This window comes from Heteronotia binoei, chromosome 1 (assembly GCF_032191835.1).
Source record: "Heteronotia binoei isolate CCM8104 ecotype False Entrance Well chromosome 1, APGP_CSIRO_Hbin_v1, whole genome shotgun sequence".
Taxonomy (NCBI): domain Eukaryota; kingdom Metazoa; phylum Chordata; class Lepidosauria; order Squamata; family Gekkonidae; genus Heteronotia; species Heteronotia binoei.
The window spans coordinates 38,525,821-38,814,178 of NC_083223.1; the positions used below are offsets into that span (position 1 = coordinate 38,525,821).

At 44.4% G+C, this 288,358-nt stretch overlaps 4 protein-coding genes across 14 annotated transcripts; 3 read left to right on the top strand and 1 right to left on the bottom strand.

The window, feature by feature from the left end:
- Positions 1-2,271: 2,271 nt before the first annotated feature.
- LOC132567936 (b(0,+)-type amino acid transporter 1-like) lies at positions 2,272-34,169 on the bottom strand. The gene is made up of 7 exons (XM_060233525.1): positions 34,005-34,169; positions 29,102-29,898; positions 24,262-24,395; positions 11,068-11,197; positions 8,112-8,236; positions 4,767-4,854; positions 2,272-2,651 (listed from the first exon to the last, which is right to left on the bottom strand). Exons 2-7 carry the CDS (start codon positions 29,846-29,848, stop codon positions 2,418-2,420), a joined length of 1,458 nt encoding a protein of 485 aa, XP_060089508.1. The 5' UTR covers positions 29,849-29,898; positions 34,005-34,169; the 3' UTR covers positions 2,272-2,417.
- A 783-nt stretch (positions 34,170-34,952) lies between these two features.
- Positions 34,953-63,725, top strand: LOC132584893 (uncharacterized protein K02A2.6-like). The gene is made up of 4 exons (XM_060256852.1): positions 34,953-35,309; positions 35,784-37,868; positions 55,856-55,993; positions 63,699-63,725. Exons 1-4 carry the CDS (start codon positions 34,953-34,955, stop codon positions 63,723-63,725), a joined length of 2,607 nt encoding a protein of 868 aa, XP_060112835.1.
- Positions 63,726-63,893: 168 nt separating this feature from the next.
- Positions 63,894-171,749, top strand: PUM2 (pumilio RNA binding family member 2). Of its 11 annotated transcripts, none has more exons than XM_060233518.1 (21): positions 63,894-64,282; positions 89,229-89,297; positions 103,117-103,222; positions 104,210-104,397; positions 106,161-106,333; positions 107,451-107,724; positions 108,155-108,248; positions 110,904-111,011; positions 125,871-126,013; positions 131,698-131,836; positions 148,478-148,621; positions 150,164-150,445; positions 153,252-153,488; positions 159,723-159,990; positions 160,706-160,835; positions 162,283-162,417; positions 162,588-162,725; positions 164,728-164,853; positions 165,437-165,558; positions 167,160-167,352; positions 169,863-171,749. In XM_060233518.1, exons 2-21 carry the CDS (start codon positions 89,247-89,249, stop codon positions 169,992-169,994), a joined length of 3,183 nt encoding a protein of 1,060 aa, XP_060089501.1. In that variant the 5' UTR covers positions 63,894-64,282; positions 89,229-89,246; the 3' UTR covers positions 169,995-171,749. The 11 variants fall into 11 exon arrangements, with proteins under 11 accessions (XP_060089501.1, XP_060089503.1, XP_060089502.1 ...); XM_060233519.1 differs by having other exon boundaries at positions 63,994-64,282; positions 107,454-107,724; XM_060233510.1 differs by having other exon boundaries at positions 63,995-64,282; positions 110,889-111,011.
- Positions 171,750-196,462: 24,713 nt separating this feature from the next.
- Positions 196,463-228,178, top strand: SDC1 (syndecan 1). The gene is made up of 5 exons (XM_060233526.1): positions 196,463-196,709; positions 221,622-221,703; positions 223,195-223,742; positions 224,011-224,164; positions 225,914-228,178. Exons 1-5 carry the CDS (start codon positions 196,641-196,643, stop codon positions 226,078-226,080), a joined length of 1,020 nt encoding a protein of 339 aa, XP_060089509.1. The 5' UTR covers positions 196,463-196,640; the 3' UTR covers positions 226,081-228,178.
- The last annotated feature ends 60,180 nt before the right edge of the window (positions 228,179-288,358 follow it).

A 288,358-nucleotide genomic window follows, 5' to 3' on the forward strand; every position in this document is an offset into this window, starting at 1 on the left:
CATTTCTCCCTGTGCTTGTCAATCCAAAATTTGATTGCCTTGGTGATATTTAGTTTCTTCTTCTGCTTTTCCTGTCTTTGCACTGTTCACTTGCTTATTTTATTTGTGATATTTGAAGCTCCTAGAACATTTCTAAAGCTCTCCTTATCTTTAACCCTCCTACACATCTGCCTACTTTCTCTTCTGTACCTCGCAGTTCTCTTGGGACCATATGCTTAGCAAAGAAAATAAATCTTGCTATCATCGCCTAGGCATAAGCCCAAGCTACCCACATACTCTCATGTCATAGCAGCTTACCGAAGAAGAAAAAGATCTCTCCTGTTAAAGAGATCATTAGGACAGCAGATGCATGAGAGTAGGTAGTAGCAGAAGTTAAGTACAAGCCAAAGTATGAATCATATTCTGGAGAGCCATCATACCTTTTACATAAAGTTCTAGGGCAGTGCTGGGGGGAACAGATGAGAATGACTTGACCTCTGCTGTTCTTGGCTGGCTAAATTAAAGAGAAAGAAGATTCAGCTGTTGATATGTGTATATACACACACCCCTGGGACTTGTTCAGCTTGATGGGCAGGTCAGTCGTAGGCTGATAACAGATGGACAGTTTGGGTCGACTCAGAGACACCTCAGAAACTGACATGAAAAAGCCATCCAAATGTCAACATCTGCCACCCGTCCCCATCCTGTACTCATCCCGTCCTCTGGCATCATCAGAGTGACTCAAAAAGCTACCACTTTCTAAATTTGCTTGCTAGTTTTTTAAAACTTGCATGCCAGCTGAAATGCTTTAGTGCTGGAGAGCCCCAGCACTGAAAGAGTCGGTCTCATTGTGAGGCCCAACACCAGCTTCTGAATCTCTGCTTATACGGGAAGCTGACTCAGAGTCTGTCTTCAAAGGTGATCTTGGGGGTGGGGGTGGGGGTGGGGGAGATTTCTGCAACCCCAGTTCCTTCAAAACTGTTCTTGAGATGTTTACCAGAACAATGCAGAGAGAGACTGAAGAAGATACACATATTATTCATAAGCCACAGCGGGGGAAAGGGGGGGGGAGAAATTGTAATATTCTGGCTACTTTGAATGCCCTGGAACCCATGCCCACTCCTTGCTTTACACCAGAGTAGACATACTGAAGCCAGTGGGACAACTCTCACGTAAGGGGATTGCACCCTGCCCATGTATTCCAGGGCAGGCTTGGGTAACACTGACAGCATCATCAAGTGACACTATTTAATGTCAAAGTAAGGCCCAGGGATGGGCCCTGGAGCAAAGAGAGGGCTTTCATGGAGCCTTTTCCCCAAGAAAGGGCACAAGTGCTGGAGACCTGGGTAGGCTCATCCTAGAAGTGTGATGAGTGGGGAATGAGCTTTAATGCGGATTGCTCAGCCTCCTTGAGGTTGCTTAAACACTGCAATGTTTCAATGCATCCCCCCCTCCATGGGAAAAAATTCCCAGCAAATCAGTTATCAATGTGAATGTGAACAGACGGAACCATGACAGGGAAAATGGGGGTGGGAGCACTTGTGAACTGGTTGCACTGATAGCGCGATCACTGGAATTGCTGTGACGCCCATAAAAAACCAAATGGCACCTGCAGTCTGGAAAGCACCTCAGGCTCCTTTTCCCTCTGGTTGTCAAACAACCCCTTCACCACTCTGTGTAAAAGTCCGCTCCCTCGGGAAGACAGTGTTCTCAAACCAAAACCCACTCACTATTCAGGGCAAGCATTCCAAAAATGAATATTTTGCAAGGCTTACATTTTTATTCCAGCAAGCCAAAGTAATGTTTAGGAAACCTGAGGAAAACCTATTATTTTCAAACAGTAGATTGATTAACTATCTCACTCTTTCTGAAACAATACATTGTAAATGAAAATTGTTTTTCCAGTCTCACACTCTGTTTACAGATGGATATACGTTAGTCTTGAGTATAAAACCCATCTTTCCCCTTCCAGAGAAATAAAGCTTTTTTTTTTTTACTACCGCTGATCTCCCTCTTGGTTCTCATGATCAGAAAAGGTTTTTTCATCCTAATTATCAAGGCAGGGGAGATGGGAAATGTATCTCAGCAGTGTGTTTGAGAAAGGTGGGAATGTACCTTTAAATATTTGTATAATTTACCTCATGGGTGCCTAGCCTGCAGAGAATTTTACCAAGTACTTCTAAGTGAGTTCCAAAGCAATTCTCTGGCCACCTGGTTTTTTGAGTTTACCCTGTGATGGTGGTGGGTGAGAGACATTAGCCCTTAAATATTGAAAAATAAATAATGCACTCCAAGGAACAAACTAGATTTTATTAAGCATTGCACATTCTTGCAAAATAACAACCCTCACAGACCCCTCCCCTCCCCCACAGCGGGGGAAAGGGGGGGGGAGAAAGGGGGGGAGATCAGCTGCCCACTACAGTCATATGGATACTAAATCAGTTCACATTCTTTTCAACTGGAGCGACTTCCAGAAGCAGCTGCAGATGCAAAGTTAATCGTTTTAAGAAGGCAGGATGATATTGGTAATACACCAAGGGGAAATAAAAGATGACCCCACTGAAAATGAAGAGGATGACATAGAGGAACTCAGTCTGAGGCTGGTCAATTATAGGTGCCAGCACCAGGTAGACAGATGTCAGCAGCACAACTATCGGGATGACAATGGGTACCTGAGGAGGCAGAACATATATTTATGGGAGGCAAACTGTCAGAGATATTTCTGGGGTAGCACTCAAGTAACTCTTCAAAAATATCTCCTGTTATCTTATATACCTGACCGAACATTTAGAAGAACATTGTGAACCAGATTGATAGTGTAATCCTAAACAGGGTTTAGGCCCCCGGGGCATTGGTAACATTCTGTTAAGTTTTTGGTTATGCAAGAGGTGCAGTGAAATTTTTAAAGCTACTGGGTTAGAAGGGTGTGAATCTGTTTAGGATTCCATTGTGTATCACAGTGTTTGACAACAGCCTTCTCTGCTTCTGCTCTCAAAACTTCAAACCAACATGAGTGCGTGGAGATGGAGACTGAGCTACTTTGGGTCCCCATCGAGGAGAAAAGTGAGATATAAATAAAATAAGTAAATAAATAACTAAAGGTAGATAGGAGATACAAAGTCCTGAGGTCAGATAGGCTACTGCTTCCTGGCCAAGTATAGTAGCAAAACCAACTAACAAAATAACTTTGTCCATTCAATAGCTTGCCAGCCCTTTGCTTCCCCCAATGAATTATTCAGCAGTTGCTTCTGCATGCAATAGCATACAGATTTTGCAGGTCCTAAATATGTTCTGTGTTGAATTTTCTGCCTTGCAAAACAAACTTCCCCAGATTACATCTATTAGAAACTACAATTCAACTTAAATAAAGATCAAACAAACAATCGCCGTGTTTACATGTATGCTTCCCATATCCCCTTCCTCTAGCATGCATGGCTACAGTGACACCATGTTGTCTGGACACAAGTACCTTTGAGAACTGCAGAGTGCTAACTACAGGGTGAGCATAAGAGTACCCTGAAGTGGGGCAGCTGCTGGTGCCCCCAGGGCTTCTGGCAGAGCTCAGTGCTGCTGCCCCCTGTTCATGTTGTGCCCTTCCCCCATGTGCTGCTGAGTGCTAATGCTCCTGGTGGCCACAGAAGCAGTACCCTCAGCCACACACGCCAGCCAGTGTTGCTGGGGAGAGGGCTGCAGCTGAGGCCCATGAGCATCTGTGGTAGGCTTGTGAGCAGATGGGGAAAAGATGCATAGGCTGATGGGGGAAGCACAAAGTAAGAAGGACCGGATTAACAATTAGGCCAAGTAGGCACTGGCCTATAGGTTCCCAAGCCTTTAGGGTCCCCGAAACAGCTCTCCCACCCAGTTTCCCCCCCGCTTGTAGCCCTCAGAGCCTGCATGCATAGCCAGCAACTGAGCCGCTCTTTGCCCAACTTGCCTGGTGCAGCTGCTGCTGGTGTTGTTGCCGAGTTTGCCTCTTTCTGCCTCTCCCCTGCAGCTTTGTCAAAGGGGCTTTTGAGAAGGTGCCTGCAGGCTGTAGTGGGGGCCATGAGCGGTGTGTGTGTGGGGCGGAAGGTCTGACTCAGATAATTTGCAAGGGGCTTCCCAAGATTTTGACTGCCTAGGGGCCTCCACAGGGTTTGATCTGGCACTGAGTGGAAGTAGAGGGCCCGGAGGTGGGCTAAGATGGTCCCTAAGAACTCTCTGCCCAGGGCTCCCCAAACCCTGCAATTTCCTGTAGTTTACTCCACAGAAACTAGGATTCTAAACTAGAATAAAACCAAGGGTTTGGTCAAAATTCTAATTCACTAAAGTGCTTGCAATGGGATGTCATAATGATTTTGGAGCTTGATCCAGCTAGAACAAGCTCTGTGCACGGCAGGGGCTGTAGCTCAGTGGGAGAGCATCTGCTTGGCATGCAGAAGATCCCAAGTTCAGTTTAAGGATCTGATAGTGGTGAAGTGAAAAACCCCTGCCTGAGAGCCTGGAGAGCTTCGGCCAGTCTGTGTAGGTAATACTGACTGTTGATGGACCATGGGTCTGGTTCAGTACAAGACAGCTTCATGTGCTCATGTTGCTGGTCAGAATAGAGGAGAGAGGCAAATATGCACCTGAGCACAGCAACTAAAGGTGTTTCTACCCAGCTGGGGTTTAATTGTAGCTTCTCAGGAAATCTGAATGCAGATGTCTAAACCAAATGGAGCACATTTTCACCCAGGTATTTTACTCGAAAGCATCTTGTTGAATTGAGTATATTTTTATAAATGGGCACAACTGACTTTTGTACTCACTCTGTAAGATCTTGGCAGTTCTGGTTTCTTAACCTTTAAATACAGGAGTCCAGCTATAGTTATACCATAGAAAAGCCAAGCTGTGAAGCTGAAATAGAAATAACATCTGAATTCTAGACCATGAATCCAGCCAGCTTTTCGGTTCAGTCAGAACCGATTCCTCTCCTTACTATAGCCTGTCCCATGTGGCTTTTTAAAATATAGCTCCCACAATCCCCAGCATGGTCTTTATTGGATAGTAAAAGGGTCTTTCTCACCAGCATAAAATCTACTTGGATCCAACCCAATAAAAGGGTATTTAAAAATTTCTAGTATCACAAATTATGCAATAACAAGTACCGAAATAACTTTTAAAATTCCAAGATTAGATATTCTTCGCAGCCATATGCACAACTCAGTTAAGCCAGGAAAATGGAATTTCATGTTGCTGATATCTCAACTGGTTCTAGTTTTTTCTGATAATTTTAAAAGAAATAATCAATATAAATAAAGTGGCAAAATGTATCATATAAGTAATGATTTGCACATACACTTGAAACAAATTAAAAGTATTTTCTGCCTCTGTATATTTGAAAACCCATGGATATACCTACCTTGGGAAGATTATGGACTGTGTGGGATGTAAAACAAAAGACACAAAAAAGCAGGGGAAAGAAGAATTGAATTAAGAACCAAAAGTTTAAAGAAGTCAGAACATGAGGGCCCAATAGTTCAATATCTAAATTTAAAACTCAGTATTACATACATAAAACATATTATTAAATACTACTGGCTTCAGATTGCATCTAAAAAAAATTTTGGACCAGCAGAAGAAGATACACAACTGAATTACCATTCAAGACACATGTACCTGACAAGGGTAGCAGGTTATTTAAAATGAGGCCTCTGAATTACGTATATCTCTGCCTTAGGTCACAGATATTGATTATAAAACAATTTCAACTTGGTCCAAGTTTAAGAAATAAACTGTATTATTATTGTATTGTCTGGAGCCATTGTGTAACAACATTGTTCACTAAAGAAGGTCAATTGGCCAAAATGTGTTTGGTTAGGATTGCAAATGGTCTGTATTTGAGATAATTATATGATTTTATTCTGTTTCGAGGCTACTATTTGAGCCTACATTTGTTTTTGTATCCTTGGCAATATTTATGTTTTAAGTTTAGATATAGAACTATTGGGCCCTCATATTCTGACTTCTTTAACCACTGTGGGATGTAAACCACTGAAATAGAAAACAAATAAATTAACTCCCCACTCCAAAATAAAGAGCTACCAGTATTTTCTTAAAGTTAGCTGATAATATGTTTTTTGTTATATGAAGCTGGTAATTTTCCCATTATTGCTAGATCCTACATTTTATGTCTACTACACAGTATCCTTTATAATAAAATCCCTTTCATCTTGGCAAATCCGAGCTCCTTCATTGGTTGGGACTAGGTGGGACTGTGGTACATCAACCTTTGGCCCGTCAGACTATCTTGTTTAAAACAATTTTTATTTAGTAACATATGGTAATTTCAATTTCTTACATCATTAATAACTACTTTTTTTCTATCCCATATATTACTTTCTACCCACCCCTCCCCCCGTTACTTGACCCCCACTGGTGTTCTATACTTAAAATACTAATATTAAAGGTACCCTTAATTAATAAGAACCAAAATTAATATCCTCCTCCCCCTTATACTTAATAATTATCAAAAATTGTCCAATGTCTTTTTATTTTCCACTCTTTTTCTATGTATCTTCTGAACTTTTTCCACTCCATGGCCCGTCAGACTATCAATCAAGAATATTTGCATGCCATTGGTTGAGTCCACTCCTCTCTCACACCGGAGTGGCTGTTGCTAGCCAACAAAGCTGATTCTGTCAGTAAAAGCCAACCAACCTTAGTTCTAGCAGTTAGTAGTTCTCCCTACTCTCCCACTTGTTGCACTGATTCACAGAGAAGAGAAAGAAAGCCTTCCCTCAATTGGCTGAGGGAGGGAGGAGGGAAAAAGCCAGAGAAAGGCTTCCCTGTCCTCTGGAAATGGGGGGGAAATGTCCTGTGGCAACAGACTAGATACAGAGAGAGAGAGATGGAGGGAAAGTAAGACAAAGAGAGAGATTGAAGTCCTCTGCTTAAGACCAACAACATTATCAAGAGACAGACTGTTGGTCTGAAAGGTATCACTAAAGACCTCCAAGGCAGAACTCGTTGGGGCCAGTCCTGACTATGGCTGCCAATTTCATGTCGGTGGGAAATTCCTAGAGATTCTGTGGTGGAGTTTGAGGAGGGCATAGGAGTTAGGGCTTCAGAGCATAGTCTGCCAGACACAGGTTCTTGCTGTGGAAGCTGACTGGGTGATTTCAGACCAGTCACAGACTTCCAGCCTAACCTGCCTCACAGGGTTGTTGTTCAGATCAAAGGGGAGAGAAGAGAATGATGTAAACTGCTTAGGTTCCCCCCACTGTGGAGAAAGACTATCCTTCCCCTAGGTGGAGGCTGCAGGGAGGTGGAAGACAATGGAAAACTGAAGTCAGAGGGGCAGATAAAGGGAAGGAGATATGGTTACCAGGTTAGGAAATTCCTGGAGGTTTAAGGGGGTGGGGCTTGAGGGGGGTGGGATCACAGACAGGTACAGTGCCATTTCCTCCTGGGGAACAAGTTTTACCAATCTCCAGGTGAAGGCTGGGGATCACTCAGAATTACAACTGCTCTCCAGATGCCTTCACTTGTGTTGGTGGGAAGACAGCAAGGGTGGGTGGCACTCACCAAGAGCCTCTTTCTAGAACCCATTGTATTTTTCTCCACAATGGGCCTTATTCATAGTTTAGTGTATTTCGTAAACAGTTATACCCTTCTGTTGACTTCAGTTGACTCAGAAGCTATAACTCTGCTTAGAACTGCACATTAATGTCCCCCCCCCCATTCTTTTAATATCCAAATTAGCAACTATCAAACAGATACTGAACAAGAGTTTTCATTTCTAAATGAGAGCTGGAATTAAGTGGTTAAGTTTGTATGTTGTATGGGAAACATAGAGACTTTTGCATCTTGGTCTGTGTTGCTGTGTGTAGAAAATGTGAGCTGGGTTGGGAGAACCATGACCCAACACATGGAGCAATGTACCATGTAGTTTGGGTCTCAGATGCTACCACGCCTCTTGATTTCAGTGAGCATTGACATGCCTGGTCCTGCACAGACATTGCCCCACAGTAAACCAGATGGATCCCCAATCAGACTGTACCAAGTCATTTAGGTCCTAATAGTCTATAGCAGTGAAGAATTGCGAAGAAAATATAATCCAACCAATACTGGGAAAACAGTAGACTGCTAATGAGAGCATAGTGCATACTCACCTGAAAAGGTTCACTATGTTACTGAAGTTTCCAGGTATAATCATAATTAAAGATACTGCTGATGTAAATATGAGAGCCGGAGAAGGGGTGAGGCAGCGTACATGTGCCATTGACAGGATGTCTGGCTGCAAATCAAGATACAAAGTACAAGATAATATGAAAATGATAATTTTCCTTCTTGGCTTCAGCAGAGATTTCTCCAAAATTCAGATGTCAGACTTTAGCTAGCAAACAAGCAGATAATGCAAAAGTTGTGCTTTAAGAAGTATAATGAATATGTGATTCCTGCCACCCCCAGCCCTGGTTGTCTCACATTCATTTCATTTTGAATTTCATTGTTTTACCCAACATCTTTGCAATGCTGCACTTGGTCGGAGCTCATTTTATACAAAACATGCAGTTCTAATCAAACATCCTTGGATGGAAATTTCTTGGATGACATTATGTGCAGATGACTCTTGTGGTTCTTGTGTGGTTTGAAAGACACAGCTTTTGCAGAAGATTCAAAGGCCCAAACAGGCACCAATAATCAGACAGCTCCTTCAAAACATCCCCTGATTTTCTATGTGAGTTTTGTACTGTACACCTTGGATCGTAACACCCTTTTCTGGTAGGGGAAAGTTAAAGAGAAGAATGGTTAGAAGAATGGTTAAAACCATGCCAGAGCACAAGGGGGCACCATTGGTCTGCTCTAAAATATTTTGACCACTGGCACAGTTGCCAAAAAGGTTGGCTATCGCTGGCACATAATTAAATGATCATCTTGCAAAAGAAGGGGGGGATAGGATTTATGCTAGTAGCGGCAAAAGAAGAGGAAAGAAAATCTGATAGTAAAATATGAGGTGCCACTATGGTGCCATATCTGGCTTAATCTGAAATAATCATGGTTTGTTCTCTCCACTTTTGCAAAGAAACCAGATTATATTGTCAGCCCATCGAGTCTAGCATTTGCCATGCATATCAGTCTTTTTCATGACCTGATTGTAATTCTCACCTCCATAAAAGCACAATTAAAATGCCAGATGGCCACCTGGGGACTAAAAATGTTCTACTGAAGCTTCTCACAGTTTCTGTCTCTTAAAATATTTCCATTTCTAGAGTCCCAATCTCCTGGTGGGGCCTGGACGTTACCAGGTTATCTTCACAATACAGTTCCTCTGGAGAAAATGGCAGTTTTGGAAGGTTGACTCCATGACATTCCTCCTTCCCCCAAATTCCACTATCCTCAGTCTCTACTGACAAATCGCCAGGAATTTTCCAGCTTGGAGTTGGTAACCTACCCCTTGCTTCTGTTTCTCAGCTTAATCATTCAGTTCTTGTTCACTTACAATGGGTGCAGCATTTCTGAATGGATCTTCAGTGAGTTCATGTTGCCTGAAGATTATAATTACTGCTATCATATTTGTAGCTAAAGCGGGATTGTTACTAATTTTATTTTATTTAGTTTTCACAACCAGTAGGCAATTATGTAAATTAGGATTGCCAGGTCTGATTCAGGAAATATCTGTGGACTATGGAGGTGGAGCTAGTTCACTTTGGGGGTGGAGCCAAGAGCAGGGTTGTGACAAGCTCAATTGAACTCCAATGGGAGTTCTGGCGATCATATTTAAAGGGACCACGCTCCTTTTCAATGCCTTCCCTTCATTGGAAATAATGGAAGAGGGGCACCTTCTTTTGGGGCTCATAGAATTGGACCCCTTGGTCCAATCTTTTTGAAACTTGGGAATTTTTTTGAGGAGAGGCATCAAATGCTATACTTAAAATTTGGCATGTCTACTTCAAAAATAAGCCTTCCCAGAGCCCCAGACAGCCACAGATTGATTCTCCATCATATCATTCTCCATAGGGTATAATGGAGTGCCCAGCGGACGTTCAACCTCCCCACCACCACTTTCTGATAATCACAAAGCAGGGAAGGGCCTCCAAACCAGGGGATCCCCTGCCCGCACTGGGGATTGGCAACCCTAAATAATAAAAATATCATGAGCAATCCCTTCAGCAGTGAAGAGATTAGTAGTTGTTAAAGGCAGCCCCAACAACAAGAATTGATTAAGGATCTGTTCTTGAATGCCCTACCAATGTGAGGGGAGTAATTAACCCGAGGAACAGAAATAACAAAGAGGAAAACTAGAAAATGTAAAGGGCCTGTCCAAGCAGAGAAGTAGAATGTTTGTGGATTGTTTTCTCTCATACATATACATGTATGCACACACATTTTGTTTTAAAAAGTGTTCTTTTGCCTAAAAGTTGGTTGATACATTTGCCCTAACGGGACAAAACCTTTCAGAGCAGCAGCAATGGTTCAGGCACGATGACCTTTTCCTTCCTTTCTCTTTACTCTAGGAACAGGACAGTCTTGGCTGGTTTTCTTCTTGGTGTCAGCCACTGTGTTTGGATTCTTCTCCTTTTAAAGTCAGCCCGGGAATATGCAGGTGGCCAGAACAATTGCCACCTTGATTAGCCAAAGGGCTGAGTGGAGTACAAGCAATGGTAAGCATTGCACTAAACATCATTTTGTCAAATAAAGAAAACGGAACAAAAAATTATGGAGTAAACATAATTTAGACACAGGTATTATATAATGGTTATGAGAAACAGGGTGGAACTTTAAGTGTTGTGTGGACCTGTCATTTTAATTCCACGTCCAGTTAGTATCAGAAGAGTAGTGCTTCAGCAGTTGTAAGGAGCATTAATGTAGAAAGGACTTACAGTGTCTACGCATTTTACAAATGCTCCATGCTTTTTTTTTTCTTTTTGCTACAATGGGAGCTGCAGCTCTAGAATCTGCAGGCATGTTCTAATTGATTGGGAGGCAGACACAGTCATCCACAAAGAATCAGATATGCATATAAACTTTTTAAAAAAGTGATAGGATTGTAATGGATGTGAGAGCACAAAATCTCACTAAATATCTGCACTCAAATATCAGGAATACAAGCAGGTTCAGAGTTCTTACCATATGGCCCTCTCTTGCTGCGATGTAGCACATGCGACCTCCGCTGAAGAATGTCCCATGCGCTGACCCAAATGTGGACAGTGCGACTGACAATGAAATCAGCCATGCTGAGTTGCCCAGGACTTTGTTCCTGAAGAGGAAGATTAAAACTGAATTAAAACCCCAGGCCTAAAAAGAGGAAATCCATCTTGTTTTGTCAGATTGTTCTGAATTAAAGGGCCAATTTGCCGGAAAGGTTTTCCAGCGTTTATGGACTCAGGCTTGGAATTTTCCTCCACTGTGCTAAGATAATTACTCTGCCAAAAGGGTTTGAATTCTTTTCCAGTATGTCATCTATGCTTCCCTCTCAGTGGATACTTGTGGTTTATCTGCCACCACAAGCCAATGCAAAAATACCCAATTGGCATTTATTAGAACACCTGTCTCAAGAAGTTCTCACTTCTCCTACATGTGTTTTGCAATACTAACATTATACCAGGAGTTGGGATAATCCACTTTGCAGCCCTCTATGGGAAAGATATAAAAATCATTCCATTTGCATGTCTCTGTCATCCAGACAAGACCATTTTCCTAGTACCCAAAAGCTGTACGTTTGGCTTGTGGAAATGTCTCTCAGTTTTGTCAGAACTCAAGAACGTCAAACGGATCCCATACTTAGTTACAAAGCTAGGATTTTATTGAAGAGAACTAGGTACTGGAATAGGCAAGATAACAGTAATGGCGAGAGCCAGCATCAGCTTGATTTTATACACGTAAAGCAAACATCTCACAAAGCCACAATTCACATCTCAGGGCGCAGCTGTCTTCTCACCATCACTATCAGTAGAGAGGATGCCTCCCTACTTCGAAGGCCATGCTGTTCGGCTTCAAAGGGTCCCAGTGTGAGAATGTGCAGAGACAAGACATAATTCATTCTACAGCCCCAAATATTTTGGATACCAGTGGGGCAGGGTTAATTACTATCCAGGCACTCTGGGTTAAGCAGAGGTTACAACATGGAGTCAGTTTGGTTCACTTACAATACAGCTTTAAGGCACAGTAAAACTACCATACAGCATTGGTCACATTATAGGGGACCAGCAGTAAAGATACAAGTTCTGACATACTGCCCCCCCTAAGCGCCCCCTCCCGCGGGACCGACTTTGGGCTTGTGCGGGTACAGTAGGTGAAACTTTTTCAGCAGTTGCGGAGCCACTACATTCTGAGATTCGACCCACTCGTCACAGCTCGGGGGGAAGTGTTTCCACCTGATCAAATAATACAGTTTCCCCCGTTTGACTCTGGAGTCCAGGATCTCCTGGACTTCATGGTGACTCTGACCCCTCACTGTCGTCGGAGGGGGCGGTGGGGCCCTGGGATGGAAGGACGTAGCACCAGGGTCTTTCCGAAGCAAGCTGCAATGAAAAACAGGATGGATCTTACTTAGAGACTTGGGTAGTTCGAGTTCTACCGTTACTTTATTTATTACCCTTTTGATTTTGAAAGGTCCGAGGAACTTCAGGGCCAGTTTGCGACAGGACTGAGGAAGGGGGAGGTTTTTTGTTGACAGGAAAACTGTATCCCCCACCTTTAGGTCCCACTCCGGAGAGTGTTTTTTGTCAAATTGTTTTTTGTATGCTTTTTTCGCTTCTTCCAGGTTTTCCTGAATTCCCTTCCAGCCTTCACGAAGTCCCTCCCACCACTGTTGGCACGATGTGGGTTGGGATGGGCTAGCTGGGAGGGCGAGCGTGGGGAACGGCTTGCCCTCGTAACCATTGATGATTTGAAAAGGGGAGGTTTTGGTTGAGCTATGGAGGCTATTGTTGTAGCCGTATTCTGCAAAGGGGAGGAGGTCTACCCAGTTGGACTGCTGGAAATTAATGAAGCAGCGGAGGTATTGCTCAAGAAGGCCATTAACCCTCTCCGTCTGTCCGTCCGACTGGGGGTGGTAGGCAGAACTCAATCCCTGCTCAATACCAGCCAGTTTGCAGAACTCCCGCCAGAAGTTGGCAACGAACTGTGTTCCGCGGTCACTAATGACCTTGTCTGGGAATGAGTGTAGGCGTACAATGTGAGTGAAAAAGAGCTGGGCGAGTTTTTTAGCGGTAGGTAATTGTTTGCAAGGAATGAAGTGAGCCTGCTTCGAGAAGGTATCGACTACGACCAAGATGACTGTTTTGCCCTGCGAAGGCGGGAGCTCCACAATGAAGTCCATGGAGACTACCGACCAAGGTCGGGTGGCCGTAGGGAGGGGGACGAGGTGGCCCGGAGGTTTGCCCCCCCTCCGTTTTGCCATGAGGCATGTGGGACATGAGAGTACAAACTCTGAAACATCTTTTTTCATTTTTGGCCACCAAAATTGGCGGGTGAGCAAATTGAGCGTTTTAACATAGCCAAAGTGGCCGGCCAAGCGACTTGAGTGGCAGCGGTCCAAAACCTCTTTCCTGAGCGGATCGGGCACATAGATTTTTTCATTATGTAACCAGAGCCCGTTCTCGGCTTTGACCAAGTTGGGGGGGCGGTCAGCCTCTTGTTTGTACTCCGAGAGGAATCGAGAAAGTAATTCTAAGTCCGGAGGGTCGGTCTGTTTGCCGGAGCGGGTGGTGACCCCCCCCGCGATGGCTGAGGGGGAAATTAGCGAGTCCACCACCTCCTCCCTAAGACTGTCATGTTGGGGCAGGCGGGAAAGGGCGTCCGCTAAAAAGTTCTTTGAGCCTGGGATGTGTTTCAGCACAAAGTCAAACTTTGCAAAGAAGCCTGCCCACCGGATCTGTTTTGCAGTCATTTTGCGACGCCCGGTGAGGGCTTCCAGGTTTTTGTGATCGGTCCAAATTTCGAAGGGGACTCTTGCTCCTTCAAGCCAGGAGCGCCAGGTCTTTAAGGCAAACATGACTGCAAACGCTTCCTTGTCCCAGACTGACCAGTTTCTTTGTTCATTGGAAAATTTCCTGGAAATATAGGCACATGGTCGGAGCGCCCCATCCTCCCCCCTCTGCATTAATATGGCTCCTACAGCGGCGTCGGAGGCGTCGCATTGGACCACGAAGGGCTTTAGTTCGTCAGGGTGCGCTAGCACGGGTTCGGAGGTGAAGAGGCGTTTTAGCTCAGTGAAAGCTTTTTGACAGTCCGGCGTCCACGTTAGGCGTGCGCCGGGTTTTTTAGCCTCGTCACCTTTCCCTTTGGTTTTGAGGAGTTCTGTAAGGGGGAGCATGACCGTGGCGAACCCCTTTATGAAGTCGCGGTAAAAGTTAGCGAACCCGATAAAACTTTGTAACTGCTTGCGGGTTCGAGGGGGTTCCCAGTCTAACACCGCTTGGACCTTTGCGGGGTCCATGGACAATCCCTCCCCCGACACCCGGAAGCCCAAATAATCAAGTTCGGTCTTGTGGAATTCACATTTCGACAGTTTGGCATACAGTTTGTGTTTACAAAGGGTGCTTAACACTTTTCTGACCAAAGGCACATGAGACTTTAGATCTTGTGAATAGATAATGATGTCATCCAGGTACACCACCACCCCCTTGAACAGGAAGTCCCGCAGCACTTCATTGATAAAGTTCATAAAAACGCCCGGGGCTCCCTGTAGCCCAAACGGCATGACAAGGTACTCAAATTGTCCCAGTGGGGTGTTGAAGGCTGTTTTCCATTCGTCCCCCTCTTTGATGCGGACGCGGAAGTACGCGTCCCGGAGGTCGAGTTTGGTAAATATTTTCCCCTTTGCTACAGTGTTTAACAAGTCCTTTATCAACGGGATCGGGTAGGCGTTGGACATGGAAATCCCGTTTATCGCACGAAAATCTGTGCAAAGTCTAAGCGACCCGTCCTTTTTCTTTCGGAATAGGACGGGGGCGGCATGGGGGGCTGTGGCCGGTCGAATAAAACCACGCTTTAGATTTTTGTCCAAAAACTTTCGGAGTTCCGCCTTCTCCGCCCAACCCATGGAGTACAGTTTCGCTTTGGGAAGCTGCTGCCCGGGGATCAGCTCAATGGCGCAGTCTGTAGGGCGGTGGGGCGGTAGTTCATCCGCTTCCTTCTCGCTAAATGCCAGTTTTAAGTCTCGGTACTCCTTGGGGATGGAGGCGACTTCCTCAAGTGTGAGGCACGCCCGCATGTTTTGGGGGGGGGCGTGCGGCCCCCACTCGGGGCGCCAATGGTGATGCTCGCACCTCCAATCTGGGAACCGGACGATCTGTTCCTCCCACCTTATGTCGGGTTGGTGGCGGGCGAGCCAGGCTGAGCCAACTACCACATCGAAAGAGCAGGAGGGGGCAATTACGAAAGTTTCAATTCCCCAATGTTCCTCGGTCCCTACCGGGACCGCCTGAGTTTCTAAAACACATGGTTCCCCCCTCATGGGCCCCCCGTCCATTTGCTGAAACTGCATCGGTTGTGGCAGGGGCGAAGTGGCTAATCCCAGCGCCTCAACTAGGCGGGGGGTGATCAAGTCCCTGTTACACCCTGAGTCGATTAGGGCTCGGGCGTGCATGAATCTCTTTAGGTTCGGGTTTAGGAGGGTAACGGCCATAAAAAGTAAACCCCCAGTTGCTCTCACCGTGAGGAGTGCCGGCTGTTGCTGGACCTGCTTTGCGGCACCCATTAAAGCAGGTCGCTGTCGTTTCCCGCCGACTCGGTGTCGTCCGACTCCTCGGTCGACTCCTCGACTGCCGCCAGGCTGGTGGTAAAATCCTCGTCAGTCGCCAAGGAAGTGGCGACGGAGCCCCGACTGGGCTCCTTCGACCGGCTGCTCTTCTTCTTCTTCGGGCCCGGGGTGGTTGGCCGCGCCGTGGGTGGCGTGGATCCCGCTTTCCCAGGGCAGTTAGCAGCAAGATGATTTGGGTCCCCGCATTGGAAGCATTTGCGGGCGGGGGACGGGGTGGAGGTCGTCGGGGCCTTCTTCCCTTCAGATTTAGTTGGGGTGTGTTTGGCTCCCTTTCTCGCTAGTTGCTGTCTCCTCATCCCCACGTGTTGGAGGTTGGTCTCCACCTCCCCGGCCAGTTGGATCCAGCCGACCAGCGTATCGGGCCTTCCCTGACTGTAACAGCGGTCGAGGATGCTCGGATTCAACCCGTTGATGAACGCGGTGTATTTCATGACCTCGTTCCATCCCCTTGCTGCCGCGCAGTACCCCAGGAATTCGGTGGCGTACTCGCGGGTGGAGCGGTTGCCCTGTTCGATGCGTTGGAGGGCAGCGACCGCCTTCTCTTCCCGTAAGGGATCTCCATACTGGCGGAGCATCGCGTGCAGGAACCCCGCCACGGTAGCTAATTCGGGCTTTCTTCCCATAAAGAGCCCCACGTACCACTTGCGGGCCGCCCCTCTCAGTCGAGACGCAATGTGGTACACTCGGCTGGCTTCGGTCGGGTAATCGGCACCCCAGTGGGTGAAGAACGTGTCGCACTGGATAGTAAAGTATTCCACGTCCTCCGGATTCCCATCGAACGTAATCTTCAACTCTCTTCCCCGTCCCTCGGCCCCACCTGGCGCTCGCGGCGCCCCAGGCGGCGGCGCTGGGCCCGGTATGGCCGGCGGGATCGGGACGGGTGGCGCAGGCGGCGCCGGGGCGGCCGGGGCCCCTGGTGCAGGTGGCGCTGGCGGTGCCGGGGCCGGCGGGGCCGGAGGTGCCGGGGCCGGAGGTGCCGGGGCTGCTGGGCCCACCGGGGCCGGCGGCGCCGGGGCGGCCGGAGCTTGCGGGGCGGGGGCCGGTGGGGCGACGGGCGGCTGCCCCAGTGGCAACACTCCATACGGTATCCCCAGGACCGCGGTTTGCAAGGTGCGGAGCTGGTCGTGGATAGCGCCCAGGTTCTGCTGCATCTCCTCGGCCATCGTCACGCGGGAGCGGTGCACGTCGCCGTGGATCTCCCGCACCCAATCGAATAATTCGTTGCGGAGGGTCCGGATCGGGTCCTCCCCCCCTCGGGGCTCCGCGCCCTCCGCCTGGCCCTCGTCGTCGTCTCCTGCCCCTCCTTCGCCCAACATGCTTCGGTACCGCTGCTCCGCGGCGTCGATGGCTGCCGTGGACTTCCGTGGGCTCCAGGTTCGCGGAGCCGGGAAAGCGGCGTCGACCGAGAAGGGCGCTGGAACCTTAATTTTGCGTCGGACCCCCGTCACGTTTGGGTCGAGCGGTGGGTCCTCCGATGGGGTGGTGGGCTCTCCGTCGTCTGGTACTTTTGCCGCCATCGGGCCAAGCCTCCAGTACAGATAAGCCACGAACAATGGGATTACTGTTATAATGTCAGAACTCAAGAACGTCAAACGGATCCCATACTTAGTTACAAAGCTAGGATTTTATTGAAGAGAACTAGGTACTGGAATAGGCAAGATAACAGTAATGGCGAGAGCCAGCATCAGCTTGATTTTATACACGTAAAGCAAACATCTCACAAAGCCACAATTCACATCTCAGGGCGCAGCTGTCTTCTCACCATCACTATCAGTAGAGAGGATGCCTCCCTACTTCGAAGGCCATGCTGTTCGGCTTCAAAGGGTCCCAGTGTGAGAATGTGCAGAGACAAGACATAATTCATTCTACAGCCCCAAATATTTTGGATACCAGTGGGGCAGGGTTAATTACTATCCAGGCACTCTGGGTTAAGCAGAGGTTACAACATGGAGTCAGTTTGGTTCACTTACAATACAGCTTTAAGGCACAGTAAAACTACCATACAGCATTGGTCACATTATAGGGGACCAGCAGTAAAGATACAAGTTCTGACAAGTTTATGCATGAGTTGTTGTTGATGGTAGGAAAGGTGAAATAAAAACATTTAAATAAATAGATACAACTGTGAAGGAGGGCCCATGACTCAGTGGTAGAGCCTATCCTTAGACAGTCCCCTGCACCACGTGTTAGGCTTGCCAATCTCCAGGTCCCAGTGGGGGTTCTTCCACTTTCCCAGGCTCCTTCCCGCCCCCAGTCAGCTGGCCAGTGGGGGGAAGCCCCACCCCCAAAGCCACCATGTGACTTTCGCCCTCAGAGACTCCAGTCTCCGATTGAAAGGCTTCCTCTTGGGATGGGGTGTCTGTGTTACTTTGAAGAAGTTGGCTGCAACTCATGAGTAGAGAAGCCAATCCCTCACTTCAGAGCCAGAAATGGGGGGGGGGGGGGAGAGTCTGCTGAGCACTTCATTATTCCCTATGTGGAGATCAATGCTCATAGGGTATAATGGGGAATTGATCTGAAGGTTTCGGAGGCTCTGGGGGAGCTGTTTTTTGAGGTAGAGGCACCAAATTTTCAGTATAGTATCTAGTGCCTCAATGATTGGACTAGGGGGTCCAAGTCTATGAGCCCAAAAAAGAAGGTGCCCCTATCCTTCATTATTTCCTAAGGAATGAAGACATTTAAAAAGGTGTGCTGTCCCTTTAAATGTGATGGCCAGAACTCCCTTGGAGTTCAATTATGCTTGTCTTACCCTTGTTCCTGGCTCCGCCCCAAAGTCTCCTGGCTCCACTCCCAAAGTCCCCAGATATTTCTTGAATTGGACTTGGCAAACCTACCACTAGTTAAGCAATTTTAAATATGAGACTGATCTCACACTCACCTTACGCCACTCTCACTGGCGTTTTTGCGCAGTAAACAGAAACCGTTGAAACCCAGTTTCTGTTTACTGCGTGAAAAGGCCGATGCTTGTTGCAGCCCCAGGGCAGATAGTGGGAAATCGGAAGGGAGCTGCGCTGAAAAGAAACGTGAGAGCGATGTAAGGTGAGTGTGAAATCGGTTGTTAGAAAAGGCCTTCCTGTGCCTGAGATCTTGGCAAGCTGCTCAATGGATTAAGCAGCAGCTAGATGGACCAAGGGTCTGAAGTTGGTACAAAGCAGCGCCATATATTCATAAATTTATCTCAAGGATCAAATGTATGTTCCTGACTGGCTTCCTGTTTAGACAATCGTAATCACATATGCTTAAAAGGAAGTGTCATTGATCTAGACATGCATGAGTAGGATCTTGAACGTGCTTACTGAAATCAATGCAATTTACTTCAACATAATAGAGCTAGGATTAATGTATAAGAAATGGCACTAGTGTTTTTAGTTTGGGGAAGTATCTTCTATTTGTATTAGGTATGCTCTCCTACTCTTTTTTAAAATAGTGATAGGAACTCTGTTTGGTTATACGATGCAAATACTTGCATTGTGTCCATGTGTCCATTTGCATCTTACTGTCCTTCGGCTGTGCCTCCCATACTTGCAGTCTGCTCCACCAATTTCAGAACTGGTTAGGTCCCCACTCCGCAGGCTTGTGTACTACACAGCATGCCAGATTGGGATTACTTGTGATGAGCATACATACCCAGACTGTGACATGACAGCAAAAGGTCAGATTGTCAACCCGCTTTTCATTTCATGTGTACATTTTTAACCTAATAAATGAAAGAAGTAGCCAGAAAAGATCAGCCCTGCATTGCCTTTACCCTGAGACTAATAGTGCAGCAAGTGTCATGTTTCGGTTGCTAATGTTACACTTCCCCATGTATCTATGACCTCCTGCTCCTCCATATGCTCTGCGAGATAAGCATTTTTGCTGGACACACCATCTGGTAGTCCTCATGCTCATCTCTCCCAGCTGTTTCAACCTGGCTTGGGTCACAGTAATGAAAAAAAGGTTAATTGGACAGGAGGAGCGAGGGGGCGGGGAATCAAGGAGAACCTGAGCAAATATATTATGAATCAGGAATTATAGAAGAAATGCATGGAAAGGTTATCATGACACAAGCAATGAAACAGAATTTGTTACTTGTCTTGAGAGAATGCTTTTCATCTCTGGCAATTAATCATGTATGGACGCATTAACATAAATAGTAGATGAATCATGTACAGGTATATTAACAGCAATGCTTTTTTGTTTCTTAAAAAAGAGGACCGTATCCTGGTATCGTAAATATTCAAAATGCCATCTCACTCTAGGAAAGAGCAAATTGTATTTTATGTAGTCATAATAAATATGTAGGAAATGTCAGGTAATAACATGGGCAGTTGTAGTGATTCTGGAGCCCTGGGCAAAAATCCAAGATAGGTTCCCAGAATCACTGCCACCTCCCACCAGGACCTGCCCTCTGACTTTGGCATCCAAGCAAGGAATACCCCTTGCCCAGCCTGAGATGGATGGGAGCTGTTGCTGCCACCAGAAGCTGGCTGCCCAAAAATCAGATGGGGTTGGCACATGTGGCTGCTGCTGCCTAGACAGCTGCCCCCCTCCATTGGCAACTGCCCCTGTTGTCCATTAAGACTAACCCTAGATCATAAACTGCAGGTTAAACACCACCCCACAAAATTTTGAAGATTATCAAAGCCACCGTTGACACCTAATAATTAATTTAAATGGCCTGTGCCAAGCATGTTTTTCCTTCTTTGGGGATACATTCCTTTCTTTTTTAGTGTCGCTTTGCATAACAGTTTTCTCTCAGACACAAACAGAAGCATGTAATGCCTAATACTTTCACTGCCCACTTCTTGCATTTAGTAAAGTATGCTGTAGCCTGCAAAAACTCATACCACAATAAATTAGTCTTCAGGATGCTACAAGACTGTTGTTTTTGCTGCAAGAGACTAAAATGGCTGGCTAGTCTTTTGGAATTCATTATGTATATGTTACTATGGTAACTCTAGATTTTTGTACTGTTCATAAGATCCCTTTATCCAGTATTCTAAAGCTTCTAGAGTTTAACCGTCTTCTTCTGTCTTTTATTTGCTGCCTCAGGCTGTAATCCAATGGGGAAATATAACAGCTTATGTTACCAGTCTGGGGAAGGGGTTGTGTCCCAGTTTCAGTCCTCAGCATCTCTAGTTAAAACTGGAGAGCCAGTTTGGTGTAGTGGTTAAGTGTGCGGACTCTTATCTGGGAGAACCGGGTTTGATTCCCCACTCCTCCACTTGCACCTGCTAGCATGGCCTTGGGTCAGCCATAGCTCTGGCAGAGGTTGTCCTTGAAAGGGCAGCTGCTGTGAGAGCCCTCTCCAGCCCCACCCACCTCACAGGGTGTCTGTTGTGGGGGAGGAAGGTAAAGGAGATTGTGAGCCGCTCTGAGACTCTTCGGAGTGGAGGGCGGGATATAAATCCAATATCTTCTTCTTCTAAAATGATGAGATAGTAAAGGTAAGTAAAGGTAAAAGTAGTCCCCTGAGCAAGCACCAGTCATTTTCGACTCAGGGGTGAGGTTGCTTTCACAACGTTTTCACGGCAGACTTTTTATGGGGGGGTTTACCATTGCCTTCCCCAGTCATCTACACTTTCCCGCCCAGCAAGCTGGGTACTCATTTTACCGACTTCGGAAGGATGGAAGGCTGAGTCAACCTGGAGCCGGCTACCCGAACCAGCTTCCCTTGGGATCGAACTCAGGTTGTGAGCAGAGGGCTCTGACTGCAGTACTGTAGCTTTATCACAGGGCTCTTTCGATGAGATAGTAGGAGCTAGGAAAGACCTCTGCCCGAGACCCTGGAAAGCCACTGCCAGTCTGAGCAGTCAATACTGACCTTGATGGGCCAATGGTCGGATTCAGTATAAGGCAGTTTTCTGTACACTTTATGCTTTAAGAATTCATGGAGGGAAACTCCAAAAGTTGCAATATCTTTAGCTATTAAAAGGCAGTCATTCCACTTCTGTTCTCCATATGATTTGGGCAACGCTGTGCACAGATATGCCAGCCAGGATGATGATGATGTACAGTGTGAACAATGGCTAAGTGTTTTGGCTGGAGAGTGTACCTGTCAATTACATACATGCCGAGTCACGCTTTTCTCTCTCCTATTTCGCACTACTCCCAGACATTTGATGACACCCTGTGATATTTTGTTGAACAGTGATTGTACATTCCTATGCTTCCCCTTAAGAATTTTTGAATACATATTCAGTATTTGCATCAAATTGCAGAAGTTCAATGGCACCTTAAAGGTTAACAACATTTATTCTAACATAACCTTTTGTGAGCCTGAGCTCCTTCGCAAGATACATAAAATATATATAACATATATATTTATAGATTCAGATGCTGGTCTGAAGCAGCATAACAAAGTTGACTCCAGTGGCACCTTTAAGACCAACATGTGCACACACATGAAAGCTTATACCCTGAATAAAACTTTACTGGTCTTAAAGGTACCACTGGACCCGATATATATTTATAATTAAAACTACAGGCAGGAATGAGGAGGCATTACAAAGAAAGGCCAGTTAAAAACAATATCAAAGAGAATTTTTTCCATTTAGAGTGGGTGAAGAACAGATGTTGATAGATAGGCAGAGTAGGAGTAACATAAAATTAGATCTAATCAAGAAAAGTACTGTGTGAAGCACGGTAAGCAGATCCAGTTAGGGCAGTTGGCGTATTAAAGAAAATACAGTTGATCTAAGTGGCATCTATGAAGGGCAGATCATGTTAAGCTATTAGCACCTATAGTGAGTAGGGAATTCCAAGTCCTTGTTCAGACCTGGAGGATGAATCTTTGAACCTCTTGATGAATCATAATTCATCTCTTTCACATTCAATTCTCTCTTTGAGTTCTTTTTTTTTAGGAGAATAGTGACCTTTAGATCAGCAGTGCTATGGTTTGAAAGTTTGAAATATGCCCCCACTTGTTTCTGAGTATTACAGTTTTTAATGTCAGATTTGAGTCAGTTTATTCTTTTCGGCAGGGACTTTCGGTTTGTCAAATGTAGAGCAAGAGGGGCATTGTTGATGTATTTGTTCATTTAGTACATTTTGTATCCCACCCTTCTTCCAAAGGGTTCAGGTCAGTGTGCACCATTCTCCTCTCCTCCATTTTATTCTCACAACAGTCCTGTGAGGTAGGTGAGACTAAGAGTATGACTGGCCCACCAGGGTCACCAAGTGAGCTTCACAGATGAATGGGGATTTGAATGTGGATCTCCTAGATCCTGGGCTTACACTCTTAGTAGCAGTTGTACCATACTGTTGCATGATAGCCTGTATTATACTGGAGGATGAATAAGTGGCTGAGCCCTACGTGCTCCAGCTGGTCCTATTAGGTCCTTTAATACCCCTGTGGAAATCCTGGCACTAATGCGTTTGGGTGTTAACTTGTTTTAGGATTCAAGGCATTGGATGTTTCCTGTAGTCTTATCCACTCAAGAGGTGATCATGCATCTTCATATACCTCCTCCAACTCAACTGTGAACTTCTTCCTAAACTGAATGCTAAAGAATGCTATATATCTGAGATACTTTCATCAGTGCATCTCCTGGGTATTTGTGATGGTGGGGAAAATGTGAGAGAGTACGGAAATGTTACAAACTCATCCCTCCACAAGTTGCAACAATCTATTTACAGTGCTCATTTATTCATCTATATTACTCACATTCCACTGTTCCCCAACAGACACCATTTCAGAAGCTAACAGGAAACCAACTGGCTGAGATGGGATAACCTTCAGAGGCTTGCCAGCTTTCATGTGGCATCTGCAGACCTCCTGGGATTGCAAATCAGTTCACGTGGAGAAAACGGCCACTTTGGAAGGTGGTCTCTATATACCCTTTTGAAGTCCCTCTCTCCCCCCCCCAACCCCCCCTTTGGCTCCACCCTCAAAATCTCCAGGCATTTCCCAACCTGGAGCTGGCAACTTTAAACATTAAAAAGTGACCTTCTTGTTATATACTTTAGAGCAGGGGTGTCAAACCTGCAGTCCTGGGCCCGAATCAGGCCCCTGGAGGGCTCTTATCAGGTCCCCGAGCAAGTGGCTCTTGTTTGCTTCCTTCTCCCTCTCTCTTGCTTCCTTCTGCATCTCAGCTTGCTCTCAATGGCACAGGAGCTATAGAGCAAAACCTTGATTTTCTCCATTGGTTGAGGCTCCTCCCGCTCCTGGTCCCCTGGGGAGGGAGGGAAAGAGCCAGAGCTTCCTTTGCCCAGTTCCCTGGATCCCATGGGAGAAATACAAAGAAAGCACCTTGAAGACCAACAAGTTCTAATGTTTTATGCATGTTTTATTTTAAGGGTTTTTTTAAAAGAAAAAAAATCTTTAGTTCTGTTTGTCCTTTTTAAAGTTTATATGCTACCTAATCTTAAAAATGTACACATATGGCCAGGCCCAACACTGCCTGGCCCAGCCCAACAAGGTCTCATTTATATCAGATCTGGCCCTCATAACAAATGAGTTTGACGCCCCTGCTTTAGAGCTTGTAGATGTACAAGAACTGAACAGTGGGTAAAATGAAGCTGCTTTTGGTGAGCATGGAGAGGAGTGGTCAGAGTTGAGAAGTATAACTCACCCCCAAGTAATGGCCACAGCACCTGAAGACAGAAGTTCACTTGGAGTCATGGCTGCAAAGTAACTCACATTTACCAGCAAATATAAACAGGTTACCAGAGGAATAGCAATCATCATTGCCCTAGGCAGGTATACCTGGAAAGAAGATAAAGTAACAATGTGTATATGTTTACACAACAGCATATGTATATTATTCATTATGCTGATGTTTGACATGCTTCTTAGTGCTTCATACTGGTTCACTTTTGGGAAAGGGTCTGCTTGGACTGTCAAAAAGCCAGCCTTGGCTCTCTTTTACCTCATTTGGAATCAGAGGTGTTTCAGAAGAATCCAGAAAGCAGGTAGCACACTCAAAAACAGCTGCCTCCATAGTAGGAGAACACTTTGCTTAGGATGTCTGAACATTTGTAACTGGACTCAGCCTTCATGACAACCATTTCATGAGCTCCAATATTCTCATCTAGGGTTCCTAACACTGCCTCAGCAAATGCCAGCAGAGATTTTTTTTGGGGGGGCAGTGCCAATAGATGGCAAACAATAGGACGGAAGTGATGTCACCTCTTGGAGATACTCTAGCCCAGGGCTTCCCAAATTTTTCTTTCCCGTGGCCCGGTTATTTTTACACTTCTCCTTCGTGGCTCACTAAAATGTGGGGGTGGAGCCAGGAGACTTCGGGAGTGAAGCTGGGAGACAGGAATTATGTCATTTCCTGTGGTGTCACTTCCAGGTCATTCCCCCAAACCTGCTTCTTCTTCTGAAGTAACTTCGTTTTCAGAAAAATCTCTCTGGAACTCATGCTGAGCCAAAATGGGGGTGGAAAGTGGGCGGTCTGCAACTTTTTCATACATTCCCAGGGTCCTCTCTTTCCACCCCCACACCTGCATGCACCTATCTGTTTGTGTGTTCTTCTCCAGCTTGCAAGCACTCCTCATGCCCATGTTCATTTGCCTGCGCCACCTACACACCCCTTCCACAACAGCACTGGCCAGTGTATGCAGTTGGGAGTGCTGTTGCCATTGCTATCAGGAATGCCAGGACTGTGTACCACCCACATTTTTGAGGGAGCTGCTCTACCTCAAAATATGCTGACACATTTAGTAGACCCTTCCTTCAGCTACTACTACTGGAACCATGCTTGCTTGGTTTCAAGAAAATCTTTTGACAGCTATTTTTCATACTTTTCCTCGACTAAAAAACTGGAAAATTGCTGTGATAGGTAGCAGAGAATTGTACCGCAATTAATGACTTAATTTTGTTATATAAAGTTCATACAAGCTTTTCTGCAGTTATCCCAAAAAGGATATTTATGAGGGGCTTGCAGCTTTTTACTGGCTGTGTTTCCCATGCCTTTAAAAGCAACTTGTTGTGCAGATATTAAGCCAGTGAACTTCTTTCATCCTTTTCAATATCTACAGGAGGAGTTTAATTTTGGTGTCAGACAGCTGTTAAAAGCAGGACCAGTAAAATGGTGCCAAGTTTATAGTACCACCACTTCTAGTGCTGTTGAGATATACAGCAGTGATCTCCAATAATCTTTTTCTGCCCCACACCTCTCACACTCACTCACACAGAAATCTCATAGAAAGGCCAGCTGACTACAACTGGGGTGCCAACTTTCATGGGCAGAGCTCCTATGTCTGCAACAACAGTATGATGAACAGAAAAGTTTCATCCAGTAAAAGTGGAAGAAAAGAAAAAGAAAGACATGGGCCGTTTTCGCACTAGCGTTTACTCCGGCGTAGCACCCCATTTACCTCCGGATCTTTTCCTGGTTTTCCCACCTGTTGCTCCGGCGCTGCGGTTTGCTCCGGCGCTGCAGGGGTTTCACGCCGGAGTATCTAGATCCACCTCCTTCCGGAGTTTTTGAAAACCTCCGGATCCACTCCGCGGAGTTTTCTGTGGGAAATCCATCCACGCCGGATCGACTGCTGTGTGGGCGGCACCCTCTCCCTTTCCGTCCTCCCACCCCATCCACCCCCTTGGCCAATCATCAGCCTTTCGCGGCGCTTCCCCAAAGTGCCGGCACGGCCATTTTTTTTTAAACTTCACAGTTTTGCGTAATAGCGATATTTCGAAATTAACAAATAGAAAAAAAAAACCCTCCTGGAATAGCCTCAATTGCCACTTCAATTGGTTTCGTTAGATTTTTTTATTATTATTATTGACTTTAGTTGCGTTATTTCGCTGTTGCGTTATCTCGATAATGCGAAAACGACCATTGTTGGGGGAGGGAATCTAGTGCCGGTGCGGGCCAAAGCGTTCATGTGTGTGTGTTTTAAAAAGGGAATGCCTCCCTCAGCTGTGCCACCAGGATTTCTGGACCTGCACAAAATCGCCATGTATAAAATGGGAAGTTGGAGTCCTGCATTCTTCTCCCTGGCTACATTCCGCTCAGTTAGAAAATAGACGCGAGCTCGCTCTTCACACGCGCCACAGAAGGGGAAGGAGAGAATGGGGCGGGGGGGGGGGGAGCTCTGGCAGCAGGAATCAGTCAGGTCCCCGTTGCAAGCGCCAGCCGGGGAGGGGAAAGAGAGCGGAGGAAATTTGGGGGGGGAATCTAGTGCTTCAGAATTTGGGGGGGGGAATCTAGTGCTAGGATTCTCCACTGTGAATGCTTCTGTTAATACATAAAGGGCTGTGGAGGATTCTACAGCTGCAGCCAATCCATAAGCAGCAGCACACGTGATGCGGTTTGTCCACGAAAAGAAGGGGAGGGAACAGCTCGATGTTACGTTAGTACGTCATTACGCAACCAGACTTGTGCTTAAAAAAAAAAAAGATTGACAGGGCATCGAACTCAAGTCGATGCCAGTGGGAAAACGATTTGAGCCGGGGCTTCAGGGAAGGCGACTCCGCAAAGAGTCACTAGTGGGAAAACGAGAAAAATGATCCGGACATAATTGCGCCGCGGAATAAGGGGAGCAAACGCTAAGTGCGAAAATGACCATCGAAAGAAAGAACATAAGAGAAGCCATGTTGGATCAGGCCAGTGGACCATCCAGTCCAAAATTATCTCACACAATACCCCAAAAGCACCAGAATGCCCACCAGTGGGACCAGGGCACTAGAAGCCCTCCCACTGTTGCTTCCCCCACCCCCAGCTCCAAGAATACAGACAGAGCATCACTTGCAGGGAAAGGAAGAAAGAAGGGGGACAAAGAAAAACCAAGGAAGGAAAGGGGAAGGAAGGAAGCCAAATGGAGCTCAGGCTTTGCAAGCCTGTGTCTATCTTCAAGGCTAGCTTTTCTCTGCACAACAGAGAGATGGGGGAAGGAAGGAAGCAGAGCAAAGATCATGCTTTGCTGGGGGCGGGGCTAGCTTTGGCTTTTCTTGTGACCCAGTGGTGAGGCTTCTGTGGCCCAGTACCAGGTCACGACCCTGCAAATGGGAAACATTGCTCTAGACTGCCTTCCCTAATCTCTATAGTCTTTATCTAGAGACTATGGGAAATTCCTAGTGTAGGCTATTTTTCTACTGCTCATCACTTGTTCAGGGGCAGGACATTAGGACTGGGGGTAGGTAAATTTCTGCCACAACAAATAAATGGAAGGACAACTCCCACCTAGTTTTGGCAACTATTTTGTGGTGGTGCCCACTACCCCTTTTCAAACTTTCAAAAGTGCCCATAGTAGGGTTGCCCATCCCCAGTTGTGGGTAGGAGATCCCCCACTTTGGAGCTCCTTCCCCCACTTTAGGGCTATCAGGAGGTGGGGAAAGGGATGCCAGACCCTCCAAGCCAGAAATAAATGTGACTTACCAGAAGTAGGGAGGGAAGAAGGAAGTAAATGCAACATGCCTATGTCACCCAGAAGTGACGCAGGTATGTCTGGGGACAGTGCTTTGGTTTTAATGCAAAGCTCTATGATTTGGAGCCAATTTTACCATAGAGTTTTGCCCCAAAACCAGAGTTTCGCCCCCAACATTACTGATGTGCCTAAGTCTTTTTTGAGTGATGTAGGCATATTTTGTTTATTTCCTGGTGTGTTCACTCCCAGAATGCTTCCTCCATCCCTTCGCCTGTGGGTCCAACAGACCTGACAAAAGCCCACAGACTTAACAAGACTGGAGAAATCCCTCTTCGATTTCCCACCCTGCGTCAAATCTCCTCACAGTACACTGGGTAACCTTAGGCCAGTCATTCTCTTTCAGCCTAACTTCACTGGACTGTTGTCAAAAGACAACCATATATACCATCCGACCTTCTTGACCAGAAGGTAGTATAAAAATGTGATAGAATTTGAGCTCTTTATAAGGACTAAATGAGTCTCAAAAGGAAGGAGAGATATTTTCCACAAAGTAATAACAGCAAAGTGGCTGATGGGGAGGAAATTAGTTAGAGCAGCGGTGTTGGATGTGTGGCCCAAGGGCCAGAGCAGGTTCCTGGAGGGCTCTTATCAGGCCCGCAAGAGCAACTCATTGTCATCTACTTTCTTCTCTCTCTCTTGCTTCCTTCCTTCCACATCGCAGCTTGCTTTGACAGGCTTGCTACAGAGCAAAGCCTCTATTTTCTCCATTGGCTGACCAGCATATGCAGCAATTTCTATACAAAAGCTCACAATGCCCAGCCATTTCATGTTTTCCCCTGGACCTTAGGATCAAAGAATTGACCATGAGATTTCTGTAATGAATGTCAATAAATTAAAAGTAGGCCCTGGTATTAATGCTTTCCAGAAGCCTTGCCTCTCATCAATACCCTCCAGTATGACAAAGCCAAGAATCCCAGTGCCATTTTGCATGGAAGGTGCAAAACATACCGGCGGCTACTAATATAAATATATATTATATAAAATAAAAGAAATTGAGTTTGTTATCAATAAAAGATATTTTTAAAGTTCACTTACTTCAGGTTTTTTAATTTCCTCAGTCACATAATTCAGGTTGTTCCATCCATCAAATGACCACAGTCCCTGATAAAAAGCAATTCCAACTGCTCCAGCCCCATACCGTGTGTTTTGAAAAGCATTCTGAAAATTTTGCCCCTGCCCATTAACCAGTAACACAATCCCACCCACAACAATGACCAGGAGTGCTAAAAGCTTGGCACCTGTAAAAATGTTCATAACAGAAGTGGCCAGCCTTACGCTAAGACAGTTGACCAGAGTTAGGAGAAGGATGCAGGCTGCAGCTATGCATTTGACCACAAGCTGAGGCGAGGAGCACCCGGGATAAAAGGGAGCCACAGCATATTCCGCGAAGCTCAGAGAGATGGCTGCCACTCCTGCAGGCCTCACCACAATGACAGACGTATATGCAAAAAGAAAAGCAGGGAGAGAGCCAAAATTCCTCAGAATGTAAATATACTCTCCGCCGGACTCTTTAATTATTGTTCCTAGCTCAGCATATGACAGAGCTCCGAAGGTGGCTAGAAGGCCACAGGCTGCCCAAATGATGAGGCTACCAGCAGGGCTGCCTATGTTACGCAGCACCCACTCTGGAGACATGAAAATACCTGAGCCAATCATAGTCCCCGCAATTAATGACACCCCACTGGTCAGTCCAATCTCCCGCTTCAGACTCAGCTGCATTTCTGTTGCCTCACTTAGCTGGGCAGCTGAACCAGCTGCTTCACCTTGTTCTTTTTGCCTCATGAAGGAACCAGCAGAACTTGTTGCTTCAGCTAAAGGACCGGCCACAGCACCTGCAGACTGTCAGGAAGAAAGACAATGCAGAATGACGCTTTCTGGATTCTTGAGTCCGGTTAATAATTACAGGAAGACAGCCAAAGGCGCATCCTGCCAAGTTTAGGTGTTACACTTGAATTTCTCAAAGCCCTTTTCTTGTAGCAGCTTGCTTAACCCCTTTCTGCTTACTTTTTTTATTTTTAGAAGAAGAAAAAAACGATCTTCCTCATTTTAATTTCCTAGCTATAATCAGAGAGGAGGTTATTTAAGGTCTTCCAGTTTAAGGTTTCCTACAGGATAGCTGCTTTGCACTTTCATCTTCAGGTGAGATGGGAGGGAAGATAAGCTGCTGCTTCTGCTGTACTTTATGCCTTGTGACTGATTAAAAAGGAGTTTGATAATTGTTCACATCAAGGTTGTCACAGTGCTTTTGTCCAAGTTAACAATGAGTCAAAGTGGTGTGAAACAGGTATTATATCACCTTGGTGTGCCCGTAGTGGGAAAATTATGTCAGAAAAGCTCAGCGTTCTAGGCAGGTTTACAGAAAGGAAGTGTGCAACAGTGTGCACAGTTATTAATTGTCTTAATAAAGACACTCCATGATAAGTATTGCAGTCCTGTGGAGAATTACTGATATTTCAACCTATTGGGTTTGACAGGGGTAGCTCTGCATAGGATTGTGCTCTCACTCTGTGGAGATGGTCAGGATGTGTGCAGCCTCCGGCACCATTTTGAGTTGGGAAAACAACACAGTGGGGAGGCTGAAGGAAGCCCCTTCCCCCACATGCTTTGGGCCCTATCTGAACCATGATCCTGAGCATTTGAGAAACAAGTTCCCTTGCAGTGGCTGTGTGGCCGTTTGAGTCAAAGTGCCAAAAATGTTAGTTTATGGTGTGTTGTGCAATTGGATTTCATGGAAATTATGGTTTTACGGTTGTTATTGTATTGTTATGTTTTTAGCCAGCCCAAGCCCCATTCTAGGGGAAGGGTGGGATAAAAAATATAATAAATTAAATAAAAATAGTATGGCCAGAGTAAAAGTAAGGTTGGGAAAACCCAGACAACACACCTTAGAAATTGTGCCTTGCAATTTGACCCTTACTTAGTATGCATGCAAGTGCAGTCCTAGCCACTCTGTCTTTCAGCTTAGTTTTCTCAGAAATGACAACTGTCCCTTCCAAGGACACCTCAAAGGTTACTGGACTTGCTGTTCCCAGTAGCCCGTAGTTCAGAGTAGCTACAACCAGCACCACTAAGTTGTGAAAGCTGTGTCAAGCATACAAATGCACTGTTACCCAAACCCGGGAATCTGCCTGTCTGAATATGGGTTATTGTTTTATGCTTAAAATATATTATTACAGTGGGGATTGTAAGGTTGCTACCAATAACAAGGAAGGGATTATATTATTGGATCAGTTTATTTTACAGCTTGCATTGTTGTGCAATATTAAGAAGACTTGTTGCGACAAAGCCAATTATGTATTGTGGTTTCATCTCAAGGACAACAGTAGCACAGGCAGAGATCGAATCTATCACTTGACATGGGGATCTGCATTCCAAGATTGCTCTTAAGCAAGCTCCATTGTCGCATGTGATCTTCAGCGCTCTTAATAAAGACACAACAACCAAAGAAGCAGCATTGGTCCTGCTTTGAATTCTGGGATATATAACATGAACTGATCACCTGTTGCCATCTACTGGTCTTTAAGTAGTAAAACAGCTCCATCTTACAAAATATATATTATGACAAGCTACACCTGTGACATGTATTGTTACATACTAACCATGCAGGGAAAGTTACACCCTTCTGTGCCCTCTGACTTCAGAGGATTTAGAAAGGTGTAACTCTGTTTAGCTTTGCACTGTAATCTGTGATTTTGCAATACTTCCTGTAGGAGAAGTGGTTTGTTTTTGAGAAAGAGAGGAGGAGGAGAAACAACTGGGGAAAAAATTGTAACTTAATTACCATGCCTATTCAAGTTATTGTGATAAGAAAGAAGTAAGGGCAAGGCCTGAAAAATCCCTACAACATCAAGATCTGATTTAATTGGCAACTTTAATAATAAATCGATCAGGTTTTTTAAGTGTCTTTTTTCTCTATACCTGACAGAAAGGAAGGTAAAAACCAAACAAAATGAGGATGATATTACTTAACTGTACATTGTAATTTTCTAAATTAACACATTTCCTTTAAGGAACTTAGTGCAGGATATCTGGATACTCCCCGCTTTCATCCTCACAACAACCCTGTGAAGTAGACTGAGACAGTGATAGACCCAAAGTGTCCCATGCCACTCCACTGATGAACAGGAAATTGTCAACTTCTCTGCCCTGGCTACTGGTCACTGTCTGTATCAGTTCCAAGTCCCCCCACCTCTGCATGGATGACTTTGTGACCCTCATTTTTGCTCAACCAGTTTGATGTAATCATCCCTGTTAGATCCCGCCTCTGCATTTTCATGACTTCTTCTGCACACCGCTTTTTACACCCATAATCTTTCCATTTCAGAAAAGTGCTTCAGTGTATTCAAACAGCTACTAGAGCAGGGATGGCCAAACTGCAGCTTGGGAGCCACAAGTGGCTCTTTCACACATATTGTGTGGCTCTCAAAGCCCCATCACCCCATCAGCCAGCTTGGAGAAGGCATTTCTCTCTTTAAATCACTTCTCCAAGCCAAGCCAGCTGGCAACTTGGAGAATGCATTTAAAGTTAAAGCTGCTTTCCTTCCACCTCTCCCTCCACCCTCCTCCCTCCCCATCTATTTTCCTTCCTTCCTTCCTTCCTTCCTTCCTTCCTTCCTTCCTTCCTTCCTTCCTTCCTTCCTTCCTTCCTTCCTTCCTTCCTTCCTTCCTTCCTCCCATCCATTCATCCATCCATCCTACAGCTCTCAAACATCTCACATTTATTCTCTGTGGCTCTTACATTAAGCAAGCTACTGTACTAGAGTAAGTTTTGCAGCTTTTAGATTTGTCTGTCCTGGGGTACTGTAGACTACTTTCCCTAGGACCATAAATAAGAGTGTTATTTTTTAGTTATGACCATCCTGAATAAAGCCTGCTTTATTTTTAAGGCAGAGAAGAGCCATGGCTCATTGGTAGATCATCTACTTTGCATACAGAACATAAGAGAAGCCATGTCAGATCAGGCCAATGGCCCATCCAGTCCAACACCTCTGTGTCACACAGTGGCCAAAAAACAAACAAACCCAAGTGCCATCAGAAGGTTCACAAGTGGGGCTAGAAGTCCTTCCACTTTGCCCCCCCACACCAAGCACCAAGAATACAGAGCATCAGTGCCCCAGACAGTTCCAATAATATGCTGTGGCTAATAGCCACTGATGGACCTCTGCTCCATATTTTTATCCAATCCCCTCTTGAAGCTGTTTATGCTTGTAGCCTCCACCACTTCCTGTGGCAGTGAATTCCACATGTTGATCACCCTTTGGGTGAAGAAGTACTTCCTTTTATCCGTTCTAACCCGACTGCTCAGCAATTTCATTGTATTGTGAGAAAGGGAGAAAAGTACTTCTTTCTCTACTTTCTCCATCCCATGCATAATCTTGTAAACCTCTATCATGTCACCCTGCAGTCAACGTTTCTCCAAGCTAATGAGCCCCAAGTGTTTCAACCTTTCTTCATAGGGAAAGTGTTCCAAACCTTTAATCATTCTAGTTGCTCTTTTCTGGACTTTTTCCAATGCTATAATACCCTTTTTGAGATGCAATGACCAGAATTGTACATAGTAGTCCAAATGATACCGCATCATCGATTTATACAGGGGCATTATGATACTGGCTGATTTGTTTTCAGTTCCCTTCCTAATAATTCCCAGCATGGTGTTGGCCTTTTCTATTGCAATCACACACTGTCTTGACATTTTCAGTGAGTTATCTACCACGACCCCAAGATCTCTCTCTTGGTCAGTCTCTGCCAGTTCACACCCTATCAACTTGTATTTGTAGCTGGGATTTTTGGCCCCAAAGTGCATTACTTTGCACTTGACCACATTGGTTCCAGGTTCGATCTCCCGTATTTCTAGTTAAAAGAATCATGTGGGTAGGTGGTGTGAAAGGAATCCTGAGACCCTGGAGAGCTGCTGCCTCTCAGAGTAGACAATACTAACCTTGACAAACCCATGGTCTGACTTGTGTGTCCAAAGACCAAAGTGTCCATGACAGAACATACTGCAATGAAGTGGAGCTGAACCTGCCAGTTTGTTCAAAGAAAGGAATAAGGAAACAATGAAGCTTTCACTCGGGAGCCCTCCTAGCCTCTGAGGGATAATAACTGCCACATTTGGAGAATCTCTTTCACAGTTTAATCAGCACCAGCAGCACACTTGGGAGGAGACCTGTGAAGTGCTGACTCACATTTTCACTGCTAACAATATAGCCAATGAATGGATGAAGAAGAAATAACAACAAAGCAAAACCATAAAGTTGGGGCTCCTACCTGTGGTTCAATAAGAAACCAATTAACTCCTGAAAAGCCAAGAGACAGAACCTTTGAAGCATTGGTACATGTATTGAGGCAGCATTTGTGGCTGCTCTGAGGCAGCTTTCTCAGAATCAAAATTATGGTGCAACTTTGATGTGGCAGTTAAGGAACATGTTAGTAAGGGGAATGAGTAAAGAAAATGCAGAGATGGCAGCTGTCTGAACCAGAGAGCCTGCTTTAAACCTGGCCTTGGACATGTGATCAGCAAGCAAATCCTGTATAGGAGTTATAGGTACTGTAGTGTATCAGTAACAACATGCGCCCCGCACAGAGGCAACTGGGCTGTCCCAGAAGCCTCCAGCGCAGGGCGCGGAATCACCCGCCAATCAACAGTCACGGCGGGTAGTTCAACAGGTCAGGATTGGCCTGACCGACCCAGTAGGCTGTACCGGGAATTGTATATAAGCGGGGCCCGGCCCGCGTGCTCTCTCTCTTGCAACGTGCTCCTAATAAACTATGTTGCCCTACTCTCGTCTCCGCCTCGAGTACGTTACACTGGCGACGAGGATGGGATGTTAGCCTCAGCGGCTACCACGGAGATCTAGGGCAACCACGAGTCCTGACCGCCGCCGCCATGGCCACACAGAACGGAACCACTGGCTGCATCGAGACATTCGACCCCGCCAATCCCGAGGGCTGGGAGTCCTACGCGGAGCGGGTCGAGTTCTACCTCAGGGCCAACAAGGTCACCGACGCCGGCACGAAGAGGGACGTTCTCCTGAGCGTCTGCGGGCCAGCCACGTTCGAGATCGCCAAGGGTCTCTCGGCTCCCGTCCGCCTCACGGAGAAGTCCTACAAGGAGATCATCAGACTCCTCACCGGCCATTTCTCGCCACAGCCTTCGCGGGTGGCCCGTCGGTTCCTGTTCCACAGAAGGGACCAGGCAGTGGGGGAATCGGCCGCCGACTATCTGGCGGCCCTCCGCAAGATCGCCGGGAACTGCAACTTCCCCCAGCCGGAAGACACCCTGGCCGACCGATTTACGTGGGGCCTCCGCAACGAGAGGCTCCAGCAGAAGCTCTTCGCCAAAGAAGAGCTCACCCTCCAGAGCGCCTTCAGCGAGGCGGTGGCGTTCGAGAGGACCTCCAGGACCTTCCCCAAGGCCCGGACAGAAGCCGCCCACCACGAGGAGCTGGACCACGACTGCCCAGAGGAGGAAGAAGCCCACCAGCTGCGCCGCCCAGCCGGGCCACCCAGCAGAGCCGCCCAACGCCCCCGAGCGGCCGAACGACCCCCAGCGACGGAGAGGGTTCCGGCCACCAAGTGCGCCAGCTGCGGCGACCTCCACGACAGGCGGGACTGCTGGTACCGGACCTGGGACTGCCGGAGCTGCGGAAAAACGGGCCACATTGCGAGGGCTTGCCGAGCCAAGCCCAACCGCCGGAGGCCGACCGCGCATCACGAGTCGGCGGAGTTCCACTCCACGGACTCCACGTCCCTGCAGGTACTGAACTTGCCCCTCTCCACCCCCGATAAAATCAAAATGGCGGTCCTCATGGAAGGGAACCCCTGCCAAATGGAAGTGGACTCTGGTTCCTCCATCTCCATTATAGCGGAGGAAACCCTGAGGAAGCTGTGTCCCCCCCAGCGGCTGCAACTAAGGCCGGCGAACTTCATACTCCGGGACATTCAGAAGAATCCGGTGCAAATCGCGGGGTGGGCGCGGGTGCAAGTCGAGCGGGGGTCCTTCTACAGCCCGCTGGACATCCTGGTGGTAAAGCGCCAGCTTACCACCCTGCTAGGACTGGCGTGGTTCAAACCCTTGGGGATCCGGTTGGAAGGGGTGGGGCAAACCCTAACACCCAGGGGGTTCGGGGAGATATGCCAAGAGTTCCCGGACGTGTTCGATGGTTCTCTAGGGAGCTACAAAGGGCCGGCCATCTCCCTACCGCTAGACCCCACGGTCAGGCCGATTCGGCTCAAGGCGAGGAGGGTCCCGTTCGCTTTAAAGCCAAAAATAGAGGCCGAACTAGACCGCCTCACAGCCCAGGGAGTTCTGGAGCCCGTGGACTACGCCATCTGGGAGACCCCCATCGTAACCCCTATCAAGCCAAACGGGGAGGTGCGGATCTGTGCAGACTATAAATGCACGATAAACAAGGCACTGCAGGATAACCCCTACCCAGTGCCGGTGGTGAGCCACGTTCTGGCTGCCCTAGCGGGGTCCAAGATCTTCGGGAAGCTGGACCTGGCACAGGCCTACCAACAGCTCCCGGTAGATGCTAAGACGGCGGAAGCCCAAACTATAGTGACACACAGGGGGGCCTTCCGGGTGAAGAGGCTTCAATTCGGGGTTAGCGTCGCTCCTGGGATCTTCCAGAGTATAATGGACGCTCTCCTGAAAGGGATCCCCGGAGTCCAGCCGTTTTTTGATGACGTGCTAGTCGCCGCCCCGGACCCCGAAGAATTCGGCAACCGCCTAAGAGAGGTACTCCGCCGGTTCCAGGCAGCGGGGCTCAAAGTCAAGAGGGAAAAATGCCTGCTGGGGGTCCCACGGGTGGAGTTCCTGGGGTTCGCCGTAGACGCAGCGGGAATCCACCCAACGGAAGAAAAGACCCGAGCCATTGTGAAAGCGCCAGCCCCCACCTGCAAAGCGGAGCTACAAAGCTTCTTGGGGGTGCTTAACTTTTACCATTCATTCCTCCCCCACAAGGCGGCCCTAGCAGAGCCCCTGCACCGCCTGCTAGACAAAAAAGCCCCTTGGGTTTGGGGCAAACGCCAAGCAGCCGCGTTTCAGGCAGTCAAGGATGTTTTGGTGTCTAATGCGGTGCTCCACCATTTTGACGAGGGCCTCCCCGTCATCCTGGCTTGCGATGCGTTGCCATACGGGGTGGGAGCAGTCCTGGGGCACCAACTCCCCGACGGGAGGGAGGTACCGGTCGCATACTACTCCCGCACACTGACACCAGCCGAGCGCAACTACACGCAAATAGACAAGGAGGCTCTGGCAATCGTGGCGGGGGTCCGCAAGTTCCATGAATACCTGTATGGGCGGAGGTTCACCATAGCTACGGACCACAAGCCCCTCTTAGGTCTGCTGGCCCCCGACCGTCAAACCCCCCAAATACTGTCGCAGCGCGTGTTGAGGTGGAACCAATTCCTCAACTCCTACACTTACACACTGGTACACAGGGCCGGCAAGGCTATGGGTCACGCGGATGCTCTCAGCCGCTTGCCGCTTCCGGAAACGGGTCCGGACCCCGCCCCCGCACACCAGGTCATGCTAATGGAGAGCCTCCCGGAGCCGCCCCTACACGCAGCGGAGGTCGCCAAGGCCACCCAGAAACACAAGACACTAGCACGGGTGCTCGACTGGGTGGTGAGGGGCTGGCCGGAGGGGAACATGGGGGAAGAATTCAAGCCATATAAGACCAGGAGGGAGGAACTAGCAGCCTACAAGGGGTGCCTGTTATGGGGAAGTAGGGTGGTGATTCCGCCCCCGCTGCAAAAGCGTGTCCTAGAATCCTTACATGAGACCCATCCCGGCATAGTCCGAATGAAGGCCTTGGCCAGAAGCTACGTCTGGTGGCCGGGGATGGATGGGGAGATAGAGAGCTGGGTCCGACGGTGCCAAACGTGTCAAGAGTCGCGGCCCGAGCCTCCCAGCGCCCCCGCCACTAGGTGGGAGTCAACCCGGAAACCATGGTCGAGACTCCACCTCGATTTCGCGGGGCCATTCCAGGGGCAGATCTTCATGATAATAGTGGACGCCTACACCAAGTGGTTGGAGGTCATCCCCGTAGGGTCCACCTCATCCGCCGCCGCAATCCGAGCGCTGCGCAGGGTCTTATGCACACACGGTATCCCGGACACCATAGTCTCAGACAACGGGACCGCGTTCACGTCTGCAGACTTCCAGGCGTTCCTCCACAGATACCTGATTAGGTACATAAGATCTGCCCCCTTCCACCCAGCCACCAACGGCCAGGCGGAGCGGATGGTCCGCACCACGAAAGAAGCCCTGGGCCGAATTGTGCAGGGTGACTGGGACCACCGATTAGCGGCATTCCTTTTCGACAATAGGGTCACCCCCAACCCGGTCACAGGGGTGAGCCCGGCAGAGCTCCTAATGGGACGCAAGCTGACAACCCGACTGGACAGGCTACACCCCGACCAGGCGTCAGACACCCGCGAGAGCCCCGAGGTTCGGGACGCAGTCAGGGGGTTCTTTGCGGGCGACCCAGTTTACGCCCGGAACTATGCAAGGGGGCCTGATTGGGTGGCGGGCCGAGTGCTACGAGTGACGGGGTCCCGCCACTATGATATATCAACCGAAGGGGGCCAGGTATTACGGCGGCACATAGACCAGTTGCGCCGCCGCATGCTACCGGAGGAGCCGGCGGACACAGAAGAGGCGTGGTCCGGGGAGGGGCCAACCGAGAGCCGACCTGAGGACGAGGCCCCAACGCCCATCACGCCGACGCAGGGAACACCAGAATGGTCCGAGCCCGAAAGACCCGCTGAGCCAGCCCCGCCGCCTCCGGCCACACCACGGGCCGCCGAAGCACCAACCGCGGAAGCAGCGCCTCCCCCACCGGACCTCCCTAGACGGTCCACCCGGGAGCCCCGACCTCCCGCGTATCTCAAGGACTATGTTCCTTAACTGGGGGGGAGGGGTGTAGTGTATCAGTAACAACATGCGCCCCGCGCAGAGGCAACTGGGCTGTCCCAGAAGCCTCCAGCGCAGGGCGCGGAATCACCCACCAATCAACAGTCGCGGCGGGTAGTTCAACAGGTCAGGATTGGCCTGACCGACCCAGTAGGCTGTACCGGGAATTGTATATAAGCGGGGCCCGGCCCGCGTGCTCTCTCTCTTGCAACGTGCTCCTAATAAACTATGTTGCCCTACTCTCGTCTCCGCCTCGAGTACGTTACAGGTACCATGCCTAGGAAAGAGGGAACACCCACATTAGCATATATAATGCCCCACATACATTAGCACAGGGACAATATGTATTTAAAAATCTGCAACAAGTTTCCAAGTCCAATACAGTTCATGGAAAGGAAAAGCTAGAACCTTCAGGAAAGGTCTTATCACTGCCAAGGAATGCAAGATTGAAGATTTTAAAATGAAAAATGCCATCAGTGTGGTTTAACATGTCACATAGGAAGTGTATGGGAAGAAAAAGCTGCAGGTTTTATCAGGTCATATGGAAAAGGGCAAGCAAGTTCTGAAAGCATGGATGACAAAGTAGCTTATACAAATTTCAGTGTAACGGAACAGAAGTCAGTCCTATTCTTATTATATTGAATACAAACAATAGAATGGTATCAACTAAATAGGATGGAATGTCACTCCTATGGGTCAAGTATCATATCAGCTGGAGAGGCATTTTAGCGGCAAAGCTGAATTATGCATGCATAAGCAGTCACTGTTAAGATATTAGGAAGAACCATAATGAAGAACCAGCCATATAAAGACCAACTGAGACAACTGCCAACATAATGATTCCATGTTGAGGCCCAAAATTACTGGATGAAAGACAGTTGCCTTTTTCTTCTTAAAAACCCCCAATCTTTTAAAATTTCAACTTTCCTCCAAAGAGCTCAAAGCAGCAATGGCTCCCACCTTTCCTGTAAATCCTTACAACAACTTTCTGTGAAGCATTTAAGCTGAGAGGGAATAACTGGCCCAAGGTTACCAAGTGAACTTTATGGTCAGGTAGGTAGCCATAAATTGGGGATTTGTCAGTTCAGCACTCCCATTAGCAAGTCATGAACAGGAAAGGTTATTACTTGCAAAACAATGGTGATGTCAGAGGATGTGGCCTAATATGCAAATGAGCTCCAGCTGGGCTTTTCCACAAAAAGCCCTGCATGAAACTATGGTGATGTCAGGGGGTGTGGCCTCTTATGCAAATGAGTTCTTGCTGGGGGGTTTCCTACAAAAAAAGCCCTGCTTCCCCCCAAAAAAATGCCAAACTACCTGCTGGAATTATTTCTTCATAATTTATGCTTGTGCATTTGAATACCTTGCCATCAATTGTTATTATTATTTATTAAATCCATGAATAGCCTCATCCCAGCCAATGCTGGACTCCAAGCAATGTACAACAAAAAGTACACATAAAATCAACAAAACCAGTAATTTAAGATGTTTGACAGCTGTATGATGGAGGGATGGATGGATGGAAGGAAGGAAAATAGATGGGGAGGGAGGAGGGTGGAGGGAGAGGTGGAAAGAAAGCAGCTTTAACTTTAAATGTATTCCCCAAGTTGCCAGCTGGCTTGGCTTGGAGAAGTGATTTAAAGTGAGAAATGATTTCATTAAAGAATGAAACAGAAGCTGTTCCTCAAACTATGTGTCTTATCACCTTGCTAGTCTGTGGCTATAAAGTGTGAATGGGTATCTGTGTATTAGACATCTTGCCTATCCTGCTAAGCCTCTCCCTTCTCTCTGCTCCATCCACCCAGCACTCTGGCTTCTTGCTCCAACTATGGGATTGGGCCAGTGGAAACCTACACTATCAATACTTAGTTGTTAAATGGAAAACCCATGTTCAGAAGTAGTAATATGCTAGAAGACCGATGGCTTATTTTTTTAAAAAGAGTAATGTTGTGGTCCTCATGGTCTGCCTGTTAGCCATAGAAAGGTATATGACTGGCCATTACTAAAAATAGCACTGGGTTAGCATGTCTGTCCCATTGCTGCTGCTGCTGTTATCCTTCCCTAAATGGGGCCCACAGTACCAAAAGGCTAACTAGACATCAATCCAGAAGTACAGGGGGCAATTGATGGAATCTTGAAGCAGGTGCCCCAACATTTTCTGCAGGCTAGAGGAGATGCAGGATGTGAATTTCCAGCTTGTTATGTGTGGAATATGGAGAACGGTTCATGAGGATATGAGGCTTAACATATTTTTGAGAAATCAAATGTGAAGCTTAACACACTTTGGGGGAATTTCTCCCCACAAAGGCTGGACCTGTGCTGGTGTAGCAGGGAAATAAAAGAGGCGCACACTTACTGATTGAAAACAAGGTATTTTACTATTTGGCACCAATAGCAAGGTTCATTTGAGCAGCAAGGCTCCCCAAAATAATGAACCCCGCACACTTCTCAAACCATCCGTTTTAAGCAAAAAGCATGCCTGCATGCTGGCCCTCACAGTTATCAGATTCAACTTCCCCCCTCCCCTTTCTCCCTGGTAGTTTTCCAGTGTGTCTGCTTATCTTATTCAGCAAGGAGTTTCCTGCTATCAATACACATTTGTGACTCACACCCATTTGGGCTGCCTGGTTTTAACAGTTACAGCTGCTTCAAATATTGCATCAGACATTCTCTTCTGAAGGCACAAAAACCATATTTTCATTTATTATTATATAGAGTTACTCATTCAGTCTTCTGAAAGCTTTTTTTATTATTTTAAAATCTGAAGGAGACTGACCATCATCATTAAGCAAATCAATTCTGTATACCCACTCAAGAAGGGCAACTAGGTGACAATTTGGTTTTCGACATTCCCAAGAAAGACTGAAATGACACTACAATGGGGTAATGAAATAGTATATTGACAGAGATGGGGTATAGATGGGTCACGGGAAGAGAGAGACAGTGTTGGGATTATCCATTCATACTGGCACATCCCAGTATTTTCCATCTTGAGAAGGTGTGTGTGTGGGGAAGAAGGTCACTCAGAGGCATGCGTTGGCTATGCAGCCCAGTCTTCCAATGTGGAGTTTTCCTGATCTCCATCATGGGGCCTTTCTGGGCAAACAGACTAGCTTGAGAGCCCCCCCCCCCATGTCTTTTGAGGCTACTCTCTTTATTTGGCAGCACTCTGGTATCAATTTCCCCCCCTTTGACACTTGTCCAGTCCTTGGAGAGTGTGTGCCACATTTCATAGTGCACTGCTGATCAGACTTCAAACAACCAGGGTTATGACACAGTTGGAACAAAGGGAAAGGTTTAGGAATGTTAACCACCAAAAATAGGCTATGCCTGAGTTAAAAAATATAAAATAATCCATTCATGGTATATGCATTGAATAATGACACATGTCCAGTCTAAATTTGTGAACATAGATCTTGGAAGGATCCTAGAGAAGTTATTTCTTTATCAATAAAACATTACTAGTTATGATGCAAGAACACAAGAACTCATCTCAATTTCTAAAACACATAAGGGACATATGCAAGTGACATGCTATAAACAGAATCAACTCATGTGCCTTTATGGCAAACACCTTGTTGCAGCCTAGGTGATTAAGATACACACAGTCAGACATACTTGGAAACATTGCCAGTTGTGGGCAGTCCACACTTGGCCACTTTATTACAATACAAAAACCATTTCCTGACTAATTCCTTGTTCCCCTCCTCCCTTAGTCTAACAAAAGGTCTTCTTTCTTAAGTTCATGGAGAGTTTGTGTGCTTTATGCATGACAATCTTTTCACAAGGAAATCTGTTTCTGTCACAGCCAAAAGGAATTCCTTTTCCTGGAAGCACAACTTGGAAGTGGCAGTGGGCTGCTGTTATGATCAGCTGAGGCAACCAGCCTTTTGCTAGGCAGAGGAATTTCCCTGGAAATAAGTTTTCTCCACAACTCAATTTGGATGGGGTTCTCGGGGAGGCCTTCCTTCCAACATCAATGAGGCATGACCAAGCAAATTTCAGGACCTCTAGGTAGATATGGAAGAGCCTGGAAAACATACTTAGAGAAACAAACAAATAAACAGCAATAAGTGGTGTGTTTTTTTTCTTTTAAAGCTTTCCTTGGCTGTCCACAAATTACCATGACTTGAGTCCAACCCTTTTGAGATAGGGTTTCATACATTAGCTAAATTACCATACTTGCTTTGGACAGGAGACTTCCTCCTTCTCACATGGAGTTTCAGTTTGACAAGGTCTCTACCCTTCCAATGTTAAAGGACAGATTTCATACAACATACATTATGCAGAACACAAATCCACAATATAACCCATGCATCACTTCTCATGATTCAGGCTAGTGCATATCCATATAGAAAACGGGCACCTAGAGAGGCTTTTTATTTTGTTGCAACAGATATGAATCTTAAAAAGAAAACATGAAATTGTGCACAAAATTTGGAGCTCCAAAAAGAGATTACTAGAGTTGAAGTTACCCCTGGATTATGAAAATGGTCACAAAAAGGGAAGAAAAACTTCAAAAACAAACACAAAACAAAACTGAGGCCTCAATAGAACAATGCCAGCTTTTAACATACATGTATGTGTGGGATCAGACCCAAAAATGATTAGAGAACTGGATTAGAGAATTTAAACCATTGGACATCAGTGGGGTGTTCAAATCCACTGAACCCCATCTTCCTCCGTGTCAGCTCATCCAAAATTTGTTCTGTGGGTCTCACATAGGTGTGAGAGTGGGTTTCATCAAACTTCAACAATAAAAATCCTAAAAGCAAATAATAGTTAATCCTTAAACAAACAATTCTTAGCAGACATACCAGTAATTCTTAAAATTACTATATAATAATGAGCATGCATTAAACTTGAATTGCAGATCCCGATTTCCTTCATATATATAACAAAACAATCCTGGAAGGCAAATTCTGATTAATACACCTTGACAAAGAAGGTTGAAATAACAGAGAGGCAGGAACTTAAAACAAATAAATGGAAATGTGTTATCCAGTAGCAAGCCTGGCCAGGACTGGAGACTGGATTGAAACACAAAATCAAACAGAATTGGAGCCCTACCATGGTAAGAACATGAAACATAGAAAGAATTTTCTGAACAAAACACTCAGAAAAAGTCATGCTCTAACAAGATACTATAGATGGTGGCATAAAATATGATAGATAACCATATAGATGCCTCTTTCCACAAGTAAGAGGTTCACCATATAGCTGAATAGGAAGATTGATATGCACAGTTCATAGATGGATCATAACTATAAATGACATCAAGAGAACAAATGAAGATATATATTTTTAAGGAATGCAGAACTTTATTAAAGTCCAGATTTCCAATGAAGACCTAGAGTTTTCAGGAATCCTGCCTACTAAATTACCAATAAGTCTACAAAAGGTATTTCCATGGGAAATATGACACTAAGAATAACTGCATCACTGGTAAAACAAAGTATTAGTCTCTCAAGACTTAAGAGAGAAGTTGCACAGTGAGAGGGCAGTTCCACCCAAGGAAGGGTATAGATGTTCCTCTATAACACGTTATAACTTCAAATGAAAAGGGGTCTTGTAGAAACCAAAATTTGAGGCAGAACTTTAAAACACTGCTCTAAACAAAAACTCAGTACCAACAATCAAAGGAACCCCCATATTCAAATGAATGAAAAGTTGGGAAGCAGCCCAAAGAAAGACAGAAAAACTGCCAGATGCAACACCTGAAGACCACATGCTTCTGGTATGAGATGTTCTTAACAAAAAAAATCACAAAAGAATAAAATTTCCGAAAGGTTGGATACTGTATTGCTTTAGCAGAATAGATGCTCCATATAAACCCAAGATTACAATTATAAACTTCCATCCCATTGTCCCAGATCAAAAAACAACAAGAGATCTGTTAGGTGCACCATTGTAAGCCAAAATGCCCTTAAAACCAGGTTGGGGAATTAGACAGGTGGGCAACTGGCTCACTAGGGATCGTTTTCCCAATGTATACAAGATTAACCAACCAGAGAGTAATGCTTAAATAATGGGGACTCTAAGTAAAACAATTACAATTTATTAAGAAAAATATCGTCTTCCATACAAGATAAAAATACACATACAATCACACATACAGTCCTAGGAAATATAGATAGATGGATAGGGGAACATAAAGGGTAGACACACAGGGTAATATTTACCTATCGTAGTCTTCGAGGAAGGCTCCAATGGGCGACGAGTGAGGAAGCGGGTAAGGGACCCGAAACTGATCAGGAATCGGGGATGGATCTATGCAGCGGAAGGTGGGATACTGATAGAAGCACACCTGTGGGTAGCTAGTCCACAGGTTATAAGGACTCTCTTGAGCCCTCAGGGGATGGGAGGTATGAGGAAGGGGAGGCTCTGCAGTGACCATAAGGGCTGGATTACTGCAGTAGCCAATAGAAAGTTCCTTGGTGGCACCTAATTGGGTACCTGCTCTTGACCAATGAACTTGCCTGGATCCTGTATACCTGAGAGAACTTTCAGATTGAAACAGGCCTTGGGGCGGCTCCAAAGTGACAGTTGGGAAGAAGAATAGAGATGACTACTGGGTGGGGGACTCTTAAGATTAGATGGGCTTATCTAAAAAGGTGACAATAGAGAATCAAATATTGGCCTAGGTATCACCCAGATTAGACAAAAGACTTTGCTCTGGCAGGAGATGGTCTCCCTCTTTTTCTATCTTCTTCTGGGTATAAGTCTTTGTCCAGGGTTCCGTTGGACAAAGGAAACGACAGTTGGGTTGATGGTCCATTCATTGAGCAGATGGGTTGCTTGCAGGCCAAAGGTGACATCTGGTGTGTACGTGAGCTTTCTATTACGATGAAATGGAATCAAGCCTGGCGGGAAGATGGCTACGTGTGGTGTTAGCTTTCCACGGTGGATTCCATGGTCAGCGCTTCATAACCATTCGCCTGGATAGCTCCTTGGCGGCGCAGTCTCTTCCGCTCCATGGCTGGCATACGCGACGACGGGAAGACGTCCGTTATGCTAGCAGGCACTCTGTACCAGTTTTGAGTGCCTGTATAACTTGTGGCTGCTTGTGGCTGCTTGTACACATAAGTCCCTTCTGTTCCTAGATAGGTTTGCCCACACTCTCTGGCCAGACGTGTGCGAGCTCACTTCTCCAGGCGCCCTGGCAATCATACTGGTGACTACGATGTTCGGAAAGGGGGCTTTTCCTCACACCATTTCTTTAAAGCAAAGGCGTTCACAAGCTAACTATCAGAAATATTCCCCTTAAAATTAAAGCTACACAATCTAAGTACAAGGGAAACTATAACGGCCACTAGAAAAATATTCTCAGACTCAAAAGGGTAAAGCAAAAAGAAATAAATTATCAGAGGAATAGCTTCTAATCTAGAAGAACTCTTAGCCTCGAGGCAGTTTACAGGCAGGGTCCTTTCTCTGGCAGAGAAAGATTAGCTGTAAGTGGAACTTTGGGATGCCAGTTCTGAATATTTGAATTAAATTTGAAGATTACAAGGCATGCAGTCCATTTTCTTGGACACTTGCTCTCCCAGAGGCACTAGCCTTAATGTTCTGGACATTACATTATATTTTTGGGAGTGATCTCCAGGTTCCACCTGGAGACTGGCACCCTTGCAAAACATAGTAGTGTTTTGAGCAAGCCAAGAAGCTTTCAAACTGACTTGCTTGTTTTAACATATACACATCTTCCTTCCAGGCATCTAAAATTACTCATTTTGTTTGTGGAGACATTCTTGCAGAGTTTAAAGTTTGAATTTATATCTTAGACCCAAAACCAGGAGAATATTCAGAAAAATATCTCAATTGTGTTTCCCCCCTTAGATACCATGGGGCATATCTATAAACACAAGATGGGAAAGGTGATGTGATATCTGCCTGGTGGGGGTTCAGATTTTACACTTCTTATTTCTACAATTAAAACTAAATTTGGCTATATACCTTTTCTGGTTATGGATCTGATTTATAAAAAGACAGGTCTCTTTCTGTAAATACACCTGGTTGCTTGTGCCTTCAAGAGGAGAGACTTGAGGTGAAAATTTTCTTTCCTTCTTAATAGGGCACTGCATTCTAAAAATTATTATTCCTTTTACCCTTTTCTGTTGAAGATTTCAGATTGAGAAAAGAGAAGAGGATTAATATTCCTTTCCAATGGGGGGAGGACAGGAAGGGAAAAGTCCCCTATGCAAGCACCAGTCGTTTCTGACTCTGAGGTGACATTGCTTTCACAACTTCACAACATTTTCACGGCAGACCTTTTTTCTACGGGATGGTTTGCCATTACCTTCTCCAGTCATCTACACTTCCCCCCCAGCAAGCTGGGTACTCATTTTACTGACCTTGGAAGGATGGAAATCTGAGTCAACCTGGAGGCGTCTACCTAAAAACCCTGCTTCCACTGGGGATCGAACTCAGGTCGTGAGCAGAGCTTAGGACTGCAATACTGCAGCTCTAACACTCTGTGCCACGGTGTTCTTGTGGGGGAAGGGCAGGAGGACTGCAAATTTGGAATCTTTAGCTTCCCTAAGCCAGGCTCCAATTTGGGGCTGATTTAGGCACTCTCTGTACATGCTCAGAGGCCTTCCCTTGAGCCTGAAATTTATAGAACTAAAGCAGTAAATATTTAACAAAACTAGTTTAATCTCTCTTTCTCAGAGATATTTAGTTCTGGCATTTTAAAGGTGAAAATAAAGGTACAACTCTCCAAATCTCTTTCTCAATCATGGCAATAAATTGTATTTATTTAATTTGCATCCTGGCTGCATTTTAAAGGAGCTGAACCTAAGTTCTTTTTGGGCTAACTGTAATGCAGTATCCATGCACCAACTGAATTTTAATACTGAGATAGCTAAATAGCCTTAACTGGATACACCACGAGGGTCTGGGAGGCATAAAATAACATAATAAGTACATTTCTTTGCCTAGCCTAACCTAGACTAGAGCCTATTATGCTGAACAGCCTCCTGACATAATTCCATTCGGGGAAACCCTTGGATTCCATCTGGACATTTGAACTCTGTATAATAATATCTAGTTCTCTGAATTTATACCCAGTTAGCTAATTACATAGAACAACTCTCTAAAACCAATGCTTTCATGCCTATTTTGTAAAATAAACTTTCTTTAAGTTTATTTGTGTGGTTAGTTGCTTTCAGGCCACCACAATCTGAGCCAAACTTATCCACTAGCCTTTGGAAATACCTACTATCAATTTGTGAAAACTGACTTGGGGAACCCCTTGCTGCAGTGGTGTGGCTTGGTTTTCTCTAGAGTTTTCTTAATAGGCAGAGGCTTCTGTGCTAAAGGATTTATCCAGTCTGGTGGCAACCTACCTTCCTGGTGTTTCTGGGGGAAATACCAGACTTTGGACCTGTGTTGGACTATCAGTTGGCAAGTCTGCTGACCCACCTTGGCCAGACAGGTGGCAGACTTTGTCACACTAACAAAGACCTGATCTTTTGGGCAAGGCCACATTCTCTACAGTTAGTTTTATTTCCTGAATGGGGTTGCCATATCCAGACAGGACAGATTGCTTGAGATCTAAAATGGAAGTCTAAAGAAAGATGAGATCCCAAGGGAACCAGGCTCTGAGCCCTCACTCACACCAAACTTCCATTACCCTGCAGAGAAACTAAGTCTGCAGCTTGGAATCTCCAGGCCTTCCCCTGAGAACTGGCCTCATCTAATTTTAGTCCAAATCATTGCTCTTCTGTTCTTTATTTTATTAAGGGGGGAGAGGTCTTTGTTACCTTACAAAGCCAGGTCTCTCCATTCTAAAAGACATTCAAATCCAAAAGTTAAATTTTTTTTTCTTTCTTGAAAGGGAGGTTTAGGGTCAAAGGAGCCTTGCCTGCCCATGTGGAACTACCATTCTCTGACATTTCCCAGAATTCTGGCTTTTAAGTTCCCCATGGCACCAAACATTTAGACAAGGCACACTTCTAGGGAAAACAGAAGAAGAAGAAGACATTGGATTTATATTCCACCCTCCACTCAAGAGTCTCAGAGCGGCTCACAATCTCCTTTATCTCCCTCCCCCACAATAAACACCCTGTGAGGTGGGTGGGGCTGAGAGGTCTCTCCCAGAAGCTGCCCTTTCAAGGACAAGCTCTGTGATAACTTTGACTGACCCATAGCCATTCCAGCAGGTGCAAGTGGAGGAGTGGGGAATCAAACCCGGTTTTCCCAGATAAGAGTCTGCGCACTTAACCACTACACCAAACTGGCTCTCAAACAGAAAACAGGAGCTGCCAGTAAGGGGTCTGGCAGCCAGGGAGCCCTGAGGGTTTACACTCCCTTTCTCTCATGAACCCAGTAAGATCTCCCTACTGAGAACTACACAAGAGAAAATCCCTCTCACTTAGTGGCTTCGTCTCTCATTCACACACCACAGAAATCCTCCCAGTTCGTAGCTTCTGTGCTTCAGCTCCAAGGCAGAGCCTACTAGACAGAGTTCAAGGGGTGATCAGACCCTTCTTCTCTCCCAAGGAGAGGCAACCAAAATTCCCAACAGTTCATACTCACAATCCTGAAGATCTTCCAATTCCCTTCACATGTCGGTTCAATCAGGCGTGGGATCTTGGCTGGCTGACCGAATACCTTTCCCCACCAAGGCGGAGAGAGCTGGACTCAGTCAAAAATGTGACTCTGGTGCCTAGTCTGCTGTTCCCGCCATGAGGATGGAAGGCAAACGTTTATTCAGGCCGCCTAAGGGTAGGAAAAATCCACCCCGCTATTCCCGGCTAATGCACCATGTTATGTAGCAGGAAAATAACCAGGCACACACTTACTGATTGAAAACAAGGTATTTTACTATTTGGCACCAATAGCAAGGTTCATTTGAGCAGCAAGGCTCCCCAAAATAATGAACCCCGCACACTTCTCAAACCATCCGTTTTAAGCAAACAGCATGCCTGCATGCTGGCCCTCACAGTTATCAGATTCAACTTCCCCCCTCCCCTTTCTCCCTGGTAGTTTTCCAGTGTGTCTGTTTATCTTATTCAGCAAGGAGTTTCCTGCTATCAATACACATTTGTAACTCACACCCGTTTGGGCTGCCTGGTTTTAACAGTTACAGCTGCTTCAAATATTGCATCAGACATTCTCTTCTGAAGGCACAAAAACCATATTTTCATTTATTATTATATAGAGTTACTCATTAATTATTCAGGGGTCTCCCCTTCACTGGAGACCTCACACTTCCCATTATCTGTAAGTAAATGTTAACCACTTGAGCTGTGAGATGCAGCTCATCTACAATCCAATAAATACCCTTTTTACCCCCAATAAATACTCAATTTACTCCGGATATAAGATGACCGTTATAAAATAACACCAAAATGGATGTCCCTGAACTGAAGATGACTTACGTGCCTGCCTGTGCCTAAGAATGGTTTCAGCATCAGTGAACCAGCTGGCAAGGGAGGCACCTGAAGGCATGGAGGCAGCAAGCCACCTGCTAGGTCTTTGAGGCAGCTCCAGACCCTGATTCCCAGCTGACAGGCAAGAGGCAACCTTATTTTTACTGAAAGCACTGTAGCAGAGATGCAGGGTGACTTTTGATCAGCTGTGGAGAAAGGCCATGGTTAAAGAAGAGCAGGGTGCAGCCATACCAGTTAGCTGTGCCCCACAGAGCAGCCCTCTCAGCCAGTGCTAGGGTTTTTGGTGCACTAGACGAGCTGCCCACTATTCCACCTCCCCCCCCAAATTAAAAAAAAAACAAAATTGTAGGAGAAATGAAGAAACTTGAAACTATTTAGTTTTAATTTACAGTTTTTATTTTAAATGTTAATGTTTTTTATTTTAAATGTTAATGTTTTTTATTTTAATTTTTTTTTTAATTGTGAGATTAAGAATTAAAATTGTGAGAATACTACTTGATCCTTTTAGCTGCAGGTGCCAGGGACAAGACCTTCACATGACCATTTCTACTTGATCCTTTTAGTTGGAGGTGCCAGTGACAAGACCTTGCGCATGCAAAAAAGATGCTCTACCACTGAGCTATGGCTCCCACCCCATGGCTCTGTTAAAGTAGAGTAGGAAGGATGAGTGGCAGTATACAAATTCAACAGGAGCCAATTTTTAGAAACTGTAATTAGCTCTTCTTCAACTTTTACAATTGGTTAATTTATCCCTGCCAGGCTCCAAAAAGCACACTGTGCAGGCACCGTCGGCTTTTGCATGTTACATACCTGGAGAATGCGAAACCAGCTGGGCAGTGTCTGCCCTCTGTGGAGCCTGCTTTCCATTGGGGAAGGCGGGCTCTAAGGAGCACACATGCTGGTGGTGCCCCCTAGGCTATGTGGCACCCTAGGCGGATGCCTACTTGGCCTACTCCCACGCACCAGCCATCTATCATTTACCCGAAATAAAGATGACACTGCCTGTTTCAGAGTGTTAAAAATGTTGAATATTGTGATGGACTGCACTTTTAAATGCTTAGAAGTGCTATGTAAACAGATAAGGGACTGTGAGGGGTTTGTTCTTCACAGAAACAGAAACCCTTGAGTGACAGGTTGTTCCAAGCAATCTGATAGGTTAACATCAGCTGAGCAGAGAAAGACTTCTGAACTGGATGCTGAGGAGAATTCAGTCTGATTTCAGCCTTAGCTGAGAAGAGTTGAGTACTGACAGTTTCGGATTTCAACCTTGACTGAGAGCAGTTTAAAACAGATAGGAGAACTGGGGAAAGTTGTTCAAAGCAACAGACAGAGATGGTTGGCCACTGCCTGCCTCTGTGTCAAGATGATCCTTGTATTCCTTAGTGTTCTCTCATCTGACCCGGCTTACAGTGTCACAGAAGTGAGTACACGCCCTCACATTTTGTAAATATTTAAGTATATCTTTTCATGTGACAACGCTGAAGAAATGACACTTGACTACAATGTAAAGTAGTGAGTCTACAGCTTGTATAACAGTGTAAATGTGCTGTCCCCTCAAAATTACGCAACACACAAAGTGTCAATATTTTGTGTGACCACCATTATTTTCCAGCACTGCCTTAACCCTCTTGGGCATATAGTTCACCAAAGCTTCACAGGTTGCCACTGGAGTCCTCTTCCACTCCTCCATGATAACGTCACATAGCTGGTGGATGTTAGAGACCTTGCACACCTCCATCTTCCTTTTCAGGATGCCCCACAGATGCTCAATGGGATGGCCCCCCGAAACCCGGCAAAGCGGCATTGAGAGTGGCTCGGACCGTTGCATCCTGAGCCGCCCTCAAATTGGCACTTCTGAGGGGTTGCCCATGAAGGACAACCCGATTCTGGGGGTCAGGAAGGCTTCCAGAAGATTGGTGAGGATTGAGCAGTAGATCAGGGAGACCAGCGGAGGCGGCTACTCCCACAATCCCGCTTTCCTCAAGCTCTCTGTGCCGATCATCATTTTAAATGGCACAAAAGTCAGCCACCTGTTTCTTCTCCCACTTTTTCCCACTCTACATTCCGGATTTTCAAGTGTTATAAAAGACAGAAACTTCTTATTGATGTGTATGTTTTTTTAACCTCACTTCTATACTACTTAGGACTGGTATTGGCAGGGAAAAGAAAATCAGGAGCAGAAGTAAAGCAAGAGACTGAGAGAGAGGGGGGGAACCCTGCCTCTTTTTTTTTGCAAGGCTTGAAAAAGTTTGCACAATCTGATATATCGAGAGTACCTGCATGTAAGAGATCTCATCAATTTATAATGGATGTTTGAATTTGAATGGTTTCCTTTAAACACCTGTGGGCGAGAAAAAATTTTGGCTTCTGGGGAAAAGATTTATGCTGACAGATCTGAGAGCTGGATGATCTAGATGTGCTTTGAAGAGTTAGTGCAAGTGTTTTGATGCACTTAGAAGCACATAAAGAAATATCAAAAACTGTTGGGGATCTGATATTGACTATAAGATAAAACAAGATCTCTGGTGACAACAAGAATACTTTGGAAAAAAATTGTTTTTGTTCTTTTAAAACTATAATTGGTTATTTGATCTTTTCTGTGGATGCAAACCATTTTATTTGGTATTTTATCCTTTCCCCCCCCTTTTTTGGTACTTTGTATATCTGTGGCTGGATTATTTTTTGGATATAGTTGCAAAGATTTTTGGTTTGGGTTTTTATTTTTTTGACACCTGTGTGCTTTTATTGTTGGATTTGTGGGCTTTTCTTTTTTTTTACCTTTGGATTACTGATTTTCGGTCCATTGGACGCTCCGGACCATAAGACGCAGGTGCCTGGCTGGCAGACAAGGGCGAGATTGCTCCCTCCACCCCCACCGCAAACCCAGCACTTTGCAGGGAGCGATCTCGCCGCTTGTCTCCCAGCCAGGCACGGAAAAAGCATGCCGCCCCCTTCGCAAATCCAGCGCTTCGCGAAGCGCTGGGTTTGCGGAGGGGGGTGGTGCTTCCTCTGTGCCTGGCTTCAGCTGCTGCTTATAGCAAGGGCTGGGATCGGAGGCAGCCAAGCACTTGCTATAAGCAGGCAGACAGGAACAGAGGAAGCACCCCCCCCTCCACAAATGCAGCGCTTTGCGAAGCGCTGGGTTTGCAGAGGGGAGGGGTGATTCCTCTGTGCCTGGCTTCAGCTTCTGCTGATAGCAAGGGCTGGGATCGGAGGCAGGCACAGAGGAAGCACCCCCCCCTCCGCAAACGCAGCACTTCCTGAAGCGCTGGGTTTGCGGGGGGGGGGTGATTCCTCTGTGCCTGGCTTCAGCTTCTGCTGATAGCAAGGGCTGGGATCGGAGGTAGGCACAGAGGAAGCACCCCCCCCCCTCTGCAAACGCAGCACTTCCTGAAGCGCTGGGTTTGCGGAGGGGGGGTGATTCCTCTGTGCCTGGCTTCAGCTTCTGCTGATAGCAAGGGCTGGGATCGGAGGCAGGAACAGAGGAAGCACCCCCCCCCGCAAACGCAGCGCTTCACGAAGCGCTGGTTTTGCGGAGGGGGGGTGATTCCTCTGTGCCTGGCTTCAGCTTCTGCTGATAGCAAGGGCTGGGATCGGAGGCTTGGCTGCCTCCGATCCCAGCCCTTGCTATCAGCAGCAGCTGAAGCCAGGCAGACAGGAACAGAGGAAGCACCCCCCCCTCCGGAAACGCAGCGCTTTGCGAAGCGCTGGGTTTGCGGAGGGGGGGGTGATTCCTCTGTGCCTGGCTTCAGCTTCTGCTGATAGCATGGGCTGGGATCGGAGGCAGGAACAGAGGAAGCACCCCCCGCCTCCGCAAAAGCAGCGCTTTGCGAAGTGCTGGGTTTGTGGAGGGGGGGTGATTCCTCTTTGCCTGGCTTCAGCTTCTGCTGATAGCAAGGGCTGGGATCGGAGGCAGGAACAGAGGAAGCACCCCCCCCCCGCAAACGCAGTGCTTGGCGAAGCGCTGGGTTTGTGGAGGGGGGTGGTGGTGATTCCTCTGTGCCTGGCTTCAGCTTCTGTTGATAGCAAGGGCTGGGATCGGAGGCTTGGCTGCCAGGAACAGAGGAAGCACCCGCCCCCTCCGCAAACCCAGCGCTTCGCAAACGCTGGCTGTGGAGGGGGCGGCGTGCTTTCTCCCTGCTTGCCTGCCTGGCTTCAGCGCTGATGCTTAAAGCAAGCGCTGGGATCGGAGGGCGGAGGGAGCGATCCTGGCGCTTGCTGTAAGCGTCAGAGCTGGAACCAGGCAGGCAGGGGCGGGAAGCGCCAGGATGGAGGCAGCGGATCACACCCCCCCCCCCCCCGAGGAAGGTACGTATGGTACCTTCGCTCCAGAAGACGCACACACTTCCCCCCCACACTTTTTTTGGGGGGGAAAGTGCGTCTTATGGTGCGAAAAATACAGTATTTTGGGGGCATTTGTTTGGATTACAAATAAGGCACTCAGCCCTGGATTACGGTTTTAGGATTTTTTTATCTGGTTTATAGAATTTTCATTGGATATATTTGTTTTGCTTTTGTCTTTTTTTCCTGGATGCTGGTGCTTCTCTGATGTGGTTTGGTTTATTATAATTCAATTTGGGTCCCACCTTTGGATTACAAATAGGGTATTCAGCCCTTGGATTACAGATTTATGTCTTGCAACTTCTTATATATGAATCCTAGTTGGAAGATTGGTCGGTGTCTTGGATTACAATTGAACAAATCTAGCTTCTTATAGTAGGCAAAGGCTATGTATGCAGAGAGCTGAACTGAATGGAATTGTTTTTCTTACTATCTGTTGTACTGAACTGAAAAGAGGCTTTTTTTAGTATTGTTTTGACTGGCTCAAACTGCGGATAGAGACCAGAAAATTGTTTTCATTTGTGAGCTGTCTGATAGCAAGCATACGGTGTTTACTTTATCTGACATAAATGAGAACAAAGAGTTCCAAAACAAAAGTGGTAGAAGTGGCATTGGCTTTTTCTGTTGGTGTGTGTTTCTACTTTCAACAAAAATGAGTGGACCTAAGGACTCTGTAAGAAAAAAAGACAACAAAGAAGGAAAACAAATATTTCCTTCACCTAATCCACCAGTTGGGCCAGGTAAATTTACACCTACACAAGGAGACATGAAAGAAATGCTAGCTGCTTTAATGACTGCTATAGTATAGCTAATTAGCAAATTAATGACTGCTATAGTACAGCTAATTAGCAAAGTAGACAACATAGGTGAGCAGCTGACAGAGATTAAAAAAGAGCTTGTAAAAATTACCAGACAACTGAGACTAATAAAGTCTTAAAAACATTGGCGGGCCAAGTAACAGAGAATACCCAGAAGGCAGAGTACATGGAAAAAGTACAGAGTATACAAGACTCTAGACTTTTACAACTGGAAGTAGACCGAGCTGCTTATATGTTGAGGTTCCAAAACATACCAGAGGAAAAAAATGAAGATCTACAGAAAATTTTAAGTGAGGCTTTGGCTGAAATTTTACAGGTGACTCCTGAGAGGATGGAAGAGGAATTTGATCAAGTTAGATGGGTACCCTCGAGCTACACAAGGCGAAATAAGCTGCCCAGCGAAGTACATTTGAAATTCACAAGGAAGAGGATTAAAGATGAAATTCTAAAACAAGTAAGAGACAGACCAATGATGATAGCTGGAAATATGGTGAAAATTTTGAGAGAGGTTCCCTGGCCTGTGAGGCAAAAGAGGAGAGAGTATCAAGAGTTAACAGATTTTTTGAGAAGAGAAATACCCTATATGTGGTTAATGCCAGAGGGTCTACTTTTTACATATTAGGAGACCAGATACAGGATTAACCTTATTTTTAAAGCACAACATTTTTTGGAAAAAATGAATGGAAAAGAAGGCAAGAAAAAGAAAGAGGAAGAAGAGGAAGAGGGTGAAGTTTCTGGGGAAGAAAACCCAAATGAACCATGGAGATACCATACAAGGCAACACCCCAAAAAGGATAAAAAATTAAGGATAACTCAAATCCATAATGGCCTCAATAGTCTCAATTAACGAAAATGGACTTAATTCTCCTGCAAAAAGGAGGAAGACATTTAGATATTTGGCAAAATTGGAAATGGATATAATTTGTTTGCAAGAAACACATATTTTAACGAAAGATCAACACTTCTTGAAAAACAAAAAACTAGGTAACCTATTTACAACAACAGTCAACAATAAGAAGAAAAGTGGCAACATATATCAGACAAATTTAATCCACAATTGAAATTTGCTTCTGAAGATAGAAGAATCTTATTAGTAGAAATTACTGTGGATAATAAAAAAAATTATTGGCAAACGTCTATGCTCCAAATGATAACCAAGAGAAATTTTTCCAAAATTTGCTTTCCAAACTAGTAAACTTGGTTTATACAGAATATTGTTTAATAGGAGACTTTAATGCCGTTCCAGATAGACAGCTAGATAAAAAAAAGTCCAAACAGATGAAATATAAAGGCTCTCAGCTGCCAGTAAATTTTTGGAAATTAGCAGAAGAAATGGATCTGGCAGATGTATGGAGAACAAGGTACCCTAACTCTAAAGACTATACCTATTATTCTGCCAGACACCAAAACTGGTCAAGAATTGACATGTGTTGGCTTTCAGCAAGCCTGATTAAAGATTTAGTTGACACAGAAATTCAAATAAGAGTTATTTCAGATCATAGTCCTGTAATGGTAAAGTTTAAAAGTCCATGAAAGAGAAAAGTATGGAATTTAAACATTTCTATTTTGAAAGATGAAAGATTTCTTAAAGAATCCAAGGTTGAAATAGAGTACTTCTTCAAACAAAATATAACACAAGAAGTGAAAATGCAGGTAGTTTGGGATACTGCTAAGGCTTATTATAGGGGTCCTGCAATTAGATATCGTAGCAAGAAAAGAAAAGAGAGATCTGAAAATTTTAAAAACCTAATATCACAGGCCAGAGAAGCGGAAAGGAATCTTAAAAACAACCAACAAAAGGTGAATTTCAAAAGAAAGTGAAATAAATGCAACATAAATTGAATCTAGTCCTTATGGAAGAGATGGAAATTAAACTGAAATACGCTAGACAAAATTTTTTCGAATATGCTAACAAACTGGGAAGGTGGTTAGCTTATAAAATTAGAAAAGAAAAGGCCAAAAGAATAATTACGTCATTGAAAGATGAGAATAATGAAGAGAAAAGTCAAAAACAAAAAATACCTCAAATTGTGGAGCAGTTTTATAAAAAATTATATGAAGAGAAGCAAGTTCAGAAAGCAGAATTAGAAGAATACATCAAACAAAATAATCTTGATAAATTTACAGAGGAACAACAAAAAATTTTAAATGAACCAATAACAATAAGAGAAATTGGAGAGGAAATGACATCTCAAAAGAAAGGCAAAGCTCTGGGTCCAGATGGTCTATCTGCAGAATTTTATAAAGCTTATGAAGACTCTTTACTTTTACTATTTAAACGTCTCATAGAAAAGATTCAAGAAGGTCAAATACCAGTCTCATGGCAAGAAGCTACAATATCCTTGATTCCAAATGAAAACAGTGATCTGAAAGATATTAAAAATTATCGTCCAATCTCTCTTTTAAATGTGGATTATAAAATTTTTGCTGCAATATTGGCACAACGCTTGAAGAAAGTTCTACAATCTATAATACACTATGATCAAGCAGGATTTCTTCCTAAAAGATATTTAAAAGACAATGTAAGAACAGTTTGTAACATTTTGGAATATTATGAGAGACATCCAGAGAAACAATTGGCACTGATTTGCTTGGATGCTGAGAAAGCTTTTGACAATGTTTCCTGGCATTTTATGTTACAACAATTGAAAGGTATGGAGTGTGGTGAAAATTTTTAGAGAGCAGTAAAAGCAATATAGTCTTCACAAAATGCAAGGGTGACAGCGAATGGCGAACTAACAGATGTTATCAAAATTCAAAAAGGTACAAGACAAGGCTGTCCACTGTCACCTTTACTTTTCATTCTATCTCTAGAAATACTGAATAACCAAATAAGGAAAGATTCAAACGTAAAGGGAGCTGTTATAAAAAATGAACAATATAAACTTAGAGCTTTTGCAGATGATTTAGTTTTCATATTAGAACAACCAATGGACTCAATTGACTGTCTTATAAGTAAGATTAACCAATTTGGCCAATATGCAGGATTAAAGATTCATTATCATAAAACAAAATTTTTGGCAAAGAATATGACAATGGAACAAATTCAATCTTTTCAGCAGAAATCAGGATTTTTGCATTAAAAAAATTAAATATTTAGGCATCATTATTTCAAATAAATGTAGCAGCTTAAAAGCAGATAACTATGACAAAAGAAATAAAAAAATACTTGGAAAAAATGGCATGACTTAAACTTATCTTTACTGGGAAGAATAGCTTTAATAAAAGATGAACATTTTACCAAGATTATTGTTCCTATTTCAAACTATTTCAATATTGTTAAATAGTGGATTTTTTCAAGAACTGAACAGGATGATTGCCAAATATATTTGGCAAGGCAAAAAACCTAGGATTAAACTCAAAGTACTGCAGGATTCCAAATTAAGAGCAGGCTTGGGTCTACCAGACTGGCAGTTATATTATAAAGCATCTGCACTGTTATGGGTAAGAGACTGGATACTCCTGAATGACAGGAGACAATTGTTATTAGAAGGACATGATTTGACTATGGGGTGGCATGCATATTTGCGGTACCAAAGACTTGAAGGACATTCATATTTTAAAAATCATTGGTTTAGAAAATCTTTGTATCATAACTTGGGCATGATTGAAGAAGCTTTTATTCACCCAAACCTTTTAAAAATAAACCAGAATTACAAGTATGATGATTTGTTGGGAAAAGACAATCAATTGAAACTAAAGAAGTATTGGAAAATATGGTTATTAAAATGAATTGGTGGTTGAGAATGCAAGTCGAATTGAGATATGCCAAAGACGAGACTAAAGGTTTTAATACAGAACAATATGTATTTGATAAAATTTTGTTGGGCCCACAAGAAAAGCTAAATTTCCAAATTATATGCATTTCTACTTCAAATGAAGACACAAGATGAAGTTGTAAAGGATTGTATGATTCAATGGGCAAAAAACTTTGGATATAATATTGCATTAGAAGATTAGGAGAGACTTTGGAAACTGAATGTGAAATTACCTAAACCAGTGACTTTTAAAGAAAATTTATACAAGATGTTTTATAGATGGTATCTGACACCACAGAAACTGTGTAAAATCTATACTACTATGTCCAACAAATGTTGGAAAAGTACTAAACAGACTGGTTCCTTTTTCCATATGTGGTGGACATGTGAGACTGTGAAAGGTTATTGGAAAATGATCCATGAAATGGTGCAGAGGATTACAAAGACACAGATTCATTTCAAACCAGAACTATTTTTATTGACCATATTTCCAGAGGATTATTCCAAAGAGATGAGACACTTGTTGGCGCATTTTAACACAGCAGCTAGGATCCTTCTGGTGCAAAGATGGAAGTCTCAGGAGATTCCCACGAAAATAGATATAGTGGGAAAGGTTTTGGAAACAGCAGAGCTGGACTTTTTATCTCAGCTGTTAACTGGGAAATCTAAAGAAGAAGCAAGAAAATATTGGAATAGATTTTATGCCTTGCTAGATAATCAAGACTTTTAAGATTTTCTGATGTGAACTTATTTTTCTTTTTTCCTGTACTTTATAGTATAAAATTTGTTTTTATTGAATTCTCAAATTTAGTAAATTTTAACCAAAAGAACATATTATAAAATATAAAATGGAAATGGTGCAGTTGCGATAAAATAATAGAGGATAAGCTATGATAAAAAGTTAATGTAGAATTTTAAGTTTAGAATTTCTAGATAAAATACTAACGGACTATATGGTGTTTTCTATCTCCCAATCCCCTACCCCTATCTTGTCTTTCTTTCTGAAACTAATAAAACTTTTTGAAAATGAGATACTCAATGGGGTTTAGGTCTGGAGACATGCTTGGCCAGTTCATCACCTTTACCCTCAGCTTCTTTAGCAAGGCAGTGGTCGTTTCGGAGGTGTGTTTGGGGTCGTTATCATGTTGGAATACTGCCCTGTGGCCCAGTCTCCGAAGGAAAGGGATCATGCTCTGCTTCAGTATGTCACAGTACATGTTGGTATTCATGGTTCTCTCAATGAACTGTAGCTCCCCAGTGCTGGCAGCACTCATGCAGCCCCAGACCATGACATTCCCACCAGCATGCTTGACTGTAGGCAAGACACACTTTTCTTTGTACTCCTCACCTGGTTGCCGCCACACATGCTTGACACCATCTGAACCAAATAAGTTTATCTTGGTCTCATCGGACCACAGGACATGGTTCCAGAAATCCATGTCCTTAGTCTGCTTGTCTGCAGCAAACCATTTGCAAGCTTTCGTGTGCATCATCTTTAGAAGAGGCTTCCTTCTGGGACGACAGCCCTGCACAGGGCCGGCTCACCCACTAGGCAAATTAGACAGTTGCCTAGGGCACCGGGAGGGTGGGGACGCCAAATTGGGCTCCCCACCCCCTCCTGGTGCCCCAGGCAAGTACCTAGTTTGCCTGCCTCCACTGCCCGCTACCGCCGCCCACCACTGCTGCTGCCTCACCCGCCCCATCCCTTCACCTCCCCCCCATCGCTCCTCCTTTCCCTTCCCTGCCCCGTCGTGATCACAGTGGGTGGCGAGGCAGCAGCAGCACCCCCTTCCCTCCGCCTTTCCTTCTCTGCTCTGCCGCCATGATCACAGCGAGTGGCGAGGCAGCAGCGGCACCCCCTTCCTGTCCCTCCCCCTTTCCTACTGTGCCCCACTGCCGTGATCACAGAGCACGGCAAGGCAGTGGTGGCACCCCCTTCCCTTCACTCCCCCCACCCCGCACTCACAGTCCGATGTCGGTGAAACTTACCTTTAGAACAACTGGGCTGAAATGAAGGCTTGGCTCCCCTCTCCCTTCTGGTTCCAGAAAGGAGGAAGGAGCCAAGCCTTTATTTCAGCCCGGTCATTCTAAAGATAAGTTTCACCCGTGTTGGGCTGTGAATGCACAGGGGGGGAAAGACGGGAAGGGGGTGCCACTGCTGCCTTGCCACAGCAGGGGGAGTTGCGATGGAGCGTGGTGCTGCGTTGCAGCGCTATGCTGGGGGTGCAAGGCGGCAGGGGGTACCTTTGGGCAGCACTGGCAGGGGGACGCCTGCCTAGGGCACCACGAACCCACAGGTCGGCCCTGGTCCTGCAGACCAATTTGATGCAGGTGGCGGCGTATGGTCTGAGCACTGATAGGCTGACCCCCACCCCTTCAACCTCTGTAGCAATGCTGGCAGCACTCAGTCTATTTCCCAAAGCCAACCTCTGGATATGACGCTGAGCATGGGTACTCAACTTCTTTGGTCAACCATGGCGAGGCCTGTTCTGAGTGGAACCTGTCCTGTTAAACTGCTGTATGGTCTTGGCCACCGGGCCACAGCTCAGTTTCAGGGTCTTGGCAATCTTCTTATAGCCTAGGCCATCTTTATGTAGAGTAACAATTCATTTTTTTCAGTTCCCCAGAGTGTTCATTGCCTTGAGGTGCCATGTGGAACTTCCAGTGACCAGTATGAGGGGAGTGAGAGCAATAACCTGCTCCCCCTTCACACCTGATACCTTTTACCACTAGCGAGCCACATGACACCAGGGAGGGAAAACAGCTACTTGGGCCCCATTTGGACATTATCACTTAGGGGTGTACTTATTTTCATTGCCAGCAGTTTAGACATTAATGGCTGCGTGTTGCGTAATTCTGAGGGGACAGCGCATTTACACTGTTATACAAGCAGTAGACTCACTACTTTGCATTGTAGCCAAGTGTCATTTCTTCAGTGTTGTCACATAAAAAGATATACTTAAATATTTACAAAATGTAAGGGGGTGTACTCACTTCTGTGACATACTGTAACTTCTGAGATCTGACAAGTATGGGCTATCCAGGTCCTTGTGGAACAAGTGTAGTGGAGATACAGCATGCCAAATGAAATAAAGCAGGTCTAGAGAATTCTGCAGTGCTTTCCAATAATGCTTCTCTTAGATTTGAAAATGAACTTGGGTGCAATAGCTTCTGTGACACCAATGAGGAGGGAAAAAAAGGCCCAGGGAGACAACAGAGAAGGGGAAACGCTGATATTCACCATCCAAGTCTACATCATTGCTTTGTCTATAAATAAAAGTTACAAAGAATATTCTGAAAAGTACTCCTGCTTCTCAATCCAAGCAATATTCTCTAAGTGGAAGTAGCTAAAGCTCCATTTCCCCCCCAATCCATTTTATACAGTTTGACAGAGAAGCAAAGGCATTTTGAAAGGGAAAGGTTATTAGTTGGTCAGAAAAGGAGGGGGGAGCACATGTGAACATGTTGCAAAGGGACTCATATGGACATTTATCTAGTTATTTCAATATTTAAGCTATAGCTTTGCCACTGTCAGATGGTGATTCAAAGCAGCTTATGAAAGCAAGTGTGAGAGCCCACTTGGAGAATCTTGGAATGTTCTTTGACATCCTATTGCTCCTTGAATAGCTGCACAACAGACTGAACTTTAACAACATTCCTCACTACTGTACTGCCAGGAGAAGAAAGGGTTGAACTTTTGCCAGCTACAGAGCTTTTAAAGCAAAGGAATCTTATTCATTTACTTATAAATTTATATTCTGCCTTTCCAGAGGTCTACTTAAGGCAGTTAATTAAGGAGTAAGAATGAATTCAGCAATATCATGTTTAACCCCATCCCCCAATCAAATAACCAGTATGAAAACAAGCCATTAAAAACAACACGAAGCAGCCGAAAATGCTACCGGTAAAATAACTAACAGGCTAGAAGCAGGTCAGGACTAAAAATAACGGAGTACTTCATTGGATTTATATTCTGCCTTCCACTCAAGAGTGGCTCACAATCTCCTTTATCTTCCTCCCCCACAACCGACACCCTGTGAGGTGGGTAGGGCTGAGAGGGCTCTCACAGCAGCCCTTTCAAGGACAGCTCTGCCAGAGCTATGGCTGACCCAAGGTCATTCCAGCAGCTGCAAGTGGAGAAGTGGGGAATCAAACCTGGTTCTCCCAGATAAGAGTCCGCACATTTAACTACTACAACAAACTGGAATGTTTTGACCTCTCATCTCTAAAGGACATCAAAACAGGGGCCCGGTGATCCTCAAAGGTGAGGTGCCACCACCGAAGAAGCCGTCTGTTTTCCACCTGTCTCCTCTACGTATTTATTATAGGAAACAGTCCCTGCCCGCGTTATCATTTCTATGTAACTTTGTGTTTAGTCTTTTCAGAACATTAACAAAACAGAGGATCCTCTTCACCGTCAAAAGATAAGGGAGTTTGCAGATCAATTTCTTTCTTGGCTAGCAGGCCCACTTCCCTCAGCTGTTGAACCGGAAATCGCTACAGAGAACTATATAATCGTGAGTCCTTCTCTATCCCTTCCCCTTTCGGTCTTTTTTGTGCAACCATTAACGCTACAACGCAGGCGCGAAACTCATTCTCGCAGCGGCGCAGGCGCGCGCGCGGCCACTGTTTCTCGCGCTCTCTTTCTGTCAGTTCCTCCGTCCGTCTCCCCTCCTCCCTTTTCCCGGCGTCCACGGATGGGTTGACGGCGCGCATGCGTCCTAGTGGATTGCCGCCGCCGTTGCTGCTGTCTCTTGTGTATGTCCGTCTCTCTCTTTCTCTCTTTCACTCGCCATGTTGTTGTGAGTCTTCCTCACGGCGGCGGCGGCGGTGGAGGGGGAGGGGCGGCGGTGGCGGGAAGGCGAGGGTGGGCAGCTGGGTAGCTACAGGCAAGGGTGGTCCCGAAGGAGGAGGAGGAGAAGGAGGAGGAGGTGCCCTCTCCGCGTCCGTTACAGAGAGCAGCAGCAGCGCCACCAGCCCAGCCCGTGAGTATTCGGCCGTTGGCCTGCGCGGGGGGGGGGGGGATGGTTGGAACGAAGGGGGAAGCGCGCGAGGGGCGGAGCGAGAGAATTCTGAGGAACGGGGATTCTGCCCCCCCTTCTTTCCGCGACGTTCACCCACGTTCCATTGTTTAGGTCCCCGGGAAAGGCCGTGGGGGGAGGAGAGGCTAAGAGAAAAAGAGGGCAAGCGCTGCAGCTGCTCGGGGCCTGGCTGGTGGCTGCGCGCTAGTCCCTGCCTCCCTCCCTTTGTGTTATAGAAGTAGGCCTGGACTGCTGGAGGCAAGGAAGCCATACAAAAGCAGCGGGGGGGGGGTGGGAAGGAGGAAGAGAACAGAAGAAAGGAGACAGTTGGTGTGGGTGTGGTTGCCTGTAAGGAGCCGACATGGTGCTGGTGGGGACGTTTGAATGGCTGGGGGTGGGTTCCCACCTTTTCTCTTTATTCTCTGCCCTCCCCCGTTGCTGTTCGAGAAAGGGGTGTGCATCTTTTGTGAAACGCGAGGAGTGCAGAACGTTTGAAGGAGCGGATATCTTTCCGAGCATGGAGGGGGAGCGGAGGGAGGTGAATTTGGAAGTGGGTGGGGCAGTGTTGTGAGGGAAGTGAGCGTGCGTGAGGAGATGATCTTGGGGGAGGGTGGTTTGTTTTCGAGTTGAGAGGTCGAAGTCTTCTCTACCACTTCCTTTTCCCCCTAGCGTGCGTGGGATTCGCCGACCTGCTGGGATGCGGGTTCTTGTGTGACTCTGTGAATTGGGTGGGTTGAAGGCCTGGTCTGTATTACGTAGGGTGGAAGGAGATAGGAAATTATGTCAATGGAAAGGACTTAAAGCCACTTTCGTGTGTGTGTGTGTGGGGCCCTCTTGTGCCAACGTAAACCACCCCAGGCCTTCTAACCTATTAAGGTGAGACCTATTATTTCGGACCAAAATAGTGATCAGTAGAATGTGTGTGAAGGTTACTTCCTTTGTTGCCTGGCAGGAAGGGATTGCTTTGTGTGTGTGTGTATTTTGGTAATCCATGAGGAGATAGCTGTAACAAAAGGGTACCTGGAGGGGAAGGAGGCGTTTGAAATGGAAATAGAAAATAATGTTTTTGTCCTTCATAGAGAAAGGTAGCTGATGTGGAAGGCCGGTAAAAGGCAGGTTTTAGACTTACTAACTGTTGCTCTTAAAATAATTATGGCAACCCGCAGATGTTGTAACTAGTGTTTAAGCACAAATCAGAAGATTGATCATGTCACATGAAGGTGTTTCTTGTGTGCGAAGTTTGGTGTGTGGGACCCTTTTGGATTCTTAGAAATGCTAACCATAAAGATGTTACAGAGAGCCAAGGAAGACAAATGCATTCTGTTTTTAAAAAGCAGCAGAATAAGTTATTCAAAGCTCTGTAAGAATTACTGAGAAACTATTCTGTTGCTTAGGGAAAAAACATCTCTGTGGAAAGGACCACAAGAAGTACTAGTCTAGCAAGAAAGAAATGGGATATTCAAGTAAAATATTTCAGAGATATAGTATTATATAGCATTCAGAGATCTTTCTGTTGTACAATAGGTGTGCAAAATGGCTATATGTTAGATATTTATAACAATTGTTGGTATAGTGCAGGGTCTGTTGTGATAGGAGTAGCTGAGGTATGAATAAAAGTTCTATAAATGGGCTACATGTACCTTTAGCATTTTAGTTCACAAGATTGCAGTGAAATGTAAGGCAGAAAATTTAACTTTTTTCAGGACTGTTAACACATCGCTTTACTATTTTATATTGAGTAGGGAGTAGTCTTAACTGTTTCAGGTTGTTTTTAATGAACAGATCTTTAAATGAATCTGATGAAATGTGCATGCACATGAAAGCTTACAGTTAAACTTTGCTCGTATTAAAGATGCCACTGCACTCAAATTTTGTTCTTTTGCTTCAGACCAACACCCATCTAGATCTTTTTTTAAAACAACCTTATTTTAGTGCATTATTTATTCTCCTAAAAAATTATGTTTACTGTTTAAGTGTTGGTAAGTATAATAAAGCAAAAAATATTAAGGTGTTTATATAAGTCATTTTATTTTAAAGATCACAAGATTTGTGTGATGCTTCATTACTCCAAGAAAGTTTTAACCAACTCTACTAAAATTTACATGTATTCACTTTGTCAGGCTAATGGATGAGATAATTTGGCATGGCTTTGTACTTCATTCCGAACCTTGTCAGAACTTGATATACAATCTACATTTGGGTTGTTTTAGCTATATCTAAAGTTCTAGTTCTGGTTATTACATTTGCAATGAAATTGCAAGTAATTCCATCGTGAGTTTTAAATAATTGCAGTGTAGAGGTTGGAGTGTTGGATTAGGATCTTAGGAGGCCCAGGTTGGAATCCACACTGCCCTGGAAGCTTGCTGGGTGACTTTGGGCCAGTTAGATACTCTCGGCTTAACCTACCTTACGCGGTCATTGTGAAGATATGTTACTTAGGGTAACATATCTTCACATCAGAGAGAAAAGTGAAGTAGAAATGCATTAAATAAATTCTCAGGAAGTCTGGGCTTCCAAAATCTTACTAAAATATACATTAATCAGATACATACTGCTCCTTCTCTATTTGTCTTGTTTCCATGTGCAACATTTTCACTGTTTAAAACATCTGTGGCCTTAAAAGACAATAAGCTACTTCCAGCTTTATGAAATAACAGCTCACTTGTCAAGGTCACAGTGACAAGTACAAACTATGGTAAGGCTGACTGTGAAGAAGTTTGTACTGTTATACTACATTGAAAATTTCTCATTTTTACCTGTGCTGACTAACTTGTCTCACAGAAATGTTATCTCTTTATGTTGAGATAGGGATGCTGGGATGTGTATTAGCAAGGTTTTATTTACTTATTAATTTCTACTCAAGCAAAACTCCGAAGAGGTATTATAGCAATATTTGAAATGAAAAAAAATTGATAACTAGAATTTAAGTGAATTTTTAAAAGAGCTATTATTATAAGATCTACTATTTTATTTTTTTCTTGGTGATGTAACTTATGAAACTTTCAGGGAAGAACTTTTTTGGTTTTTATGCTGTTTGATTTATATCCCGCCCTCCCTGAAGGTGGGCTCTGGGTGGTTTACACGAGTCAACTCAGCACATGTAGTGACTGTAATACAGATATATAGTTAAAAACAGTCTTAAGAGTAGTGTTGAACTCATTTGTTAGGAGGGCTGGTTCTGACCTAAATGTGGAGCCAGGCCATATGTGTCATAAAGTGTAATGCCAGGTGGCAGAGATTGAAAGTTTATAAAGGACATGTGAAACATAATTCAATATATTATTTTAAAATTTAAAATACAAATGTGCTTTAAACTCCTGCAGTATTTTGTTTAAAATGAAAAGGTGGAGGTGTCATGATCTGAGGCCTAGTATGGTCTAGAGAGCAGGGAGAAGTCTGCCTAGGAATACATACAGGGGCCTGCATATCCCAGGATTCCTTCTGTCCCTCTGATTGGGTGGCAGAGTTTTGGAGGAAGAACTAGCCCAAAGGGGGTGGGGTGGGACCTGGGAAGAAAGTATAAAAGGCCAAGCCACAGACAGGGTATGTTTTCTTTGAAAGGGCTGCAGTCTGGAGAGAATGGTGTAGTGAGTTTTTTATATTAGTAGCAGGGAACATCTAGTCCAGCAGTGGCCAAAGCGCAGCTTGGGAGCCACGTGAGTCTCTTTCACACATACTGTGTAGCTCTCGAAGACTCCACCACCCCATTGACCGGCTTGGAGAAGGCATTTGTCTCTTTAAAGGCATTCACCAAGCCAGCTGGCAGTTTGGAGAACAATTTAAAGTTGCTTTCTTTTCATCTCTCTCTCTCCTCCCATCTATTTGCTTTCCTTCCTATCTGTCTGTCTTGTGGCTCTCAAACATCTGATGTTCATATCTTGCGACTCTCAGACATCTGGCTTTTATTCTATGTCGCTCTTACGTTAAGCAAGTTTGGCCACCCCTGATCTAGTCAGATAGTTTGCCATGCTCAATCAATCACACTGCAGAACTACTGAGCCAAGCCTCTCACTTCTATTGGCTGAGGCTCCTCCCCCTGCTCGTCTCCTGGGGAAGGAGGGAAAGAGAAAGAGCTTTCTTTGCCCAGTTCCCTTGATCCCACTGGAGAGATACAAAGAAAGCAGCTTTAAAACCAACGTTTTAGTCAAGGTATGAGTTTTTCCCTTGCTTACAGAGAGATCGAGAAAGTGTGCATGTGTCTTCTTGGGCTCATTATGGGTGCAACTGAATTTGCCTCCCATTTTATTCATACTCTCATGATCCAGTGCCAGGATTAGACTGAGTGTGTGCGTAGACCACGTTTACCCAGCACGTTTCCTTTGTTTTTTCTTTCACATTTTCCTTTGATTGGGGATTTTGAACTTAGGCTAGTACTGACCACTATACATGGCTGTCTCTCTGTTCCTGCACTACCTCATAGGAGTTGCAGTTATTTTTCTAGGGAAGACTACAGTTTTGTAGATAAATGCACAGCCCTCAGTTTGTGCCGTGGTGCCTTCACATGTTCTTCACCAGCACATGAAGCAACATGTACAAAAGCTCACAATTCCCAGCCTTTTCATGTTTTCCTCTGGGTCTTAGGATCAAAGCATCGACCGTGAGATTTCAGAAATGTATGCCAATAAATCAAAAGTAGGTTTGCAACTTACAGATGCACACCTGTACAGCATACTCAAGATTGCTACAGCTCAGACATTGTCTCCAGTTCTTGGTGTAGTAATTTAGAGCAAGTGTCAGTTGTCAGAGACTGTTAAAATATGGCAAGCGTGCTGTTTTAAGCATGTCTTATTTTAAATTTTAAAAAATCTTTAATTGTGTTCGTCTGTGCCCTTTATAAAGTTTACATCTGCGCTACCTGGCATTACATTTTATGACACACATGACCCGGCCCGACAAGGTCTCATTTATGTCCGATCTGGCCTTTGTAATAAATGAGTTCAGCACCCGTGGAGAGACATATCTCTACATTGCAAGGGAGGCCCAGATGTAATGGACATCCGTCACCTCAGACAAAGACTTGGGAAAACAGCTCCCTTTTACAGGCCCTGCAGAACTGTAGCAGGTCCCACAGGGCCCTGATCTCAAGTGAGAGCTTGTTCCACCAGGCTGGGGCTGAGAAAGCCCTGGCCTTGGTTGAGGTTAAATGGATGTCTTTTGGGCTGGGGGATCTCCAGAAGGTATTGGTCTGCAGAGTGTAGGGCTCTGCAGGGCATATATGGGGAGAGAGGGTCCCCAAGATATGTAGTCCCCTGGCCACAGAGGGCTTTAATGGTTAGAGCCATTACCTTGAACTGGATCAGGTACTCAGTTGGCAGCCAGTGCACTTCATGGAACACTAGCTGAATGCACACCTGCAGAGGCATTGCTGTCAACATTTGTGCTGCTGTCAACATTCTGCACCTGCTTCAATTTCTGGATCAGGTTCAAAGGCAGCCCTGCATAGAGTAAATTACAATAATCCAGTCTGGAAGTGACCATTGCATGGATCACTGTAATTGAGTCCCAGGGGGCGGGGTAAGGTAGGGAACCAATTACCTGACGAGCCTAAGGTGATAAAAGGCCAATCTGGCGATGTTGGAGACTTGGGCCTCTATGGAAAGTGAGACATCCAGAGTCATCCCAAGGCGCATCACCCTCAGTGCTGGCACCAACAGCACCCTGTCAAGGACTGTGAGTTGGAATCCCAACCCGAGACTCCCCAGTCTGACTCAAATACAGGACCTCCATTATTGTTGGATTCAGTTTCAGGCTCTGTTGTAACCATCCAGCCACAGCCTGTAATGCCCTATCCAAGGCCTCTGGGGTGGAATCTGGCTGTTCACCCATCAACAGCTAGAAATGGATGTCATTGGTATATTGATGGCATCCTGGCCTGTACCAGCTAGGTGAGGGGGTGCATATAGATGTTAAACAACATTGTGGAGAGGACTGTTTCCTGCAGTACACCACATTCAAATGTTTCCAAGACACCCCCTCCCCCAGTGCCACCCTCCGTCCCCAATCATGAAGGAAAACCATTAACCATTGTTAAGAGCTCCATGTTGCTTAGTGCTCTATAAAACACAGTAACCAGGAGGGCTGTGAACTTGCATCCAATAAATAAATCTCAAAGGATATTCTGAAGATAAAGCTGGAGAAAAGGCTACTTAAATTTGTTCTAGGTGCTGAGCAACCCTTAAGAAAATGTTAAAATAGTTGGGTCTTTTTAGTCCAAGGAAAAGATTACCAAAAGCAGAACCTAATGGAAGTTTAGATGCAAAAAGTGAGTAGAAGGATTTCCTTGCACAAAAACAGAAGTTTATACATTATCCTATGAAGGTGGTTGGCAGTAGTGCACAGGTTGTATAGGCATGGAAGCATGCATTTGTATGTATGCCTCTAGCTCAGTAGACATTTAGGAGTGCAGATGGGGACTGTGCATGCTGCTCCCCAATGAAGTGCAGGAGGTTGGGTGGCATACTTGGAGCCCTTATTAATAGTCTTTAATCTCCCTGGTTAGCTCTTGAAAAATAAAAACAGGGTTGGATTCATTCCCCATACTTAGAATCATAGAGTTGGAAGGGATCTCTAGGGTCAACTAGTCCAACCCCCTGCACAATGCAGGAAACTCACAAACACTTCCCCCTAAATTCACAGGATCTTCATTGCTGTCAGATGGCCATCTAGCCTCTGTTTAAAAACCTCCAAGGAAGGAGAACCCACCACCTCCCGAGGAAGCCTGTTCCACTGAGGAATCGCTCTAACGGTCAGGAAGTTCTTCCTAATGTTGAGCTGGAAACTCTTTTGATTTAATTTCAACCCATTGGTTCTGGCCCTACCTTCCGGGGCCACAGAAAACAATTCCACACCATCCTCTATGTGACAGCCCTTCAAGTACTTGAAGATGGTGATCATATCACCTCTCATATCACTTGTTATCATATCACTTGTTAAACAGCTGATTGATGTGACTGCATTTCTTTTTAAAAGAAGACTTACTGATGTGATGCTTAGTGTATACTCCATTATGTTGTGATCCATGCAGTTAATTCGTAGAATTCATTAGCTTAAACCTTGTCTGTCTCCCCCCCCCCCCCAAAAAAATGAGGACAGTCAAATGGCTATTAATCATACTAGCAAAGTGGATACAATGCCTCTGAATACCAGATGCTGGGTGCTTTTATCTTTATGCCCTGCCTTTAAGCTTCCCAGAGGTATCTGGAAGGCCACTTTTTGGAAATAAAATGCTGGGCGACTTAGACCTTTTTTCACTCCAGCAAATTATAGAAATTATCTGTTGGATCTGTAGAATTACAGCTGCAACTGAAAAAATAAATTTTATTTATTAATGTAACTTCTATATATATATATAATTATATATATATAATTCACAGCGTTCATTTTGGACAGGACTATGGATTTAATTGAAGACTGCTTAATGTGTTTCATGGAGAAAACACTGATTTTTACATTATGTGTTTTTGATAATAATAATAATAATAAAAATTTTTTATTTATATCCCGCCCTCCCCGCCAAGGCAGGCGTAGGGCGGCTCACAAGACATGGTACATATACCATGGTATTACAATAAAATACAATTAATACAATAAAATATAGTTAAAATACAGTTAAATTACAAATTCATGAGTTTAAATTAAGTAAATAAGTTAAAACCAATATAAATTAATGGTGCAACAGTTCAGTACATATATACAGATGGCTGGATGTCATTACCAAGATTCCACCTTAAAAAGCAAGTTGGAAGAGGGCGGTTTTACAAGCCCTACGGAACTGGTTAAGGTCCCGCAGGGCTCGCACCTCCTCTGGCAACTGATTCCACCATTGGGGAGCCATTATCAAGAAGGCCTGCTCCCTTGTTGTTTTTAGCTTAGCCTCCCTCGGCCCAGGGATTTTCAAAAGATTTTGCAAACTAGATCTCAGTGCTCTCTGGGGAACATATGGAGAGAGGCGGTCCCTAAGGTAGGCAGGTCCTCGGCCATATAGGGCTTTAAAGGTAATAACCAGCACCTTGTAATGAACTTGGTACACAATTGGCAGCCAGTGCAGTTCCCGCAGCCTAGGCCGTACATGTTCCCACCGAGGTAGTCCCATTAACAGTCTGGCCACTGCATTCTGCACTAGCTGCAGTTTCCGAGTTCGGTACAGGGGCAGCCCCATGTAGAGGGCATTACAGTAGTCCAACCTCGAGGTGACCGTTGCATGGATCACTGTTGCCAGGTTGCTACGCTCCAGGAAGGGAGCCAACTGCCTCGCCCTCCTAAGATTTAGCAGTGGCTGCTATCTGGGCCTCCATTGTCAAGGAAGGCTCCAGTAGCACTCCCAGGCTCTTGACCCTACGCACTGGTATCAGTGACGCACCGTCAAAGCCTGGTAAGGAGATCTCTTCTCCCAGCCTGTCGCGACCTACGCAAAGGACTCTGTCTTCGCTGGATTCAGCTTCAGCCCACTCAGCCTAAGCCAACCTGCCACGGCTTGCAACGCCCGGTCCAGATTTATAGGGATATCGTCAGTCCGGCCACCCATCAATAGATAGAGCTGGGTATCATCAGCATACTGATGGCAACCCAGCCCATGCCTCCGGGCAATCTGGGCAAGGGGGCGCATGTAGATGTTAAACAACATCGGGGAGAGAACTGCCCCCTGAGGCACCCCACAATTAAGTAGGTGTCTCTGGGACAGCTCTCCTCCAATTGCCATCCTTTGTCCCCGACCCTCAAGGAAGGAGGAAAGCCACTGTAAGGCTAGCCCCCGAATTCCTGTGTCGGCAAGGCGACGGGTCAGCAGTTGTTGGTCGACCATATCGAATGCAGCCGATAGGTCTAACAACAGCAATACCGCCGAGCCGCCTCGATCCAGATGTCGCCGGAGGTCATCCATGAGGGCGACCAACACTGTCTCTGCCCCGTGGCCCAGGCGGAAGCCGGACTGGTATGGATCTAAGGTGGAAGCGTCATCCAGGAAACCCTGTAGCTGCAACGCCACTGCCCTCTATAATATAATATGATAGAAAGTATAGTTGTGTGTTCATTGAACCAGAAACATTACTTTCCTTTTTTTCCCATCTGATAGCTGAAGTGATCACCATTTGTAGGTTGATGAATTCTCACAGCATTTACTGAAAACTTCACTTAAATGATGACTACAACTCTGTTTGTCTTTCCTCTGCTGTGAGAAAGTACAAGTTGCACATGAGGTATGGCCTCCGGTGCATTGGACTTGATCAGAAGGCACTTCAGAACTGGTGTTGATGGATAATTATATATCTGCACATTCATCCAAAATATGGCTTGTATAAAATGGCTTCTGAACATTTGCCCTCGTCACCTAGTCACACTTATTTTTATTATAACAGCTATAACTGAAATAAGCTTAAAGCTGCCTTATTCTGGATCAAATCATTGGTCACCAATGTCAGTACTATCCATTCAGGCTGGCAGTTGATCTTCAAGGCCCCAGGTAGAGATCTTTCACATCTTCTACTTTTTAAATGCTGGGGATTGAATCTGGGACGTTCTGTGTGCCAAACAGATGCTTTACCACTGAGCAACAGCCCCTGATCATGGCAGGCTTTCCACTGACAATTTTCTTGAGATATTGTGACAATTTTTTCTTATTCCTGCTGAATTAGGAGGTGTTGAGGCACAGGGCAGATTTAGTGTCCGATACTTTGTGATGGGCATTTATTTGAATATTTCTTAAAAATTAGTCATTCCAATGTATGACAGACTTAGATGAGGTCGATAATTTCCCTAAAATTAAATGTTTTTCAGGGAAATATTCTATTTTTTAAAAACGGTCGTTTCCTAAAATTAGTAATAATGAATGGATACCATTGTCAATACACTATTAGGCAAGCTTGGTAGTTAATATTTTTCAGATGATTATCCCTAGGAATTTTGTGAAAGAGTATATGTATGCTGCATTAACTTGTAAGTGTGGTGTGAATAAAATCACAAATATAATGACATTTTATTCACCTGCGCAGGTCAGATAAAAACCAAAGCTCAAATATTTATATCTCCTCTCATGGTGGCAAATATAGCTAGTCTGGTAGGGAACTATTAAGTAATGCAAGTGGAGAGTGGCAGTGAAATTGAGATGCACCAGTGACCTCTGTAGAAGTGTTAAGTTCTGTTGGAATAGATAAGTGGACAACCATGTCCATGATGCATTGTTCTTTTGGTGTGTTAAAATGGTAGCACAGTCCTGTGAAGAGGTACTTGAATCTCAGCTTCAGTAGACTCAGATTGCACTGACCAATTATAGGATCACACTGTATGTATCCAACACTTTTTACTGTCTCTGTCCCCTCTTTGACATAAAAGTGTTATTTGGAGAGAGACAAGAACATTATTTGTAAATATGTATATGTACTTCTTTGTAAATATGGTAATAGCATTTAATGGTTTCTTGTATTTATATAAATAAAATTTTAAAAATTCCATGTAAAGTATGTGCTATATTTAAATTATCAATTATATTTAGATTATAATTCCAATAGAATAATTTCTGTGTAAAGCTTTTGATTTTTTTTTACTATAGTATTTAAACTTTGATTAATTTTTCTTAAATTATTTCAGTTCAAGTATTTGTTGTAATCAGAACATAATGTTAACATAGGGTATTTAAATGTTGATTACAAGTTTAAGTAAAAACAAACATACTAAATCTGACCATTCTCTATGTCGACTTTAGAAATGTTTAAATTACTGTTTTTCTGGCAAACTCACTTTTCTTGAACACCATATAGAACACAGCAGTTCTTTAAAGCTCTGAACAAAGGACAATGCTTCAGTTTGGAGTTGAATTTTATTTGATGGACTAAGTGTCAGCAGGAATCAAATTAGGTAACAAAACTTAGGGAGCATCTTCCCATAGTTGAAAAATACATTTTTTTTAATTGACTGGCTTCTGGTACTTTCAGAATAGGCAAGAGTTTTCATCCAAAGAAAAATCCAAAACCAAAACTGTCTATGAGAGAAAACCAAAGAGTCTGGGATTTTGGAAAGAGATGATTAAATGGTGACATGATAGAGATTTATAAAATTATGCATGGTGTAGAGCAGGGGTGCCAAATACCCAGCCCACAGGCCAGAACCAGTCTGCCTAGGGCTTTAATCAGTCTGTAAGGCCCATGGGGCTCTTTTCTCCCTCCATCCCCTCCTGTCCTCACCTTTTCAAGCTGAGGCTTCTGAAGTTCCCAGCTCCTTCTTCCTTCTCTTTACAGGCTGAAACAGGAAGCAATTTTGGGCTTGTAAAGCTACAAAGAAAATGCAGAATGGACTTTCCATTAAGGTCTTTGGGCATAGAGACCTTAGTGGAAAATCCCCCCACCTTTCCATTTTAAGCAAAACATCACAAAAGTTTTAAGCATGTTTGTATTTTAAGTTAAAAATATCTTTAATTGTTTCTCTGTATCTTTTATAAAATTTATATCTCTACTACGTGCCATTATATTTTATGATATGCATGGGCTGGCCCCATTTATGTCAGATCTGGTCCTTGTAACAAATGAGTTTGACACTCCTGGTGTAGAGAAAGTAAGCAGATAACTTTTCCTTCTAAAATATTAGAACAGGAGGGCATGTAATTAAGTTGATGGGCAGAAGATTCAGGATGAAAAAAAGGAAATGCATCTTTATTCAGTGATTAAAATGTGGGGTTTGTTGCCAGAAAGTGTAGTGATGACCACAAGCAGAGATTCATGGTAGACAGGTCTGTCAGTCCTTTGGGCTCGGGCCACCAGTAGATGTTCACCTGCAGATCATAGATCTCTTTGAGGAACATAACTGGGAGAGACATTCCTGTAGAGATTTTTATCAAGCATAAGTAAACTATTTAAAACAACAGTTATTTATAATCTAGACAGATGGAGACTGCCAGCCACTTCATGAGCAGGGGGGAAGAGGGCAGAACAGAAACAGAGAGCCTAAGAGGGTGCCAGCCAAGATGATAGCTGTTACTGTCCTCAACCAAAGGCCTGGCGGAACATCTCTGCCTTACAGGCTCTGTGGAATTGTAGAAGATCCTGTGGGACCCTGATGGAATTTGGCAGAGAGTTTCACCAGGTTGGGGCTAAGACACAAAAGGCCCCAGTCCTGATTGAGGACATCCAGATGTCATTGGGTTTGGGGACCACCAGCAAATTGCTGTCTGAGGAGCGTAGCGCTCACCTGTGGACATAGTGGAGGAGGTGGTTCTGTAGATATGTTGGTCCCTGACCACTCAAAGCCTTGAAGGTTATTACCAGAACCTTGAACTTGACTTGGTACTCCACTGGAAGCCAGTGCAGCTGGTACAGCACTGGTTGTATCTATGATGTTCCCATCAGGACTCGCACCATTGCATTCTGGATCAGTTGGAGCTTCTGAGTCAGTCTCAAGGACAGGTCAGCATAGAGTCTACAGTAGTGTAGTCTGAAGTTGACCATTGTGTGGATTACTGTGGCTAGGTCAGGGAGTAATAGGAAAGGGGCCAATTGCTGAGTTCAGCAAAGATGAAAAAATGTCAACCTGGCAATGTGCATTACCTGGGCTTCCATAGTAAGGCATCTAAGATCACTTCCAAGCTCTTAATGGACTATGCTGGTGTCAGAGGCACTCCGTCTGGAATGGGTAAACTATGCCGCAAGCTCCCCTCCCCCACAAAACCTCCATCTTAGTTGGATTCAGTTTCAATTTCTCTGTCTCAGGTACCCAAGTATGGCCTCCAGACCCACAGCCAAGCTTTGTGGGGCAGTATCTGGGTGGCTGTCCAAGAGTAGATACAGTTGGATGTCATCAGCATACTGAAGCCCAAAACTCCACACAAGATGGGCGATAGGGCATATATAGATGTCAAACAACATTGGGGAGAAGAGCACCCCCACATATTAGGGGGTGTCTAGAGGACACCTCTCCTAGCAGGACCCTCTGACCACAGAGAAATGAAGTAAGCCATTGAAGGGCCAATGCCCAAACTCCTATGTCAGCAAGGTAGTGAGTCAGCAGATCTTAATCGGCCATGTTGAAGGCTACTGTAGATCTAATAATAGCAGCTCTGACCCCCCTTGATCCAGCTGTCTGCAGAGATCATCTGCCAAGGTGACCAACACCGTCTCAGTCTTATGGCCGGGGTGGAAGTTGGATTGGATTGGATCCAGTGCCAATGTATCATCCAGGAACAATAAATTCGAAGTTGATTTTTTAAAGAACGGCAGGGCTTTTTTTGTAGCAGGAACTCTTTTGCATATTAGGCCAAGCTCCCCTGATGCAGCCAGTCCTCCCAAGAGTTTACAGGGCTCTCATTACAGGGCCTACTGTAAGCTCTTGGAGGATTGGTTACATCAGGGGTATGTGGCCTATTATGAAAGGAGTTCCTGCTATGAAAAAAGCCCTGAAGAGCGGCAAAACCATGGGCTCCTTGAGGCCCCCTGGATAGGTCCCTGTTTCCAGGGACAGATTGATAATATCCATCAGTGGTACCCATAACCTTTTGATGCCAGCTTTTAGCAGCCTTGAGCAGCATGGGCCAAGGAGGCACGTGGTTGGACTGATAACATCCAGAATCCTGTCAATATCAGCAGAGTAGAGAAGACCCCACGGATTTATACCCCACCCTTCTCTCTGAATCAGAGTCTCAGAGCGGCTTACAGCGGTTTACAATCTCCGTTATCTCCTTCCCCCAACAGACACCCTGTGAGGTGGGCAGGGCTGAGAGAGCTTTCCCAGAAGCTGCCCTTTCAAGGACAACTCCTACGAGAGCTCTGGCTAACACAAGGCCACTCCAGCAGCTGCAAGTGGAGTGAGGAATCAAACCCAGTTCTCCCAGATAAGAGTCTGTGCACTTCACTGCACCAAACTGGTTCTCAGAGCAGGTTGAAGGTATTCAGCATTGGATCCAAAGATGGCCAAGGGGCCTCTAGTTCACTTACTGAATCGATATTGACAGGCAGGTTATGGAGGAGCAACAGATACATGGGTCCCAGACCACACAGGGCTTTCTTTAAAGGTTAATACCATAACCTTGAACTTGATCTGGAGTTCAACCATTAGCCAGTGCAGCTGATGGAGCTCAGTCTGTATGTATACTTTCTGAGGTGTCCCAGTGAGGATACCTGCCACTGCATTTTGAACCAATTGTAGTTTTTGGGTCTATTTCAAAGGCAGCCCCATGTAGAGTGAATTACAGTAATCCAGTCTGGATTGACCGTTGTATGGATTACTGTGATCAAGTCACAGGGTGAGAAATAAGGAACCAGTTGCTTGACCTGTTGAATATGGTAAATATTCTGATTTGGCAACAGTTGTGACTTGGGCCTCCATTGAAAGCGAGACATCCAGGATCAAGCCCAAACTTGTCACCATTGGTAATGGCATCAGTGGCACCCCACCAAGTGTTGGGAGCTGGATTCCCAGCTCTGCTCCCCCACAACTCAGGCATAGAACCTCCATCTTTGATTATGAACCTCTGAAACCCAGTAAACCTCTGAATTCCAGTGAATTCCTTGGCTTCTGTGCCCTGTTGCTGGCCCTCCATAGGAACTGGTTGGCTATTGTGTGATACAGAATGCTGGATTAGATGGTCCGCTGGTCAAATGCTGCTTCGGTAATTTAGTTCTAGTCTTGTTTCATGGCAGGCAATGCTTTAATAAGTTTTGGCTTTTATGTTCTGTGAAGAATGAGACATCATAGTACATTGGTCCCCAACCTTTTTGGTACCAGGGACTGGTTTCGTGGAAGACAATTATTTTCATGGACTGGGATGGGGCGGGGGTTGGTTTTGGGATGATACAATTGTGCACTTTGTTTCTATTATTACAATGTAATAAATAATGAAATAATTATACAAGTCACCATAATACAGAATCAATGGGAGCCCTGAGCTTGTTTTCCTGCAACCAGATTAGGGAATGCTGCCCTAATGATAGACCTAGCTGGGAAATAGAACCAGGGGGCCAGGACATCATTGGGGGGTGCCGAGGCCAGCAGGAGTGCTACTGTGCATGCCCCAGTCTGTTGCTCACCTACTGTGCGGCTCGGTAGCTAACAGGCCTCAAACTGGTACCGGTCTACAGCCTGTGGGTTGGGGACCCCTGTCATAGTACATAGATATTGCTTTCTTGTCTTAAGTATAAACCTGAAGCTTAATACATGCTTGTATAAATATGGAATTCACTGTCAGGGGTTGTAGTAATGGCTACAGGAATAAACAGCTTTAAAAGGGGAATTAGATAGATTCATGCACAGTAAGTCTCAATGATTATGCACTGCGGTGACTGAGGAACTTCCACATTGCAAAGGAACTGAATCCCAATGCCAGGAAGCAACATTGGGGGAAAGCTTTGGTCTGTATGCTGTATTGTTGCCATACAGAGGAACTGGTTGACCACTGTAAGACAGGATGCTGGACTAGATGGACCATTGGTTTAATCTAGCAGGGCTTTTGTTATGTTCTTATAATTAAGTTTTGTTCCAAGGGTGAAATATTGCCATTAAAGAAATAGGATTATAATTTACTTCTAGGAAATAATGTTCTGTATCTGTTTAGACCTTGAAATGTGTTCTGACCTGTATGCATATCTAGTTCAGCACTGTGTGTGTGTGCATTTATTTATGAAGGACAAAAAACCTCTATGGGGGCCTGACCTTGAAAAGTGTTCAGAAACTTAATTTGGTACAGAAAATGAGCCAGGATGTGGACTGAAGTGGGCCATATCACTCCAGTCTTGGTCCATCTACACAGGCTCCTAATTTGCTTCTGGGCACAATTCAAAGTGCTGGTGTTCACCATCAAAGCCCAATAAGGTAAGGGAACAACATACCTGAACATGCCCAACTACTACAGTAATCTTTAGAGGCCTGCTTTGGGTGCCCCATTTTCTGAGATTAGGTGGGTGGCAACCTTGGAGAGGGCCTTCTCAATCAAAACTCCAGAACTCTCTCCCTAGAGAGATTTGTCTGTCCCCTTCTGTTGCTGCCTTCTGCAAGTGGGTGAAGATATTTTTGTTTTGTTTGGCATTCCTTCAGTGATCCTTCCTTCCTGGCGAATGTTTTAATGGTTGTTTTTAAACCTTTGTATGTATTTTAGCTATTCTTAATGGTTTTGTGTGTCTTAAATGGGGAGGTAGATTTAAAATGGTTTTAAAATGTGATTTTATTATGTATGTTTTATTTTCTTAGCTGCCTTGGCAGGTCTTGTGGGGGCAGAAAGAAGGGATATAAAATTTATAAATAAAATCTCATTCCATATATACCAAAAAGTAGATGAGGAAAAAGTATTTGGCTGTGTTGTGACTCTCCTGTGTAGCCAATTTTAGCTACAAGGGGTTTCCTTCCTGTATCCCTGTGGGCCAACTACAGTCTTCAGGCTGCCATCTTAAGGTGGTCTGTCTGGGATCAACCAGAGCCCAGACCTTTTTCATTGTGATACCTGCTTTATGGAATGAGTGCTCTGAAGAAGCTGGAAGGTCCTCATTGGAGATCTTCAGGAGGTGCTGCAAGGCATGTTTGTTTGGCAGGGCTTTTGAAGGGGTTTGTTTGGGAGGCATCTTTTAAGGGGGGAGGGAGAGATATAGGGTTTATTATTCCAGTTTTAACTGATTTTTTTTAAAAAATCTATTGTTATAAACCATCTTGAACCACAAGGAAAGGCAGGGTGTAAATGTTTTTACTGTGTCCACACATGTACTGCTGGATTGTTTTTGTTCAGACTTACAAGTTTCCCAAGTTGCTCTTGGTTTTGCATTATCTCCAGAAATATAGGCTTTTATTTTTTGTCTAGTTATTACAGATTAGGGAGCTGATTTTAATCAATAAGACTGTCTGCATATAGATGTCATGGTCTGATTAATGAACTGTGGCTAGTCTATGGCTTTATTCTGATGTCACAACTGATGGAGACAGATCACAAATATAGTTTGTTGCTGTACTCATGCACCTTCTTTTTTCTTCCACCCCTTTTGCATTCAGAACTTGGTTCACAGGTTCCTTGTTCGATGAAGCTCCAGTTCACAGTGACAAGAATACAGGTACCTTGACAAATCTGAGTTTGTTTACTCCCTACTCATTGGTTTCATTCCTGTTCAGAAACCTGGATTGTGGAGAATAAACTCTAATTCTCTGAGATGCCTTAATCTGGATGCCACACTAGGGATGGGCATAAACCAGTTCACGAACCAAAATCTGGCACGCATTTGGCCTGGTTTGAAGCCTCCAAACTGATATTTGTGGAAGGTGCCTTCCCTGAATGTTTACCAGACTTTTTCCTGGTTTGGCTGCTCAGGCCATTTAAATCTAGCAGTCTGAGCATCGTGGGTCTGCAATTCACCTATTAGGTTTGAATGGCTATGAGTCATTTCACCGGTTGGTTTTGCTTGCCCCACTTTAAAGCGGGGATCAAAACAGACTGCCAAAATGACTGCCAGCGGTTGCAGCCTAGCAGTTGATGGGTGCACCCACCCTGCTGTTAGGCTGAAATGGCTGTGAGCAGTTTCACTGATCAGCTTGGATGTGGAGGAAGCAAAACTGACTAGTGAAATGGCTGCAAGCTGATACACTTGTCCATTTTGTTCCCCCCACCTCAAAGTGGGGAAGCCAGGAGAAAGCATCCCCTCCCCCCAAAAAAATTGGCCGGTTCAGCTCAGGGCATTTTTGATGCAGTTCAGGGTTTGATTCAGGAACCGCAGCTGGGAGTAAGGGGCCCCAGAACTGGCCAGTTCAGTTCAAGGCATTTTTGGCTTGGTTTTGGGGTTTGATTCAGGAACCGCCTTGAATCAGAACTTTTGGGTCCATGCCTATCCTTATGCCACACTGAATTGGAACTTGATCTTTTTTTAAAAAATGAAATTTTGAATTAAGCTCTGCACATACAAAGAAAACCCTGAGCTGGATGGTCTAGGTTCGTCCAGACTTGTCAGATCATGGAAGCTAAGTAGGGTTGGCACTGGTTAGGATTTGGATAGGCGGCTACGCATCCAGGATTGCTACACAGAGACAGGCAGTGGTAAACCACCTCTAAACATCTCTTGCCTTGAAAGCTGTGTGGCATCTCCGTAAGTTGACTGTGACTTGTGTTGCTGATGGTAGAAATTGCTGTCATCATACAAGGAGAATGGGGATGAGTGGAGCAAGGAAAGCACATGACCACAAAATCAGGCTGTGCCCTAATTCAGTTTAATCTGCTTGTTGTGGTAATTGAATGCAGTCTACCAAAGGTAACTAATCTTTGGTTACACCAGCCTGTTTTTTGCTTAATTTCTTCTTACCAACTGGGATGGTATCTTTACTGCCATCTGTGGCCAGGTAGCCTCAAGGAGTAATACTACTCAAATTGTGGTTTATGAATTCAGACTTGACAACTGCTGTAGGTTAGTATAAACTGTTCTTGCCCCAAACCCTAATTTGAAACCAAATTGCAGTTGGCTGTACCGTTTGCACAGATTTTCCAACTAATTGGGTTTTCATCAAACCAAAGTTATCATAATGTCAATGTAGCCAAGTTACTGACTTAAGGCCATTCAGTGTGTTTATGGATGAGCCTGAAGTTTAAACTAGTAACTTGCATGCACACTTCTCCCTCCCTTGACTTTGTAGATTACTTTGCATGTTAAGTGCTTGGTAGAAGAACCTTTATTCCTGTCAGTGTCTTTTTCAGTCTTTCATTGTGTTTTGTTGGTATATGTTTAGTTATATATATATTTGTATATGTATGTATATATGTATAAAAGCCCTTTCATCTTGGCAAAATGGAGCAACCTGATTGGTTGGTACTAGGCGGGACTGTCAACCTTTGGCCCATCAAACCATCAGTCAACTGCTCTTGCATCACATTGGCTGACTCTACTCTCCCCCACCCACTGCTGGCCCCAGGACAGACAAGGATCGCCCCTCTGGGGAAACTGCTAGGCAGTGGCTGTTGCTAGGCAATGAACCTTGCTTCTCTCAGTAAAAAGCAACCAAACTTGGTTCTCTCAGTAAAAGGGGGGGGGCTTTGTGGGAGAACTCATTGGTTGCCTCTGCTCCTCTCTGCTGCCTGAGTGGCTGTTGCGCTCCCAGTCCCTCCCCACCACACTACTAAACCCCGTGAGAGTTGTTTCCTCTGTGAATGTCCAGCTAAATCCAGGAAAACAGACTCTGTGCAGCCCGCCTTCCTTTACTTCTGTCTGTCAAAGGGAACCAACCTTGGTTCTGGCAGTTTATGGCTCTCCCTACTCTCCCATTGCTAAGCCACCTTTTGCTCTGCTTTGCAGAGGAGAGAAAGAAAGTCTTCCCTTGACTGGCTGAGGATGGGAGGAGGGAAAGAGCCACTGAGAAAGTCTTCTCCCGATTGGCTGAGGGAGGGAGGAGGAGGAAAGACTTTCTCTCAATTGGCTGAGGACTACTCCCTATCCTCTGGAAGAGAAACAGACAGAGATGGGGGGGAATGGCTTCCTGTAGCACCAGACCAAATATATATAGAGAGGGGGGGGAAGTGAGAGACAGAGAGAGATTTAAGTTCTGTTATCAGAGAGGGAGTGTTGGTCTGAAAAGTATCACTAAAAGCCTTTGAGGAAGAACTCATTGAGACCTGTCCTGACTAGGGATGGGAAATTCCTGCAGTTTTTGTGGTGGAGTGTGAGGAGGGCATGGGGATAGAGCTTCAGAGTGGGGTCTTTCACACCCAGGTTCTGGCTGTGAAAGCTGACTGGATGACTTGCAGCCTAATCTGCCTCACAGGGTTGCTGTTCAGATCAAAGGGAGGAGAGGAGAATGAGGTAAGCCAATTGGGGTCCCCATTGGGGAGAAAGTTGGGATATGAGTAAATTTAAAAAGGGAAATTTGTCAGAACATGGAATTTTGCTGTTTAACTGCTAAAATTATTAATTGTATAGATTGGATTCAAAAGACTGCAGGCAGGGCACTGCTCATGGATTGTAGTTTTTCCACCTTTGCCCTCTTTATGGCCCTGAAAGCAGCTCCCATAGGTCAGGTTGGATTCTAGAATAATATGGGGAGTATGGATGGAAATAAACCTTAAAAGGGTGGTTTGGGGGCAGCCCATGAGGCCCTGCCCAAATTGGTTGAGCAAGTATGATTCCACCTTTCTGTTTGTCATGGCTGGGAAGAAGGCAGCAAGAATGGCCTGGGAAGGGTAAAATGGTTGTCAACCACTTAACCATTCAGTTAACTATTCAGTTTTGCTTCTCATCTGCTTTGGGGGGGGGGTGTAAAGGAAAACCAGAGGAGGGCAGGAATTGCCTGGGAGGGGCTAAATAGCTGCCAGCCATTTAACCATGCAGTTTTGCTTCCTCCCTTCAAAGGGTGGCGGGGGGGGGAAGCAAAACTGAAGGGTTAAATGGGTCTACGCCATTTGAACCTCACAGCTCAGTGGGTCTACCATGGAGCTGTTAGGTTTACATGGCTGTCAGTTGGCCATTTAAACCTAATGGTGGAGCTGTGGTTTAAATGGCTGGTCCTGAACAGCCAAGTCAAACTGCCAAAAGTCAGGTAAATGTTTGGGAAGAGATCTGCCCTGAACATTGATTCCTGAGCTCCAGACTGGTCTAAATTTGTGCCAGATTTTGGCTCATGAGCCAGTTTTTGTCCATCCCTAAAGAAGAATCCCTTGTGCAAGTAGGAAGAGAGGATCTGACTCTATCCATATAGAGTCTCTACCCATATTATTTAGCTTCGTCTAAGATAGTTGTCTTCAGCCTATGGAACCTTCATGTGAGTTGCAGAGCAATACCTGTCCAGACAGGAGTCTCTATAGAATAACCTTTTTTGTTGCTTTTTGGAAAGAGTTGAAACTATTATTTAGGCACGAAGAGCAAGGGCCCCATGTTCCCTACCTTACTTTGCATTAATCTGACAGGAGCAGTATGTTAAGACAGTGTCACTCAGTGGCTGTGACTCAAGGCTTATTTCTCAGATGGCAGTCTTCCCGGCACTTGGGATGTATTTTCTCTCTCCAGCTATCTGTCTCTATCCATAGTCCGGGTCTTAACACCAGCGAGGTTGTAACTCTGAAACTCCTCTTTCTGTCACCTGGTTGTGGGTCAGTTCCATGCTCAGTGGGTCCTAGGTTTGGAAAGATTGAAGACAGTTAATTTGGGGGATTTATTTATTTATATCCTCCCTTCCCCTGTAAGTGAGCTCACGGCAGGTCACAATATTTCATTGAGGAAACATGCATTCAAACATAAGATAAAGCATAAAATATAAAACCAAATTTAAATTGAATCAGAAGGATGGTAACTATTAAGACAGTTCATAGTGCCTGCACAGTGCTAACATAGGTGGTATTTAATAGCAGTTTTCTGATGATGCTCTGTTAACTTCTGTTGGGCAGGGCAGGGCAAATTATAATGGGCACTGCTTGTTGGGGGGTTGTGAAATTGGTAGTTGGTAGTGATTATAGGATGGAGGGAGGGTATGGATGGATGTGAGCTGTTTGGTCTTCGGAACAATTTCAGTGGTGTAGCATTTCTGTTTTCCATTGGGATTATTTTTGCTTATTGTTCAGGTGCGGGCTGATGTTGGTACTTTTTGTTGTTCTAGAGTTAATTTGAGGATGGTCTCGTGGTGGCCTGCGAGTGCCGTAAAATTCTGTTCATGTGAGATAGAAGGCTAGTAGCTCAATGATTAGTTGATTTATTTGAGCATTTGAAATGAATATATTGTAAATATTTAAATAAGCTGTGTTTGATGCTGTTTATGCTACTGTTTTTAGTATGTCAGCTCCTTTCTGGTTTTGGGGAAATGAGGGATGTAGAAACCCTTTCATACAATCCCATTTCCATCATGTTCATTTGGGAAGGGAGAGAAGCTGGTTTCTCAGTTTCATCAAGGAAACAAGTCAGTTGTTTTAAAAAAACCCTCTTATTTATTTAACATCAATCCCAGATGTAAATTAATTAAAACATATAATAATCATGCATCATCAATCAAAATGCAATACTTAAATGTTGTGCACAGTAATTTTTATAGAGGATATCATTAGATGCTCTTGTCAAGACCCAGAGAAAATGGGTTGTTGGCAAGAAGAGTAGTGGACAAGAATAAATTAATGTGTAAATGTACCTTTTCCTATCCATAGGAGCCAGGGTAACTGCCTATCTACTCTGTGATGAGTATCTGACATATAGTGACATACACAACAGTTTTCAAACCTTTCTATCTCTCTAGGTCTAGAAGGCCAAGGAAACCCAGATAGAGCTGCTAGGGTGACTCAGAGTCCAGAAAGCCAGGTTCTCTGATACTCTTATCTATTTAGAATTTGATGGTATATATAGTATATATACACAGAAGAATTATGCAAGAAGGATCTCAATGTCCCGGACAACCATGACAGTGAAATCGATGACCTTGAGCCAGACATCCTGGAGAGTGAAGTCAAATGGGCTTTAGAAAGCATTACTAACAACAAAGCGAGTGGAGATGATGGTATCCCATTTGAGCTATTCAAAGTCCTAAAAGATGATGCTGTTAAAGTGATGCACACATCATGTCAATAAATTTGGAAAACACAACAGTGGCCACAGGATTGGAAAAGATCGGTTTATATTCCAATCCCAAAGAAGGGTAATACCAAGGAATGTTCAAACTATCGCATCATTGCACTCATTTCACATGCCGGCAAGGCCATGTTAAAGATCCTACAAGCTAGGCTTTAGCATTATGTAGATCAGGAACTACCAGAAGTTCAAGCTGGGTTTTGGAGAGGTACAGGAACTAGAGATCAAATTGCTAACATTCGCTGGATTATGGAGAAAGCACGGGAGTATCAGAAAAATGTCTATTTCTGCTTCATTGACTATGCTAAAGCCTTTGATTGTGTGGATCACAGCAAACTGTGGCAAGTCCTTAAAGAGATGGGAGTACCAGACCACCTCACATGTCTCCTGAGAAACCTATATAAGGGTCAAGAATGGGAAGTGGAACAACTGATTGGTTTAGAAAAGGAAAAGGAGTTCGACAGGGATGTATATTGTCACCCTGCTTATTTAATTTATATGCAGAGTACATCATGCGGAATGCTGGCCTGAATGAAACACAAGCCAGAATTAAGATTGCCGGGAAAAACATCAACAATCTCAGATATGCAGATGACACTACCCTAATGGCGGAAAGTGAGGAGAACCTAAAGAACCTCTTGCTAAGGGTGAAAGAGGAGAGCACAAAAGTAGGTTTGAAACTCAGCATCAAAAAAACTAAGATCATGGCATCTGGCCCCATCACACCTTGGCAGATAGAAGGGGAAGACATGGAAGTAGTGACAGACTTCACATTTCTGATATCCCAGTTGGTGACTGTAGCCATGAAATTAAAAGACGTTCGCTCCTTGGGAGGACAGCTATGGCGAACCTGGGCAGTATAAGTAGAGACATCACCCTGCCAATAAAAGTCCATATAGTCAAAGCGATAGTATTCCCAGTAGTAATGTATGACTGTGAGAGCTGGACCATAAGGAAGGCCGAGCGCAGAAGAATAGATGCTTTTGAGCTGTGGTGCTGGAGGAGACTCTTGAAGAGTCCCATGGACTGCAAGAAGATCAAATCAGTCAGTCCTAAGGGAAATCAACCCAGACTGTTCATTGGAAGGTCAGATGCTGAAGCTCAAATACTCTAGCCACCAAATGAGAAGGGAGCACTCCCTGGAGAAGATCCTGATGCTAGGAAAGACAGAAGGCAAAAGAAGGGGACGGCAAAAGATGAGATGGCTGGACAGTGTTACTGATGTAACAAACAGGAATTTGAGCAGACTTCGGAGGATGGTGGAAGACAGTATGGCCTGGGGTCGCAAAGAGTTGGACTCAACTGTGTGACTGAACAGCAACAACAACAAACATTCCAAATGGAAAAGTCATGTGAGGAAAAGACCGTTATCAGAACCAGAATGATCACATTACCTAAAGCATCCTAAAGCCTCTTGGGACACAGAACTCAAAGTTTTAACTATAGAGTCTAATACAGAAATTGAAATAGCATATGTTTCTCATAGCAGACTACTGAGAGTCAATCCAGCACTAATTCTGCAACATCTAGTTTAGCATTACCTGCTGTAAGCCTTTCATGAGGTTTTGCTGTGTTTGGTTTTGACTTGGTAAAAATGCTGTGTGTGATTATTAGGCACTTGGGAAGTATATTAATGTGATAGTTCTGCTAGACAGTTTTGCTTTGTGCTGCATTGTGCTTTAGCCACTGAAAGCCAATGCATACTTTTTCCATGTTGTTTTTATGCTCATTTTAATTTTACCTGGAAAAATGCCAGTTGTAAATGTCATATCATTTGTTTCAAAATTTGTAATTAACATTTTGAATATAAGTATAGATGTTCCATTATAAAATATTTGTATCAGTAATGTAGTAAAGCAATCTAAAGTTACTGTGAGATCATCTCAAGAATTAATATTCAGGATATGTGTGGCTAGTGGGAAAGATGACTGTATGTTACTGTGAGATCATATAAAGAATTAATATTCAGAATATGTGTGGCGAGTGGGAAAGATGACTGTATCTTGAAGCAATAAATCAGTCATTCAGCTTCTTATGTTAAGAAATCGTTCTATGAAATGCTATTTATGTAACTATTAGTTACAATTATAATAAGGTGACTCTTGTTTGGTCTTGTAAACTTTCTCTTTTCAGTAACTGTGTTTGGTAAATAATTTATATAAGTTCAGGTATATGCTGATCACATTAATATAATTATGATATTTTGTTGTTCTGTTAATTTTTTCCACTTTTTCATAGCCTTTTTATTGAGAAATTATTGATGATGTGAGTTAGTATTTCATTTTCCCATAACCTCACTAATAAAAATAGGGCATGGTGAGCTAGGTGTGTTGCAGATTCTGGGAATGCTTAGCAAACTCAAACAATATAGAATAGATTTAACATGAAATCATTTGCTCTCTTCGTATTCTAATTTTCATATTTTTTTCTTTTAGGTTCGCTCTGTGGATGAAATGAATCATGAGTTTCAAGCTCTTGCACTAGAATCTCGGGGAATGGGAGAGGTAAATACTTGGAGATAAAGTTTATTGGATGGGTTATTAAATGATCTGTAAACCACAGTTCTGTTAAAATTGCTGCCCAAAATGTTATACAGCACTAAAGAAGATGATGCAGGAGCCATCCACTAAAACCGTAGCTTAAAAATTAAGCAGCCACAGCTACCTAAAAGTATTCTTGGAGGAGGACGAGTCATGTGTTCCTGCTAGTTACTCCTGTGTTTGCTACAGCTGTGCTATTCTCTCTTTCTCAAAAAAAAATCAAATCTTTCTACACATATACACTGTTTGATGTTTTTCCTCCTTTCTCCTCTTGTCCTGTTTCCCCATTGCCAACTCAGTTAAGAGCCCCTCAGGGTTGTGCTGGACCCAGCATTATTGCTGGAGAAGCAAGTTAATGTAGTTGCAAAAAATGCTTTCTTCCAGCGCAGCCTAACTTGAAAAATGGCCTTTTACCTTGAAAAGACTGATCTAGCCATCTGCAAACATGCTATGGTGACGTTGAGAGTAGACTACTGTAATGCACTGTATATTGGTCTCTCCTCAAAATCTGCCACAGTTCAGCTATTATTGAGAGCCAGATGAAGCATGCATATTATGCATACTACAGTCACTCCCCTGGCTGCTCATCTGTTGTTGGGCTCAGTTGAAAGTGTTGGCTGTCACTTACAAAGCCCTTCATAGCCTTGGATCCTCTCATCTATGAGACTGTCTCTCCCCCTATGCTCCACTGTGACGGCTCTGCTCAACTGAGCAAGGCCTTCTGTAGGTGCCAACCTGGAAATGGCAAAATTAACAACTGCCCATACATATTCCTTCCCTCTTGTGAGCCCACCTTTCAGAATGCCTGTCTGAGGAAGTCCAGAAGGCTTCTATTCTTCTATGCAAAATTGAATTATTCAAGAGAGCTTTTCTATGCAGGTAATAGGATCACATTGAATAAATCGCTGGGAACTGTGGTCTGTACTGCTGTGTATAGTTTGCTGTGGGTTGGATCATGTTGTGTATGTTGCTTTAGTTATATTTTTACATTTCTGGTTGGTTCTACATCCCAAATCCTTCCTGTCTCATTGTTTATTGAATGTCCCATCCTGTTGATTGTATTGACTTACTCTGTGATTTGTTTTAAGCCCAAGTGAACAAGGCAGACTGTAAATAATGTAAATCAGGGGTGGCCAGTAGCTCTCCAGATGTTTTTTGCCTACAACTCCCATCAGCTCCAGCCAGCATGGCCAATGGCTGGGGCTGATGGGAGTTGTAGGTAAAAAAACATCTGGAGAGCTACTGTTGGCCACCCCTGATGTAAATAATTCCACCTTCATTTTGTAGTGTATCTTTCTTGGAAACACTCAAGATAGATTGCAGAATATAGAGCTCTGTCACTGGACATCAGAAGTCATGAAGTGAACAATACATTAAGATCTAAGATTATAGAAAATATAGAAACAGTGCAAATGCAATGGCTAAGGAAATGCTCTATAAACTATGTTACAAAGCCAGCATCTCCTTTCTGACCTGGGCATATCTGTCAACAGGGAGAAGTCCCTTCTATCCCTTCTGTAGATTTTGCAGTTTATTGGAGTGGCCTTATCTAACAACACCCTGTTTACAGATCTAGAAACTAGGGACTTAAATTTCACACCCTACAAACTGGTTTTTTTTGTTGTTTAAATACAGATTTTTATAATTGAGGCTTTGGGGATTGCTTAGTCATCTAGCCCTCCATGAGGGCAATGCATGGACTTGGGGAACATTTGCTTGGCCTGTAACGAGGGGATTATAAGTGTGAGGGAACCATAGTAAGCTTGAAAACAATGAAGAAACAGGTTTATCTCAGTGGTATGTCAGGCTTGCTTGCTTGCTTGTTTTCCTTTTCTCCAGCCTTTTCAGTATTCCAATAACAAAGTCACTGGAGAGCCTGGGGCCTGAGAAGGTGTAACAGTCACAAAGCAGGTTTCTTGTTTGGCTGATTCAACTGATTATAACATGGAACAGAAATGGTTTTAATGGTTTTTTGACAGGAACAATACGCAAACTTTTAGCTATAACCCTTTTGAACTGTTTTGAAGAGGAACAGTATCCAACCGTACCTATTTTCAGAATAACCTAATGAACTTCCTGCCTAATGAGCACTCCTCCTAACTCAGGGGTATCAAACGTGGTCCACAGGGCTCAGATTCAGCCCCCAAGCAACTTCCTTCTCCTTCCTGTTCCAAGGCTGCTGCTGCTGCCACATGGTAGCTTTATTTTTTCCTAGCCCCCTCAGTGGTTCTTTGCTTCCCGTTTCCTGCCTCTTTGCCTCCCTTTCTCCCTCTCCCCTTCCCTCTCTCTCATGTACACATACACAAGAGAGCTCCATGGCTGTTTCATGCAGGATAGATATGAAGACAAGCTTCTCCCCCCCACCTTGCACAAACAGCTTCTGCTTCCTTCTCTTGGGCTGCCCCTCCTCTTTTGGGGAGGGAGGAAAGAGAGAGGAAAAAAACACCTTCAAGACCAACAACCTTTTATTCTAGGTATAAGCTGTTGTGTTTAAGTAGACTGCTTCTTTGAAGGGAAAGAGTGTGGGCAGGTGTATTGATTTGTCTGACAAGCACAATAACATTTGAGCTTATTCTGAAAAGTTATTTTAAAAAAACACATTGGATTTCTGTGTTCCTATCTGAATTTTTCTTTCTAAAAGACCCTGGTTAGGAATTAGAACACTTGGATTGGTTCTTATATCTTAGAGTGGAGTGATTTCAGATGCCAAATGATAATAACACACACTGGTAATGAGACAGGAAGACTAGCTCTCACTTCAATCCATAAGGATGCGTTGTCTTAAGAATACAAGAGAAGCCATGTTGGATCAGGCCAATGGCCCATCCAGTCCAGCGCTGTAATCATTTTTTTAAATTTATATTATACAATGGCCAAAAACCAAGTGCCATCAGGAGTTCCAACAGTGGGTCCAGGGCAAGTGGAGCTTAATTATCAATTGCGATTCAGCAGTCTCTGAATCTCTACTCTCCCTTTGAAATTCCTTTGTAAGAGCACTGCTACTCTTAGGTCAGCAACTGAATGTTGTGGTTTCTAATGTCAGACTTAGGTCCACTTATTCTTTGCATCCTCTTGGACTGAATCCTCCTGGATGGAATTGAGGCATAGGTTTCCTGTCTCATTACCAACACTGGTATCTCTGCACCTACTACACCTCTGCATATCACATCTAATCCAATCAAGCCTGCTGTCGTCAATCACCTGCTATTGCCATTCAACATCAAAAATGATCTTTATAAAGTTTATATCTCCAATACCTGGTTTTATATTTGGCCCTGCTCAACAAAGTGACATTTATGTCAGATGCGGCCCTCTTGAGGTTCTCTGTCCTAAACCTTTTCCCACTGAAAACCAACAACCTCTAACTCTTGTCAGTTGGCCAGTAGTTAAACTGCTTGACTTCTCCCCCCCCCCCACCCCTTTACCATTCTAGTCCACTGTTTAAAAGTGACGGGGTGAGGCTCCTGGAGGTCGGAACTTGAAACTGTCCCTCAAACCATTTGCTCTGTCTCAGCAAGACCTTTCCTCCCTCTGTACAGGATGGTCTTGCTTACAGATCTGTCTTCCAGTCTTTGCAAGACAAGTCAGACTTCTAGCCTCATGACAGCTTGCTTTTGTAGTGATGCAATTCACAAGACGAGAATTGGACCTTTCTAGTGCTGGATCAGCTACAGTTTCTAAGCAGTTTTGGAAAAAATCTAAATATTTCATCAGGAATGTACATAATCCTCATCTGTTAACTTGCTCCTTATGTCATAGAGTCCTCTTTATGCCACCTCAAGTGACTCCCAAAACATGGGTCATTGTGGCAGGCATACCATCAATCAACTACAGTCATCTTAGGAAAGATAACTTTCGTCATCTCCTGATTTTTGTCAACTTCTGACCAATTGCTTGACATCTATTTCCCATGGCTGCAAGGATAAGTAGTGCAGGTGGCTACAACCAGTATGGTTTTAAAGTGCCACATGAACAAAATGTCCCTGCATCTCTGTCACTTTTTCTTGCCTAGGTTGCAGTGTTTAGGAGAGATACAGGTACAGATTACACCAACAGCAATTCACATTGCTGGCAAGGACAACTCTTTGGGAGATTCATTTAGCCACTAAGGGACTGTTGCCCAATCTGAGACCAGTTGTCCATTGTTTAGGCACACCAGAGTTAGTCCTGTTTGTCTCACCATAAAATGCTAAGTGCTGTAAGATCTGCACCAGAGCAGGGCTAGGAGACATTTATGTAGGCAGTGCCTTCTGCAGAAATATCCTTTTCTGGTACTGCTGAACAGCAGCTTAGGCCAGTTTTTCACATTAGTTCGTCCTTCAGTAATGCATTCTTTTCTTAACTGCACCTGTATCTGCTTCCATGTAGGTCATCTAGCTTGTCTTTACCCATCCTTTGTTTTCTTCATTTATATCCCATATATCCAAAACAGTTTACTTTATTCTCCTTTCCAATGTCTTATCCTTTCAGAAACTGTCAGGTAGCTTAGGCTGCCATAAGGTCATATAGAAAGCTTCCATGGCAGAGCAGGTATTCAGACCTGGGTCAACCAGATCATAGTCCAGCATTTGAAGCACTGCACTAGCTCTGTGTAATGCACAGAGAACACACACACAACATCTCCCCGAGTTGCTTGCTTTTGAGTCATCATTGATGCATTTATGCAGCCCACTCTTTCCCTGCAACATGTGTTTTTTTGAAAGAACATGCAAAAAGGCCGTGACATGGCCAATGTGATGACATCACCCAGAAGTGATGTTATCGCACCAGGCACGTTGCCCGGGGGGGGGGGGGGCGCTTTATCAGGAAAAAACTGTAATAATCATACAGTTTTTTCCTAAGCGATAGAGTGTCCTCCCAGGAATGTGCTCAGCATGATAGCTGGACACTCATATCACTTAGCACAGACAATCTGTCATGCTAAAAACTGATAATGTTATTTCACATTCACCCATATTCATTAAAGGTCAATTAGCATTAGAATTCCCTTTTATACACTTGTGTGCTTATGAACAAGTTTATATTTAGTGCTTTGACTAATTGCTACTGTAAGCATCTGAAATATATATTTTTTCAAATCCAGGTAGAATGTTGAATAAGACCAGATAGAAACAACTCAATTTTCAAACCACTGACTTAATTCAGACATCAAAGCAAACCTCAGACATCAAAGCAAACCTCATTTTGGCTCTAGGGGGCACAAACATTGGTGGTTCATGTGTTTCCCATCCTATCTATTCTCCACTTCCCTCAAGGAGTGTTCTTGGAGGCTTCCTGGTTTTGAAAGATTTGATCATTTCCCAGTTTACAGTGGTACTGAAATACAGATGCAAGGGGAGATTTGGTATGTGTCTCCTCCAGTTCACTGAAGTGCCTACCTTTAAGTGTCCTGGAAAATTTGATCAAGGAAGGCTTCTAAAATTAGGAAGATTTCGGTCATGTTCACATTTGTTATGGACAGAGATTGTTGTGATGCCTCAATATTACTATTGACAAAATGATGTTTTCTCCCTCTGAGGCATAGGACACCTTGTGGGTGATTCCCAACCCATCAGTAGGGAGGCAGGACTAAATTTTTAACTTCCTGTTTCCGTTGGGAGTCACCCTCAACTCAGTTCTTTTCCTGCCTCTGTAGGGAGAGCATCGAATATAGGATCGTCTGCTACTATTATTCTCCATCTAGATACTTTTTCTTTTACTCAATTTCTTGATCCTTTGCTACCTAACTACTCATCATACTGTTCTATTGTCTAATCTTCCCTCTTATCTTTTCCTCTGACAAACTTTCAATATTTCCTTTCCCTGGCCGGGAGTCGCCTTTGGGCGTCCCAATTGCCATTTTGTCCTCAGTACTTCTAACAGGCCTTGAGATCGTCGTGGGCTCCTGCGAATGAGGCACTCAGAGGACGACAGCTTCCTCTCCTGCGGGGACTGCGAGCCCTTGAGCGAACAGAGGGTTAGTGGAGCCGACAAGACCCAAGAGAGGTCTCCCCGTCGTTGCCACATTCACGTGGCGCCTCAGAATAGTGCCAAAATGGGCTGCAAAGAGAAAAATGCCCCAGTGAAAGGCAGAATGCAGACCTTGGGCCGCCCAGATCCTTCCCAGTCTGGCAGAGATGGTGAGGCATGCGAGCTGGGCTGTTTAATGGGCGATAGAGCGCTAATTTCAGGGCCCCAATCCACGGTTGAGTCTAGTGCAGCCTTTACACATTACTCTTGAGTAGCTCAACTAGAGGCTGCTCCAGGTACTACACAAGAGAATTTGGTTCCTGTGCTGCTCCCTAGCGATTTCTTCTCTGTACTTAGAGGTCAAATGAGAAACGAAATGCAGGCCTTTTGTAAGCATTGCAGTACAAAGAGATGCAGATCTCGCTCCCATTCATCATCATCACCCTCCCCTACTAGAAGACCAAAAGGGAAGGGTAAGTGGCTACCAAGGCAGCACAAAAACAGGTTTCCTCTCCAAATAGAGGAAGAGCTTCCTCTCCCTCTAGAGGAGATGACCAGTCTGATAGAACCAGTGACAAAGAAGGGGAATTCCTCTCAGATGAGGAAGATTTAAATATTGAGGTCCAGAGTCTGCCCAACGATTCTTTAAAATGGAGGACTATCGGTATCTACTCATTAGAACCCTTACAGCATTAGATCTTCACGATGATCCTTATGTTGAGGATGAGGAGGAGGAAGCTGGAAAATCAAAAGTAAAACATAAGGAAGGGGATATTGAATTTTTTCCGCAAAGGGCATCCTATGCCAAGGCTTTTCCATTTCCAAAGTATTTTGAAAGGCAGATCAGAGCAGAATGGAGAAAACCATTTGCTAAGAAATAGTACCCAGGATTTCTAAAAAAGCTCTACCAGTTATATTCCTTTACTAACAATTTATTGTAGATTCCTTTAGTTGATGCTCCAATTGCAGCTCTTCAGAGATACGGTCTGGTGTTGGAAGATGGCCAAGGCACACTAAAAGATCATATTGACAAGAAGACAGAGTTTGCCTTACGAAGGGCACATGAACCCTCTGCTATGACGCTTAAGGCATCGGCAGTAGGGTACATGGTGGCAAGAGCTTCAATTGTATGGAATAGGAAAATTATCTCAAGGATCCCAGAAGAAGACCATCTCATGGTGGAAGGGACCAATCGAGTCTTAAAGTCTGTATCTTTCCTGGCAGACTCCTCCCTGGACTCCATGATCTTCGCTGCCAGAGCTATTGCTTCATCAACGGCAGCCAGACATTCTGTTTGGTTGAGAGCGTGGTTGGCCGACACACATTCTAAAAATATTGTGATGTCTTATCCGTTTCATGGAGGGCACCTCTTCGGCCAAGACTTAGATAAAATACTAGTAGATACTAAAGACAAGAAGAAGGCTATGCCGAAGTTTCTCTGTCGTCAAGACAACAGACGGGTTTCAATCTTCCTTTCGTGTACAACACATGTTACCCCAGTTTGGACAAGACAATAGAAGAGGAGCCTGGAATTCCAATCAACAGCCCTTTCATCGCAACATCTCAAACAGATTCAGCAAGTTTGGAGGCCAACAGACAGAAAGATCGGACAAAGACAACAAACCAAACAAAGCGTGACTATGATAATTCCAGTCGGAGCGCGACTCTTCCATTTTCAACATCAGTGACAGAATTCAACAATGGATGCTTGGTGCAAAGAAATAGTCAAATACCACGCAACCACTTTGTCTGCTCACCAAGTCATACAGATCCAGTAAAAAGAAATCGCACAATTCAAGCAATTCAACATCTTTTAGAAATAAGGGCAATAGAACCTGTTCCTCTGGAAGAACAGAAGAAAGAAGTTTATTCAATATTTTTCAGTACTGAAAAGATCAGGCGACTGGAGAGCAGTGTTACATTTAAAATATCTGAATACATCCTGTCAAAGAAGTTTCGAATGGAAACACTGCGTTCGGTAACAGAAGCCCTACAACCACAAGAACTATTAACTTCAATAGATCTCATGGAGGCATACCTACATATACCAATCTTTGTGGGTCACAGAAAGTTCCTTCGATTTTGCTATCTCAACCACCATATGCAGTTCAGACCACTACCGTTTGGCCTATCATCGGCTCCGAGGGTGTTCACCAAAGTATTGGTCAACTTAGTCGTCCTGCTGAGGGAACAGGGTATTCACATTCACCCTTACTTAGACGACATTTTTATAAGAGTGCCAACATTGGAAAGAGCACAGTTGGACACCAACAAGACCATCCAGATTATGCAGAGCCACGGATTCAAAATCAGCAGTCACAAGAGTTCACTGGAGCCAACGCATCGCCTAGAGCACCTGGGAGTTATAATAGACACATTACAGAATCACCTAGTTCTACCACTTCACAAGGCGCAAAAGATAAGGGAAGCGACCTCAGCAGTGATTCAGAGCAAGAACTCATCTCTACTGTCGTTAGCAGCGCTACAAGGCTTAATGATTGCAACAATAGATGTCATCCAATGGGGCAGGTTATATTCCAGACCACTCCAGAACTTCTTACGACCCTACCAATACCACATCTCAAAGAAGATGTACTGTTCATTGGCGGTTCCACTGAAACTAAAGATGGACCTACACTGGTGGACAAAGACTTCCAACCTGACTTGGAAAACAGTTGTGGGTCGAAGAATGGATTCAAATATATACAGATGCCAGTCTACCAGGCTGAAGAGCCACATGCTTCAACATTCCAGTCCAGGGCTCCTGGAACCAGAAGGAGTCCAAGCTTCTAATTAATGTTTTGGAACTGAGGGCGATCAGACATTTTGCTGCAAGGATCGACAACTGCCACATATTAGAACGGACAATATTTCTGCGAAAGCATACATAAACAGACAAGGAGGATCCAAGTCTACTCTTCTCAAGGAAGCGACTCGTCTGTTAAATTGGACGCAATTTTACATAGCTTTGATAAGAGCGGAACATGTGAAGGGCTCTACCAATGTTCAAGCAGATTGGCTCAGTCGTCAGCAAATACGTCAGGGGGAATGGGCATTGAAGCACAGCGTATTCCAGATGATAGTGGATCATTTCAGCCAACCAGTAGTGGATCTGTTTGCATCCCTGTACAACAACAATATCCGGTTCCGGCTCTGAGGGAGCAGACGCCTGCTGACTGAGTTCCGTCGAAGGGGAGTACTGTTTGGTTTTATTTCAGTTTTAGCCTTTATACTCCTATAGTAATCTTATCTGCAACCTTTTATAATGGTTGCAGAGATGGGGGAGGAGTGAGGGCTTTTAATGAGCAAACAGTAATGAGACTGCTGCTCCTCACTCCCCATGGACTTTTTTTGACTGTGTTACATTTGGTCTCTGACTGCTGGAGATTTTAGCCTTGAGATTTATACCTCAGCAGAAGGAAAGCCTTTACTGAAAAAAGTTGAACTATGGGCTAGGCTTTTCTTTTCGTTTTTTAAAGATAATCTCAGCACCTTGTGTCTGGCTTTACAGCTTTTACTATTTGCTTTTCCACCAATTCCACTCTTACCAAGGCTGATAAGGAGAATCAGACTACTTCAAGCCAAGATAATAATGGTAGCTCCATACTGGCCAAGACGTCCCTGACTTGCGGATCTTCAAGAGTTATCAACAGATCTTCTGCTAACTTTGCCAGTATCAGAAGACATGCTGTATCAAGAGCCGATATGTCATCTGCGCCTGGAGTGGTTTCATTTGACCGCGTGGAAATTGAGAGGTCAAAGTTGCTAAATCTGGGATACTCGGATCAGGGCAATGTTAGCTTCTCGGAGACCTTTACGGTCTGTATATATAATGTGACCTGGAAAATGTTTGTCCGCTGGGGCAGAAGGAAAAAGATCAACCTTTTGAAACCTAGGATGAAAGGAATTCTACAATTTCTTCAGGACGGCTTGGATTCAGGGCTCAGAGCACCCACCCTTCGTCGTCAAATGGCAGCACTTGCTTCTGTATTAAATTTAGATGGCAAAAATGCGCTGAATAGACATTCTCATATCACTAGGTTTTTGAGAGGTGCCACTCTTTCTCTCCCTCCCCAGTCGCACAGATTTCCTATTTGGAAACATGGTGCTCACTGCATTAACAAAATAGCCCTTTGAGCCTATAAAAGAGATTTCCTTGTCATTCCTTAGAATGAAGGTTATATTTCTGGTGGCCATATCTTCTGCCAGAAGAGTATCTGAATTGGGAGTGCTTTCAGTCCACAAGGATTTATGTATCTTCCACATGGACAAGGTGGTCCTCAGAATGGATCCCACATTTAGACCAAAGGTGGACTCTAGATTTCATAGGGCTCAAGAGATCTACTTACCGTCATTTTGTCCACATCTGGTACATCCCAATGAGAAGTTGTGGCATAAACTGGACATCAGACGGGCTCTACGATGCTTTATTGAGAGAACCAAGGGCTGCCGCAAAACAGATTCTCTGTTCATAAATATATCTCCACCACACACAGGCAAAAGAATGTCTAATGATGCCATTAAAACATCACTACGTTTATGTATTACTGAGGCCTATAAAGCTTAAAAACTTCTGCTGCCGCAAGGTTTGACAGTTCACTCGGTGAGAAGCACAGCAGCAAATGCAGCCTTATCTAACAGGGCATCTGTAGAGGAAATTTGCAGAGTGGCTACGTGGTCATCAATCTCATCCTTTATCAGGGATTACAAAATTAATGAATATGATTCTGCTGATGCTGCATTTGGAAGAAAAGTGCTGCAACATATTCTGAGGGCCGCCGATGGTGAGATCCTCCCACTATCTAGGGACACTGCTTTTAAGATGTGTCCCACAAGGTATCCTACGCCTCAAAGGGAGAATGACCTTTGGGTACTTACCGTGAGAGGTCCTTCTCCTCTGAGGATAGTAAGACACCTTGGCTCTACCCTTTGATTCTTGCCATTGATGTGCATCAGATATCTAAAAATATTTATATGAAGCAGAAACAGAGAGAAAAACTCGTTATAGGTTCTCAAGAAGGTGTAAATACTCCTGTTACCCTGTTTTTTCAACTATGCTATCTATTTCTGTCCTGTTTTCATTGCCTTATTCTAGTTCTAATGGTTGTATCAGTTATATTTTTTGAGTTAGAAGGAAGGTTCCTACTGCTTGCAGGAGTTGACGAACTGAGTTGAGGGTGACTCCCAACGGAAACAGGAAGTTGAAAATTTAGTCCTGCCTCCCTACTGATGGGTTGGGAATCACCCACAAGGTGTCCTACTATCCTCAGAGGAGAAGGACCCCTCAGGGTAAGTACCCAATGGTCATTCCCCCCTTATGCCCAAAAGACATAGTTGTTCCTAGCAAACAAAATGCTTGATTTTATGTGCCAGCCCAGTGCTCAAAAGGATGGATCAAAAGAACTGCAAGCAAAACTTTGCTGATCGACCAAATATTTCTTTCCGGCTCTTCCCACCATGGAGATCTACAGCAGGAGCTGAGAATTTGCAAAAAAGTTCCTGCTCATGCAAGTGGAAGAATTCATTTGTTTACAAAAGTAATCTGTATCCAACCTATAGTTACCAGTTTAGCCTGAATTCTCCAGAGAACTGACTGGCTGACCTTAGTACAGTTCAGTGCTTCTCACCTTTGCCATAGGTTTCTCACAGAGTTTGGGGAATTATATTATTAGCATCATCCTTATTTTTTGTTTCTGGTTTTAAATTCAGTGGACTTAATTTTTCTGTCCTTTCTTCTCTACTGGGTATTATTGTGCCAGTTCATTGACTTTCTTTTTACAGTTTATAGCTTCCGTGAAAGAGGATATGGGGTAGTCCTTAAAGAAGGGTCAAAGCAATGCAAAGGTTTGAATTCTGCAATAATTCTCACTAATGAGAGTAGTGATTTTTGCCAGTTCCTCCCTCCCTCTGCAGACCTCTGGATTGTCCCATATCCTGGAGATTTTCTGTCCTTATAGAGCAGCGTTTTGGCCTGCAGTAGTAGGTGGGGAGATGTGGAAATCCCATTTGACAAATGAGCCTTCCATTAGTAAAGATTTACCATGGGATCCAACCAGTGCTTCTCAATAAGCCTGCTTTGGCGGGGAGGGCGGGAGATAAATACGAAAAATGAATAAGAAAACAAACTGCATCCTCTTTACCTGTTTATTGCATATACACCCTGATAACCTCCTTTCTCAGAACCATCAAAATAGTGTAACATTTTGTGAAATATGCCAATGGGATTGTAAAACAATGAAGGAAAAAAAGGAGAGATAATTATATAGAATTTTCCATGCATTTATGGAAAGAAATCTGTATTTCAAAATATGCATTACATTTGTTATATCATTGTATAACTTTTTATATTGCAGTACTGCTAGCAAAAAGATGCTGTGCTTATAATAGACTGCCAGAGTCCACTTCTGCTGAACTTATAGTGTACAGGGCTTCAGCCAGTATTTTAATTTTGTTTTGAAACACTTCATTATGTTGGTTGATGATTTCTTACTATTCTTTTTGTGCAAGTGTGCAAAAGCTTTAATTTATGAGTATGTGAGATGCAATACATATTTTAGTTTGGTAATTTTCTATCAGGTACAAGTCCCTGACAAGGATTTGTTCCAATCTTGTGGCTCAGTAACAATTTTCTGATTTTCGTAGTCTTGTCATTGCTGATGGGTTGATAATTGTCCCAAGCATATTCATACATTTGTTACTATATTGTTACTTGTATTCATATATGCATTTATGTACATGTATTTATGGCTGCACTAATCCCTGTATAATAATGTCAATATTTACTAAGCTTTATATATGTTTATTACAGGGGTGGGGAACCTTTTTTCTTCCAAGGGCCATTTGGATATTTATAACATCATTCACGGGCCATAAAAAATTATCAACTTAAAAAACAGTGCTCCGCGGAGGGAGAATGATCCAGGCCAGCAAAATTAATGCAAATAATTGGTTTTCTATTTGAAGTCATGTGGGGAGAGCCTAATCTGGTGTGTGCACATACACACACACCTGGCCCACCGCCCTAGGCAAATGCCTTGTAGAAAAAGCCCTGCAGGAACTCAATAGCATATTAGATTACATCCCCTAATATTAGCATATTAGGCCACACACTCATTAGCATATTAGGCCACAGCATCTGGGATAATCAAGTGCAAACTGACCTGTGACAGTAACTTTTCCAGGCCCTGCAGCAATTCTGGCCAGCTGGCCAGACCCCAGGGAGGCTGCCACACAGTATATCTGGGCCCTGTGATCCCTGCCTGGCCCTGGGGAGGCTGCTGCACAGCGTGGCTGGGCCCCACAATCCTCGCTGGCCAGCTAGGCCCCAGGGAGGCTGCCACATAGCTCGGTTCAGCCCAGCAATCCCCGAGGGCCACACCAAGTGACCTCGAGGGCCATCTCCACCCATGGTTTATTATATTATTTTATGGATTTGTGTAGACTAGGATTGGTAACATAGAAGGCCATAAATGAGGGCAATTTATTGTGGGAAGCAAAGGCCTAATCTTGTCTCCCTGAGAATGGATCCAAGGGAAAATGTCTGCCGAGCTAGAATGTGACCTTGGAGAAAAGCAACACTGTGGTCTGGGAATTAATTCAAACACTTTTGAGTGGGGGAGGGTTAGGCCAGAGAAGTGAGGGCCATTAACCTGTAACCTATATTTGTCCTGTAGCTTTTGTGTATTGTCAGCGTGGCAAGACAAGTAGTCCTGCGTGCACATGCTACAAGTGTTTGCTACCTGATTCTTCATTAAAAGTTCATTTTGCATTTACTCAAGAAGTCTTCTGATAGATTCTGGGCAAAACCTTACAATTTTCCCTTTTTTGTTAATAGCTGCTACCTGCCAAAAAATTTTGGGAACCAGATGATCCAGCAAAGGATGGACAAAAAGGCATATTCCTTGGTGATGAATGGAGAGAAACTGCCTGGGGAACACCTCGTGAGTGATTTTATTTTATGTATATACCTTGTTTTTCGCTGTTCTTGCTTCCATTTTATTCTCTCAAAAACAATACAAGGTGTAGATTAGGCTCAGTGTGTGAGTGGCTCGCCCAGAGAGCTTCCATAGCAATGAGGATTCAGACCTGGGTCTCCCAGATTCTAGTTCAGCACTCTATAACCACTATAACCCACTGATTTATTCCTTTTTTTAAAAATAAATTTTAGTTACCAAATTGTTTAAAAAACCCACTATTTACAGAAGACAACAACGATAGAGAAAAATCAACAAAACCAACACAAATTTAAAACTATAACGCTATATTCACAACTAAACGTCTCTCCTTCTTACAGATCAGTTTCTTCCAAGCAAAGGCATCTCAGATAGTTATCTCGGGGAATTGGGAATTTATGTAATAAGACCTATTTCCATCTCCTCTCAATGTGAATATTCTAAACATTTTAAAAATACAACAAATCTCTATAACTTTCATTTTCTGGCAGGATATCTCTTTCAGTCAGATATGTGAGTATCGGATACTATAAATCTAGGAATTTCTAATATTGATTACTTGTATAATCCCATTCTTGCTTAGCTGTTATTTTATATATTATGAAATAATCCCACAATTTTTGATACCACAAGTCCCTATTGGTAGATTTTCTGATGTCCAATGTGAAGTTAGCTGTAGTTGAGTTCGACTAGTATTTATTCATTGGTGAGGAATGGGGAGAAACTGCTAAGGAAAACTTTGCAAGTGACATGCTTTCAAAGAACTCATGATCCTTCAACTTCTGAAATGAGGCTGGTTTAACAGAAATTAAAATGTGGGTTACTTAATGTTTTAAATTCTATTAAACCACTGAATAATAATACCATCAATTTCAAACTACTTAATGCTTAACTGCTTGATAAATGTTTTGGCAAAGAAATTAGTCTCTTTATTGTTGTAAATTGTATCATAACAATTATGTCTTTAAAAAACAGATCACTCTATGTCCCAACCTATTATGGTTCAGAGAAAGCCTGGACATGTTTTTCATGGCAACAGTGAAGTGAATGCTGTCTTATCTCCTCGATCAGAGAGTGGTGGCCTCGGTGTGAGCATGGTAGAATATGTGTTAAGTTCTTCTCCAGCAGATAAATTGGATTCCCGGTTCAGGAAAGGAGCTTTTGTAAGTAACTTCGTTATATCACCAAAAAATCATCCTCAGTTATGCCACCAGGCAAGTTGCACCGGTTTACCTGTTTATTTTAGGAATAAAATGAACTCAAATTTGGATTCCAGTTCTGATCAATGTTCCCTCTAAGCTGCAGCGTATTGTGAGCAAAAATTCTGCTTTGTGAGCGACTGGTATTAAAGCTGTGAGCTACTGCATAAATTATTGTGCTCTGGGAACATTTTTCCTGAGCTAAGACAAAATATGTGAGCTGGAGACTCAAAATCTGTGAGCTAGCTCGTGCTAGCTTAGAGGGAACATTGGTTCTGATCTGTATGTGGGAAAGGCTTAGGATTTATAGAAGAACTGATATTCTCAGCTGTAGCAGTGTGGTAACACTACACAACACTAGTCTAAAAGTATATAATGTAAAAGGAGATTTGTACAGATATGTCAGTTCTGTTGTACACAGAAAGAATAGCATGTCTGTGTGCACATGACGTTCTGCTTCATGTTGTGTTATGCCAGTAGAAATCAGTGTTATCCTTAATAAACTAGAATCCAAGTGCTGCATTCAGAGTTTCCACAGATCCAACTGGGGCTTTTGCAGAAGTTCACTCTGACTGAGAAAAGCAGCTTACGAAAGATATATTCTGGAGTGGCTTTCATGTAGTTTAAGAGCCTAGATCTAGGAGAAGAAATCAGACATGCTTCCTCTGTGCATATGGAAGTGTTTGGGCATATCTCTTTGGGTCCTGTATAGTGTGTTGCTGACTAGAGTGCCTTTTACTCAGTTAATGTGCCCATAGTAGTGTCAGCGCATTTGTGTAGTTAAGTTTACTGTTGGATTTTCTTTCTGTAGCTGATGAAATGTTTTCATGCTCCATCTTTGCAATATTAAAGGCCATAACATGAAGATCTATTTAGATGTGTACTTTTTCATCAGTTAGTCGGTCATCATTGAATTAGCAGAAAAAAGAGAAAAAAAACCCATGGCAACAACACTAAGTTAAATAAAAATGTCCAACAAGATAAAATTTGAAAAATAAAATAATAAAAAAATGGACATTTTTACAGAAAGTAACAAGTATTTGCAATTCTTTAAATTGGTAAAATACTCTGGAAGAGTCAGGAAAGTGGGAAAGAGTTGTCTATAAAGTATAGATGTTCTTAGACTGCCTACTAGACCTGCATCAGTTTTGAGCTCTGGTCTAGCAATCTTTGTTTTGTGAGTAGTTCAGCTGCATAGAATCCTAGGGGGTCTTCATGTATTCTGCTGAGAAGCCAAGACTAGCAACGAATCTGAATACAAAATTGTATCATCTCTCCGTACACCAAAGTCTAAAAGACCTGTGGATTTTCAGAAGATGATCTTCAGCGAGTAACTGAATTGTAACTAAATGAACTGGTTGTATTCATTTGCTAAACTCTCACATTTGAGGAGAAAAATAATTTAAAATAAATAAAATTTGACTCTTCAGTACAACTTTATAGCTTTGCATTTCACAGTGTGCAATTTTAGTTTAATGTAGTGTTAACCTCACAGCTGTAGTTCAGGTTGATTTGGTTCTTCTACAAGCCCTAACAGCTTTCCCTCATATACTGGTGTAATACATTGCATGAAGTTTGAAACTTGGCAATTCAGAATATCCGCCAAGTGCAGATTGGCTTGATGGTGTTTTCATTGCAGTGTTCTGTAAAATCAGATTATTTTACAAAGTTTCTTTTTTGTTCTGTTAAGGATTCAGAAAGAAGTGGATTGTTTTTTTCCTCCTCAGGGCACTAGAGAACCTGAAACAGATGGACCTGAGAAAGGAGACCAGAAAGGCAAGTCTTCCCCATTTGAGGAGGACAAAAACAGAGATCTTAAACAAGGAGATGATGACGACGTTACTAAAATAAATGGCAGAGGTTTGCCAAATGGAATGGATGCCGATTGCAAAGATTTTAAGTAAGCCTTTAAATTTAACCTCAGGACAACAAGTGTGTCTGAATATGTCAGCTTTGTATTTCAGGCTTAAAGCTTATTTCACTTTCAGATTATTTGTTTGAATTCTGTGTTGCTCTGCATATTGCAGAGACTTATTGTGACTTGCATGAAACAAATTAATTTAGTGGCTAATTAGTGAACCTCTGTCCTGCAAGCTGTGAAGTATGTCATATACTATTTCAGGCCAATTTCGAGATGGATAAAAACAAACTGGAATAATTTGATTATTTGTTGTATCAGTGACTTTTAAGTTTTTAATATTATGGCTTATTTTTTTATTGGCTGCTCATAGTTTTGTACAACGTTAGTGGACAGGAGTATATAAATATTTTAAATTAAAAATGTATAAAATTAGGGAAAATACAAGTAACATAGTCCTTATCAACTAATCCGAATAAAATAATGCTCAGTGATGCTTGGACTTCAAGTTTTCACAGGGAGAGAGCCTTACAGTTGTGAAGCATCCGAAGAGTTCTGTGTATTACTTCATATGAGCCTAGATATGGAGGCCATTTCTTTGTTGGCCCCACTTTGGACCTTGCGATAGAACAGTGAAGGAATGTTCTTCTGTTCTTTTTGTGCATTATGGTTCCCTTGCTACACTTGGGCCCTGTCTTCAATAAAGGATGTATACAGAGCTGTACATTCAGGGTGATAACCTTCACTTTTTCGACTTGTAGACCAGTTTCAAAATAAAGAATGCATTCAGAATGAAAGCAAAATAAAATTAACTGTGCACTTGTACATGAGTAGAGCAAGCTCCGCAAAAGTAGCAAAAGTGCATGCAATGCATGGGGCAGGAGTTTTACTGATCACTGCTTTCTGGTTGCAGGCCCCCCTCCCCCGCACATATCCACACATTGCTCTTACTGTTTCCTGACATAGGGAGTGAAATATAAGAGGCATACTGGAAGTGGGAAAGACACCAGAAATTGTTTCCATGATTCTAACAGATTCTTCCTCCTTCAAATCAGTGCTTGGTCTAATATTAAGCATACTTAAAATGTGTACACTTCGTCAAATTTCATTGCTCTAAACCATATTCAAAAAGCTGACATTATTTTTCATTTTTCCTAAGCAGTCGTACTCCTGGAAGTCGGCAAGCCTCCCCAACTGAAGTAACTGAGCGCCTGGGACCCAACCCAGGCACTGCTGAAGGATTGGCTTCGCTTCCTAATCCTACAACCCATAAGCCTCTGGTAGAAGAGTTTTCAAACTCTGAATCTCAGAATCTGGATGCTATGGAACAAGTGGGTTTAGATTCTCTGCAGTTTGATTATCCTGGGAATCAGGTACAAATGGACTCTTCAGGAGCTACTGTGGGACTCTTTGATTACAGTTCACAACAGCAGGTTAGTGGATTTTTTATGGTTATTTTTAAGGTTGGAAGTACATTATAATAAATGTGGCCTGCGACCAAAAATGACAGCTCCATAATGAGTTATCCCCCCATGTCCTTAACTATATGTTGCAGAATCTATTATATTGTTTGTTTTCCTCACGTTATTTGTTTGTGAGGAAATGTTAACACAGCATTCTGTGTAATTTCATCCACATCTTTTGTAAAGAAATAGGGAGGATACAACACAAGACTGCCATTTTTGTCAGAAGCCCCCTGCATAATTCTGCTAAACATAAAAATGAATTCTACCTCAGCTTCAAAATCCACAACGTTACTTGTGAACATTGGCAGTCCAATGAACTGTGAGAGAACTGTACATAGTTTAAATTCTGATGTGTTAGTGTTTCCAAAATAATAATAAAGTGTTGCTTTCTCTTCAGCTTTTCCAAAGGACTAATGCTCTTACTGTTCAGCAGTTAACAGCAGCCCAACAACAACAGTACGCACTGGCAGCAGCACAGCAACCTCATATAGGTGAGATTTGTTTTTCCTAAGCATGTCTGCTTTACATGCCAATGTATAATTTATATCTGTTAGGAAAAACTGGCTGACTTGAGCTGATGTGTTTTGCAGATGACGTATCTTACTGGAAAATAAAGTGTATAGTTTTCTGATATGGTAGTATTGGGTAAGGAGCCCCATGGCGCAGAGCAGTGAGGTGCGGTACTGCAATCCAAACTCTGCTTACGACCTGAGTTCAATCCAGGCAGAAAATGGGTTCAGGTAGCCAGCTCAAGGTTGACTCAGCCTTCCATCCTTCTGAGGTCGGTAAAATGAGTACCCAGCTTGCTGTGGGTAAAGTGCAGATGTCTGGGGAAGGCAATGGCAAACCACCCCATAAAAAGTCTGCCATGAAAATGCATTATGCAGCATCACTCCAGATTCGGAAATGATTGGTGCTTTCACAGGGGACTACCTTTACCTTTTTAGTATTGGGTTGGATCTAGCACAAATATTCTGCTTATGGTAGAGCTCTCACTTAAGGAAAAAACTGAAGAAAAAGACTGTGGTAGCAGCTTGTGCTAAGTCAGACACCATCAGAATTCCACTTGCATTTCCATTTGTGTTTCTGGGAACCATAATATATAAGGAGAAAGGGATGTGCCAAACACCCCCCCGCCCCCAACGTGCACACACACACACTGTATTGTTCAGGTATCTTTAACCCGGAGAATATCGGTGTTTTCCTTTATTCCTGAATCCCAATACGGTATAATATTCGGATTTGGGAAATATCCAGGAAACACAATTTTTTTCAACTCCATTATACCCTGTGGAGACCATTGGTTCCCATAGGGTATAATGGAGAATTGATCTGGAGTATTTGGGGCTGTTTGTGGTAGAGGCACAAAATTTGCAGCATAGCTTATGGTGCCTCTCATCAAACTCCCCTTCCTCCAAGTTTCCAAAAGATTGGACCTGGGGGTCCAATTCTGCGGGCTCTCAAGGTGCCCCTGCCTTCCATTGCTTTAAATAGAGCCCCCATTGCTTTAAATAGAGCTTTTCCAAGCCTTGCCACCACTGTGGCACAACTCAGTAAGTGAACTCAGAAGGCATTTAAAGAGATGGTCTCTTTAAATGCCATCTCCAAGCCCAAATAAAAGCTGAATAATACTGGCTTTTATTCAGGCTTAGCTATATCAGTAGCTGAAAAGATATGCTAATTTCTTTTTGTCTTAAAAATACCCGTAAAATACCAGTAAGGTATTTTTTCAGGGTTTTGTTGTTTTTTGGGTAAACCAAATAGGGAGGAAAGCGCAAGACTTTGCACAAGTAGAACTGCATTTTGTGTCTTTAAGTTTTTGCCTGTTGTTGTATCTGAGGCATCAGATATAAACTTCAGACTGGAAGTATGTGCTGGCTTAATAATAAGCTGTTACTCTGTCAATGTGATATATTTTATAATGAAATCAGGTTTCATAATCCAATATTCCAATATATTGTTTAAAAATGTCCACAGCAGCTCATAATCATGAACATTTCTGGCAGATAACAGCTTTAGCTTTATTGCTGCATCCAATAGTTAATTGACTGGCCATGAGCCAGTCATGAGAAAGGGATTTCTACATACTCAAGGGGAAAAACGGTATAAATTGTCAAAAATTCTCTCCCCATGATTTGGTAAGAATGAAACATGCTTCAGGGGACATCAGAAGTTGAGCAGTTTGGAGGGGGCATTAGCATGTTCAGGCCACTGAGAGATTTTAGATTCCTAAGTGGAGAGATTTTGAGGTGGCTTTCAAATCCCCATTCCAAGTATTCATTATCGGCTCCTAGCTTGCTGCTTGTAGTAGTGATGTTGATGATCTAATGTCAGTCAGCGGGGTAACAAAATGAGACCATTTACAGACAGAGTACAGATTTCTTTATACTGTGACAGCAGAAGGGAACTCTCCATGTATACAGAAAGAAGTATTTTTAAAAAAAGCAAAACTATGATGGAAAACCTATTTCATAAGCAATGGAATGTTTAGGGTAATTGACTGTCAAAAGGAGTAGAGAGCAGATGTGCCTGATCAAGCCCATAGTGGTCCAGAAAGGGGTGGGGGCAGAATATAATGTTGTAATATAATGCCTGAAGCATGTCTTCTCTGACCCCTGTGCTCCATCTGTTTTAAAGTATATATACCATTGGAGGCTATGAAAGAAAACTACAAACCTGGCAGAGGCTTAATTAGCATTGAAGGAGATATACTGCCCCCAGTGTGTCTTTAGGGTGCAAAGATGTTAGAGCACCTAGCAATTTAGTTTTCTGGAATGGGAGATGAAATTTGGTCTGGGGGTCTGCTTCAGGCATTTATTCCTCAATACCATTTTTTTCACTCCCTTTCAAGCAACTATTATAATGCCAAACTTCTGGTGTTCAGGGCTAAGAGAGCAGGAATTGACTCATCCAGCTCCAGGATTCAGCAGCATACTGTAATGTGCCCCTTTCCATCCCAAAACATGAATGTCTCTGCATTCAATGTGTTGACTTTGAAATTGTGTCAAGTGTAGGTAGCATGAATTTCTAAGTCTAGTAAAATTAAAGATTGTTTGGTTTAATCCCAGTGTCTATGACAGTGAATGTGATGCTTGTTTTTGGTGAAATTGAACCTTTTGTTACTGTAACAGGTGTATTTTCAGCAGGCTTGGCTCCAGCTGCTTTTGTGCCAAACCCATACATTATCAGTGCTGCGCCACCAGGTGCTGACCCATATACTGCAGCAGGCTTAGCTGCAGCAGCCACACTAGCAGGTAAGAGAATGCCATTACCATTTAAAGAAACATCTAATTTGGAAATTTTTTCCAATAACAAGTGTCATTCATTCAACCATTTGCACTTTTGAAAGAAAGGAGAAATTATAGTTTTAAAATAACATTTCTGCCATCTTACGACTGAGTTAGAGTAGCTTGAGTACATATATCATCTCAGTACTCTTTTTGCAATCTTTTCTCTGTGACTCAAATTTTATGTCGTGAAATACATCAAATGTAAGGAAATTATTATTCCTAATAAAGACTTTGGTCCAAGAGTATTTAATATAATTGGCTGTCCAGTGTCAGGACTTCACATGCTATTTTACTAACTAATAATGAAATTGCTCTTAAGAACATAAGAGAAGCCATGTTGGATTAGGCCAATGGCCCATCCAGTTCAACACTGTGCCACACAGTGGCCAATATATATATATATATATATATATATATATATATATATATATATACACACACACACACACACACACACACACACACACACACACACTGTGGGTAATAGCCACTGATGGACCTCTGCTCCATATTTTTATCTAACCCCCTCTTGAAGCTGGCTATGCTCGTAGCCGCCGCCACCTCCTGTGGCAGTGAATTCCACATGTTAATCACCCTTTGGGTGAAGAAGTACTTCCTTCTATCTGTTTTAACGTATCTTATTTTCTACCAGTTTGGTGTAGTGGTTAAGTGTGCGCACTCTTATCTGGGAGAACCGGGTTTGATTCCCCACTCCTCCACTTGCACCTGCTGGCATGGCCTTGGGTTAGCCATAGCTCTGGCAGAGATTGTCCTTGAAAGGGCAGCTGCTGTGAGAGCCCTCTCCAGCCCCACCCACCTCACAGGGTGTCTGTTGTGCAGGAGGAAGGTAAAGGAGATTGTGAGCCGCTCTGAGACTCTTCGGAGTGGAGGGCGGGATATAAATCCAATATCATCTTCTTCTTCTTCTACAGCCTTTCAGTTAATTAGAGTGGCCATCTCACCTTCTCTCTCCCTACCGCTAGCACTCACTATGTGCTCATAGATCTAAGAGAATTAGTTGTTTGGCTTAGCTTTTTACTGTCAGGTGAAGATGGCATAGGGATTTAGGAGCCCAAGGGAAGTGGTGGTTGAAACATCAGCATCATCCAACCACAATATGAAAATACAAGAGCACTTAATTATCTTCTTCGTGGTCTCTGTGCTTCACACCCATACGCATGCTCCCGGGATGGCGCAGAGTCCCGCCAGTTCCTTTTTGACTGCTGTGTCAGACAGTTGCGTCTCGGCTTCTCCGGTCAGTATTTACCTTTTTTTCCCTTACCGGGTACTTTTTGTGGTTAGTTGTTGAATAGTTAATAGTTTTTTTTTTTAAGTTGTTGTTAGTAGTAGTTAGGGTTTCTGACCCTTCAGGGTCTCCCCCTTTTTTCTTCCCGCCTTTTCCTATTGCTTCTATAGAAAAGCACTGGGTTTTTTTTAAAATGTTGTCGCCAGTGCGGGAGTAAGATTTCGCCTCCGGATGGACATTCTTTGTGTTTGCTGTGTTTGGGGGAAGGTCATCAGGTTGAATCCTGTCACCACTGCTCCAAGTTTTCGAGGCAAACCAGAAAAACACAGAGCGGCCAGACTTTCGGCAGCCTTATTAAAATCAGCCTTGACTCCACAAATGGCAGCTTTGACGTTGACAGCGACCTCTGCTTCGACACCGAAGTCGCCATCGATGACGAATCAGCAGAATCTTCTTCGTGGTCTCTGTGCATCACACCAATGGGAGAGGCGCCGGCGCCGACCCTGATCGGTAAACTTCAAAAGCTGCGGATTTCCGTGCCTCCGTCCCAGCGCGCATGCGCAGACCCCCCCACTGCTCATGCTCGCCAAGATGAGAGCGGACATCCCGCCAGTTCTCTTCTGACCGCCGCGCTGATGGGTTGATCTTTTTGCTACGGTCGGTGAACTTTGTTGGACTTTGTCCTAAATTGTTAGAAATAGTTAGTGTTAGCTGTTAGTGTTTGTTAGTTTAGTTAGATGGAGTTAGGTTTGTTCGTCCGGAGTGTGGGGTGAGTTTTTCCGCCCTTTGGGGCACACCCCCCCGTGCTCTCGGGCCTTCCACCCATTTTTCCTACCCCTCGTATGGAAAAGCGGTGGGGTTTCTTCCGTCGCTGCTCGAAGTGCGGAAGCAAAATCGTGCCGCCGGACGGCCATTCTCTGTGCCTGCTGTGCCTGGGAGAGCAGCACAAGCCGGACTCTTGCATTCATTGTGCCAAGTTCTCGAAGCAAATGCGGAAGAACAGGGCGGCACGGCTGGCGGCAGCGCTCATGGAGAAAGCACTATCACCACGTGCGCTCTCCACCGATCAAGGGCAACCTTCGGCTGAACTGTCGACACCGAAATAGGTCCCTCCGACGCCGATCGCCCTCGCAAGCGCTCAGGCTCGGTAGGTGCATCGAAGTCCTTGATGCCGGCAAAGAAGCACAAGGAGGACAAGGGGTCACATGCTGAAAAGTCGAAAAAGCGTAAGAGGACCGACAAGCCTAAGCACAAGCCTGCTTCGCAATCCTCGCCCGCATCGTTTTCCGAGTCTTCGACGCCGGTCGTCCCGCCGCTAAAGCTCTTCGCCACAACTGTTCGTCGGTTAAGCCCACCACCGCTTACCTCGATGTCGACTCAGCTGGTCATCTCCGACTCCGAGATTGATTCAGCACAGCACGTTGATACCGACAGAAGCCCATCGGGCCGGCTCACGCCGAGGCAAAGGACCCCTCGTTCCCGTAGCCCTCCCCGGGATCGACATCGGGACTCGCACCGGGATCGGTCTTCGAGCAGCTGCTCTCCTCGCTACCAGAAGAAAGATCCATCTCCTCATCGGCCAGTGTCGCAGATTCCTTGGGATCAGCGGCAATGGTAGTACCTCTATGGTGCTTGCCCGATGCAACCCCCGTTCCCTTGGTTGCCACCAGGGCAGATGGACTGGGATCAGGCTTCGGAGTCTTCCTATCGATCCCGGATGTCCTGTAGAACCCCTTGACGTGCGCCTTCCACCACGGTGTCGAAACCGCCCGAGGTCGAGCATCCGGATCGGCATCGAGAGCCAGAGCGGCATGCCTCCCCGGAGAAGCCAAAGACGACACTGATGGTTTGGTGGACGTCACCGCCTCGGCGTCAGCCGTCTGAGCAGGCAGAATCGCCTGAAGCATCTCCCAGGTCATTGAGGGAGTCGTCACTGGAAGAACAAGGGGCCTCTTCTACAGGTGAACCTTCTCCACCAGAAAAGACCACGGAGGATCATCCCATCTCTCCCTCCGAAGACCTTAAGTCCTATGGGGACTTGATTAGAAGGATGGCGCAGGCGCTGTCCTTACCAACAGTTCAGCCTCAGCCCGTGGTCATGGACAGTGTTTTTGATATTGTCCAAAGGGACACCTCGACGGCAGTTGCTCTGCCCATCACCAATGTGATGCTTCATACGGCAAAATCGTCCTGGGACAAGCCTGCGTCCACGCTGGTATCTTCGCGCCAGCTGGACCACATGTATCGCCTGCAAGAAAATACAGCGGAGTTCCTGTATATGCACCCTTAGCCCAACGCAGTTGTGGTATCATCTTCATCCAAAGCAAAGAAGACGCATTCGACTCCCCCTGATAAGGAGGGGCGGAAGCTGAATGCTATGGGGCGGCGATTATACTCCACTGGGTCGCTTGGGGTGAAAATTGCGAACTATTTGGCATGTATGGGCAGGTATCAATATACCCTGTGGGATCAGATCTCGCCAGTCCTGAACACTCTGCCGGAACAGAGTAGATCATAAGAACATAAGAGAAGCCATGTTAGATCAGGCCAATGGCCCATCCAGTCCAACATTCTGTGTCACACAGCGGCCAAATATATATATATATATATATATATATATATATATATATATATATATATATATACACACACACACACACATACACACATATATATATACACATATATATATACATATATATACACACACACACATACACACTGTGGCTAATAGCCACTGATGGACCTCTGCTCCATATTTTTATCTAACCCCCTCTTGAAGGTGGCCATGCTTGTGGCCGCCACCACCTCCTGTGGCAGTGAATTCCACATGTTAATCACCCTTTGGGTGAAGAAGTACTTCCTTTTATCCGTTTTAACCTGTCTCCTCAGCAATTTCATCGAATGCCCACGAGTTCTCATATTGTGAGAAAGGGAGAAAAGTACTTCTTTCTCTACTTTCTCCATCCCATGCATTATCTTGTAAACCTCTATCATGTCACCCCGCAATCGACGTTTCTCCAAGCTAAAGAGCCCTAAGCGTTTCAACCTTTCTTCATAGGGAAGGTGTTCCAGCCCTTTAATCATTCTAGTTGCCCTTTTCTGAACTTTCTCCAATGCTAAGATCGATCCTGAAGAAGTTGCAGAAGGAGGGGATTGCCCTTGCAAAGCAGCAACTGAATTCCGCAAAGCATTCAGGTGATGCTTGTGCCAAAACTCTCACGACAGCCATCTCCCTTCGTAGGCATTCATGGCTACGCTCCACCGCCCTGCAACCTGATACGCAGGTGTATATTGAAGATCTCCCGTTCAATGGCACAGGCCTCTTTAGCGCCACCACGGACTCGGTCCTCCAGGAGATGGATAAGAGTATAAAGACGTCCAGGAACCTGGGGGTCTCCACCTCTCGTCCTCAGGCGAAGCGGTAGTGGCCGCGACAGTGGCAGAAAAAGCCTTATGCCAAGTCTGAGAGGCAGTGGCGTCCTAAGTCAGCGACCACCTTTTCACGGCCTCAGTACCAGCCAAAACAAAAGTACTCGCCGTCCTCTGCGCAGGCTCCAAGGCAGAAGGGTGCAAAGCAGCACAAACAGGGCCTTTGACTCCCCACTCCCTGCTCGTCCCCATGGGGACACGGACTCTATCCGCCTGTTTCGCTTTCTTCCAGCCTGGTCCCGTATCACCTCAGACCAGTGGGTCTTATCTGTAATCCAATGGGGGTACGAGATAGAATTTTTCCAGCATCCCCCTACCCCGACTTTCGCCTACACTGCACCCTCCCTTACTCTTCTGGAAGAGGTTCAGTCCGTTCTCAAGCAGGCCATCAAGGAGGTCCCGAAGGATCAACGTAGCCGTGGGTTCTACTCCCGCTATTTTGCTGTCCCGAAGAAGGACGAGGGCCTACGCCCGATCATGGACCTTCGGGGTCTCAACGAATTCATCCGTTACAACAAGTTTCGGATGACCTCCCTGCCCTGCATCCTTCCGCTGCTGGATCACGGGGAATGGATGGCCACTTTAGACCTGAAAGACGCTTACTTTCATGTTTCCATTCACCCCCGGCACCGCAAGTTCCTGCGCTTTACGATCGGCAACGCCCACTTCCAGTACAGGGCCCTGCCCTTTGGTCTGTCGACGGCCCGAGAGTGTTTACAAAAACGATGGTCGTCATTGCCGCCCATCTAAGGCTCCAAGGGATCTCCCTATTCCCGTACATAGAAGACTGGCTGATAGTGGCGGGGACAAGGAAGGCTCTGCTTCAGCACATCGACGTCACTCTCGCTTTGTTGTCAGACCTGGGGCTCCAGGTCAACTGGAAAAAGTCGCACTTCCAACCATCGCAGAGGGTGCAGTTCATCGGCGCGGTGCTGGACACTGTAGCTTGCAAGGCGTTTCTCCCAGTGGATCAAGCGGAGGCCATTGTTCAGGCAGTTCGCTCCCTACAACACGATCCATCGGTTCCTGCGCGCCGGATTGAGCGCCTGCTGGGGCTCATGGCAGCCACCACTTCGGTCATGCCGAATGTGAGGCTTCGCATGCGGCCACTCCAGCTGTGGTTCCTCCAGGAGTTCCGGTGCAACTTCGACTCCCCGAATCGGTACCTGACTGTTCCTCCAGAGGTGTTAGCGGATCTCAATTGGTGGGGGCAGGACAGCAACTTGACGGGAGGGGCGCCCTTCCACAGACCACAGCCGTCTGTGACGATCACGACAGATGCGTCCCTTTGGGGATGGGGCGCGCATGCGCTGGGCCTGTGCGTTGAAGATCGGTGGCCGGCCCATCAATCTCTTCAGCACATCAGTTACCTGGAACTGTTGGCCATTTTCCACGCCGTTCAGTCGTTCCAGACGCTCATCAGGGAATGGGTGGTGGCAGTCCTTACAATACGACCGCCATGGCCTACATAAATCGTCAAGGGGGCACAGTGTCCCGCAGACTCTGCCGGCTGGCGATGACGATTTGGGAGGCCTGCATAGCCCTAGGGATATCGCTGCTTGCAACCCACCTTCCAGGTGTTCAGAACACCTGGGCGGACTTTCTCAGCAGGGGGGGAGCATCGCTCCACAGATGGGAGCTCAAGTGGAAGTTCCTAGAGCCCGTGTTTCATCTGTGGGGAGCACCCACACTGGACGTCTTTGCGACTCGGGACAACAGAAAATGCGAGTCGTTCTGCACCAGGGGCGGTGTGGATCCGATGTCCCTCGGGGACGGGCTCCTGGTCCCTTGGGTGCACCACAAGGTGTATCTCTTCCCCCCTTTGCCGCTGATCACCAGGGTGGTGCAGAAGCTCCTCCGGGAGAAGCTGGTGGGCATCTTGGTGACGCCGTGGTGGCCGAGGCAGCAATAGTTCCCGTTAGTCCTCCGTCTTGCCTGCGGGACGTTCCACCACTTCCCAGGTTCCGGACCTGCTGCTGTCGCACCAGGGGCGGGTGGTGCCCCACGATGTGCCCCACCTGAAGTTAACAGCCTGGCATCTGGACGCTCGCAGTTATCGGAAAGAGCTCGGTTCGTGATTTTGAGCAGCCGGAAGCCTTCGAGTCGACGTTCGTACGCCTACAAGTGGTCGAAGTTCGTTCAGTTCTCTACGAGCAAGGGGCTGGAGCCGCGGGCGGCGGTCCTCTCTGTAGTCTTTGACTTCTTGCTGTCCCTGCTGGACCGCGACTTGGCGGCTTCCTTGGTGAGGGTATACCTGGCGGCCATCTCGAGTGAGCACGTGCAGATCGACGGTCATTCGGTCTTCGCCCACCTGGAGACTAAGAGGTACCTCAAGGGAATCACCCATTTGTACCCGTCAGTGCGGATGCCCGCGCCATCCTGGGACTTACCTTTGGTGCTCAAGGCCCTGAAGGGCAAACCGTTTGAACCTATGGCTACCTGTTCGCACCAGCTGCTGGCATGGAAGACAGCGTTCCTGGTTGCAGTCACGTCAGCGAGGCGAGTGGGCGAGCTGATGGCGTTGAGGTGTGATAAGCCTTATCTTTGCTTCTCCCTGGAAAGGGTGGTGCTCCACCCTGACATCACGTTCCTACCCAAGGTGGTCTCCGTGTTTCACCTGAATGCAGAGATCGACTTACCCGTGTTCTTCCCGAACCCGTCGTCTGAGGTCGAGCAGCGGCTGCACGCCCTTGACGTGAAACGGGTGTTGGCGTTCTACTTACACCGTACGAAGCCCTTCCGACGAGATTCCCGGCTCTTTGTCTCTTACGTGGCTCCTTCTTTGGGTCGGAGGATCTCTTCCCAGAGACTGTCTAAATGGATTATTGGCACTATTAGACTGTGCTAGTTTCTCCGTAAGACGCCGCTTCCTGGACCAGTGCGGGCCCATTCTACACGAGCGGTGGCAACCTCGGCAGCGTTCATGAAAGGTGTTCCGCTGCAGGACATTTGCAAGGCTGCCACCTGGGCATCGGCACATACCTTCGTGTCGCACTATGCGCTGGATATGAGGCGGCGCCAGGACTCGGCGGTGGGCCGTGCTGTACTGCAGACTGTCTCTTGTTGATGGACTGTTGCGCCCTCCTCCAGGTATGTCCTTTGCTTGCTAGTCTCCCATTGGTGTGATGCACAGAGACTACGAAGAAGATAAACAGGTTTCCTACCTGTAACTGACGATCTTCGAGTGGTCATCTGTGCAGTCACACTACCTGCCCTCCTTCCCCTCCGCTGCCGGTCCATTGGGTGTGGGCTAACGCAGCGGTCAGAAGGAACTGGCGGGATGTCCGCTCCCGTCCTAGCGAGCATGCGCAGTGGGGGGGGGGGGTCTGCGCATGTGTACTGGGACGGAGGCGCGGAAATCCACAGCTTTTGGAGTTTACCGATCAGGGTCGGCGCCGGCGCCTCTCCCATTGGTGTGACTGCACAGATGACCACTCGAAGATCATCAGTTACAGGTAGGAAACCTGTTTTTCAATTCTTCCACACCAACTGCCCCCCCAAGCGTGTGGGCTCGGTGTTGGCTTCCGATCCTAAGAAGGCTAAGGGAGGAAAGGAGCGCTCCTCGCACGAGCCGAAGAAGCGGAAGGAGAAGAGACACAATGTCGATCAACATACTCCTTCCCCGCCACTGAAGAGGCGCTCGGACCTGACGATCGTGGAGCCAACACCACCAAAACGAATTCTGGTTTCCCCGTTATGATCGGAAAGCCCCTCGGGACCCAACGACCCGCAGCAGACGTCTTGCTCCAGCTCCAAACCCAAAGTCGATTTAACCCAGCGATCAATTTCACCGAAGGCTATGTCACATGACGGCACAGACTCCACTTCACCATTGGAGGTCGACACCTTTTGAATGAGGATTACATCGACACCGGTGGCCAAACTCGATGAGCGGGAGCAGCCCGACTCCTTTCGGCGATCGACTCTGCTACCGAACTGGGACTCCTGTCCATGGTCATACCCATTCGGTGGATTCTTGTACCAGACACCTTATCCTTGGTACCCTCCCCAGAACCCCGACTGGGACCAGCGTTCGGAAGGCTCCCATTGCTCCAGGGTGTTGTATTGCTCAGCTCCGGTCAAACCTTCGACGATGCCGGAATTGCGTCCGAGGACCAGTGCTTCCCAGTCTCGCATGCCAGAACACACTCCAGAAGTGCCGCATTTGTCTGAATGTATGGAGCGTAGTGATTCCTCCTCTGCATCGGTACCAGAGTCGGATGAAAAGCATCATTCTGAGCAATCTCCAGAGCAGAGGACTGTGGAGGATCTTCCCATCTCCCCCTCTGAGAATCTGAAGTCTTATGGGGAGCTTAAGAGACTGGCTCAAACTCTGTCATTGCCCATGGTGCAGCCTCAGCCTATAATCGATGATATGGTGTTTAACATCATCCAATGAGACACTTCCACACCTATAGTGCTGCCCATGACTAAGGTCATATAGCAGGCCATTAACGAGCCATGGGCAAAGCCAGCATCAACCCCCATTTCTTCCAGGAGGTTGGACCACATGTACAGGGTTCAAGAGCAAGGGGCTGAGTATTTATTTTGTCACCCTCGCCCCAATTCGGTCATGGTGGCATCGTTGTCTAAGGCCAAGAAGATCCATTCTGCGCCTCCTGACAAGGAGGGTAAGAGGCTGGACAATTTTGTCAGATGTTTCTACACTGCAGGTGCCTTAGGCATTAAAATATCCAATTATTTGGCATGCATTGCCAGGTACCATTACTCCCTATGGGAGCAGATTGCACCGCTCTTAACATCCCTGCCAGATGAAAAACAAGCCTCTGCAAGGAAGCTGTTGAAGAAGGGATTGCTCCTTTCGAAGCAACAATTGATAGTGTCCAAGCATATGGTCGACACTGCAGCCAAAACCTTGACGTCAGCAGTAACCTTACGTTGTTGCTCCTGGCTTCGTTCTACGGCACTATATCTAGATACGAGGTTGTGGGTTGAGGATCTTCCATTTGAGGGGGAAGGACTTTTTAGTTCTACCACAGACTCCGTCCTCCAAAAAATGGACAAAAGCATCAAGATGTCCAGAAATCTTGGGGTTCCTTCCACATCTCAGCCTAATCGACCTTGCCCAAATCCTAGACAATAGTCTAAGAAGCCATATCCACCCAAGTCACCGGAGAGGGCATGGAAACCTTGGACTCCGCAACAGGACAAGAGCCTTTATTCTGGGAGCAAATCAAAATTTTCGTCACCACCCTCACACTCCGCCAAATCTAAAGGTTCTCAGAACCCTAAACAGGGTCTTTGACTTTGGCCTTGTACCATCCACCCTTCTTTCCCCTCCTCAGAGCCTACACGCCTCTACAGTTTTCTACCAGCATGGAGGCTTATTACCACTGACAAATGGGTCTTGTCGATCGTAGATGAGGGTTATGCGATAGAATTTGTTCAGCTTCCCCCCATGTTCAAAATTAGTCATCACTCATCCTACACCGGTCCTGCTGGAAGAAGTTCAGAACCTCTTGACCAAGCAAGCAATAGAACCGGTTCCACCTCCCTTCAGGGGGAAAGGGTTCTATTCGAGGTATTTCGGGGTTCCCAAAAAGGATGGTGGGCTCCACCCAATTATGAACTTGCGGGACTTGAACATCTTCATATCCTACCAGAAATTTCAGATGCTCATACTGCAGAACATTCCACCTCTGATCAAGGAAGGGGATTTGATGGCCACATTGGACTTGAAGGATGCCTATTTCCATATCGACATCCGGCTGAGCCACAGGGCTTTCCTCAGGTTTGCCATAGGACCCAGACCATTACCAATACAGGAGTCTCCCATTCGGACTTTATACAGCGCCCAGGGTTTTTACAAAGACGATGACGGTGGTAGCAGCCCTCCAGCGTTTGCAGGGTGTAGTCGTCTTCCCTTATATAGATGATTGGTTGGTCGTGGCCAGTTCCAAGCCTCAGCTTCTCACCCACCTCACTCTGACCCTCAGTCTCCTTCAGGACTTAGGTCTTCAGGTGAATTTCGCGAAGTCACATCTGATGTCACCCCCATCTTTAAAAAGGGTTCCAGAGGAGATCCAGGAAATTACAGGCCAGTCAGTCTGACTTCAATACCGGGGAAGTTGGTAGAAACCATTATCAAGGACAGAATGAGTAGGCACATTGATGAACACGAGTTATTGAGGAAGACTCAGCATGGGTTCTGTAGGGGAAGGTCATGCCTCACTAACCTGCTACATTTCTTTGAGGGGGTGAACAAACATGTGGACAAAGGAGACCCGATAGATGTTGTTTACCTTGACTTCCAGAAAGCTTTTGATAAAGTTCCTCATCAAAGGCTCCTTAGAAAGCTTGAGAGTCATGGAGTAAAAGGACAGGTCCTCTTGTGGATCAAAAACTGGCTGAGTAATAGGAAGCAGAGAGTGAATATAAATGGGCAGTCTTCGCAGTGGAGGACGGTAAGCAGTGGGGTGCCGCAGGGCTCGGTACTGGGTCCCATGCTCTTTAACTTGTTCATAAATGATTTAGAGTTGAGAGTGAGCAGTGAAGTGGCCAAGTTTGCGGATGACACAAAATTGTTCAGGGTGGTGAGAACCAGAGAGGATTGTGAGGAACTCCAAAGGGATCTGTTGAGGCTGGGTGAGTGGGCGTCAACGTGGCAGATGTGGTTCAATGTGGCCAAGTGCAAAGTAATGCACATTGGGGCCAAGAATCCCAGCTACAAATACAAGTTGATGGGGTGTGAACTGGCAGAGACTGACCATGAGAAAGATCTTGGGGTCGTGGTAGATAATTCACTGTAAATGTCAAGACAGTGTGCATTTGCAATAAAAAAGGCCAACGCCATGCTGGGAATTATTAGGAAGGGAATTGAAAACAAATCAGCCAGTATCATAATGCCCCTGTATAAATCGATGGTGCGGTCTCATTTGGAGTACTGTGCGCAGTTCTGGTCGCCGCACCTCAAAAAGGATATTATAGCATTGGAGAAAGTCCAGAAAAGGGCAACTAGAATGATTAAAGGGCTGGAACACTTTCCCTATGAAGAAAGGTTGAAACGCTTAGAGCTCTTTAGCTTGGAGAAACGTCGATTGCGGGGTGACATGATAGAGGTTTACAAGATAATGCATGGGATGGAGAAAGTAGAGAAAGAAATACTTTTCTCCCTTTCTCACAATACAAGAACTCGTGGGCATTCCATGAAATTGCTGAGCAGAAAGGTTAAAACGGATAAAAGGAAGTACTTCTTCACCCAAAGGGTGATTAACATGTGGAATTCACTGCCACAGGAGGTGGTGGCGGCCACAAGCATAGCCACCTTCAAGAGGAGGTTAGATAAAAATATGGAGCAGAGGTCCATCAGTGGCTATTAGCCACAGTGTGTGTGTGTGTGTGTGTGTGTGTGTGTGTATATATATATATATATATATATTTGGCCACTGTGTGACACAGAATGTTGGACTGGATGGGCCATTGGCCTGATCTAACATGGCTTCTCTTATGTTCTTATGATGCCCTCAAGAAGGGTGCAATTCATTGACGCGATTCTGGACACCACGCGTCAATTAGCCATCCTCTCAGAGGGCAGAGCATCGGACATTATTTCTCTGATTTCTCATCTGCAACTCCAAAAAAGAGGGACATTATTTCAGTTTCAGCGTCTCTTGGGGTTGATGGCAGCCACCACGAATGTTCTTCGTTTCGCAAAGTTTTGCATGAGGACACTACAGTTGGGTTCCTAAAGTGCTTCAATCCGTTGCTCGATTCTCAGCGAAGGTCCGTACCCATTCCTGTGTTGGTTCTCCGCTCTCTGGACTTGTGGAAAGTATGAGAGCCAACCTTTGCCAAGGAGCCCCGTTCCAACTTCCGTCCCCATCGGAGACGATTCTAACAGATGCCTCTCTATGGCGATGGGGGACCCATCTGCACGAACTGAATGCCGGTGATCCATGGACCCTTTCTTTCGCACAACAGCATATCAACTACCTGGAGCTGACTGCTATCAGATTAACCCTCACTTCTTTCAGGCCCCTGTTGGAAAACAAGACTGACGGACAATACTACTGCTATGGCCTATGTCAACAGACAAGGGGGCACGGTCTCAAGAAAGCTGTGCGCTTTAGCGATGAGCCTGTGGGAGGATTGCATCCAAGCAAACATCTTTGTGGTGGCCACTCATTTGCCAGGAGAGCTCAATGTGAGGGTGGACTCTCTAAGCAGAGGGGCAGTGGCTCCTCACGAGTGGGAAATGAACTGGCAGGTTCTGACTCCCATATTCGAACTCTGAGGACATCTACAGATGTTTTTGCTACTGTGCAGAATCACAAGTACCCTCACTACTGCTCCAAAGGGGGGGAAGGGCCAGGGTCTCTGGGGGATGGCCTCCTAGTTTCATGGAGGAGCAAGTTCCTCTCTCTTTCCCCCCCATTATCTCTCCTCAGCAGAGTGCTCCACAAGATACAGCGGGAGAGACCGGAGTGCATTCTGATTGCTCCCTGGTAGCCCAGGCAGAACTGGTTTGCAATTCTCCTGTCTCTGGGAAGGGGATCGGTATTGCATGCTTCCTCCGGAACCAGACCTCCTACTAGCTCAGGGAGAAGGGTCCCTGTTTCATCACAATTTCCCTCATCAAGTTAACTGCTTGGAGGATCAGCTTCCAGCTTTCTCCGGCAGGATCAGACACGTCCTACTGAATAGTAGGAAGCCTTCGACTCGCCGCTTTTACAGCAGCAAGTGGGCGAGGTTTACTAAATTTGTCCAGGAACGGGGTGTGCTAGCCCAGAGTGCTGGACTGGAACTTGTTTTTGAGTTTCTTTTATCCCTGGTGGATGCTGGCCTTAACCACTCTTCTATTAGGGTTTATTTGGCTGCGATCTCAGCCCACCATGCCTGGTGGAAGGAAAGTCTGTGTTCACCCACAAGCACACTAAACGTTTCCTGCAGGGTCTACTGCGGTTATATCCTTCCTCCAGAGTGCTTCCCTCTTCCTGGGACCTTACTTTGGTGTTGGGTAGGCTTGCGGGGAAACTGTTTGAGCCCTTAGCCTCCTGTCCCTTGCATTTGTTATCATGGAAGACTGCTCTTCGGGTTGCTGTTATCTCGGCTAGATGAGCGGGTGAACTGGCGGCTTTGCGCTCTGACCCTCCTTACATCACCTTCCATATTGACGGGGTATCCTTAGCACCGGATGTTGCTTTCCTTCCTAAGGTGGTGTCCAGTTTCCATCTGAACCTGGAGGTCACATTACCGGTGTTCTATCCCTTGCCCTCCTTGACCGAGGAGCGGAGGCTGCACTCGCTGGATGTTAAGCGAGCCTTATTTTTCTATTTGCATCACATGAGGAGTTTTCGCAGAGACCCTCATTTGTTTGTTTCTTATCTGCCCCCTAATTTGGGTCATAAGATTTCGTCTCAGAGACTGTCTAAATGGATTTCGGAGGCTATTAGACTGTGCTACATGTTGGCGAAGCGGCCTCTGCCGGGTCTCATCCGTGCCCATTCTACTAGGGCGCCGGCTACTTCCACAGCATTCCTTAAGGGTAACTCCTTAGCTGACATCTGTAAGGCAGCTACCTGGGTGTCTCCTCACACATTCATGAGACACTACGCCCTTGACGTCCAGAGGCATCATAGAGCGCAACTGGGCAGCCTGGTTCTTCAGTCTGTTCATTCGGCTTGACCACCAGCTCCCTCCTCCAGGTAAGCCTGGCTTGCTAAACTCCCATGGGTGTGAAGCACAGAGACCACGAAGAAGATGAACAGTGCTTACACAAGTAGCCACCCACATATCAAATAATGCCGTGGGACTGTTTTAGCAGCTGGGCAGAAATCCCACTTTCGCCTGCTGCATGGTCCTGTTATAAATTGGAGGCCCTGAGGTAGCTGACACCTTGTCTAAAAAATCACCTTTGTAAAGGCTTTATTTTAAATAAAGGAAACATCAGCATTATGTGTTTAGCTAGATGGTTCCACTGAGTGAAACAATTAGTTTGGATGATACTCAGATCAAAAGAGGAGCAAAGGTGCTGATTATCAGTAGGCAGGTCTCAACTTTAGTGTGTTATGATCCCTTTAGTCATTTGAAGTTTGCATTGTAACCAGGACTCTCATGTGTACTTCTAATACACATTTTCAAAATTATGTGCAGCTGACCAAAATGCTGGTGGGTTTTCTTTTCAGGACCAGCAGTGGTTCCTCCTCAGTATTATGGCGTTCCTTGGGGAGTGTATCCAGCCAATTTATTTCAGCAGCAAGCAGCAGCTGCAGCAAACAGCACAGCCAGTCAACAGGCTGCATCACAGGCACAGCAGGGACAGCAGCAGGTAAATTGGACAGAAATAAATTTCTCTGTCTACTTGTTCAGTTTGCCATGTTAATAGTTGGTACTATTGGGGAAAATTACTACCTTGTATAACTGCATGAGATCTTTACATTTTTTTTTGCTGGACTGTAGCTTGTAAATGGACTAAGTGTAATTTCTTCAGCATTAATTAGAATTTCAAATGGATCAGCAGTTTTCAATTTCTTTCCCAGGAAAAGAGCAGCTTAGTGTTTTGAAAGTTCCTCCCCTGATTTAAGAAAACCTAAGTCTGAAAAAGCAGGGCCTTTATTGAACTAGAGGAGGAGGGGCCTCTCCCTTCAGTCTCCAGGTGTCTTCCCCTCTTTATTACAGAAAGCATGTTCCAGGTGAGCTTTGCACTTGCAAGCCTGTAGATTGACACTTATAAAACAGCCCTACCTAGCCTCCTTCTGCAGCCCATATCTGAAGGGAGTGAAATCGGGCTGCCACCATATAAAACGCCCCTGGCAGTATAGAGGATCATCATTACTTCTCTCTTTGCCTTTAGAGCAGGGGTGACCAACGGTAGCTCTCCAGATGTTTTTTGCCTACAACTCCCATCAGCCCCAGCCAGCATGGCCAATGGCTGGGGCTGGTGGGAGTTGTAGGCAAAAAACATCTGGAGAGCTACCGCTGGCCACCCCTGCTTTAGAGGATCAGAAGCAGGCCACCACCTAACAACAGGTGTAAAGGAGCCTGCAGCAGTATTCTAAACCATGGTAGTCTGTGCAGTGCTAGATCATGAAATCTCAAGTAATGCTCTCAAAAATACCATAAGCAAGAGTTCATGTGGAACTCTTCATGTGGAGTTCATGTTTCTTGAGGAGTTCATGTTTCTTCAATATGCTTTCAAAAATCAAGGGATTGTCACCTAGAACAGGAAGCTCATTTAATTATTCACAACATGTCAGAATAGTCTCTGTGACTCAAGATTATTGAATAAATTAACATTCTATTTTGTTTAATACTGACAGCAAACAAAGCCATTGTGTAGGTGACAGATTTGTCCCAGTCACATGGAAAAGGCTTTTCATGATCTATGACAATTTAGTAAAATATCTTGATAGAAAATGTGCTGTAGGGTTCTTGTTATGGACAGTACAAAATGTAGTGGGTTGGTAGTCCTCAGTTATGTTTAGATGCCATGTATCTACTGGTGAGATATTGTTGAAGCTATTATCTAAAAATTCACCTTTGTAAAGGCTTTATTTTAAATAAAGGAAACATCAGCATTATGTGTTTAGCTAGATGGTTCCATTGAGTGAAACAATTAGTTTGGATGCTACTCAGATCAAAAGAAGCATATCTGCCAAATTTTACTTTATTTTCCTTGCTTTTTGACGTTCCGTCGTAATCAGCATCAGCAGATAAGTCTCCCTTTCAACATTAGATCTTCATGCAGTTTTGTGACCAGCTTTCAACTAACTGCTCAGTAGCATATGGCATATTGTTAAACAATGGTTATCTGTACTACATTTTCAGGATAAACCTAAATATTACAAAATAATGGACACCAGCTTTTCAGTTATCCAGAAATCTTCATTAGGCTTGACATCATATCCCCTCTCTAAGGAGGATGGGGATACAACATAGAATATACAAGGACCCACATTTGCCTGAACTTTCTCCTTGTTTAAAATGGAGATCAGGTGTAGCAGACTTAATTGGGTTGCATTGGATTTCATATTGCCTTTGAATTTATAAATGCTTTCACTTCATCCACAGTCCCTTACAAAGAAACCTGTGAGCTCCAGGTTGAATTGGGTAGGGCTCTGATGAATAGCGATGAGCACAAACCTAAAAATCCTGGTTCAGTGTTTAGGGCAGCACCCAAATCCTGAACCAAACCGATCCAGAAATGCCCCAAACTGGCCAGGAAGGGTTAAATGACTGCCATTTCACTTCCCCCTGCTTTGAAGTGGATGGGGTGTGAAACTGATGGGTTTAATGGCTCACAGCCATTGAAACCTAACAGCTGGTGGGTGGACCCACCCTGCTGTTAGGTTTAAATGGCTGCCAGCAATTTCACTAGTTGGTTTTGCTTCCCCCCACTTCCAAGGTCAGCTGCAGACCTGCATTGCTCAGCTGTTAGGTTTAAATGAACCAAACAGCCAAACCGGATAAAAGTAAGCATTTCACATTATTTAAGAATATTTCCAAGGAATATAACCTCAGATAGATATAGTAGATTCAAGTTGTAATATCACATTACCGAAAGCCCAACTCCAACTGGCTAGATTAATCCAGTTTCAAACCATGGAACTCCCATGTTCTCACTTCCATTTGTAATGCTTGAAGCAAAACTGAGCACTTGGAGGTTTAATTGATCATGGTAGAGCAGATAAACACACACACACACACACACACTCCTCATCAAAGTGACACAGTCAGAGGGATTGAGACATTCCTAAACATAGAATACTTAGGTTCTCTCTGTCATATTTGTGTAACTACTTTAAGAAATGCAAAAAGAACTTAATTTTTACTTTTGCAGTAGCTCCTTTTGACAGTCCTTTTAGAAGATGTTCAGAAGCTAAGTCCAAAGAAAGTAAGGATAAATATAGGAGTTTGTGTGTAAGAAAGTAAACCTAGTAAATCTTTCCCAGACTGTTATCTGGACCATCAGGCAAGATGTCTTTATTATTTAGAAGCCAGTTAGAAAAGAAAGATTGGCTTGGCCTTTGTTTCACCTCATTGAGATGAAAACTCCACCTTAATTGTATTTGCAAACTCTACTTTGAATTTTCCTTTCTGTCTGGGCAAACCCAAAATACCACTAAAATACACTTTGGCTGCTTATGTGTCCCAGAATGCAAGTTGTACTGGTTTAAGGCCTCAGATTTGTCTCTTTCACTTTTAACCCACAGCTTCCTTATATAGGCCTTCGTCACCCTGATCCAAATCAGGGTCTGGTTGTAAGTGGGAGTTACCTAGGCATTTTCTTAAGATCTATAATGTTCTTTTTGTTATAGATAGGAGGACTGTTCATTACTGATCTACTTCTGATGGTCTGCCAGCTTAGGATCACTATTCTCTGCTGCTGATTGTGGTTCAAGCCTCATAGCTGCCACATGTGCTAGAAATTAGGGCTGCTGAACCAGTTCTTTTCCTGGACTTAATCACAGAGTTGGAAGGCACCTCCAGGGTCATCTGTGTTCTCTGAAGTGCTGAAGAAAATAGAGGGGGCACGATCTATGTTAGCTGTGAAGGTCAGCCCTTTTAATCTCTTTTCCTCTCAGAGATGGGAAATCATCAAAGCTTACTTCATATCCATCAAGAAGTGGGGATTTGATTAGTTACAGGAATCAACTAATCTCCATTTTGACAACTTCTTGGTTACCATGGTCTTTGCTAACATTCTACTGGCATCTGCATATTGATAGACTGATGACTAGTCCTCTGAAGATTTTTGTACCCATAGTTGAATCAGCACTAGTAATAGGAGGGACACCTGTTCTGGAATGTACTTTCCCTGAAGAGAGTGGGAAGAAATAGAAGACTTTGAATTTCTGTCCATGTGCTGATTTAACAGTTCACCGTGGTTAACCTTAAATGAGGAGAGCTCATATGCGAGCAGTTTAAAACATCATTAGATCAGGAATGTTGTATCTGCATCAGATCTTAGCATGTTCAAGTAGTTAATCATACTCCCATCTTATGAACCTCAGTTTTTGTGTATTATTTTGGGAAAAGTATGACTGCATAAGGCTTTGTATCCTCTCTTTTTCTTTTTAAACTTTTTGTACCTGGAGCTGCTACCTCACAGCCTCCCTCCATGATGTGAGAAGAGACTTCTCTGTCCTTTTGTGTCTCTCACCACTGGTCATTTTCTTTTAAGTTGCCTGTTGCAACAGTTGAGTTAGTTGTGTACTAGGACTTCCTTGTGCCTAGGACTTCCTCGACTTCAGTGTCTTCAGAATGAAGTGAGAGGCCAATCTTCCTCCAAATCAAACACTGAGATCACCTTCCCATCCCCAGTTGGTACTTTTCTCAATACTAGCGTCCCTTCTGCACCACAGAAAAAATTAGAATCATTGGTACATTCAGAATCCCTCTTTTCACCTGTGGTCTCCTTACCCTTGAGTCATATTTTGGCTGATTTGTTAATCATTTTAGTGTACAACTGTAGAATGGATCATTCATGCATAATGCTTAGTGCTTTTGGGGAGTAGCAGTATAACTATTCTTACGTTTATTTTTGATGAATTCTTTGAGAGGGAAGTAATCCCAACTCTTTTCCTATTACTGGAAAAGATGCAGGAATGTTTTTGTTTCAAAAATGTTATTTTATTTGAGTAGTATAATGCTTTGTAATAATTATAGAAGTTTAAAAGGGTATTCACCTAAGTTAACATATATTCTCTGCTTGAATTCTTACACATCAATACAAATAATACTCAGTACATTTTAGTTATGATGTAATATTTCCAGGCTCCCATAATCATGGTTGGAGATAAAGAACATGCTCTTTGTTTCCTCTCGTGTTTTTGGAGCAAATCAGTGATAGCATCAACATCCACACAGATATAATGCTAGCTATGGTTTCCTCAAACTGGAGTTTGCAGTCATGGCTAGAAGTGGATTTGCAAAGTTTTGTTTGAGCTAACTAACCACTGTTAGCTAGATCCAGTGTGCAGACTTAAAAGTGCACCATGGTTAACCTTAAAGGGGGAAGGAGAGTTCACATGTGAGCAATTAAAACATTAGATCAGGAATGTTATGTCTGCATCAGATCTTAGATAGCTGATTCAGTGGTCTTTAAGAATCTACTGGTCACATGAAACAAAAAGTAATAAAAAGATAGCAACCTTTTGAGTGCTTACTTTTTATTTTATTTGTTAGAATAATTATTTTACCTGTATAGATGCCTGATCATAAAATATTGACAGCTAGTCAGGATATATTTCTTCTCAAGCTAAACATCTAAAAGGGAAGAAATATAATTTTTCTTCAAGTACGTAAAAGGAATGTGAAGGAAACAATTTTTGGATAAGGGTTTTAAAAGACCTGTACATGAATGTGCATTATCCAGGTAAAGAGATAGTACAGAAATACCATGAGGTTGAGAATGGGCTATCAGCTAAAGTGTGCTCCCTCCTTTGCATCACATTAATTCTCTCCGCCTCTCCGCGATGTTTTTTGTTATGTCTGCCCAAGTGCCGTGGTTAATAGGTTGCATACATAACAGGATTTGAAACCATGTCTCAAAACTGGTTTCAAACCCTAAATTAGGAGCTTTGGTTTGCTTGTTTTGACTGTGACTTGAGATCTTAACAATGAGCTATGGCTAATGGTAGTGAAGGGAGCACTGGAATAAGAACACGTGATGTCCCAACCACAGTTATCCCTAATTACTGTTTTATAACTAATCTTTAAAAGTTCTTTTACTTTTAAAATTCAGATACCTGGATTTGGCTATATATTTCTGTTGGGCTGTTTGCTATTCTGCACTGTTTATTAGTTCTGAATTATAGAAAGACTTAGACTTTGAATTTGTGTCCGTCACTCCATCAAAGTAATCTTTGCCTGCTGTAAACATTTTCCTGTTTATACTTATTTTAAAAATACAACCCCAGATACATTCAGTAGATGTTTCCATCATTTTTATAATTTCCAATTTTGTCCTTCAGATATTAAGCAAATAGTGTCACCATTGGTCTTTTGTAGGTTCTTCGTACTGGAGGAAGTCAGCGCCCGCTTACTCCCAATCAGGGGCAGCAGGGGCAGCAGGCAGAGTCACTTGCAGCAGCTGCGGCAACAAATCCAGCTTTGGCTTTTGGTCAGGGTCTTGCCACAGGCATGCCAGGTATATAACAATGAGTTAAGGAAACTAAGAATAGTTCTGAGATGAATAACCTAAAATCCTGTTGTGTTCATAATATACTGTTTGGATGTGATCTCTTTATCATGTGCTTTTTTGGTTAAAATTCTGACTTTCCACACAACACAAAATAACTACTCTTAGTGGGATATTCTAAATCAGAGGTTCACAATTATTGAATGCTGTCTTACATTTTTTAATTTAATGGGGCATTTTAAAAAAGATTTGTATGCTTGCTCTAAGGTTTAAGCATGAAATATAAGCCTTATAGTGTATTTGGTGAGGAAGGACTGATGGTTGCACTGGTTTAAACAGCTGGGACCATGAATTACCACTGGTTTTGGAATTAAATTGTAAACCATGAGGAAGAAATATGCTTTTATATGGAGCACATGGAGCTAGTGAGCATGTACAATATTGAAATGTAGAAAATTTGGCCATCATTTAGGCATTTATGCATACAAGTGTGTGATTTTGGATCCTCCATCTCTGTTTTTGGTACTCTGTTAAACAGGCTACCAATGAACTGTGATGATTACAAAAAGCACCTGGTGGATCCCAAGTATTCAGGTTTGTGCTACATAAAGTAGACAGGAGCACTCTTTTACCAAGATTTGAAATAGACACTAATTTCTTTTACCTCTCATTTCTGTAAAGACTGGAGCAAATATTACTTTTCCAGTCTCTTAAACTGTGGTTCAGAGTTATATAATGCTAAGTAAGAGTTTGTCTTCCTTAGAAATTAAAACCAAACTCAAAACCTAGTTGAGAGGGAATGCTGGTTAGCATTCATCATAGTCAAGGCTGATAGGACAATGGCAGGAAGAAAATGGTAAAAACATAAACCCTGTTGGATTAGACCAGTGATCTGTCCACTCCAGCATCCTCTTTCACACAGTGGCCAACCTGTTCCCCTTAACGTCCAAGAAACAGGGCATAGAGACCAAGGTTCTCCCCTGATGTTGCTTCCTTGCTCTGGGTTTCAGAGGTTTACTTCCTCCAAATGTGGAGGTTTACTTTCCTCATTACAGCTAAGAGCCGTTGATGGACCTGTTCTCCATGAATCTGTCTAATCCACTTTTAAAGCAATCTATACTAGTGGCCATCACTGCATCCACTGGTAATAAAGTCCACAAATTACTTGTTGAGTAAAATATTTCCTTCTGTCAGATGTGTTCCTTGTTGCCCCTCAACTTTATTGGGTGCCCCAGAGTTAATAGTATTATGGCAGGGGTGGCCAATGGTAGCTCTCCAGATGTTTTTTTGCCTACAACTCCCATCAACCCCAGCCATTGGCCATGCTGGCTGATGGGAGTTGTAAGCAAAAAACATCTGGAGAGCTTCCATTGGCCACCCCTGTATTATGGGAAAGGAGAGTGTTCATGTGCTGTGGAGGGGGGCATGGATGATTCTGCAGGCTACACCCAGTGAAGGGGTCATGGCTGCATAGGCACTGAGATAATTAAACATAAGGTTAGCTTCTTTTAAGCACACAGTCAGAAATTGGGAAGATAATGGCTTAGATCCAAAGATATACAGCGGGCTTGTACAGTGGGTTACCTTGCCACTTGCTCATTGTGGCTCCTTGAATCCTTCAAAATTTGCTCTTTACAGTTTGAAGAGTCCTCCAGAATGGCATGTGAGCTATAAGAGGATGGAATGTTTCCTTTGGCCACAAAAAGGAGGTACCTTGTACAAGAAATTCCTAGGATGTAAGCCATTATAATTATAATATTGTCCAGGTCTGGCAGCAAGGCTGCTGGAGGAGTCTGCACTGTGGCCCCACCAGCTGAGGTCCCACAAACTGTCTTCACGGCCCACCTGCTCCCAACCCTCAGGCGAGCCGACCAGCCCTGACAAGAAAACTTATGGGGCAGCAGAAGACAATGTCAGCTGGGACAAGGCAGCGAGGGCTGGTGGAGGTGGCACAGAGTTTACCTGGTGGTGGCCGAGGGAGAGGGAGTCGGCCAGTGCCGAGGCTCCCAAAACCAGGAAGCAGGAGGCCAGAAAAGCAGGCAGGTGTACCCAGAGGATTTGGGGAAACTGACAGTGGCACCAAACTTGGAGCCACCCCATCCTCTTCTAGCCAGGGCACTACTGGGGATGGAGGGAGGAGAAGGGAGGCAGGAAGGTGGAGCCCTCCCTCATCTAAGAGGTGGCCTCAGCCAATGAAAAAGGCCTGAGGGTGATGAGCAGGGACCAGCTCCACTGTGTGGGAATGAGTCAGACCCACAAGAGGGAGGAGGGGGATAAAAGGGGGTTTTAGTGAAGAGGCTGGGGAGGAACAATGCTGGGTGGCAGATTGTGTTCCAGCTGGGAGAAGGAGGAGCTGGGTGAGTTAACTCACTTCATTATTAATCTTCTGTGCCGTTCCACATGGGGACTGCGTACACACAGGCCTGCCTAGCAGTAGGTGGTTATAGCTGAAAGCTTCCAGAGGGGGTACTTCGCATAGAGCTGATGTCTTTTGCTCCACCCATAGCATATGCCCATGAGTGACAGTATCCCATACCCTCAGTTCCTCTTTTGCCAACAAAGGTGTAGGTTGTCTTCTGTCAAGTCTCTGATCTTGACCGTAGAAACTTCCTAATTTTTCTTTGCAGCTGGGGGAACCTTGCCCTATGATAGCACAGATGGCATTGTTTAAAAAGTGTGCTCTGTGTGGTGCAAAAATGGTTCAGACAGATGTGCAAAATTTTGCTTATTTCATTTGAGGAAAGAGCTCATTGTTACTTGATGCAAAGTCTGCCTGAAATTCACCCCAGGGAGACAGAGCCATGAAACTAAAAGCGGCCTTCTGGGAGAAGCCTCTGAAAGCCTCTGAGACATGAAATCCATGTCTTAAGACCAAGGTGACACTGACATTGATCAAGGTCTCAAGTTTGACCAAGTCAGCTTTCAGGTCCTCTCAGATCCGGTCTCAGTCATGCTCACCCCCTGAGCAGCATGCCTCATCACTACTCCCTGCCAAGAAGGCAAAGAAGGGGAAGGATAAACCAAAGGGTTTTCACACAGGTTCCAGGGGCAGATTTGGTCTCATATGAACAGCCCAAGGCACCTGCAGGCCAGGCATTGTCTGCTTCTTCCATTTTGTAAGGAGATGTTGATTTAGAGCAGGGCCGGCCCGATGCCCTGGGGCGCCCTAGGCAGACTTGCTTCCTTGGGCTCCCCCCTCAAAGTGCCGCCCGTGGCTCTGTGCCCACCCTTTACTCCCTGCGCGTTGTCCTGCCCAGCCCCCCGTGCTCCGCTCGCCTGCCCGCCACTGCTAAAAGCGGCGGCGCGCCGCTTGCTCCCTTCCCTCTGGGGCTCGCTGGCTAAAAGTACGCTTAGCTGGCTTCACAACCTGCGCGTTTTGTTAAGAGACAAAATGTGCAGGTATGAGCTGCAAAGCCGGCTAAGCTTACTTTTAGCCGATGAGCAGGGGGAAGGGAGCGAGCGGAGCGCTGCTGCTTTTAGCAGCGGCGGGCAGAATGCCTGGGGGGGGCAGGTGGGACACCGCGTGGGGGGGCAGGGCTAGCAGTGGGAAGGGGGGAGGGAGGCAAGCTTAAGCGCTTGCCTGGAGCACCGGTGGGGGGGAGAGATGAGAGCCCATTTTGCTGCCCCCCACCTCTCAGTGCCCTACGCAACCACTTAGTTTGCCTAGTGGGAGGGCCGGCCCTGATTTTGAAGTTCTTCCAGGACAACCTCAAATGGTGTCCAAATCTGAACAGTTGGTTCTGTGGATGCAATAGTATTCACCACCTTGATGGCCTTTGAACCCTTACCCCATGTCTCCTTGGTATCTGGAGTACTGGGAGGCTGATTTCCACAGATACTCAGATCCCAATGAGTTTCAGAAGCAGCCTTGTTTCAACCAGCCCTCCTTAACAGGCAGACAGCCACTGGTTCTGGAAGCTGAATCCGATAGATTGGCGTTGGATCCCAGCCCTGATGATCATGTTGATCATTCCTCCTCATTATCTGTTTGGAGGATTTTAGGATGCATAGAAAATAGCTTATCAGAATGGTACAATCTTTAGCACATAAGGTCTCCACAGCTGAAAATAAGGCCAAGGACAAAATCCTCAGTTGCTTATATTCTGACTATCCCAGTCTGATCATGTTCCCCATTTTTAAAAGTGTGGATGGCGTCACCCATAAAGTGTGGCAACATTTTGCATCAACTCAACTGAGCTCCCAGAGGGTCAAGCAGCTCTATAGAGTCATGAAAGAACCATTTAATTGTTTTTCAACACACCTACCTCCTTCATTAGTGGTGGATGACATGCAACCCAAGGGATGTCAGTGTTGCCCCAACTGATAAGGAGGAGGGGTGTAAGGTGAATGCTGTAGATGGAAAGTTTTATGCCTCTTAATTGTTAGAATTCAAGATTTCAAATTATGAAGTTATAATGGGGGCTACCAATTGTTTTTCTGGGATAAAATTTGGCTCTTCTTGGAGTTATTACCAGAAGAGAAAAGACCACTCGTTAAGGTGCTCCAGTCTGACTCTCAAAACAACAGATAAATATGGGTAGACATTCATCTGATGTGGCTGCCAGGGCTGTGGGAATGGCCTTTGCGCTTTGAAGACATACTTGGCTCCGTTCCACCAAGCTCCCCAGTGAAACCAAGCTAAGGTGGTGGATTTACCATTTGATGGGTCAGCCATCTTTTCCACCCAGATGGATGAGACTTTAACCACTGTAAGGCTTAACAAACAAATGGCTAAATCCTTGGAACTTCTCCACCTGAGCTCTGTTTTATATAAGCAGCACCCTTACGGCCAGTGAACCCTGGCATCCCTGTAATAAGGATTACAGGTATGCATAGTCAGTTAGCTCCCAGTAGCCTCCCTTCAAACAATATACGCCTCAACAGAGGTGCAGAGGGGCCCACAGGACCCACACGTCCATACAGTCAGTTCCCGCTAGAGAACTGATGCAGACTCAGAAGTCTCTTTGACTAGAGCCAGTGCAGTTTGGCAGTAGGCTAGCCCTGTTCCAGGACACTTGGTCCTCGGTTATGTCAGATAGTTGGGCATTAGAGATTATTAAGTCTTGTTAATGCCTAGAATTTATGGCCATACCCCCTGTTTCTCTGCACCTGGAAGTCTCTACTTGGACCCCCAAAGGTCTCACATTCAGGCATGGCTAGATAAGGGTGCCATTGAATTGGTCACCACTGACCACCCTAGGGAAGGTTTCCTCTCCAGAATGTTTACTGTGCAGGATAGAAGGGTTAGACCCATCTTGAACCTCAGGGAGTTAAATAAGTTCTTGAAAGTTTCTAAATTCCGCAACACCTCTATCTCATCAGCAGGGGTCATTTTGTAGAAAAATAGGTGGTGGAGCTCATCCAGGGATTGTTATGCAGCTGCACCTACTATTCAATGGACAAGGTGGGAAGGAGGAGGTGGAACTCTCAGAAAGGTTCAGGAACTGTGCTCCTGTGAGCTCCCGCTGAATCTGAGGCCTGCTCATCAGTATTGCCGTTGCTAAAACTGAACTCTTGGTTTGTGGATATTGGCCCAAAAAATGCTTATTTTCACAATTGTGTTCACCCTGATTATTGAAAGTGATTATGTTTCTGTTGTGATGAGCAGATTTTCATGTATACTATACTCCTCTTTGGAGTATTTTCTAAATGTGTAACATCCATTGTAGCATTCCTGCAACTCTGGGGTTGTGATATTTACCCATACCTTGACTGGCTGATTGTTTCTGATTCCAGAGAGAGCTTAATAGAATGGTGTGCCTTAGTGTTATCCACCTGCCAGAATCTTGGGCCCATGATTAATTGGGGAAAATCCAAATTGATACCTTCTCAGAGGGTGTTGTTTATAGATTCCCTCCTAGATTCCATACAGGGTAAAGGTTTTCTGCCCACAGAAATGCATTGTCGAGCTTGCTATTTATTTATTTTATTGGATTTATATCCTGCCCTCGCTGCCGAAGCAGGCTCAAGGTGGCTCACAACTTGCTAACCAGTTTATCAAGCACTGTTTTTAGCCAGCTCATAATATTTTGTAACTTTTGGGTCACATGGCCTCCACTACAGCCGTACTCCCATTTGCCAGGGTGCACATCAGGCCCCTACAGTTGTGATTCCTAGTCCATTTTAAGGTGTCCCGCCCCTCATTATGGCATCAATTGTCTATTCTGAGGCCAGTGCTTAAACACCTCTCCTGGTGGACACAGCTTCAGAACCTATCTGACGGGGTTCCCTTTGGTTTACCAAAAATTGACATTGCTGGACTGGAGAGCATATTGTGACAATTTGTCAATACAGGGTACCTGGTCACCTGAGAAGAAAGAATATGAATTTCCTGGAACTGTGAGCTGTGCATAATTCCTTTATTGCATTTTCAGATACTCTAAGATTTGGTCTGTGCTCCAATGAACAGACAACACAGCTGTTAAGTTCTGTGTGAACAAATGGGCACAAGTTCCAGGGAACTATGTTTGGAAGCCGCTGCAGTTTGTCATCTAGTGTTAGAGCTCAATTCTTGCCTCAGGGCCATCCACGTTCCAGGGGTTTTGAATGTTGAAGCCAACAGACTAAGCAGAATGGCCAACACTTCTATTAGGTGGTCTCTGAACCCTACATATTTGGAAAGCATGTTCACACTTTCGGATGTTCCTGAAGTAGATTTGTTTGCTACCAGACAGAACACAAAAGTGAGATATTTTTGCTCCCGTGCGGGAGTGGGTTGGGGATCCTTTAGCGACACCTTTCAAGCTCCCTTGTGCAGGGAGTGGGGAGGCTGCTTTATACCTTTCCCCCATCACATTGGTGGTCATGGTCCTGGAAAAAGCCAGATGAGAGCATTTGCAAATGATGTTAATAGCCGCTTTCTGGCTGCAGCAAATTTGGTTCCAGACTCTACTGGACCCCAAGGGTACTATCTCCACCTTTCCAAATCCTGATCAGCTTTTGGGGGGGTGGGTGTGCCACCACATTCTGGACTGCTTTAGACTGATTGTGTGGAGGCTTGGGACAGTGTTCTCTCAGGAAGTAAACAAGTTTTACTGAATGCTCGCAAACCTGCTTAAGATAGTTGTGTGGCTTCAAGAGGAAGTGGTTTGTTTTATGATATAAAGGTAGGGGTGTTTTTCCTTACAGAGCAACTCTGCAGAATATTTTTGATTAGTTGTTAAGTTTAAAAAATAAAGGTTTGGTGTTTTCCTCTTTAAGAACTCACCTCACAGTGATTTCTTGCTTCCAGGCGATGGTTCAGGGCAGTTCTGTTTCTCTCACTGCTTAACAAAGTGATTCCTCAAGAGTCTCACCAATCTCTGCCTGCGACCCCATAATTCTTCAGTGGCCGTTATCATTGGTCATATTGCAACTAGTGAACAAACCCTTTGAACCGTTAGCTACCTGTCCTGAATCACTGCTTACCATGAAAGTATGTTTTTGGTGGCATTAACATCTGCCAGATAGGTTAGTGAACTGGCAGCTCTACAAGTAAAGCAACCATTTCTAAAGATTTTTCCTGAATGTGTGGTGCTTTGCCCTAGACTCAGGTTTCTACTTAAGATTGTATGGAGATTTCATCTGTCCCATGAGGTCATCCTATTGGTATCTTTCCTGTCCCCTATCTCAGAGGCAGAGAGACATTTACACTCCCTGGATGTCAGGAGAGCGCTTTTATTCTATCCAAAAAGGACAGCTGTTTTTCTTCAGGAAGGATCTCTGTATGTGTTTCAGGACCACGCAAAGGAAGAGGGACATCACTTCAGACTTACTCTTGGTGGCTAGTATCAACCAACAGACTTGGTTACCACATAGCTGAATGTCCTTTTCCATTAAAGGTTCACACGCATTCTGCAAGGATTGTTGCATCGTCTGTAGTGTTTTGGAGTGGTGTTCCTCTGAATAAGATCTGCTGGGCTGCCACATGGTCTTCAGCTGACACCTTTATCATTATGCCTTAGACCTACAAGCTCAGAAGGAGACCCAACTTGGAAAGACTGTTCTCCAGTCCCTGTTCAAATAGCTGCCTTTTATTTCTTAGCTTGCTAGAAACTCCATGTGGGACTGCACAAAAGATTGATGATGAAAACAGGGTTGCTCTTACCTGTAACTGTTGTTCATTGAGTATCTTCTGTGCAGGCACACATACCCTACCTCCTGCCTCACTACTTTGTTGCTGTGGTGGAATAAGAGGTACTGAGGATATGGGACATTGTTGCTCAGGAGCACATGCTGTGGATAGAGGCAAAGACATCAGCTCAGGCATGTAGCACCCTTTGGAAGCTTTTAGCTGTAATAACCTAATGATAGGCTATGTGCACAGTCCCCATGTGTGCTTGCACAGAAAGTACTTGATGCACACCACTTATAGTTAAGAACAACCCTCTTTTCCCTTCCATTCTAAGGCCTCTGATGGGTGTGACCTAATGTCAGGAGTGTGATGGCAGAAGGTGGCCACCTCGGGGGGCAGACAGGGTGTGAAAAATTTATATACAATATTGATTCTAAAAAGTGTGTCTTTGAAAAGCTTTCCATCTGACCTTCAGCTTCTTGTTCCTGGTGAAAGGGTAATGTGATTTAGTTAAGCTGTAAAATCAGTAGATTTGTTTTCCTGTGTTAACTTTTATTACCAGTTGAGCAATGGGATGCAAAAATTGTAGCTTTTGCTCATGGGGAACAAGGCAAAGGAAGAAAGTTACTATGATAGTACATCATAGTACATAGGAGAGCCAGTTTAGTGTAGTGGTTAAGTGCATGGACTCTTATCTGGGAGAACTAGGTTTGATTCCCCACTCCTCCACTTGTACCTGCTGGAATGGCCTTGGGTCAGCCATAGCTATCACAGAGGTTGTCCTTGAAAGGGCAGCTGCCGTGAGAGCCCTCTCAGATCCACCACCTCACAGGGTGTCTGTTGTGGGCGGAGAAGATATAGGAGATTGTAAGCCGCTCTGAGTCCCTGATTCAGAGAGAAGGGCGGGGTATAAATCTGCAATTCTTCTTCATCAGACATAAACTTCATTCTGAAAGAAGTTTGCAAGACTGCTAGTTTCATGCTCTGTTACCTTATCAGTTTGTAACCTTAAATATATCTCATAGAGTAGGTATTTCCAAACATACACTTAATCACTTACCATATTACATGTGGGAGAGGTGTGTTGTTAAAAAAAAACCCCTCATATTTGCTGTAGTTCAGGAAGATAACTTTTTGGAGTTTGAATAATTTTCTTTTTGTGGGAAACTTTTTCATAGAATTGTTTTAATGGTCACGAGATTGCAGTTTATTACAAAGTGTAGCTCAGAAATAAAGGATAGAAGGAAATCATTGTTCGTATTTTCAAGTATAAAAGGATTTTTTTCTGACTACTGGAAATTAGGCGTTGAGGAAGAGAGGAAAATTTGCAAAACCCCCCAAAGATTTTGATGAGCTAATTAGCCTCTATCAGTCTTTGCATTTGTGGAACGTTGGCCATAATGGAGATTGTTGAAGGGGCTTGGAGATTAGATGGCTTATTTTCTTGGTACTGTCAGAACCACTAAAGGGACTGACAGGGCTATAACAAACAATTGTGACTAAAAATTTTAATCTTTTAAGTATGTTCATTGTGGCGCTTCAGAATAAAAATGAAGACTGAAGCCAATTCCGTTCCAGTTGGAACATAACTAGAGTGGTAATCCTTGCAAATGAATTCCAAACTTTTAAAAATAATGTTTAAGAAGGTATAGTAACTTTTTATTAGGGCATTTTATAAGAGGTGATTGATCAAATCGTTTGTAGAAGAGTCACTGCATTTGCTGCTCCATGTAAGATTACTGCAGAGCTTTCAGGGTCATTCATTATTCAGCAAGTTTAAATACACTTCAAGCAGTCTGCAAGTCATCTTTAGATGTAGAGAGTGAGACCAGTTCATTTTTGCTGCTTGAGAACATTGAGAGCAATACATTGCTTAGTTAATTTTTTTTTGTTAAATCCAACATAGAGAGATGTCAGTTTTGCTGACAGAAGAGGAAGGAGAGGGCAGTTTTCACTTTCTTTCCACTGCAGCCTTCTGACCCATGTCGCTCTGGGAAGTGCTGCTGAAGGGAAACTCTGTGCTTCTTTCTTCTATGGGTTTGAATGCCAGTGAGTTGATTGGTAGCCTTCCCTGCTGGAGCCTTCTCTAACAGTGGAAGCCCAGATAGCAGCTACTGCCAACTCCGCCTTTTACCACCTTAGGCAGGTAAGGTAGTTGGTTCCATTACTATTATCATTATTACCACTACTACTGCTACTACTATCATTACTATTATTAGTTTATTTATATTCCACCCGTTCCCCCATGGGGACTCAGAGCAGAGTACATCATAGCAAAAATGAAATCACAATAAAATCACAGTAACCTCGAGCGTGGTGACTTAGCAACTGTGATCCATGCTACGGTCACCTCGAGATTGAACTACTGCAATGCCCTCTAAATGGGGCTGCCCTTGTCCCGAATCGGGAAACTGCAGCTGATGCAGAATGCAGCAGCCAGGCTGCTCTAGGGGCTTTCCATGTGGGAGCACATACAGCCTGGGCTGCGGATGCTGCACTGGCTGCCAGTGGTATACTGAATTCGCTACAAGGTGCTGGTTATTACCTTTAAAGCCCTATATGGCTGAGGACCTGCCTACTTTAGGAACCATCTCTCCCCACATGTTCCCCAGAGGGTACTTAGATCAGGAACACAAAACTTGTTATTGACCCCTGGACCGAGGGAAGCAAGACTGAAAACAACACGAGAAAGAGCCTTCTCAGTTGCCGCTCCTTCTTGGTGGAACCAACTGCCTGAGGAGGTCAGAGCCGTGCGGGACCTTGCCCAGTTCCACAAGGCTTGTAAGACAACACTGTTTCAATTAGCATTTAACTGAAATGCTGACCACCACCACCAAGACACTAGATCCAATGGATGCTTAAGATCATTGAACACCATCTTAAATTAGTATCGGAATTCGCACCAAATTATTTTAAACTGTTTAATACTTTTAATGGAAATGTTTTTATTGTAAGCTATGTGTTGTGAGCCGCCCTGAGCCTGCTTCGACGGGGAGGGCGGATATAAATCCAATAAAATAAAATAGTCAGATGTACCGCCAAATCAAGAGCACCCTTGATTAAATGTCAGCTTTATCATTTCTTGTTGCACCCTGGCATCATCCATTAGTAATGGCAGTAGTGAGATTCTTCAGCTCTGCAGCAGTCAGGATTATTCTACTACAGCATTCTAATTTAGGAATGGCTCCACCTTGCCCTGTAACTTTCTTCCGAGAACTTTTACTCGCTCCTTCTCAATTAGACCATGTAGTCTAGCTTCTTCTAGTGGCCATGTGGTATACATTAGGGGTGTGTATTTACCATAACCCAAACCAAATAAATACCTGAAAAATAACTTGCAGAAGGACCCCACGCCTGAATAAAAGCCAATATTATTCAGCTTTTATTTGTATGTCCTGAGTGAAGGGGAGGGGTTTAAAGTTTAAACCCCTTGACATGACCCCAGGAGGGAATGGAAGGGGTTTAAAGTTTAGATTCCTTCCCTTCTCTCTGAAATTGCACCAAAGCTGCAGCCCAATTCTGGGACGTATGGAAGGGTTTAAAGTTTAAACCCCTGCTCTGGCAGAGTTGCACTGCAGCTGTGGCCTGACTCTGGGAGGGGATGGAAGGGGTTTAAACATTAAACCCCTTCCCTTGTCTGATGGAGTCACACTGTAGCTGCAGCCTGATTCCAGGATAGGTTTAAAGTTTAAATCACTTCACTCACCAAGTCAGCTCTGCATGACTCAGCAAGTGAAATTCTCCATTATACTCTATGGAGATGATCCCATAGGGCAGGGGTGTCAAAGTCATTTGTTATGAGGGATGGATTTGACACAAATGGGACTTTGTGGGGCCAAGCCATGCATGTCATAACTTGTAATGCTAGGTAGCAGAGATATAAACTGTATAAAGGATGCAGATAAACATAATTAAAGATACTGTTTTTTAACTTAAAATGCAAACATGCTTAAAAACTCTTGTGATATTTTGTTTAAACTGGAAAGGTGGGGGAACAATGAGATTTGGCAGTGCAGTTTTTAAAAATAAAACAAAGAAAAAACACAAGGATCACATCAGACACTAAAAATTTAAAATGCTCTGAGCCTGGGAAAACATGAAATGGCTAGGCATTGCAAGCTTCTCCCCCTCCCCCGGTCTACTCAGACTGACAGTATAATATCCTCCTTTGGCTGTGGGTTTCCAGGTTAGAGTACTCACTAGGCACCAGTTCTCAGGTCCATTCAGCAAGAGACAGACTGGCTCAAAGCATCAACCCTTTATTCACAAGGAGCTTCAACTGGCCATAAATGCTGCAAAAGTGAAACTGCTTTAGTTTCGAAGTTGCAAGGAAAACACAGAACAGATTTTCTATTAAGGTCTCTGGGCGCAGATAGACCAGTCTTTCTGGGTGTAGAGACTTTAGTGGAAAATCCATTCCGCATTTTCTTTGCAACTTTGCAAGCCCAGAAGAGCTTCCATCTGAAGCTAGCAAAGACAAGGCAGAAGGAGCTGGGAATGTCATCGGTAGCCTCAGAATTTCAAAGAGTGAGGAGAGGCGTGGGGATAAAATTGCCACAGGCCTGATTAAAGTCCTGGGCAGGCTGGTAGTGGCCCATGGGCTGGGAGCTTGACAGCTCTTCTATAGGGTATAATGAAGCCTAATATAGTCAGGTTTTTTGAATGCTAATATGATTACCAGTACAATGCCAATACTTATATTTCAGGATATTTGGGAATACAAAATATTTTTGAGTCCCTGACACCTGAATCCAAATAAAACCACCACCACCACCCCCAATACCCCTAGTATAGATGTTTGTGCCTTGGTTGGACCAGTTTGCTTTGAAGGCTCGACTTGGTATCCCAACTCCTCTCTGTTTAGGCAGCGAGCAGATTTATGCTCATCCATGGAGACTAATGGAACCAGTTGGTTTCCAGGCAGTTCTGTGGAATTCAGTGCCCCCTGGCGATTCGTTGGGTGAGCTGATAGAGGATTGGCATTGCTGACTCTCCGAAGCCATCAACAAAATTGCTTCCCAATACCTTCTTCACTCCTGTTCTAATCTAGCTTCTTGGTACACCACCACGGTTATCATTATCTCAGTTTATGCCAGGCTTTGGGTGATGTACAACATTTATTGTCCTATTACAAAATTAATATATAATTAGAAACAACACACCATTCAGTTAAAAGCTATAAAACTCAGATGGCTCAGATGTTAACATCCCAAACTACTGGGTGTCCTGTTGGGTGGGAAGGAAAACTTACAAAGTATCTAGGGAGAGTGCAAAAGGAAAAGGTGCCAGCCAGAAAATAAACTATTGTTGCCCTCAACCAAAAGCCTGGTGCGACATCTCTGCCTTACAGACCCTGCAGAATTGCATAAGATTCTGCAGGGCCCTGATGTCATCCAGCAAAGAGTTTCACCAGGTCGGGGCCAGAACCGAAAAGGCCCTGGCACTAATTGAAGATAGCCAGATGAGAGCATTGCTACCAAATGGAGTGCAAGGCTCTTCCAGTGACATACCAGAAGAGGCAGTCCTGTAGATATGCTGGTCCAAGACCACTCAAAGCCTAAGCAAAGAGGATGAAATGGGAGCTTAGATGACTAGAGTGAGTGTGGTAGCTAGAGTGAGTGTGGCAGCGTATTCATGACAGAGCTGCTAAGAGAGAATTCTATGTAATCTTCCATTGCACCTGCAAGCTCACACCCAGCTCAGTTGTTTAGAATAATTAGGTCACTGACTTCCCTTTCGCAAGGGAACAAAAAGATTGTATATTGGCTATTAGCTGCTAGGCATTTGCAAGCTACTTTGCAAGTAAAATGTTGTTGCTCCACCAGGACTTGCTGGCCACAATTGATACAATAAGGGGAACTGGAGGCCCCTTGGCTGTGTTTGGGTCCTATTCTGGACTACTTCAGTTGGCTCACTTGGGATGAGGTGGACAGGATTCTGGATGCTGTGAAGCCCACCACTTGCCCCCTTGACCTGTATCCATCATGGCTGGTGAAGCCCAGTGGTGATGGAATATACCCCCCCCCTCTGGAAATATTATCAACTTACCCATGAGTTCAGGGACTTTTTGGGGCTTTGAAGGAGGCAGTGGTGAGACCACTCTTGGAAAAGCCATCTTTGGATCTGACCAACTACCAACCACTCAGACCTCCCATTTCTGGGTATGGTAGTTGAGAGAGTGGTAGCAGAGCAGTTTCAGACTTTTCTGGATGAGTCTTCTATCCTAGACCCATTGCAGTCTGGTTTCTGCTCTGGCTATGGTACAGAGACTGCTTGTAATTGTTTTTATCTGTAATTTTATACAGTTGTGAGCCACCCTGAGTGCAGGGAAGGGCAGGATAAAAAGCCACATTATAACTAAATAAGTTAGCACGGATCAAGAGAGACCAGGAAATGTGTGTGCTGCAGTTGCTATAAAGATGAGACCCCTTTCTGTGGTCTGGCTTAGGGTACTATGAAGTCCATTAGAGGTACTGGACTCAAGAACTTTCTAGAATCCACCTTTTGTAATTTAGCACAATTCTCTCTGCTCAAAAGAATCAATATGTTTAGTATTTTATTATTGCTTAATCAGTATTTCGTAAATATTTGAGCTGCACGTAAATGCTAGTTTTATCAAATAGAGTAAATTACATAATTCACATCAGTATCAGTTTTCTAAATTAAGTTGGGTTCAGACTTTTAAAGCCTGTTGTGCCCAGTAGCAAACAAATAATAATACAGTGCATCTGTACTCAAGAATAAAAATATTTAGAGCTCTGAATCTATGACCTTAGCTTAAGATACAAATATTACTGACCAAGAAGAGACCCAACCACCCTGATCTACATTTGGGTGATACTTGTGGCAATAATTACGGTACCTTCTAGATGGTTTACATATTACCATGCCTTTCTTCAAGTTCTGAAAAGAATTAGATGAGTATCCTTGCCCTCATGTTGGTGGTAATCATGTAGATCACTGGTAGCTTTTGCATCCAGTGCTTAGTATATTGTAAGTGTACTATGTCATCTGTAAAGGGCTTTTTATTGTATTGCTTGTAACGTTTATTCTCTAACAATCTATTCTGCATTCTTTACAGAAGAACAGTAAAGCAGAGTGCAGTCAAAGCCTGGCCATTTGCTAGCATGTGAAAATGGTAGTGAAGGTAGTAGAACAGAACAGCACAGTTTAGTTTTATTCAATGCATTTGTAATATGATGCCTTTATATGATATCAGACAGATGGTATGTAGTTAGATGCCCTTGTATGTTTCTGTCCCCTGCTTGCTTGAGTACGATCTGCCATTTCCTTTGTGCTCACTGCTACCTCACCTTCACATTAGGTGTGAGCACCTCACATTCACATTGGGTGAGGCACAGAATGTTGTACCCGGCCATTACCTCAAATGAAGAGATCCATCTACATCTCCTGTAGAGAAATCTAACAGCCCTGTTCTTCTCCAGGACTTTGTATGCAGGCTGCTCCCACTAAGTTCACGGGTAGCTTATTTTGAAACAAGGGAAAAAGAGGACTGTTACATCTCCTGTGGGAGAGCTACACATCATTTGTTTATGGTGGTGTTGTAAATTAGCCCTGCATTACTTCAGTAGATTCAAGTTTCCTGTAAATGCACATGCAGATTAATGTGAGGTTGGCTATGTTAAAGGGAAACATTGGAAAATAGTATATTGTCTGTGTTGCAGTCTACTGAGTACTGCCTGTAAAGGCATTTGTATCCACTGGCGGGGGCGGGGGATACGACACCCAAATTTGGGGGCAATTGTGGGTATATGTTGTATGCCTAACCATTTTTGGTCAATATACTTTGGTCTTAAAATTGAACATTAATGTACATTTAGGGCAGTACTCGCCAAGAGCTTCTGGTATGGGGTGTGTTTAAGCTTTAGTGACTGTGGAAAGCAATATAGGTATCAAAAATAAAACATGTAAGGATTCAGTAGGTAGGTTATCTTCATCTTCTCCATTTAAATACCTGTTATAAAATAGGAAAAGCCTTCCTGTGGGAAAGCATGCTGGTCATGAGCTGCTCATTATAAAGCTGGAAATTACAACAGTTCGACTGTGACTACCATGATATTAATGAGCAGAAATAGAACTGCAACTCTGACTTGGGAATAGCTTCTTTCAACCTCTTAATTTTTACTTGCATGCCACTCTCCCTCCACTGTTACCTACCCAAATACCACAGCTCTGTCATCCAGATCCCTATTAGGCAGCTCACATAACAGGAGTCTCACTGTAGAACTCAAGGAAAAATAGTATTTTGGTGTTCTGTCCTGGCTTTAAAAAGCTGCCAGGGAGAAGCTTGTATGAGGAAGGAGGGGCAGGTGCCATTGCTTGCACATCTGTGGCTGTTTGTTCGCTTTAAGCAGGTGGATAAATGGCATACCACCTCTGAGCCAAATACTGGCCATTCTAATTAGGTATGGGGGGAAACTGGCAGAGATTTAGGTGCAGAATAGAAATTATTCTTCAGCTTTAATAGACAGCTTAGCAGTTATCCTGGCTCACTACTATAAAATTTAGGTAGATCCAAAATAAAATGTTCATCTTCAAACAAATAACCTTACTAGTGTATGTTTTGTATCGGCTAGGCTATCAAGTGTTAGCCCCCACTGCCTATTATGATCAGACGGGTGCCTTGGTGGTAGGTCCTGGAGCCAGAACTGGACTTGGAGCACCTGTCAGGTTGGTGGCTTCGACACCTGTGATCATCAGTTCTGCAGCTGCACAAGCAGGTAGGTAGATCTCTCACAGTGAATTCTAGCTAATGGGAAGTAGTCATCACCATTTATTTTTCTGTGTCTTCTTCCAAGTAGTGCTACTTTAAAGGAAACACTTGCTCATATTTTCCCCCACATACTTGACAAGAAATTTCTTGTACTGATTTGTTCATCTTGAGATTTGCATCCCTTCCATATTCCAATCACTATAGATTCCCTATAGATTGGTGCATTCTTTCTTGGATATGGGATTATGTGACATGTCTGTGTGACCCAGCCTGCAAGTCGCTATGTCCAGGAAATTTGAGTACTAGATATCATGCTAGCAATACATTGCAATCATAGCTGTTAACCTTCTGAAGAAAATTTAGATGTCTGCAACAGTATTTCTGAAAGAGATTCCATATCATGCTGATTCTTAGAGGAGCAAAAGTTGTGGTTTATCTAATACTTTGCTTAATTTTGTTATACAGCATGGATGGATGAAGAGGGGATACTTTTTGTCATCTTATTTGTAAGCTGGAGAAAATAGAGTAGATAATAAATTGGCTGTTTTCTCTTGTTGATTTTGGAATTTTCTTATTGTACATTCACTTAGAACCCCAAGAGAGATGCCAGTGCCCAATATGAAGAGAGCCCCACCCCCCTTAATGGTGGCATTTTGCAGAAGCAACACTATTTTTACTTTCTGCAGAAAATCTGGCTTCAAGCAAATGACATACGTCCCATCCCTTAGTTCTTTGCACATGCTAGCTGGGTCTTGTCTCCAAACAGGGATTTAGCAGCAGCATAAATCTCAGTGCTCCCTCCCTTCCTCAAAGGCCTAGTGCAGAGTGGGAGATTCTTCCCATTCCAAGCTGTCTTCCGTTTGTGGAGAACTCAAAGTGAAGGACACATTTGTAGAATGCATCTAGATTATAGCTAGTCACCAGAGTATGAGAGGCAGTCAAATTTGTAGCATATACTGACCAGTAATTTTGCTTTCTCATGCAGTTGAAGGAGACTGCGCAGCTTCATTGAAAACATTTTTGTTAAAATTTCCTATAATAGTAGTGATTTTTCCTCCCTCTTAGATTATTCCTTTGTGCATTAAGAATTTTATCTCACTTTCATGTAAACAGCAGCCCGTTTTTAGAATCAAAATGTTTTACGATCCTGTCCATGATGATTGAAAGACCATCGCCTTCTGTATGTCCCTGTGTGCCAACTGTGGTCATTAGGCAGCCATCTGTTGGCTATCTCACCACTTGCGGTGGCTTCTCTGGCACTGACCAGAGCCTGGGCCTTCTCCATCCTGGCTCCAGGTCTGTGAAATGGGCTCCCTGAAGAGGTGAGGGGACCCTCTAGTTGAAGATCTCCAGGAGGCACTGCAAGGCCTCCAAGGTTTTTTAGGGTGTTTTAAGATGGGAAAGATTTGGGATTTGCTATTTTACTTTTGGTTTTAACTTAATATATATATTTTAACTGTTCCTGTAAGCTGCCTTGAACCATGAGGAAAGGTGGTATATAAATGTTTTAATAAATAACTAAATAAAATAAAAATGATGTGTCTTGCAGCTGCAGCAGCCTCAGCTGGAGGAACAGCAAACAATCTTACAGGAGCCACAAATGGGCTTTTTCGGCCCTTGGCTGCCCAGCCGCAACAGCAGCAACAGCAAACAAACAGTAATCTGCAGTCTAATTCGTTTTATGGCAACAGTGCTTTGACCAATAACTCCCAGAGCAGTTCACTTTTTTCCCACGGTCCTGGCCAGCCAGGAAATACATCCCTTGGTTTTGGAAGCAGCAGCTCCTTAGGTGCTGCTATTGGCTCCGCACTTGGTGGATTTGGATCATCAGGTAAGCTAATAAAAAAAACAGGTTCTGTGAGTTGCTGTGACAGAAAAATTGTTTTCCTATTCATTGACTGTACTGTTTAATATTAAATAATTGTTACAGTCAGAGGGAAGGCAGTTTGTCCCGCTAGGCCTTGCACATGAGGAACAGTGTTGCGTGTGTTAGTGATTGTGACAGTTTCCATTCTGGGCTTTTTTAATAGCTTGTTTTTGTGATTAGTTGGTCTTGTATTTTTCAAGTTTATGTCCTTTAAGTGTAACTAGGGCTGCCTTTGTCCCCTCTTGCTCTCCATCACCCCAAAAAACGTCAGTGATTGGGGCAATTGTTAATGGAGGTGAGAAAGTGAATTTCCTTCCTCAAATTATTGTGTGTTCCCCTGGTACATCTGTGGTGGCAGTTTCCCTATCATCCAGAATTGGACTCTCTATAGTGGTAAAGAATTGAAGGAAATGTATTCCTTTCCATCTTGTTCTACAAGCACATGTTGCTTCTGTGCAAAGGCAAAGGAGGCTTTCTCAGCTGTTAGTCTCAAAAATTGCAGCATATAAGCTTTATCTTTTAAACAGTGGCTTATGTTCAAAAGTGCTTAACTATTGTCATTTTATTTTGTTTTTATTGTACAACAGTCTTCATTGTTGCTTTATTCACAGTGTAATAATATAAATACATGTATCATCCCTTTAAAACCATAAATGTCAATGTGGATATTGGTTTATTCCTGAAGAAATTATTACCATATTGTGAGGCACACCAGATAGTTGGTAGTTGCTTTCATTGCATAGGAGGAGGAAGCATGAGTAAAGCACACACAATTCTGTGCACTTTGGAATTGAATGGAAGTGAGCTTGCACACCATATCCTTGGAAAATGTCCCATGGGAAACAATTTTTTTAATGATTAGGAAAACATGCTAGAATGCTTCTGTTTCCCCTTTAGTATTATACTATCTTTTGTTTCAGCTGGTAAAGACATCTGTTAAAATGAGCAGACTGGCAGGATCTAATGTAACAAAATACACTTCATTAATATGAAGAGCTTAAAATGTTTTAAACTGGGTTATTGCAAAACTGGAAAAAATAAGAACTGTGCTTCAGTCATTTTGACATAAGATCAAATATTAAAACAAACTTTTATGGCAAGCTTTTTAGAATTTGCTCCAGTATTTTAACATGGTACTGCATTCTGTGTATAAAATCTTCTAGTTGTGCATATATTTGGTCACTAAGCAGCCAATTTCAGAATTAGTTTTGCTAAAGCAAATCCTATGTAATTACAAAATATAAATATATTCAAATCCCTGATATGTTTAAAAAGTTAAAATATGCTTGCCCACTTATTGCTGTATTTGTAAAAATAAATATTGACCTAAATTATAATTAGAATATTAGAATGACATGAATCCTGTTTTTTAAAAGTATAGGAATTAGACGAATTGTAATCATTAGGATGTATTTTTCTAGTTTTAGTTTCAAGTAAGGAAAAACAGTGACTTGCTCAAGACCATCCAGTGAGCTTTGTAACTAATTTGGGATTTTAAATTCAGTTTTCCACATTTAGGAGCACATTACTGCACTATATGTACCATGAGAATGCAGAAAAACCCCAAACCATGATAATTTCAACCAAATGGGCTTTTGTTCCATGTGGCACATATGTCACTTTGAGATACCACATAATTATTTTTGCAGATGCAGATTAATAACTACTACTCAGAAACATGCTACAATGAGAATCTGAATAATAAAGGATGTAAATATAGTCAATAATGTTTATGCATCTTTTGCTACAGGATAAAAGATCTTTCCAAACAAAAGCTGTACTTCACTTAGTCATATACAGCTGCTGGGGATCAGACTGTTTCTGTGTGATTTGATATAGTGAATGGCACTTATTTGGGCCCATGCAATAGTTTTAATTGAGTGCAACAGGGAATGGGGAAAAACTGACTTAAAATAGTAAAATAATATTTACCAATATCTTAGCTTCTCTTCTATAGGTTCACTAGACAGGTAACTACACCTTCTCAATATCTCACTGTTGCACAACTTTTATAATTGTTATAATTGAAGTTTTCTAAAATTACCTGTATGAAATGTATTGCTAAGCTTCTAGTCCATGCATTATCAATGAAGAAATCCCATTTCCCTATTTAACATGATCTGCCTAGCTTTATACTCTGATTTTGCAGTCCATATACTTTTATGACCTGCCTTCAAAATACTATTGCACTTTCTGTTTACATCCAAGAATGGTTTCTTAGAGTGTGTAGTTGGTTTGTATGTTATTGAGAAGTGCAGATTCTAGTGGGATTTTTGTAGCAGCAATTGTGAAGCAGAATATCTACCCTGTTGAGCTTCTAATGCAAAACAAACCGTGTAGTATGTCTAAACCAGTATCTTGGGGTTTGCCCTTACCCCAGTAGTTCAACTGAAAAAAAAATGAGGGACTGTTTGCAGCAGTTCAATTTAATTATAAGTTTCATTGGTTCAAATGAATGCAGTATGACCTACCTGACTATTGGTCCCAAAGTCTGACTCCAGAATACTGAACTCTTGAAAAATGATTAGCAAGTCTTGAGTGCATTGAGACTTGGAGGTTGTTTTAAAGATCCTTCCTTCTTTACGTGAGGAATGCTTGTACTCATTTTGTGACTTATTAAAGCATGTGTGGTTATCACAGTAATTGTCTTTAGAATGATTTGATTGTTATAATTATTGTGATCACATCTGTTATTGCCCAGCTGTAGGTTGGGGCTAGGTTTGATTTGGTTGACACTGTATGTAATAGGGTCTTTTTATTTCTTCTTCAGTTGGCAGTTCTGCAAGTAGTAGTGCCACAAGGAGAGAGTCTCTATCTACTAGTTCTGACTTGTACAAAAGATCTAGTAGCAGCCTAGCACCCATAGGGCAGCCATTTTACAATAGTCTGGGATTTTCCTCCTCTCCAAGCCCAATAGGCATGCCTCTGCCAAGCCAAACTCCAGGACATTCACTTACGCCACCGCCATCACTTTCATCACATGGATCCTCATCCAGTTTGCATTTAGGTAAAAAAATCAACGCCCTTTTTTGTTTGTATATGTATGTGTGTATATGTATTTATATATGTGTATAAATATTTTTATGTTGAGTTAAATATGTCAATTTGCTTATTCAGTGAAACAAAACTATGTAGTGGGCCTAGTCCCAGCAAGTTGCTCAGTGCAGTCAATTTGATGTCACCATTGAAAGTAATCAGCTGTGGGAGCAACAGCAGTTTCCCCTAAGACCCTCCAGACTTGCAATATGAAAATGAAGCCTGCTACTGAGGAGGGGAAGGGGGAAATCAAGTTGTGTTGTGTGTTGTTGTTTGACAGGCAAAGGTATTTTTCCTGTTTATCTGTTAAAATATGTGTCTGCTTTTGTGGAGTCAGCTTTAGGCTAATGTTTGGTGCGTGGTAATAATACAAGTTTTAAATCTTTGTCAAAGAAGAGCTCAGGTTAGTGTTCACAGTTAAGCTGCTACCTGAACAAGCAGGTTTAACAGTAAGTTTTCAGAAGTCACTGTCAAACAGGTGGCAAAAATAACAATAGTGTGAGGGGAAATGGTAGCAGTATTTAGTTCATAATGTGTGCTTTCCATTACACCTACTACCTACTACATCGGTAATATTTTGATTTAATTTTGTTTCTAGTGAAGTGTTAGCGCCAATAGCATTGTATTATTGGCATTAGGTTTATTTTTTTTAAAGATGTAATTGTGGATCACAGCTTGGATGAGACATTGTTTTCTGTCCACAGTGAGGAGCAAAGCAGATCCTAGGGCACTCTTAACATGTAATTATTTTCCTCCAAGCAACTTCTGACCAGCAGGTAATAGTTAGGGTTGAGGGTACACCATACAGAAAGAGAAACTTGTCTACTGCAGTAGTGTAGTTTCTACAACAGAGAAGGCTGACTTCTGTGGTCATGTAAATTACACAAATTAAAAACATGTGGATGTTTTACTTTGGATAGTTCTTCTGTCAGTCATGGAGGAGCCACGAGGCACTGAAGTCCTACCCATGTCCATCAGATTATTTAGCAATTTCTCTGGTTTCTGAGATTACAGTAAACATTTGTCAAGTGCTCTTAAGTATATCTTCAGAACTGTAAATAGCTTAGGAACTTGGCCAGGTTGTACCCTACCGCTTTGTTTAGTTACATATAAGAGCCTTTCTCTGTCCCAAACTGCATTCCTCCTATGGAAAAGGCTCTACAGTTAGCTGAACAGAGTTGAAGGATACAATCCACTGTTCTCAGAAAATGAAGTCAATGGCATGAGCAGAAAGAAAATTGTTCTTAGAATACATCAGCTTGAACAAGCAGGAGCACACGACCTCTAGTAACATAGAGCACTTAAATACAGTATTTAACAAAATACTAGTCTGCATAGAGAGCAGAATTAGTGCTTGTGGAAAATAGTACAGACAAATAATCTTTTATTAGGAATCAGTACAGAAGCCTGGATTCATGCAATTTTTTAAAAAAGCACGTGTATCTTTTAATGAAATTTGGTATATATGCTTTGTCAGACAGTGGACAGCTATCAAATGATGACCTGCTTTTGGATAATGAAAAGAATCTTCACAGTTCATTCCTCTGATGGCAGAATAAAAAGTTGGCATGGATTCATGCAAAGGTCCTTTTGGTGGATGAGTAGGCTGGACATTTACATGCAGATATCTAATATGGCAACTACAGCAACAAGACTGTTCTGCAAAATAATGGCCCAGATTGAATCTCCAGATGAAGAAGCCTCTTGTTGATTTGTTCAGTAACTGCCATACACTGTAAGGAGTTGAGGGCTGTCACAGGATCAATATCACATCTTTGTGTGATAGCTAATGACTTTTGTTTGGCTCATAATGTTATTGAGAACTTCATGCAGGGACAAAACTATTTATTGTAGAATTATACTGCAGAAGAATTTGCAGATAGCTGAAGGTGGAGTTTTCAACATCTGAGCTTTGGTTCCTCCCCTCAGTTGTTATGTGTGCCAACTGTGGCTCTGATGTCCTGCAGTTTTTCTGCTGACAGAAGGATTTCTATCCACAGAGCACAACTTTCTTGCCTCCCTGCTTCCACTGCAGCCCCAAATGCTACTCCTAGCCCCAGGAACAGCATGAGGAGATGGTATTTTGAGCTGCATCGAGAAGGGGAGAGGCGTGAAAGTTGCACTGTTGTCAGAAATCCTTCCATCCAGGGAAAGCTCTGGTGAATACAAACAATGGTCACTCTCAAATAAGTGCTGTTTACAGAACCCTAAATATTCAAATTAATGTAATATGTTTTAGGAAACTAATTTATGCAGTAGTCAAATCATTCACTCACAGCTTTAATGCTGGTAGCTCACGAAGAGGAATCTTGGCTCACAAGCTTATAGAGGGAGCAGTGGTCTTAAGTAATTGCATCTGCTTTAAGTTAATTGCATCTGCTTTAAGTTAAATACACTTCACCTCTATGTGTTACCTTTTGGGCTCTGATGGAGAGAGCCCCTTTACGCATGCAGGAGACCATGTACACCAAGGATTTTCACTTTTAAATATCTGACAGCAGCTGTGGTTGCATTGAATCTGCATAAACTTGTGATTCAGGGACAGCTTGTTGGGCAGTGTAAGAGACTGATTCCGCAAAACAAGAATGTGCGGCAGTCTGGACCAGGGCCAAAATCTCCTTAGCATATGTGGTGCTGCCACAAAGGAAAAAGTACTGAGAAGTGTTGTTTGTCTTGTTTCCCCTTACCAAAAAGAGGTGGGAGTGATGTTGGAGTGTTTGCTTCTGCTCTTATGTTCCCAGTGCTAGAGAAATAAAAGGCCCCAACCATTTTTTTCCAAGTTAATGGCATTTTGTTCAAATGTGGTTGCCAACACTAGCTTGAGAGATTCCTGGAGATTTGGGACTGAGGTGGGCAAGAACATAAAAAGGGTGGTTTGGGGTTCAGGGCCCCACCCAAACACGTCCAGCAAGTTTGGCCCTCTCTTTTTCTGGCCACAGCTTACCAGGGTCAGGAAAAAATGGGGAATTACCCCCAAAAGGAGTTCCTTTCCCCCTTTCTCCTGATTACAGCTTGCCATGGCCTGGAGAAAAGAAGGCAGATATGGCCCAGGAAGGTTAATGGCTCTTCACTGCTTTGAAGAGTGCTGCTGGGTTTAAATGGCTGGCCCCAAACAACTGAACCAAACCAGCCAAAAGTCAGTGAAATGTTTTGGGGAAGGCTGCTTCCCTGAACGTTGGTTCCCAAACTCTGAACCAGCCCAAGTTTGTGCCAAATTTTGGTTCTTGAGCCAGTTTGTGCCCATCCATATTTGGGGGTAGAGTCTGAGGGCAACAGGGAACTTTATGGGGATGTTATGCCATAGAATCCCACCTTCCAAAGCAGCCATTTTTTCCAGGGGGTACTGATCTCTGTAGTCTGGAGATAACTGGTAATTCCAGGAAAACTCCAGACCCCACCTTGAAGTTGGTACCCCCAAGTATAAGTTCATTTCCTTGCATTGTGTGCATTGTTCCGTTCTCTGCCCCCTTGTTACGGATTGTCCCTCCCATCCTTTTTTGATGATTCACTGCTTCCTTGCATTCCCTGTCCCCGTCTACACCTATATAGAGCTGCTGTTGCCACCATTCTTAGAGTTGTACATACCTTTCTAATCATTGCCTTCTTTCCACATACTGAAGAAATACTCTATCCTAAAAAGACACAAACTTATTCTATGAAGCTTAATTTCTCATAGAAGTGGTAGTAAAAATGTCAATGATTTGATTCTTGGATGTTACAGTAAAAAAAAAATTGGGACAAGATTTGCTATAGAAGATGGCAACTAAGAAAAAGGTGATACCCCATTCAGACAGTTTTACCAATAATCAACAAATATAACAAAATAGGAGAAAAAAAATTGTTTCCAGGGACAATTTTCCAAAAAAAAATTAGCAAGACAAAATGGTTTATATCCTTCAGCATACGCCAGATGTAGATTTGATTATAAACATTATGATGATTAGTAATCTGAGCTATCTACTGGATTTAAATTTAGTAAATTTATGTCTGAAGACAAGCATGACTACTTAGTTTTGTGGATTCAATTTTTTTTAGAAGTGTGCAAGATGTGATCCTTATGTATTTGTTATGCCTTGATTGTGTGCGCTGATAAAACTATAAAGTGGATAGGAACTTAATTCTTGTTTCTCAAAAACACCCATCACTGTTATGGCTGGAAATAGGACTTTTTGTGAAAATTAAATGTGTGTGTGTGTACATATACATACACACGCACGCACATAGTTTTTTAGATGGTATACTTGAAACACTGGAATGGCAATTCTGTACTCTTCTTAAGCAAACTTGGCTGCCACCTAGTGGCTGTGAAAATATTTCCATGCTCTTCCTGGTTGCCTGTTCCCAGATTGCAGCCAATATTTTGATGTCCATATCAATAGCACTGCAGAATAAGCTTCCTCTGCATTCTAGGATAATATGAATAGTGGATCATATCATTTTTTCACCATCAGAAAAGAAGGCAGAAGAAATCTTTGGGACGTAGTCTGACATTCAAAGTTTCTTCATTATGTCCCTCTCTTTTCTCGGAATGTTTAAGTGAATGCAAAACTAATGTTAATTTTCATATTACTTGTTTATCATTTATCTCTTCAATGTTTCTGAAAATAGAGGCAGTTTATAGAACCTAAAAATAATGGCCGAAGAGTTTGAGGAGTTTGAATAGTTTATAACAATGTCATAGTATGTTTTAACTCAGTTTAATGTGAATCCATCTCATGAATTTATTTTGATTTTTAAAGTTGTTCCTTAGTCTAGTAAATATTGTATATATTCCCCTTTAATTGAATACATTATATAAGGCAGTAAACATAGTGATTTACAATGAAGGAATATCCCAAATTCTGTAAATTATTTTTAATTATTTGGAATGTTTCTGTTTCTCTACAATAACTTGATTTAGCGACGTTGTAATTTATTGATGAGATAACATCTTGGATTGTTTTGATTATACTTCAGTATTATTTAAATTCATGTTAAGTAGACTTATAACTACAGTATGATTTTTGTAGTTAGGATTCACTTCTCATTTCTTCTAAACAAGCATTCACTTCTTAAACATTTATATTGAAGTGCTATGCTATGGGTTGGATCCACACCATTGCCTCTGGTGGGAGGGGAGGAAGCATTTTCAATGGATTCTTCTCTCCAGCCCCTTGCACATTCCATATCATTCTCAGGCCCTTGTCATTCAGAAGTCCTTTCTTGGGGGGGGCAGTGCATGGGGGCTACAGTAGGAAAGGGAAGGCAGGAGGACCCCATTCCATGATCTTGTCCTGCATTTCAAGTAGATGTTAGATTTGCCATACATTCATATTCCACACAGCTAGCTCTGGATTGGCTTGACCTGTTGCTTTATAGGGCTGATTCCATGCTAGGTCAAACTAGTAGATGCTTGCCTTACAGTATTTTAAGAAATACTGAAGAAACAATATAGTTTTTTTAAGAAACAATATAGTTTTTTTTAAGAAACAATATAGTTTTTGCTTAAACTGTATGTAATGCATTGACTCATTAAGTGCTGGCTACTTAACACGGTTAAAAGTCTTGGTGGAAAGTATGCTATTTTCATAGCTCCCTCCACTGACAACTTCTTTGGTAGGGAAAGAGGTGAGGACTCATGTTAGTTTAGAAGCTGTTATGGAGCAGCTACTTGCAGTTTCTAGGGTAGTGGTAGCAAAGCAGCATATTAGTTTGAACTTTGGAAATTTTACTTTAACAGTTCTTCTTAACCATAACTTTTATACACTTTCTAGGTTCTCAAGTATTTCCTATGCAATAGTGAGTTAGAGGCAAGGCTCTTTTGGAGGAAGGCAAATCCAAGTTAACAAGCTGTGGAGTAGTATGTAGTTGTACTCTGATGTAATGTGATATGATCCTTGGAGAGACTTGGAAAGGGTAGTTGGAGTGTGTGCTTTAATTCATGTGGCTGGCCTGGCACTAACAACAAGCTACAAGAAATTAAGTTTCCGTGGTGTGAAGAGCACTGATTTTGAAAAGTCAGGTGCAGGGCTCTTGTTTTATGTTAGCACTGTCTCAGTTTTGGTACTTCCTTCCATCAGTAAGATTTGCTTGTTCCCTTCTGGAAATTAAGTGAAAACAGCATGTAAAAAGACACTTTCTTATTCTATCCTTCCCTAGCTCTAGTATAACTTTAGTATTTATAGCATATTTTAAAATTCTTACTGACAGAGCTACTTCGTTGTAGGAGGACTGACCAATGGTAGTGGTCGTTATATATCTGCCGCACCTGGAGCAGAAGCAAAGTATCGCAGTGCAGCAAGTACCTCCAGTCTCTTTAGCTCCAGCAGCCAGTTGTTTCCTCCCTCGCGTCTTCGTTACAGTAGGTCTGATATCATGCCTTCTGGACGTAGCCGATTATTGGAAGATTTCCGAAACAATCGTTTTCCCAATCTTCAACTGCGAGATCTGGTTGGGCACATAGTTGAGTTTTCACGAGACCAGCATGGTTCTAGGTAAGCATTTGTGACAATGAGAGACAGAGTACCCTTACGAAAATAAGTTATTTCTTCCACTATATCTAGAAGGAAACGTCACTTAATTTCTGTCAGTTTAATATTAAACAATACTTCTGTGATTACCATGGAATTACAAACTCCCTCTTTCTGACAAGATCAGTATGAGATGAGACTTGGTTAGTCACTGTCTATCCTGATTTCATCCTACAGAAATGGATGACTCTAATGTTGTTTATGCTCTAGCTATGCTAAAAAGTATTGTTAGGGTAGGAAAAAGAAGGGATTTCATTTACTTCTGAAAAACAAACATTCTGATTAATAATGGAAATCTTAGTGGAAGCCATGCATTGTTTTATGGCTGTCTCAAAGCTTGCCTTTGCTGATGTTGAAAGGTAGTTGTCCAACATTTTCCATAATGTTTTTTTAAAAAAACTGATTGACTTTGTGGTTTGCACAGGGTGGCAGGAGAGGGAAGGGAGAAAGAGTGTGTCCCCTTGGAGAGGAAAAAGATGTGTAGGGACGAGCAATGACCAAATAAGAGGGTGTGCTCATAGAAAAACTATTCAATTAAAAATGTCCCATTCCCTCATTAAAAACAAATGCTGGCTTTTGTGTGGTCTTCAGCATTTGTTTAAGTTTTTGCTGTGACCATCAATACCTTTAGAGATTTTACAGTATTTTATAGTAGCATGTACATTTTTGTTGCTCATAGGTTTATCCAGCAGAAGCTAGAAAGAGCTACTCCAGCAGAGCGCCAAATGGTATTCAGTGAAATTCTGCAAGCAGCATATCAGTTGATGACTGATGTGTTTGGAAACTATGTCATACAGAAGTTCTTTGAGGTGAGTGTGCATGGAAAGAGGGTTGCTGTATAAAACTTCATCCTAACAGAAGGTGGTCTGGGTCCTTGCATACAAATCTTACCAGAGGCATGTGACAATCTCTGCTGCAAATTTTGTAAAAAGTTGTATAGAGAGATTTAAATGTACATTGGCTTAATTGATTTGCAAATTGCATCTTAAACTTCTTCGTGAAAATAGTATTTGGAGATGGTCACACTTAAAATCTGGTCAAAATTGGTACAATTAAAATAATTTTAAAAATTAAAGCACTGTAAGTTGAATTGAGAATTTCAGTGTAGGATGTAGTTTCAGAACAGCTTTCAAAGAAATCTTATCTATAATCTTAGGTACCAAATAAATAACTCTTATGTTTTACTAATCTTTTTTGCTGTGTTAATACCAAAAATGACTCCTTATTTGTAGAACTACTACTAGAGTGGGGAGGGGATATTATTTGCTTTCAGAGAACTAGTTAGTTGGGCATCTGAGAAATCAGCCTTTGTGGTCTTTCTGGAGGTGTGGGAGTAAGTCTGGAGAAGCTTGTATACTTGCTGTCTCACTTTGCTCTCTGGATAGAAGTGAGCAGCTGAATGGAGACTTGCAGTTGTCTCAGTTTCTCTCTGTTGTAAGGGAACATTCAGTCTTTTCCTACTGAAGGACAGTATAGATCAGGGATGGCCAAACTTGCTTAACATAAGAGCCACATGGAATAAACCTCAGATGTTTGAGAGCCACAAGACTTGAATGTCTGATGTCTGAAAGCCACAAGACAGGAAGGAAAGAAGAGAGAAAAATAGGTTGGGGGGGGGAGGGAAAGGTAGAAAGAACTTTAATTGTAAATGCATTCTCCAAGTTGCCAGCTGGTCTGGAGAACTGATTTAAAGAGATAAAGGCTTTTTTTCAAGCTGGCCGACAGGGTGGTGGGGGCTTCAAGAGTCACACAATATGTGTAAGAGCCACATGTGGTTCCCCGCACTTTGGTCACCCCTGATAGAGATGAATAGGCACTTGGGAGAAGAATAGTTCCCCAAGTACAACTTTAAGTATGTGGACCAGATGCATACAAATACTGCCCACCTGTTCTGAAATCATTGCATCTTTACATGGCATACAAGAATAGTGAGTTTCATTTTATTTCCTTTTTGTTGTTGTGGTTCATTTCCAAGTGTTGACTATTAAAATTGATGGTGGGCGGTGCTCCCTCTAAAAAAACTCTGATCTAGTTCACACTAACTCAGCTTAGAGGGAACACTGATGGTGGGACCATTGGGACTTTTTGGTGGTCCAGCTGATGTCTGAGATCCATAGTATTCTTGTGATGCATTGTGTATTTCTATGGTTATATTTTTGAGGTTGTAAAACAGTTGCATAGCTATCCCTTTTGTTCTGTCCTTCAGGATCTCATGTTTTTCTGCTTTTCATAATAGTACCTTCATTTTTCTTATAGTTTGGAAGCATTGACCAGAAGCTAGCACTTGCAACACGCATCCGTGGTCATGTTCTCCCATTAGCACTCCAGATGTATGGTTGTCGTGTCATTCAGAAAGCACTAGAGTCTATCTCACCTGACCAGCAGGTAATTGTAAGTTAGAACAATATTTTTGTATTTTATAAAATATTATTTTCTTTGCATTGTTGTGAAACATGCTTGCAATGAAACTTTGCATTCTTTATTGAAATTATTCATGTTAGAAGAGAATAATTTGGGGGGGAAAGTGCGTCGGACTTGTTAATGCTTTCCTCCTCTTGTAGAATGAAATGGTGAAAGAGCTGGATGGCCATGTCCTGAAATGTGTGAAGGATCAAAATGGAAACCATGTGGTACAGAAGTGTATTGAATGTGTCCAGCCACAATCACTCCAATTTATTATTGATGCTTTCAAAGGACAGGTAAATTAGTTTCCAGTTGCTTTCTTTGACTTCATGAACATTGATTGCTCTCCATAATTGCATGCTGTAGCTAATATTGCCAGAAATCATAGCAAATGTTAACATAGAATACAGTTTGACTCTGGTTATGTGACTCTGGTTATGTAATTTTGTTTTCGCACAGAACTAGTAATCATTTGGTTTATTTTGTGAAGAAACTGGTGACAAGGGTAGGAAACATAATTTGAGGAAAAGGAGAAGAACCTGATTCATACCCTTTTATTCTGTCTAGAAAATTTCCCTTTGAGGTAACCAAATTTATATAGCAGGAGCTAAATTCCCCTTTCTCTTGCCTCTTCTCTCATCTCACTAATAGAACAATTATGCAGTCCTTTATCTCCTCCTCTTATTTTTTTTAAAGGCAAAGGAAAATATTTTAATGGAGAGGTCATGGTGGGGCCAGCATTGGGAGAGGCTATGCAAGGCCTTTTGGCAAAGGTGCCGCTTGCAGCCTGCCCTGGAGCTTGCGACTGGCCTTGCCAGGAGTGAAGTCCCATGTGTACCAAGGGCACAAGGCAAACTCACCTTTCTGGCTGTCCACCTGCAGTGGGATTCTTTTAACCACACTCCCCCTCCCCAGGCAAAAGCTGACGGATGAAAGAGAAGGGCTGTTTTCATAAATGGTACTTTGAGAGTTCTTTTATTTTTCTTTCTTTCTTTGTGCTTCTTGCCTTAGGTAGTGATACAGAAATGGGGTATCTTAATGCAGTTGAAGGATGGCTTGCCTCTGCTACATGGGGGCCTGACAATAGTAAAACAGGACAAACCTCAACCCAGGCTATGAATGTTTTCTTAGGCCCTTGCTAGATGGGAGAGGAAGGCTTGTGAATGCACTTCCCCTTCTCTTTTTAATAGCAAGGCCCAGTCACATCCAGACAAGAGTGAGAGGGCATTTTGGCTTCTTTTGTATGATCTTGATCACCCTTCCCCATTTTTACCCCACAGTGGGGGAAAGTGCTAGGGATGCCAACTCTGGCTTAGACCTGGGGAGGGAGCTCAGGAATTCTATGACTCACTCTAGAGCACAGAAATTGTTATTGCCTTTATTTTAACTTACAAGTATGTTAATTATTATTTATAAGTATAAGCATGACAGTCTTGTACAGTTGTAAATGGACAGACACATAACGGCTGCCCCACAAGAGAAAAAATAAGCCCCACAAGCCAAAAAGTCCTGGCTACGGGCCTGCACTGGGACTTAATGACACTGGCATCAAGAATACCCTATGCCACTTCGTAGGCAATCTACATATGTGATGTTTCTGTTCAAAGGGTTGCAGAATTCTCTTCTTTTCTGCCAAAGAAGCTTAAGAGCCATACTTTGTGCACCGCCACTCAGTGTAGGAAAACATCTTGCTTGCTTTTTTTTTTTTTTTTGAAAGTGGTCTATATGTAGTCAGTATTTGGAATCTCCACACTAATCATGATAGGGTGATGGTGGATTGGTTCTGTATCAGGGAAGTAAAGGCCCTTCCCTTGTCTGAGATACTGCTTCACTTACCTCAGGCTTCTCCCAGGTATGTGAGATGAGTTCTTTGGTAGTTCTGTTGAATACTTTCCCATATGCTCATCCGTTTTGCTGTGTGTGGGCTGTTCCTGAACAAGCAGTTAGAGGGAAGTTCCTGTGTTAGGAAAGTCATTGATTTTGTTTCATTGCTCTAAACATATTACAACATGCAGTGGGAAATGAGTTTTATAAAAATATGAACTTAAGGACCTTCCCACAGTGATATAGGGGGGATCCAGATGCAGGTATAAGTTGTCTCATCACAGGGGAAACAAGAGTTCCCGTGCCAGATGCTACACAGTGGATTCCAAAATGGAAAGCAGGAAACATCCCTCCCTCCCTCCCCCTCAAGTTCTATGTTGTGTTTTTTTTTTCAAGAACTGGAGCTCTAGTCTTCATGTCTATGGAGCAGGACAGATCTATAGTAGTGAATAACTGCAATCCTGTTGTTTTAAGGTGTTTGTGCTTTCAACTCATCCTTATGGCTGCAGAGTAATTCAGCGTATTCTGGAGCATTGCACTGCTGAGCAAACTTTGCCCATTTTAGAAGAACTGCATCAGCATACAGAACAGCTTGTGCAGGTTTGTGTATACTTTGATATATGATGACTGCAAAATATTTTGTATAAATGTGAGCAGAAGATAGGTTGAGCATTAGAAGCACATTCTAAAGAAAATGTCATATCTTTTCCAATTATATTTTAGGTTTTGATTCAGAATTTATCTTACACATGATTGTTTTGCCCATAAGATATTGTGATGTCATGTGTATAAATGGTCAGTAGATTATTTGATTTTTGATTTTGATTTATTCAGTTTTTAGCCTTCCCTTCCTGTGATGATCTCTTCTTTGTGTAAGCCAGTTGAATTTTTCCAAAAGTGTATGTGTTTAGTACATTTTTATCCACCTGTTCCTCCTCAGAGTGGCTTACATGGTTCTCCCCCCCCCCCCCACTCTGTTTACCCACACAACAACCATGTGTGGTAGGTTAGGATGAGAGTTAGATATTGTTCCAGGGTAGCCCAACAAGCTTCATGGAACAGTAGTTATTTGAACCTGGGTCTCTCAGATACCAGTTCACATTCGAACAATAACGCTATGCCATTTCAGCACTATAAATCAGCAAGTGTAGCAAAAGCTAACTTAAAATTGTTTTACTTTCAGGATCAATATGGAAATTATGTTATTCAACATGTGCTGGAACATGGGCGTCCTGAAGACAAGAGTAAAATTGTTTCTGAAATCAGAGGAAAAGTTCTAACACTAAGTCAACATAAATTTGCCAGGTATGAATGGTCACAGTTGTGGATCCTAGGTTGCATTGCATAAGCAGGTCCTCCAGTTTTCTTCAATATCCTTGCAGCCCCCATTTTTACCAAGGGTCCGTCAGTTCTTAATAGTTTTGCAGGGAGCACCATATAATAGTCAGAGTGGCAGAGATGTATTCTACAAGCAGACTTTGCAATTACTTGGATCCAATGCAGGACCTTATTTATTTATTTTTTTATGTTAGGCATTGAATGATTTTTGCTTTAAACTTCTCATGTACTTTATCCAAAATATCTTTTTTCTGGCTGCCATCACATGGTCCCTACAGTCCATACCTAAGGTTGATTTCATCTCTGTCCACTAGGGAATAAAATCTCTTTTCAGTAAAATATATTTGGTTGGAACTGAACAAGGGGACACTTCCAACTTCCTTCCTTTCTCCTGCCTCCATAGTAGATGGTCGCAGGTTCCAGGTGGAAGTGCAAAGCAACTTGAAGTCTTGTGCTGCTGTCTTACACTTCAGTGCCTGGAAGATGACCTTGCTTCCAGGTGACTCATATGGCAGCATTGAAAAGAAATAAATGTTGGAATAAATGGTTTAAATAAAATGAAGCATTATATCCTGCCTTTAATGCAGGGATTGAAGACTAATAGCAAAAAGTTCTTTTGGGGTGAGTAGTGGAAAACTCCCCCCCCCCCCCCCCAAAAAAAAGCATACTCTTAAAGTCTCTTCTCCCTGAAGAACTTTCCTTTGCCACTGATTCTTGAAGCATGTTGCCTCAGGGAAAAGTGCTCAGGAAGAAGGACTGCAAAGGGGTACATCAAACCAAGGAAGATATTTTGTAATTTCCTGAACAAGTTTGCTGTAAGTTGTGTTATGTAGAGCTTGGGTAGATGCTTGTTTAAATGCAGATCTGCCATGACATCTAGCTTGGCCATCAGATGTTTACCAAATTGAAATTTGGGGACTTCTCTTTATATTACCATTGTGGCATGGGAGCTGCTGGAGTGTTGTCCAGTGGGCAGACATGGGTATGCTGGCCATTCCCCCTGCCTCCAGATGATCAAGAGGTCTGCATAGAGGAAGTACCATGTATACACCCGCTCCCTGTGATCAGCAGCAGTGGTTTTGGAATGCTGCTGATGAGGTTGTGTGTTTGGACACTTCTTGCATGTGTTAGCCCTCTGCAGACCACTTTGTGATTGTGACAGGGCTGGGCCAGCACACGTGTGCTGTTCCTTCCTTCTGCTCAGCGAGTGGCCATGCAAACAGGACATCTTCATAGGGCTTCCGTGTGGCTCAGAAACCCTAGGAACATGAGAACAATCAACACTAGTATCACCTTTCCACAGGTCCAGGTAGTGTTAGTGTGTACACAGGCAGTTCAGGTCTGATGGGATGCAAAGATGGAGCTTGTAGTAAGTGGTGTCCATGCTGCAAAGGCTAATTTAAGAACAGAGCCCAGTGGAACTGAGATTAGCATGGTGTAATGAACATTATGGTAATTAAAGCCGTACTGCTATTTGTTATTCGAATGCTTTGAGTTAAATTGAAGCAGTATAAAATATATTGAATTTTTTTCTGTTAATGAAAAACCTTGTAATTTTTGTTTTGTAGTAATGTGGTGGAAAAATGTGTAACTCATGCATCTCGTGCTGAAAGAGCTTTACTAATTGATGAGGTGTGTTGCCAGAACGATGGTCCTCACAGTGCCTTATACACAATGATGAAGGACCAGTATGCAAACTACGTTGTTCAGAAGATGATTGATATGGCTGAACCTGCTCAGCGTAAGATTATAATGCACAAGGTAACTGGACGCTTCTGCTTTGGAGACTGGAAGAGTTGGTTGTCTTTTGAATTTAGACAAAAAAACGTTCAGGCACTTTAACAACGCACACTCATTATAGCATAATCTTTGTGAACTAGAACCCATTGTGCTGTTGTTTGTTGTGGGGCATGTTCTTGTGCAACAAGGAGCTTTCTAATGACTTTACATGCCTAGTGCTGGAGGGTTGTGCTCTGCAATAGAAGACGTGAGTAGGAAGATACATAATCTAAGCCTATCACTAGAATCAGCCATAATCGCACTTGGCTTCACATTTGTTCTTCAAAATCTGTGACAGTTGTATCTTGATACACTTTTCTGAATAGTAATCTTTCTATATTAGGCTTAGAGTCTAAAAAAAATTGTAGGTAGAGCTCTGTTTATGAAATAGTTCTTCCCCTTTCTTGCTACCCCCAGTCCTATCCCCAAAAGGGGCTCTTGCCTTCTGGAAACACTTTGGCAATAACGTGGGGTTCAGTGCAGGAGGGAAAAATTGACTAAAATTCACTGTTTTTGCAAACACAAGCGTCTTTCTGAAGAATCTAGCCTGAAATTTTCTATCACCAATTTTGTAATAAAAACTAATTTTATACAAAATAACTTTCAGATTTTTGTTTCGGAGTAGTTTGAGGTTAAGTTTATTATGGTGAGTGGTAAATCTGCAGTACTTCTGTCCTAAGCTCTGCTCATGATTGCAGCGGAAGCTGGGTTCAGGTAGCCAGTTCAAGGTTGACTCAGCCTTCCATCCTTCTCAGGTCGGTAAAATGAGTAACCAGCTTGCTGAGGGGAAAGTGTAAATTACTGGGGAAGGCAATGGCAAACCACCCCGTAAAAGGTCTGCCGTGAAAGCATTGTGAAAGCAATGTAACCCCAGAGTTGGAAACAACTGGTGCTTGCACAGGGGACTATCTTTACCTTTTTTATTTACTGTATGTGTTGACTTCCAAATGTTCTTTCTTAATGTGTTAGAATTCTGATATATGGCCCTTATCAATCTTACTATGCAGGTGCTTCCTATTGTGTGAAATAATATTCCCTACATAATTAAGCAAGGGTTGCCTCATATAGGATATCCTAGCATTTCTCTCTAACTTTAAAAACATTAACCCAAACTTTATGCCAAGACACACTTGCGCCACTTAGGACAGAAAGTCTCTCTCTTAATGCCTGTTCATTTAGGCACATCATGCTACTGCTCAGATATGTTTGGGCAAATGAACCTATCATTTCCAAGTTCTGCAGGGTCATTTCTTCATGATGGTATTTTGTATATTTGAATTCAGAAGTAAATGTTGATACTACTCTAGGCAGTAATTGGCTTCTGTGGGTTGTGATACTGTTCGGGAGGAGATGGAGTTGTGGAAAGGAGGGAAAGAGGAAAGGGAGAGAGCCTGGATCCTGCGCTCTGTGTGTGTTCATGTGGATTAGAGAACTTGGCTCCTTGCCACCACACATCCTATTGAACTCTATACTCTCAAGGAATGCTGCCACCACTAAGAAATACAGGTGACCTTAAGTCATATCTGTCCCCTCTCATTGATTTGAGCTTGTGTGTGTAAAAGCTATCTGCATCTCTGTGAAGCATTCCTCTTCTTCTGTTTGGGTGGCCCTGTGACCATGAGTACAGCCAAGGTCTTCAAACTCAGCTGGCCCTAAAATATTACCTTCATGACAGAAGCAGGCTTCAGGTCCCATGCAAACTGGAGGCAAAAATTTATTACTGTAATTGCAAGAGATCCCTTTTCCTGCTCAAATGTGTTCTATTTGACTGCTCCCTGTACAATATGCAGCAAGTTCTCATCAAGCTGTTCTTAAGACTTAAAAACCGTGACTGTCTTCAAATGTACTGCTGTGAAGGAAGGGGCCTTATAAGAGGAAGTCAAGGGGCTGGCTGGGTGTGCTTCTGTTTGTGTCACGTGGCCTGTCTTGCTTGCTCCTTCCCTCCCAAAATGCAGAAGAGTAGCTTTACAACATACATCAATAGAAGGAGAAAATCCATTCTGCCCCTAGCAAGGAGTTCTTTCTGGCATTACATAACACCTTCCTCAAGGGCATAGTAAGACACCTCTAGATGTTCCAGGTCTGTCTGTTGCCCATGTCAGCATACTTCTATGGAACATGTTCTTTACAGGCAAAGCTAGGCTGTTCGCTACCTCAGTGGCATAATACTTCATTCTATTCTTATTTGTTTTAGACAGCTGACAGATTTTTGCAGTTAATATTATGCCCAAAGGTAGAGGGAAAAACACTTAGTTAAATTGCCCTTATAAAATGTTCTTACTATCAACCAAAATGTTTAGTTTGAACGTGTCCTTCGGCTGGGGTCACCTTAAATGTTACTTGTCACTTGCAGTATTGAAAGTTCTAGAACATTGATATGAGTTCATAAATATTGATGGCAAACTAGCAGAGACCCTAAATAATTCATCTTAAGGCACTCTGTTTTAACAGCTGGGAATATTTCAGTAAAATGTAGATTTTTCTTGTTACAGATTCGGCCTCATATTACAACCCTGCGTAAATATACCTACGGCAAACACATCCTTGCCAAGCTGGAGAAGTATTACCTGAAGAACAGTGCTGATCTGGGGCCAGTTGGGGGGCCACCAAATGGAATGCTTTAAAGACAAATTCAAGCAGCCGTCTGGGAGATAAATTTTATTGTGAATGATCAAAACACACAACTTAACTGAAAATGTTGTGTTTTTTTAAAAAAAATCTATTTATTGACTTTTCATCCATTTGTAAAAATTTTATTCATGTGTATATTTTTGGGGAATGAATTGCAACATATTGCCATTTCGTATCAGAGACCTATCAGATTGCATGGCTCACAAAGCACAGAATGCCTGTAAATGATGTACCTATCAGAATAGCTCTCACATTTTGTAAATTTTTACCTTGTAAAGTCACTGAATAAAATAGTTTTTAAAGGGAAAAAAAGTACAGTATTCTTTTAATATACTGGCTTACAATCTGGTAGGTCTACCCAACACCACAGCACAACATGTTTATATAGTTGTATATAAAATTAGTTTTCATTTCTTCCCTCTGTGTGAAACCTTTTTTATAACTGTTGAAAATAGAGCAATTACGTAATTATTATTTAATACGTTCCAGAATGTTAAGTTCTGTATTTTGGTGGTTCACAATTTGTAATCCAAATAGCAATCGGGGCACTAAAAATACCAGTAAGAATGATAAAATGTGAACATTAAGGGATAGTTTCTACCTTTTTAAATCACAGTGCCCTTTTTTCTCTAGCAATGTATAAAAGATGTGTATATACTTAAATATTTAATTGATGTGAAGGGTAGGGAAATAAAATCAAGGTGGTACTTCTGTACAGCAGTGTACTGTCTGGGGAAATACGTAACTTGCATTGAATCAACAGGCAGACTGCCAGTGCAAGAGAAGCGTGTGTGTTGCTTTGCATATATAACTAAGACAGGATTTGAAAATGTTGAGCATATGTTTTGTGTTCATGGTCGGTGCAAACCATGGGTGTTTAGTGGAAGAGGGAAAAGGGGCCACTGAAACTTGATAGCTCAACATCTAAAGCATGATTAAATATTCAGATAGCTTTTTGCTTCCTTATAAATATAAACATTGTATAAGTATAGTTAATAGATGTAAGTTTACAGTTTGTAAACAACTTTTGTTTTCAATGTTTTATGAGCTTTGCTAATTGAGTAGTGATGCTTACCTTTGGTTGTACAGATGTACATTTGTAAACCTTCATGCTGTAAATGTAATTTGTTTTACCCCTTTTGGGAAGAAGATTTGCATTTTAGTGTATATTCATATCCCGTCCCTTATTGCCCTGACATAGTGTTGTATAATGTAAATTTATTTCAGGAAAATCAAGACTGATTTTTAAAAAATTCTATCTTTATATGGTTTCAAAAATATGAACCAGCTTTCTTTTATCTATTGTGAGAAACTTTTTTGTTTATAACCTAAATATTCTGTTAATATGGACATTTTGGGAAATTATTCAGCTTAAATATGAGAATAAACACAAATTAACGGACTGAAATGCTACCACACCAGACCAGTGCTTCTTCCATCTTAAATGTGGCACGATTTGTTTTTGTACAGAAGAGTACTGTATTTTTGAACAGCTTGTTTCATCCTAAAGCAAATATGTATGATACTGTCAATTTTTCTCTGAACATGACACTGTAACAGTAAGATAAAGATGTACATTTACAAGCGGCCTTATGTACATTTCCCAGTTTCCTTTTTAAGGCAGAATTGTTGACCACATGTGTATAATTAAAATCCTTTTTAATCCTTTGCCTATGAAAATATTTTGAAAAGAAGCTTACTTTGTATATTCAGTTTCTGAAAGATAAAATGTTTTGTATTTTGTTCAAGTCAGCATTTTGTGTAAACCCTTCTTCATTTTGAGGGCGTAAGATAAGTGCTTCGTCTAAGTGGCTGGAGGTAGTGATTGGACTAGACCATATGAAGGCTTTTTGTGGGAACGGAAGAATGACAGCTCATATATACAGTGCTTTTTATCACATCGCCTACAGATCATTGCATCTCTTGCTATGGTGTGGCTCAACACAGGCTCCCTTAATGTGTGAATTTTAAATGTATGTCATATTTAAATTTATTTGGTATGATATCCTCCTTTTTCTTCTATATACCTTTTACAATCCCAAATTAATGATAGTATTTATATAAATTTGTTTTCCGATAGAAATAGAAATCTAATATTCTGCATTGGATTTTCATCAAATCTCTGTCTTACTTTCTCAATTCACTACTTCATTGGGGCTGGGGAAAGGAGGGTCATTGCATTCTATCATATAAAATGATCCTTACAGCCTTAAAACAATTCAGTATTGTTTGATGCCTAAGTCTGCTGAAGGCCCTTTGGCTGGCTAAATGGGATATTTACGCTCTCTTCTGTTACATGATTGAGGTTTTCCCTAATCAATTTTATTAAATATATTTGCACAGTGGTTGTGTGAAAAACAGGAGTATATATAGGAAATGTCTGGTTTTAAGAACCACTATGCTTGTTTTGTTTCTTCAGTCTTTTCTCTGATGTAGATTTAGTTATGAAACACTTTGCCTAATCTGCTTAGGTCTGCTCTGCCTCTCGGCTGCTCTCAGTTCATATTAAATAATGTAATGTTCACTTGTAATATGCTGTAAAGAAAACAACAAAATGAAAAATGTGTGAATAACTTTATGCAACATGTTTGGTCTTATGTTTTAATTCCTACTGAAAATGGTTGTGTTGCACTCTTGGTTAGTCTTTGGCAATTCTTAGCTACACTTATCTGAAAATTAACACTTCAGATTAAATTTCCTCCCCCTCCCCCCTTCAGTAATTTGGGAGATTTATGGTTTTCCCCTCCAAAGTTTACCATATCTTTATACTCACTGTTTTGGCATTTCCCTCCAAATGATTTGAATCCAAATTATTTAGCTAAATTGACACAGTAAAAGTTGCCCTCTGTATCAAGAGGCTTCTCTCTAACCATATATGCCTGTGTGATTGCTGTACGCTTTTAAAACAAGTTTAGACTGAGAAGGGAAACAAGACAGCCCAGCATTTTACATAATCTAGCTATATTTCTTGTGTTTGCAGTTCCAAGGAGAATGTGTTATACTGCTGTATCAAAATATTAAATATAATTCTTACAAAGAATAATTAGCCACAGAATCTCAGTTTTAAATATACGTGGGCTTTCTCTTTTGTAATTGCTGCTGTTCTGCTTTCCGTCTGTAAAATCTGTATGAGATGGCAGAAGGCAAACCAGAAATGCAGAGCACAGGAGTCTTTCTGTAGATAAGCATAAAAGAATGCACACACTTCTGGTTTTAGGAACTTGTTTTCCTTTCTGTCCCTAGCTTGGCTTTCTTGCATATCTGCTGCTAACAATCTTAGTTTTCAGTCAAGTAAAATCAGGGCTTTTTCGTAGAAAAAGCCCAGCAGGAACTCATGTGCATATTAGGCCACACCTCCGGTTTCACCATTGTTTTCCATGGGGCTTTTTGTAGAAAAAGCCGAGCATGAATCTATTTGCATATTAGGCCACACCCCCTGGCACCAAGTAGCCAGAACTGCGTTCCTGTGTGTTCCTGCTCAGAAAAAAGCCCTGAGTTAAATACTTCCTCTAGTATCATATGAATGTTGTTAAGCTTACTAGAAAATGTGATAACTCCACAAAACTACAGACATGTACAGTTCTCTCCTAGAATACCACCTAATCAATGACCACTAAATAAAATTACAACCTTGTGAAATATTTTATTTAAATTGGAATAGTGCTATGTGTCAGAATACAGATGCAAGCCTGTGTGCATATGGAACTTCAGGACATAACCATTAAGTAGGCTGCTACACTCTTAACACTCAAGGCTGGTGGGGAAATGTCCCCAAACAGTACAGGTGTCTGTACCAATCATTGATTTTCCTCTTTTAGAATCAGAGTCATTCAGGCCAGAACACAGTGCTTTTCAAGGTTTTTTTTTTAAAGGGGGGAGTGGGGGGGTTGGGCAGGTACATGCAGAGATGCTGTTCAAGAAATGGCTCCAAGATCCCTTTGTGGATGAAGAACTAGTGCTCATTCTTTGAATCCAGACCCAGGTTCTTCCGGTGAATACTTGGATTTCGAAGTGTCTCAGGAAATGAGGTTTTTTGTTCATCCTTCTCTGTCAATTATCTGCCTTGAAGTGCAAGAAGGTATAAGCTGCCAACTTGTGCCTTTCTCTTCCCTAAGTGGTCTTTCTATAATGTGATGTTACCCCATCCATTGAGCAATTGGAGGCCACCTACGTTTCCTTGTCAGGTATGCCAACAAGATTTTTCACTTGCAGTTCTCTGCAGGCTTTCACGTGAGTCCACCCTTTTTTGTCTGGGTAATGTTTAGTCATACGTTACAGTCTCGGGGCCACACCTCTTGTTTGTTTAATCTGTCCTACATGAACTCAAAGGTCTCTTGTTTCCTATAAGGAGAAACAAGGGAGCTAATCTTGTGCCTAATTGAATATCCAGCCAATTGGAAGGGATGTTTTCTACTTTTCATAGAGATGTGTGCTGGTTATGAGGCTCACATTAGAACATTGCTCTCCCAGAAATCAACATTTCCTGGTCACTCAGCCTAAGGGAAGGAGCAGGTTTAAGGGAACCATGAGTGTTAACAGCACATGAGGGTACTATGTGTCTTGCAGCCAATTAAATATATCACTGGATTGAGTTTCTTGTGATTCAATGTGATTTAAGAGTTGAGTTAAACAAGTGCTTTATTTTTGTATTATCATTTACAGGCTTCCTTTCTCACTGGGATGCAAGGTGATTTGCAAGCACGATAGAACTATTGATTCAATCAGTAAAGCAGATTCCAAAATAAAACATTTGAATGATAATGCTTTGTGCAAAGCAAGGTGTTAATGCAAACCAACACTTTTGTCCATCTTCATCACTGATCAGAAGCAGATGACTGCTCTGTGGCACAGGAGTGCTGTGTAGTCATTTTGACCTGCTAAGACAAAAGACATGATGTAATTCCAGAAGAGAGACTTCTCTGTGCAATTTCATCCATGCATTTAATTTCATTTATTAGCTTCTATGACGAAAGGTCTTAAGCTCAACCAGGATTTAGAACCAGCACGTGTGGCTCAGCCCTTGGGTACCATGATGGTTTTATCATGTGGAGATGAGAGTTATTGGGTGAGCTTTTTCATTGGTGTCTGTGGACTGCAATAATTCCAGTAAGCAGGATCCGTTTTGCTGTGTTCTCCATTGAAGGGTCATTTTGCTGCTTGAAGGGGGGTGGGAAGGGGTATGACATCTGCATAGGATCAAGCCTGATGAGTGTGTGGACTGGGCAGCGTTTTCTCTGCAGAAACGCAGAGGGTGAAGCAGGAGGTAATGAAAGTTGTTGGCCTTGATCAAGAGGCAACATCCAGAAAAAAGGCTTGGAGAACCTGTAATCGAGGACTGCCACTGCTGCTGGAAATTAAGATAGGGTGGTGTATTACAGGTTGATCAGGTAAAGGGCTTGATTCAGTTCATGTATCTGATAGATCCTTCACAACTGGAAGGGTGAAATGTTACTGCAGGAAGATTGGTGATCCTGCTTTAAGGACATATTCTGCTTGTTGAAAACTTGATATGACAAGGAACGTTTTCCCCTAGTGGTGGCCAGATAGAGTCTTGGACCATAAATTCTGATGGTGGTGGAAAATGCTGTCACGTTGTAGACAGGCTCTTGTCTTGCTATTCTTTCCTGCCCAATCTCTGATCACATGGTGTATGCATTAAAAAGAAAAAGGTGTACCTTTCTCTTGAAAAAAGAGAATGTCTGCTGGATGTCTGCTGCCCCCAATGTTTTAAATGGTTCAATGTTTTAAATGGTTTAATGTTTAAATTTAATGCTCTATGTTTAACGCCTATTTATGTTAGATTCCTGTGTTGTAAGCCGCCCTGAGCCACTTGTTGGGAAGGGCGGGATAGAAGTCATAAAAAAAAGAAAAAAGAAAAAAAAGAATTGTAATTGTGTGTTGTAACAGACTTCCTATGGGTAGATTTTATTAGAGATGAGGTAGCAGTCAAGGATGTCTAGTCCTTTCATTTTCTCCATACTTTTGACCGTTAGTGTATCTAGGATAGCAGATATCAATCAACTGTTGATTTCCTATCTGCAGCCCAGCTGTAGCAATAAGGGTCATAAATGAGTGTTTGGAGATAGCGACAACTCTCTAGCTGAGAACAAAAAAGGCCATTGTTGGCTCAAATTTACAGAGGAAAAGAAGGCTGAGAGTTTCCAGCTAGTGTTAGCTGGTAACTGGGATTACTCTTAGAGGGTCCTAATACAGACATTACCTCTCTACTGAGCTGTTCTGGCTACATCCGTAAATAATGCAGATACTACAGAAGTCTCATGCATGACCAGTGCCTTCTAATTCTAAGGAAGCTAAGCCTGGTAGTCCAGCCTCTTGAGCTATGAGAAGCAGGGAGTGCATAATGGATCCATAGTTATTTCCTCCCCCCAAGACCCTTATAGTGGTTTCTTTCATCTTAATTGAAGGCACAGAATTGGATTTGCAGCTTTGGATCATTTATTTCAAAAAGCTACATAGCTGCCTTGCTAAGTACCTGAAGGGGATCCCTGAACAAAGGAGCTCTGGAGCTCATGTATCTCAGCAGCTATATCCAAGGGGGTGGCTGAAATGTTATTCTGGTCCGGAATCAAGGATGGCTTTATAGGTGTGGGGAACGCAGACTTATGAAGGAGAGGCCTATCATGCCTCTTAGCCAGAAGCAATAGACCTCTGAATGCCATTGCTAGAAGACAGGGCAGGGGAGGGCCTTTGTACCTATTTTTTAAATTTATTTTCATAATATATCCTGCCCTCCCTTAACGGGCTCAGAGCGGCTAACAATGCCGCTTGATCCACTGCAACTGGTTGGTCACTGTGCTGGACTAGATGGACCACTGGTCTGTGTCAGCAGGTTCTGCTTATGTTTGTGAATACCTTCTAGCTTGGGCTTTATTCATATTTGTTCAAATCCAGTGCCTCATCCCTCACTGACTCACTGTCAGCAGCATGAGCAGTTGCCGTTGAAACACATTGTATTTTAGATGGGAGAAAAGATATTTGGTGGAAGCCATTTTTGAACATGCAAGTTCTGACAGGACAAAGTAGTCATTGTCATCATTCATATATGAACTGACTATCTGTTTGAAAAGCAGCACTGCTTAGAAAGGAGAGCAAACATACCCTCTTTAGTTGCTGATCAAAAAGTTATTGTTCTCAACCGAGAGAATCTAAAAGGAAAACTCCAATGTGAAATGGCTGATTTAGAATTCATCAACAAGTTCAAGACTTCTCCACAACTCCACACACACCAGTTTATCTTGTACTATTTTTATGGTAATCCTAATTTGTATATATAACAGTTGGGGTTTGGTCTTTACCCTCTCTAAATAATCTAATTATTCTTTTCATTATTTTTTAAAAACAGCCTCTTTTTTTGTTGATCCCCTCCCCCTTGTGAATATCAAAGCATCTACCTAATGGATGTGTTTGATTCACAAACGCTTCTGCTAGAATATATTTTTTAGTCTTTATATTTTTTTAGTCTGCTAGAATATATATTTTTTAGTCTTTTTAGGCCACTGGACTCCTGCTTTATTTCCATTCCATGTAGTCACTTATATACCACCACCACCACCACCACCACTTCCTTTAAAAAAAATGAGGGAGAGGGAAGTTAGAAATCACTTCATGCTTCTCAGCCATTTCCACACAGGACTCAATTGGCCTTCCCGGCTACTCCCCACCCCCTCCCCTAGTCCCACAGGACAGAAGATTCCAGTCCTGGAAAGAAAAGTCAAGAGGACTAAATAGAAAGTCGCTCAAAGGGGAAAAGCCAAGTGCTCTTTTCCCTCCCCTGACCCTCTGTTCTACTTTGCTACTGGGGGAAACTTTCACACAACTGTAAGCAATGTGGCCCCTGGCTCAGAGTTTTGGGGTCGGGTTCATCCCTGCAGAGGAATGAGCCAACAGAATGGGCTGTACCACTGAGACTGCCACGGGGAGGATCATCTTTTGGAATTCTCCTTTTCTGTACAAGAAAAGTTGTTCTTGTTGCAAGTGAAGGAGCATTTAAAGCTGGAATCCATCCCCGCCATCTCCAGTGGCACTGTCCATTTGTTCTCCTGCAAGTGTGGGTAAGGCCAGAGGCTGCTAGGGTTGCCAGCCTCAAGGTGGGGCTTGGAGATCTGCTGATATCACAACATCCCCAGTAAAAAATTTACTTTCTGGGCTGAACACATTTAAATGATATACCAAAGTTTTTACTGGTTAGTTCAATTGCTCTGTTCCTTAGTCATTTGACTCTTTGGCTGAAATGGGGCTTTTTGCTGCCAGTTGACCCAACATGTTCATGTATTGGCGGGGGGGGGGGGATGCATTAAACACCTGAAGCTGCTTTGCACTGAGTCAGGCCACTAGTCTTTTCAACATGGTCTACTTTGACTGGCAGCAGCTTCCCAAAGTCTTAGGTTGAGGGCCTTCTCTCCTCACCTACTATTTGATCCTTTTGTCTGGAGATGCTGGGGATTGAAGCCAGGACCTTCTGTGTGCAAAGCAAAGGCTCTTCCACTGAACCGCAGCCCTCCTCCTACCAGGTGGCAGTGGCGAAAGAGATCGTACAGAACTATTAACTGTAGCTGTGGTTGATCCTATCCTGTCCAACTATGCAGCATTTGGAGATATGTCTTTAGCAAGATTCGTACACTCCCTTGGCTGCTCTCACAATTTGCCTTTTATTTGTGATGGGGAAGGGAGAAGAAAAAATGCAAGCAGAATTGGCTACCTTGCATGGTTCAGAAACTCAGCATAAGGAAAATAATGGTTACCAACTAACTATAGCAAAGCATGCAGAATAAAAGTGATCCTTACAAATCTGCTCAGTAATGTAATGCCCAGGGCCAGGCCTCTATGTTTTGCCTCTAATTAAATTTAATTTAATTTGCCATGTTTTGCCTCTAATTAAAACTGCCAGAAAAAAATGGTCTTTTCTTCAAGAAAATGGACAAAGACAGGAAAAGAAGAGAAGAAAAGAAAGCAGACAAAGTTGTCATACAGTGTTGGTGTGAGTTCAGAAGGTTTTAAATATGTGGTGGTATATAACTTTCATATCCTCTGCAGTCATTCCAGTATCAATATTTACGATCCAATACTCAGCCATGGTGCCCACCAGTGTGCAACCTGACGCCCACTTGCTTCTTCCCCAAAGGCATCACTTCCTTAAAGCAAACAGTCAGTCTGGGCCCAGCTCTACTTTACTGGACTAGGAGGTGGTTCAGAAGAGCAAAGATCTCTCCTTGGCAACAACTGTCTTCATTATAAGAGGACACCTGGCTTGGAACCTCAGTATCTCACAATGTCTTCATGTCAGCCATCTTGTTGTGGTACCCAGGGGTGGAATTCTAGTTGGAGCTCTTTTGCATATTAGGCCACACACCCCTGATGTAGCCAATCCTTCAGAAGCTTACAAGGCTCTTTTTTGTAAGCTCTTGGAGGATTGGCTACATCAGGGGTGTGTGGTCTAATAGGCAAAGGAGCTCCTGCTAGAATTCCACCTCTGGTGGTACCCAACCACTTTTTTTTTCAAAACTAATAACATGAATAGAACTTTCTGGATCAGACCTCTGGTCCAGCATCCTGTTTCACATAGTGGCTAACTTGTTGCCTTGGTGAGCATGAGATTAAGGCTGCTACTGCCTCCCAGCATTGGTATTTAGAGGTCTGCCTTTGTAGATGTAGGCTCTCTTCAGTCACAATGGCTAAAAGTCATTGATGGATCCCTCCTCCATGACCCTAAGTGCTTTCTAAAGCTATCTACTCTATCAGCCATTGCCAGCTTCATTGGCAGCGGATTCTACAGTTTAATTACTCATTGAGTAAAAGAAATACATATTTTTGTTTCTCCCAAACCTTATTTGCAAACAATTGGGTGCCTTGGAGTTCTGGTATTATGGGAAAGGAGGGAAAAGCTAGCTTTAAACACTTTCTCCATCCTACACGATTTTATATCATGTCTCCTCTTGGCATTATTTTTTTCTAGACTGAAAAGACCCAGACTCTCCAGCCATTCTTCATAGGAAAGGTGTGAAAATAATCTCTGGTTCTGAGATTAAAGGGCAGCACTTCTTAGGGAGACAAGAGGGGAAACCTAGAATGTGTAGATAAATCTGTTGGATAAAGTTATGATCTACTTCTCTATTACTGGGAAGTGTTGGAGTCTCTCAGTCCAGAGTATTTTATGAAAAATAATTAGCTACAGAATCTCAGTTCTGAATATATACTGGTCTTTCTGAGCAAGTCCTGACTATTCTTCATCCTTCTTGAAGAGATACTACCTTAAAAGTCTATAATAGTTTCATTCTGAAATAATTCTGCCTTCATTGTATGAATTTGCTTCTATCCAGGATAAGTATGAATGAACATCACAGCTGGTAAACAGCCTCTCTGCAGAAATAGCATAAGTAAATCTATAAACATCTGTCCTAGGTTGATAATTTCCTTCTCAAGCAGCCCTGTCACTCTCCACCACTGCAAGTGAATTCTTCAGTAAAGAGAACGGTTGGACTGAGATGCAGACATGTGCCCTAAAGGGGGAAGAGACAAAGAGAGAAGAAGCAAGAGCAAAGGACTTCCTAATAATATTTTTTTAAAATATTATTTTAAAGACTGGCTCCCTAAAATATCTGAAGCAGCAATAATGGCAGAGTCACAGTATTACAGTCTAATTTGATCCCATTACTTTTCTTACCAAAATTTGCCAAGTATTTATTTATTTAAAACCTATCTATGCCACCTTTACATGAAGCCCTGTGGTGCAGTGTGGTAAAGGTGCAGTACTGCAGTCTGAGCTCTCTGCTCATGACCTGAGTTCGATCCCAGCAGAAGCTGGGTTCAGGTAGCCAGCTCAAGGTTGACTCAACCTTCCATCCTTCTGAGGTTGTTAAAACAAGTACCCAGGTGCTGAGAGGAAAGTGTAGATGACTGGGGAAGGCAATGGCAAATCACCCCGTAAAAAGGTATTCCATGAAAACATCGTGATGTGGCGTGACTCCAGAGTCAGAAATGACTGGTGCTTGCACAGGGGACTACCTTTATGCCACTTTCCCACCCAATTCAAGGTCCCCAAGGCAGCAATATTCAAACGTTAAAACATTTCAGACAATAAAAAGCATTTGAGGCACACACACACACACACAATGATAAAAACAAATACAACAAACACTTAGGCTTCCCAATCCCCAGGTCCCAGCTGAGGATCCCCTGGTTTTACAGGCTTCCCCCCACCCCCAGCCAGCTGGCTGGTGGGGGAAGCCCCACTCCCACAGCCACCATGCAGTTCTAGATCTCCGGCACGTTTAGAAACCTGCAAACAGGTCTGTTTCAAAATGTGTGTGTGTGTGTGTGCGCCTTTAAAGTTGAGCAGGAAGTACTTCATGGGAAGGGTCAGCAATACAGTCCCTTGGTTTGTTTTGCTTTCTTTTCAGAGGAACTAAGTGTGTGTGTGTGAGTGAGAGAGAGAGGGAGCAGAGTAGCTCCCGTTCTTTTCAACTGTCGTTGTGGAGGAACCAACTGGTAAGTGTGTATGTGTGTGAGAGAGAGAGGGTTGCCAATCCCCGGGTTTGGAGCCCCCCCCCCCCCAGCCTTAGGGTCATCAGAAAGCAGTGGAGCGGAGGGGGAGGGAGGGAAATGTCTACTGGGCAGTTATTCCCTATGGAGAGCGATTCCCATAGGGAATCATGGGAAATTGATCTGCGGGTATCGGGAGCTCTGGGGGGCTGTTTTTTGAGATAAGGCACCAAATTTTCAGTATAGCATCTAGTGCCTCTCCCTGAAATACTCCCCAAGTTTCAAAACGATTGGACCCAGGGGGGTCCAATTCTATGAGCCCCCCCCCCAAAAAAGGTGCCCCTATCCTTCACTATTTCCTATGGAAAGAAGGCATTTAAAAAGGTGTGCTGTCCCTTTAAATGTGATGGCCAGAACTCCCTTGCTTGTTACACCCTTGCTCCTGGCTCTGCCCCAATGTCTCCTGGCTCCACCCCCAAAGTCCCCAGATATTTCTTGAATTGAACTTGGCAACTCTATAAACAGTATATATTAAATACAATAAATATATATTTTAAAGATATTCTCTCTCTCCCTTCCTTCCCCCTGCTCCCTGTATAATATTTGTTAAGTTTGAGGGAAGTTATATTAGGCATTTTATGGAATGGAAACTAGGCCTCACTATGCTAGAGTTGCCAAGCAACTGGTGCGAGGGAGAGGGATCAGTATGGCTAACTGCTTGCTAGAATGTTTTCAGGAAACCTGAAGTGTTTTATTGAAAATTAGGAGCACCATTTTCACAACAGAGGCAAGCTTGGTCACCTGCTCATGCACACTTAGAAGCCAGGCTGTTGAACTGAGTCCCAGCTCAGCTGTGTATTACCTCAGTACAACAAAGTTTGTGTCCAATGGCACCTTTAAGGCCAACAAAATTTTATTCAAGACCAACACAATTTTATTTAAGGCATTAGCCTTAGTATGCAAGGAGGGACTGATAATGAGAAAATGGTGCCAGTGCATGCACACAAAAATTTATATAGTTTGAATAAAATTTTGTTGAACTTAGAGGTGCCCTTGGATTCAAACTTTGTTCTGCTGCTTGAATCTTACCTCAGTACAGTGCCCCTACCCCGCATCAGGACTAAAGAACAACATGGGCTAGCAGGCAAGGCTTGGTTGCTACAGAGCCTGACAAGGAAATACAGAGTGTGAACCTAGAACCATCACTAAGAGTCACCTTTAGGATGAGAATGGGAGTCTGACAAGAGAGACCACACCACTGCACTGAGAGGTCCAGGAATAAGGGGAGAATTAATTCAGATGGCTGCCACTAGGTGGCAGAAGGTGCATCTGCAAGAGAGAAAGATAAATGGTTGACAGATAACTACGGAACACCATATGGCCAGGTGTGAAGAAGAACATGTATCAGACACACACATGCAAGTACCTCAGATTTCTCCCACAAACCCTACCTCACAGTTATATACATACCAGACTTTGATTCTGCAGCCATCACATGAGGTGGGATCATAGATCTTACCACTAAAGTATGAGAAAAACCAATTGCAGGACAAAGAAGAGAACAGCTGTGGAATGCAATAATAGCAGCATCGCCCCATGGAGTAGGGCATCACAACAAATGGCCATTGTCTCCAAAAAGGATAGCAACAAATGACCATTGTCTTCCACAGACAGGCATCAATCCCTTGTAAGCTCCTAGAAAAGTGCTGGGAAGAAACAAGAGCACAGGTATCCGTTGGATACTTTGCAGTGGCATGGTACGGGGGAAAGTTGGGACTGATGGTGAGAAAGTGGCACAGATGTGGGAGGGATCTTTGAGCCATTCCTTCCACATGATGTGCTAATGTCCTTGGAATGTGTTCTTTCAAAAAGATTGGTGTAAAGCAGGTTTGGGAAACAGCACATTGAAGATGAGAAAAGGACAATCAGAACACAACGTCATGTGGATGCCATCTCAGAAATCAAGTCAAGGAAAAATAGCCGTGTGTGGAAGCAGGCAGTGCTGTAAGAACTAACTGAGGTCTACATGTGCACCTGAATGAGGCAGCAGAGTTCCAGTGGTGCTAAGATGGAATGCATGACTTCTGCTCTGCTACTGAAGTTCACTGGGTGTCCCTGGGTGTCCTTTCAGCCCAACTGAAAATGGAGGAGAGGAAACTGATGTAAGCCACTTTGGGTCCTCACTGGGAAGAGAGTCAAGGTATAAAGTAAGTAAATATAAATAGGTGCAGTCCTTCAAATTCTACTGCTTATTTTCAAAAAATCTGCATCAAAAGTGAGCACACTGACTGAGCTAACTAGCAGGAAGATCTTCACAGATGGTGGGGGTGGCAGGCAGGTCTCCTTAGTATCCCTTGGCCTCTGCTCTTCCTCCCTAGAGGAGCAGGAGCAAAATGGGGGCGGGGAGGAATCGGCACTCGGTACGTCACTTCCACCACAAACCCAGAATTTACACCACCGTATCAGTGCACAACTCTAGGATTCACCTAACACTAGAGTTTTGGGTGAATCCTATAGCAGAATCCCCAAATGGTGACATCACTTCTGGATTTGAACCAGAAATGATGTCATGGCATTGGCATAACACCAATCACATCTTCCCTGCCTCAGACCCTCCAGGCAGGTGCCAGTCTCAGTGGTAACCTAGAACTTACCACCTCATTCTAGAATCATGAATCACAGAGTTGGGAGGGGCCATACAGGCCATCTAGTCCAACCCTCTGCTCAGTGCAGGATCAACCTGGTCCCAGAGCATCCCTGACAAGTGTTCACCAAGCCGCTGCTTGAAGACTGCCAGTGAGGGGGAGCTCACTGCCTCCCTACACAGATGATTCCACTGCTGGACTACTCTAACTGTAGCAAAAATATCCCCTAATATCCAGTTGGTACCTTTCTGCCTGCAATTTAAACTTGTTATTGTGAGTCCTCTCCTCGGCTGCCAACAGGAACAGCTCCCTGCCCTCCTCTAAGTGACAGCCCTTCAAATACTTAAAAAGAGCAATCATGTCCCCCCTCAACCTTCTCTCCTCAAGACCGAAGAACACAATGTCAATATCTACTACCTGTGTACCTGATAAATGTCCTTTGAATACTCAGAAGTGTTACACAAATGCTAATGGATTCGCTTCCAGGTGTTTGTTTTAACCTTTAAAGCCCTATATGGCCAGGATCCTGCATACCTTAGGGACCGCCTTTCCTTTACCCCAGTGAGCACTTCGGTCCGGGTCTCAAAACCTGTTGAAAGTTCCCAGTGTCAGGGAAGTTAGGCTCCAGTCAACTAGAGCCAGGGCCTTTTCCGTTGCTGCCCCTAGCTGGTGGAATGAGTTGCCGGAGGAGGTTAGGGCCCTGCGAGAGCTTCCACAGTTCCCCAGGGCTTGTAAAATGGCACTCTTCCACCATGCTTTCCTATAATGGTAACTTCTAAAGCAACAGATTAGGCCCATAAACCAGAAACTTAAACATCACTCTGGATTTCTTACCACACTATGGCAATCTGGGGTCCCTTTGGAACACCTAATACCGACCATCCAGTTATATCGCTACCATCGAAATCTTAACTGTCTGTATGAACTACTGTACTAGCACCTATTGATATTCATGTTTTAATAATCGTTTTTATGTTTTATCACTGTTTTATCTTGTTCGGTCATTGTTTGACCCCAACCTGTGAGCCGCCCTGAGCCTGCCTTCGGTGGGGAAGGCGAGATATAAATAAAATAAAATAAATAAGTCATTATGCTGGCTTGTAACTCTATATCCTGCTTCTTGTGTCCTCTTTGTCCTCGTCTCATCCTGGCCACTACCTGTCGGAGCCACGGTTACTCTCCATTCTCTGCTGCCGCCACCTCCTCCCCTCATTACCATTCACCCACCCACACACTTTTCACCTCTCCCATTCCCTCAAGGGAGGGTGCCAGCATGGAAAGACTTCTGGCCTGGCGCACTTGCAAGGCTTTTGCCATCATCTGCCTGCTCACCCTCCAGGCAGGAAGTGGTGGGGCCTAGGCAGGCAATTCATTAGGAAGTGGACTGCCACAAGGCAGGCTGCCTGGATAACTGAGATGATTAAGATACATAGTTTCGAGAGTCGTGCAAAATGTCCGCTCCGGGGCTGAACCAGATGAAGGAGGCTGCTAGGCAGACTGAAGGGAGAAATCTTAACAGGTTGTAATTGGAGAATGCTAAGAAAGATGAGTTCTCCTTCCCCCCTATGGGTTTGGATCAGCCAACCTGAAGAACAACTCCAGACAACATAAAAGCATGCACCTGTGTTTGTTTGGACTCCCATGGCTTTTGTTTTGGGGTCTTGCTCTGAACCACTGCTGCTACCTGCACCTTCTGTCTGTTCTGGGAATAAAAACATCTAGTCAGGTTCTTCTTCTGTTTGCTGGCTACCGGGTTGAAAAGGCGAAAGGGAGTGGAGACAAGACAGAGATTCTCAGTGACATTAATACTGAAGCGTATCACAGTCTTGGCGTCCCTCCACACCCCAACTTCATAAGAACATAAGAGAAGCCATGTTGGATCAGGCCAATGGCCCATCCAGTCCAACACTCTGTGTCACACAGTGGTCAATATGTGTGTGTGTGTGTGTGTACACACACACACATATATACTGTGACTAACAGCCACTGATGGATCTCTGCTCCATATTTTTATCCAATCCCCTCTTAAAGCTGGCTATGCTTGTAGCCGCCACCACCTCCTGTGGCAGTGAATTCCACAAGTTAATCACCCTTTGGGTGAAGATGTACCTCCTTTTATCCATTTTAACCTGACTGCTCAGCAATTTCATTGAATGCCCACGAGTTCTTGTATTGTGAGAAAGGGAGAAAAGGACTTCTTTCTCTACTTTCTCCATCCCATGCATAAACTTGTATAAGCTCAATTCCTCTTCTACGCTGGACCTCATCTGCTTTGGCTTCCCAGGATTAAGTCTCTTCTCAAGCGCAGATACCCTTAGAAAATATAAAGAACAAATCAACTTTTGGGAAGTGCAGAGGTGTAACCGTCGCAGCCACTCTTTTAGATGCACGTATGAAGGGATGAATCAGGGCTTTGCACCTGTGTGCATTTGAAAGCTCAAGCAACAGGTGCTCCTTTCCATAACAAACTGCTGTGCACGGCATTCATACTCTGATATCTGTATGCCAAATATAGTATGTGCAAAGCAGCCCTGAGTTTATGAACAAGCTAGAAGCAGCAATCTGGGATATAGCTGGTTCCCCTCCCCCTCTAAAATATATAAATGAAGGGATCATACTTCTTTGTATATCATTACCCTTTCTCTTCTCCAGACCTTGGAAGAGAGCAGGGTGCATCAATTAAAGTAAGCACAGTCTCTAGCACCAGTTAGAGATAATCCAGGAATATTTCACTGTGAAGGCAAGGTGGGTTGTCTCTCAAAACTCACATCAGAATGCAAAACCAGACCCATCTTGTGCCCAGGCATTTCACCACAAGGGCTTCTGCAGGGAAACAGAAAAGGCTCACCTTGAGGGCTCACCTAAAGTTCCCCAGCCCAGAGCCCACTAGTCCAATCCTACTAGAGGGAGCATCAATCCTCAATCACTGCAAAGATGGGAAAGAGATCCTCCCTGAGACTGCAAGGTTTGGAAGAAGGAGCTGAAGAGGAGCTGAGGCTCAGCACTAGAGCATCTGCTTGGCATGCAGAAAGTTCCACGTTCAATCCCCAGCAGCTCCAGTTAAAAGGACCAGACAGAAGGTGATGTGAAAGACCTCTACCTGAGACTCTGGAGAGCTGCTGCCAGTCTGCATAGACAAAGCTGACCTTGATGGACTAATGGTCTAATTCAGTACGAGGAAGCTTCATACATTCATAGGGTTCATCTTCATGGGACCACACTTGTGCAGGCTACTGTGGAGATCTCTTTTCTAAAGCTCTCTAACATTTGGGGCACTCAGCCCCCTCCCCTCACAGGCCAGCTCCTTCCTGCCCAGTGGGCATGTGACAGGGCAGGGTGAGGGCACTTTCTGTCAGTCCTTCCTTCACCGTCATGGAGACTGGATGTCTTTGCTCTCTTCTGATCCTTGCGGGCTTTTCTCTAGTGATTTGTTCCTTTTCTTCATCTCTTTACCCTGCTCCATTCCTACATAAGGGGATAAGAAGGAAGATTTCATTTTCAAAGCTATGGCTCTGTTTAAAAATGGCTCAGTCAGATGACCATGACCACTGTCTCCAATGCCTGGGCGAGGACCACACTGTTTCCACCTGCTCTACTTGCAAGGAGTTCACCCCACCCCCAAGCTTGCACAGACTGGGCTTCCAGGCTGAAAGCTGCCCTTTGAGAGAAGGCTTTAGCTGCTCCTGGCAAAGATCAGACCCCTTCTAAGGAGTCAGGACTGGACAGCTGGGCACACACCCTTTGGGTCACCACTGTCAGGATCTGCATAGGAACCAGGCCCACTATTAGCTCCAAAGAGCTAATGGTACGTAGCACCTTGGAACCATAGCAGCAAAAGGGGAAAAAATGAAGTCAAAGCATAAGACTTTTAATCCCTTCTCCACCCAACCAGGAGTGGATTCATACACTCACACCCCTAGCAATCCTGGACTTTCTCTCCGACCCACAGACAGCCACTATCTTCTTCATCTGCTAGTGAAGTTACTGAGGTTGCTTCCCAGTCTCCTCCTGAAGGTGAGGCTCCCTCAGCTAAACAGCACTGTAGACCTTGGGGAGATTCTCCAGCCCTGCAGCACTGGGGACCGCCACCTCCGCAGTGGTTCCAGTACACTCCACTGTCCATATACTGGCCTATGCAGTGGGAACAACAGCTACCATCTTCAGTAGAACCAAGCTCCTGGCCATGCTGTGTTCCCCCTTTGGCTCCATTTGCTATGGATCTGGGTCCCTCAGAATCAGATGAGGAGAAGCCTCCAACCTTAGGTGGTTCTGACTCCCCCTTGGAACCATCACCTGATGAATGTATTAAACATCCGTCACCTTTCCCCAACTCTCTGTCTCTCCCTCAAACAACTGATCTGAATGATTAAGTCTCTTAATATTGAAGTGATCTGCTTGGAACTGACTACATCTGAGTCCATTTGGAAGGTCCTTTATTCACCCACCAGTGGCTTAATTGCTTTCCCAATACTACAGGGATTGCTGGACATATCCAAATCCATCTGGACCAAGCCAGCATCAGTCTCCCCTCCCCCCCCGAACAAGAAAATTGACCATATGTGCAAGGTTTTAGGGGAGGACTGCGGTTTCCTTTTTGCCCACCCTACTGCTAATTCCATCATGATAGAGGTCATTCCAGCTAAGCAATGCTCTGGGCCCCATTTCTCAAGAAGGATGTAAGTTTAATGGCCTTGGCCACAAGATCTACACATTATTGGCTTAACTCTACCCATGGCAAACATTAATGTTCATGTGGGAAAGAACAGCCATTATTTCCCACCAGAACATTTGGTGTTGTGTTGTTCAGTCACACAATCGAGTCCGACTCTTTGCGACCCCATGGACCAAGTCATGCCAGGTCCTCCTGTCTTCCACCATCCTCCAAAAATTTGGTAGCACCCATAAAACATTCACTGTTTCTCTCCTGGAAGAACACAAAGCTGTGGTGAAAGTCCTTCAGCCTTAGAAAGCATTGCTTCATTGCTTCTGCCATTTCCCTACAGTGCCACTCCTGGCCCTGTTGCACTGTATAACAGTCAACACAAACAATACAACTGATTAACACTATTACAATCATATTGATCGACACAGGCTGGGGAACTCCTGAAGGTTTGGGGATGGAGGCTGGGGAGGACAGGGACCTCATTGGAGTGCGAGTCCACCCTCCAAAACATCCATTTCCTCCAGGGGAACTGATCTCTGTAGTCTGGAGATGAGCTGTAAGTTCAGGGGATCCCCAGGTCCCACCTGGAGGCTGGCATCCCTATCATATATCCATTGGTGCCTTTTAAATGCTGAATAGAAAGCAAGTCAGACATATGTGAAAATGGCGAAGCATACCTTATATATCAGCAACACAATTGCTGGAAATCATGAGCAAAGACTGGCAAGAAGGAATCTGGGGTGTAATCAGTTCCTTGAGAACACAGCCTTTGGGATAGAGCTCCCATCTAAACTAATTCAGTATAATGTTTCCAATAGGGGCAAACTAAATGCCTCTGGGAAGCCCACAAACAAAGCATGGGCCTATTAGATCGTCTACAGCAGGGGTCCCCAACTCCTGGGCTGGGGACCGGTACTGGGTCACAGCCTGTTTGAAATGGGCTGCACAGCCCCCCTCCCCCGCAGCACCTCCTCTTCCCCCCATTTTCACCATCTTAAGGCTGGGGAAGGGAAAAGAAGGCAAGGGCAGCGCTGCTCACTGCTGCTGCTGTGGCGGTTTTCCTGCCCATCAGCTGATCGGCGGGGGGGGGGGCGGCCTGGGAGGTGCTTCAAGGCCCCTCCCCAGCCTTAAAATGGTAAAAATGGGGGGAGGAGGCGAAGCTGTGCAGGAGGGTGAAGAAGGGAGGAGGAAATGGGGGAGAAAATGGGGGAGGAGGCAGCAAGGCTGCACAGGGGGGCAGTGAAGGAGGGGGGAGGAAAGCGGGGAGGAGGCAGCAGTGTGGCTGCGCAGGGGGGCGAAGGAGGAGGAAACAGGAGGAGGAAAACGGGGGAGGAGGAGGCAGCGAGGCTGCGCAGGGAGATGGCAAAGCTGCACAGGGGGTGAAGGAGGGAGGAGGAAATGCTGTGGGGGGAGGCCAAATTGGGTGTCCCCACCCTGCCGGCCCTGGGGCTATAGTTGGCAGGCCTGGGGTCGGTCCCTGGGGCCAAAAAGGTTGGGGTCCACTGGTTTACAGGCCCTTATTTATCCAGAGGCAGGCCTCGGATTCAACAGGAGCTCACAGGAGCACAGCTCCTGAACCTTTCTGAGAGTTCCAACTCCTCCTTCTCACCTTGTCCATTGAATAGCAGGTGCAGCTGCATAATAATCCCTGGATGAGCTTCACCACCTATTTTTCTACAAAACAACCCCTGTTCAGAGGCATAATGCCTTGGAACATGGAGTTTTCATGTTACCATCATAGCTTTAGTCTATTCATTACTGCTAGCTATCTAAGCCAACACATTTTGCAAAGTAAAACAAAACCCCTAAGCACTTGCCTCTGAAATTTTTTCTACTTAAGCATTTCACTCTTGGTGTCTGGAAATGCAAATACTCAGTACTGCATATTTCACAGCTGAACAAGACACTAACAACCTACCCCACACCTGGCTTGCTTGATTTAGTATGTTCAAATAAAGCTGATAGACAGTTGCCATCCTTCCCAGGGAGGACACACAACTGCACCGATTATGCTTCAAAAACTACCAATTCAGCCACTCACTCCGTGACCTCAGCAAAAGAAACCCTACAGGAATTCTGAGGGGAGGTCTCAGAGGGAGACATGGTGGAACTTCCAGCTCTTAAAGGCCCAACATGTCCAGGGTTGTTGGGCAGATTTGTTTCCTGCATGTAGGGGAATGAATTCGTAGAGGGGATGGGAGGGACTGCTCTGTTCGAGGTATTTTTGTCTTGCTCCCCTGTGTTAAAAACTCCCTGTAAGCAGAAAACCGGCCTAGCAAGCAAGAAGTTTGGTTGGAAACATTCTTCCAGATGTGCAACTTTTAGAGTTGCCAGCTAGCTTGGAGGAAAAAAATGACTCTTCCCTTTCAGAAAGGCTTAATCTGTGGCAGTGGGCAGATGAAGCTTTTTTTGGCACTGGGGTAAAAAAGTCACCTGGTAAATGGCATCCCATTAAGCCTCAATTAGGATTGCCAATCCCTGATTGGGGGCAGGGGATCCCCCAGTTTGGAGACCCTTTCCCTGCTTCAGGGTCATCAGAAAGTGAGGGGGGATGTCTGCTGGGCACTCCATTATTCCCTATGGTGACAGATTGCCATAGGGTATAATGGAGAATTGATCCATGGGTATCTGGGGCTCTGAGGGGGCTGCTTTTTGAGGTATAGGCATCATATTTGCATCATAGCATCTGGTGCCTCTCCTCAAAACACTCTCCAAGTTTCAAAAGGATTGGACCAGGGGGTCCAATTCTATGAGCCCCCCAAAAAGGTGCCCCTACCCTTCATTATTTCCAATGGAGGGAAGGCATTTAAAAAGGTGAGCAATCTCTTTAAATGCGATGGCCAGAGCTCCCTTTGGAGTTCAATCATGCTTGTCACACCCTTGCTCCTGACTCCACCCCCAAAGTCCCCAGATATTTCTTGAATTGGACTTGGCAACCCTAGCCTCTGTTGAAGGCAGCTGGCAACCCTGTTTTCCATTTGTATGGAATGTATTTAAAGCCAAGAAATTAGAATTCTGGCTTGGGAAATCCCTGAGAGATTTTGGGAGTGGAGCCTGAAGAGGGTGGGGTTTGGGGAGGGACTTCAATGGGGTATAATGCCACAGAGTCCACCTTCCAAAGGAGCCATTTTCTCCAGGTGAACTGATCTCTGTTGCCTGGAGATCAGTTGTAATCTAAGTAGATCTCCAACCATCACCTGGAGGTTGGCAAGCCTACAAGGAACAAAAGTCTCAAGTGATGCAGCCCAGTCTAACTACTTAATTATCCAGCCAGAAAGCAAAAACAAAATGGCAGTGTGCGGCAGTCCTTATTCCTGAATGGAACCTGAAACTCCCCATGCCCACACACCACCAGCTGAGGGCCAAATCAGAAGCAACCTCACTCCCCCCTCCCCATTTACCCAAATGCAGATGCAGAGGGTTGCTGGCTTGTTCAGAGGGCCGGAGAGCCAAGCATGGAGTGTTCAGCCCTTCTTCTACGCTCATCTACCCCACTGAAGCTGCACTTAGCCCTACGGAGAAATCAGTCTAGGTGTGTATTTCCAGAGGGGAACAGCAACAGCAGCTGGGGTGGGAGCAGATTAAAGTGAAGACTGGTTAAGCACCTCTCCCCATCACTGCATCACTTCACTATGGCACCCATCAAGTCTTTCTAGGACATCTTACCATCACAAAGAGAACCTTGCACTGAAAAGAAAAAAATAAACCCTTTTGCTTTGGTTTCCTTCCCTCTAGCCCACACTTTATTCAGTGTAGTAGACTATTCTGTGCTAGAAACCTACAGCTTGAAGCATAGGCTCAGCCCCTCCAAAGCAATATGGGGCTGACTCTCCTTTCTGGCTTTGTGGGTTGAACTGTGGCCTCTCTGCAACAAACATCCAGTGAATTCAATAGGTGACGCTTGGCACAGTACATAGCCTCACTTTCTAAGCTGATGCCCTCCTGGTTGTAAGCAGAGCCATTGATGAGGTAGGGCAGTGCAGGGGACTCCCAGGAAGACTAGGTATAGCAAGCAGAGTGCTGATCTAGGATCTGGAAGACCCAGGAGGGCTTTGCTGTAGAATTTTGCTGTGTGACCCCCTAAGGTCAGTCACTCCTGCTTTTAGGAGGCTGAAGTTGATTCGCTGTTCCTTATTTGCAATACTTAGAAAGCTCTACATCTCATAAATCTACACATTCAGGGGACTCTGCTTTGCTCATGTCATCTTGCAGGGTATAGTTCCCAGAGTGCATGGGTGTCTAATTTGGGATGGCCCTAAGCTTATTTGGAGGGGGGGGGTGGAGGGCACATGTATCTACAGTTTCTTTACCAACATTTCTCTTGTGGGCATGGCACTATGGACTAGTTAGCACAACACCCCCCCCCCCCCCCCGCGCTTTAAACCAGGTAATAGTACATGTCCCCTTGTAGAGCAGAGTCTCTCTGAAGATGAGCATGTATGATTTGTGCTTATTTGTGGGGAAGGGGTTGGTAAAATGTTCTAAGAATCATTCATGTTGGCAGTTGGATTCACAAATAAGGAACTAGGAAGTGCAAATAAGGAATTAGGAAACAGCTTCCTTTAGTTAGCCTTACAGAGTGATGATAAAATGGAGATGGTCAGAATGCTGCTGTAAGCTGCTTTGGATCCCTGTTGGGGAGAAAAGCAGGGTATAAATAACTTGGAAATTCTGGGAAAGACCGCTTCACCCCCACCCCATCCTTACCACTTGAGTCCAAGGAGATAAATTGGGACAGAAACAATATGAATGAATAAATATGGCTTTAAGAAATGCTGCACCAATGGTCCTCCAATAGTGGTGGAAATTGTATTGGGGAGACTTGGTCACCTCACTAGCTGCTCAAAGGTTCTGAACAACAAAGCTAAGAGAGTCCCCAGAGAGAACTGATACGGTTTAAAAGGAAAAGAATTCCAACCAACCCTAATTAATCATAGTCCCAGTCAAGGAACTTTTCATCTGCAGACATAACAATGGTTAACAGAGTATCTTGGAATGGGGAAGGCTCCCCAAAAAATTAGAGTTGGGGAAGGTGTGTCCAGTTTGCTCCTTGTTCCCCAAGCTCTCCTGCATTCCACAGGTAGGGAGCGTTTCATACAATTCCTATTCCTGTTCCATACAGTTTAGATTTGGGACCAATTGAGGAGCTGTTTTCTGCAAAGATTGCACTGGTGAACCTGCAATTGCAATCCTATGCATATTTGCTTGGAAGCAGTGCCATTGAAAAGAAGATCTAATTCTATGTTGATGGCCCAGGTTAAACTAATCTCCTTAGATCTTGCCAGCTAAGCAAGATCTGTTCTGGAAGGGAGATCAGACCTCCAAGGAATACCAGTAGGGTGGTAATGTGGGGGCAACCACCTCTGAAGGACTCTTGCCTTGAAAACTCTCCGGGGTTGCCATAAATCAGCTGTGACGTGACAGCAAGAAATAATAATTAAAAATAAGCGTTGAAAAGATTGGGGTGGACACGGGAGAGGAATTCCCATTTTCTAACAGGAGGCTACTTATACACAACTTGGCCAGGGAGAAAAAAGGAGTAACAGGGTGTGTTTCTGAGCATGTTCAGAGTACTCTATTCTTTCTCATCGCTATAGGCATCAGAAAGTAATTAATCCATCTTGAGTTTTTTTTCCTGGTGAAACCGGGAAACCGGCAAACGTCTCTTACAAAGCTGATGCTCTGTCTTTACCAAAGAAACATTTTATATCCCTCACAGGTGAGAAAGAGCTTAATACTTCGAAACACGTCGGGTTTTCTAAAACTGCTGACTACGGAACTTGTCACTAGATTTTCTTCATTGTTGTTAGACTTCTACCTTCGGGTTAGGCGAAATGCGCATCGGACTCTTCCGTCGACAGTTAGGATGGCCAACTCTTTCTGGCAAGGGTCTTGTGCCTTTAAGAGCGAACTGACAGCTAGGGGGGAAACTTCCGCGTCACATCATTTCCCTTTGAGCAAACCAGGCAGGTGTTGAAGTCACGGGAGCCGCGGGGGTGGGGAGGCGAGAGAAGCAACACGGTGACTTTTAAGTCTAATAAAAAGATATCATGTTACCTAGTTTTTTTAATCTCTTCCGGGATTCGGCGTTTTCCCCCGTGGTGGTTCTCCTTTCAGCGAAATAAAACATGTCTCTAATTCACGATTCCGTTCAAATGAAAAAAAGATTTGAATGCCGGAGTCAGCGCGTCCCCGACTGGAACCAGTCCGCCAGGGCCAAATCACCGGCCTTAAAGCCAAGGGGGTTCGTGGGGACGGAAGGCAGTGAAGAAACCAACAGGGGGCACAACTTCGAATCAAGCGCGCCCGGCTGCTGGGGTAATAGAAACCCTGCTATGTTTGATAGGCCTGACCTGGAAGGCCCCGGCTAGTCTGATCTCGTCGAACCAGGGAAGCTAAGCTGGGTCGGCCCTCGCTAGTAGTTGGATGGGAGAACACCTAGGAGGGCCACGGCGGAAGGCAAAGACAAACCGATGGTGATGATGTTCCTCCAGGAGGCGTGCATAGAGCGGCACCCTCACAACACGTTGCCTCGAAGCGCCTCTCCTGGGTTAGGGCGCACAGGGTCGCGCTGTGTTGCAGACAGGACGCGGTAACCTGGGACCCTCCACTAGAGGTCAAAGTGCGCAGAGAGCGATGCTAAACTGTTCTACTCAAAAATAAACCCCACTGAATAAAATGGGCTTTACCCCTGGGCAAGTGTTGCTAAGGTCTCCAGCCTCAATGGGTCTTCCGTCAATCGGTTTGGGATTATGGGCCGAAAACTTCCGAAGGCGATCCTAGGAATTATTCTATGGGAGTAAGCAGCATTGAAGGGCGGGGGGGGGGGGGGGGATTTCGGAGCAGACGTGCTTGAGTCGTCTAAACCCAAGGCAAGAAACCCGAAGCGCTCACAAGCCTGATCGGAACCAAAAATGTGGAGACCTCAGAGCGTCTCTCCTCCCGGTCTCGTTAGACTAGGGGTGGCCAAACTGTGGCTCTTTCACTCATATTGTATGGCTCTCGAAGCCCCGCCCCGCCCCCCATTGGCTGGTAAGGAGAAGGCCTTTCTCTCTTTAAATCTCTTTTTCAAGTCAGCCACTGGCTTGGAAGATGAATTTAAAGTTGCTTTCTTTTCATTTCTCCCCCCCGCCCCAATCTTCCTTCCGTCTGTCCATCCGCCCGTCTTGAGGCTCTCAAACATCTGACATTTATTCTATGTTGCTCTTAGGGTAAGCAAGTTTGGCCACCCCTGCTCTAGACTGCTTTTCTCTCGCTACCAGGTGCCACTCTCTTCAATGGCCTTGGGAGACGACGTGATTAAGCGGGCGACGGGAGGTGGGAGGAGAAGGAATTTTCCGCCTTTTTGTGTCTGGACTCCGACAAACCTCCCCCACGTCTAGATTTCGAGGTTGGAGGAAAGACGACTCCACAGCAGCGCGAGCCGCGCTCACGCAGCCCCCGACGGTTCTCAAGGGCAGGGCAGGCCGTGTGAAATCAGGGGGTTGTTGCGCAACCTCTCGCGGAGGTGAGGAAGGTGCAATGGGGTGAGCGGGCGAGGCCGCCCTCTTTCGTCAGCCTCTGCAGGCGAGAGTCCCGCAGGGCGGAGGAAGCGCCCCTTATGGGCAGGAGGGGAGGGGAAGGGGCCGGGGGCGTGGCGGCGGCCTGGCGGGGCGGGGCGTGCGGGCTAGGTGAAGGTTGTAGCGTTGGATTTATATTAGAAGGCGCGCGGCGCTCGAGCTCTGTCCTGGGTTTCCCCTTTTATCTTCCACCAGCCGTGACGTGATTCGGAGGCGAACAGGGGGGGAAAAAGACTCGTCTGCTGCTGGGTTTGAGAAGCGAGTAGCTACAAAATGGCAAAGCTGATCCGCGCTCGGGTGCTGCTGTGTGCTTTGGTCTTCGGGGTCCAGGCAGTCTTGGCGGTAAGTAGCGAAGGGGGTCTGTGTATTGCGGGGTGGGGTGGGGGGCGTACTGATGAAACCGGTGCTGCTCCGGTGGCCCCCTCTTGCTTCCTTAGCTACACGTGGCTGCAAAGGGATCGCCTGTTCTTCCCGAGAAGCAGACCCGCCAGCTCCGGCTGCCTTCCTTGCCTCGCCTTCCAGCAGTTGGGCTGACATGGAAGTTTCCCAAGTCCCGCTAGTAGCACCCCCCCTCCTCCATGGAACTGGAGGGGGCGACAGGAGAAGAGAGAGCCAGCCGGTCCCGTCCCTTCTCCTCGCCGTCTGCAAAGCGGTTCCAGCTGGAGCGGAGGGCAGAGTGCACGTGAAGGCGCTTTTCTTCCCCTTGCTTGCTCCCCACCGGGACTGCGCTTCGCCGAGAGCTGCTGCGCCCCTCCCTTCCTGAGGGTTTTCCCGAGGTCTCGAGGCTTAAGCGCCCCCGTGGAGGGGGGGTCTCAATGACCTATTGTGTCGACTGTGTGTGTCGCGCGCGTAATCCTGCCGAGGCTGCCCCTGAAGGCTTAATTCAAACCAGACCGTTGACTTTCATAACCTGACTGGAATTTCTCTCCCTTCAACCTCAAAGCCTTTTTCCCTGGCGCTCAGCTCCCTCCTCTCTCCTCCACCTCTGGGAAGCTAGCCGGATGTTTGCCTTGTTCTGTGAGGTGGTGCGTCCTTTCCCTCTCCGGGTTTGAACTCTTGCAGAAAGGTGAACGCGGGATCAGAGCGCTCCCGAAACTGGTCGAGTTTTTTGCTCCTTAACCGTGACTCCCCCTCCCTTTTTGCCTTTCCCAGCGTGATTCTTTAAAAGAGCTTGGCCAAAGTAGGATGGCTTGAAGACCAGTGAGCGCTATTTCCCAAATAATAGAACTTCTCCGTGGAAGACATTTTCTTCCCGGTGGGAGTTTATGCCCTCTGTGTGTTTGTGAGCATGGTGTTGGAGCAGGGCAATCCAACGCCATGTGTGAAAGGCTGCCTTTCCACCTAATAGGAAGCAGTGTGATATCTGCAGATGAGTCATGTAAATGACTCGCTTTGGGATAGCTTCGCCAAGGAGGCTGCTTTACAAAGATCAAAGTTGTTCGGATATGGTTGATGGCATGAAGTGCTGGGAAAGTGGGTTGACCGAGAGAGCAGAGCCTCAGTAGCTGTTAATCCCTGTAGTGCCTTCTCATGATGGCTCAAGGATGACACCAAAGAGCACTTTCCAGTGATCTAAATGCAGGTGTTACTGGTTTCATTCCCCAGTTCTGTAGTTCCTTATATGCAATAATTCTGTACCTTTGGAAATCAAAGCAGGAGAGGATAGTATGTTTATCTTTCTGGACAGGCCATTTACCAAATACAGAGATCCTTAAAGCAGAATTTAGGCTTTTTCTTCTGTATAGGCTCCAAATACTAAATAGAATAGGACTCCTCAGTGCTTAAACTTGGAATACTAGTACGTCTTTAAAGAGATCTCCCTCTTTGCTCAAGCAAGAATTATGTGTCCTGTGCATTTGATTTGGATTGTTTCCCTCTTACTCTTGTTTAATCAAATAGTTCAGATACCAGCTTGTAAAACTGACGCTTTAAAAGACTAGAATGCAGACAGGAAACTTCTCAAGAGCACTCGCTTTCTTAATGCCCTCCCAATTAGATATAATGATTAACTTGCTCCCCTCAGTGTATCATCAAGAGAGGGCATAGATGCTTGTTAAGCCCACAGCTTTCTGCATTGGTGCCTCTCAACAGATGAAAAAATCCTGTATATGCTTTAAGAGTCTTTGGTTTTCTTTTCTGGTGGTTGGGATCAGAGCATGAAATCTGGATTCAAGCACTTCTCCTCCCTTCTGCCTGCATAATACTTGTAGCTTGCCGATCGCTGACATGGCTTCCCTCAGTATGGTATATTGGAAGATGTTCAGGCTGTCTAGGCATGTTGACTTGGGAGTAAGTCTCATGGGCAGGGCTGCTTAGGGCTTCAGCACTGAACATCAGAACTAGTGCCTTGAGTTTTGGCAAGCACAGTCATGAGATACTTATGTACTCCAAGGAATTTAGACTCTCTCTCCCTCTCCCCTTTTTTCACGTCACAACTTTTAGTATGTGATAAAAACTGATGATATTGGATTTATATCTCGCCCTCCACTCCGAAGAGTCTCAGAGCGGCTCACGATCTCCTTTACCTTCCTCCCCCACAACAGACACCCTGTGAGGTGGGTGGGGCTGGAGAGGGCTCTCACAGAAGCTGCCCTTTCAAGGACAATCTCTGCCAGAGCTATGGCTGACCCAAGGCCATGCTAGCAGGTGCAAGTGGAGGAGTGGGGAATCAAACCCAATGGCTGTACACTTCTGAAAGAAAAATGGCTGCCAAAGTTTGGCTGCAGTATCTCTTTTATAAGCTGAGGGTGTGCAGGGAATCATGGTTGGGGCATGTAGGACAAAATTATTTGGGGGAAAGCCCAATGTCCAAACATTTCAAGGTCAATTCCCTCTCCTTGGTGGAGGCTGTTACCTCAATATTCCAAGGCCTCTGAGTATGCTCAGTTCTCATTGGGCTGTTTGGTGGGGCTGTTTGGCAGGACTGCCTTGTCCTTTGTGCCTAGGGAACAGAAGGCCTGACCTTGGCTCTGTTTTACTGCTTTCCTGATAGGTTCTTGACCATGAACTTTGTTGTTAAGAGGGATTTTTTTCTTGACTGCAACCAGCAGATGTCGCCACCGAATTAAACCATTCTGGATCTCGTAACTGCCACTCCCATCGTCTTTTAGCTTGATTGTGGAAAGCCATGCATTTGGGAGCTCTCATGTAGTAGCCTGTTAGAATAAATGCCAGAGCACACATTTTTCCAGAGGTTGAGATCTAAGCTGTAAAATCTAAAAGTTACGTGTTCAGGACCAATGCAACAGCTGCATTTCTATGCTCATGCACAATCATCTGAACCGCATTTCTTCAAGGGTTTAATTCATGTCATTTCTTGTCACTTGTGCAGGCACTGATAAAACTTTCAGGTTGAATGTACAAGCTGGCTTCAACACATCATTGTGCTGGAGGTGATGTGACAGGCAGTTCTCCCTGTTAGTTTATCTGGTGCTGGATCATTCACACATGCAGGTATTCATGTGATGGATGTATATACATCAGCTGGCTCTAAGGCTTGCTGGTGTCAGTTTAATTGCTTTCAGATTATATTTCTTGTGACCATGGTGCAAGCTAATCTGTTATAGGGATCTCTAGTCTTGTTCAGCCTGTGGGCACTTCTGGAATGTTGAGACCAGGCAATGGGTGTCACAACAAAATGGCTGCTGCAGAGGCTGGTCACAATTCAAAACATTGGGCCAGGAAATGTTAGGAGGTTTTAAGCCAAGCATCCCCTTATGATGAAGGTAGCTGTTTCCGGAGGAACACTCCCTGCTGGCACCTGTTGGGCTCTTCTGAAGCACTTCTTCCAGACAAAGCATGCCGAGGTCAACCTTTTGCTTTGGGGGAGTAGCAGGGGAGCACCATTGAGCACACTGGTGGATACTGTATTGAGGACCATTGATCGCTTGTGTGAGTGAGATGCAGAGTAAATTACTCAGCATGACTCACTTAAAATATCCCAACAATGCAAAGGTTTCAGAGACCTCTGGGTTGTAATGCTGCTCGTAGAAAGATTCTGGGGAAATGCTTGTCAATTTCTTGCCTCTGTAAATGCAGATGTGGGTGACTTTTAATGATGTAGAAAGTAGCCAGTACAATTCCCAAGGACTGCCTGGCTTCCTTCTGTGTGTTGAGCAACAGACATGCCACGTTTACAGAGTGCAAGATAATGCTCCAACTGGTTCTTCCTCTATTTCTTGCATTGTTTTTATATGCAAGCTTCTGTCTTAGGAGTACACTGAATGCCAGAGGCGTCATCTCTTCAGCAACCATTTTTTTAAAATCTAGCTGGCATTTGTGTACTATGCTTATAAGCATGCTTACTTGAAAGTAAGTCACTGTGACCTGCTCTGAAGCTTACCTGCTTTAGGATTTCTGTGTGGTGTGTAATAAATGTATGTTTTGCTGTGAACTTGTTCCTCAGGTTTCATGTATGGGCATTTTCATCTCTGTGGTGGAATAACAAGGTTTTGAGCTCTTCTGGTGGTAATTATATTCACTAGGTTTCCAGAGTTTAGCTGCAGTTTTGAAAATGCTTCTTTGGGAGTAAGAGCCATTCAGTCAAATGGGAGCTGAGTTCTGCTTAGGATTGCTCTTGTAGTTGTTGCTGGTGAACTTAACTGTCTCTTCCTATCTTGACTTATCCCCGCCTAAGTTTTTCATCGATATTTTAGGGCTTGTAATGTTTTCACTATAATGGTGATGACCAATAGACAGTTGGGCATGTAAGATACTTTTCCACACTCTTAAACGTGAAAGATGAGTTCATGCAGCTCTAATAAGGCTGTGTATTATGTGAAACTGCTTTACAGGATGGCGTATTACAGACCAAAGTAGAAACTTAAAATCTGGGCAAAATATTAAAGTTTCCTGTGGTACAGTCTCACCTCTGCTAAGCTAGGAGAGGTCTCTATGGTAACAGTGTATTCCAAAACGTCATGTCTTGGGTTAACTAGTCTCAAAGTTGGTGTAGCTGACTTGAATCTCATAATAGTCGGTGCTGTAAAATCCAGCTATTATCTTATTTATAGCAGTTCCTGTCTGTAACAAGGCACTTAAAATAGGCCACAAGGATAACTAGAACATTCAAAAAGTGAAACTGCATGGCCAGTCGCTCTCATGGCATTTGTCTGATCAGTACTATCTTAGACTACACACCAGGAGAGTTCTCCGTTGTATGCTAATGCTGGGAATCTGGGGCAAGGGAAAATATTCAAACATTACATCCATTCCCTCCTGCTGACTTGATACAGTCCTGCCACTGATCCTGAGTTTTGTAAAAGAAGAAGAATTTCAGATTCATACCCCGCCCTTCTCTCTGAATCAGAGACTCAGAGTGGCTTACAATCTCCTTTATCTTCTTTCCCCACAACAGACACCCTGTGAGGTGGGTGGGGCTAAGAGAGCTTTCACAGAAGCTGCCCTTTAATGGACAGCTCTGAGATAGCTATGGCTGACCCAAGGCCATTACAGCAGGTGCTAGTGGAGGAGAGGGGAATCAAACCCAGTTCTCCCAGATAAGAGTCCACACACTTAACCACTACACCAAACTGGAAAGTTAACAGCTGTTTCAGTGGAAGAAAAATCTGACATCTGAAACAACTTGGTCCAAGCTGCATTTCTGCCAACATGTAGCTCTTTGGCTACACACATTGCCAACAACATTGGTTTCAACACTCAGCCAGGTCAAAGGTGACTTCTCACTCTATTTGACCCTCAATGCAGTTATCAAGTCAATATGAGCTGTATAAAGGTGCATCACCCTGTCTGTTATGTGATGGGTACCAACTGGGAAAAGTGATTCCAGATAAAAGCTTGGCACACCATTCCTTAAGTTCTGAGAGTTTGTATTCTGGAGCCAAGTTTGGTCTATTGTTCAAACTCTTTTTCCTTAGATACAAAGTATAACCTGTATGAGTCTACTTCCAAAGCAAATCAGCAAAGATAGTATGTCAGATGCTTACTGAAAAAGCAAACTGCTTTAAAGGTCTGCATTTGTGACTACTGTCTGCAGAATTATTGAAGAATTTACTCAGTGCACTTGAGTTTTGCACCCACAAAATAGGACCCAAGAGTCTCAGTCCAATGGATGAAACCAGTCTCAGAATAATACTAAGCATCTCTGAATCTGTGTGGATCTGAATTTTTTTGCCATTGTCACAGCTGATTTATGGTGAACCCATAGGTTTTTCAAGGCAAGAGATGTTCAGGGGTGGTTTGCCACTGCCTGCGTCTGTGTCATGACCCTGGTATTCCTTGGAGGTCTCCCATTGGAAGCCAGGGTCAGCCCTGCTTAGCTGCCAAGATCTGATGGGCTAGTGTGGGCCATCCAGGCCAGGGCTTTGGTGGGGGAGGGCGGGATATAAGAATAAATTTATTATTATTAACTATTAAAAGAAACTACCTTAAGTTTTTAGCCCATGAGATTCTTAAGAGAAAAACTCAGTAACATCCTGGCAACTATTTCTTTTAAAAGCCTCTTGTCAACTGAGCTGTTCACCATTTCTGTATTGTTGGTGACTTTCCAAGTTATTCCTTCACTACATATTCTGAACATTCCAGTTTACTAATTTTCCTAAAAACAGTTGTGAACTCTGCACACACATCATTTGTTTTTGTAAGAGTTTTGCAGAACTTTCAGTCACAACATATTAGTGATTATGGAACGAGGGTCTTAATGCTGCATTCCAAAGCCCCTGGCAAAACATTTCTATAATTTTCACAATATTGAATAGTTTGAAATCAGACTGAGAAACATGACTGTATTATCTCTTCTGTGAAACAAGCTCAGATATTTAATTTCCCACGCGTTAGATAGAGCTTGGCTTTGTCAACAGTTAATTAGAGAAGGGATTGGACCTCCTTAACTTAATTGGGAAAGCAGTTGTTTAGGGAGTATTATGTGTTTGACACAATTGAGGTTTAGTGATGCAGAATAGGAGTTACTATATTTGCATGTGAAGGACTGTAGTATTAGTATACTTAGAAACATGCTTGGATTATTAAACTGTTGTGCTCAAGTGGTTGAGGGCCACTGTGGTGTAGAAGATAAAGAGTATTAAGGTTAAATAAAAGTGGTCTTAGATTCAAGTCTTGCCCTGTTGGGTGGTCCTAAGTAACTTGGGTAGGTGGAAATACAATTATGAGGTTTGGTCACCCATCTGGTTAAGCTGTGTGTTTTGGTAATGCCAGTTGCATGTGCCAGCTGTTGTGCCCTGTTTGTTGGGCTAGCAGTGCAGTCCTGAAAGTGCAGATCTTGTTCAGGGTGCCTGGTTGCCTCGGGTATGCTAGATGGATGCTCATTCCCAATGACGATTACCCTTGAAGGTGTTTATCCAGATCAGAAAAGTACATTGCACAAGATTCTACTTGCTGTCATCCAGCTAAGAAAATAGCATAAGCACATTATTGTCATGTTGGCATATGAATACAGACTTACCAGTCTAACAAGGAAGATACGTTGCCCTGTTCTGCCTTCTTCTGGGAAGTTTTGGCATGAGCTGGCACTTTTTGTTACCTTGGGGCTGCCTAAGATTAATTGACTTCAGTGTTTCTCAATGTGGTGAGGAGCTTTACCCCCATGTTCTTGAACGACTGGAACTGAGCGCTGAGCTTTGTCTTGCATGAAATAAACAAGAGGTCCACCAGCTCCTTAAAGACCCCAGCATAAGCTTTCATCTGTTCATCTATATAGTCAAATCTGCAAACAACAAAAGGGTGGCTAGTGAAGGGAGATGTAAGAGAGGGAGGCCAGCTTAAAACAATATCCAATCAAAAGTAATCAATCCACTCAATCCAGGACTTTTTTTGAGCAGGAACGCAGAGGAGCGCTGTTCCGGCTGGCTTGGAGTCAGGAAGTGTGGCCTAATATGCAGATGAGTTCCTGCTGGGCTTTTGCTACAAAAAAAGCCCTGATTCAACCCATTCAACCTGGTAAAGGAATTTGGGGTATTAGGAGTTGTCCAACACACTGTATCCTAAAGTTTGAGTCCAGTGGTATTTTTAAGACCAACAAAGTTTAATTCTGGATATAAACTTTTGTGTGCATGCACACTTCTTCAGATACCCAAAGTGTGCATGCACATGAAAGCTTATACCCAGAATTATTATTTTTTGTCTTAAAGGTACCACTGGACTCAGACTTTGTTCTGTTTCTTCAGACCAACATGGTTATCCAGCTGAATTTATCATAATGTATTCTAGTTAGCTATAATGGTCAGAAAATGGTTGTAATCAAATAGGGATGTACTGGTTGTTTGTCTGATTATGTAGAATGGCAGAGTGCTAAGGAGTGGCTCTTTGATGTGCAGAGGACTAAATCTCTACCAACAGGCACATGTGATTTGTTAATGCCTTGAAGGCATGGTACTCGTAAAGAAAAATGTATGTTGCCTGAAGATTATAGGAAGGTAAGACACAGTAAGCCCATGATAGACTTAGCCTGTAGTATTTGTCTTGTGTTTGTGTGACAGTCTTATTGCATAAGCAAAGCCCACTTAGATATAAATATTCACAATGTAGAGGAGAGGGAAATGGGACACCCATGCTTACAATGTTAGTAGTAAGTTGTATGGAGTATCTCTTTCTGTAGTTAAATGGAATACTTCCAGTGGGGGAAAATAACATCAGCCCTTAAAACTAGTTTGACTTCTCTAGGGAGAGTGTTGGGAAACCCTTACAGTTGGAGCATCTGTCTTAAACTTTGACTGAAATGGCTTGTCAACTGTTTATGCAAGTGTACTGATCAAACTGATACACTCATTTCCCCCCCACTAATAGCAAAAAACACGACTCCACGCTCTAGGCTGCAAGACGCCCACAGTTGGAATTGTGAAGCATTGTGTGAGCTCAGCTGATCTTGTTTGGCATGGTATAAAGCCCAAGGTGATACTGGATGATCTTAAAAACACGAGCTAGCAAGCAGTACTTGTTCTTCTAAGACCTGTTCAGACTTGATGGCTAAGCATTTTCTGTGCATATCTAGGATCCTCTTGGATAATGGCAGAGTGGCCATTAATGAATCCACTAGGAAAGAATAGGTCAGTGTGAGGCCTGTACTTTGCAGTAATGCTTTGTTAGAAGCTTTAAATGTGAAGGCCTCTTTGTGTAAATTTTCTGCAGCATGCATTTGTGTTTAGATTTGTGGCTTGTAATGCTTTTTGTGACCTCGTGTTGTGCTAATGGACATCCTTTACGTGCTGTAGTTCTCAAGGCTCTCCAGCTCCTGTCAAGTTATCTTGTGTGGTTCCCACCCCCACAAGGCAATGTGGCAGCTGCTCATAAAGGTACAGGATACTCCTTGCTGCTGCTTTTAGGCAGGCAGCACATGTCCCTTGCAGCATGATCTCCCCATCAATTCTGGCTTGGGGGCAGATGAATGATCTGACGTCAAAAGCACCACCTCTCCCATTACCCATGAATATTACAGAGGCAGGCACAGAAGAATGTCTCATCAAGCTTGTTAGTTTAAAAAACATACAGCTTTCCATCTTGAATCTTAGTCCCCTGTGAGTAACTGCCATTTTTAACAAATGCATTTGTACAATGACATAAAAGCATCTCTGTTTTATTTATTCAATTTATGAATTGTCCGATCTCTGTAAAGACAAGGCTCTGGGCAACGTGCATCAATGATAAAGCAGTAGCTAAAATCATACAACAATTCAAATATACAGTTAAACATGAAATAAAAATACCTAAAATCCAAGATGGTGTCCCAGTAAATCTTATTCCCGTACTGTGCTGCCGCCTCATGGGCAGGGCAGCAGGAGGAAAACAGATGAAACATGGAGAAAATGAGGTGGGGGGGGGGTGCCAGGCATAGTTACACCCAGGGCTTTTTTTGAGCAGGAACACACAGGAATGCAATTCCAGCTGGCTCTGCATCGGGGTATGTGTGGCCTAATAATGCAAATGAGTTCCTGTTGGGCTTTTTCTACAAAAAAGCTCTGAGAAACAATGGTGATGTCAGGGTGTGTGGCCTAATATGCAAATGAATTCCTGCTGGGCTTTTTCTACAAAAGCAACAACAAAAGCCCTGGTGACACCATAGCAGTCCTCAATCAAAAGCCCAGCAGGACATCTCTGCCTTACAGGCCCTGCAGAACTGCATTAGATCCTGCAGGGCCCTGATGGTATTCAGCAGAGAGAGCTACCAGGTTGGGGCCAGGACTGAGAAAGCCCTGGCCCTGGTTGAGGATATCCAGACATCTTTGGCACTAGGGATCACCAGCAAATTATTATCAGCTGATTGAAGTAATCTCCTGGGGACATAATGGAGGAGATAGTCCTGAAGGTACGTGGAGCCCTGACCTCTCAAGGCCTTAAAAGTCAATATTAGAATATTAGAACCTGGCTAGGTCTGGGCATGACAAAAAAGGGGGTTAATTGCTGTGTTTGGGCTTGGGCTACTATTATTGGAGATTGGAGGTAGCCCAGATAAAAAAACACCAGTGTGGCAGTATTCATGACCTGGGCCTCCATAGTCAAGGAGGGATCCAGAGTCACACCCAAACTCCTGACAGACTGCTGGTATTAATGGCATCCTGTCAAGAGGGGGAAGCCTGAGCCTTCATCTTTGTTGGACTTGGTCTCAGCCTGCTCTTCTTTAGCCATCCCACCATCGCCTTAAAGCCCATAGCCAGATTTTGTAGGGCAGGGTCTGGGTGGCTGTCCAGTAGCAGATACAGGTGGGTGTCATCCGCGTACTGATGGCACCAAGTCTAAAACTCCACGCCAGCTGGGTGAGGAGGTGCATATAAATGTTAAATAACAGTGGGGAAAGGATTGCTCCCTGAGGGGCCCCACATATTAAGAGGTGCCTGGTGGGCATACCCTCCCCCAGTACCACCCTCTCTCCCTGGCCAAGGAGAAATGAGAACAGCCATTTCACATACCCCTGAGCTTTGTCTCAAATACCTGTGCCATGTTTCAGGCAAAATGCAGCATTTGAATGTATGTTAAGCATGGCTGTAGGGCTTGGCTGCAAAAATGGTTTTGGATCAGTGGAGCTGCCATGTTTTGTGTCTCTCACTGAGCTGCCAACTGTTCCAGTTAGAAGAAATGGAAATTTGGAGCTGTGCTCCTGTAACACTATATCTTTGAACAGGCACCAAAGAATGCCCGTTTGAAACAACATACAGTTAAATAGCTAATTTGTAGTGGCTGCTTTGTTCCTTGGTGCCAAAATAGTACATGATACAAAAAACCAAAAAGTATGGTGACAGTATAGAGTGTGGAAACTAAAATGTCTGCTTCTATTTGGATGAGTGAATATCTAGCAAAAGTACGGCATTTAAAAATCATAGCTCAGACTGAATTTCCTTTCTGCACTGAGTTTAGTAGTTTTATCAATTCTTTTGCCCTTTAAGTTAGAAAAATTCAGAGTGCAATATGGCTAGAATTATGAGATCATTACTGGAAATGGAGAAAGAAACTAGATTCAGGTGGGTAGCTGTGTTGGTCTGAAGCAGCTGAACAAAGTTTGAGTCCAGTGGCAACAAAGTTTAATTCTGGGCATAAGCTTTCATGTGCATGCACACTTCATCTGACACATCAAAAGTTTTCCTCAAGTCTGTTTTGATGTGTCTGATGAAGTGTGCATGCACACAAAATCTGATACTCAGAATTAAAGTTTGGTGGTCTTAAAGGTAACACTGGACTCAAACTTTGTTATCTTGAAGACTGTTTGCTTGCTGAGGGAGTACCATTTGAAGTATACGTCTCAAAGGGATCCTCTGCAAAATGATGCTTATGTGGACTTCTTCATAGCTGGCCTCATAAAATTAGTTTTACCTTCTCATGATATCACAGGTAGCCAACTTAACACACACACACACACACACAAAAGAAAGATGGTAATTTAGAAACTTTTCTGCATTCTGGATGCATGCAAAGGAGTAGCTTCTCCTTTGTTGAGTTTGCAAGGTATTTTAGGTTGCGTTAAGTTTGTATTATGTCTTCAGACGTTTGGGTAGCAGACTTAGTAATGCTGCTGTAATTACACTTTCATATTCTTCTAAAATCACACTTTGCCCATGCAAGGGTCTTAGTTTGAGCAGTATTTGGTATGCCTAAAATAAGCTTTTTCCTACTATTATTGGAGATTGGAGGCAGCTCAGAGTATGAGGGTTCCCTATATCTTGGAATAAGTACACTGCTCATAAAAACAGAGCCAAAATTTAAAAGACCTGATAACAAACATGACCTTGGTTACATCTGACAACCTAAATCTATCTTGCTGATAAACATGCTGATTTCAACCACATTTCAGTGTGGGAGAGAGGTGGGATAATAGAAAATTTTTCATATGGAAAACTGTACAAGCTGAGAAGTTCCACTATGTTGCAAACTTATCTGTAAATTCAAATGAAAGCATAGCAGTTCTTCCAGGAACATGGCTCAAATTGTCGCAGTTGTTGAGGGAACCGCTTGATATGGGCTAAGCAAGGATCAGTCAATGCAGTCAAACCGGGTGGTTAAACTAATAAAATATATCATTGGGGTGGGAAGGCACGGAAGATATGCAAAACACAGACTTTCCTGTATACAAAGAATAACATGTCCGGGAAGAGTAGGCTAAATGTGACATGCAAAGCATCTCTGTAAAGGAATTCAGCAGCTCCTCACTTCTCCGATCTGCAGTATACTTCTTAGTATATGCTCTTTTTCCTGGAAGCTCAGGGCAGTGTGTTTGTTGGCTCTTGCCCATTTTATCCTTTCAATTACCTTCAGAAGAAGGTAAGGCATATGAGTGTAGCAAGCCCAAGATCACTTGACAAGTTACATGAAAGAGGAAAGATTTGAAGAAGAGTAGGTTTTATACCCCTTTTCTCTACCCTGTGGCGCAGAGTGTTAAAGCTGCAGTACTGCAGTCCTAAGCTCTGCTCATGACCTGAGTTCGATCCCCAGTAGAAGCTGGGTTTTCAGGTAGCCGGCTCGAGGTTGACTCAGCCTTCCATCCTTCTGAGGTCAGTAAAATGAGTACCCAGCTTGCTGGGGGGAAAGTGTAGATGACTGGGGAAGGCATTGGCAAACTACCCCATAAAAAGTCTGCCATGAAAACAACGTCACTCCAGAGTCAGAAACGACTGGTGCTTGCACAGGGGACCTTCCCCTTCTCTACTCTAAGGGAGTCAGAGTGGCTTAAAATCACCTTCCCTTCCTCTCCCCACAGCAGGCACCATGAGAGGTACCATGCAAGATAGGTGGGACACTATGTGAGGTGTGTGGGGCTGAGAGAGCTGTGACTGACACAAGTTCACCCAGCAGGCTTCATGTAGAAAGGAATCAAACCCAACTCTCCAGATTTGAGTCCACCACTCTTAACCTCTATACCATTATCTTGAACTTGGGTCTTCCAGAATCGTCTGCTTGAACAGCTATGGTACACCGGCTTCTCTCTGTGTGAATTTACAAACGCTCAGGCCTCCATTTGTTAGGTCAGCATAGTATAGCTTTACTAATTGATTTTGTTGGTTGTATTGCTCCTGCCCTGATATTTATATTTATTTATTACTTTAAATTTCTATCCCGCCCTCTCCGCAAGCGGACTCAGGGCGGCTCGCAACACTCATTTTCACAAGTTAAAAACCAATAAAACATAATTACAATTTTAATTTTTTTAAAAAAAACCATTTCATGGTGCTGTATCGCTACGATGTACAATATAGGCGGGTTCTTCTTTTCAGACGGTGATCACCAAGTACTCTATATGATGTCAGGTGGCAGCTCTCTCTCGGTTAAATATCAAAGGCCTGTCGAAACAATTCGGTCTTACAGGCCCTGTGGAAAGTAGAAAGATCCCTCAGGGCCCTTATGGCCTCTGGGAGAGCATTCCACAGTTCTGGTGCTGCTACTGAGAAGGCCCTAGCTCGGGTCAAACACAACCTTAGCCTTTTTTGGTTCAGGGATGGACAATAGATTTTTTTGTCCCTGCTTCATATGACCTTGGTAATCCTTACACACTAGCTGTGTAATGTATATCAGTGTTGGCTCCTTTCAAATATGGGGCTGAAGCAAAGAGGCCACCAGTTAATCAGCATTTGTATCTGAAATGAATTGTGAATGGAGAGTTCACTTCTAGCCTGTATACAGCTCCAGGTGCCAACTTCGTTGCAGTCTGAACAAGTTGCCTAGACCTATTTTTGTCCTGTGTTGAGGGTGACACCTTATAAATTTTAATTGCCTCAGGATTTCTGTATAAGCCTTGAGGGTTGCTCATGGAGACCGTCAGCAGAAGGTCCTCTGCCTACGCACTGGCCTCTGTGCCAAGCTCAGACTGGTCAATGTCATTCAGCTGGCTTATCTTTTTAGCAGGGTATGCAGATCAGTGGTGTCAGTGGATAACCTTCACAGTTCAGGGTTGATAACCTCTTGGAGAGTAAAGAATGACATGTTGTACCAAGTCATAGGCAGACCTGCCTGAGCCCTTTTCCTGTGCCCATGTGAGAGAACTGATGGCTATATGTGATCTGGGATGAGACAGAAGCTCCAAGACTGGCTGTAAATTTTGTTTGCAGGCCTAAGACAAATATAGATGAGCTCTAGGGATATAATGCTTGCTATTTACCGTACTTTCCCAGCTACAGGGGAAAAGATGGCTTCATGCCTTTGGATCATAGCCTGTGATGTGGGAATTCCTTAGCTAAGAATTCAGCTGGGCCATGAACTTGCTGATCTGTCTTGGTCCATTCACTTGACTTTTGCATTTCAGCCCTTCCCTCCTCAACCCCTGTAATATAGCAAATATGCTGGCCTATTTTACAAAATGGCAGAAGGGCTGCAGATGAATTGTGTTCATAAAATATTATGTAGTCCTCTCCTGAAGAGTCTGGCTAGCTGGACATCTCATTTCCATAATTAGTTTCAAGTTGACCATCTGCCCTCAGGTCTCTGAGGATAATTATAGAGCACTTATGAACTGGTTTGATCCTGGGGCACAATGAAACTGGCGTGTCGGTTACAAAATGAAAGAGGCAATGATGTCATAGTTCTGAGTTAACATTTTTTTTAACGTGTCAGAAAGTTGGGAGCAGAAGAACCTTGGATTGTTTAGTTGCTGTGGGATGAACAGTAGCTGGGTGGGTGGGATGCAGTGCCGGATTAATCCCTGTGGAGGTCCCTAGGCAGTCAGTCTTGGGGGCCTCCTCACAAATTATCTCAGAATCCGAGTCCCCCCACCCACACCCCCTGCTGCAGCCTGCAGGCACTTTCTTAAAAGCCCCTTTTACTAAGGTACTGGGGAGAGGCAAATTTGGTGACACCACCAGCAGCCGCTGCACCAGGCAAGTCGGGCAAAGAGCATAGGCTAGTGCCTACTTGGCCTACTTGTTAATCCAGCTCTGGTGGGAGGATCTTATGGAAGCAGGACTCTGTCCCCCCCCCTCCCAATATTAAAGTAATTTGAAGCCTGAGCTTGTTCTGCAGTTTGAAATGGTAGGGCAGACATTTGGGTTGTTGTTTCTGGAGGGGAGAGAAGGATTCCTTGTGAGTAAGCTGTCATGGCAAGGAATCCTATCTACTGTGCTAATTTGATACTTGCAGTGTGTTGTGTGCTGAACCTTTTAAAAACACAATCAAGTATTCAAAATGGATTATTTCCCCCCATAGCACTTTCAATACTTCATTCTCTGCTGCATGTGTAGGCAGGGCCTCACTCAGTTTGACATGCTAATATGTTGTGTCTAGTTCTGTGCTTGTTATGATTTCACAAGCAGTGTGAGAGAACTCTAAGCTCAGTTGTGAATTTTTAAGACAATTGTTCTCAGTTAACTGGATGGAACTGTAGCTGTCCTAGTTTGTATGTTATGGAATAAGCTGTAGGGGTCCCCCAGACTTTTTGAACCCGTTGACACCTTTTGGAATTCTGACAGTGAGGTGGGTACAACCTCCCCTCCGCCCCCACCCCCAAAGGCTGCTGCAGGAAGGAAAGCCAGCCACAGTTGTTGGTGTGAGGTTATGCATAAATCTAAGAGAAACTTCAACATTTCAGGCAGAGGTCCCATTAATAGGATGCCTTTTAAAGTGGACATACTGTTTATAGTGTTATTTACTTTCTGTATATACACAGCTTATTTTCAGTTACATAGTGAAGATCCTTGTGTTGTTATGGTAGCTGCTGCCAGAGCAGTTTCGAAAATCAGCACTGCCAATCAGAAACACTGCTGGGCAAACGCTTCACTGCCCCCACCTCACCCACTTCTCAAAATACTTGGCGGGCATCAGGAAAGGTGTTGACAGATGGCGTATCAAGAACTCCTGCTCAGTAGAAGAATGGAGATCTGGGAGAATATAGATGTAATAAATTCTTCCTTTTGAAGATTGTTAGACAAAAGTTTGAGTCAAGACTTCTGTTGAATTGTCTAAAAAGCGGCTTATAGAAATAAAGGTACTCAGATGCCACAACTTTCAGGGAATGGCATACAGTGGACCATGTTCCTTCAATTCAAGCCCTCTGTTTACTCTGATGGAAATCTGCAAAAGGAAATTACATTTTTACCTGTGCTGTTTCTATATAACTTCCTTGTATTTCTGAGTGTCGCCTGTGGTACTGCCTTCTTTGCTCAAAGTAGCCCCAGTTACCAGCTTTGCTTGTGGGAAATAATACGGCCACTAGACTCCTATTTCTGCTGCAACATACTAACATAGTTATCCTCTTTTTGTTATTGCAAACTTGTCATAATGCATAATGTAGTAGTCATATTGCTTTGAATCAGTGCTTTAGCAGCCTCCTTCAAGACAACTCTGTCTGACAAACTACTTGAAGTGGTTGTACAATTAGAAATTAACTCATGGATTAGTAGGTACTTGTTCAGTCAGCATAAACACTTGAATAATAATTTTTAAAAATAAACCATCCAGCTATTTTTAAAAAGGATTGTATAGGCAACTGGGAGGTGGTAAATTGGCCAGTGCTCATTAGTGACACTGCTGACTGTACAAACTGCATTATGAACACTGCTTTTATTTGCAGCTGGTCAATTTAAAACACACCCCATTGTTTTGAAGTTCAAAGGTAGAGAGACCAAGGAGGGATGGGGAAGAAGGAGCAGTCACATGGGCTGTGCATCCACTGAATATGGAAGTTCATAAAGGCAGAAACCTGCTGCATCTCATAAATCTTGCTTGCTCTTTGCATCTCATAAATCTTGCTTACCCATTTTATCCAGTCCAGAAGCGCAAGAAGCTGTTGTCTGCAAAGGAGACCTTTCCCAAAAATGTGTCTCCCATCTCCCCCAGCAATGAAACTGTGCAAAGGACATCAGTCTGTTTTATAGGACAAAATGTTTTTGTGCACGAGTGCTGTGGTTTATGGGATTGTTAGGAATAACTTCAAATGCTCTTCCAGCTCCTAACTATTTCTCTAGCCTTGAATGAAAAACCTTATGTTGACCGTCTTCCTTGCTGGTGATGTATTGCGGCTGGCTGAGTGGTGGGATTAAACCTTCTGATGGAAAAGGGAAAACACCCTGTCATGGCAAAGCCCTTGGCTGCAAGGGATGCTCACTGTCTGGACAACATGATCGGGCATCTAATACCGGAGTTTCCTGTCTGCAGATGGGCATCCCTGAAGAGTGTCCAGTTTCTACCTTTGTTGTGTCTGAGACTGGGGAGCAGTGACTCAGCATGGAAAGTCTTACCTAGCCTTTCTTTCCCAAGGACATCCCCTGCTGTCTGATCAGGTGCATGCCAAAATGTCTGAGGTGTGGGAGGCAGGTGTAGCAGTTACAGGGAAGCAATAAGTGGTAACAGTGATAGTGAGAAGCTTCCTGTTGGAGTCCAGCCTAATCCTGCTTTTCATTTGAAGCATTTAAAAGTGGCCTTGACAAGTCGCCTGTGTACTTTTAACACAGGGCTGAATCTCTGGTTTCCTTTATTTACCTGCTCATGCTTGACAAATTATATTGGTGGTGTAGCTACTGAAGCGTTTCCCATCTGCTTACTTTTCCATACAAGGCAGTTTGGATGGGTTGCCTTGGATGGCATGATTTACGTTAGGCTAGCCACAGGTGCCACTGTACAAATCGAGATGATGGCTTATTGGTCTGGTTCAGGGGTCACGAGTCTTCTCTTTAATGAGCTACTTCTGAGTGATGAGAAAATTCCAAGCTACTAAAACATTTCTTTAAAATTCCCTGTTATAATATATGAAACTTACTTCTCCCACCCTGGAATGTTAGCAAGTTTTGTTCTGTCCTAAAAACAGAACATGGACTAGGAAAATCCTATAGGATATATTTTTTTAAAAGAACCAAAGCAGACCTTTCTAAAGAAACTTCCTGGGTTTTCCATGGGTGGGGGGTCACAAGGTACTCAACAGCAGTCAGTGAGATGCTGTCATATCAGCAGTCAGTGAGATGTTCACACACCTCTTGAGGACACAAAACTGTTTGGCTGGTAGCATTTCAAACTAAAGGTGCAAAAACCTAGGGGGAGGGCGCGTCTTGTGGCCAGTATGCAGGATTGGGGGCTGGTGTTAGAGAATTTTGAACTAACTGTTTTTAAAACTGGAAAAAAAAACAGGATTTTTTTTTAAACTGGAAAAAGTTCAGTCATGATACAATCCTACACTGGTAGTAGGGTTACCATGTACAGATGGGAAATACCTGGAGATTTTGGGGATGAAGCCTGATAAAGGTGTGGTTTGGGAAGGGTATAATGCCATAGAGTCTGCTCTCCAAACCAGCCATTTTCTCCAGAGAAACTGATTTCTGTTGCCTGGAGATCAATTGTAATCCAAAGATATCTCCAACCACCGCCCGAAGGTTGGCAACCTTAGCAGGTAGTATAAAGTGAAGCACTACACTACTGGCTATTTTATGTAGCCTTCCCAAATCCCCCGCCTGGGCGGGGGCCCCCTGGTTTGGAGGCTCCTCCCCCCGCTCCCCAGAAATCTGGAAAGCGGGGGGGGGGGGGGATGGCGGCCCTTCCCATCTGCCCAAGACAAGACGAGCCGAGCCGAGTGCGAGCGGGCCTCTGGCTGGGTTTTCTGCTGACCGAGGTCTTGCGCCGCGCTGGTGGGGTGGGCTGGAGCTGGGCGCTCCTTCTCGGAGCACTTGGTGGTGGCCGCGCAGCTTCCCTTCCGGCCTCAGCCCAGCTGGCTGGGGGCTCTTCCGTGCCCTGCTGGTGGAGCGCCAGCTGTCCCCGGAGGGAGGGAGAGAAGCGCGCGTGTCCTGCCCCTTCCCCCTTTCACTCCCGGCGGGCCCTTAAAAAGTATTCTTCAGACTCCCGTTTGACTGCTCTCTCTGCAGTTTATGGGACTTGTAGTTCACTAAAAGTGTTCTTCGTCTGCTGGATGTCACAGAAGACTACAAGTCCCATGCTGCTTTGCGTGCTAATGAAAGGTTGAGCTCTCTCTCTGCGGCCGGCTGTGGCCGGGTCGGAGCGAGTCTTGGGGGCATCGTGTTTGCTTTGCAAATAAGAGCGCAAGAGGTGGCGAGCGTTGGGTTGCTGTGACACCCGAGTGCCCCCCCCCCTGTCTTCGCCTCTTCCCCTTCGTGCACCCCTCAGGTGCCTCTTCTCCGGCCGAAGGTGATGAGGAAGGGGCGGGCGGGCATCAGCTGAGACTGTGGCGGACACCAGGCGCGTTATAAACCAAGCCGCAGAACCAGAACGATGCCTACGGGCCGCCTAGCAACTTCCTTGTAACGTCACCGGCTCCACCCCTTGCAGTCAGAGCAGCTGTGCCAAGGAGAAAAAGTGGTGCTGCCACCCGCGGAGCAAGGGGCTGTGCACCACCCCGGAGCTTGGAAATGACATTTTTAAAGGTATGCTGTCCCTTTAAATGTGATGGCCAGAACTCCCTTGGAGTTCAATTCTGCTTGTCACACCCTTGTTCCTGGCTCCGCCCCCAATGTCTCCTGGCTCCACCCCCAAAGTCTCCTGGCTCCACCCCCAAAGTCCCCAGATATTTCTTGAATTGGATTTGGCAACCCTAATTTTATGTGATCATATGCAAACTTTTTGTGAAATAATTTGATACTGCTTTTCTATGTATGTTCAAGGCAGATGTCTATATTTATTTCATTTGTACCCTGCTCTTCTCCCTAATGGGGACCCAAAACAGCTTACATCGTTTTTCCTCTCCATTTTATCCTTATAGCAACAACCTTGTGAGACAGTGAGGCTGAGTGTGATTGGCCGGAGGTCACCCTTCAAGTTCCCATGGCAAAGTGGGGATTCTCAGTGCTGGGTCTCCCAGATCCTAGTCTGACATTCTGTTCACTCTGCCATACTGGGGGAAGGAAATATAACCATAGTAAAATATTTATTGTCCCAACTTTCTTCTCCAGTAACTACTGTAAGGGGTAGAATCATCAGCATGCAGGTCAGGGTGGACTAAAATTGGTCTAGACACTGGTTTCTTCTGAGCCCCATCTGGCAATAGATCTTTCCTTTTTACTTGGAGGTCTGCTACTGCTTTATAAGCAACCTGAACTAAGGTCTGGGGATTTATATAAGCAGCTGAAAATCTGCTTGAAGCACAATAATTGGCTACAGCTGAGAAGTGTACAAAATCTTACAGCTCATTAGGCATTTGCCTTTGGAGTAACTAGAATGCAAAACTCTACAACTGAAGTTCTTCAATGAAGTTTTGCCATTCCCCCCCTCCCCTATTTTATATAGCTATTTTTTTAATGGAATCAGATTGTAAACAAGTGTAAATACATACATACATACATACAATGAAATATCTAGTAAGAATTTTAAGTTATATAGATGTGTCTAGATATGTAGACCATTTTCTATCCAAGGAGAGAGATCAAGATGAAAACAAGATTAAAGTTAAGGCAATAATTCCTGCATCAAAATACAATCAGTCTAATTGAACCCATGTTATCATTAAACTATTAAGTAAGCATTGCTAAGAATTCTTAACTGCCTAAATAATTTTTATGCAAACTATTACCGATTATTCCAAAAATTACTATTGAATAATTATGATTAAGTGTGATCCACGACTAACATAGTAAAAGAAAAGGAAGGTAGAAAAAGAGAAATAAAAAGTACTAGTAAAAGGGAAAAAAAACAAAACTGAAGAAAAATATTAAAAACTTATAAATAGAGAAGATCAAGATATTCTCGTTTGTGTGGTTGAATATCATCTGCTGTAATGAACTCAATAAAAGGAAACCATTTCTCTGTGAATTTCAAAATATCATTGTCTGAATTTGAATGTTGGATATGATCTGTTATTTTTTCTAGTATGAGAATGTCCCAGACCTTGAATAACCAGCTGGAGATTGTTGGAACTTGAGGTGATTTCCATTTTGATGCAATTAAGAGTTTTTGCTGCTATCAGCATGCTAGATATCAGTGTTCGCCTAAATTGAGGTATTGTTGGATCTTGCCAAATGTCCAAGAAGATCACTTGGAGAAGAAATGGAGTTCAAAAATAGTTGGTATTCACTTTTGTATGCTACAATACTTGTTGCAAGATAAGATTATTTTAAAGAGACACTGATTTTTGTGTATAGGTCTAGTCCCTAACTCCAACTTCTAGAAGTAATATAGTGCTGGCTGCCATAATCTCTAACAGCAAATGGTATTCCCTAATTGTTTTGTTCTAAAATGAGCAAATTCAGGGGCTTAATCTTCTGCTTCATCCCTCATCCCCAGCTAGAAGAAACTGTCATTCTTCCTTCCTTCTCAGACTTTTTTAAAATAACCTGCATATGCCAGTTCCTGAACTCTTGAAGTGTTTCTTCTTAGAGCTTGACCCCCATTTCTGGCTTTCTCTTATCAGGGCTACTAAAAGGGTATCTGAACTTTGACATGGGGAGGAGATCTCCCAAGAGTTCTGGAGCCTATGCAGCTTACATTGTTGCTGTTAAAGAAAGCCAGGTCAGCAAAAATGGAAGATGGGTTATCTCCAAGGTGGCAACCTCTTCCCCCCCAACCCCCCCCCCCCGGCAATGCAAAAAATGCATTGAGCTGCCAGTGCTTCAGTCTGTTGGTGGTTATGGAAACCAAACCTGAGATCAGTTCTTGTTTCTGCATTTTTTATAAGGGTTCCTGCTTCTTATTCCCTGCAGGTGGCAGATAATTTACTTGTGCTCCTTTTGTGAGCAGTACATAGTTCAACTGTCTGGGTGACAGTGGACAAAAGGGGATTGTAATGGAGTACTAAAGATCTCTGTAAAACAGCTGAGGGCTGGAAATCAAGTTGTTGGTTTGAAAATTGGCCACTTTTCTGATTGTGTGGAGGAATATTTCACTTACATCAGCCTCTGACGTGCAACCTTAGAACTCGTAATGTTACCTTCTCATGCATGTATAGTCAAAATTGTCTGGGGGATGCAAAATAACAAGCACTTCTGGCTAGTTCATAAGCCTATACTTTTCTACTTTTCTGCCTCCCATCTAGCTACATCCTATATTAAAACCTGTCTATTTAGCTAACTGCTTAGCAGCATAGAACAAGCTTCTACAACAGGGGTGGCCAATGGTAGTTCTGCAGATGTTTTTTGCCTACAACTCCCATCAGCCCCAGCCATCGGCCATGCTGGCTGGGGCTGATGAGAGTTGTAGGCAAAAAACATCTGCAGAGCTACCGTTGGCCACCCGTTCTACAAGAAAAAATTCTGAGTAGAATCCATACTGCATGGTTGGTATAACCGGAGCTTTTTTTTTGTAGCAGGAATTCCCTTGCATATTAGGCCACACACCCTTGATGTAGCCAACCCTCCTGGAGCTTACAGTAGGCCCTGTACTAAGAGCCCTGTAAACTCTTGGAGGAATGGCTACATCAGGGGTGTGTAGCCTAATATGCAAAGGAGTCCCTGCTACAAAAGAAAGAAAGAAGGAAAAAAGTCCTGGATATAACTGCAAGGGTCTGCTGTAAATTCTTTCAACTAGCAATTGGTTGGAAGCCATTTTAGATCTTAAGGACTTGTTATGCAAAGCTTGCTAGGAGGCATTTCCTGAACATCTTAGGACAGGGGTCTCCAACCGGTTTTGTGGGCACCTTCTGGTGCAACCGCAGAATGGCCACCATAGCAGGTGGAGCCAACGACAAAATGGCTGTTGCCTAAGGCAGAGCCAACTACAAAATATCAGGCATTGAAGTTATAGATCACTTTAATAGTAACTTCTCAATGTTTCAGGTAGGCATTCTGCTGAATAGGATGCTTTTTTGTCTGCACAGCCAACCAGAAGCCCTACCTGGCAATAGCCTACCTGGTTCTGCCCACTTTCTAAAATCAGTTGGTGGACACCAGAAAAGCTATTGGTGGGCATCATGACACTCACAGGCATCATGTTGGGAACCCCTGGCGTAGGTCTATGCTGAAGCTGTTTTCTGTATGGTCATGAGAGCATAAGAAGAGTTATTAATGATCAGACCAGTGGTCCATCTAGTCCAGCATCCTGTCTCACACAGTGGCCAGCTGGTTCCTCTGGAGGGCCAAAAACAGGGCATAGAAGCCATGACTTTCCCCTGATGTTGCCTTCTGCCTTTTGGATTCAAAAGCTTAGTGCCTTCTGGGGAAAGTGATGTCACCCTCAATTTTCAAAGCAGTGATCCATAACTTGTTTTTTTGTGGTGAAAGCCCAAGTATGTGTGAGCATTTGTAGAGGTAGACCAGTATCCTATCAGATTAGACCAATGTAAATGATCTTTTCTTCATCCACTGGTAGAAAATAGCGTCCTTCTCATTCATGGCACTAGGATGTGGCATTATCAGGCCATTTTAATTATGTGGTTTGTGTGAGTTTGGTTTTTGTCATGCTAGGGATGCTGTTTAGCATGTACTTGATGGGGTCTTTGGTAACTTGGGTAGTGTATTTTTGTGTTTCATACATGTACACCAACAGTAAGAAAGGGCTGCAGAGTGTTGTAAGTTGGCTGTGTGAATGAAGCCACTACAATCCTTCATAAGACCAACCATATGGAAGAGTGCATATAACCTACAGAAATGGCAGCAGCCCAATGCAGCATTGTGTTCACATGGCTATTTCTCTGTGTTGTCTAGTTCTCTGGTGTTGTCAGTTTTATCCCCTTCATTGCTTCCCTTTAAAGGCTAGTTCAGTTTCTTCAGTGATGGAACTGAACTCCTCAGTGAATAGATCCCAGTAGGCAGCCATGTTGGTCTGAAGCAGTAGAACAAAGCAGTAGTGCACTTGTCTACTGCTTGTCTACTTGTCTACTGCTAATTCCAGACCATCTTGAATTATTCTGAGTTTAGATATTTTGTTATGTAAAAATGTTTGCTGTAGGCTGGATCTGCCAATTTGCTCACATGAGGATCATGGACTGCCTCAACTTTCCCATCCCTGCACCCCCATAGCCATTTTTAACATGGGAAAGTTGGTTCTGGTGCTAAGATTTGGCTACTAGGGGAGGGGAAAATCCATGACCAGCAGTGCTTTCCCTTGATAGATTGCTGGATCCAATCTTATGAATCCTCTTGTAGTTCTACAAATTAAGTTGGCTTCAATGCTCCCTCTAAGCTGTGGAGTCTTGTGAGCAAAAATTCTACTTTGTGAATTACTGGTATTAAAGTTGTGAGCAAGAGATTTGGCTACTGCATAAATGAGTTTGCTCTGGGGCCATCTTTCTTGAGCTAAGACAAAAATGTGAGCTTATAGGAAACACTGGTTGGTTCTGTAGGCAGAGTGAACACAATATTTATTGTAATCTGGCTGTTCAAAAGCTGGACCATTTTTATATTCTGTTATATTCTAGTATAATGAAGCTCATGATGGTTTTCAGTACCAGCCTTTTCTATGGCAGGTGGGGGCATAGTTAGTCTCTAATGAAGAACAAGAATGTGCCATTGAGTCATGACAGGCTCATGAGGCCCCCACTGTGTGGCGTTCAAGGCAAGAGATGAGCTGAGAAAGTTTTCCATTTCCAGTCATCCTTGTTGATCTCCCATCCAAGTACTGACCATGGCTTAGCTCCCAACCCCTGACAAGCTCAGGCCAAACTGAGCTCTCTTGGCTGTTAGCCTCTGAGAGTTCCACATACAAGAGAGCTTTTTGTACACATTGATGGGGCAAAGGGAAGTATCGTGGCTTGGACGCTTTGCTCTGTTGGAGGATCAGGGGTGACCCAGCTCTCACTGATAAGGAAGTCTATGAGTGCAGTATGTCTGAGCAGAATGCACCAGCGTGCACAATGTCTCTGTCTCACATGGCACAATGATGGACGTTTTACCAGAATTCAATAACGTGCCTAGATTTGGGTGTCACTTCGTTAGCAAGATGCCCTTTGCAGAAAACTGTTGCCTGAATAAGTTCTTAAAATTTTCACTGCTTTCTATTTTACAGCAAACCACAGACTTCAATTTCCCCCCCGAAGATCTTGACTCATCAGGTGATGATGATGACTCTTTCTCTGGTTCTGGGGCAGGTATGTATAGCTCAATATGGGTCTGACTAGTTGTGATAAACATTCTTTCTTTCTGGCCATTCTGTTAATTAAGAACAGTGCTACATAGCTTGTTCAGTCTGCATTGTCCCCTTTCATAAGATTAATATGGTGGTGGAAAGTGCCATCAAGTCACAGCTGACATGGTGATCCCATGGGGAAACATTCAGAGATAGTTTGCCATTGCCTGCCTCTATGTTGTGACCCTGGTATTCTTTGGAGGTCTCCCATCCAAATACTAGCCAGGGCTGACCCTGCTTAGCTTCTGAGACTTGATAAGATCAGGCTAGGCTGGGCTATCCAGGTCAGGATGGGCTAAGAATTAGAAGGCAAGAAATGCTCTGCTAGGTATAAAGTGGGTGCCTGGAATTCGTGTGTGTTTTATAAATCCTGATCTGCTTGGGCATAAAGAGGAGTTATGTTCCAAGTGTCATTCACCTCCTTTTAAAAGGTCTGTACATAGAGGGTTGGATCCTTGAGGTGCTCTTCTGAAAATGGAGGACACTTCCAGTCTCTCAAAAAGGACCCGATTTTGAGTTTTGCACTCCAGCTGCAGTCCATAGTATTCCCCCAACATCCAGGAGCAGCTTTCAGGGTGTGGCAGATAATGCTTGGGGCTGCAAAAGAGAGTAAAGAGGTGGCAGGGAAAGCAGAGCTGTGATTGCGATTATTTAGATCCCATGCTGTTGTTAGCTAGGTTGATTTTTTAAAAAGAAAACTTACCTAATTCATGTTAACATCATGTTCAGAACTTTCAAAGTAAAGATAGAAGATCTCTTCACTTTACAGAAAGGATAGTTCAGCAAGTGGGTCTTTGCACATCAGATTCCTAAAACTCTAAATCTAGATGAAATACTGGGTTTGTGTATTAATTTTAAAGAGGGGGAAATGAATTCTTGTGTCAGGATCCATGTTCTGTCTCCTGCCATGTTTTTCCCCCCACATCATTATCTTGATGCATTGAACGTTATGCCTCCATGTTGGTTTTATGAAGGTTATTGGGTCTCCCTCCAGTGGAGGTGTTACTGACTGCTTGGGAATGTGGGGGCCTCCCTTGTACCATCTGGACATGGAGGCTGAGAATAACTTCCATTTCTCAAGAGATAAGAGACCAAGTTCTTTGTGAACTGTGCTGTAAAAAGTTAGACCTTTGACAGTCTGGGGTGGGGGGGAGAAAGCTTGCACTTTTTGGAATTACTTAACTATGTTTTTGCCTATCACTTTCACTTTGGGCAATGGCCTGCACCTGTAACATATCAATAAAGCTTTCCTATGTATTCATAGCTGAAGTCTGAGCTTTACTTGGCAAAACCTCACTTCTTGTAACACAGATAAGTAATTGCTTTGCTCTGGAGTTGGGGAATTGAGCTCTGGAGTGTTTCCTACAAAAATTCTGTTCCCATGGCTGAGTCTTGACTTTATAAACTTTGTGATGGGCTCCCAATTTGGCTAAAATAAATCTTGATGTTTTAGGTTCTCTGCCATCTGTGGTTGCCTGGGATATTCCACTGCAAGGAAGCATAAACACATCATCAAGTCCTTCAGCAGCTCCTGATGTGGAAGATCATGAACCTGAAGCCCAAGGAACAGAAACACCTTCAGAAGACTATCAAAGAATACCTGTATCCCCAACAAATATGCATGTGCTCCTTGTGAATGATCTGGTGACTGATAAGCCAGTGGTGAGTGTAGAAGAGGAAGTGGATATGTTCACTGAGCAAGCTACAACAAGCTCAGCAGTTGTAACAGCAAGAGTACCAGTGACTCATCATACTTCCACACTGAGAATCACGACTTCATATGCTTCTAGTACTGTTGGTATTCTTGAGCCTGAAGTCTACCACAATGTTTACCATGAAGTAAGTAGCAGTGATATAGAAGGACCTGCCAATGATATTGTACCAACAATTCACAGTCTGGATGCTACCAGTTCCACTACAACATCCTTGGTTTTCATCAAGAATACTTCCTCTCAGCCTGAAGAAGATATTTTGTCACCTGAAGATGGATCTGGAGATCAGGTAAGAATCCAGTTAGTCATCTGTGCACCTTCATGTTATCAAGTTTTATACTAGTAATTGTATGTTGGGACCTATTTAGATGACCTATTTTGTGATTTAAAATCGGTGAAATGTCACAGCTGTTGAATTGTTCTAGGGTATGTTGTAAAGTGTTTTTCTTGATTACATTTTCCATTAATTCTATAACCAACCTTGAGTCTCTGCAAGAAAGGCAGACTGTAAATAAACCAGTGAGAAGGAACGTGATGTGATTGCTCTCTGTTCTTAGGGAGATTTCACGTTTGGTGGACCAGGTGAAAAAACAGAAAACAGGGCAGTGGAAGAGCTTGGAACAGAAAGCAGGGCACTGGGTCCTGGAACACATGATACAAAATCTGCAGGGGCCTCTCAAGGACTTATGGACAGAAAAGATGTTCTAGCAGGTATGCAGAAATACTCTGTGATGACAAAGCATTGTTCTTCTCCATGCAATTCCATGTTCCATAGTTTCTGAGATAATATTGGGCATTAAAAAGGTAAAGGTAGTCCCCTGTGTAAGCACCAGTTGTTTCCGACTCTGGGGTGACATTGCTTTCACATCGTTTTCGTGGCAGACTTTTTATGGAGTGGTTTGCCATTGCCTTCCCCAGTCATCTATACTATCCCCCCAGCAAGCTGGGTACTCATTTTACACATCTGCAATTAGATCTAGCATCAGATCTAACATCAGTTTGTTCAAGAAAACTTCTTTGTAATGCACAACATCTTGACTTTGAGGGGACTCAATTCCAGTCACATCCTGGAAGTGTTACAGTGACTGTTGACCACAGGGCACTTGTTAACCGTTCTTGGAGTAAGCTAAAACTTTTTAACCATCTTACAGCTAGAAGCTGGTAGTGAATTAGGTTTGCTATTCCCTGAGAGTACCAGGCAAAGTCCCACCCATGGGCTTCAAGCCCTATCAGGTTTGTTTGTTCCACAGAAGTAAAAATGTGGGGTGTGGGAACATGTCACTTCTGATTGTATTCAGAGGTGACATCAAGATGCTCTACGCCAGTGGTTCCCAGCCTTTTCTGTATGGTGACCAGCAAGTCCAAATTTATGTGGTATGATGACCCATCCAAGGCTGGCCCAAAGTTTTTTTGCACCCTAGGCAAACTATGACTTGGGGCCCATCTAGTTCAGCATTCAGCATTTGCTATAGTGGCTAACCAGATGTTCTTAAGAAACCAGCAAATAGTGGGCAAAGGGTGTAGCTCCCCCCAATATGAACCCAAGCAAGTGACATTCCAACATGCACAGCCTTTGCATGTGGAAGTTACATCTCAGCCTTTGACCATCCTCTCCTTTGCCATTGTTCCCACTAATCCCCCCACTAAGAGTCTAAGAAATTCACTCTAGTGATCATCAGGACACATTTTTCATTATCAGCATGTGTATGCTGTGGAGAAGAAAAATGGCAACTAATGGTTGACATGGAAGATGCTGTTTCCAGGGTCAGATCTTGGTTTTCAAAATACAAAAGAGAACAATGGAAAGGTGGGGTGACCATTAGGGAGGGCTGGTCTGCAACTCACTTTCAGAGGCTTTGTGTGACCCACTTTTGTGACCTGACCCAGAGGCTGGAAATCACTGCTCTAGGCATTCCTCAAATCATTATGGTTCTTGCCATGAGAGAACAGGGAAATCCTAGAGCACCTGGTAACCTTATAACAGCTAGCTGTATTCCTCAATGTCAGTAGTGAGAAGCAGCTAAACACAGGCTGTGTGGGTACCATGTTCCTTTGTTTGCTGTGTTAAGGTGGCAGTGTTTTTTCTGTTAAAAAGAAAAATCCATATGAGATCTTCACTCCTATAGGGCCCTTGGCGGTCTACCACTGAATGAACATATTGTAACACAGTTGTACTCAACAGCTTAGAATTTGTGGCTGTGTTGCAGAGTTGAAATTTGGCTCGTGTGTGATCAAGAATTCTCTTGATTTTTGACAATGCAAGAGAAAGCAGTATAGACTTTATAAAATGACTTTATAGAATCCTTTTCCTGGGTTGTGGAACTTCTCCATACACGTTTCTTGGTGGCATTCCTCTGTTCTGCAAAGTTCTAGTTTTTCATAAATGAGTATGGATTTTTGTTTAATTATTGTTGCTCAAGAGGGGAAAACTCAACCCCTAATCCTTTCCTTTTTCCACAGGGGTCATTGCTGGTGGACTGGTAGGCTTGCTGTTTGCTGCTTTCCTAGTTGGGTTCATGTTATACCGAATGAAAAAAAAAGATGAAGGAAGCTATTCACTGGATGAACCGAAACAATCAAATGGGGGCTATCAAAAACCACACAAACAAGAAGAATTTTATGCATGAATGAACTGAATTTAAGGACACTTTGTTTTTGCTTGGATTTCTCTTCTGTCTCTGGACATTGCGAGTTCTCGCTGCATTTTAAAGGGGGGAAAACTACAAGCCATAAGACTGAGGGTAAACCTCTGCCTCCTTACTACTGGGAACGACTATATCTTTCCAAAGTCAATCTGGATGAATAAAACCCTAACCTGCTTTCTTGCACAGAGATCACATGTAAAGTTGGACAGATGGGGGGTGGGGACTACCTTTGTCTTATCTAAGGACTCCTGGAGGAGATCAAGAACAGATTGTATATAGCCTTAATGTCTTAGAAAATGCTAAGTAATTAGTAAAGTATAACTTGTGTATATTAGAGACCCACGTCCCACCCTTCAACCTTTATTGGCCACAAGTGAATATTCTTTTATATGTTTAAAACGGCTGCTATGTGGCTTTGAAAGGAAAAACGGTGGAATGATTCTATCACCAAGTCACTTAACCTTGCAGCTCAATATGAGAATCAGGTGGAGGGAGGAAGTCCTTCCAGAAAGCTAAAAGATTTGTCTGAAGTGGTGAGATTGTTGAACCATTGCCCTTGTTAAGGCAGGGTTGGCTTTCTTCTAGAATGCCTTGAGAAAGAGAGAGAGAGAGAGATCAAGGGGAGAAATCTATACACTGTGCTTTAGAATCTGAAGCAACACTGACTCCTGGGGAGCGGGTATTTTGAAATGTGCACATTTTTCCCCCCAGTTCCTTCTGGTCTTGACTGTGGTGTTATCCCTGTTTGCAGTGTATAAAGTCCATAGTAGTACTCCTGGGGCCACCACTTGGTTATCTACCTCTTCTGCATTATCTTTTCACGACAGTGGCTACTTCTCAACTAGATCTCCAAAACTCACCTTACCATGCAAGGGTGTGGCGCAGAGCCATGCAGGACCGAGCATGCTGCAAGGTAATGAGGAATTCCTGCTGCTGCCAAGGCCCAGGGACTAGAATCATATTAGATTGGCAAATATATGTATTTTATATAGCAAGGTTCTCTGTGTATGGGCTCAGCATGCAGAGCCTAAGGGGAGTTAGCATCTGTTATGTAAATGCTTGGCTTTTATCTTGGTCCAACTTGTGCTAGAGCATTTAACAAACGGTTTGAAAGAGCAAGTGTCTTCAGAAGCTGTTCTGTGTAGAAGAGAGTTAATGATGAACCATGTGCCTTCATCTCCTGTGTGTGCCCAAACTGTAAAGCAGGGTCTTGTTGGACTGTATATTGGTGGGACCCCAACCCATGAATGTCAGCACTTCCAAAGCAGTATTTAAAAAGTTTTAAGAACACTGTGCATATGCCTGGGATTGGGGGGCGGGGAGGGCTCTCTTGAAAACAGTGGCTGATGTAGAATAGCTAAAGATGAATGATTTCTGTCATGTACAGGATGACATGGATGTGAAATGATCTATGCGAAAACTTTTTTTTTGTAGTGGCTTTGAGTTTTAAAACTACAAATGTATAAACAACCATCACAGGCTTTCCTTTTATTTCACTATTTACACGTGTTAGCTTGCAACACAGTTTTGCTTGTAAGCAGAGGTGTAGGCAAAAAGCCTGAAGTGACACTGGGGTACTCTGCATATAAGGTGTGTGTGGTGGGAAGGCCACAGTCAGAATTTTTTTTCCAGGTCAGCATATTATTGTGTTCTGCCAATCAAACAGTCAATGCCTTCAGAGTCTCCCCATGCCCTGAGGACCTTCATCTTCCTTCTGATGATGGACTAAACACTCATTTCAGTGTGTAAAACTTGGCAGCCAAACTCTTGACGTAATCAGTACAAATATATCAATTATTGCCTTTTTTACAAATTAGTTTTTTAGAGTGTTGGTGTGTCCTTTTATATTGTGAAAAGATAATGATGTTGACATTCATGTGCATAGGAAATGGCTTCTGCTGGCAAGACTGACTATATAAAACTGGTGTTTTTTTAATGGTCAAGTGAAAACTGAAATCCTATAACTTTAAATGGTGCAAATGAATTGCCGATTTCCAAATGCAAGTACTTTGGTTTGGTTCATTTTTTTTGTATTCCACAACCATACACACGCAATAAAAAGACACTCTGCCAAATTAAATTGCCTCATGTCATTACCTGAACATTTTCTTCCTGTTGCTCCATCTCCAGTGTCTCTCTTCTCTATCCCTCCAAAGGCTAATTCTTGGAGTGATCCACTAGATTTTTAAGATCATGTAGAATTCTACCAAAGTGGCCCTGCTTTGGTAACTGGGTTTAAAATTCAGTGCACTTGGAACCCAAGTGTGTGTGCATCCTCCCTTCGGATCACATCCATGGAAAGGAAAATGTACTTAGCACTGTTCTGCTTGCACAAGCAATAGTGCAAAAGCTGCATCAGCTTCATCAACACAGAACTTCACTGTAATTTTTAATGAAATGTGCAAGTGAGCACATGCAGTTTTCTTTTGAAATTATATCAGAAGAAATGTCTTGTGCAATGGGGTGTGGCCCCCATTGTCTCTTCCATGTGCACAGCTCCTTTTAGTTAGCTCAAGGACAGCAAGGAAGAGTTTAATGCTACTGCTTGCACAGCTGTTGTGTTCATAGCAATTTTCCATGGAGCCCAATCCTTGGGCTACTTCTGCTCTGATGTGAGCAATGACATATGAAAGCCCATGACCAAAAATTCTAGAAAAAACTCCCCATTTTCCCCATGACTTTTTCCAATGGAAAATTTGGGAGCATGAAAAAAACAGCTCTCCAACGACATACTTTATATTTTATAATAAATAAAACTAGGGATTTTTTTTTGTAGCAGGAGCTTCTTTGCCTGTTAGGCCACACACTCCTGATGTAGCCAATCCTCCTGGAGCTTATAAGGCTCTTGGTACAGGGTTTACTGTAAGCTCCAGGAGGATTGGCTACATCAGGGGTATGTGACCTAATATGCAAAGGAGTTCCTGCTACAAAAAAACCCCCCTGAATAAAACATTTAAACAAGTTTTTCACCTTTGAAAGTGAATATTTAATTTTTCAAATGCAAAAAATGGGAAATTTTGGGGAGCACTTGGGAAAAGCCCTCGTACAGTAGAGACATATATTCTGCTTTCAAGATGCTTTTTTTTAAATGTGCATTTTGACATGCTATAATGTGCTTAATGATAACACATTATTAAAGACTTCAGTGTTAAGAACATAGAGAAGCCATGCTGGATCAGGCCAATGGCCCATCCAGTCCAACACTCTGTGTCACACAGTGGCCAAAAAAAAAGGAGGTTCACAAGTGGGGCTAGAAGCCCTTCCACTTTGCCCCCACCCCAAGCACCAAGAATACAGAGCATCACTGCCCCAGACAGTTCCAATAATATGTTGTGGCTAATAGCCACTGATGGACCTCTGCTTCATATTTTTATCCAAACCCCTCTTGAAGCTGGCTATGCTTGTAGCCACCCGCTCCCCCCCCCCCATGGCAGTGAATTCCACATGTTAATCACCCTTTAGGTGAAGCAGTACTTCCTTTTATCTGTTCTAACCCTACTGCTCAGCAATTTCATTGAATGCCCACGAGTTCTTGTATTGTGAGAAAGGGAGAAAAGTACTTCTTTCTCTACTTTCTCCATCCCATGCATAATCTTGTAATCCTCTATCATGTCACCCTGCAGTTGACATTTCTCCAAGCTAAAGAGCCCCAAGCGTTTAATTTTTCTTCATAGGGAAAGTGTTCCAAACCTTTAATCATTCTAGTTGCTCTTTTCTGGACTTTTTCCAATGCTATAATATCCTTTTTGAGGTGCAGTGACCAGAATTGTACATAGTATTCCAAATGAGAACACACCATCGATTTATACAGGGACATGATACTGGCTGATATGTTTTCAGTTTCCTTCCTAATAATTCCCAGCATGGCGTTGGCCTTTTTTATTGCAATCGCACACTGTCTTGACATTTTCAGTGAGATCTTCCACAACTCCAAGATCTCTCTCTTGGTCAGTCTCTAGCAGTTCACACCCCATCAACTTGTATTTGTAGCTGGGATTTTTGACCCCAATGTGCATTACTTTGCACTTGGCTACATTGAACCTGATCTGCCACGTTGACACCCACTCACCCAGCCTCAACAGATCCCTTTGGAGTGCCTCACAATCCTCTCTGGTTCTTCCCACCCTGAACAATTTAGTGTCATCTGCAAACTTAGCCATTTCACTGCTTACTCTCAACTCCAAATCATTAATGAATAAGTTAAAGAGCATGGGACCCAGTACTGAGCCCTGCGGCACCCCACTGCTTGACGTCTTCCACTGCGAAGATTGCCCATTTATACTCACTCTCTGTTTCCTATTAATTAGCCAGTTTTTGATCCACAAGAGGACTTGTCCTTTTACTCCATGACTCTCGAGCTTACTAAGGAGCCTTTGATGAGGAACTTTATCAAAAGCTTTCTGGAAGACAAGGTAAACAACATCTATTGGGTCCCCTTTGTCCACATGTTTGTTCACCCCCTCAAAGAAATGTAACAGGTTAGTGAGGCAAGATCTTCCCTTACAGAACCCATGCTGAGTCTTCCTCAATAACTTGTGTTCATCAATATGCCTACTCATTTTTCCTTGATAATGGTTTCTACCAACTTTCCTGGTATTGAAGTCAGACGGACTGGCATGTAATATCCCGGATCTCCTCTGGGACCCTTTTTAAAGATGGGGGTGACATTTGCTACCTTCCAGTCCTCAGAAACAGAGGCAGATTTCAATGAAAGATTACATATTTTTGTCAGGAGATCCACAAGTTCACCTTTGAGTTCTTTCAGAACTCTTGGATATATGCCATCCGGACCTGGTGACTTATTAGTTTTTAATTCGTCAATCAGTTGTAGGACCTCCTCTCTTGTCACCTCAATCTGACTCAGGTCTTTCAACACCTCTTCCAAAATTAGCGGTTCTGGAGCAAGCAAACACTTCTCATCTTCCACAGTGAAGACGGAGGCAAAAAATGCATTCAGCTTCTCAGTCATTTCCCTATCTTCCTTCAGTAATCCTTTTACCCCTTGGTCATCCAAGGGACTGCCTCCCTGGCTGGTTTCCTGCTTCTAATATATTTGAAGAAAATTTTATTGTGGGTCTTTATGTTTTTTGCAATATGCTCCTCATGGTCTCTTTTTGCCTGCCTGATCACAGTCTTGCATTTGATTTGCCACAGCCTGTGTTCCCTTTTATTAATCTCACTTGGACTAGCTTTCCACCGCTTAAAGGAATCCTTCTTACCTTTTATAGCTTCCGTAACTTTGTTTGTTAACCATGCAGGCCTTTTCTTATACCTGTTTGTGCCTTTCCTAACTTGTGGTATATATTTTATCTGAGCTTCTAGGATTGTAGTTTTAAATAGCCTCCTGAGCTTCTAGGATTGTAGTTTTAAATAGCTCCCCAAAGGTTTTGACTGCATTTACCTTTCCTTTCAGTTTCCTCTTCACATGCCTCCACATCTCAGAGAATTTACCCATTTTAAAGTTAAAAGTGGTTGTGCTGGCCTTTTGGGGCAACTCCCTATTTATACAAATGATGAAATCCATAACGTTACAGTCACTGCTTCCAAGTGGTGCATTCACTTTTACATCTCTCACCAGGTCTTGGGCATTACTTAGGACCAAATCCAGGATTGCCCCACCCCTGGTAGGTTCTGTGACCATCTGCTCCATAGCACAATCATTGAGAGCGTCTAGAAACTCAATCTCTTTCTCCTGACCAGAACACATATTGACCCAATCAATCTGCAGGTAGTTAAAATCACCTATTATGACACAGTTTTTACATTTAGTCACTATCTTGAATCCTTCCGTCATATTATAATCGTCCTCTATATTTTGATTTGGTGGGTGATAACAAACTCCCATAGTTAAATTTCCTTTTGGGCCCTCTATTTCAACCCAAAGCACTTCTAGAAGGGAATCTAATTCTCTGACCTCAGTCTTACTGGGCTGTATACCCTCTCTGACATACAGAGCCACCCCACCTCCAACCCTTCCCTTCCTATCCTTCCAATATAACTTATATCCAGGAATCACCATGTCCCACTGATTCTGCTCATTCCACCAAGTTTCTGAAATTTCCACATCTATGTTTTCCCCCAACACTAAACATTCCAACTCCCCAATTTTACTTTGAACACTTCTAGCATTTGTATACAAACATCTATAATTTCCCAGGCAAGTTAGGCCCACAACTTTTCTCCTGCTGCCTCGAGACTTTGGCAGACAGTCCATACTGTTTGTCACCATCTCAGTGGACAACTCTGATCCATTACCCGGTAGAAAAGTAACAGCTAACCCTTCATTTCTTTGAGATGAGTCCTCCTGAACCAAAGACATTTCACCTCCTGTCAGCTTTCCCCCAAGATTTAGTTTTAAAAACTGCTCTGCCACCTTTTTATTTTAAGCACCAGCAGCCTGGTTCCTTCTGGGGACAAGTGGAGACCATCTCTTTTGTACAGCTCCTGCTTGCTCCAGAAAGCATCCCAGTGCCTAACAAACTTAAACTCTTCCTACACCATCGTCTCATCCACACACTGAGACTTCTAATTTGTGCCTGTCTCTCCAGCCCTGCACGTGGAACAGGTAGCACTTCTGAGTGTTGCAAACGTTAGCTGACTATGCAAGCATTCTGTCAGTCCTACCTGTCGTGACTCTGAGTTTTTGCCCAAGATTTACTTTCAGCTTTCCCCCCTCCCTTTCAGATGGCAGAAATTAAAGATACGTATCCTATGGGCAGCAGAGGGTGCAGCAGTTTGCAACTGTTTATCAGATACTGAGTATGCTTCCAATTTTTTCTATGGAAAATTAAGGTACCGTATTTATCCTTATAAATTCCATAAATATGCCAAATAGTACAAGTGCATATGTTGACTGTCATAAATATATTGTTGACTGTTACTACCATATTTCATGTTAGTCATTAAAAAGTTTTGGGTATGGCATATTTTCAATTTTTCCACAAGTGTCTATTTTTTGTAGACCCCATTTTCCCCCCTGTGGCTTTGAAATTTGCAGAAATGTTACATCTGTAATGACCAGTAAACCCATGGCAAAGAAGGCACAGAACTATGTGAAGCAAGGGTTGTGGGTTGTGGATCTTTTCCACGCCACAAATGGCACTTTCCTTCCATATAAGGAGCCTCTTGCACCAGCACAAGTCTCCATATACCAGAGGAAGTGGAACAGATCAACAGGATCTTGGTCATTATCAACACAGTTCAGCAGATACTTAGAATCAAGATAAAGGGAACTGAGGTGCTCACTCAACAGCAATCCTGTTTGTAATTCCTTTGAAGTATGCTCCGCCTTCAGTGGGACTGACTTATAACCAGATGAAGAATTACTGCTTCTGGTTGCAAGCAAGCCATTCTGGTTCCTTTTTATTTTCCAAGGATCGTTTATTCCGGGCCAGAGCAGTAAAAGCTACTTATTCTAATTTTTACAAGTTTCAGAGGATAGAAGATGATGATGATATCGGATTTATATCCCGCCCTCCAACTGAGTCTCGGAGCAGCTCACAATCTCCTTTATCTTCCTCTCCCACAACAGACACCCGGTGAGGTGGGTGGGGCTGAGAGGGCTCTCACAGCAGCTGCACTTTCAAGGACAACCTCTGCCAGAGCTATGGCTGACCTAAGGCCATTCCAGCAGGTGCAAGTGGAGGAGTGGGAAATCAAACCCGGTTCTCCCAGATAAGAGTCCCCGCACTTAACCACTACATCAAACTGGCTCTGTTGTTCTGCAGCAGAATAGCTAGACTCAAGTTCAGTACCATCTTAGAGACCAAATTTTTCAGAGTATAAGCTTTTGAGAGTCAGTTTCCTTCCATCAGATATGAGTAGGAGGCAGGTCTGTCTGAGTCCCAGTAAGGAGGAGGAAGGGGTGTTGTAAAGAATGCTTGTAAAAGTACAAAGCATATTGTCATCAGCTTGATTAGAACAGAGGTTAAATGCTTGGGGGTAAAAAAATTAGCATCTGTAGAGAGATAATCTGATGCCCCCATTCAGCCCTGGGGAGGGAGGGGGGTGTCCTTTGTTCTCAACTTTTGAATGAACTCAAGTTCAGCAGTCTCATGTTGTAAAAAGGTAAGGGTGCAAGCCCCAGTCGTTTCTGACTCTGGGGTGACCACATTTTCACAGCAGACTTTTTACGGGGTGGTTGCCATTGCCTCCCCCAGTCATCTACACTTTCCCCCCAGCAAGCTGGGCACTCATTTTACCGACCTTGGAAGGATGGAAGGCTGAGTCAATCTTGAGCCGGCTACCTGAACCCAGCTTCTGCTGGGATTAAACTCAGGTCATGTGCAGAGAGCTTGGACTGCAGTACTGCAGCTTTACCACTCTGTGTCACGGGCCTCTCTCTTTAGGTATTGTCATCTTTAGGTGTAGCACAGAGGTCTTGCACATCACCTACCACTTGATTTAACTGGAGATCCCAGGGATTGAATGTGGCCTTCTAATACAAAGCAGATGCTCTGCCACTGAAACGTGACCCTTCTTTAGGCTATCTTTCACTCTTGTATCCCTTACAAACACACACAGTGACCAGAGTACAGTGGTATCACCCTACTGCCCCACCAAGACCTATGTACAAACTTGCAGATATACACAGACAAAATGTGGTTGGTTTCTACCTCCTGTTATTTTTTTAAAAGTTATTTTCAGAGCAGCGGACTCTAATCTGGAAAGCTGGGTTTGAGGTCCACTCCTCCAAGCAAAGCCAGCTGGGAGACCTTGGGCCAGTCAGAGTTCTTTCTCTCACTGTTCTCTCAGCCCTCCCTACCTCACAAGGTTCCTGTTGTGGGCAGAGGAAGGGAAGGTGATTATAAGCAGCTTTGAAGCTCCTTAATGAGGAAAAAAAGTAGAGTATGAAAACCAACTCTACTTCTTAAAAGTGTGGTGAGGTCTCTTTTGTGGGGCACCATCCCATTTTTGTATATACGAAATGTTTGTGGTACAGAGATGAACCTGACTACAAAAATATACGCAAGTAATGTGCATATCTGAATATATATAAAGTTGGGAGTAGTTCTTCTGAAGCTGGACTTGGTTGGAACTGAACCTTTGCTTGGCTTTCATAGGCCCATATGTTATCCATGAGGCAACCCCTCCCCCCTCCCTTCTGCTATCTTTTATGAACTGCAATACGGAAAATGGAAGGTAGCCTTAAGCAACTCAGTACTTTTCTGTTTGTTTGTTTTGGTCCTCGGACCTCATTGTGCTCAAACAAGTAGGCAAATTTATTGGATTTGGGTGGTTAGGCTGGCGGTGCTGGAGAGCTCGGCTGCTGTTAATTATTTGGAAGAATGTTGGCTGAAGCAAGGCCGGCTTTATTACGGCTATTAATATTTGATGGCATTTGCCTGCATAAGTCAAAGACTTCTTACTTTGGTGACCTTTTTTTTGTCACAAAGGAACTCTAGGTAGACTGTTTCTTAGGAGTGTGTCCACAGCTAAAGCCAGTTTTAACTTCTAACTTTCCTCTTCCCCTAACACTTACAAATGAAGTTGCACAGTTTTTAAAGGAGTGGTTATGTGGTTACTCCACAGTAAGCATTAGTTATATGTTAACCACAGCTGTAAAAACACATCTCTGGGAAAATTACACCCAAGCTGTAATACTGAAGCTCATTACCTTAAGAGGCAACTTTCTGGATTAGTGTGTCTCTCAAAGATTGTGCAATCTTTCAGCCATGGCCTATGTGCCACAGTGAGTGTCTCTGCCAGCCTGGATTCTGTTCCCAGCTTCTGCTGTCTGCTGCTCTGCAAGAGATCCTGATTCAGACAGCGTTTTCTGGCTGCTGAGTCACTGGAGGATCTAAAAAGTAAAAACATTAGTATAGTGACTGGGAAACAGTGGTTTGGTACCAGCTCTTGCAAGGACAGACAGTATTTGAAAAAATGTCAGGGTGAAACTATACTATCAAAACATATAGGTAATAGGGAAAACCCTTTTGGCCTCTGCTTCTGACTAGACTCTGTTCCTAAATAATCTAAGATGAACAATATAAATGTGCACAAAAGGCCCTTTAATAATCCAAAGCTTCTACCTTAAACAGACTGCAATATGAAACACAAGAGTGCACACAGGCACTTATAACCTCTATTCAGAAACAGTCTGCACCAAAATGAATTCAAAACAGTCTGCAGAAAAATAAATCCAAGTACACACAGGCATTTTTAGAAGAAGAGTCTGCTGTTGACTCATAAACCAAAATCATAAGAGAACAGTCTGTAATGAATTCTATCATCCAGATTGCAGACAGAAACTTAAACAAATTATCCCACTTCACAGCCACACCCCTCATGCCACCATTGTCTTGCACAGAACTTTGCAGGAACTCATTTGCACATTAGGCCACACCCCAATGCCAAGCTAGCCCTGTGAGTTCCTGCTAAGAAAAAAAGCCCTGCTTCAGATTAATACAGGGAAACCAAGGGCTCTAGTTTACTATTTACTCTCTATTTTAATGTGCAAACGATTTCTGAAAGGAATATAAAACAAACAGAGGGACTGGGCTAGTTTCCCTTTCTTACTCTCAGCTTCACAGCTCATTGGATGCAGCCACCATTGTTTTGCCAGCTTGCCCTGCCCCCATTCAGCCTGGCTGCTACAGATTTAAAGGCACACATACTTTCCATAAAGCAAGCGCTTTCCAAGCTTCTTCTAGCCTTCCAATGTGGAAAGGCACATGGTGGCTGCTGGGGTGGGCCTTCCCCCACTGACCAGCTGACTGGGGGCAGGAAGGAGCCTGAAAAACTGGGGGATCCCCACTGGGACCTGGGAATTGGAAGCCTATTCTCCACCCAAGGTTGTAGGCTCTTTGGCTAGAATCTGAACCTTTTCTGTTGTTGGACTCAATAAATCTCCACAAACAAAAAGGATTTCCAACAAGCAAAAAAGGTCTTTTAAGCTCCTCCCTCTGCCTAAAATATTCCTTGCTCTGTGGGCACAGGAGCCCTTTAGGATTGTCAGGTCTGTGTTGGAAAATACCTGGAGACTTTGGGGATGGATCCAGAAGGGAGGGGTTTGGGGAGGGGCCTCAGCATGGTACAATGCCCTAGAGTCCACTCTTCAAAGTAGGCATTTTCTCCAGGGGAGCTGATCTCTGCCAGCTGGAGATCAGTTGTAAAAGCAGGAGATCTCCAGGCCCCACCTGGAGATTTTGGGGGTGGAACCTGTGTAGGACGGCGTTTGGGCAGAGAGGGACCTCAGCAGGGTATAATGCCATAGAGCCCACCTTCCAAAACATATTTTCTTCAGAGGAATTGATTGTAGGAGCAGGTGTGAGATATGAGAAATCAGATCTTCACTGCTCTCACTGGTTTGGTCCCAATCCGTATGGGTCTCTTGTATTACTATTGGTATGGTATTTCAGACTGTGCAAACAGAATAGCAAGGAAGAGCCAATATTTCTGATAAGGAATGGAGTCAAAGTCCTCTCCGAATGACTGAATCAGTGATTTGTGTGAACAGTTTGGAAAAAACTGGTAGTAATACAATCTCCTTTGGTTACAGGATAGGTTTGTGTGACTCTTCTGACTGGAAAGCATCCTTGTCAGTTACATATCTGCTAAGTTGCTTTCTGGCACCTGTATAGTTAGGTGTCAGAATAATGAACACAACTAGAGATTTTTCAATATTAGGAACAGCCCCTTTGATTTTTAATTCAAAACTAATTGTAACTATAGTAACAAAATGGGGTATTTTCCTTTTGGGTTGACTACTTAATATTCAAACATGAACAATATAAATGTGCACAAAAGGCACTTCAATAATCCAAAGCTTCTACTTACTTTGATGACTTTTTTTTTGTCACAAAGGAACTCTAGGTTCCTCTAAGCAAACCAAAGGCTTTTGCTCAATGAAAACTTAAGCATATGGCAGGGGAAGATTCCTTATATTTATATTAGGTTAGACCCTGTAGTGTTTGTGACAAGTCTGTTCCTTTAATGCGTGCCAGTGTTTTAGACTGCTGAAGTCCACCCCAGGTCTTAGTGTGAGCAAGTTTAAAGAAAACTGAAGTTATTGTTTCTGCAGCTGCCACAGAGAAAGAACCTGTATTATTAAACTTCATTCTTGTTTAAAAACAAAACTAGGCTGCTTTGCTATCCTTATGTCTTGCATTAAGGACACAATGGGCCTCACATGATATTTCTGTGGATGGGAGGGATTTCCCACAGTGCAGCTCAAAATGCCTTGCTGTCAGGGTATCATGAGATGTTGTTGGAGAGCGGCTGTAGGGGTGGAGAAAATTTATAAAAAGCACCCTTCCTTCCATTACGATGTCCGTAGATAACTGAAATTAGGGGTCTCTCGCTCACATGATTTCTGGGTTTTATGACATACTCTGCAGTCCTCCTCCCTGTTTTCTCTTGTCATCATTTTAGGTGTCAGTAGGCAAAGTACAAGTTTTCTGAGAGCTCTCCTGCCAGAACCAACTGACAAAACTAGATCCAACTCCTTTTATCATAACATACCATGAAGTTGATTTAAGAATAAAAATAAATGAGAAAGTGCATTGTAAGCAACAGGAAGCAAATCCGTATTAGAAGTAAGCTGTACAAAGGTGTTTTCAGAGCAAGGCAGAGGGGGGATCAGATAATGGACAGCTTTGTTTCAGGTGTGAGGGAAAGGCTTATTTTGGGTGGTGTTTGGCATTCTGCAGAGGCAAATTCAAGTATGTCATTCAGTGTATATTTAACGGGGATCAGCATCCAGTCATGGGTTTCTGAATGTACTTAACAACAAGTGCATCTGCCATAGACTTGATATGCTTAAACAGCTTTGGGATACACCTAAAAGTAACAAAATTTCAGGCAATGAACAATATGGGTGGAAAAGGAGAGCACTGAAAGTATAGGATTAGGTGAAAAAAAATACAACACTGTTAATGCTGTCTTGACTCCTGGGTCTATAGGATATTTGTTGAGTGTAATATTCTTTTATTGTGCCACCTATCTCATGTTGATATGGGCAGGGCAGGCATGAAATCTGTAAAAAGCAATATACAGATGCTGTGATTCAGCATTCATTTTTTTAAAAAGAACCTATCCTTGTTGAATGTCTAACAAAAACCAGGGCTGGTATCCACATCCTCTGCGGTGGGGCAGCTGCGGAGGCCCAGGTCTTCTGGTGGGGCCCACGCTACCACCTCCACCTGCTTGTGGTGAGCCCTCCCACTGCCCATGGTCCCAGCGGCATGCACAGCTGCCCAGCACAGTCAGAGAAGTGTCAGCACTGGGAGGACAGGAAAATGAGCTGGTGAGTGACTATGCAATGGAGGAGGAGAACACAGGCAGATGGACAGGGAAGTGTGAGTGGAGGGGCAAAAGGGTGAGGAGAGGTAGCCCCAGAGGAACACTCTGCCCAGGGCCCACTGAAATCCGGAACCCCAGTCCTGCAAAACAACAAGGATTTTCTTAGGCAAAAATAAAAATCTATTTCCTTTTTGCGTGAAGAAAATAAATCTGAGGCAGAAGTATAATCCAGTCAAAAACTGTCTTTCCTTTGATAGAAGAATATTAAGCGTATGATTTAGATTTTTTGGATTTATATCCTGCCCTTGCCGCCGAAGCAGGCTCAGGGCATCTCATAACAGTAAACAGCAACAACAATTCAATTCAATAAATACTGAGTAAACACAAACAATTCATAAAATCAACAAGTTAAGCAATTAAAACAATTACAATTAAAAACAGTTCGGTGCTAATATAATTTGATTCATTCAGTGCTATCTAGGTATCCTGATGTTTCTGTTCAAACATCAGCAGTTCAAATTTAAAGCGAGCTGGAATAATGTTGTCTTACTGGCCTTGCGGAACTGGGCGAGGTCCCGCAAGGCCCTAATCTCCTCCAGCAGTTGATTCCACCAATAGGGGGCAGCGATTGAGAAGGCTCATTCTCTGGTGGTTTTCAGTCGTGCCTCCCTTGGCCCAGGGATTGATAGTAGATTTAGCATTTCAGATCTAAGTACCCTCTGGGGAACATGTGGGGAGAGACGTAAGGTAAGCAGGTCCATATGGGGTTTAAAAGGTAATGACTAGCACCTTGTAGTGAATCTGGTACACCACTGGCAGTCAGTGCAACTCTTGCAACCCCGGCTGAATATGCTCCTGCATGGAGAGCCCCAATAGCAGCCTGGCTGCTGCGTTTTGCACCAGCGGATTCAAGACAAAGGCAGCCCCATATAGAGGGCATTACAGAAGTCCAGTCTCGAGGTGACCGTAGCATGGATCACAGTTGCCAGGTTGCCACGCTTGAGGAAGGGGACCAACTGTCTTACCTGCCTTAGATGGAAAAAGGCAGATTTGGCAGTGGCTGCTATCTGAGCCTCCATTGTTAAAGAAGGCTCCAGTAGCACCCTGACCCTGGGCGCCGTTGTTAGTGGCACACTATCAAAAGCTGGAAGGATTTCCCTGCCTGGACTGCCACGACTCAGGCAAAGGACCTCTGTCTTCATTGGGTTCAGCTTCAGCTGGCTCAGCCTAAGCCACCCTCCCACGGCTTGTAACGCCAGGTCCAGATTTTCTGGGATGCAGGTAGACTGGCCATCCATCAGTAGATAGAGCTGAGTGTCATTAGCATATTGATGGCAACCCAGTCCATACCTCCGGGCAATCTGAGCTGGGGGCACATATAGATGTTAAACAACATTGGGAACAGCACCGCTCCTGAGGCACACCGCAATTAAGCGGGTGTCTCTGGAATGACTGTCCCCCGATCGCCACCCTTTGTCCCTGATCAGAAAGGAAAGAGGAGAGCCATTGCAAGGCCAACCCCTGAATCGGCGAGGCGGTGGGTCAGCAACTGATTGTTGACTATATCAAATGCAGCCGACAGATCTAACAACATCAGTACTGCCGAGCTGCCTCAGTCCAGATGCAGCTGGAGTTCGTCCACCATATGCTGTTTATCTTCTTCACAAAAATCTCTGGTCCAGGAGTCCCACGGAATGGCACCTATGTATGTGCTTCCCGGTGGCTTCCACAACCTGAGTTTTGGGGATAAAGCCCAAAGGGTTTTAATGGGAAAAGCAAAAACAAGGATATTCATAGAGTTACTAGACTTCCGCAAGGTGGGGGAACCCTCATTTTTATGGGACACTTCCTCACCACCAGCTAGCTGGCTGGTGAGGGGGGGAAATCCCCCCTCAACTGGCCTGAAAGGGGACATGATGATGTCACCCAGAAGTAATGTAGAATCATAGAGTTGGATCATAGAGATGACCTTCAGGGTCATCTAGTCCAGCCCCCAGGACATAGTAGGGAATTCACAAATACCTCCCCCCCAACTGCCAGTGATGGCAATACCGTAGTTTTTGGGCAAAACTCTATGGTAAAATTGGCTACAAAGCATAGTACCTCCCAATGACAGTAATGTTATGACATCACTTCCAGGTGATATTGTGCCACACAATATTGGCAACCCTTGATATCTGGGTTGTTCCTGGGCAGCTGCCTGACTATGAATGTGTTTACCTCAAAAAGATGCATCACAGTTGTGAACCACTGGCTTCACCACAGATACAGATTTCCTTATGTTTCTGGGCTAGGTTGGTGGTTGCACAAGGAGCAAACTTTGGAGACCAAAACCAAACTGTGTCTCCTCCCTGAGCTCAAGGCTGATCTAGGCTTTCCTCTACCTTCTTGGAGCATCAAGTACTTTGGAACAGTCTGGAAGGCATCATCTTTGCATCTTCAGGGAGTTCATATTTGGAAGCAGTTCACAGGAGGATGTTTGGCTTGGAACATCTTGACACTGTGTGAGTGTACCCCACCCCACCATGGCAGCCATTTTGTGGTGATACTGACTATACTTTCTTACAATTCTAAAAGTGCTTCAACACGTGTGTGTACCCAGTTGTAGGGTATCATGGTACCTGGATTATAATATGGCATCTCTCCTTTTTCATGGGACATCACACACATCTCATTACCTTTTGCTACTAAGAGTGCCAGAAATTAGGGTTGCCATCCTCCAGGGGGCACCTGGATATCTCCAGCTATTGCAATTGAACTGGAGCCAATCAAGATTAGTTCCCCTGGAGAAAATAGCTGCTTTGGAGGTGGACTCCTTGCTGAGATTCCTCTCCACCCCAAACCCCACCTTTCCCAGGCTCCACTTTCCCTGGTGTTGCCCAACCCAGAGCTGGCAACCCTAGAGAGAGTTAGGGTGGCCAAGTCCAATTCAAGAAATATCTGGGGACTTTGGGGGCAGAGCCAGGAGACTTTGGGGGTGGAGCCAAGAACAAGGGTGTGACAAGCATAACTGAACTCCAAGGGAGTTCTGGCCATCACATTTAAAGGGACAGCACACTTTTTAAAATGCCTTTCTTCCATAGGAAATAATGAAGGATAGGGGCACCATCTTTTGGGGCTCATAGAATTGGACCCCCTGGTCCAATCGTTTTGAAACTTGGGGGGTATTTTGGGCAGAAGCACTAGATGCTATACTAAAAGTTTGGTTCCTCTACCTCAAAAAATAGTCCCCTCAATACCTGCAGATCAATTCCCCAGTATTCCCTATGGGAATCGTTCTCCACAGGGAATAATAGAGTGCCCAGTAGACATTTCCCTCCCCCCCCCATGCTTTCTAAAGCGGGGTGGGGGGGAGGGCCTCCAAACCAGGGAATCCTCTGCCTTCTCCCTCTCTCACACACACAAATACTTACTGGGTCTTGTTCCAGCAGAACTTTACTTGCTCTGAAAACTGAAAGCAAAACAGAGGGAGAGGCCCTTCTCCCACAAAACTGTTAACGACTCTTTCACATGAAGCCCTTCCTGTTTCCTGCTTCCTGCTCAGTCTTAAAGGCACACAGACCTGTTTGCAGGTTTCTAAACCTGCAGGAGCTCTAAAACTTCATGATGACTGTGGGGGGCGGGGCTTCCCCCGCCGGCCAGCTGGCTGGAGGCGGGGGAAGCCTGTAAAAACAGGGGATCCCCCACTGGGACCTGGGGATTGGGAAGCCTAGAGAGAGCGCATACATTTTGGGCCTGTAAGCAGTTTCAGAAACCACAAGGGGTGCGCCTGGAGGTCTGCAGTGATAGTTTATACAATTTAGAGACACTCCCTTATATTTTACAGTATATTTACAGTATTTTGCAGTATATTTTACAGTAGTAAGAAATTGGTAATTTGTGGACTTGCCCTAAAATAGCATAACCTTAGCTCTAGAACAGAACTTAGAGACTGCTGTACACATTAAAGTTGTTAAACCGTTCTCTATACCGGTAGTCTATATCAGTGGGCCCAGAAGGATTACAGGAGAGGTAAACTTGTGGATTTTGTTGTTGTTGTTTTGGTTGAGGATGAAGGGTTTCTGGTTTAGAGAGTCTCCAGCTGCATTATAGACCAGCACGAATACTTTTTTTTTCTTTAAAAAAATGAAAGGCAAGTGATTTTAATATGGAGGATGGATAGCAGAACAAACTCAGACAGCCTCCACAGCTACCCAGGAAGAAAATCTATAAATCTAAAACAATCTGTCCCAACTCAGAATCCCAAACCAATTATAAACTTGGTACAGTTGTGCTTGCATACTTTAGAAAAGCCTGGCCTGACTGATTCCCTGTCGGGCTAGTTCTCTCAACTGGGAAACATCCCTAGGAGATGGGCAAGCACTGAACAGGATGATCCTCGGTTATCATGATGGATGTTTGATTGGGCAACAGGTTACATGGGCCTCCATGGCCTCCTGGAGTCTTTTGCAGGCAATAAACCAGCAACAGCAGCTTTCTACTTTCTTCAAAGCCGTGTAAAAAAAGATTCCTGCAAATGGGGTTAGACAGCAACACAAGTGATGCTCCAGAAGACAAAAACAAGGGGATTCTGGGTGGGCAGCATGCTAGTCAAATGCAGAAAATCAGGGCTCAGCTACACCCTGAGGTTTTAAGGAGCTGTGTCTGGATTTCCCAAGACCCAACTTGAACTCCCCACAGCAGCTTCAGGAAACAAATGGCTTTAAAAAAATAAAGGTGAGCCCAAAGGAGCTTGCCACACCATCATAGGGAAGGAAAAATTCCTGCCTTCTCCCCCAAGCCATTTTCATATGTAGAAGCAGCATTTGGGGGGAATTATTTTCTGTTTTTTGCTGCTCCAGGTGTGCTGAATACTTCATGTGAAGCAGCAAAAATGGGGAAATAATTCCCCCACAGCTTTCTTTCCATGTGCGAAAAGAACTTTGGGAGGGAGGGTGGAGAGAAAAAAAGGAGCTCTTCCTGTCTCATGGTAGTGTTCTGAGCCCACTTGGATTTTCCAAAAGCCATTTCCCAAAGGGGTTGCCAACTCTGGGTTTGGAAATTCCTGGAGATTTGGGAATGAAATTTGGGAAGCGGAAGGTTTGGGGAGGGGAAAGCCCAGCAGGGATGTGATGCCCTAGAATTGTCACCTCTAGATTGGGAAATACCTGGAGATTGGGAGGTGGAGTTTGAGGAGGGCAAAGTTTAAGGAGACGAGGGACTTCAGTGAGGTATAATGCCATAGAGGGCACCTTCCAAAGCAGCTGCTTTCCTCTGGTGAACTGATCTCTGTCACTTGGAGATCAACAGTAATAGCAGGAGATCTTCAGCCATCACCAGGAGGTTGCCAGGTCTGTGTTGGAGACTTTGGGGATGGATCCGGGAGAGGTCAGGGTTTGGGGAGGGGAGGGGCCTCAGCAGGGTAGAATGCCGTACAGTCCACCCTTCAAAGCAGCCATTTTAAGCATCCAGGGGAGCTGATCTCTGCCAGCTGGAGATCAGTTGTAAAAGTGGGAGATCTCCAGGCCACACTGATGCTGGCAGCCCTAGTCTACCAACCAAAGCAGCTATTTTCTGATCTCTGTAGTCTGGAGATCAGCTGAAATTGTGGGAAAACTTCAGGCCCCACCTGGAGGTTGGTGACTCTCTTCCTCAGAGTTGCTGTGTGGCTGCAGGGAACCCGGATCCAATTAATTACAACTGGAATGTGTAGTTTGGCCCTTGTCGCTCTAAATGGAGACAGAAGGACCTGCAAATAGGAGTGGAAGGAAAAGCTACTTTTGTGTATATTTGTATCTTCAACATTCTTCAGTTTTTCTCCTCTTGAAAGTGCTCATTAACATTCAAACATCCAGCCTCTGTTTGTCATAAACAGGCAGGCACTTGCCTTTAATCTGCCAGGTATTTTTTTTTCTTTGATACTCCTTTCAAAAGGAAGTTGGAGCATGCCTTGGCCTGGCTGGATCCCTCCGTGAAAAGAGGGCTTTGTTTCACTTGTCAGGATTCATATTAACAGCTCTCTCTCTCTCTCTCTCTCTGTGCAAATGAATTCTCTGTCCAGCTTGTTCATAGGATATATTGGAAGCCATAAATAAAAGCTCCTGTATGCAGGTACTTAAAAATGCATATCAATCAACATCCGTTCAGTCACCTTTGATCCTTTTTTTTCTCTTTTCCTTTTGTTACCTAGCATGGAGAAAGCCTAACACACTAAAGCACCATGTAAGAATCTGGAGTTCAAGGGAGGGTGCCTGGTTGTGAAAGCGGAGATTCCAGATGGAGTATGGCAGCAGATGGGATGACTGGGTGAAATGAATGCTTTCAAAGACAAGTTTATATTTGTTTTTGGCTCTGCTGGCAGGGTTGCTATTAGCAGGTCATGAGATGGGACATGTGCAGGCTGCATCCACACAGATGGGATGGTAATTCATTAGGACCAGGGCTTATTCTATAGAAAAAGCCTAGCGGGAACTCATTTGCATATTAAGCCATACCCCCCGATATCACCATTGTTTCACATAGGGCTTTTTTGTAGAAAAGGCCCAGCAGAAACTCATTTGCATATTAGGCCACACCCTCTGGTGCCAAGCCAGCCAGAACTGCGTTCCTGTGCGTTCCTGCTCAAAAAAAGCCCTGACTAGGACTTGCTGTTCCCCAAAAGACTGGAGAAAAGCAGCTTTAGCAAAGAATGTGTCAGAGAGGGGGAAAGGACAGTTGGAGAGTGATTAGACCCAGCAATGAGAGTGTGTGCTACCTGTGATGCTCCCAGTATGTATGACCACCATTTTGTTTGAAAATAACATCACATGGGTCTTCCACGCTTCAGTGCATACTACCAGGGAGTTCTGAATCGGTATGTGCCTAGAAAATCTATGCATTGCTGTCTGTATGCTATACGGTGACCAATGCATATCGGGAGCATCATGTCTCCTGTCCAGGTATGAGTAGCAGCAATCAGCTGAAAAGGGATCTTCTGTTAGAGGTGCTGATAGGAATTTACTTTGCCATTTGGATTGTTTTTATGGTGTCAAGGTAAACAGACAATGCTTTAGTGCTTTTGATAGGTTTTTAATTATTTGAATGGGTTTTCTTATAGTTCCTAGCCTGTCCTAGAACATCTATCAGAATAAATATATTTTAAAATGAGAATAATTCTATCATTAGGGTTTGTAGAATCTTTCGGGATCAAGTGCCGTGTTCTACTGGAGAAAGTTTTCCTTCCAGACATTTCGTTCTCAGCTGCGGAGAACATCCTCAGTGGCGTTGCAGCCGGAGCAGGCGCTCAGACCTTCTTGGCTGCTGTGCATTGAGTGGGGCCAGGGCTGCTGGAGAGCTGCTATTTGTAGGCTGGAGAGGGTGTGATGAAAGGGCAATTGTTTTGTGGATTTACAAACACCAGCACAATTTTAACAGAAAGGAAGAAGGCATTTTCATCCACCAATCTTGGTACCCAGCTCTGCAAAACACCCTACAGACTATAAATTGCAGAAAGTCTCAGAACAACCAGCAAATTCCACAGAACAATCAGCACAGTCAACAACTATCTTCCTTATCTTCAAACCCCTTCCAACCTTCCCAGCAATTAACACAGAACAATGGTCACATTCAACAGCCAGTTTCCTTATCACTACCCTTCCAGGAAGCCCCACCAAACAATGGGCACATCCACAAAACAATTGCCCTTTCATCACACCCCCTCCAGCCTACAAATAGCAGCTCTCCAGCAGCCCTGGCCCCACTCAATGCACAGCAGCCAAGAAGGTCTGAGCGCCTGCTCCAGCTGCAACGCCACTGAGGATATTCTCCGCAGCTGAGAACGAAACGTCTGGAAGGAAAACTTTCTCCAGTAGAACACGGCACTTGATCCCGAAAGATTCTACAAACCCTAATGATGTTACCAGCCGTGAAAACCTGAATTCTTTAATAATTATATCAATTATTACTCACATTCAGCCGCTTAATGTTTGGAACCTGGCTGGGCCTCGGTCCAATGCAGGATGTTTCAATGAAGGGAAGATTGAGCGGTGTGCTAGATTCTGCGGTGGCTTTAGTTAATACTTCCTGCACAATTTATTAACATTTTCCCAAGTGTAGGCACTGTATTATGTATCATATTCTTTTCTCCATCTCTGCATTTCTCTGGATGTCGTTTCCTAAGATGATTACCTATGATGATCGTTGCCTGGGGATTATCTCAGTTTAATCTTCAGTGCTATACCAATAGCTGAAGAAAAATCTCAGCTGTGCACAGATTGTACAGATCTAAAATGGAGCAAGAAGATGTATGGGAGGAGAGAAGGCCTGGGACATCATACCAAGGCTACTACTGTGCTCTTTAGCTGCTGAGAGCCAGCATGGCATAACAGATGGTGTATTGAACTGTCATCTGGCTGACCTGGGTTTGAATCCATCTCTCTGTGTGACTCTGGGCCAGTCACTTTCTTTCAGCGTGGCTTAAGTCATAGGATTGCTGTCGGGAGAAAATGGAAGAGGGGAGAATAGTGTTATAAGATGCTTGAATATGAATAAATAAATACATTGAGAAGGATTTTCCCCTTCTCAAAACACTCGAGGAAGGGAGACCATGGGAGCATGGGAACCAGAAGCAAAAACCACTGCAACAGTAATTCTGTCTTCCCAGTAGGGTTCTCAACCTCCAGGTGGTGGCTGGAGAGCTCCTGGGATTAAAACTAATTCCCAGGCGACAGAGATCAGTTTCCCTGGATAAAATGGCTGCTTTGGAAGGTGGAGTCTATGGCATTACACCCCACTGAAGTCTTTCCCATCCCCAAATCCCACCCTCCTCATGGTCCAGTCCCACAAATCTCCAGGTATGGCCCTGGGAACTCTTAGAAATATAGTTGGTGTGAAGGCTCTCTACTAGAGAATTCTTAGTACTAAAAATCCCAAGTCTTTAGTTGCAGCCTTTTCTAGCTTTGGAATGGATAGAGGACTGTAGCTTAGATATTTCCCACCTGCAATAAAAAGCATCTCCTTTGCTTCCTCTAAGCACTTCATTTCTGTTATATAGTGAAGCCACATACGTAATGGAGAATTTGCTTTTCACCTCCCTCAAAGTAGCATCTGTGTTACAGATAATGCTGTGGAAATTAGCTCACACTTAAGGAGCAATGAGGATAGATTGGCAGAGGAAATTGTATCCTGCTTTTTGCTTCCCTGGGGACTCAAAGAGGCTTATCAGCAAAAGAAAAATAGATTTAAGGCAAAGGGGAAAACACACATATATATCCAGTGCAGCTCCAACTCCTGGGCTTGTTGTGCTTTCAAGGGGTTGGCTGGCTTAAGGCCACAGGCTGAGAATGAAGTGCCACACATCCTTTGGCTCATATCCTTCAGTCTGCACCAAGAGGTTTGTGTCTCTGGCCATTCCCAAGATAAATACTCCCAATGAGGGCTGCCATCTCTTTAGGGTTGCTAGCTCCCAGGTCCCAGCAGGAGATCTCCTGGTTTAGAGAGCTTCTCCCTGATGTGGACCAGATAGTTGGTGGGGGAACCCCCTCCCCTAAACAGGGGCATTGCTGTGTGATGTCCCTAACATGACATCACCTGGAAGTGACATAATTGTGTTGAGGACGTCTTGCGGGGTATGCTCTGGTTTGGGAGCAAATTCTATGGTTTAAGCCCAGTTTAACCATAGAGTTTGTCCAAAAAACCAGAGTGTCCCCCATGCAATGTGCTTGCCTAGTCCTGGAGTGCCCCCCAAATCCCCCTGTTGGACTGGCGAGGGGACCTGGCAACCCGTCAATTTCCAGGAAGCACCTGGAGATTTCCCACTCTTACAAGTGATTTCTAGATGACCAAGATCAGTTTCCCTTGGAGAAAATGGCTGCTTTGGAGGGTGGACTATATGGTGGTTGTTATGTATTGCATCCAAGTCTTCGTGTATAACACAGCGAACGCTACAGAGGCGACCAGGGGAAACCCACTGGTTCCCGGATGTAGCTCGCTAATACGCTCCGCCAATCAAGTTCTGTGGCAGGAAGTTTAACTGGCCAGGATTGGACCTGGCCAGATGGAGGATTGTTCCGGGGCATGTATATAATTGGGACCTGGACCACGTTTCGCTTTCTTGTGATGTACCAGCTAATAAAGTATGTTGCCTTCAACATGTCTCGTCACTGAGTACATGACACTGGCGACGAAGGTGGGATCTAGCTAGGTAACTCCCCAAGCGGGAAGTTGATAACCTGGCTGGAGACGAGGAAGGCATGGAGCTGCAAGAGACAGAAGTGCCCGCCGCCACCATGGCGAACCCGAGTGTAACGACAGGCCACCTTGCTGAGTCCGACCCAGCCAACCCCGAGAGGTGGGAGACCTACATGGAGCGGGTCAAATGCTACCTACGTGCAAACCTGATTATGGACGACAGCCGCATGAGAGACGTCCTCCTGAGCGTCTGCGGGGAGGCCACCTTCAAGATCGCCAAAGGTCTCTCAGCCCCTGCGAAGCTCACCGACAGAACGTACGGGGAGTTCGTCAGACTCCTCACCGGGCATTTCTTGCCCCAGCCTTCCATCATCGCCCGTCGATTTCTCTTCCACAAGAGAGATCAAGGGCCAGGAGAAACGGCTGCCGTCTACCTGGCCGTGCTCCGCCAGATTGCAGGGAACTGCCGTTTCGACAAGCAGGAGGAAGCCTTGAGAGACCGATTTGTATGGGGCCTCCGAGACGAAAGGCTGCAGCAAAAGCTCTTCGCAAAGGAGGAGCTCACCCTTCAACAAGCTTTCAACGAAGCTACCGCGTTTGAAAGAACCACCAAAGCATACAACAACCTGCGAGGAGAAGTCCACCAGGAAGAGATGGCGCCCGGCGACCCAGAGGACGAAGAGGCCTTCCAGCTCCGCCGCCTACAAGGAATGGGCCCGAGAGCCCCCACGCAGCAACGAGCCACAGAGAGACCAACCAACAGCAAGCGTGCCAGGCCACTCACCATGACTCGACCAATGCTCAACGACAGCATCGACCAGCCTGCAGGTAATGAACTTGCCCCTCACCGCCCCCGACAAGGTTAGACTGTCAGTCTTAATCGAGGGCGCTCCATGCAAAATGGAGGTGGACTCGGGCTCCTCCATCTTTATAATTTCGGAGGAGACCCTAAGAAAAAAAAGTACTGCAGGACTTTCAGAAAACCCCCGTGCACATTTTGGGCTGGCCACAGTACAGGTAGAGAGGAAGAACTTCAGGGGGCCACTGGACATTCTAGTGGTTAAGCGCCAGCTCACCACATTACTGGGGCTGGCCTGGTTTAGACCGCTAGGTATTCAATTAGTGGGGGTGCAGCAGATGCAAACGAATAACTTCGAGAACGTGTGCCGAGAATTCCCTGAAGTTTTTGATGGGACCCTGGGGAGTTACAAGGGGCCGCCCATCACCTTACCTCTCAATCCCCTCGTTAGACCGATAAGATTGAAGGCCAGGCGAGTTCTGTTCGCTCTAAAACCTAAAATAGAAGCGGAGCTGGACTGACTCACGGCCCAGGGAGTGCTGGAACTGGTATCCTGTGCTGCCTGGGAAACACCCATAGTCACCCCAGTGAAGCGGAACGGGGATGTGCGAATATGCTCTGACTACAAGTGCACTATCAATAAAGCGCTACAGGACAATCCATACCCCGTCCCAGTGGTCAGCCACGTCCTGGCGGCCCTAGCGGGTTCCAAGGTTTTTGGAAAACTAGACCTGGCCCAGGCGTACCAGCAACTCCCGGTAGACGCCAAGACAGCAGAGGCTCAAACTATTGTGACCCACAGAGGAGCTTTTTGGGTGCGGCGGTTGCAATTTGGTGTTAGTGTAGCTCCAGGGATCTTTCAGAGCATAATGGACTCTCTTCTCAAAGGGATCCCCAGAGTGCAACCGTTCTTTGACGTCGTTCTGATCGCGGCCCTGGACGCGGAGGAGTTCAGCAGCTGTCTGAGCGAGGTGCTCTGCCGCTTCCAGACGGCGGGCCTGAAAGTAAAAAAGGAAAAGTGTTCACTAGGGGTGCCGAGGGTGGAGTTCTTGGGGTTTGCGGTAGACACCGAGGGAATCCACCCGACAGAGGACAAGACCAGGGCGATAGTCCATGTCCCGCCCCCCACGTGCAAGGCAGAGCTACAAAGTTTCTTGGGATTATTAAATTTTTACCATTTGTTTTTGCCCCACAAAGTGGCCATTGCGGAACCCTTTCACAGGCTGCTTGATAAACACACCCCGTGGGTCTGGGGGAAGCAGCAGGTCGCCGCTTTTCAGGCAGTCAAAGACCTCCTTGTTTCCAATGTGGTGCTCCACCATTTTTATGAAGCCCTACCATGATTTTGGCGTGTGATGCTTCCCCGTACGGGGTGGGCGCAGTCCTGGGGCACCAACTTCCAGATGGGAGGTAGGTTCCTGTGGCATATTATTCGAGGACCCTGACCCCCGCAGAGCGCAACTACGCTCCGATCGAAAAGAAGGCCTTGGCGATTGTGGTGGGTGTGCATAAATTCAACGACTATCTGTATGGTAGGCACTTCACGATCGCCATGGATCACAAGCCGCTCCTGGGCCTCCTCACCCCAGACTGCCAGACCCCGCAAATTGTATCACAGTGAGTCCTGAGGTGGAACCAGTTCCTAAACTCGTATACATACACCTTGGTTCACCGCCTGGGCAAGGCCATGGGACATGCTGACGCCCTCAGCCGCCTGCCATTACCCTCGATGGACCCAGATCCCGCCCCTGCCCACCATGTGATGGTTATGGAGACTCTGCCCGAGTGGCCCCTCCACGCCGCTGAGGTGGCTTGGGCCATGGGGAGGGACCGTATACTCGCACGTGTTTTGGACTGGGTGGGAAGGGGATGGCCCGAGGGCAAACTGGACCCAGAATTCAGGGCGTTCGCATCGTTCAGAGATGAGCTGTCCACACACAAGGGGTGCATACTCTGGGGTAGCAGGGTGGTGGTTCCCCTCCCCCCCCACTGCGGAAGCAAGTGTTAGAGGCTTTACACGAAACACACCCAGGGATAGTGCGGATGAAGGCCCTGGCACGCAGTTACGTATGGTGGCCGGGTATGGATGACAAGATAGAGGGGTGGGTGAGAAGGTGCCAACCCTGCCAAGAGTCCTGGCCCGATCCGCCTAGCGCCCCCGTCCACTGCTGGGAGTCCAACAGGAGGCCGTGGTCCCGGCTTCACTTAGATTTTGCGGGGCCATACCAGGGCCAGATATTCTTCATCTTGGTCAATGTATACACCAAGTGGTTAGAGGTGATCCCCGTAGCTTCCACCTCCACAGCAGCAGCGGTCCAAGCCTTGCGAAGGGTCTTTTGCACACACGGAATCCCCGATACCCTGGTCACAGACAGTGGGACTGCTTTCACCTTCCAGGAATTCCGGAATTTCTTGAATAGATATCTCGTTCAACACATTAGGTCCGCCCCCTTCCATCCGGCCACCAACGGCCAGGCTGAGTGCATGATACGCACCACCAAAGAGGCCCTGGGGCATATTGTACAGGGCAACTGGGACCACTGCCTGGCAGCCTTCCTATTTGACAACCGAATCACCCCCAACCGCGTCACCGGGTCAAGCCCTGCCGAATTACTAATGGGGAGGAAATTGATCACGAGGTTAGATATGCTACATCCCGACCGGGCCACTGACCTCTGCAGTTCCCCTGAAACCAGGGAAGCCTCCAGGGAGTTCTTCCCAGGGGACCCGGTGTACGCTAAGAACTTCGCAAGCGGCCCGGAGTGGTTAGCCGCCCAGGTGCTGCGCGTGACCGGGTCCTGCTCATACGAGGTCTCGATGGAGGGGGGACAAATCCTGAGGCGGCATATCAATCAGCTGTGCCACCGCACTTTACCAGAGGAACCAACAGCCATTGGGGGTGGGGGAAGCGGGGGAGCACTGACAGCAACAACCCCGGAAACTACACCACCCCTGCTGGCCGCACTGACTGTACGACCGGAAGAGCACCACGGCAGCGGGAGCAACCCCCCTGGAGAAGGTTCCCCGGAAGAGCAACAAGCGGCGGATAGCCCTCATCCAGCGTCACCCCAACACGGGGAAACCGCGCCTCACCAGCCATGGCGGCCACGCCAACTCCACAAATAACACCGAGAAGGTTGACCAGGGAACACAGAGCACCAGCCTACTTGAAAGACTTTGTGTCCTCAACTAGGGGGGGAGGAGTGTTATGTATTGCATCCAAGTCTTCGGGTATAACACAGCGAACGCTACAGAGGAGACCAGGGGAAACCCACTGGTCCCCGGATGTAGCTCGCTAATACGCTCCGCCAAGCAAGATCTGTGGCGGGAAGTTTAACTGGCCAGGATTGGACCTGGCCAGATGGAGGGTTGTTCCGGGGCATGTATATAATTGGGACCCGGACCACATTTCGCTCTCTTGTGATGTACCAGCTAATAAAGTATGTTGCCTTCAACACGTCTCGTCACTGAGTACATGACAGTGGTATACCCTGTTGAAGTCCCTCCCCCCCCAACTCCGCCTTCCCCAGGCTCCACCTGCAAAGTCTCCAGGTATTTCTCCACCAAGAGCTGGCAACCCTTCCCCCAACAAAGGAGAAACAGGAGCTCAGCCCCAATCCTATATAGTTGGCACAAAGATGTTTCCAATCTTCCTTCCCTTCCAGGGTGTCTCTTTGTGATAACAAATTATATTTCTTGCATCATTAATAACTTCTTTTATCTATCCCATATATTACTTTCTACCCACCCCTCCTGCCGTTACTTGACCCCCGCCGGTGTTATTTACTTAAAGTACTAATGTTTAAAGGTACCCTTAACTAATAAAAACAAAAATTAATATTCTTTTTTCTAGGGTGAGTCTTTGGATCCAGAGTTTAATCCCATGAACAGGAGAATTGAAGTAAGTTGTTTAAAGCAATCAGGGAACAAAAAAATTCTGATGAAAGGTAATCCAATTCCCTTCAGATTCCAGACACAGACGTGCTGAAAGAAACAATTTCTTGTTCTGCTCTCAGTGTATGTCTTCTCAAGTAGTCCCCTGGCTTTAATGGAAGAATGCTGGAGAAAGTCAGAGCTCTGCAGCTGGAGAGAAGTAATTATCTTTAGGCAGCAGATAAGAAATTTATGATTATTCAGTAAAGCCAAGTCTGAAGTTGATCTGATGCAGGAGAAAGACATGAAAGAAAAATATTAATCAGTAACTCAGAGATGCTCTCTTATGCCTCCAGGCAAGAGGTTTGCATTTCATTTTTGTAATGCCCCTTTTTAAAAAAGGGAAGGTTTGTAGAGGCAAGATGAGCAGAGTTCTAAGAGAGAGGGATGCTTGGATCAGTGGAAATTTTGGAGGTGGAGCCTGAGCAGGACAGCGCTTGGGGAGGGGAGGAATGTCAACGCTGTAGAATCTACCTCCCAAAGTGGCAATTTTCTCTGTCATCCGAAGATCAGTTGTAATAGCAGGAGATTTCCAGACACCACCTGGAGGTTGGCAACCCAAGTGGAGGTTGTGGCTACTGGACCCAGCCAGTTGCACTAAGCAGTTGTTTATAGGCCTCTCTCTCTTTCGCTGTCTCTCAAACACACATATGTCAGCTCAGGAAATCCCTGATGATTTGGAGTTGGCGGCTGAAGAGGGGAGGGAACTCAGCAGGGACATGATGCCACTCTAGGAATTCTGTTTCTCTCAGTCTGCCCTCCAAAGCTGCCATTTTCTCCAAGGAAACAGATGGTTGTAGTCTGGAGATAGTTGTAATTCCAGGAGAACTCCAGGCCCCACCTGGAAACTGGCAAGCCTCGGACTAATTGTATAATTTCCTTTGGACAAAGTATTTGCTGGAAGTTACCAACGTCCAGGGGAGGCTGGAAGTTCTTTTGAGTCTAGAGAGATCAGTTCCCCTGGAGGTAATTGCAGTACTGGAAGGCAGGCTGTATGGCATTGCAACCTTAGTAAACTTCCTCCCTTCCTCAGACAGTGCCCTCAGATCTCCAGGGATTTCCCCAAGCTGGAATTGGCAACCTTAATTCTTGTCCCATACCTCCCTGAATTCTGTTGCTCATCCCAACTCCACTCTGGTAAGAGACAGGCTTTCAGTTTCCCCTGCAGGGAAAGGAAGGTGAATGATGGGATCTTGGAAGAAAGAAAACTGGAGTTACAGTCTCTTCAGCAGCTGTGAAATGTGATGGTAAAGGTGCAATCCCTGCAGAGACTCCAGCTTCCTCTCCAGGTTCCATCCTATCCTTAGAAACATTTTATAACTCTCTGAGCTTAAAAAGCAAACAGACATAAAAAGAAGTCCTGCCTGCAGAGAGATTTTGGTAACCTCTAAAGAGATTCAAGCATTTTAAGAGTATCACTGCTAAATTCCAAGTTCTCACGGCTCAGATATACACTTCCTGTTGCTTGCTGTTCTACAGTGACAATATGCTTCTGTTTACTGATGCTGTCCAATTAGCTGTGTCACATACCTCATTCTTGCCAACCTGCCTACCAGTACTCTGTGACTGGATGGGATTTACCAGGTAAGGATCAAGACATGGAACCAGTGACAAGCCAGAGGTCATGGGGCCTCACTGACTGGCCCACTGCATTCACTAATTTTCACCTACTGCTTTGAATACATGCTAAATCAAACATCCTAATAACTGGTGATCAGGGCTTCTTTTTGTAGAAAAAGCCCAGCAGGAGCTCATTTGCATATTAGGCCACACAGCCAGCTGAAGCCCTGGCCAGTCCAGGCGGAACGCCACTGCTGTGGGCTCCAGCAGACAAAGAAGCCTTGCTGGTGATAGATATTTTTGATCATGAATATTCTACTACTCTCTAAATGGTTTTAAAGTGGCTAACACACTTCAACTTGTTAAAAATTACAATCAAACTGCAAAGGTCAACCACAAACACCAAAAGTTCACAGTCCAGAAATCAGCATTAACCCAGCTGTAAAAAACAACCGCTCACTCATCCAAAGAACTGCCGTTTGGAGAGCAGCAAATGGTTACAGATCAAGCCAGGCAAAGGTAAAAATGAACAGGAGTCTCATGGCACCTCAAAGATTAACATTTTATTTCAAAAGAAGCTTTCATGGAGTAGTGGGTTAGTTAGTGTGATCAGGTTGTCAGACTAGGCTCTGAGAGGCTTAGGTTCAAATATCTGCTCTCCCATGGAAGCTCTCTGGGCCAGTCTTATATTTGCAGCCTAATGTACCTCGCGGGATTGTTGTGAGAGTAAAATGGAAGAGAGGAGACTACTGTAAACCTCATTGGATTCCCACTGGGGAGAAAATACCCAAACACCCTCACTGGGATAGCCCAGACTAGCCTGACTTTGTCAGATTGCAGAAGCTAAACAGGTCAGCCCTGGCTAGTATTTGGATGGGAGTCCTCCAAAGAATACCAGGAGTGTGATGCAAAGGCAGGCAAAGGCAAACCACTAGGGATGGGCACAAACTGTTCATGGATTAAAGTTCATGATGAATGCTGGATGGTTCATGAACAGAAGTTAGTGGCAGGTCAACTGGCACAAACTTTCCATGAACTTTCAAGTGGTTTGTGGAGAAACGCCATTTTAGTCAGTGGTGGTGCTTCATTTGGCAGGGGTCAGTAAATCCCTCAGCAGGCTTGGTAGCCTTCCCCTCACTCCCCCCCTCCCTTCCAGAGCCAAACCAACAACGCTAGGGGGAAAATCTCCTAGAGAGGCAGGAAGTGCTGTTGTTCCTTGCATGTGTTAGGCAGGAAGAGAAGGCAGTTGGAAGCCAGCGCTCGAGCGAGCATGTGGTGAGCAATGGAGGCTCCTGCCTGGGAGGCCCCCAGGCAGGCAGACTAAGTAAGTAATTCACAAGACAGGGCAAGTTTAGATCAGGGCCAGCAGGACGCGTCTATAACACATTTTGTTTGTCAGGCTGTTTGCTGTGCGTGTGCTGTGCTGTGCTAACTTTTTAAACGCAACTGTTTTTGTTTTGTTTTTCTTTCCCTATATTTTTCTCTTTTAAATAAATAGTTTTTCTGTTTTAAATGCTGGCAGTCAAACTCTGTACCACATAGATCCCCAAACCGCTTTAGACCACGCTGTGTTGAGAAGGGGGCCCCGGGGAAGGGGGAAGGCATGCAGTTGGATAAGGTGCCAATCCTCCAGGGGTGCCCCAACGAAGCGCTGAGGTCTCTGTGAAACCCAAGTGCAGGGTGGCAGAGGACCTTGAGGCCTGGCCTCATAGCTGGAGAGGGGGATTGGGAGTCCTGTTCCTCTCAATCTGAACCCCGGGACTGAGCAGGTGGTGGCAGCGCGCCCAAGGGGCAGGAGGAGAAATAGCTCCCTCCAGGAGTTGGCGACTCAATAGGGAGCTGACGGGACCGGGTCTGAAGGCAGAATCGGGCCGGTTCCGCCACACTTGGCGGCAGCGGTGGGATAAGAACAAACAGAGAACTTGATTGGCCAGGCATTTTTGGTTTTTGATGCGTGCAAGCACCCAGAGGAAACTACAGAGGTTTTGTTTTATTTTCGGGTCAACTGGAGTAGGGAAAGTTTAGCTAGTTAGGATGGAGCGTGCTAAGATGCGGGAAATCCTGAAGATGACAAAGCCACAGCTCCAGGAAGAGTGTGCAAAGCACAAGCTGGAGTGTGACAACATGACTGTAGTAGATATGAAAGACCTCCTTTTGGAGTATCATCAGCATGCAGGGGCACTTGCAAAAGTGGCCCCTACCAAGTCAGAAGCAATTTTGCGGCTACAGATGGAACTGGAGAGAATGCGTATCGAGGCGGACCGAGACCGCAGACGGGAGGAACGAGAGAGAGAGGAACGACAAGCAGAGAGGGATGAGATCCGCAGACAGGAGGAATGAGAGAGGGAGGAAAGACAAAGAGAGAGGGAGCTGAGACGAGCTGAAATCCACAGACGGGAGCAGGAAGAGCAACGTCGCCATGAGCTGGAGGTGCTACGTCTGGAAGCTGAACTAAGCAGAACGATCAAAGTCACCCCCAAAGACTTTGCAGTGTACAAGGAGGGAGAAGACCCCTCCACATACCTCTCCAACTTTGAGAGGGCAGCCAAACAGTGGGGGATTGCAGAGGAGGACTATATGTCTTACCTCTGTAGCAACCTGACTGGAGAGCTTTCAGCCATCTATTACAGCATGCCTATGGAAGATGGGGGGATAACTTTTGCGGCCTATAAAGCCACTGTGTTTAAAAGGTTTAAACTGGGGCCAGACCACTCCCGAAAGCAGTTCAGGGGTTTGGCTCCACAAGAAGGTAAATCCTATTCTGAATGTGGGGTAATGAAGGAACAAACAGTTCCAGTGTTATTGGGCCGGGATTTGTTGGTTGGCCAGTACTCTATCAAGGCTGTACCCCGCAGCCAAACCCCCAGGGGAAAGTGGGAGGAGGAAGGCAACTTTAAGGAAGCCACCTCACCACCAACCAGGGAGGGGGAAATAACCCAGGTTATTGAGGACGAAGAGAGGGCAGTCACCCAGGAGGGGGAGGACCAGCCTATCTCAAGCCCTGGAGTAGGGTGTTCCCAGGGGGAAGAGGGGTGTAGCTTTCCCCAAGTGCAGCAAGAGGCTGTAGATGTTCCTAGCAAGGAAAGGGACCTGTCTAGCATAAAGGATGTGCATGCTGAAGAGATCAAGGTGGAGAGTGGAGATTTCACAGGAGGTTCTGAGAGCAGCAAGGCTAATGTGGGCTCAGAGGAGCACATAGCTGAAGGCTTGGGGGGACGGGAGCGGTTCCAGAAGGGGGTCCGGAGCGGCCTTAGGTTGGAACCAGTTCACCAAGTAGCTGTGGATCAGGAAGTGGGATCGTCCGAGACGCTCTCAAAACAGGTCGTCTTGAAGCAGGGCAGACAGGAATCCTGAGAAGCTGTGGAACCTTCCAGGCAGGAAGGGGGTCAGTTGGGTAGGGCTGAAAAACCAACCGAGGGGACTGAGAACCCAAGCCAAACCCTCAGGGGAAGGTGGGGGGAGGAAGGCAACTTTAGGGAAGCCACCTCACCACCAACCAGGGAGGGGGAGGACCAGCCTGTCTCAAGCCCTGCAGGAGGGTGTGCCCAATGGGAAGAGGGGTGCCAATTTCCGCAAGGGCAGCAGGATGCTGTGGAGCCTTCCAGGCAGGAAGGAGCTCAGTTGGCTGACACTGAAAAACCAACTGAGGGGGCGGTGAACCCAGATCAAACTTTGGCTGAGTGTTCTGGAAACAGTGGGAGTAGGGGTGGCTTGAAGGAACAGATGATAGGAAGTCTGGGGGAGCCAGAAATGTTCCTGTCTGAGGTTCAAAGTGACCCTAGGCTGGAACCACTGTGTGGTGGCAAGGGACCAGAAAGTGGAGTTCGCAGAAGCTGAGACAGGGGATAGGGTGATGGATGTCCTGCCACTTCATACTGGTGAACGGAAAGTGGAATGGGAGGGACCCCATATGATTGTGGATGACCTGGACGATGCTACTTATGTGGTGGCTATGGAGAAAATGGGAAAGGCAGTTAAAGTGGTGCAGGTGAATATGCCACAGCCATTCTCTGCGAGGTCCATGGTGGTGCATATAGGTAGGAAGGAAGGAGACAAAAAGAAGCTGGGACAGCAATTGTTTGCAGCACCAGAGGTAGTTTTCTGGGAGGACAGAGTGGACAGAGGGAACATTCCACCAATGAGGGATAAAGAAGAGGCAACGGTGTGGGAACTGGGCAGTTTCCAACCTCATATGTGGGGCCAGGAATTTCCTCCTTTGATGGACCACTCACCCCAGCAACAGCAGCAACGGAGGGAGAGCACCAAACTCCAGAGGTGGTCCTGGGAGATGGAGGAGTACATCTTAAAGACTGGACATTCCTTCTGCATGCAGCAATGCAACGTTTTGTCCAGAAGCGACATGGGCACCTAGGGTGCTGGACTTTGTGTATTATTGGAGAAATACCTGAATGTTTGTGTAATATTTTGGTTAATGGGTTTCTCCTTGTTTGATGGGATTCTGCTACGGGGTCACCTCTGTAGGAGGCAACCCCTCCGGCTCAGAATTTAAGGAGGGGGAAGTGTGGAGAAACGCCATTTTAGTCAGTGGTGGTGCTTCATTTGGCAGGGGTCAGTAAATCCCTCAGCAGGCTTGGTAGCCTTCCCCTCACTCCCCCCCTCCCTTCCAGAGCCAAACCAACAACGCTAGGGGGAAAATCTCCTAGAGAGGCAGGAAGTGCTGTTGTTCCTTGCATGTGTTAGGCAGGAAGAGAAGGCAGTTGGAAGCCAGCGCTCGAGCGAGCATGTGGTGAGCAATGGAGGCTCCTGCCTGGGAGGCCCCCAGGCAGGCAGACTAAGTAAGTAATTCACAAGACAGGGCAAGTTTAGATCAGGGCCAGCAGGACGCGTCTATAACACATTTTGTTTGTCAGGCTGTTTGCTGTGCGTGTGCTGTGCTGTGCTAACTTTTTAAACGCAACTGTTTTTGTTTTGTTTTTCTTTCCCTATATTTTTCTCTTTTAAATAAATAGTTTTTCTGTTTTAAATGCTGGCAGTCAAACTCTGTACCACATAGATCCCCAAACCGCTTTAGACCACGCTGTGTTGAGAAGGGGGCCCCGGGGAAGGGGGAAGGCATGCAGTTGGATAAGGTGCCAATCCTCCAGGGGTGCCCCAACGAAGCGCTGAGGTCTCTGTGAAACCCAAGTGCAGGGTGGCAGAGGACCTTGAGGCCTGGCCTCATAGCTGGAGAGGGGGATTGGGAGTCCTGTTCCTCTCAATCTGAACCCCGGGACTGAGCAGGTGGTGGCAGCGCGCCCAAGGGGCAGGAGGAGAAATAGCTCCCTCCAGGAGTTGGCGACTCAATAGGGAGCTGACGGGACCGGGTCTGAAGGCAGAATCGGGCCGGTTCCGCCACATGGTTCATGAATGGATGCATTTCCAGACAGACTGTGTCTGCTCAGCTAATATGTTTACCAAACATCATAGCAACAGGGTGTGCGTGGAATTCTCCAGCCTTGGAAACACCAATCAGGGCCCTCCAGAGCTTATCAGGCACTGCTGGCTGCCAATAACAGAGTTCCCATTCTGCTCTGTGGGATCAGAATTCTATATACGCCCTCAGCTCCACATCCTCTCCTCTGTTGGGTGCTGGTTATTAGAAAGGCAGGGAACTTGTTAAAAGCAGAGCACATTCATTTATTCCCTCCTTATTGTGAACACCTCTCCCTGGAGGGGTTTGGGTGTTAGGTAGGGCTCTGAGGCACCAAGTTTCTCTGCTCACACCAAGCAGAGAGGGGCTTACTTACTTGGTGTCCCAACTGAGGACCCACATTGATATCCTCCCAACCCTCCTGATTGTGAACACCTCTGTGTACCATGAGGGTGAAAGTGGGTGTGAAGGTGGTCGTCATGGGAGGAAGAAGTCCTCCACCCCCTGTGTACCACCCAGTCCTAGTAAAGCATCACCAGGGGTATCAGAGCCTCCATCCCCTGAGTTGTTCCTGGAGCTCTCTACAAAGGCAACAGAGTTGTAAGCACTGCCCAGACACAAGCAGTTGCTAACACTCTTTAGAGAGGGGGACTCTGAGAGCAGTGATTCAAGGGTGTGTAGGGAAAGTATCCTTCCCTTCCACATCCCAATGAACTGTTGCTGCTCCCACCTTGAGTACATCCCTCCATGGTCCCTCTCAGCCCAGCACCAGAAAGCATCTGTGCCTCTCACCTTTTCCAATCTTGGGCACCCGTTTCCAGTCCAAAGTTTGGAAAAATTTCTGCACCCTCCCCCAGTGACCCCCTGTGGCAGAGTGCCAGGTATGCCACACTCATGCCCTGTTGTTGTTCAGTCGCACAGTCGAGTCTGACTCTTTGTGACCCCATGGACAAAGTCACGCCAGGCCCTCCTGTCTTCCACCATCTTCCGAAGTCTGCTCAAATTTGTGTTTGTTACATCAGTAACACTGTCCAGCCATCTCATCTTTTGTCGTCCCCTTCTTCTTTTGCCTTCTGTCTTTCCCAGCATCAGGGTCTTCTCCAGTGAGTGCTCCCTTCTCATTTGGTGGCCAAAGTATTTGAGCTTCAGCATCTGACCTTTCAGGGAACAGTCTGGATTGATTTCCCTTAGGACGGACTGATTTGATCTTCTTGCAGTCCAAGGGACTCTCAAGATTCTTCTCCAGCACCACAGCTCAAAAGCATCTATTCTTCTGCACTTGGCCTTCCTTGTGGTCCAACTCTCACAGCCATACATTACTACTGGGAATACCATTGCTTGGATTATATGGACTTTTGTTGGCAGGGTGATGTCTCTACTTTTTATTATACCGCTTTAGCTGTCCTCTCAAGGAGCAAACGTCTTTTAATTTCATGGCTACAGTCACCATCTGCAGTGATCTTGGATCCCAGAAATGTGAAGCCTGTCACTATTTGCATATCTTCCCCTTCTATTTGCTAAGGATTGATGGAGCCAGATGCCATGATCTTCGTTTTTTTTTATGTTGAGTTTCAAGCCTACTTTTGTGCTCTCCTCTTTCACTCTCAACAAGAGGTTCTTTAGGTCCTCTTCACTTTCTGCCATTAGAGTGGTATAATCTCGATATCTGAGGTTGTTAATGTTTTTCCCAGCAATCTTAATTCTGGCTTGTGTTTTATCCAGGCCAGCATTCCGCATGATGTACTTTGCATATAAATTAAATAATCAGGGTGACAATATACATCCTTGTAGAACTCCTTTTCCTGTTCTAAACCAATCAGTTGTTCCATATCCTGTTCTGACCATTGCTTCTTGACCCTTATACAGGTTTCTCAGGAGACATGTGAGGTGGTCTGGTACTCCCATCTCTTTAAGGACTTGCCACAGTTTGTTGTGATCCACACAATCAAAGACTTTAGCGTAATCAATGAAACAGAAATAGACGTTTTTCTGATACTCCCATGCTTTCTCCATAATCCAGCAAATGTTGGCAATTTGATCTCTAGTTCCTCTACCTCTCCGAAACCCAGCTTGAACTTCTGGTAGTTCCTGATCTACATACTGCTGAAGCCTGGCTTGTAGGATCTTTAACATGACCTTGCTGGCATGTTAAATGAATGCAATAATGCGATAGTTTGAACATTCCTTGGCATTACCCTTCTTTGGGACTGGAATATAAACTGACCTTTTCCAATCCTGTGGCCACTATTGCGTTTTCCAAATTTGTTGACATAATGTGTGCATCACTTTAACAGTATTATTTTTTAGGACTTTGAATAGCTCAACTGGGATACCGTCATCTCCGCTTGCTTTGTTGTTAGTAATGCTTTCTAAGGCCCATTTGACTTCATACTCCAGAATGCCTAGCTCAAGGTCAGCGATTTCACTGTCATAGTTGTCAAGGACATTGAGATCCTTCCTATATAATTCTTCTGTGTATTCTTGCCACCTCTTCCTGATTTCTTCTGCTTCTGTTAGGTCCCTACTGTTTTTGTCCTTTATCATGGCCATCTTTGCATGAAATGTTCCCTTGATTTCTCCAATTTTCTTGAAAAGATCTCTTGTCCTTCCCATTCTAATATTTTCCTCTACTGCTTTGCATTGTTCCTTCAGGAAGGCCTCCTTATCTTTCCTTGCTGTTCTCTGAAAATCTGCATTCATTTGGGTGAATTTTTCCTTTTCACCTTTGCCTTTCGCTTTCCTTCTTTTCTCAGCTATTTGTAAAGCCTCATCAGACAGCCACTTTGCTTTCTTACATTTCTTTTTCTTTGGGATGGTGCTGATTGCTGCCTTCTATACAATTTCACGAACCTCCATCCATAGTTCTTCCAGCACTCTGTCTATCAACTCTAGTTCCTTAAACCTATCCTTCACCTCCACTGTATATTCATAAGGGATGTGATCAAGGTCAAACCTGAATGGCCTAATGGCTTCCTCAGTTTTCTTCAGTTTAAGCCTGAATTTTGCGATGAGTAGCTCATGAACTGAGCTGCAGTCAGCTCCAGGTCTTGTTTTTGATGATTGAACGGAGCTTCTCCATCTTTGACTGCAGAGTATATAATCAATCTGATTTCTGTGTTGCCCATCAAGTGATGTCCATGTGTAGAGTCTCCTTTTAGGTTGTTGGAAGAGGGTGTTCGCTATGACCAGTTTGTTCTCTTGACAAAACTCTATTAGCCTTTGCCCAGCTTCATTTTGTTCTCCAAGGCCAAACTTGTCAGTTGTTTCGGTTACCTTTTGACTTCCTGCTTTGGTGTTCCAGTCCCCTATGATGAGAAGAACATCTTTTTTTGGTGTTAATTCTAGAAGGTGTTGTAGATCTTCATAGAACAGGTTCACTTCAGCCTCTTCTGCATCAGTGGTTAGGGCATAGACTTGGATTACTATGATACTGAATGGTTTGCCTTGGGTACGGACCAAGATCATTCTGTCATTTTTGAGATTGTATCCCATTACTGCCTTCCTCACTCTCTTGTTAACTATAAAGGCCACACCATTTCTTTGACGGGACTCTTGCGCACAATAATAGATGTAGTGATCCTCTGAGTTAAAATCACTCATTCCCATCCATTTTAGTTCACTGATTCCCAAGATGCCGATGTTCACTCTTGCCATCTCTTGTTTCACTACATCCAACTTACCTTGATTCATAGATCTTACATTCCACCTTCCAATGCAGTATTGTTCTTTGCAGCATCGGACTGTTCTTTCACCATCAGACACATGCACAGCTGACTGTCCTTTCGGCTTTGGCCCAGCTGCTTCACTCTTTATGTGGTTACTTGGACTTGCCCTCCGCTCTTCCCCAGTAGCATATTGGGCACCTTCTGACCTGAGGGGCTCATCTTCCAGTGCCATATCTTTTAGCCTTTTGTTACTGTCCATGGGGTTTTCTTGGCAAGGATACTGGAGTGGTTTGCCATTTCCTTCTCCAGTGGATCACATTTTGTCTGGGTTCTCAGCTGTGGCCTGTCCATCTTGGGTGGCCCTGCATGGCATAGCCCACAGCCTCACTGAACCGCACACGCCCTCTCGCCATTTCAAGGCAGCAATCCATGAAAGGGCTCATGCCCTGAGGCACCTACAAAGAGTGCACACAGCTATGTTGCCACCAGAGAAAGAGTGGCTCCACATCCAATCCTTTCTCACTGAAATTCCGCCACTGAGAAAACCCCTGAATACCCTCCTTTACCCTCCAAAGAAAATTTCCCTCACCCAATACCAACTTCATGAAACAACATTCACCTCATAACACAAAACCTACTTCATGAAAGAACACACCTACCTCAGTGAACAACATCCACCCCAGCAAACAAGCTACCTCAACAAACATCTGCTTCTACAAGCAAGCCCCTGTTTGACTACCCGTTTACATTTCCAGTTCACAGCAGGTGATCTCTTATCTGTACAATGCATTTCACTAATGTTGAATAACCAGAAATTTCACCTAGGGATGGGCTGTGTCCAGAGGATCTATGTGTTTGGACCTGAGGGGCCCTGAGAGTGTTGTGGGCATGTGTTTCCTTTCCTTTGCTGCATAGAATAATATACCCCCAGTTGCTGGGTATGCTCTGGACCTATCTGTTTCAGCCCGGGAGGGGGCTGTGAGATTTGTGGGCATGCTTCCCTTGCTTGAGTTGTCCAGTTAGGGTGCCTGCCAAGCTGCTGGCTTTGGGGAGCCCCTGTCAAAACTCTGGGGATGTCTGCTTTTCTGTCCATCAATACCTGCCTTTGGAGACTTGGGGACCTGTGGGCATTGTGGGGGGTGGGGAATGCTTGCCTTGCTTTTAGCTGGGAGGGGATCTGCCCAGGTGAAGTTTCCCTGCGAGTTTGGTGTCACTGACTTGTTCCTGACTCTTAGTTGTTCCATAGACACCTGTAACTGCAGCTGTCTTTCCCAGAGAAAATAATGGAAATACACTTTTTTTGGGGGGGTGGTGGTGGTGGTGTCTGTAACGGTGACCCCAGAAATGTAATCTGCTCCCAACTTGAAAAGATTGTAGAGGAGTGGGTGGCAGGGTGAGGTTCCCTGTGTGTTTAATGTGTGTAGCTTGCAGGGGGCCCTTCTATACACTTTTGAACCTGCACCTGTCATTTCTCCCAAAAGTACTATCCTGGGGGCATCTTCCTAGGACCCTAGCTCAGACCCCATAAGTCCAACAGAAGAAGAAGAAGAGAGGATGATGATGATGAGGAAGAGGAGATTGGATTTATACCCTACCCTTCACTTGGAGTCTCAGAGCGGCTTACAATCTCTTTTCCCTTCCCCTTCCCACAATAGACACCCTGTGAGGTAGATAGAATTCACAGTGCTCTCCAAGAACTTCTCTGAAGCAGGACAGCTCTGAGAGAATTACAACTGACCCAAGGTTACTCCAGCAGCAGCAGCAGCAGGTGGAGGAGTGGGGAATCAAAACTGGTTCTTCCAGATAAGAGTTCATGCACTTAACCAAACTGGCTCTCATAACTTGGAGGGCATGTAGAGGAGCATCAGGGGGAGGTCCCATGCAAGTTTGATGTCTCTAGCTTGCACAGGGTCCATTCTGTATTCTTCTGAACCTCTGTACCTGTCATTTCCCCAGAAAGCACTTTCCTGGGGGCATCTTCTTTGGGAGTAACTTGTGCCCCATAAATTCAATCTTCACCAGACCTGGAGGGCTGGTAGTGGATAATCAGCTGGAGATCCTATGTGAGTTTGGTGTCCCTAGCATGTGGGGGACCATTCTACTGCAACATGAATCTCATAAACCAAACTGGTTCATTTGGCGCTTAAAGGTTTGTGATAGTTTGTGGCTCATGAACCAGGGATGCCATGAACCATCACAAACTGCATTTTCCCAGTTTGTGCCCATCCCTAAAAACTACTTCTGAATGCCTCTTGACTTGAAAATCCCATGGGGTTGCCATAAATCAGCTGTGACTTGGTGGTAAAAAACAGCAAAATATTCAAATGTTACAGACTACAGCCCATCAGCATTACTTCTCTCCTCTCCTAGCCAACTATTACATTTTTAAATCCCCAATTCCTTATCAAAAATAGTGTGTAGTTGTCTCCAGTGCTGGAACTACATCCTCCTCTCCAGTCACTCAATCATGCCTTTGCTCCCGCAGAAAGTGCTGCATGTGATTGAAATACAGGGAAGAAGAGAAGTCCTTTTTTTTTTTTTTGGAGAAAGGGGAGGGGAAAGGAGCCTTTGGAGATTAGGCCAGAAGCTTTATCACCTTGTTGCTTGGCAGTTAATCAGGCATCCCATTATTCCCACCTCAGGAGTACCTGTTAGCGCCAGATTTCTGCATAAGTAGGTTTTCTGTTGTTTTGTAGTTAGCCTTTGAGCAGTAAGAAGCATTTGGAAACAAGAACATTGTGTCTGGTCCTTGAGAACTTACTACAGGAAACCAAGGCTGTTCCTATGTTTCCTATAGCTTGGGCTTCTGTATTTCCAGGTAGAGAACCCCCCACCCCACCCCAGCATTCATTGAGAATCACTGGTTTCCTCACAAGCAACAGAATTCTATCACCCTCCTGCCAAGCTCAGGCATCTGTCTGCCTTTTAGTGTTTATGGATCTTTAATACTGAACATGTGAAACTGCTTATGCTGAATCAGACCACAGGTCCATCAACGTCAGTATTGTCCGCTCAGACTGGCAATGGCTTTCCAAGGTGTCAGGCAAAAGTCTTTCATTTCACCTACTGCTGGGTCCTTCTAAGCGGGAGGTGCTGGAGATCTTCTGCAAGCCAAGCAGATGCTCTACCATTGAGCCATGGTCCCTCCTGGAAACCTGATAAGTTAAATAGGAAGGTTTAGAAGTATTTTCTCACCATTAATGCTTTTCTTAAATAACTACATTTTCCCTTTCAAGGCCCTTCTGTTGCTAACAATAAAGACCCCCCCCCCCCAATCCTTTAAGCATAACGATGATAGTGGTCTGGGGAAAAAATTACCAGAGGAAAGTTTGTGTGGGAAGACCTGGTGGGTGACATTTTGGAGTGTTTTCACTTTTAGGGTTGTAGTCACAGTAACTAGAAATTTTGACTATTTTTTTTTTTAAAAGTCCTTGTTCTTTAAATGAAAATGGCACAAATTAAAATGTCTGGGCTTTTTTTGAGGGGGAGGACTTTAGATGCCATGAATCAGGGTGGAGCATTGCACACACTGGCCCCATTCTGGCTTTGTTCCTGTAGAAAACTTAGCTCAAAATCTGCAGATTTTTGGGTGACAGTCCTGGATCTTGGACTCTGGGTTAGCATCCAAAATTGGGTTGTGACTCTCTTGAAGGTGAGACCAGGAAGAAGGTAGAGGGAAAAATAGGGGAAGCTCAAGGGCAGATATGGGTTTGTCCTTGCATAAGGTGCAAAATGGCCATGAAATACAACCATGAAACACAGTAACGCCATTTCTTTAGAAATGCTGAACAGGAAAAATTAACTGGTTTAATGGTAAGTGATATGTGACATTTCAGCATTTTAGGTTGGGGGTAGAGGAGGATGGTGTAAATTTTACAAGGGAGTCCCAAAAACGTGCAGTAAGTTTAGGAGAAATACTTCTACATTTAATACTACTGATTTTTTTTAAAGCCAGCCAGCCAGCAGCGAACAGGGGAATAACAGGAAGACTGGATACATTCTTCCCAGAAGATCATACCAAAGCTGGTTTAAAGCTCAGCCACCCTGAGCCTACTTCGGCGGGGAGGGTGGGATATAAATCCAATAAAATAAATAATAAATAAATTAAGAAAGTGTAGACTAGAGTGAAGCTGGGGAATACCCAGAATGTGGATGACCTCATAATGATGTCATGCAGGAGCCCTCCCCCCACACTTCTACTGGGTGGTGGGGATGTCACTTCTCCATGTGGAAGCGACCACTGTTTCATGCTCTTGTTTGCAGTGAGGTCTGTCAATGGACTACCCCCCCACCAACAACTTAAATTACTTAACTAGCTTTTATTGATTAATCCAATTATTCATGGAGAATGATAAATACATGGTGAACGAATCTCAACAAAGATGCACTTGGAGGATCCTTAAGTAAAGGAAAGCCTCCTGACATTAGGTAGAACAAATAAGTAAGAAAAAGCTGCTAGTTTTAATTAGCAAGATTCGAGTGCTGTAAAACTTCAGAGTCCAACAAGATTTCCAGGGTATGACCTTTTAAGGATCAAAGCGCCCTTTGTCAGATACCGTAAAAATCTTGTTAGTCCTGAAAATGCTCCTGGATTCAAATCTAGCTTTTCTACTGCATATGAAACAAACACAGCTACCCTCCTGAAACCAGTTTTAATGAGCCAGTTTTAAAGTTCCCAGTCAAATTGTAGAATATGGAATATTCTTAGGGAGCAACCCTATACAAGTCTTCTTGGAAGTAAGTCCCACTTTATATAGTGGGGATAATCCTCGGACAGCATCTTAAGGCTGTAGCCTTCAAAGATGATGAAAATTCCAGAAAAAAAACATTGTGTTGAAGATCCATATTTAAGCATTCTCAGTTGCCTGTGGTTCTTATTGCTCTGAGAGGCAAGGAAGAAGTAAAAACGCTATCCCAAACACCCTGCTAGTTTAAGTACAAACAAGACAAGTCATTTTTTAGATTTATAATTTGGCTCCAGAATTAGGCAGTTGGCCCATCGCTTGTGCCTTCAAAGCAGAGCCAGCACTTCAAGTCCCAGAGTCTTTACTGGTCGCCAGCCACTTTGATTAACCAGAGGCTGGTTGAGGGGAGATTTTATTATGTAATTAAAGCTCTGATTGATTAAAATTACAGTCCTGTGTGCAATCCGATACAAGCATTGCTGTGAAGATTAACACCTAATTGGCATAAACAGCAACTTAATCATGATACACTAATTGTGATGTGGCTGGCTTCTAGGGTCAGTGGATTTGAGATCAGTGGTGGGAATCAGTAAATAGAGCTGAGGTAATTGATTACAGTAAGAGCCCCGTGGCGCAGAGTGTTAAAGCTGCAGTACTGCAGTCCTAAACTCCGCTCACGACCTGAGTTCGATCGCTGGCAGAAGCTGGGTTTTCAGGTAGTCGGCTTGAGGTTGACTCAGCCTTCCATCCTTCCGAGGTTAGTAAAATGAGTACCCAGCTTGCTGGGGGGAAAGTGTAAAAGACTGGGGAAGGCAATGGCAAACCACCCCATTAAAAAGTCTGCCGTGAAAACATTGTGAAAGCAATGTCACCCCAGAGTTGGAAATGACTGGTGCTTGCACAGGGGACCTTTCTTTTCCAATTGATTACAGTAGCGGGTTCCAAGCTGTGAACTATTGACGGAGGGGAGTTTAGAGAGACCAGCCTTGCTGACTCACTTTCCTTCTCCAGTATAAAAAGTCAATAGAGCAAGTACTCTTTGAATGCCATCATCCTTTCTGCACCTTGCTCTTCATTTCATTTTATTCTCCTAATAACCTTGTTAGGTGGGTTGAGCAAATGGAGGTTAAATGTGGGGCTGCCCTAAAATAATTAAAAAATGATATATATATTTTTGTTTTATTCAGGTTTGTTTTCTTTTGTTCTTTACTCTTGGTACTTATTCATTATAGCTACATTTTATTCAGAGTCTCCCCCCCCACTCTATTGGATTCATATTTAACTTCCAGAGAGAAATGCCTTTCCATCTGTATCTGTTTCATTTGTTTAGATGGGTTTTTTTTAAAAACCAAGGGATCCTTTCTGCCAAATTGTAGGTACATAAGAGCAAGCATCTCCTTTAATGACTATTTAAATCCTCATTTATGCAGCAACCACCAGGAGGAATTTGGCAACACTGGCTTGTGGGTGAATGAATTTCCCCCCCATTTCCTGGGATGCTCAAGCTGGGACTGGGAAGGAAGGTCTGTTTGCTATAGAACAACTGGCCACACATGAATAAGGGGCCACACCTTGTCTTGATTTATCTCAGCGTTTTCCTCCCAGTTCAATTGACTTCCAGTATCCAAACCTGGAAATGCTTCATGCTCTGGAATAAGAATAATAATAAGAAGATATTGGATTTATATCCCGCCCTCCACTCCAAAGAGTCTCAGAGTGGCTCACAATCTCCTTTACCTTCCTCTCCCACAACAGACACCCTGTGAGGTGGGTGGGGCTGGAGAGGGCTCTCACAGCAGCTGCCCTTTCAAGGACAACCTCTGCCAGAGCTATGGCTGACCCAAGGCCATGCTAGCAGGTGCAAGTGGAGGAGTGGGGAATCAAACCCGGTTCTCCTAGATAAGAGTCCGCACACTTAACCACTACACCAAACAGCAGGAGGTTTACCTTCTTTTTCCTTGAGTGTTCAGGACACTGTCCTGTTTTCTTTACATCTGAATGTGAGGTTGCCTGTCTCCCCACTCCTGTTCCAATCTCTAATCTTCACTCCAAAGTCTTATATCCATTTATACAGTTCCTAAAGTTTAAAGGAGAGCCAGTTGGGTGTAGTGGTTAAGTGCACAGACTCTTATCTGGGAGAACCGGGTTTGATTCCCCACTCCTCTATTTGCAGCTGCTGGAGTGGCCTTAGGTCAGCCATAGCTTTCACAGGAGTTGTCCTTGAAAGGGCAGCTGCTGTGAAAGCTCTCTCAGCCCCACCCACCTCACAGGGTGTCTGTTGTGGGGGTGGGGGAAGGTAGAGGAGATTGTGAGCTACTCTGAGATTCAGAGTATAGGGCGGGATATAAATCCAATATCATCATCATCATCATCATCATCATCATCATCATCAAAGTGTGATGAACTCCAGCTTTGGGTTAAAGTGCATACAGCTTCTTCAGTTGACTAAAGTGCTTCTGCTGTGATTTCAATACTGTTGTTGTATTTATAAATTGCCCAATCCCTGCTACTGCAGGGCTTGAGCAATGTACAACTTATATAAAACCACAACAGAACAGAACAAATTAAAATCAATTTACAGAACATTTTAACAATCCTTCATAGAGATGGTGTGAAGGAGACCCATCAATGATCCAAAATGGAGGAATTTAGACTATGAATTGATATTGAAATCACAGCACAAGCACTTTATTCGACTGAAGAAGCTGTATGCACTTTAACCCAAAGCTGGAGTTCATCAGCATTTTAAATTTTTGGAAATATATGAATGGATATGAGACTGGAGTGAAGATTAGAGACTGGGAAATGAATTACGCAGATCATTTTTGCCTTATATATTTTATTTAGACACAATGAAACGGTTATAAATATTTATTGAATTTTTTATAGTTTGTAGTTTGTAATTATTAATTCATGGTGTATTCTCTACGTTATCCTCCTTTTTGGGAATCTCTCTTTGGTTGTATCCCCACTCCTGTCAGCAACTGGGAATGAAGGACTATGGCTGTTTTTATATAAAACCAAGGACAGTGAGAGACCTTAAATCCTGAATCCGGAGAGCTGGTTTGGTGTAGTGGTTAAGTGTGCGGACTCTTATCTGGGAGAACCGGGTTTGATTCCCCACTCCTCCACTTGCATCTACTAGCATGGCCTTGGGTCAGCCATAGCTCTGGCAGAGGTTGTCCTTGAAAGGGCAGCTGCTGTGAGAGCCCTCTCCAGCTCCACCCACCTCACAGGGTGACTGTTGTGGGGGAGGAAGGTAAAGGAGATTGTGAGCCGCTCTGAGACTCTTCGGAGTGGAGGGCGGGATATAAATCCAATATCTTCTTCTTCTTCTGAATCACCGATTCTCTCCCAACTAGAGAGTTCTCTGATCACCACTGATCTTTCATAACTTCCCTGGTTTGGGGTGTGTGTGTTCATGAGTTTGCTATTGAAACAGCAGCCTGGCCACAGGTAAATGTAAAGCTTTGCCACTGCCTAGCAGACATAGCCCCTGATAATAGAACAGATCACATACAGGACCCAAGAAGACCCTCCCAAATCAGTGCAATGACTGGTGGGAATACTGTGCAGAAAAACATCAGGAGGAATGTCTGTTACCTGCTCAGGTTGGATGATATCCCTGTCAGGCACATAAATGCTTATTTTATTTAGATATTTATATCTTGCTTTTCTCTCCAATAGGGACCCAAAGTAGCTTATAGCCTAACTTCTCTCCCTCTGTTTTATCTTCACAACAGCAATCCCATGAGGTGGGTTAGGCTAAGAGTGAGGGACTGGTCCAAGATCATCCAGTGAGCATCCATGGTAGACATGGAGATTTGAATGTGGGTATTCCAGTTCCTAGTTCATCCTCTAACTCAGGGGTTTCAAATGTGTGGCCCGTGGGCCAGATCAGGCCCCCCAGATGGCTCATATCAGGCCCTCAAGCAAGTCTGCTTTTTTCTCTCTCTCGTTTCCTTCTGTGTCACAGCTTGCTTTGCCAGGATTTCTCAATTGCACAGGAGCTGCAGAGCAATGTTTTCTCCATTGGCTGAGGTTTCTCTCTTGGGGAGGAAGTGGGGGAGGGAGAGCTTGCTTTGATACTGGCCACAATATTGCAAGAGCACTGATACTTTAAGCATTTTTTATTTTAGTTTTATAAAAAAAACTTTAATTGTGTGCGTGTCCTTTATAAAGTTTATATCTCCACTACCTGCCATTACATTTTATAACACACATGGCTCAGCCCAACATGGTCTTATTCATGTCAGATCTGGCCCTCATAACAAATGAATTCGACTCGCCTGCTCTAACCACTATACCATGCTGGCTCTCTCCTTGTTGCCCTTCCTGCTACTCAAGGAACTGAAAGAAGGCAGTGAGAAATCAGAGTAACAGTCAGCTCCCAACAAATCTTGTTTTCTGGAATGATTGTAGTGGTAGTTGGATTATTTATATTGACTATATTAAAGAGCAGGCATGATTTGGATTCATTATTATCTGATTGTATGACTTAGTATTCCATGGAACTGTATGAATTATTTTGCAAAAAGAAGTGCAGTTCACAATCAGGGAAGATTCAGGTGAGTAGCCATTTTGGTCTGAAGCAGCTGAACAATGGTTGAGTCTAGCGGCTCCTTTAAGACCAACAAAGTCTTATTCAAGGTATAAGCTTTTGTGTTCCACTGTCAGGGAAAGCCTTGTTATACCTTCTCTGTGCTCTTTCTATTTGTATATGCAGCCCACACGCCTTTTTCTTCTCACTCCTCTCCCTTTCAAAGCAGTCCACACTTTCCCTCCCTGATACAAACCCTCCCTTTGTAGATTACTATTAGCTCTGATAGATGAAAACTTAAGCAACTGCCCAGAAAGCACCCATTCATTTAATTAGTAGTACTGCTCTCTCAATCCTCTGCACCCTCTCCTGTCTTTCTTTAGGCTATTCCTGTGGAGAGCTTCTTAGAAGTTGGAATGTTTATGAACATGCTGTTACACCAGTGACTGAGGGAGGATGCTCATCTTTATAACATGAAGGTAGAGGAAGGATAGGATGCTTGAATTTTTGAGTTATGGATTTTAGAAGGTTAGGGTTTTTTGTGGTTTTTTTTAGAAGGTATGGGTTTTTGTGGTTTGATGGGGGGGGGGGTTGGCAGAGCAACAAAACCCACTGTATTTCCCCAATAAATTCTCTTCAGCTCTCTGCAGTAATGCTCTTTAACTAACATTTGTTTCTTGATGTAGACTTGATTTCCGTTTTAGTCTATAAATAGTTAAGTATATCAGAGAAGCCATGTTGGATCAGGGCAAAGGCCCATCCAGTCCCACACTCTGTGCCACACCATGGCCAACAACCCAGGTGTCATCAGGAGGTCCATTAGTGGGGCCAAGACACTAGAAACCCTCTCACTTTTGTCCCCCCCTCAAAGCACCAAGAATACAGAGCATCACTTGCCACAGACAGAGAGCTCCATCAAAACGCTGTGGCTAATAGTCACTGCTGGACCTTTGCTTCATATGTTTATCCAATCCCCTCTGTCTATGCTTGTAGCCACCACCACCTCCTGCTTGCCATTTTCTAGTTTTTCAGAATTTATTTCAAGCGGTGCTACTCTGTTAACTGAAACTCTAGTGTAACATTCGAGATAATGTTCACCAGAAATGTACAGTCTTTTACTTTTGACCCATGCAGCCATTTTGTTTTTGGAACAAGTCTGTTGCTTTTCACAGGTTCAAGCCCATTGCCCTTAGTGCTTCCCTGAAACAACTTGGCCTCATTTGCATGCTCAGGCATTACTAGGGATATAGCCCAGATAAGATCAACTGATTTTACTGAACAAGCCCTCCCCTGAATTCCCCATGAGTTCTTTCTCTCCTGATTGCTCTCATTCCCACATATGCAGGTCATTTCTTAATGTGGCAGTCTTCCTGCCCTAAACATGCATGTACTGTTCAAGGTTCTAGTGCTGACTTTTAAAGCCCTGTGCAGCCAAGGACCTGCATGTTTCAGGGACTACCTCTTCCTGTATGTGCCCCACAGATCTTTACACTCAATCAATCAACACCTTCTGGTTATCCCTGGCATGAAGGATGTCCAACTTGCCTCAACTAGGACCAGTTGAAAAAAACAGCGACGGCACAGTACAGATAACTAACTTCAAACAACTATGCCAAAAAACAAACACTTAATTTAAATTAGAGAAAATATTTCATTATGTGAGTGCATAAGCATCAAAAATTCATACAGCAATATCAAAATGAATAAAAACAAAAAGTCCCACAAAGAAAATGTCAATCCCACTGGGTGACTCTGGAGAAATTTTTCAACCTTCAAAGGGTGCAGCACTCCAAAAGTTTTATGCAGCACAGAGTCCAACCTCAAATATCGACTTCAAAGGAAAATTCACCTTCATGTGATCGCCAGCTTGATACCACATTTCACTGATTACAGCTTTTTCATAAGCTGAACAAATAGCCTTGTAACATCATTCTGACTAACTCTCATTCACGCCCATTTTCAAGTTCTCAAGCCTGGCCGAACAAGCTTCCATTTGAGATCAGGGCCCTGCAGGATCTATTGCAATTCTGCAGGATCTGTGAAATGGAACTGTTCTGCTGGGCTTTCAGTTGAGGTAGCAGATGCCCAAATCCTCCCATCTTCTGGCCTCCCCTGTGGTCAACTCAGCCAAGTGGTTAGTAGCTCAACATCCCATGACACTGCTCAGGAGGTTCCTATTTCTGTGTTACTATGGTTGGTAACTTTACTGTGGCTTTTAGTATGGAATTTGACTTTTAAATATCTGGATTTTAAAGCCTTATTTTCTGTTTTAATCATGCTGACTTGTAAGCCACCCTGAGCCCATCCTAGTGGGAGGGTGGGAAACAAATCAAAGAAAATATATACATAAAATTAAATTGTTAAACCTGCGATCCTATCAAATGATGCACTTGCATATCTGAATCAGTTCAGTTCAGTTACTTTTATTGGCATTAAAGGAGAGAGAAAAGAGAGAGAGAAAAATAGATGTACATACATATGCCTACAAATAGATAAAACATGCCAACATGAGTCAAGACAAAAGAATATTCTAAAAGGGTCTAAAATCTGTACAAAAATAAGTCAAACGTCAATCTGTCTAATGCAAATTTAAATTACAATATATTACCACGTATAAGAAGAGCAGCCTGCAAAAATTTTGCCACAGCATCAGTTGTGTTCCCATCTTTGTTGTTTAATAAATAAAGGAGTTTATATGAAATAAGAAACTCTAAGATGCTAATGATAAAATGCTGCACCAAATATTAACATAATAACAGCATTCTAATAACACATGAGACACAGTTTCAATGGACCCACTTGCACAAGGGCATAGTCTGTTAGCAAAAGGTGTATTGTTAAATCTCCCAGTTAAAATTGCTGAAGGGAGGAGAGCATTGAACCTAGCAAGAGAAAAGATTCTGTGAATGTTGGAGTCTGAAGCTGGTAAAAGTAGCTAGCAGGAAGGTCTACGGTGGGCAAGATCCCATGACTAAGAGGGGAGCATGTCTTATTAGCTGCATTGTACAGTTCAGATAACTCTACCTCAAATAAGCTGTCCCTTATTGTTCGCATTGCCTCTAATTCTGAAAGGGAGAGAAGAGATTAAAAGGAAATATTCAGTGTTCTTAGTTTGTTTTCAATACTGATCAGCCCTGGGGAAATATTAGATTCTGTCAAGAATAGGGCACAGTAGTTAGAGGGCTCAGATCTACAGTGCAATCGAAGCCAAAATTTAAAGGTCACAGATCACACCCTTGTGATCATAAAATTTTGGCCACATTCCAGGCATAAGGCCGCATATGGAACACAAGATGGAACACCCAAAATCTTCCGTAGAAAGCCTGAGTGGACTTGTCTGACTGCTTTATTTATTGAATCAATTCAGATAGGGGCTCCATAAAGTAATTGAGGGCCAGTTTTCAAATTAAAAACTTTTAGCACAGTTGGAACATATTGGTTCCCTCTTTCAGAGAAATAGAAGCACAGAAGTGCATTAACATTGGCTTTAGTGTTATTAATTGTTACTTTGTGTTGTTGGGTCCAATGTAGTAGCCTGGAAATGCAAACCTAAGTAGTTAAAGTATTTTACTTGTTTGAGCTCGTGGTCGCCCACCCTCCAACCTTTCTAGATTTGGAGAAAACTAACACTTTCGATTTCTCATAATTTAATTCTAATTAGTTGATTTTACAGTACTCTTGGTAGCGATTTAATAGGCATATCTGAATCAGCCTTTGTGCTTTTGTATACAGCAGGTCCTCAGATTCACAGCTTACGGTTTCACTTATTTGCAGTCCACAGCAGAACCATGTGGTACAGCTAGTTTCAAGACATGATCCTCTGCATGTTGGGAGCAGGAGAGCAGGAGCAAGCACCATGGCCCCCCACCCTGCCTCCCTGTGATCACCAGACTCTCAAAGCTGTGCCCATGTAAGTGGGAGATGTGCCTGCTGAATGACTCACACAATTTTACCCATTTACAGTACTGTGACTTGCCCAAGCCAGGCAGGCAAGATGGTCACCAGCCCACCACTACATGACTCATGACTTAGGAATGTTGCAGCCAAGCCAGGGATGTTCTCCCCCAGTCTGGGTCTCTGTTAGGGTTGCTGACCCCCAGGTGGCACTTGGAGATCTCCTGCTATTGCAGTTGATCTCCAGATGGCCAAGATCAGTTCCCCAGGAGAAAATGGCTGCTTTGGAGGGTGGGCTCTGTGGTATTATACCCTTCTAAGGTCCCTCTGCAGGCTCCAACCCCAAAATTTGGTAAGGGTCTACTGGTTTTGGCAAGAAGATGAAAAGTAGAGAGAAAGTGTTTAAGGTTGGATCCCATAATACCTTCTCCACTTGAATTCACCCTAGTCTTCTTTCCATTCCCCATAGCTTTGTTCACATGGCTCCCACAATTTTTGGCAAAGTACCTTGCTTCATATTCCAGCCACTGAAAAACTGATGGGATCCAGCCCTTAGTATTTTGCATGTTGAAGCTTAAACATTTGGTAGGCTCAAGAGGCCCTGGAAAAGGCAGATGCTTTTATACTGGGACTCTCTTGTGGGATGGTGGCTAACCCTTGTTGAAAAGTAGCATAACACTGCCTTTTAGATCAAGTTCTTTATGTAGTGACATCATGGTCACTGAGTTTTCCAGAATACTTTGAATGAGACATGGTCATAAACTAGCTTATACTGAGCCAGACCATTGGTCTATCAAGGTCAGCACTGCCTACTTGGAGTGGCAGTGGCTCTCCAGGGTCTCTTGTCTTTTACATCCCTGCTGCCACCTGAACTTCTAAACTGGAGATGCCAAGAAAGGAACTTGGGATCTTCTGTGTGCAAAGCAGATGCTCTACCACTGAGCCATGGCCTAAACAAAGGGACATCCACCCTAACAGCAGGTTGTGTTCCCCATAGACACACACACACACACAAACTTTACAGGCTTGAGTTTATTTGAATGTACCTTCAACCATAAGATATCTCTATTAGACATTTTCTCACATTGGTTGCCTATGACCATATATGACTTTTTTCTGTACAGTCACTATCCCTGTTGTTAAACTCCCCTGCATCTGATTTCAGGAAGACAAGAATGCAGAAGGGATTGTTTTCTGCACATATTTCTCTTTTACAGGCAAAATCAGTATTGGTCATCCCCACAGCAATGTTTATAGTACGGTGTTGCACAATTCTGTAAAGCTCTCAACGTCCATGACTAATCTAAGGCCACAGGGAAATGAAGACCATGCTGTTTCCTATCAGCCCAGCTGGATCACACCAAAGATCCGTCATCATCCTGTTTCCCACAGGGGTACACCAGATGTCTCTGTGAAGTCTGTAAGCATGGCAAACACGGTAAGAAGCACGGCGACAGCTCCCCCCACTTGCCCCTTCATTCCTTTAGCAGTACCAGATTTTTTTGGGAAGCATAACATCTCTGAAGACTGAGGTTCCATGGAGCCATCACAGCTAATTACTGTTGATAAAGGTAAAGGTAGTCCCCTGTGCAAGCACCAGTCATTTCCGACTCTAGAGTGACATTGCTTTCACAGCATTTTCATGGCAGACTTTTTACGGGGTGGTTTGCCATTAGGGTTGGCAAGTCCAATTCAAGAAATATCTGGAGACTTTGGGGGTGGAGCCAGGAGACATTGGGATGGAGCCAGGAACAAGGGTGTGACAAGCATAATTGAACTCCAAGGGAGTTCTGGCCATCACTTTTAAAGGGACAGCACACCTTTTTAAATGTTTTCCTTCCATAGGAAATAATGAAGGATAGGGGCACCTTTTTGGTGGCTCATAGAATTGGACCCCCTGGTCCAATCATTTTGAAACTTTGGGGGTACTTTGGGGAGAAGCACTAGATACTATACTGAAAATTTGGTGCCTCTACCTAAAAAACAGCTCCCTCAGAGCCCCTGAAACCTCCAGATCAATTCCCCATTATACCCTATGAGAATCGATCTCCACATAGGGAATAATGAAGTGCTCAGCAGACATTTCCCTCCCCCCCACCCCATTTCTGGTGACTCTGAAGCAAAGTATTGGCCTCTTTACTCACAAGTTGCTGCCAACTTCTTCAAAGTAACACAGACACACCATCCCAAGAGGAAGCCTTTCCAATCGGAGACTGAAGTCTCCGGAGGTGGAAAGGCACATGGTCCTCTGGGAGCGGGGCTTCCCCCCCCACCGGCCAGCTTACTGGGGGCGGGAAGGCGCCTGGGAAAGCAGAAGAACCCCTGCTGGGACCTGGGGATTGGCAAGCCTATCTACCATTGCCTTCCCCAGTCATCTACACTCCCCCCCCAGCAAGCTGGGTACTCATTTTATTGACCTCGGAAGGATGGAAGGCTGAGTCAACTAGCAGTCTAATTCCATTCATAAGTGGCCATTGCTTCATTCTGTGGTGTGAAAAGTTACTGTCTGTTCTGAATCCACTAATTAGGTGAATCTCCAACTTCTTGTATTTCGGGAGAGGGAGAAAAAGAGTTCCCTCTTTCCACGTACTCCCCCTCGTGCGTAATCTTATGCATTACTAACAGATCTCCCCTTAACTGTATTTTTCTGGTCTAAAATCTTATACCACTCTTGTTGATTTTGGATGTCAAGTCGTATCTGACTTTTGGCTGCCACTTAGGGGTTTCAAGGCAAGAGACTTACAGAGGTGGTTTGCCATTGCCTGCCTCTATGTAGTGACCTTAAGTGTTCCTGGCAGTTCTCCCATCCAAATGCAAGCCAGGTCTGACCCTGCTTGGCTTCTGAGACAATCCAACAATTATGTCATCTTTCTAGAGTCACTGTTCTGTACTGATGGAGAATGCCATCAAGTCATAACCAACTTATGATGATCCTGTAGTGTTCAAGACAAGACACGTTCAGAGGTGGTTTGCCATATCCTGCCTCTGTGTAGTGACCCTGGACTTCCTTGGCTTGACCCTGTTTAGCTTCTGAGATCCGATGAGATCAGGCTAGCCTGGGCCATCCAGGTGAGAGCTCCGCAGAAGTAGCTCTCATTAAGGAAAAGGTCAGAGACCTCTGGGCTGTTGTGTGAAACCAGGATTCAGCTGTATTGCTGCTTCATAAATATAATGACTTGGAAATGTTCCACAAGGTTAGCTTCCTAAAACAAGGATGCTGCTGCTCAGACTCTGTGCCACATTATAAACTAGCTGTAGTCACTACTTAACATAAATGCATTTTTTACTGAAGGAAAACAATTGTGCCAGTTCATAATGGGTTGGATCCAGCACCACACTGGGGGAGAGGTCACTGACCTACAATGTGTAACTCCTTTCTAGACTAAAACCTCCTTTCAGCATTCTCAGAAGGCATAAAAAAAGATTCCTCTGCTGTTTGCATTAATTGCCCCCCCACCAAAAAAAAAATCAGTTTAGAAGAAATCAATTTGCACTGTTCATCAGTTTCTGGTCAATGATGATAAATACTGAAGAAAAAAAGACAAAACCCTACGTAGTGACCCTGGTATTCCTGGGAGTTCTCAGGTTACAGATCTTGCAAACCAATTGAAGATCACGTGTGAAAATGCTTGAGCATCTTGGCTAAGAGGCCACCTGGGAAGTTCATGGATGAAGAGGAATTTGAAGGGTGTGTTTGAGGGCAGGGCTTTCCTCACTCATCCCCTGCACCACTACACCTGCAGTTTATGCGGTGGAACTGAGCTACCATGTTGACCTTCAATTCCAAACAGCTCTGGAGACATTGGCCTGAGTCTTACTTTGGTTGAGAAATTCCTAGAAATTTTTGGGGGGGTGGAGTCTGGGGAGGGCAGAGTTTGGGAAGCAGAGGAACTCTAATGGGGTACAATGCCATAGAGTCCACATTCCAAAGCAGCCATTTCCTTCAGGGGACCTGCTCTCTATTGTAATTCCAGGAGACCTCCAGCCACCACCTGGATGCTGGCAACCCTAGCAGACTGAGGTGCTTTTCTCCAACTTAAGTGACCCTTCCATTGGAGAAATGTTGGGGGAAGCCTCCAAAGGGTTTGTGCAGTGGAGTGGTGGAATACAGGAATACATGCTGTGATTCAGTCTCTTTTTAAAGGAAAAAAAGAATGGGGATTCTGCCCATTGGTTCATTTATATATTTGTATGCCACTTTTTTTCCAGTGGGAACCCAAAGTGGTTAACAATACAGAACAAAAACATACAGGAAACTGGGGCAAGCCCATAGCCATGGTGGAGCCGACAGGGTCCTGGCCCCACCACCGAAACACCAAGGCTAGGACCCCGGCTCTATACCACCATTCCACCCCCGACTCTCTCCCACTGCCTTGCCAGCCATCTCAGAGCTGATTGCCAGCTGGCTGGACCAAGGCAGAGCTCCCTCACTCAGGCCAAGTTTAACTAGGCAATAAGGCTGCATTGTGCCCACCCCGGCGCCTCTCCTCCCACCTCAGCAGCCTCAACCCTTGCCACTGTCACCTCTCCCTGCCCACCCACCCCCAGCTTGACAGTGGGGGCTGCCTGGCTGGCCAGCTGTGTGCACAGTAGTAGCTGCCGAAGGAGCAGCATGGCTAGAGCACCTGCACTGCCTCACCTGCAAACAGACCCATGTGCTCCAGCTAGGACTCACTGCCAACAGCCACTCTTGATACCCCCCTTCCCACTCTGGTCCTGCCACACACCCACCTGCAGAGACCACTGATCACACAGTGGAGGGAAGGGGGAGTGGGCGAGCAGCCCAGACTCTGTGGCACCCCTGGAGGTGAGTTGAGGTGGGCTGGCCAGTGCAGGTGTGTGAGCAAGAGCATGTGTGAGTGCTGTGTGTGCCACGCTGTGTGTGCACTGGTGGGGAGATCCTCCACTCTCACGTAGGGTTGCCAGGTCCGACTCAAGAAATATCTGAGGACCTTGGGAGTGGAGCCAGGAGACTTTGGGGGTGGAACCAGGAGCAAGGGTGCGACAAACATGATTGAACTTCAAAGGTATAATATAGTGGGTTCAACTCATGGAGGAGACGATGCAGCAGTGATCAAAGCAAAGCTCTTTTATTAAGTACAGCAGGGCAGTAGCTGAACTCATGGCTGAGGAACTGGGCCAATGGAGCCAACTATATACACTTCAAGGTTCCCACGCTAGGACGCCATTGGATCATTCAAACCAGCAGGGGGCCCGTGACTGGAGCAGGGCAGCAGGGATTTGGATCCTACTGCACATTGTTCCCGAGTCCCCAAGCTCAGTCCAACAGGCTCCAATGAACCACGCAGGAGCCTCTTAATACATACTATTGATCAGCATAGACAACAAAAGGGATAAGAGGCCTTTGACTTTTGCCCTTCAACTCATGCCCAGGCCTTAAGTAATTGTGAGCAGAGAGGGGGGTGGGATTCAATGTGATGTTATTCAGCAGTTGCCATGCAATTAGCTTGCAGGATCTCCCCCAGTCCCTCCCCTACCTCCTTGGTTGTGTTGAGCCAAATCAGAAGCATTCGAATATGCTGACAAAATATGAACAGCCTCAAATGCATCTTTTAGCTGTGTTCTCATCAAGGAATAAGACAAGGGGGGGGGGGGAGAGAGAGAGTTATTTAGTTGTGGTAAAGCTAAAATAAGTCTGATGCAACAGAGGAGGCCTTAAAATCAGCATTACATGTCTGAAGTACCAGCAGACACATTACTTAGTGGGGATTTCTGTCTAGCCAGCACTATTGTCAGTGACTTCTGAGGTTTGAGGAGTGTAAACTGTGCAGGTTCTCCCATTTATTTTATTTCTACATCAAGGATGTTGGGTGGTAGTGGTGGTGGAGGGGAGGGAATAGGCAGTGTCTTCCCTTCAGGGAGCATGACTCACATTATGATTATACCTAAGTGAGATGACTTTGCTACCGGAATCGTTCAATTTTAATACCGGAGTCTTCTTAGACATATAAGGGGATGGGTAGCTTCCAAAACCACAGTCCAGTGGTAGCCTCCTTGTCTTTTCATTTTAGAGACTTCTGCTCTCTCTGATGCAGAAACTGTTGTTGAAAACAAATTAAGCTTCCTCATCATTTAGTGTCATTTTGCAATGTGGGAAATGTATCTTCCAACATTGCTTGTTTAAATGGGCTTTTCTTAACTCCATTTGCAAATGCTCCAGGTCTTTAGCTGCCTAAAGATGGGGCAAGACTTACAGTCTGCCTCTGGCATGGCTGGTTGCTTTTGCAGACTCAGAGAATGCCCCCAGAATTTCCTGTAACATCATAGAGGATTCTGGGTATTCTGTCTGTTTTAGGGTTGTCAGCTTTGAGTAGGGAATACCTGGAGATTTGGGGGGCAGAACCTGAGGGGACCGGAGTTTGGGGAGGAGAGGGACTTCAATGCCATAGAATCCACACTCCAAAGCAGCCATTTCCTCCAGATTAAATTATCTCTTTTGCCTGGAGATCAGTTGTAAACCCAGGAGATCTTCAGCCACCACATGTAGGTTGACTACATTAGTCCATTTTCTCAGCGACTTGAAGGTGTGGCTTCCTACATGGCCCCTTGAATTTCCCAGCTCCTGGCAACTGTTTAGTCTAGTGGCTCAGTGGTAGATCATCTCCTTGGCATGCAGAAGGTCCCAGGTTCAGCCCCCAGCATCTCCAGTTAAAAGGACCAGGCAGTTTGTGATGTGAAAGACATTTGCCTGATACCCTTGAGGGCTGCTGCCAGTCTGAATAGACAATACTTTGATGGACTGATGGTCTGGTCCTGTATAAGGCAGCTTCATGTGTGGTCAATGCTACTTTGTGGGCCAGCGTCTTGGTACTTTGCCTTAGCAGAGTTTTGTGTTCAATTTATCTTACCACATAATATAAAGCCACAAACATCACTACATCTCCAAGATGCTCCTCAATATTATCATAGTTAGTCAAGTATTCTCACAATCCCTAGATCTTTGGCAAAACTGTACTCCTCTCTGTGCAATTTAGAGACATTTTGATAGTTCTTAGGTCTTTGATAATGACAATGAATATAGTAACAGTTTTGATGTAGTAATGATTCTGTATAGTTAAAAGGTTAGCTTACGTTTTGTTCAGGTCAACCTTGACTCTTGGGGTACAAGTAGTGAAACATCTTACCAACCTGTTAGTCTCCCAAGAGCATATTGCAAATCTGAATGAAATCTACCATAGTGCACACCACAGTTGCCAACCTCCAGGTAGGGCCTTGAGATCTCTTGGAATTATATCCCATCTCTGTCTCCAGATTACAGAGATCAGTTTCTCTGGGGAAAACGGCATGTTTGGAAGGCAGACTATATTGCATTATACCCACCTGAGGTCTCCCATCCCCAAACCCTGCCATCCTGAAGGTCTACCCCTGAATCTCCAGGAATTTCCAAACTTTGAGTTGGTAACCCTATGCGAGCTGCAGTCTTCTGCGCAGTTTTGCCCCTTCCTCTTCCCCTCAGGCACTCCTAATTTCCCTCCTTTTGTAACAAACCATCATTTGCCATGACAGCTGAACTAGCAACCTACAGTCTATGGTTGCCCTCCAAATGAGACTTGAAAACTATGATCTAATAAAATGGCAAAGGCATGATGTGCCACTAAAGAAGAATGGTGGGAATCTCATGTGGACTAAATCATCTGTTACAAAGGCCTTGTGCTCTTGGAGGTCTGTGCTCAGAACTTAATCCCAGCCATCTACAAACAACATTTAGACCACGGAAGAGCGGATTTCCTCCTCGTGCCATTTTCCAAAGGAGGGGCACTATTTCCTGCATTATATAGATTTCATTTAGCCCTTCTTAAAACACAGCAATGATAATCACCACTTCATCCCTAGCGCACAAAGGGTTTTGAGGCCTTTCCACCACTCCCACATAACTGCAAACAGATTTCCAGGGTAGCCAAGACTTCCAAAGACGTTATAGCTGGTATAACCAGTTACTACAATTCATCTCCAGAAAACCAAAACCAATCCCTCTGGAGGAAATGGCTGCATTGGAGGGTGGACTCCATGGCATTATACCCTGCTGAGGTGCTTCCCTTTCTGAAACACTGCCCTTCACAGGCTGTGCCCCAAAAATCTCCCAATATTTCTCAACCAGGAGTTGGCAACCCTGCCTATGAGGTCACCAAATTCATGTTTGGGGGCTTCCCCTTCTTCCGCATCTCCAAGCAATTTCAGCTTTGGACAGTGAAGGTCAGATCCCACAATGGCGAACTGCACTTGGATGGGCAAAGGCACTTTTTGTCCTCCCAAGTAGAACCAAAAGGCAAGGTAAGCCAGAGACCCGTTCCCGCCCCCCAAAGTAGTATGTATCTGGTTTTCTCTCATACATGACTGCTTTTCAAGTACTTGACCTCTGGGACTACCTCTCCTGAAACATCCAAAGAAGAGAGTTACACTCAAAAGGTCAGAACGTATTGGTGGTCCCTGGCCTGAGAGACATCTGGCTGTCCTCAACCAGAGCAAGGCCTAGCTCTGCTCTGGCTCTAACCTGCACTCTTGGGACATTTTACAGTTCTGCAGGCAGGACCGGATCTACATGTTTTTTGAGGAAGGGGGGCAAAATTAAAAAATGGTGCCCCCTTATGGTCCCATTCTACCTTATGGGCCCATAGAATTGAATGGACTCCATACCCAATTTGGCGCCCCCCCCTCCAGTGGTGCCTGGGGCAAGCCCCCCCTCTGCCCCCCTAGATCCGGCCCTGTCTGCAGGGCATGCAAGGCAGAGATGTTTCACCAGGCATTTGGTTGAGGACCGTGACAGATCTGTCTTGACCCTTCCATTTCCCCCTCCCTGCCTGTTCCCCATTCTCGAGATAGTGGCACTGTTAGGATTTTAGTGCTGCGTGCAAGAAGAAGATAGGACAGGGCTCTCATCATCAAACAGAAATAAAAAAGTGACAGCTGCCCCTCCCCTACAATTTCCTCATTAAACAGCTGCCCCTCCCCCACACCAGCCCCCACCTCCTGATCAGTAAATGAATGCCTGACGTAGTGGGATTGTACTTTTTTGCTGCCCCTTCTAATACATTAATTGTAACCATCCCAGCATTTTCTTACACATTAAATCCTAACATTTACCTAGCCACCTAACAGCATTTTAGATGCCTATTCTAATACATTAATTGTAAACATATAGCATTTTCTTACACATTAAATCCTAACATTTTTCTATCATCTTCAGTGCCTGTTCTCAGAGTGAGACAAAAGTATTTGACCTTAAAAGGTCAAGTGCTGAAATGTATATCTCGCAGACGTGGGAGGATATTCACCCTGTGAGAGAGAGCAAGAATCTTAGCAAATTATTTAATGCTGACACAGTTTAGACCTGGACAAAATAAACAGATGAAATTAGGTTCTCACGCAATAAATTTCCTGTTCTTATGGTCTGTGATTTAAAATAGCTTTTCCATCAAATTTATGTATGGGCTAATTGTGAGAATAGTGTTTGACCCCCAAAAATGGTCCTAAGAGGTCAAGGGGTTTTATGGCTGTGAAGTGCAGAAAAATGTAGACTTAAGAAAAATGCAAAAGCAGGACAGAGATATACAATTTAGGTTATTTTAAATATAAACAAAGATAGGATTTTCTGACATGTATAGAAACACACAGGTTACAGAATGCCCCATTGGTTTTTTTGTGGATATACTCTGACTGTGTCCAATATGTAGATAAAATAAAATTTTAAATAAAAACAAGCAACAGTAAGCAGTGTTTTAAATGATTTTAGTTCTACATGCCCTGTTAAATGTGCATTCATCCCATGTTCCCCAAGTATTGTTGACAACACAAATATTTACTGCCAACTTTGGTGATTTTTGATATGGTTCCACCAAGATCAGGATCTGAGCCTTTAATTGTATTCAAGTAGGCATTCATTTGCTTTTGATGGAACTCTTAACATCAGAAGATCTGGGGCTTAGTTCTGAGCCATGCAGCTCACTTAATATCTTGGCACACAATACAACTTTTTTCCATCGTCAGCATCCTCCACCTGTTAGCACTCCAAGGAGCTGTCTGGGGGGTTACTTGAGCAATGAACAGGGCCCCGGCAGTAGGAGGTTGCCTAGGATTCTATAAGAAAAAGAAGAGCTTATCGTTGCCGCTTTAGGGAGAAGAGGGGGTTGTGGGTCACGGGCAGCCTAGGAACTGATCTCCTTGATGAACCAAGGGTGCAGAGAGAGGAGCGAATTCCACATTTTAATCACTCTCTGTGTAAAATAGTATTTCCTTTTGTCCACCCTGAATATGCTATCAGCCTCGTTGTATTGAGTTCTAGTATTTTGAAAGGGGGAAAAAGTTCTGTTTGTCAACTCTCTCCACCCCTTGCATAATTTTATAAACCTCTATCTTGACCCCACACCCTCCCCCTCCCCTAACATAGCCATCGCTTTTCTAAACTGA

Coding starts and splice junctions, on each gene's coding strand:
- LOC132567936 (XM_060233525.1), bottom strand. CDS start 29,848: ATGAGGCAAAAAGAACAAGGTGAAGCAGCTGGTTCAGCTGCCCAGCTA. Junction 4,855..8,111: donor AACATAGTGAACCTTTTCAG/GTGAGTATGCAC, acceptor TTTCTATTTCAG/CTTCACAGCTTGGCTTTTCT. Junction 2,652..4,766: donor AACTGCCAAGATCTTACAGA/GTGAGTACAAAA, acceptor CTGCCTCCTCAG/GTACCCATTGTCATCCCGAT.
- LOC132584893 (XM_060256852.1), top strand. CDS start 34,953: ATGGCCACACAGAACGGAACCACTGGCTGCATCGAGACATTCGACCCC. Junction 35,310..35,783: donor TGGCGGCCCTCCGCAAGATC/GCCGGGAACTGC, acceptor GCGCATCACGAG/TCGGCGGAGTTCCACTCCAC. Junction 37,869..55,855: donor ATGAGACCCATCCCGGCATA/GTCCGAATGAAG, acceptor GAAATTTTACAG/GTGACTCCTGAGAGGATGGA.
- PUM2 (XM_060233510.1), top strand. CDS start 89,247: ATGAATCATGAGTTTCAAGCTCTTGCACTAGAATCTCGGGGAATGGGA. Junction 89,298..103,116: donor AATCTCGGGGAATGGGAGAG/GTAAATACTTGG, acceptor TTTTGTTAATAG/CTGCTACCTGCCAAAAAATT. Junction 111,012..125,870: donor TGCAGCAGCCACACTAGCAG/GTAAGAGAATGC, acceptor TTTTCTTTTCAG/GACCAGCAGTGGTTCCTCCT.
- SDC1 (XM_060233526.1), top strand. CDS start 196,641: ATGGCAAAGCTGATCCGCGCTCGGGTGCTGCTGTGTGCTTTGGTCTTC. Junction 196,710..221,621: donor GGGTCCAGGCAGTCTTGGCG/GTAAGTAGCGAA, acceptor TCTATTTTACAG/CAAACCACAGACTTCAATTT. Junction 223,743..224,010: donor AAGATGGATCTGGAGATCAG/GTAAGAATCCAG, acceptor CTCTGTTCTTAG/GGAGATTTCACGTTTGGTGG.